General features: G+C 37.8%; 1 protein-coding gene and 1 pseudogene across 1 annotated transcript; one reads left to right on the top strand and one right to left on the bottom strand.

Moving 5' to 3' along the window:
- The first annotated feature begins 19,612 nt into the window (after positions 1–19,612).
- LOC116505114 lies at positions 19,613–19,712 on the top strand (annotated as a pseudogene).
- A 35,057-nt stretch (positions 19,713–54,769) lies between these two features.
- SYN2 (synapsin II) lies at positions 54,770–169,501 on the bottom strand. The gene is made up of 13 exons (XM_032211201.1): positions 169,113–169,501; positions 109,915–109,972; positions 107,078–107,169; positions 103,826–103,982; positions 100,313–100,402; positions 82,830–82,892; positions 81,871–82,013; positions 79,594–79,668; positions 76,355–76,457; positions 72,482–72,631; positions 63,980–64,040; positions 58,324–58,558; positions 54,770–54,913 (listed from the first exon to the last, which is right to left on the bottom strand). Exons 1-13 carry the CDS (start codon positions 169,493–169,495, stop codon positions 54,811–54,813), a joined length of 1,713 nt encoding a protein of 570 aa, XP_032067092.1. The 5' UTR covers positions 169,496–169,501; the 3' UTR covers positions 54,770–54,810.
- Positions 169,502–288,358: the final 118,857 nt, after the last annotated feature.

The raw sequence follows: 288,358 nt of genomic DNA, 5'->3' as shown, positions 1-288,358 counted from the left end.
TCAAGCACCCTATATGAAAAGCTAAACTCTCCTAGATATGCCAGCATTCATAGCTAATGGAAATGGCCTTTTAAAAGAAATCCATAAATTGTCATAAAGACATATTGGAGTTTTGGAAGACTATAATCCACTTCCACAGTAATGAAATAAAGAAACTAGAATTATGGAATTATTATACTTTGAATAAAAATAAATCTGATGGTGGCTTTTGGATGGACTAGAGTGCAATGCATACATTACATTTGAGTGTTTTAAAGAAACATGTAGCTATTTTACAAGACTTTTCCTAAATCTTTCAGAAAATCCTGGGGGCTGGGTACAGAACATTATCAGAAAATTAGAGAAGAGCAAATGTTCTTATATTACAAGAGAGAAAAAAGGACGATCTGGGTAATTAACGTAACCACTCTACACTGCCCTTGAATGGTTTATTAAGCAATCTGAATATTTAAAAAATAATATTGTTTGACACAAATCCACATACTTTTGTGCTATATTTATAAGTTTGGCACTGTATCATGCCAGATCAACCTGATCACTTTTTTTCCCTTTTGGATAGAGTGACCTCAACAAAATGGCAAGCCTTAATTTCAAGAAAGCATTTGACAAAATTTCCCATGAAGTTCTAGAAAAGAAGTTAATGAAATAGGGACTACACTATGCTACCATTTGATGTTTGAGAAAACTTGAGTATACCATAAACAGCCAAGAAAACAGGCAAATGGATCATTAAATAAATCAACTCAGACTTCTCACTTGAGGAACAACTGACCAGGCTCATGTTATCCTCTTTTTTAGACTTGTTATGTAAAGACTTACAGTAACTCTTTGGAGATGACGTGAATGCTGGGAAAGATACAAGGAAAGTGAAGATATGACCAGCAGGAAGGTTATAATTACAGTGACATGGGAGCACTGTTTGAAAACCCAAAGTTTAAGGGCAGATTGTCTTGAAGAAAATATATTTATGTGGTTATTGAGCGTTAACACAAACTTAATAGCACTTAAACATCAATCAATGTTATCCTTAGATGAAAATAAAGCTATTATAACCAATGAATGATTGTCAATGGACGAGAAACTTATTTTCTGGGACCATTTGGAAAATAAATAAATAAACACTTTGAAATCTTGGCAAAGAGTAGACTAGGATCTAAATATATTAAACTAGGTTCCTTGATTATAGTATTTAAAACTGCTAAGCATATTTGCTTATTAATATGTGATTATTTGATCCCAAATCACATAAGAAATTGATATAACTTAAATCTGAAATGGATGAAAGATGTTCTTTTGGAATGCTTTACTAAACTTTAAATCTATGTTTTTAGTAAGTATTTTAAAGATTTGAGATATTTTATTCTAAGTTTCAAAATTTGTTTGATAAAAAAACTATTACTTCAGGCCTATTGCATCCCTCAAAGAATATTTAAAAAGGTATGGACATTAGGTTTTATATATACCGTATATACTCGAGTATAGGCCGACCCGAATATAAGCCGAGGCACCTAATTTTACCACAAAAAACTGGAAAAGTTATTGACTCGAGTATAAGCCTAGGGTGGGAAATGCAGCAGCTACCGGTAAATTTCAAAAATAAAAATAGATACCAATAATGTTTTTGAATATTTATTTCAAAGAAAAACAGTAAACTAGCGGTGTATTCAATGAAATACTTCACTCACCTCATGATGCTGATGTCCCGCTGTGATGATGATGTCCCGTGCAGCCGCGGGAGCGATGTCCCGCCTCCTATGACACACGGCACAGTGATTCCTATCATTGGATCACTGTACCAGAGGAGGTGGGACATCGCTATGTGGCTGCTTGCCATAACAAGGAGGAGGTGGGACATCGTTGCAGAGCGGCAGGAGGGGGAGGAAGGGGAATCGTAAGACAGCCCTGCATTACATTAGAACGTGAGGAGGGGGGATGGTGCGGTGCGCACTGCGCGGCAAACTGACACAGAGGGAGGGGAAACTCACAGGGGCACTGGGCCATTCATGAGTGTCACCCAGCGGCATGGCCCCGCCCCTTTTTCTCCTCCATTTCGGGCAAATTTTTCACTGACTCGAGTATAAGCCGAGGCGGCTTTTTTCAGCCCAAAAAGTGGGCTGAAAAACTAGGCTTATACTCGAGTATATACAGTATGTATATTAGTGATATATGATTTGGTCTTAAACTGACATAGCTTTATTTCAATTTAAAGTTAACATTATTTTGATATAATTGAGATGAAAATTTATATTTAAGGATTTCAATGTGATATTGAATTATATTCCTAAATATAGTCATTCTTCTGATTTTAAGGAATAGACCCATAATATGTTTGTTATCTATTTTTGAAATGTATGCTGTGATAATGAGATGATGTCCATTATATTGTTTTTTGTTCACTTTTAATTATAAGTTCAGTGACTGAATTAATTTCATGTAGATATCTATACTTGAATTTTTTTGTTTGTTTCTTTGTTTGTTTCTTTGAGAAAGTTGGAAATGTTAAATTCAATTTACCACTATAATACATTTAAGGTTTTTAAAAACTGTTTTCGTTAATCAATACAGGCTTTTTTCTTTTAAATTTTACTATTTTGTTATTATATTTGTAAAAGGCCTTAAATTGCATACTTTCAGGTTGTCTTCTAGATCTTGGCCTATTCAACAAACCAATGATTTGGATGAAGGGTTTTGTTTATTTATTTGTGTCAGATGAATCACAATTAAAATAAGGCATACTATATAAAATTTGAAATATAAAATACCAGATTAAAATATGTACAGACTAAACAGATCTTGCCCAGAAATTGCATTCTGTCACACTTCCACAAGTGTAAACCAATCAGGATACATGGATGAAGAGCTAAAACAATAGAGCTATCAATTTTACAGATGACAGAAAGAACAAAACAATATACATCAAAAGGAAAGCAATGGTGCCATCAGCCACATCACATTATGCAAATTGCTTGGGGGTAATTTCCATTGTCTGCCAACTTATTTTCTTGTAATCCTTTCTTCTCCAATCTCTCTGCTTTGTAACTAGGAGCAAGAAAAAACTGGATGAGGCACAGGAGAGATTGCCTATAGAGATTGCTTGTTTTTCTCCTTTTCCTTTCTCACAAAGGACAGAATTTGCTTAAGTTAACAAATGGTGGTGGTGGGGAACAAGCATAGGCAATCTCTTCTGTGCCTAGCCTGTTTTTTCTTCCTCCATCTGCAAAATGGAAAGATCGGAGAGGAAGGGATTACAAGAGAGAAAGCAAGCAAAAGGGAACACACCATTTTATAGCACACTCATGGCTCCCAGACCTGGGTACGCTTCTGGTTACTTGTGCCACTGTATCCTTTTCAGTGTGTATTTCACATTGTCTGCTTGCATACTCTCTTGTAATCCCTTCCTCTCCAAGAACGTAAATACAAATATTAATTCTCTTCTTACTAGTTATCCCAGTGCTGGAGATAGGCTTGCAAAATGGCAGGAGATTGGGGGAAAGAAATCATAGTTGCTGTCTGTGATGACTCCCCCAGATGCTCCCCCATATGTCTCTTTGGATATCAGTTTGGAAGAGGATGAATCAGTCCCAGAGGCGTCAGAGGGGGAGTTGGTCAATGGCTCTGAGGCAGAGGCTGCGAGTCCAAGTGAGGGAGAGTAGTTGATTGGAGAGAAATTGGACGAGCAGCTGGCTGAGAGTGATTTGGCTGAAGCACAGCTACAGCAGGAGAGCCCCGAGGCTTCAGGTGGGGAAAGTATGCAGCTGCAACTGGTCATTGGTGATGAAGAAGAACTGCCTTCTGCACCCAATCTGAGAACACATAGGGCAGAGGAAAAGCAGGGGGCAGCGAAGCTCAGCCTGACTACTTGTGAGGAGGCAGCCTCAGCCCTCTTGATGGGCTGCACCAGAAGCTTCCTATTTAGACAGCAAACAGATGGAGAAGATACTGGGAAGAATATGTTCATTTCCTAGCTGCACGTTTTCTGGTTATTGTGATCCCTGCCTTGCTTTGGATTGACACTGTGCCTTGACTTTGGATTGTGCCTTGTGAACTCTGGACTTTTCTTGCTTCATAAACCCTCTTGTGTTGTGGATTTAATTTTGCCAAGATAAACAAAATTTATCTTGTTTGGGAAACTTTCAAGTGCCTTGTGGACACATTGGCCATTGCTCTGTAGACTGCTTTTGGCTAAACTTAATTGGGACAGTTCTGGGTTTTTGGTGAAGGGGATTGCTGAGGAATATTAATAAACTCTATAAACCACTATTATGTGTGTGAGTAAGTGGGACAGCACACTGTCACATGATTTACCATTTAGCAATCACTTTGCTTAATGATAGCTGCTGATTCCTGTTAAGGTTACTGAAAGAGAAATACCTGTAATGTAGATGCAAATAAAGCAAGCACTGTCTGAAACTATTAAAATTGTTTCAAGATAATTTATCACTGCTATTTATTCCACATTAGTCATTCCCTACCTAGGACTGTCTGTCCAGTCCTGGGCACTGTATTTTAGGTAGAACAGTGACAAACCAGGGCATGTTTAGAAGAGTGAACAACTAAAGCAATCTGAAGTCTGGAAGGAAAAATTATGAGAAACAATTGGAGGAAGAGAAAATATGTTTAACCTGGAATAAAAACCACGATACATCTATGATAGCACATGCCATAAGGGAGACAAGTAGCATTGTTTAAAGTTGTTCTCAAGGACAGAACAAGAATCAGTGAGTTTAAATACTGTAGATTTATGGAATCAATTTTCAGTTGTAGATCGAGAAAATTTTCTGAATGATAAAAGATGTTCAAGCATGGAAGAGGAAGATAGTGGACTCTTTTTAACAAGATGGATGGCAAACTAGTAATTGACTTCTGGACTTGGCAGGGTTTCGACTATATAATTTTATTACTCTAAATTGGTAAATCTGAATAGGACTGCTGAAGTTAGTTGCTGTGGGAAGATAAATTTAATGCACAACAGCATTTCTACACTGTATTATATTCATCATAGTTGAACAAATAGTATCTTTTATAAGTAGATAGTTTACTGATATTGAGCAAAAGTTTATGATGATTCTGGGTATCTAAAAATATTTCTGAATTTGGATTAGTTTCATGTAGAAAATGAAAGTAAAAGACTGTCTTTTTCCTTCTTAAATACCCCACTTCCATTTTCTAATTAATCACTTTGATTTCCCACTGTGTCTTCCTATAAATTTTCTTCTTAGAGCCTGAAAATTTAATAGGCATAAATCACTGAGCATTCTCTGTGTTTTGGAAAGAATAGGAAATTATCTAGCCAAAATTCTAGCACCCAGAGAACAGTCTTACATAGGCGAACAGTAAATCAAATAAAATCATTCCGGCTGTGGAATACGTGCTGTTCTTAAAGGGAGGTGGTTTACTTTAGGCATTGAAAAGGGTTGTTGCTTTTACTCCCTGTATTGACACTGTGAGGGTATCTTCTCAATTTCTTTCTGTTCTTGGGAGTAGATTTGTTAGTGTACTTTTCACACATCAGAAATTGGCACAGGATAAAGACAGAATCTATTTTGTTGCATATGAAAGGACATAAATGAGGCAGATAAACTCTTTCTTTATTTCTTGATAAAGCAATGTTTCAGAAAAGGAAATAAGTCACTTTGACATCTCATGCAACAGGTCTACCTTTGCCAAGCAGGTGATTTGAACAATCTGCTTCTTCCCTTTTTTCTGTTTTCTTTAACGAGACAAAGGCATTATATGGACTGCCGTTCACAGCTGAATTGATGGCATATGAGCAACATTATTAGCAAATGATGTGAGCTATTTTTTTCCAGAGAAAATATTGCAGTAATTTGCAGGAAGTAACCTTTTTGTTCCAAAACATCTGTTGTCACCGAACACCATTATACCTACAACAATTCTAATTATCTTTGGTAACTTTCATGCATTTGGCATAGCTCCATTATTGTTCATTTAATGGCTTTTAAAATGCATTAGGATATTGGTCCATGATGTGTTTGCAGCCTCTGCCTTTGACCTTGGTGTTCAGATTAGTGATATTATATGCATTCTGTATTTATGGAGCTGTGGTTTATGAGTGTTATTGATAACAGAATAATGTGAGTTTTGCTTTAATCCACCCATTTTTTTTAACTTATGGATGCATTTACGGTACCTCTGAAAATTCCAATTTCTGTTATCAGAAACAATTACTTTTCTATAAAATGGGATGATGGTGTCGAGAATAGATTTGGCATAATCAACCAACATATCTGAGACATCATGCTCCCCAATGGATTTTTTAAAGAAATTTCTAATAACTCTGACTGCATTGAGAATGTTATATTATATTGTGGAAGTAAAACACACATGAGAACAAATGTTTAATAAATAGTTCATCTCAGAGCAAGGAGTAAGACAAGGATATGAAATGTTTCCTAGGTTATTTAATGTATTTATGGATAGATTTATCAATAATGCTTTGGGGATGATAAAGCGGATAAAGCGGTATGAAGATAATACTGTATTGTTGACTGAGACTTCAAACGATCTGCAGTAAATGCTAGATAGATTGTATAATTCAATAAAAAGTATTTCCTGAAAATTCATGCCTTAAAACCCAAGATAATTGTTTTTCACAATGGAAATGGAGTGAATCATTACGAAGGTGCAAAACTAAAGCAAGTGTTGACTATCTTGGTAGATTTGTGTTTTTAGGCTTTACTTTATGGTAAAATAGATGGAGAAATGCTGGTGCATAGCTAGTACTGCATGTGGTCTATATTTAGGAATGCGTTTTTATTAAAAGAAGCCAATACAGTTGTATATAAAAGCATGCTCCTACCCATTTTGCTATATGCAGTGATAGATACTTTTTTTTGGGGGGGGGGGAGTCTTAAATGAATGCATTGGAAATGGTATGGTAGGAAGAGTGTGTTATAAAATACAGTAAGAGGAGGTGAGAATTGATGGGTAATGAATTAATGTGTAATAAACAGTTTGTTTTAATGTACTAAAATACATTTTATATGTTTATTACTAAATATCATTAAAAGCATAGAGTATGATCTGATTTATCCACTCATTTTTTTGTTTTTTTGATATTGAAACAATGAGGTGTCTCAAGACGATCTATAAATATGTTGTGAAGTTTCCAGAAGATACCCTAATTAATTTAAGAGCCTCGAGACAAAGTTCAAAAGAAATCAAGTCATTTATTAGGAGCAACATTTTGGCATTGCCTGCCAGGGAGCCAGATCTGATTTCCGTTTAATGGTGGCTGAACTTTACTCTGTGTCTTCCCTCCCCTCAGTCTGTGTCATAAATCACATCCACCAATGAAGTGCTGCAGCAGGTTGTAAAATTTCACGCCTCACACGCCTGCTGTAGAAATCTGAGATCCGACCCTGGTCGAAAGTATGCATGGAATTCCCCCCCCCCCCTTTCTCTTCCAATGTCAACTTGATAATGGGCATGGAAATGCTTTACAAGTTGACATATGTATTAATTGTACAAATGATTTTTAAAAATTCAATACTATATCTCATTGCATCCTTGTTCATTAGACTTTTTCCTTTACAACAGGGCTGTCAAATTCACAGCCTGCGGGCCAGATGTGTCATGTGCTGGCCATGCCACACCCGGTTTAGCGAAGGGGAAAAAGGTCCTGATACATCACATGACGCTGCTGTGATGACATGACTTTGACACCCCTAATCTAGAGAATCACACAGAATCTATGATATTGATATTTTTTGTAATTTTTTTGAATTTCTATGAATCACAAACAGTAAAGTAGGTGATTCAGGTGTGAAGAATCAGGTTCACATGTAAGTTCCAATTCAGAAGATTTATTGCTCAAGCCTAAATATAAGAAGCTGGTCAACAAAAGTTCAGTACTAAATTGGCACCAGATAAGGGTCAACTGAATTCAAGATGGGTCATTCAGGATGACACACTCCCCCCCCCCCATTGTGTTTGCTCTTCTCTTACAGTAGAACAGGCTTTTGTTCACCTGATCCCAGCACAGAAGCACATTAAAACTGAAATATGCCCAGGACTGGAGGAACAAAGTAAAAAAAAAAGGTTCTTCTGCAGTGCTATAATAAATGGTGAACTATGATATATAGCATGTTTAATACTATACAGTATATAATATAGTATATAATGTTACATAATATATCAATATATCTGTATACACAGTCACAGGTTGATGCTTCAGGCCCATTAGTATTGAAAATAAGGTAACCAAGCTCAATTCTTTTGAGGACTTCATGTCTCCCACTATTTCCTTGAAAAACACTTAAAGTCTTAAAGAATCACCCTTTCGTTCACAGAATGGATGCAAAGAGCTTGAGACCTCACCAACACTATTAGTACTAGAGATATCCAACACACTTTAATGTCTATGGACATTCTCAATTGTGAGGTAAAATTACAGTTTCTTCTTGAATGAGAAGCAAAATGTTTTCAAAAGGAAAAAAACTAAGTCCACTTTCCTTTTGGAAAAGCACCTTTGGTTCATGCTTCAATGAAAATTGACAATGTGTAATTGTGTATTGTAACAGAATTTTTAAAACTGGAAAAAAAATCAAAGGAAAATAACAAATATTTGAATGTTTAAGTATATGCTGATTATCTTGGCCCTGTACACAGATGGAGTCTTCCAAATATGTATTATAGACAAAATAACATTTGGTTTCTGCTCCTGGAGGCAAGCCTCTCTGATTAGATAACCATGAACACAGTCTTGCTAAAAATGTATAAACAAAGACGATTGAAATGAATAATGTGATCAGTATATCACTGTCACTGAGAAACAGGAATTCCAAATCCATTTAAGCATTTCCTATGAGAACAGGCCCAGTCTTCCCTACCGTAAGAATGGTTTGAAGGGGTGTGTTTTTATGCTTAAAGGAGCCCTGGACTGGTATTGTTTCAGGACCCCTGGGAGAGAAATTTATAGAATCTCATCTCTGGAAAATGCTTTGCATGAAGTGATTAGTTCCTTCACAATCAAGAAAATCACTTCAAAATGTGAAATCCTGATGACTTACAAAATATATAAATAATGGAAATAATTATTTGTTATCCATACTTGATGCAAATGCAGTAAGATTGTGAGTACTGGCAGAATTCCAGTAGTATTAGCTAAACTTTAATTTGCTTAGGGAAAAAACAGTCTCATTTTGGTCAAGCTGAGCTCTGGAGTAGCTGATGAATTTAGCCATATAATTTCCTTAGTAGCAATAGGGAGACGGCTTTCCGTTGTCTTCACTCAGCACTATGTTCTACAACATCCCCATCCAGTTTATGGCCCTTTGATTTAAGAACTGGCTAAATCTCACCTTGTTCAATTTGTAGAGAACAGCCAGGGTCAGCTGGATGATCTTTTGACTGAGCTATATGCTTCATAATAAACACAGTTCCCTAGCTAAATAAGCAGTGTTTCATATATATTTGTTTTCGTAGATTTTCACAGATAGGAGGTATGCAGGTTTTGGTCTATTCAGGTCTTTTCCCTACTCTCAATCTTACACGGGAAAAGACCCCAATACACCAAAACCTGCATAGATAGATGATAGATGATAGATAGATAGATAGATAGATAGAGAGAGAGAGAGAGAGAGAGAGAGAGAAGATAGATAGAAATATATAGATTAGAGATAGATAGATAGATAGATAGATAGATAGATAGATAGATAGATAGATGGATGGATGGATGGATGGATGGATGGATGGATGGATGGATGGATGGATGGATGGATGGATGGATGGATGGATAGATAGATAGATAGATAGATAGATAGAAGATAGATAGATAGATAGATAGATAGATAGATAGATAGATAGACATAGAGATAGAAATAGATAGATAGATAGATAGATAGATAGATAGATAGAGATAGATAGATTATAGATATAGATATAGATATAGATATAGATATAGATATAGATATAGATATAGATATAGATATAGATATAGATATAGATATAGATATAGATGATATAGATATATAAGTATTAAAACACCCTTGGATTCTATTCTATTCATGGCTAATTGTTTTAGCTTTAATGTTCTTTTCACTATTATAAACTATTATAACTTATTTAATTCTTTCATTTTTAATTTCCTATGTTGCCCTTCAGGCCAGGATTTCCCAGGTCATCTTACAATACTTTAATGCAATGTGATTAATTTATTCATTTAGTCCAGCTCTGAACTCAAATGAATTTCATGAAGTTTACAGGAAGTTTTGGCTTTTACCTGACACAGATCTGCTGAGCTTCAATTTGCTGACTACCACATGTGCATGTTTTGTGCTTTTCTAAGATAAACCTTAGGCATGCAATGGCTCAGTGGCTAAGAAGCTGAGTTTGTTGATTAGGCAGTTTTAATCCCTAGCGCCACGTAAGTGAGTGAGCTCCTGTTGCTTGTCCCAGCTTCTGCCACTGACTGACAGCACTGACTGTTCGGCTTTGAAACGGAGATGAGCACCTCCCCCCTAGAGTAGGAAATGACTAGCACATATGTGCGAGGGGAACCTTTACCTTTACCTAAGATAAACCTTAGAAAGGATTTCTACAGTTTATTTATCTCTACATGATGTGACACCAGTTTTCTGATCATAATACACGTTTTTTTAAGTAGAATAGAAAACCCATTTTATTATATGAGACTTTTTGCTTGATGAACTGTCAAAAGGCAACTTGAAGACACAGCTCCCATTAACCCAAATCTCAAATATTGCAACCAGTGGACAAAGCTTCTCTGGCAGTTCAGATAAAGGATGGTGTGTTTGCGTTTCAAAAGGAATATGCTTTGACAAAGTATTTCCAGATGGTACATTAGCTTGTTACACAATCTGGGTGGAACAAGCCACCCATTTCACAATATGGAAGAATAGAATTATCTACTTCAAACAAACACCCCAATCACTTGCTGAAACTTCTACAAGAAATATATTACATGGAGAAATATGGCCTTTTCGTGGACTGTTTGTCAATCGCTGAATTAAAAAAAGTGTTATAATACTAAGTCAGCCCTTCATTCCATGAAAGGTTTACTTTCATTCCCAGTGTTATTTCAAGGTTTTAAACCATACTATGGGATAGCCAAAGTTATAATGACGGCTGCTAGCTTTGATAGTATTTTCAAAATCTGCTAGATTTGGGAGATGTTCCCTTCCTGTTTTAAAAAAATTGTTGCTAAAACAGTTACTCTACTTCTAATTTCTCTGTGGGCCTACAAGAGTTATCTAGATAGTCATTGTTTAATACCAAATTAGATGGACTTTTGGTCCAGTCGGGCAAACATAATTCTTTATGGTTTTTATCTCAAATGAATTATGATATGTGTATGAGTAGAGTGCTGACATTTTCTTGCATCACCCTTAATCTTAGCAATAATGATGAAATAGAGACACCCTTCCTTTCATTTCTTCATACAATATATCAAGTTTATGACACATGTCTCTTATATGTTTTAAAGGGTTTCTTTTATGATCACCTGGCAGAAAAAAGTGACGGATAGGATTTAACAGATTTGTTAAACATCATATTTTTATTTTGTTTCATTTATTTTTATTTACGTGATCATTGGCGTGCATATTCTCATTATGTGATGCAACAGAGTTTTGACTGAATAACACCACAATTATCTAGGTAGTAAACTGAGTTCAATGAGTTTCATTATAGAATAATGAAAAGGCTGATACAGTTGCAAATATTGCAATTCTCAATGCAGCTAAGATATTAGAATCTGTGGATTCCCTCCCTCTCTCCTTCCCTCCTTCCCTCCCTCCTTCCCTTCCTTCTTTCCTGATGTTATTCTAAATGAGGCATAATGGACTGATCGCGCGAGAGAGGAGAGAAGATTGTCTAACAGTGAAAAGAGCAAATGCTGCTTTTTGGAATAATAGGAAGCTATGGCTGCAGTCCTGGATGATCCTTTTGACATGTTAGATGTTGCTTTATGAATTTTCTGAATCTCATTAAAAATATAGACTACTTACTTTAAAGCAGTTGTTCCTACCGCTTTCAAAAGAGACAACTTTATTTGCAAGAAATAGTAATTTGAATTCTAGCCTCTTGATCTGCTGCTGGTAGGACATTTGGAGTACTCCAAAGTGTGTGGCAGGATTGCCCTTCTAAAAGTTTAAATTTGTAAAATGAGAGCAATTATGGGATTATTGCTTCACATGCTGGAATGGAAATACTGTAAGACATTTGAATCAAATCTTATGTTTCAAGAACATCTGATGTTTGAAAAGAATACCACAAACTAATTAGAATGAACTGGCTTTTCTCAAAACTCTATGGTGCACATAAGCATAAAGTATTGGAACAGAATTAGCCAACAAAACTTCAAATCTGTAGGCAGAGAGTTCAAATTATATACCACAGTCAGAATAGAATAATAAAAATAACATGGATGAATAAAATATAATCAGCTATACACAAGTTCATGATTCTAGGAAAGTCTTGGGTAAATTTTTGTGGACTGCACATTTCTTTAATTCAGGTGCTTGGTTGCTCTAAAATAATCTTTCTTCAACCTTATGGCAAGCTTGGGCGTGGCCAGATCGATGTCACTCATGTTGGGGGCACCTGTGGTGGCCTGAGCGCTCTGCCAGAGAAAACAGATTCCTGAGCTCCGTTTTTGGCTGTGTTGGCCTCCTGCAACTCTCTGCTGGCTAAACCAAGCTTCATTTTTGCTGGCAGAGGCACCATGGGCTGGTCTTTTGCTGTTTCCAGAGCAGTCCATGGGCCAGATTTAAACAACCCATGGGCCAGATCCTGCCTCTGGGCTTTGACACCCCTGATCTAATGCTACTAGTGGAGACACAAAGGTTCCATTGACAGAATATTAGCTTCAGCTTATTATTTTATGTTCTATTTTTGGGTGGTTGTCTTGTTTTAATGCTGTCAGCTGCCAAGAGTCAGTTTTAGTTGGGTGATGTCTAAGGCAAATATACTAGATTTTGGGACAGAGAGAAAAATTAGCTGCACAAAGCAGCAAGACTGCAAAGTGATCCATGTTGCCATTAATTGATTGCAAATCCACAAACATCCTACAATTGTCTTAGAAGTCACATTAAAAAAACAAAACCAAAAGCAGCTTCCATGTGACATTTCCCCTCTCATCTTGCAATTCCTTAATCTTGTTGAAGTCACTACTGAACTAGCCTGGGAATTGAATTGCTTATCCCATGACAAAGTCAAGAAAAGAACAAAACATGCTTTCCCCATATTAATTTCCCAAAGAAATACAGTATGTCCCTTGGCCTATATTTTTGAAGCAAGTCACACTGGATAAATTCCAGCCCTTGAAAATCTATTACCATTAAATCCAAACCCTTTACTGCATTAATTTTCCTTCAGCCAAGCTATTTGGGGGAAGTGAGGTAGTTATGTGTCTTCCTTCCTTTCCTCCAGTTCCATCCCCACCTTCCTTCCTAGAATTAGGGATATTATCTAAATAATAAAATAATGAATATTATTTCATATTTGTGTCATAAAGTCTTAATTACATTTTTAGCCTGCCCTTCCAAGGATTTCAAGCTTCCCTTTTTATTTCCCCAAACTGGGAGGCAGATTAAGCCGATAGAAAGTATGGTACAATCAAACGTCAACCTGGAGGGATGGAATCAATGGTTTTCTATCTGCTCAGGCCAAGTACAATATGCTATAGTAGGGTTTCTGAAATGTGGCTGAGGTTCCCAAGACTCCTAGAGGAGTCTGTGGAATCAAATGATTTGCCACACATGAAGATATTTTCAAAAAGTTTAAAATAGTGTCCCTCTTCTCATTATTAATTTTTATGTATTAAAATATTTTTCTACTGAAACATATTCTACTTATGCTACTATCTAATGAATTTAATATTGTAATTCATCATAATTGACTATAAATAAATAATACTCTATATGCATGAATTTTAATCTTTATATAGTAATATTGATACATATAACTTATATAAACAAAAGCTCTTTTGGGGTCCCTTATATTTTTAAAATAATTGGGCAGGGAACAAAAGTTTAAGAATCCATGCTACATAGCATATTACTTTCAGACTTTGAGCAGGCTATAATTAGCTATTCAGGATCTGATGCGATCAAATGAACCAAACAAAATGTTAGTGTTATGATATTTATGTAGCTACTTACCAAGCACATCTAATTGATTAAGTAACCAAAAATATTTCTACAATCCATATGGCATGTCACACCTTTTAGCACCCCTAATGTTTGGAAATTGAAAGTTGGAAAATTTGACACACCCCATATCACAATAAGGTTAATTTTCTCCTTTTTCCTTTTAGAATAGTTTGCATTAATCCTGTTTTGATTTTTCTGTCTGAGGATTATAATGTTAAAGTTGAGGATGTCCAAAATGTATTGAATTGAAGAAGAATAAAAAAAAAATGATAAAAGTTGCCAGGTATTGGTAAAGTGACCAGTAGGGCTATGAGGAATAAAACACAGTGCACACAGGATAAGATTTCCTGAGGAAATCATGCTTAGCTTTTAAACTGCCTTGCTTAAGCTTGGCAAGACTAATATGAAGACCAGCAAATATGAAGGAAAAGGAACAGATATTAGTTTGAGTTGAAAACAACATTGTAGGCAGAAGGGTGAAAGCACCTGGCCATCTCTCCATATAGAGGCCGAAACTGTAAATGCCTCAGTCTGATTTTAATATAACAAATGTATCCTGGAGTTGAAATCTACACAGGATGCGAAACAATGTCAACAGTGTGGTAGTGTATATTCCCTGTCAAGCAGGTTGACAGGGATTGCTGTACAAATCCAGTTTGCTCAGGGTGTCTGAAGATGGCTAGATTCCCCAAAGGACTTCTCAATAAACAAGCCCACATTCCTCTACAGCACACAGCATTATTGTGTTCAGTTTTAAACTGAGTTTATTTATTGACATTACCAACATGGTTTAATATGATTTAATAACAGAGTAGAACCCACATCACATTTTTATTGGAGCACATATTGTGAAATACACGAAATGTATTTCCTCAACAGGGAGGTACAAATGCAGGTGAGTAAAGTCAGGAACTTGAGACTTTTCCTTTTAGCTTTATTCCCAGAAAGATTTTACACAGGACACCTAGGCAGGAAATTATAAAACAAAACAAAATAGCAACAACGCTTTTTAAAAAAAACCCTTTGGCTTCTCCAACAAATGCTTCCTGGAACATTTGGTGTCCTTGGTTCTTAAGGCGAGACAGGAAAGAAAGCAAAACCATTAAAAATGCAGGCAATTTACAAAATTTAGTACAAGTATTCTTAGCTTCTTAGATAGGTATTTGCCTTCATATTGCTAAATGCTGGCATCCACCTCAGCCACCTGACCTGGCCAGACCATTCTTTCCTCTTCTTTTTTTGTGGAGGCCAAGAATACTTCCAGCCAGAACCTGAATTGCTCCCGTGGTAGCTTTTGGCTCTTGGATTCTCACATCAGGGTCCTTCAAGGGCAGGACAATCAAAGCCCCTTTTTTCCCCAGCACAGCAGCCCATTTTGAATTGGCAGTCCTTGTTTGCAATTGATCCTATGGCCTTATAGGTGGCAGAAATTCTCTCCAGCTCCTTACTCTGGACTTTCCTCTATTCCTTGGATACAAAGACAACTCAGCATCTGATACACTTTTCTAACTACTGTAAGTCGGCTGGTTTTCTTTCCTGCTGTCATAAGCATGGTGAGTCAAAGGCAGGGACTGGATGAGGGAGCCAGACTATACCTGCAGTGATTGTGGACAGGACTAGCCCAAGTCAGCTACAAGGTTGTTTTAGGATTTGAGGAGTGTGAATATTGCCCTTGCTTTCCTGGCCCAATCTTAGAGTATTAAACACATCCCCCTCCCATTTCCACGCATTTTAAAAAGGCTGACTGATATGTGCAATTACAAGTCCTCACATAGAGGAAGAATCTATAGCACAGGGCATTTTATTGTTTTGAAAAAAAGAGTGATGATTGATTTGCACTTTCTAAAATCGCCATTGCTGCATATCTCCCATGACTCAAGAATCCTCAGATATTAGGTTTTATTATTGTGCTTAATTGTTTTACACTTTCTTTAGAAAATTTCTGATCAATGTCAATGTGGGATTATTACAGGTAGTCCTCAATTTATGACCATAATTGAGCCCCAAATTAAGTGCCCAGTTGTTAAGTGAATCACTGCAGTTGATAAGTCAGTAACCCTGTTGTAAGTGAATCTGACTTCCCCATTGATTTTACTTGTCAGAAGGTTACAACGAGAAATCCCAGGATAACTGCAACCATCATAATACAAACCAGTTGCCAAGCATATGAATTTTGATCATATGACCATGGGGATGGGCAAAGGTTCGTAATTGTGAAAAATGGTCATAAGTCACTTTTTCACTGCCGTTGTAACTTTGAACAGTCACTAATGAACTTTGTAAGTGGAGGACTACTTCTATTATTAAATGGAGATCAATCAAGAAAAAAAAGCCATTTTAGTGTAGTGGTCAAAGGTACCAAGCTAATAACTAAAAGACTGAGAGTTCTAGTCTCACCTTGGCATAAAGCCCACTGGTGTCTTTGGGTGAGTCACACCCTCTAAGCCCTAGGAAGGAAGGAAGGAAGGAAGGAAGGAAAGGAAGGAAGGTCAACCACTTCTGAAACTTACCAAGAAAATTTCAGGACCTTTCCAGGAAGTTTGCCAGGAGTTAAGACTCATTTGAAGGCATTCACACATACATACAGTATATACACAAATATATAACTGTAGGTAAAGCTTTTCTAGATATCGAAACAATTGTTCTTGCAGCTCTATCCTGCATACTGAAAGAGTAGGCAAACTTTAGTTACTCTAAGTTTCTCATTTGTGAAAATATATTAAGGCTGTCAAACTTGAGAATTTTATTAATATTGATTTCTCTTCATGTAAATCTTTGGCCCCTTTACTAAAAAAAGCATGTGTTTTTAAAGCTTGCATTAATGTTCCTTTTAAGTCTTGTGCATATTTTTTTACCAATTTATTTACTGAACACTTTTATATAATTGCCCATCTCACAAAAAGCAACTGTGGGCAACATACAAGATTACTTCAGGTATACTTCAATGTAGATTAAAAAAACATTGGCTAAATTATTAGTTTTTATATCAATATCTATTTTGCACATACATATGTTTTCCTGTTAGCTTTCTGAAAACTATTCACAATCTGCTTTACAAATGCTGGACAATCTTATATATTTAACTAGGTTTGATTTATATATTGATTCATATATGATGAATTAGATTGGTACTTAAAGGTGACCCTACAGTAAATACATTTATTTCCCATGCCTATAAGTATACATGTACTTAGAACTACATTTCATTGAAAGTAACACATAGGGCCACATGGTTAGCCTTTTAAATATACATGACATCTTCACATACTACCTTATTGATGGATTAGATTTTGAAGGTCTGAATTTTGTTACCGGTGTTGGGATTGCAAATATTACTTATTGGCTGGAGAGATGATCAGAAAGTCTTGTTTAAAAAAAACCCAGTTTATTAAGAGTTACACATGCAAATATATATATATATAGTTAGGAGGAGAATTATGCTGTGAAGCAGGGAAGACTCCAATTATTAGTTTGATTTCAAAGCTGCCAAAGGGGTTGATGTGCTTCATTTCACTGACTGCTTATAAATAGAGGGACAGCAAGATGCATTGCAGATTCTGATTGACACCCATCCAATCAAATTTAAGAAGCAAACTCACATACCTAAGGTGTATGAACGTAGTTTTACATTGAAATAATATTTGGGAACACAGGAAATGTGACTTTCTTGTATTTCCTCCTCAATGACGTGTAAAGCCTCTCTTCTTACTTCCCCTTATGTTGGGAATAATTTCTGCAAGGTCACCAATCATTAGTATCTGGAATTGCCCTCCCTGAGATTGAATGAGCTTGACTCACTTGTATAAATAAGTGGAAGTTTGATACAGAAACTAATTGTTCTGATTCCCCCACCACTCCCCAGCTTAAATATCTTTGGTTTTAGTCTATAGTTAGTTAATAAAGTGTTCTTTTTCTTTTTACAGAATAGTTTTATCTAGAAGCTGAGAATCACTTGACTATAACCCAAAGGTGCTTTCCACCCCCAAAAGGCAATTGGGATTTTTTTTCCGGGGTTTTTTGTTTTTGTTTGAAACTATTTCCCTTCTCATCCGAAGAAGCTTCTTCAGTAAACAACAGCAGCAAGAGAATCCAGTTGCTTTTGGAAAAAGACGCCTTGGAATAACCATGAGGTAAATATGATTGAGAATCACCATGGACATTCACCTGGTTATAACATCCAAGGATGAATGGGGCCAGTGGTCACATCTAGGGATACTCAATGGGGTTGTGTGTAGTAAAAATGGGGCTGTGACAGCCAAAAAAGGAATGGGGCTTTCAATTGCTTTGGTGTGCCCACCATCTTGATTTCTTTGATTCCCTGGTCACATCCAGACTGGAGATGTGGTCTGATCTTGGAGTCCATTCTTGTCTCCAGGCACAAAATGTTCTATTTACAGCTGCTCTCACAATAGCTTTGGAGAATGTGCATTCTGAGATTACAACTGTGTACCCCTAGAAACGTTGCCAAATGTACAGAACTTGGCTTCCCTTATCGGCGCAATCAGGTTATAGGTAAGGCCTGAACAAAAGTCACTTATCTCATTACGGAATGACAGAATACCTTGTTCCTAGTGTAGACAATAGAAGCCAGTTCTTTTTTTAAAAAAAAAATTGGCAGATTGGACATGCTGCATGTGGAAAAAAAATGAAGTCAGGTATTTTCTTTGTTATGTGGAGAAATTACACAATAGTTTCTTAAGCTTCCATTGATTACAACATACTGGGTAATTGGGATAAACATGTTATGAGTTATAGCAACATAAATTTATGTACTTGAGTTGTGAAGGATGCAGTGCCAAATTATACAAGATAATAACCAATCTATTGAAATATAGATTTCTACCCCATATTTAGTAACATCATTATACTTGAGTAAATTGGGATTTAAATATTAAATAGTATGTGATATCACCAACTCTTGGCAATACAATTCTGGGCAAAGTAAGAGCGAAATAGAGAAGTTTGCTGCCTCATATCTTCCTTAGTTTTTCAAAATGTATTTTGAGCTAATGCCTATTCTTGTTAATTATGTTTTTCCTTTCCCAAATAGACTGGCCAATCTATGTTTTGATCATCAGTCACAACAAAAACTTCTGATAGAGGTTCTGTCCCAGCCCTAATTGGATTCTTAGATCCTGAAAATACGATTACCTTGTTTGTTCCCTGAAATAAGGCCTCCCCGGATAATAAGCCCAATCAGAATTTTGAGGCGCATGTGCTAAAATAAGCCCTCCCTGAAAATAAGGCAACACATCAGCAGTCATGAGGTGACCATGCTCCCACCTCCTGCACCTCAAAAATAATAAGGCCTCCCTGAATATAAGGCCAAATGCTTATTTTGTAGGTCAAAAGAAAATAAGATCCTGTCTTATTTCGGGGAAACATGGCACATTAACACTACCAATAATAGGGACATTTCTGGTTGTTATCTTCTCAATGGGTCAGAAAATAAATCTACACTTCTTTCACACGACTGCTTGCTTCGGCAGCACATATTCTAAAATTGGAATGATACAGAGAAGATTAGCATGGTCCCTGCATTTTGTTTTTTAGAGTAAAATGGGAAAGCATTTATATGAAAATCCATAGTTATATCTATAGCTTAATGGATTCTTCCTTCCCCTACAACTTCATGATTTCTTAGGATTAGGAGACTAGGGATTTAAAGTTCATAGAAGATGATCTTGGGGAAGACTCGGAGGGCAAGACAGAAGATAAATGGACACCATTTCTGATTGCAGTAGATGACGGATGGCATAGAAAATGGCTGTGGGAAAAGATGAATGTTGATATATTCAATGTGAGATCTCAGTCTTGTACATAAAAGGACAGGGCTTTAAATACATAGTCACAGCAGCCATCTTGAGTTTTTTAAAAATCCCCTTTCAATATGCCTATCTGCAACTTCTTAAACCAAACCTCTATTTTTTGAGATTTCCGTAGTAGTAGTAGTAGTAGTAGTAGTAGTAGTAGTAGTAGTAGTCAGCAGCAGCAGCAGCAGCAGCACAGCAGCAGCAGCAGCAGCAGCTATGTGATCCATACAGAAAAGACAGCTGTTTTAAGACCAGCAGTCAAGAACATCAGGAAGCCTCTCACGTACTTGGAAATTCTTTCCTGCCTATGAATCCACAGTGCTGCACAACCTCATGGAACCTATGTCTTGAGAGTAGTCTTTATGTGCTTTTAACTAAAGTATGTATAAATATATGTGATGGGCAGTGTATGTTTGCATGTATGTGCAGTTGTTCTGGCTCTATTACCAGTAGTTTTAAAAGTTTGTCTCCGATAGATCACTGGAAGATCAGATGTGATTTTCTGCCCAGAAATTTTTTCCCTGTCCATACTTGTTCTATAGCTGACCATCTGGTTCTCACACAATTAAGAATGGCAGCTGAGTAGTCCAATAATGTAAATATCAGGCAGTTACATGAAATTGAGCAAACTATTTATGGGAAATAATAGTAACTTAATAGTGTTCTATTCAAATAATTTTTAACAGGATATTAAATATGTTCTTTTTAATCAACTAACCTAAAGGGATAACTTAACAAATACGCAAAGTTCCAAATAACATTTACAAACAGCAACATTTAGGAGCCTTGTTTAATTGTTGCTTGTTCAGTCTGGCAACCCCATTTTTTTTGCAATATTTTTTTTAATATTTTTTTTATTTTTTATTTTCAAAACAAACACAACACATTCTTCTTACATACTGTAGAAAGCATATCAGTTGGTTACAAAAAGACTTTCGTGCTCCTTTCCTTTTGTCTCTCTCCCACAGTCAACACACATAATTCATATTAACTCAAGAATTTAGATATTTATACATGTTACCATCATCATACCTCCATTTTCATTTGACTATAATTGTTTAAATGTCCTTCATCATAAAATTACCAAGATTTAATACATGACCAAATACTGGCATTTCATTTACTAAAATATTTTTTGCAATATTTTGATGTTGGTTCTAAAAGACTTTAACATCAGACCACAAAATGTACCGATACTATGTGCAATACCAATGTTGGCATTTGTTTGATAAAAACAGTTGGATAAATGTTGCATTGCAATTGTGTTGCTGATTTAGTTTTCACATATGCCTATCTCAAACAGAAATTGCTCAAGAGATTTTTAACATAAGTTTTAAAATTATGTCTCTTAAATTACATTTTGGTTGGAATAAAACAAATGAAGGGTTGTTTCTAACTGAATCTCTGCTGAGCTTCAACAGGCCCTTATTTCAGGAGGCATTTCTGAATGGAGGAGCAAGGGAGGCATTATTGTTTTGCAACCGTCCTTCCCTTAAGCCCCTTTGTATCAGTTCACTTCTAGTGACCGTGGAAAGCTGCAACCTTGCAGAGAGCAGCAGAAGCCAATCAGATGCTCCCTCCAGCCAACCAAAAGAAGACTGCAACACCATCAATCGCTCAGTGAATGGCAGCTCCTACAATGACAAAAATCCCATGATATGCCCCCCTTCAATTCTACACAAAAGGAAAAGTACATTTCTACACCTCACATTACGTGGTTTTTTTTGTTTGTATTTGTTTAGGAAAAACATCTGAACTTTTTGGTATAGGAAAGCTGCTTCACTGTTAAAATGCTATTTTCCTAGGTATATGTCTATTTCTTTAAAACATTAATATAGCTACCTATCTGACATCAAACTCTGGGAGGCTCCCAATCTTTACAATTCTCTCTCTCTCTTTCTGTCTCTCTCTCTCCTTAATAAATATTGGTATTTAACACCCTTAACCAAGAGTTAAGTCCACCCCTTGCTAATTCTTCATCACATCCTAGCAGTACAATTGGGGAAAAGTGAGGTCTGAAGTGCTTTTCTAGGAGGGTAGCAGTGGTGGGATATGACCGGTATGCCCCAGTACGGGCTTATTGGTGCCTGCTGGGAGCACCAGGTACCGTTCCAGTATGGTGTTCCACAGGGCCCACCTGCCCACCCACCTGCCCATCCTTCTTACCTATATTTGAGCTGATTGGGGCTTTTGTGCATGCTCACTGAGCATACGGCGCTTGCACGACGCTCCACTGATCAGCTGGACCATCACAGGTGGTAAGTACACATGTGTGTGCTGTGCGTGTGCACGTGGTGGGCGCCTGGCTCCATTGCAGTGTACTGGCTGCAACGGGATCCACCACTGGAGGATAGAGGACTGCTGAACTTCATGGAGAAGGGTGTTCCACAAGGCAGGGGCTGCCATGGAAAGCACACTTCCTATATCCCATTATACGGCACTGGTTGCGTAAGGGAAAGAGGAGCATATCCATTCTATTTGCTTTGGTAGCATGGGTAGATGTCATAAATCCCCACTGACAATGGCAGGGCTTCATATATTTTCAGGCAGGCACTTTTCCAAAGTGCAACTATGGAAGTTCTGTGCCTGAATAAGTTGGGGAGGCAAGGAAAAAAAAGAATTGTCACAATTCTTCTGGACCAGCAGGGTCACATATAGCAAAGCAGAAGTTTTTATAATATTAGATGTATCATGAGTGTATTGAAAGAAAATCAGCCTGGTTGCATTGCTCTATGGTTAAGGTGCAGGCAGTAGGAATGATGTCAGGAAAGGCATACTTCCTGCATCTCATCAGATAATTCTGTTCAATCAATGGGACCAAGAACATCTCGAAATGTTCAGATCACATAGAATGGACAAAACAATGGCAGACAGTCCCTCAGATAACCAAGCTTTGTGCCATGAAGACTTTATAGCTCGAATTCTGCTGGAAGGGTACTGTATAAGCAGTGTAGCGTGTTTGGCAGAAGTGGTTGCATGGGCATCTCTCAGCACGCCCATCACTGCCAGGCTGCTGCATTCTGGACCGACTGCATTCCATTCCTGAATGCATTGCAATAGTTCAAACAACAGGTGATCAAAACATGAGCGATTGCCTTAAAGACTTCCCAGTCTAGGTATGGATGCAATTGCCTACCAGATGGGATTGTATGTAGGCTTTGCTGGCCATAGCTGACACCTGCTACTCAAGGAAAAACTACAAGTCCAAGGAGCACAGCCTCATTCAGGTCAAAATGAAAGGATCTCCAAATCTGGATGGTCCAAATACCCTCAGCCACTCGGTTTTGTAGTGTTACATTTGGTCCTGTTCTTCACTATCCAGAACGACAGAGCCTCCATGGACTGGGATAAGATCCTGGCTACATATTTGGTTGCTCTGGGATGGTGATGTACTATCGTTCTATCCATAGAAGGATACAATGTTAATGAGAGCAGAATCAAATTACTATATGAGACGGTCTCTTTTTGGCAAGCAATTTACTGGACAATGGCAACAATGGCCAAGCCCAACAGATTTGATTGACTATTTAAATTATATTTGATTCTTGTAAACATTGGAGGCTAGATTATAGGACACAGCAGGTGGCAGATCAGAGTCCAAGCAGGGTTGGATCTTGTGAAATTGGTACTTGGATGAGAGACCACTAGAAAGTGCTAAGAGTCTAGCTAAAGTAGGTACCTAAAAACATCAATGAAGAAGGCAGTGACAATCCATCACATTGTTGCTAACCTGGATGTAGCCATATGGTTATCAGGAATGAAGGCAAACACATGTGAATCTTTGATAGATTACATTCTGAATTATACCACTCTGCAAGTATAATATTGATATACAGTTACCAATCTAGTTAGGACAATGATTTCCCAATGAGAGAGTGCTGTTGTTGGTAAAATCTCTAGGATTGAATTGGTGACTCAAGGTGAAATCTCTGTCGATAAAAGACACCAGGTTTAAGACATTCGTTCTCTCTTACATGGTAGACTTGATAGGAAACAAAACACTATATTGACAAAGCTCCTGAAGAAAAGCCAGGATATATTGAATGAATAAATATTTTGCAGGACCCATGTGAATTCTAAGCAAAACGATGGTTCTTACTTTTCTTGACAAATGTTGGAAAGCCCTGGTTTCATCCCACTTATAATTCCATGCTTTTTCTAGCCTTGGCTTCAGGTTTTAAGCATCTTATGCTAGTTTAGCCTGATTTTTGCAATGATATTGTAAGGTCAAAGTGACCTTAAATGTCAAGCTGAAATGAGATCAAATTGTGGTGCAAGAGGAGTTGATCTGAAGGGCAGGTATGCCCCAGATTGCTAGGTTGGGTAAGGTTTTGGCCTGTTGGGTAAGCCAGAAACAGTGGTATCTCTGGGGAAGGGGAGGATGAGAGAAGGCATGTGGGTCATGCAGTGGAATTCACTTTGGTTGGCTGACAGCTGAGCTCTCAGGAAAAATATGCTAACTTGTTTCTTGATTGCTGTTTTTTAAGAACAACAGTGGTTTCTTAACCCAGCATGTTTTGCTAGCATAGTGACAGTGACTTATAGTAATGTTTCTCAATTGTAGCAACTTGAAGATGTGTGGATTTCAACTCCCAGAATTCCCCAGCAGCTTTTGGGGAGTTGAATACATCTCCAAATTGCTAAGGTTGAGAAACACTGACTCACAGATTTAACTACCGCAGAAATCCCAGGTTTTGTGGTCGCCTTAGAATAAACAGCCTACCTTTCAAAAATGTTAGGCCTGGAGGAGTTGCCTCTTTGGTGAAGTATGGAACCGAGTCCTCCTCAATTGCTGAATAGGGGGAAATAAAGCTCCCACTTGGTAGCTGTTTGGAAATTATAGAAGCTATAATGCAACATATCAGAAGGACACCATGTTTTGGAAGAAACATTCAATTAAGAGAACGATGTTGAAGCTGTTGCATAAGTACCAAAAACCTGAATGCAGTGGTCCCCAAACTTTCTGGCTCTGAGGACTGGCAGTGGTGGTAAGCAGGTGTGGGTTCCTGCCAGTTCTAACCTCTTCCACAAATCTACAATGCCATTTAGAACCGGTTCCAGCTCCCCCCCGCCCGTCTGCACATCATCAAGATGAAGAGCAAGAGGAGGAATTCTGGGGATTGAAGTTCACAAGTCTTAAAGCTATCAAGTTTGAACACCCTGGGTTTTTTTTTCTAAAGGGTTAGGGGTGCAAGGGTCGTGTAACTGGACAGCTTTAAGACTTGCATGCTTCAAATGCCAGAGTTTCTGAGCCAACATTTTGGTTGCTAAGCAAGAGCGTTGTTAAGTGAGTTTCACCACATTTTATAAGTTGGCCACGTCCACCAAGTCACATGACTGCCAAGCCACTCCCACTTGGTCACATGGCCAGCAAGCCATTCCCACAAAGCAGGCCACACTTACAGAAGAGATTATAAAAAAATTTGAAACCCACCACTGGTGGTAAGGGAGGGGATGGTTTTTCACACATGCATGCTAAATAGAATAGAATAGAATAGAACAGAATAGTTCCAACAAAGGAGCTTTGCATTCTCATCCGTCATTTACATGGTACCACAGACCAAAGATTGGGGACTCATGCCTTAAGGACACCAATTTTCTCTAACCAGAAGTTGTGAATGCTCCAACACTAGACATTTTAAAGAAGAGATTGGATAACCACCTGTCTGAAATGGTATAGGGTTTCCTGCCTGAGCAGAAAGTGGACTAGAAGATGTCCAAGGTCCCTTCCTGATTCATTCCATTGTATTCTATTCTGTACTGTTCTGTTCTATTTACTAAGCTAATGTGTGTACAGATTGCAACTCCTAGAATCTCCAGTCTGGGTGGGCCATGCTGGTTGGAAATTCGGAAACTAAAATCCTCACACAAAATGGGATGGAATCCAGTCAAGTAAACGAACCAGGATTTTTAGATCCTGTAGGTTGTTGATGAATCTTCACAGTATAAGATAAATAATTCTACATGAAATGTTTAAAAAGCTAAATCAAAGCTCCTTTTGGTGGATTACTGTTAAGGTCTGGGGAGACTCAATTTATTGTGTGTATAACCGATGTATGCTAATGAGAAACAATCAGATTCTTTTTTCTTCCAACTAAAATTAAGTACATACATAACATGGTATAAGGAACAGATTACCTAATTTTGAATGGGCCTGGTGCCCATAAGAATTTCTTTGGAAGGGTTCTGCAGTTGTAAAAAAAAAAAAAAACCCAGATCTGGACTGCTGTGTCTCCATGAAGTCTGCATTATTGGAGACTATGATTGATTTATTTGAGGCTCAGTTGTGGATTGAGTTGAAACTGCTGCCAAACTAATTAAATTGGTTCATTTTTAGGTGATGTAACTATTTTTCCTCTCCTTGTCCTGTCTCCAAAGCTTTGGGCCCCATAACGGCAAGACCTTAAAAAAGTGCAGTAGCTTTTTGGCTTTGCAGCTCTTTTTAGGAGCAAGTAGGAATGAAAGAAACTTTGTTGGTTTTCCTCTTCTCTAGATAGTGGATCAGCTGATATGGAAAGCATTGAGTACTGTGTTTTTCTTGTATCTTTCCATTCCGTAGAGAGTGGGGATGAGCAGATTTGTATTGCTTCAAGGCTTGCAATAGCTCAGGGTGGGGCCATGATTTTTGCTCTTTGCTTTCAGCTTTTCTGAGCTGGCATAAATGAATATAATCACGGTTGCCTCTAAACTGCTTCTAAGGGTTTGGTGAATCAAAGCAAAGGCGGTTTAGAAAGGCATAATTTTTTATTGCCTACTGGTGTGTTTCTGCGCACGCGCATACAAGCATGTGCATACATGTACACACATTTTCTTTATTGGAGATGTAAAAAAAGAAAAAGAGGTTCATTGACCTATATGATATGGCCCTGAATATTTAACACTTTTTAGAGTGGTATTTTATATTAAAAGATGTTAATGTAAGGGGGATTTATATACCAAAGCTTTGGAGTTTAACTATCTATTAGGAATTAAAGCCTGAGGGATGACTAAAAAAAATGATATTGAGAAATTGGAAAAGTGATATTATTCTAGATGTTAAGGAATGGCTTTTGGAAATGTATAACTTACCCATTTTGGAAAAGGCAATATTTCACACTAACGATGAAGCAATATCTTCTTCGTAGGCAAATATTTTGTGATATTTTAACAGTCATTGTTAATTGATGGGAACAGCAACTTCTAGGGTGAGAGCATAGGGGTTGCTGGTGTGAATGTAGGAGGGGATGTTTGGTATCCTTTGGCATCTCTGGGTGGGAATCAGGGTCGGGCAATTTCTCTTGCATCTCCACTCACCCCCTGCAGACTAGTCCTGAGGTGGGGTAGATTGGATGTGAAAAGGGATGGGGATGAGGAGAGCTCCTTCTGGTATTGTAGGAGCTTCTCACCTAACATTGCCCCCACCGGGTGATTGAGTTGCAGTGGATAGTTGACAGATGGTTGAATGGATGATTGAAAGAAAGGCAGGACCTCTGCCTCAAAGGAGAGGGATGCCTTGAGCTCAGTCACTCATTTATTATTAATAAATAAATTCCCTGGTTATCTCCTGCTTGGAGTATTGCAACATGGTCTACATGAAGTTACTCCTGAAGAATATTTGGAAGCTACAATTGGTCCAAAATGCAGTGGCATGGACAGTTTTGGAGGGTTGGCACATGTGCCAGCACTGTTACAAAAGCTTTTGTAAACCATACTTTTGTTAAATGATTATAACAAACAATACACCATTAGCAATTGATAACACAGCAGAAACTATGGTATCATTTCCATTTTCCCCAGATACCTATTGAAACTTGCATATTCATTATGAATAATTGTTGATATGCACAGCTCTTCAATGTTCCAGATAACACAGCAATACTTGGACCTTATCACCTTTCCTTTGACTTTTTCCATTTTAAAAAGATATTTTTTTTAACAACACGCACACATGCTACACTTCTTAGAAAGAAGCTTATTGCCAGGTAGGTGGCTATTGGGTTGCAGCCTAAATAGTATAAATGGTCACTTTAATGGAAGGACCTAAAACTTGGGAGACAAGGACAAATATTTTAAAATTATTCATTTGGAAGCAAGCCTTCTTTCTCACCCACTCTGGATTTTTCCTTTCTAGTTCTTTACATGTACCATGTTCCCCTCTCAAACTGCACCAATAAGAAGAAAGAATCTCTGGCTGCAATTTTTTCATCATTCATTATAAAAATAAAAGTACAGAAATACAAAGAAAAATTAAAGGGGGAAAAGGGGAAGAGAAAGGAAAGATGAAAATGTAGGATAAAGGGAAATGAAAGAGTAACATTGACTTCCGAAGTGTTGTCTTTGTCTATGTATCCCCCTTCCCTTGTCTATTGTGAGCCGCCCGAGTCCTTCGGGAGTGGGCGGCATACAAGACAAATAAACTAAACTAAACTAAACTAAACTAAACTAAACTTTTTGTTATCTATCTATCTATCTATCTATCTATCTATCTATCTATCTATCATCTATCTATCTATCTATCTATCTATCTATCTATCTATCTATCTATCTTCTATCTGTCTGTCTGTCTGTCTGTCTGTCTGTCTGTCTGTCTGTCTGTCTGTCTATCTATCTATCTATCTATCTATCTCTATCTATCTATCTCATGATGTATGTATATATGTAATAAATATGAGATTTATTACCTGGTCGAGTAACCATGAACTTAGCTCACAGAGAACCAAGGACTCCACAGTTTAACCTCAGCTACACATATTGATTAGTTTTATTTTAAAAGGTAAAAGTGTCCCCTTCAGTTGAATCCGACTCCTAGAGCTCTTCTCCGTTTCTTAGCCGGCATTCTCCAAAGACTTTCCCCTGGTCATTTGGCATGACTATGTGCATACAACACTGTTACCTTCCCACAGAAGTGGTACCTGTTTATCTACTCATATTTGCATGCTTTTAAACTGCTAGGTGGGGTGAGTTAATGGAAGGTCACCTTGTCATGAGGAGCTCGGGTCTCAAACCCATGCTTTCAGTTCTCCATCTGACAAAGCTGAGTGTCTTTAATCGCTGAACCATTGTGCCCCTTAGTTTTATTTTAAGACCACATTATTCCATTTTATGTCAGATTGGCAAAGATATATTCAGAATGAAATGTTCTAGAATTCAGATTATTTCAACATCACATCAGAGAGAAATGACATTTGGAGGATGCACAGTGCGACCTCATTCATATGATTGCTGCTAAAATGTGGAGTGTCATCACTATTATAGTTGAAACATTTCCAGATCATAGGAATGAATCCAGAGAAAAGCCAGATTTGTCTTCCTCACTATAGTCTTATGTCTCCCACAAGTCCTACTTACTCTGTGATGGGGATGCAGCACCGGGGCTTTAGCTGGTTGAGGGTTTTGCTCGAATTCCGAGCAGCTGCCTTCTGATTAGCCATTGGAGGAAGTAACCTCTGACAATTAGCAACAAGGAAATTAGCCAATGACGATGGCCCATATTTGAAAGCATAAAGCCATTGCATTTCCTTCTCTTAAGTGAAAGAACCTAGGTATAGTGAATTTTAATTTTCTCACTGTCAACTACAAAAGACCAGGTAAAAGCAAAATTTACTATAAAGTGTAGCTTAAAGAAAAAGCATATGACTCCTTCCCCCAGTTTTAACACACCGAAATGAACAAAATGCACTGCTAGCATAATATCACCAGGTAAGGTATTTGGCAATTCCAGGCAATTAGCACAAATAGAAAAGTCAAAGAGGCTCTTCACCTTGTATGGCTGGTCTATAGTATTCAGTCTGGTATGTCACAATTGGGCAGGTTGGACTTTAAGAAGCCATACCTGAATAATTATTATACATTGACATGTTTATTTAATCAAAGCAACTTAAATATGAAACTTAATATCAAACCTGATATTGTACAGGTAGAAAGATGCAAGGATGCAACGTCCTGTGATAATTATAGGCCTTGTCTCCCAAATTTTTGTCCAACATTCAGCTTTCTCAGTTAACATGTCTGGTAAGTGAACTTCGTTATCTGCTATGTATGCTACGGATATCCGGTTTACTGTTCTTGCAAAGCAACATTATTGGTAATAGCTAACTGTACCTGCCTTGCAGGATTTTTTGGTGAAGTAACTAACATTTACTGGCAATAGCAGGTCGAAATATGTCCCAATCGCTCAGGCAACAGAGAGTCTAGTGACAATGCTTGTTTTTCAGATTCTATTATATGCTGAAAGTCTTCAGCAGTGTCTCATGTGGCCAACGGCATTGATAACAATCTCTCTGGTATGAAGAAGAGAAAACTTGCTCAGCAGATAGAAAACTTGAAAAGGCCAACTTTACAAGATATCATAAAGTCAAGCCCAATCATATCCATAGGCCTTTTGGATTGATGGAGTGGGCTAGCTTCTGCTGTGTGAGGGATCTTGGAGTCCTAGTGGACAATATGAGCTAGCAATGTGTCAAAAAAGCCAACACAACCCTAGGTTGCATTAACAGAGAGATAGACTCAAGATTCATGTGAAGTACCAGTTTATAAAGCCTTAGTAAGACCACACTTAGAATACCGCATCCAGTTTTGATCACCATATTATAAAAAAGATGTAGAGACTCTAGAAAGAGTGCAGAAAAGAGCATTATAGATGATTAGAGGGATGGAGGATAAAACATATGAAGAACGATTTCAGGAATTACATTTGTGTAGTCTAGTGTAACCCCTTTATGGATTATAGCCTTGTCATGGCGAAGAGCTTGCGTAGCTCAATGAAGCTATGAGCTATGCCATGCAGGGCCATCCAAGATGGACAGGTCATAGCAGAGAGCTCTGACAAAATGATCCACTGGAGAAGGAAATGGCAACCCACTTCAGAATCTTTGCCATGAAAACCCCATGGACAGCATTGTCCACGGGGTCGCGATGGGTCAGACACGACTTCGCAACTAAAACAACAAAAGTCTAGTGAAAAGAAGGACTGGGCTGTCATGACAGGGGTTGCCACAAAGAAGAGGGGGTCAACCTATTTAGTAAAGTTCCAGAGAAGACAAGAAGCAATGGGTGGAAACTAATCAAGGAGAGCAACCTAGAACTAAAGAGACATTTCCTAACAGTGAGAGCAATTAACCATTACAAGTGGAATGGCTTGCCTTCAGAAGTTGTTGATGCTCTATCCCTGGAAGCTTTTAAGAAGAGACTGGGCAGCAACCTGTCTGGAATGGTATAGAGTCTCCTAGTTGAGCATTGGATTGAGCTAGAAGACCTCTAGGATCCCTTCCAACTTTGTTATTCTGTTGTGTTCTGTTCATGAAACTCCAGCCTTGCTCTCAGTCACAAGTGTGCACTAATGCACATGCTGGATTTGAAACCTCTTGTGGTGTCAACTCATCTGAAAGGCTTTAAATTGGAAAACCTACAGATTATAAGGTAAAATTATACTATCTCTGCAATGGAAAATGTACAAATCTGTAAAACTAGCTTGCGTGTGTGAAGACCCTCTATCCTCACATTCGGCTGGAGGCTGTGTGGAATAGATATTTTATCTACATTCAAGATCTTATCAAGTTAATTGAATGCATTTCAGATCCCAAACTTATTTTTCCAGAATGTTTCCTATGGCAGGAAGTTGTCATGATTTTCAGAGATCCTGAGAGCTTTCTTTGCTACCAAATTTCGATTGGGCTCTTGCTCTTTGGATAAGGTGACCAGACGTCCCGCTTTTGGCGGGACACACCCGCTTTCCAATGCATTTTCCCGCGTCCCCCCGCCTTTTTAAAAGGCACGCTTTTTTGGCGCTCGCAGCTCCCGCCCATCAGCTGCTAGCTTGCTGGGCTGGCTCATTGTTCTGTTCTCTATCCTACCAGATAAGCCAGCCCAGCAAGCTAGCAGCTGATGGGCGGGAGCGGCGAGCACCAAAAAAGCGTGCTTTTAGCCTTTTACCTCCTACAAATTTAAGTCAGCCCAGCCTGCCGCTCACTGATTGGATTGGCCTGGACTCCAGCCAATCAGTGAGCTGGCTGGGATGGGAAATTTTCAGCACGCCTGCGCGAGTCTCCATTTCCTTTTGCCAAAAGACGAAAGAGGTTGCAGCTGCGCTGACTGGTGAGTAATCTAATTCTAATCGAATTTTCCGCTCGCCGCGGCAGGAGGAGAGGTTGGGGCGCTGCCAGCCGCCCGCAGACAATTTCCTCTCACTTCCGGGGGTCCCGCCGCCCGGCAGAAGCCCCTGCCTGAACCGCATGGAAGTTATCTGCGGGCGGCGTCCGTTCGTGATTGGGATCGATCGCCGGGGCTTCTGCCGGGCGGCGGGATCACAGCCTCTCACTTCCGGGGGTCCCGCCGCCCGGCAGAAGCCCCTGCCTGAACCGTGTGGAAGTTATCTGCGGGCGGCGTCCGTTCGTGATTGGGATCGATCGCCGGGGCTTCTGCCGGGCGGTGGGATCGCAGCCTCTCACTTCTGGGGGTCCCGCCGCCCAGCAGAAGCCCCTGCCTGAACCGTGTGGAGGTTATCTGCGGGCGGCATCCGTTCGTGATTGGGATCGATCGCCGGGCTTCTGCTCGCGGCGGCAGGATCTCAGCCTCTCGCTTCCGGGGTCCCGCCGCCCGGCAGAAGCCCCTGCCTGAACCACGTGGAAGTTATCTGCGGGCGGCGTCCATTTGTGATTGGGATCGATTGCCAGGGCTTCTGCCGGGCGGCGGGATCGCAGCCTCTCACTTCCGGGGGTCCCCCGCCCGGCAGAAGCCCCTGCCTGAACCGCGTGGAAATTATCTGCGGGCGGCGTCCGTTCGTGATTGGGATCGCTCGCCGCCTCCGAGAGGGTATACAGAACACTATTTACCTAAATGTGCATATATACAGTTTAGTATTTTAGCATTTTTTTTGAAAAAAATCAAACTCCTAAATCATGGTGTATAGCTTATTGCTCCTATCTTGGACATATTTTTTCTGATCAAACATTTGTGTTTACTGGGGTGGTGCATAAAGCTGAAAAGAGTTATTGTTTGTAATTTTTCTACATTATTTGCTGTGAAAGAAGAGTTTTCTTCTTGGGGATAGATATTGATGGAGATTTCTTGTGCCATTAGGAATTGTTGCAAAGAAAAGATAAAGAATCTTATGGTGTGATATTGGTGAATTTTTTTAAAAAAAATAGTCTGTGTTGTCTTTCTGTCCCAAATAGTTAAATATAATTTCATTATGAACATCTGCAGGGTTTATGGGATTCCCATAATATGGGAGAGTCATGCCTTTCTAGATCATATTTGCCCATTTGTGGTTTTCTGTCTCATCTGTGAAATTCACAACCTTTTATTTTATGTTCTGAATTTTTCTCTTTTTAGAAAGTGATAAGAAATCTACCTGCAATTTAATCTTGACCAGGCATCCTGACTTTTAAGAAGTCACTGACATGCCAGTTTTAAAATTGTTTTTTTTCTTGATAGTTAAGGTCAAAATTTAAACTTGCTGTCACAACTTTGAGCAGGGTGTGAGATTGTTGATGTCCATTTTACTGTCTTTCAATAACTTCTGTATAATGTTCCAATCAAGCCTCAAATTAGATGTTACCAACTAGAAAGCCCTACCTTTGTCATGAATGGGATTACTAGCAGGGCCTCCCAGAAGATATTTAAAGCTCTGGTAAGATAGCTTTGAGGGGGGTGGTCTTTAATATTTGGACTTTAAGCTGATTTTGGAAAATCTGTAAATTTGAAAGCACAAAAAATGCTATTGGCTTGTTTCCAGATGAGTCATTTACTGTAAGGAGTATAGGCTCAATGTATTTTAAAATATATTTTATTTATTGTGCATATGATTTTTTAAAATAGTGGTATTCTGTGTTGATTCTTTTTTAAATTGTCTTAGACTATTTAAAAAAAGATTCTACCAAAATAAATGAAACAAGCCATTTTAAAAATTTCTATGCACAATACTTTGAAATGGACTCAGGAGTCATGATTGACACTGAGTGAATTTGCACTTTTAATAATCAGGAAGATACAATGGCATTGAAAAACGTGACTGATGACCATTTTTCACACTTAGCGACCATTTTCACACTTAGCGACCGTTGTGGCATCCTCATGGTTACGCGATCAAAATGTTGATGTTTGGCAACAGATTCGTATTTCTGATGGTCGCTAAGTGAGGAGTCTCGAGGAGGGAAAACATTTAGTGACCAAAGTTACAATGGCATTGAAAAAAGTGACTGATGACCATTTTTCACACTTAGCGACCATTGCGACCATTTTTCACACTTAGCGACCGTTGCAGCATCCTCATGGTCACGTGATCAAAATTTTGTTTGGCAACAGATTCGTATTTATGCTGGTTTCAGTGTCCTGGGGTGACCTTTTGACAAAAAAATTTTTTTTAATAATCAAGCCCCCCCCCCCCCCCCCCCCCCGGTCAAGGGCGTCCCTCTTTTCCAATCTGAAAATCTGGTCACCTTATCTTTGGACAATATCCAGAGTCAGACATTATCCTTGTTTCATTGGGAATGGAACCACCCTTCCCATCTGGTGGCTATACCCACCTTGCATAGTGCATGTATGACAATGTGGGAAGCCACTGGAATCCAGAATCCACTGGAGCTGGATGGCTAATTTAAACAGACAAACCAGGATGGAAATCCTTGCACCATTCTGGAGCATCTGGTTGATCTGGATAACTGGCTCTACTGGAAAAAGGGTGCTTCTAATTATATGCTCTTAACCATTTAGCCAGAGGGAAATAATATTTTCAGTGGTCAAGGTGCTAAAAAGGTAATGTCATCACTGGTTATATCCTGTTTCTAGTGAGGGAAAGCTATGCTTGGCCTGATATGTCAAATACAAAACACACATAAGAAACTAACTTTAGTTCAGGAGAATAGCTGTAGTGCCTTGGTGTAATCTTTTATTAGTTGTCTGTGACAACAGTTTCATTAAATAACAAAGTCACAGGTTTTTCAAACAATCTCTCTGCATTTAAAGGAAAGGGAGAAAAGAGGCCAAAAGAAACACCATGAAACAAGAGGATGTACAATATAAAGCCTGGATTTATTTTGATTTTGGTTTAGGCTGATGTCATGTTTCAAGGATGCTTGAATGTGATGGAAGCCATTTATAAATTAAATGTGATTTTCTCCATGTTCTGAAGTAGATTCTACTGAATTCACTCAACCTGTCCCAGGAAAAATGTATTTCTGGTTCACTTTTAAAATACATATGTGCTTTATATTTTTCATGTAGTGTACGATTGGACGCTTCTTTAATTTTTTAAAAATGATATTGCACAAACCCACAAGGAAACTAATAGAAAGATTATAGCAATGCAAATCATTCAGTGAGGTTTTCTTAATTCTGCTTTAGTTGTAGTAACTTCAACTAAAGGGCATCATGACTTCAGATCAAACAAATAGGCCTTCAAAAACTGTAGTTATTGGAAATGTATCCACAGAAATATTTTGCTCATAAGCAAAGCTTATCATCACATAATTTCCACAGCTTTAATAATTAGAGCTGCAGAATACTTTTCTTTTCTCCTGATAGTAAGTTTATCAGGAGAAAATCCTTGCATGCTGGTCAGAGTCACAGATAATGAGTTGGCGGCCATATAAATTATCTTTAAAAAATAAAAAAAACCTACAGGATCACCTAAAAGCATTGACCAATTTTCATTAGAGTACTGATAAATAGAGCCTTTCTTACACAATGTCCAATTATAGAATTATAGAATTATAGATGTGATAATGATTATTTAGTTAGATGTCTTTTTAAAAATAAGCAATTAATAGTGGGTCTCCGATAATATTTAGTTAAGATAGCTGGATAGATTTACCTTGTTGCAAGGCATATTTGAACTTTTGGAGACTCTTAGCTGGGCTACAAAACACATATAATAATAATCTTCAAAAAGTGGCCATGTTGCCTTAGGATTCACTTCTGATTGCCTTGTATCACTGGAAAGCTATCAGAGATCTCTACAAACACTCTCTAGAATTTTTTGCACTGACATAAGGAGCGAGAGGATGGGAGAAATTGCAACCTGAAAGTTAAACTGGCATTGCTTACTGCACTTTGCCTCCATCTGAGCTACCCATGCACGAGAAGGGGAGATTTCACATCCTGATTGACCAAGAGAATGATCACGGTTAGGGGGAGTTGATTAAAAAAGAAATTTCCCTAAGTAACTAAAAGTATGCAAAGCAAAGAAGAAGCTGCTTAAATTATGGAAGCACAGAACATACTGTACTTCGGCATCTAAACATTTTCATAAATATGATACACTGTGCAAAGCATTGTGCTAGCCATTAACTCACCTGTTGCCAGATGTATTTATTCTTTTATGCTTAATAATTCTCAGAGCTGCACTGCATAATAGAATTCTTTATTGGCCATGTGTGATTGGACACACAAGGAATTTGTCTTTGCTGCATATGCATTTGTGACAAGATACATTTGTCATAAATCATAAGGTACAACTTAATGATAGTCATAGGGTTCAAGTAAGCAATCAAATCATACTATGAAACACAATATAAATGATAAGGATACAAGCAACAAAGGTGCAGTCATACAGTCATAAGTGAGAGGGTGATAGGAATGATGAGAAGTTTAATAGTAATAGTAATACAGACTTAGTAAATAGTTTACAGTGTTGAGGGAATTATTTGTTTAGTAGAGTGATGGTGTTCAGGAAAAAAGTTGGATCTTATTTTAGAGAGAAAAAAAGAATGATATCTTTACTTCTAGTTGTTTAATCATCTGCTTTTCCCAGGTTGCACCATTTTAGGCTACAAGTAGAAGGGTGCCAATAATTCCAATGGTGCCTCTCAATTTCCAAACATTTCAGGTATCATGAAGCAAATTATGGAGCTCGTGTCAATTTCATCTGGTCCTGAGCGTAATCATTTTCTACTCTAAGAACCAGAGTTATGACACAGACATGGCTTTATCAAAGCTTAAGGTGGGTATTGTCAAGAGCCAGAAATCTGCCCAGCTGAGGAGATCAAAATTCCACCTAGGCTAACATAGAGACATCTACAGAAAGGAAAGCAAATGGAGCAGAAGGCATATAGGAAGAGGGCAACTGCATGCTTTAGCAGTCATCTACAAATTATATTTGTAATTGTATGGAACAGAAATATCTATCAAGAAGGAAATGTACAAGTATGTTGTTTGCCCTATATCAATTTTATAATTCAGCATTTATTTTTTTTAGCTAAATACTTTTTACAAAATAAACAACAGCGAAAGATAAGATTTTTAAGGCTGAATTTTCAAATCTGGGAAACAAGATTGAGGACCGTTTTAAAGCAGCTTTTAGGACTACAGTTTCCAGGTAGACAGATAAATCTGAATCTTTCTGAGAATTGCTACTACAGTTCCCAGACCGGCAGATAATCCACAAAGGTTATTTTGAATATTCAAATGATCCACTATATGACAAATAATGATTGTTGTAAATGAAGTGAGATTTGCATATCATTATGAGGAATATAGTTGCATTCCGGTAACTTACATTCCTTAGAGAAAGCATAAATATTAGTACTCACTAGTGCGTCTAATTTTTTGAAACAATGTCCAAGGAATCTCCATATACAAGGTTTATCTATCAATCAAAACGTCTAAGACTCCTTGTGTTTTTAGCACAGAATGATGTTGGGTTTGCCGGAGAGCTTCCTTTTGTATAGATCCAGTTTTGTTTATTTTTTTAATTTAAGCAAGATACCCTTGCAAAATGGCTTCTGGTAATTGCCTATTCTCAAAAACTGCTATGGGCACAACACCACACTGCCTTTTCCGACTATCAACCCCCTCGCTCACCCATCCCCAGTATTTTACTCGCATTACCACTGGTGGAATTCAAAAATGTTTACTACCGGTTCTGTGGGCAAGCTTGATGGGCGTGGTGTGGCTTGGTGGGCGTGACTTGGTAGGCATGGCAGGGGAAGGATACTGCAAAATCCCCATTCCCTTCCCTGGAACATGGATACTGCAAATCTCCATTTCCACCCCACTCCACGGGAAGGATACTGCAAAATTCCCATTCCCTCCCCACCCCACCAACTTGCTTTCCAGTTCTGTTCTCCAGTGCAGGGCGAAAATCCACCCAGTCAGCTGGGCCTCGGGAGGCTGCAAATAGATGGGCGGGGCCACCCAGAGGTGGTATTTGCCTGTTCTCTGAACTACTCAAAATTTCCACTACTGGTTCTCCAGAACCAGTCAACTGGCTGAATATCACCTCTGCTGTTATCCCACTTCAACTTGGCCTTCTTACTGGATGGAAACCAGAGGCATCCTTGGAAGTGGTGATAATAGTACATTTGTGATAGGCTAAGTTTCATTTTTTAACAAATAAATTATGTTAAAATATATTAATGTCAATGGTCGGATGGAGCAGGGAGCCTGCTGAGCACCAAAGGAAGTATGTGTGGGCAGGTGGGCTCCTTCAGTTGCTTCTTAGCTCTATCAGGACTGTGTCATGATAACGCCTTTGATGATTTGATTCTTCTTCTTCTTGCAGATGTCAAATAATAAAACCCTTAACAATATATAGTATTTTAATAATCTTCTATCTGTCAGCTGGGATTTTTAAATTTTTAAGTAACTACAGCCTTGGTGAATAAGTTGAACATTACCTTTAAAGCAGACCACATCCCAGATATGCCTCTGAAATGAAGAGGGCATTTTATTTTTCATTGCTAGCACAACCATGGAGGTTTTCTAAGATTCAGTGTGGTCATATCATGATTGAGAGATGCTGACTCCAATGGAATTGGTTGTGAAATAAATTCCCTCAGATTTAAGGTACTGAAGTCCAGCATAGAATTATCACCACATACCATTTCATGCAGAATGAATCAAACCTAGTAAAGTTTCATTTAATCCTGCACTTTACTAACTGTATTAATATGAATCAGAATCATTCTATATTCTGACCTTCTAAAAAACTACTCTTTCATGGTATGGGGAAATATTTAATCATTCTGTACTGGTAAAGTACAAGAAGTGAAATTGATTTCAGAAATGCTGAATCATGCTGATGCCGTTAGCAAATAGATTATGCAATGCCTTCACTATCACAGGAATAGTTAATGGGAGTCGTACAGTAGACACACCTTTAGTTTCAATAATGCACCATGACACTTCCAGCTGGTATGAGAACACCTCATTAGAACAGCATCAGAATTGAGAATTTTGAAAATTCTCCATGCCATACAAGGCATATACAAAAAGAGGAGAAAGTCAAAGAACATGAGGCAGACCCAGAAGAAGATGGAGAGAATAGAATAGAATAACAGAATTGGAAGGGACCTTGGAGGTCTTCTAGTCCAAACTTGCTTAGGTAGGAAACCCTAGATCACTTCAGACAAATGGTTATCCAATCTCTTCTTAAAAACTTCCAGTATTGGAGCATTTACAACTTCTGGAAGCAAGTTGTTTCACTGCTTAATTGTTCTAACTGTCAGGAAATTTTTCCCAAGTTGCTTCTCTCCATGATTACTTTCCACCCGTTCTTGTCCTACCCTCAGGTGCTTTGGAGAATAGCTTGGCACCCTCTTCTTTGTTGCAGCCCGTGAGATATTGGACACAAAGACATATTACAACAGCATCAAATAACAATAATTCAGGCCACTTTTTATCTCCCTCAACATCTGAAGTGGTAAAAGAGTAAGTAAAGAAGAAGGCACTGAAGTGAAACCAGCTTGTTAGTGGTTTTATTTTTGTTATGGGGATGAAATTCATTTGTAGAAAGAAGTTTTCACTACTTTGAGATCTTATGTGAGCATCAAAATAATTTCTTCATAGCTGGAGGCAAAAGATATATCAGAACAATGGGATCTAATCCAATGAAGAATGTCAGGGAATTTATATTTAATTCCTACCTGGATCCAGAATTCAATGAGGGAGTGGAATTCTTGCCAGTTCTTTCAGACAGAGATTCTACTTTTTATTTTATTTTCTTTCAGTCTGCTATTCTTTTATGTTTTTCAAAAATTTCTTTATAAGGGTTAAGTGGATGCTCCGGAATAATATAATTTACTTATTATTTATTTTTTAAATGTTTCTGTTCCATAGTTTAGTGGGAAAGGTTTCTAAAGCTTTCTTCTTCTTTTTCTCTTCTCACTTTCTCTTCCCACTCCTACCCCACTTCCTCCAACAAGAACAAATAAAATAATCCTCAGACATACAATAAAAAAAACAAGACAAAAAGGAAACAATTCAAGAAAGAAAACAAAAAGGGGAAAATTCAGAGAAAAAGTGCACATGACCAAGGCTTAGAAACTTCTAAGGAGAACACAGGGAATAGTAGATACTTTTAGCTTTCAGAACAGTTGAGTCAAAAAGGATGTGATAAAAAAGAGCTATGTTTCATTTCAAATTGAAGGACGTGGAATAATGGATGTAGGATCCAGGCAAGCAGATTTTGATGGAATGTAAATAAGAATATTTGGATAGTAAATGCATTTAGACTTATATACATTACTTTATTACAGCCCTAAGTGGTTTACAGAGTCAGCCTATTGCCCCCAACAATCTGGGTCCTCATTTGATCGAATTTGGAAAGATAGAAGGCTGAGTCAACCTTGAGTCACTCAGAATCGAACTCCTGGAGTGAGCAGTGACTTAGCCTGCAGTGCTGCATTCTAACCACTGTGCCACCATGGCTCTTATCTCTTTGGATGGTGGAAAATACTCAGGAAAGTAATAAAGTGTCATTCACTGGATGTGTTCAAGCAAAGGTCAAATTGCCATCTATTGGAGATATTTAAATTTGAATTCCTGCCCCGAATATGGAGTGGGACTCTATGGTTCCATGAACTTGTTTAAAATACTTTCATTCTGTTTTTCTATTTAAAAACTTATTAAGCTCTAATTTTTAATTTTCTACTGTTTATCTAAGAAAGCAGTATGTAGGACCAAATCAATTCCCTACAAACAGCAGAGCTGTGGCATTATTGTTCTTCCATATCAGAACAATGTGTTCTCAATGAGATCCATGAGGAAATAGGCTCAAGGGTGATAGGGACATCTCTGAGAATTAATGGATGAAGAGCTGCAGAAGCAAGGAGATTCAGCAGCCAAGAACAAGGAAGTACCCATAGCAGTGAAGTCCCTTCTTCCAGGGGTGGCTGCTATGGGTTTGCCTGGGTTTGGGAGAACCCATAACTAACATTATGGCCAGTTCAAAGAACCTCTAAATCCCACCCCTGGTTGGCCATGCCCATCATGACCACTCCCACCCAGCAACCAGGCAGAGAACCCGTTGCTGAATTTTTTAAGCCCTCCCCGCAACTACTCTATAAGCATGCACTCATGGTTAATCACCATGAAAAATGGGATGGTTGAAGTGGATCTTGTAGACTCTTCATAGTTTTATATGGAAATAAAACCTTGTGCCCATTTTCTAAAACACATCAAATAGAATTTTCTTTTGGTCTGTCTCTGCTGTATTGCATTGCATTTTGACTAAATAAAGAACACCGTGATTTATTTAAAAAAATCCTCTTGCTTAAGGAAAACTCTTTACCCCTGGCTACCACTGCCACTATTGCTTGTTTTACTTCATGGTGGTTCTTTCTTGTGCTGCTGTAAGTGGATGTGACTCACTTTCAGAGAGGAGATTGATCATTTGCATAAAAACTGAAAGTTACCTCAGTATTTCTTTTCCTTGAGATATGTAAACAGGGCCACAGAGTTCAGCTCCATCAATATATAGTTGGACTCCCTAAAAGTATATCTTCATATTACAGACTTTATCAAGAAGCAGTCTGTGGTAGTGGTTAAGGCCCCAGACTAGAAACCAGCTGGGTAATCTTGGGCCAGTCACTCTGTCTTAGACCTAGAAAGGAGGCAATGGTGAATGACTTCCAAATCTTGCTAAGAAAGTCTCAGAACACACCAGTGGTGGGTTTCAAAAATTGTTCGAACCTACTCTGTGGGTGTGGCCTCCTTTGTGGAAGTGCCTTGCCGCCCATGTGACCACATGGGAGTGGCTTGCCACCCATGTGACCGGATATGAAGATGCCGACAACACTTGTCAGAACCACCTTAAATTATCTCACACACAGCCCTGGCATGCATAAGAATATAAGAGGCATCTTTGGTTTGTGTTAAAACAACTTCAGCACATGCAATGTTCTGATTGCACCACAAACGCAGTAGTCATCCTTACCTTTCACAGAGGCACTGAGTTTTATAAATACGAGCATGATAGTGTAGAATAATCATATCCAAGGACCAGTGGTGGGTTTCAAAAAATTTTGGAACCTCTTCTGTAGGTGTGGCCTGCTTTCTGGGTCCACTGGTGGAACCTCTTCTAACCGGTTCGGTAGATTTGACGAACCGGTTCTACCGAATAGGTGCGAACTGGTAGGAACCCACCTCTGGAACAAACCCACCACACCCACACCCACTCCTTTTTACCACTTCTTTCAGATGGTTTATCTCTACTATTTTGGCTTCCACAGAGGCAGTGCTGAAGAACTATGTTTCCAAATGTGGTGTAGATGAAACCTAGAAAATATAATTAAAATACTTTGAAATGTCCTTCTTTAATATTTATCTAGCAATCAATTTGGTGAAATCTGGGCAGTACAGATCTCCAGCCAACAATTAGACTATAAATTGGTAAGTGATTTGTCAGTTCAGGAATAAGAATGGCCTCAGCTCTCTTGGGTTTTTTTGTAATGAGTTAGATGAGTCAATGTGTTTGTGACCTCAGGCATTACAGTTCTTCTTAAATTGCTTTAATTCCATCCACTTGTATATGCTGCCAGAGTCACTTTAATGAGATTGGCAGTTATACATATTTTTGAATAAATAAACAAACATTTTTCTCTTATTCCTGCTTTAAGTAAAATATATGCCAGTTGTCAAGCATCCAAATTTGGTTCATGTGACCAAGAGGATGCTGCAATGGTCATAAGTGTGAAAAATAATCATGTCACTTTTTTCAATGCTGTTGTAACTTTGAACAGTTATTAAACAAATGATTGCAAGTTTAGGACTACCTGTAGTTTAACTCCTCTCTGTAAAGTTACATCATAACCGTCTATTCTGTTTCATCATCAAAACCGTAAATCATGTTTTTTTTCTTTTTTAAGCAAAAAGTCCATAAGAGGTTTCCAATCATCAATAAATGTAGATATTGTCTTTTATCTAATCAAACCTATCAACTGAGACATCTCAGCAAATTCCTTTATCTTCACCAAGCATTCCTCAGTTATAGGCATTGCCAAATCTTTCCATCTGTAATATTTCTGCAGTTATCATATATAAAAAGAGTGTTGCAATGACTCTTTTCTGTTTATCTCTGAGTCCCAAGATGAAAAGTTCTAGTTCCAACTGAATGTTGATCTATGAAGCATTGTATGTATTTGAATCCAAAATATTCTAGCTTTCCACCAAGCATGATAAAATGATCCTCTTGTTGTTCATGTTCCCAACATAAATTTGAAGTACCTTTATACATTCTACGTAATTTTTCTAGTGTCATGTATCAATGACATCCTTTTAACCAATTTCGTTGTATTTAAGTACAATGACAATAAAGATTATGCTTACTTTTAAAATTGTAATATAATGTATAATGTGTAATATAAAAATTTCAATCCTTTGACTCACATGTTTTCCTATTTTTAGCATGCATTCTTTGACCTATACTTCTTTCAAATTTCAATAAAAGTTTATACATTTTATGAACTATATTAACAATTTCATTTCAAATTCTTTCTTACATTGTTGAATACCATGACTTTCTGGTTTACTTTAATTTTTTCAATAACTGTAAATAAAGAAACTATTGAAAACTGTCTCTGTTATCTTGAGTTGTTTTCTTGATTTTATTTATATTCCTATTGATAATATTCCAGTATCTCACAATATGTTAATCATTTATCTTTGTCTGTTATATTTCATATATAAAATGCTTCTTGTGCTGAGAGCCATAAAGATGTTTTTGGGCACAGCTTGGATTCATACATATTGCAAATTCTCAATTTGGAATATTTATCCATTTTATTGTACCATAAGAATCCTTGCCACCTAAATCTCAGGTCATGTTCTTTTAATTCTAAAAGTCTTACTTCACAGTAATAACCATTCTTTCAACCAAACAACGACTAGAACAATGTTTTTCAGCAAAGTAAAGGGTATTTCATGCATTGAAGTAGTTGAGATTGACAAACACTGCTTAGACCAAAGTGCCTAAGGATTGATTTTGAAGGATAGCAATAGGTTGTCTATCCTTGAAAGTAAGTTAGTTTGTAGTATTTCATACTATATTGGACATTTCTCTAATTGAAAATCAGGATGATTCAAACTTGCTTGGATCCTCATTGGCTGGCTAGTCTCAAAATTGTAAACCTAAGATAACTGAAGGGAACGAGTGAAAATACACTAATCAGCAACAGGCACTAATAAAGGAATAGTTATTTAATATTAAGTCAATTTCTAAGGCACCAGTAGATGGCTAATAATTTGCTCATTTAAAATTTACCAGCCACATTTCAGCTGGTGTCAGTAATATGGCTGATTTTCTCTCCATTTTTCTTCCACTAATATGATGTGCTGATTTGATTCAGGAGTTACAAGTTTTCCTTTATTTTCTCAGATTTCTTAGAGAACAAACTACCACGACTGTATTTTCATTGTAATGTGAGGAAGTGGCTGCAAAACACTTGGTAAATCAGGGTTACCTTTTCTGAGGGCTCCTGCATCAGCAGAAAGGAGCATAGATTATTGAAGCCATCCATTTGGCTCAATCATCCTCTCTGTTGTGGAGGCCCCTAATTTATTTGTTTAGCATTTTCCTCAGGATCTATGTTCCAAAAGGCAAGAAGCAAAAACCTTATTGTCATCACATAGCAAAAGAACAGAAGTTATGTAAGTGTGGGAAATTAAGTAAGTTATATAAGCCATCTCTTCTGTGCTACCCAAATATCGTAGGCAAGTCAATCAGGCACAGAAGCAATTGAAAATGTGGCCAGGGGCCTTCTATGATCTCTCAGATACCCATTTGCCAGTTTCAAAACAGGCAAACACACTGGTATCTGGAGGCAGGCTGAAAGCCTCTGATGTGCAAATATCACGCCTCAGCCTTCTCTGTGGAAACAGACAGGCATCGGCTTGTGTGCAACATATATGAACATCCAGCCAAGGGTTATAGACTTCTGGCACTCCCCCTTTGGTGTGGGAGGCTTTGTCACGCAGGATGGATTGCAACACTTCCACCACAAACACAAAACAAAGAGAGCAGTGAAGGCTTTCCCATCCCTCACCCCCAAGGAAGAGGGGGGAGGAGGGAATTTAATATTAATCAAGTGTGAAATTTTGCTGCAGGTCATGAGGTGTGCCTTGAACTCATCAACTACATCTAATGTAGGACTGTGCTGCCTGTTGCTGAAATCAGCTAGGTATTATGTTGCCAAAACTCAGAATACAATTATTCCTTTTTCTTCGTAACAATAATATATTGATTTCTTGAATGTTTTTTTTGCTATTAGCTTAATCATTCTTGGGAAAGTGTGGTTCGGAGGAAGAGGCTGCAAAAGCCAGAAGGAAATAATGGCAACAAAAGGAAATGAAAAACATTTATGCTAAAGTATTGTAGCATGGTGAGTGATTGAATGAGCCAAACAAATCTTTGACTCCTTGGGTTTTCTGGAACAGGGTATTTCCACATTGGTGGGAGATTCACGTCCCCCGTGCATACTCCTTGCCCTCCTGCCCCTGTTTTTCAGGTTGATGCAGGAGGCTTTCCCAGGCCCAAATTGGGGTGCAGGGGGCTTCGTGCGGTGCCCCTGTGTCCCATTTTGGCTTTCAGGTTGGTGCAGGAGGCTTTCCAGGTCCAAAATGCAAGTGAGAGGCGCTCCTTGCACATGCACCCTACCCCCCAAGCATGCATGCTTGTGTGCACCCACATGTGCACTCCCTATGCATGTGCTGCAGAGACCAAAGACCAGCTGGCTGATGGGAGGCGCGTGGCTGGGCGACTCTACATGCTACATGTGGCACGCGTGGACATAGGTTTGCCATCAGGGAGCTATAATCATACATCCCAACTTTTCTAAGGCAGTTCTAGTTTTTGGGGAGATACTCAGGAAACCAAGAAATGTTCTAATGCCTTTTCAGTTATAAGTTTATATTTACACTCATATTAATAGTAGCTATCTAAGTGGTCTCCAACAGTTGTTTCTGCCTTAACTTGGGATATCTAAAATTGAACCTAGGATTTCTTGAATGCAGAGCATGTGATGTTCCCTCTTCTAACAATTGTGCTTTTGTCCCCATGTTTCACTATAAAAGTACCGAATAACTGTTAGTAAGTAATTATAACATTCTAACAACATACTTGCCATATGGACCAATTCTATATGGAATCTTCAACAAGGTAAGATTATAACAGGAAGATAAGCTTTTATCACTAGGCTACTCAATGTGAGCAAACCAGTTTTCTGAACATAACTAAAACTAAAAATGGAAAAGTAGATAACTACAGGTTTCAGGACAAGAGTTGCAGGAGGCCAGTGCATAAATTCATTATACCTGCTATAAGCTCTCTTCATCCTTTCATAACAATGATCACTCAATCCTTATTTGACTTGACCATATCATGCAAAATGCTTGTTTGTTTGATATCTTGTTTGATATTTGGGAGAGATTGATCTCTCTCCCAAATTAATTCCTCCAACAGCAATCCTGTGAGATCAAGAATTGATAATTGGATCAAACCCACCTAACTAAGCATCTATAATTGAGAGTGGTCTTGAACGTTAGTTTCCCAAGTGATCTTAACTTTTACCCCCTTTCCTGCCTTCTTGTCCATTCATAACTATGCCAAGGCACCAACAAAGGGATCCCATCCACAAGAAAGAGGAACAAAGGTTGTATGTTCCAATGATAGTGTACCTTCTTACATGGATTGCTGTATTTGGTTATTTATTACTTGTAGAGATCTTGCCTTTTAGAACACAAATTGTATCAAGTTATACTGTAATTAATAAGGAATAGTAATATTTAAAACATAGTTCTATCATTTGCAAAAATGAGCTATTGGGAAGAAGAAGAAAAGGAAATTCGGGGAAAGTGAACTATGTGAGTTTGCAAAGTAATTTAGGAGTAGGAGTAGCAATGACAATTTGTTTGTGGGATTTTAAAGCTACCCCTCTGAAAGGTTCTTTTTCTGGGCAGCATGCAACAATAAAATAAATACTGTCCAAAACCAAAATAAGCAAACAACATATAATAAACTCCAAATTGACTTTGGAAATAATAGCATGCACACTTTTTATCACAGAATAGATACATCTGTCATCATGGTTCTATGGAAATCCCATAAGCTTTGAGCCATCCAAACCTCAGGCAGGGTTGGAGATCTCTTTCTAAGGGCAGACTCACCATGTGGGTTTTCCAGATGAATAATTCTCAACCATGACAACTTTAAGACGTGAGGGCTTCAATTTTCAGAATTCCCAAACCAGATCTTAAAGTTGCCAAGCTTGAGAAGCCCAGCCCTGTGGCAGTTCTGCCATCATAACGTTTCTCCTTGCATCTTCTTGGAGCACAGTTGGCTGGGCAATTCTAGGAGTTGAAGTCTAGGCATCTTAAAGTTGCTGATGTTATTAGTAGGTAATGTTGACGGAATCGCCTTCTTTTTCACTTTTCTCATTGATCGGCTGGAGGAAAGCACCCTGATCTTTGCATTCTCTCAGTATTCTGAGCTCATTGTTGATGAAGGCAATTAATGACTAATTTCTAAATGATCTGGAAAGGGATTGTGATTGGAAAGGGAAAGGGAACCTGAGAAACTTTGCTTTCATGGCTCTGTTCATCCTTCCTTCTACAGTGATTCTCCACTTAGAGCAATTGATGGCGTTAGTCCTGCTAGGGAAAGAAAAATGAGATTTATTTATAAATTATTTTTACAGATTAATGAAATCAAAGACCAATGCCCAGTGATTTGCAATGGAAACAAAAGACGTGCCATTGCAAACAATAAAAAACAACAAATAGCTGTTGGTGGCCATAGTTATTTGTAAGATTCTCTTAACATAGCTTTACAATAAAATAGGATTAACTCATCTGGTCATATTTCTTGTCTGATCTGCCTAGGGAGGCTGACAAAATGGTGCCCAAATGGTGTCATGAAGTTTCTGCTTGATGTTGGAAGCTTTGGGGTAGGGAACAACAGGCTGCGACTGAACTCTACCAGGTTTGACCGGCTTTGGTTGTTAAGGTTCCTGATTCTGGGTATTTTCTATCTTTAGTTGTAGTGAGGGTTGCACTATCTCATACAGAACTAGTGTAAAATCTGGGATTCATCCTGGACTTGTGATTCCTGTTCAAGAAGCAGTGACAGCCATGGGCAGGAGAGCCTTTCTTGCACAACTTTGTGTTGGTACCAGTTTCACCCTTTTCTGGATTGTAAGGCTCTTTCCCCCCCCCCCCCAAACAAAAAAAAGTGCCACTCACTTCAAAATGTATAAAATTCGTGTGGTCACATGGTCAGTTTAAGAAGTGCTGCAAAAGAGAAGTTGTGGAGAACTTGTACAGTACTGCTGTATGAGGAGTTTTTTACTATTCAGGAACATGCAAAAGCCCAGACTCACTTGTTCCTGTGAAAAGTAGTCCCTGCCTTCTCAATACATCAGTAGATGTGTACAAAGATCTGTTTTAAAGTTAGCACATAAATATGATGAAAGAGAAATCTGTCATTCACACTGAGAAGCAACCTGCGTCAGATTTACATCAGAGTATTCCGTAAGCTCTCATCATTATTTCCTAACTGTCCCTGTACCTCACCTATTTAGATTTTTGTGAAGAGTAATACTACTTTCATTCAATAAGAGATGTGCAAAATAGATTTAATAACTAATCTGTCCGTGTTAAGTAACTCGGCACTTTATGTCCTATAATTGATACAGATATTTGTTCAAAGGGAGGTATGCATGATGTAATATCACCGTAAAGCCACACCTTCTGATAGCCATTCTTCTTCTAATCTAAGATATGAGATTATAACAAACAACTATTGCTTCTCTTTTTCTCCAGCCCTGTTCCTGCTTTTTAAATGACCAGAGGAAATGAAGACACGTAGGAAGTATTTTTTTATAGTACTGAGATGATGGGGAAGCTAAGGTTGGTCAGTGGCATCAGACTAGAGGATATTAGGAATAAAAGGTTTAGGAATAAAAATTAGATCTTTAACTCAGGCCATTTCATGCCTGAAACAGTTCCTGATCACCTATAACAGTGTTGGCGAACCTTTTAGGCACCGAGTGCTGAAACGAGAGCGCACACATGTGCACAGGGGAGCACCAGAAACAGGAAGAGCAGTTCCCTGGCATGCATGTGCATGCTGGGAAGCCGAGCTTTCAGTTTTGGTGTGCGCATGCACACCAGTCACCTGGTCTTCTGGTTTCTGGCACACATGCATGTACAAAGACCACCTGACTGGCATTCATGTCCGCACTGGAAACTAGAAGCTCAGCTTCCGCACCAGAGAGCTGGTCTTCCAGTTTCTGGTTCTCCCACATGTAAAAAATAGCTGGACAGTGTGCATTTGTGTTCCGGAACATGGAAGAGCAATGGGCGGCAGCTGGCATGCCCAGAGAGATGGCTCTGTGTGCCACTCCCGGCACGCTTGCCATAGGTTCACCATCACGGACCTATAACTTTCAGATCAAGAAGAACATTAAATGTTTTAATTAATGTTATGAAAGTTTATAGATGTTCAAGGTCCATTGGATAATTGGGAAAATTCCATAAATAAAAAGCCATTCTAAAAAAAAATCCCGATATTTACAACTCAAGATACTTTTGGAAGTTGAGCAGCATCAGTGTGAGTATGTTGCATGAATACAACCTTAAAGTCCAATATGGCATGGGTCCAGATTACCTGAGGAACCATCTCACCCCAAAGGGAAGGACCCGCTCTACTCACCCCAGCAAAAGGAGCATGCTCAGGATCCTATTGGTCAAGGAATTGTAGCTGTTGGGGTCCAGGAGAAGATTTTTTTTCTTCCATGGGTCTCGCCCTTTGGAATATCATGTCCATCAAGGTGAGATCCACACCCACCTTTTTGGCCTTCCAAAAGAGCTTGAAACCCTGGTTTTGCCAACTATCTTGGTCCCTGATGGGGAATCCCGTTTTGGAGGTGACTAGCAGACTAGGAGACTCCACACCATCTACACATTGTTTTTTAAAAATCCATTTTAATATTAATTCTTATTTTTATTTTTTATTTCTGATGTTTAATTTTTTAACCCTTTAATTGTTTATTCTATTATTTATGGAATTGTAAACTGCCCATTTGGTAGAAAGAGATGGGTAGAATACTTAGTTAATTAGTTAGTTAGTTAATTACTTACTACTAAACAAACAAACAAACAAATATCTGGACTCATTTCAAGCCTGCTATGGATCAGGATATGAAGCCAAGATGATTTTGTCTCCAGAGCCATGGTGGTTAGAATGCAGTACTGCAGGCTAATTCTGCTGACTACCGACTGCCAGCAGTTCTACTCTCAAATCTCATTGACTCAAGGTTGACTCAGCCTTCCATCCTTCTGAGGTTGGTAAAATGAGGGCCCTGATTGTTGGGGGCAATAACTGAGGGATGTTAAACACTCTGAAGTGGTATAAAAAGTCTAAGTGCTATTGCTACTGCTATTTTACTGACTGTGAATTGGATGTGGGTAAGGTGGGCTGATCAATATTCTGTGGAAGTTGGCAAGTTTGGAACAACACCTCAGACTGGACTGCACTGGGACTAAACTTGTTAGTAATTAACTACTACTATTATTAGTAACTAAGTATTAAGTACTTAGTAAGTTGTAAGTAAGAACCAAGTAAAGCTAATCAACTAGAATGAGTGCTAGTATGAGAAGCCGAATGCAAGCAGTTCTTCTAGAAAAATGAGTAAACTTTGAGCCATGCTTGTGCATGCATGAATGCATGTGCATATACATACATACTCACTACTGGATCCTTAGCCTATTAGAAGTTGCTATTGTAATTAGCAATTAGAAGTTGCTATTGTAATAGCTTGTTTTGTAGCTACAAGTATCCTATCAATTCTTTATGAACCCTTAAATGCCAAGAAATGTGAATTCCAGGAAAGGAATACTGCAGTTCCCTAAGGAAATCTCAGACATCTACTGTATATCTACTATTAGACTCTCCACAGTGATCACAACTTTGAGGTTGTATCCAGAAAAATGCACTGCAGAATTATTGTTCACTTTCCAGGATCTTGTCCTACGATGTGCTGCAGGATTCCATGTTATCTTCTATGTTGTTTAATATCTTTATGAAAGTGCTGTTGAATCTTCCAGTATGCAAATGACTCCATTCTACTGCTTCTGGTCATGCAGTATGAAAACAGCCATTAATCTCTTGATTGGTGCTTAAGATCAATGATGTACCAAGCAAGATGCAGGTGTTACTAATCAGTAGAAAATCCTGCTTGGGAATTAAATTTCGTACCAGAGGGCGATCACACTCCATATAAAACTTCTAATCTTCTGTCTGAAATTAGATGTACTTAGTGGCAGGGAATGTGCATACAGTGTTCAGTGCACTAATTGCAAATGATTCTGGGATTGTGAAATCTGACTTTGGTCAGCTATCTTTTGTCTCCATTATGAATAGATTACATTAAACCATGGACACTTAAAGAATATTTAGATGCATTGTCTGGTGGAAATATAACAAGCAGAGCTTTTAAGCAGTACACCGTTTGTGTATATATTCCATTTGGTTTAGGAAGTCTGCAATGTATCCCAAATATTTTATGTGTGCAAATAAAATATTAATTGTAACTTTTAAACTTTGAATAGTTTAAGTTCTAATTAAGCTATAAATGGCTTAAGTACCCTGCCTTAATATGGATTAGTCTATCTGCCAGAAACTCTTCTGAAAAGTGATTTTAATTTCAGCAGCCAGTAATATCAACATGGGAGATAATTTTCTTCTGCTTCACACCCACGTTAGAAAGCACATTCTCTTAGCAGTTCTATTTAGTTCCCATCACTAGTTTCACCATCTAAATTAATAGCATGTTCTCAGGCTGCCATGCCAGCTTCTGCAAGTCTTCTTGAGCCAATCATTGCTCTCTTCAGTATTACCTCCAGCCAGCCAATGGATGAATGTTCAAATCATTCTTCATGACTTTTCATGGTGTTCACAATGGGAATGTTTATAGAAAGGAAGCCAGTTTTATCTGCAGGGAGGAGCAAAACCAACCCTTAGTTTGGTAGGGAAGAACTTGGGAACAAGCCAAGATGTTGGGATGCCTTGTCTCATACAGAGCAGGTAAGACTCAAAGAAATAGGATAAGACTTCCTATCATTCCATCCTAAAGCTCCAGAGCAAGAGTTGTGAAACATTTACTACATTGTTTGCTGTTAATTACCAAACTGATTAACTTGCAGAATAAATCTTTTTGGCTTTTTCTATATGATATTTTGGAGACATTTAAGGGCAGTGCCAGTCTCTGATTGGTAAAAATGGTCTAGACCTAACTTTTCAGTCAGGTTTGTTGTGATCTTATGTCTTCATCATATAGGCTTAAATTGATTTTTTTGCATTTTTATATTACTTTGCATTTTTATGCTAGTTGCCTTGAGTGCTGTGGAGATTATTATACATTTGGGCAATGGAATGTTGTGGAGTGATGGAATGTCCAGTGTCAAAGAGATTGTTTTATTTTTATATATCAGAAAGCACCAAAGACTTCACAGTTCAGCCCTGAATCACATGTTTCTTACGTTGTTATATGCTTACCTGAATAAATAAATGCTTCCACAAAGGGTGCATACTGGAATAGTAATGTCCAAATTAAATTACTGCAACACACTGTGTGAGGGGAACTGCCCTTGAAAATATTAGGGAGCCTGACCTGATGCAGAAATGGAACTGCTAGATTGATGTCAAGAATCTATTGAATATTTAAAAAAAAACCTGTATGAGTGTCAATAAATATCTAATGCAGCTGGCAGCTCAGTGATAATGTTCAAAGACCAAATGGTTGAGATTTTCAATATATGCCAACATTCAGATCTCCTGCGTGCTTTCAGCTTTGCACTCAACTATTGGTTCAAAGGCAAGAAGAGAAGGAATTGTAGGGTGCTAGTGCTGAGGTCATTTGGCTGCCAAGTGAACTTTCAGCTATTCATTCAGTATTTGTGGACAGCAACTCATTCTGCATTCTGTGTCTTTTACATTGATTGTATCATATCTTAAGATCCAGGTCAGTTTGTAAATAAATAATGAACATATGAGTAATCATAAGCAACTCCTTTTTACCTTGCAATGGAGAAAAAAGAACATGCTGGAGAATGAAGCCATCATTCCCCATCTTCTTCAACCCAGGCAGTGCTTTGGCCTTGGAATTTCAAGACCGTTCTTTGAGCTGATTGCAGACTAAGTGGCTGTGAAGAAAGGCAAGCACATCCTGAATCTAAGGCTAAATGTACTAGAGAAAAGGTTCCCTTCCAAGTTCAAATCCCTACTGTAGTTTGATAAAGCTACAGATGTACCCTTGTTTTAAAACTACTGCAAATTCTACATGGCCACAATACAGTAAATGAAGAATGGATTGTGTTTGGCTCAATGAGGCACAAACATTGTACAAACCACCCATATCTATCTATATGATCTATAACTATACCAATATCTATGTATGTGCGTGTAATATCTATGTCTTCAACATCAGATAAAATGAAAATATTTTTTGTCCAGGATAGCAGAGCATAAAGACCAGACACGGTAATGTTCAGGATCAGGTTAACAGGAAAGGAAATGATCTCCCATGAGCAAAGATAAAATTAGGAAATTTGAATATAGCTCTTCAAAATACAACTTGGCACTGAGTGGACCTGGCATTCTATAAATCATTCCATAAGATACCTCATTCTGTAGACAAGTCAAGATTTATAGGCAAATTTTATCATAAGAAGTGTGTCAATGAAGGATTTAAAATTGTGTTTCTGAGATATTACTCTTCCTTGTTTATTGGTAATGCATTTTGACTGAAAGTCAAATAAATGAGAAAAAAAGCTTCACATTTCCCTCTGCCATCATTATCACACTGCAGAGAAGTCAGGAGAAGCAGACTTCCTGTTCGGTAAAGAGCTTTCCATTTATTGGATGTAATATGGAACTATGGTGACATGAGGCCATGCATGACATTTTACAAAGCAAAAGGCACTATTAACAGGCTGCAAATAATTCCACAACAAATATATGAGAAGTAATAGAATAGAATCATATATAGACACACATAGGGCTCTAACATTGGTTCATTCTAGAATTTGCTTTTAAAGCATATTGGAAAACTACATTTAGCAGATGGAAAGCTTTCTAAAGTTTCTAACAAGGTGAAAGACAATTAACACAAATACAGTAATGAAACTATACCCTAAAGGCCTGAAGGCAAGAAACTAAGTCTCAAAAAAGTAGAAGAAAATATCTTGAAAAAACAAACATGCAGCTGAGTACTGGAGAAAACTGTAGGAAAGGGAAGACTTGCAACTTAATGGTGTGCTGCTCTAAGACTTCACAACAAAGGGTCCAATGGGATAACTGAGTGCATTTAACGGTAAGGCCACAGAATCACAGTAAGGACGACTGTAAGCATTCAGCTGTATAGCTTTTCCTCTTGGCTTTTTTTAAAGTGGCTTTTTAAAAAGATACCTGAAGTCTTAACGCATTATAGTCTCCCTTTTAAAAAAGAGCATAACATATTGCTTAATACAACCGTTGAAACAGCAAAGAAGGATCATTCGTAAAGAAATAGTGATTGTGAAATGATATTCACAGGAGACTTTCAAACATTTGATGGATATGCAAAAGCAAACTAGCCGCGGTTAATCTGAAAACAGGCTGGCAAAAGATTTTCTTAAGTTCGGATGGTTTCAGCTTTTGTTTCATCCTCATTCACAGATGATCGGAAGAAGGATGACTCCGTGAAGTTGAAGGCATTTGTCAGAGATTGTGATTTGCTGCAAGACAGAGACAAAAACTCACACATGAATATTACATACATCTGAAGCTTTCATACAGATTTTCTTTTCTATTTGTGACTGATGTAGCCCCTACCTTTCAAAATTCAATTTATTACATATAATATGAATAGGAAATACAACCGGCAACATCCAGATGGCATTCTTTGAATAGATGAGCACAACTGTTAGTTTTGACCTGAGAAATGGTTGTCTTTTTTAAAAAAAAGTTTTTATTTTTATTTTTAGAAACAGTTGTCTGATACACATCAAAACTCAGAGGTGTCTCCATTCCTGGTAGACAGCCTTTTCTGTAATATTTCCCACTGGAGATTATACTTTCCCAAAACCATTGTCTTTCTGTAAGGCACTAAAATCTGGTTCTGTTACAGAGCCTAAGATAAATGATTAAGCTTGTATTGTAGTTGCATTAATTGTGTTGTTTGGATTCAACTTGGCTTTTGTAATTGTTATTTATTGTTTTCTTATGAAGTTTTGATATTGATGTTACTCCCTGTTAGTTTAACCTAGCTGGTTAAAATAGACAGCCATATCAATTTAATTGATAATAAATAAAGACAGATAAGTTGGAGCGGACTGAATGGAAGGAAGCAAATAGTTGAATGGTACAAATATTTTTTTAACCCTATACGTTTTAAGTATAATTTTAAAAAAAAAGGAAAATTGTATCTGCTTGTGTTTTTATATTATGCTTTATGACAGATCAATCATTTCTTTTCCAGAAAACATACCTTTTCCAGAAAACATTAAACCTTTTAAAGAAAAGTCTAGCCCTTTTTCCAGAAAAACAAAATCACCACCACCCGGGCTTTCCAGGGGGAAAAAAAACTTACCTCCTTTCCAGAAATCTTATACCTTTTCCAGAAAAAAACCCTTACCCCTTTTCTGGGGGAGGGGTTTGGGGGGGAATCTTATACCTTTTCCAGAAAATCAGAGTGAGCAATATTGTAAGTGTGTACAGTCTTTCATTTTCACTGCATTTGGGTTTAATAGTCATTGAGCATGGAGGGGTGGAAAGATAAATGTTCTTTATTTGATTAGGAATTGAATGGCTTAATGATTAGGAATTGAATGGCTTAATGAAATATTTATGCATAGGCTACTAACCTGCATGCACATGTTAAGCCAGAGAAGATGTGGGTGAGAATGCAATCACTGAGTACAGTTAATCCCATTGGCAATTTGGTTATGCTTTTTTTTTCCTTTGTAAGATTTGGAAGTGGGGTGATTGAAATGTGGATTGGAACAAATCTGTAACTTGCTATACGAGCCATCCAGGATGCTTTAAAACTAAGCGTATAGAGCTTTCAAATATTAAGGAATAGCCCTTAAGAAGTCCTGAACTTGAAAAAAAAATTGTTTAGGACTGGAATAGCAGTGAATTGGGGGGAAACGTTTACATTTGAATAAAAGAAAGGCAAAATCTCCCCCAAGTTGAGCTCAACTGCAGATGACTACATACGGATTTTTATGTTGCTTTCTAACCAATGATATGGAAGTGATTCATCATTAAATTCTTCCAAAATATGTTTTTCAACATTCTGCTCTGGTCCATGAGCTTGAAATATTTTTCTGGTCTCCTATCTAAATAGTAACTAGATTCACCCTTGCTAAGCTTTTTTTGAAATCAGCCAAGGCTTGCTTCTTATACTTCTGAATAAGAGCATCACAAAAGGAGTAAATAAAATATTAGGGCTGTTTGCATTGCACAAATTAATTGCCTTTGAAATTTAAGATATCTGAAACACCATGATGGAGAAGATGGATTTATTGAAACACACTTACTTATAATTATTGTAATCTTCCTGGTCAGTGTTATTTTTCAATAGACCTCCAAAACTGTGTATGGTGAGGTGTGAGCTGCTGAGTGGAAAAGAGCACAAGAAATGTGCACTTTTTACAAACCTCTAAAATTAACATATTTAGGCATCTAAGCCATTTTGACTCCAGTCATTAGCAGGGGGAGAAACATTAAACATGAATATCTGCTGCATTAAAAAAAAAAAAAAAACTAGAGATGGAAACCTACATCAGTACAGAAAATATCCCTTGATGTTGTCTTATCTATTTATCTATCTATTTATCTATTTATTGATTAAATACCACCTGAACACAAATGTAAGGCATCATACATTATGCTCCCTCTTTCAAATTCCCCTGTGAGGTTGGTTGGGTTGAGCAACAATGACTGGCCTAAAGTCAGCTGGTGAGCTGCTGTGGCTGAAGGTGGATTTGAACTCAAGTTTCCCCACTTCTAATCCAAAACCTTCACCACTACCCCACACTGATCCATTTAGTTTGTTTAAATTAAATGAGTTTTACATTTCTATTTCTTCTGGGGAAGGTATATGGTGGAAATAATAAAAATGAGTAGTGAACTGAACTTTTCTTTTACATGCATAACTAAATATAATAGATTTAAGGCCATTTATTGATTTATCACATTTGTCTGCCCTGTGTGTTTTTAAAAAATCTTTACCTTCTTTCACCTTTACAGCAAAAACGAATTATGTAAGCCTTAAGATTAAGTCTGTAAACTATCAGACAAAATTTTGGCAAGTAGAGTAATCCTGGCATTTTACCATCCTTTGTTACAGTCATGCATGTTGATAATGAAGGGAGTAGGAAATCTTTCTATCTCTAAATTGTTAAGCAGTATACCTTAGGTATTTGAATATTGAATTTGAATATGTGAAACAGAAATGAAATGTGGTATATTAACCTTCACAGCAGTTTTCAGTACACCAAGAAGATATATATAAAGTAAATGGCCATCTTCAGCCATACTTTAATATGATGAGTTTGACAAAAATTAAAATCAAAGATACAGTTAGAGTATGTTATATCTAATAAACCAAATACAGAGTATGAAAATGAGCTCCATCGCATAGAAGTGGCCCTAGAAGAAGGCTTAAGCATAAGATGTAGTAGGTAGGTAATGATAGAACCAATGTTCTATCTATCTCTAGTTTTAATGGGAAACATCTTTTGACAAGGAAACATTCTCTGGGTTTTCTGATCTTTCTTGTCTGAGTGGCTGCAAGGTTAAAAGTTTAAGTAGATAAGGTTTTTTTCTCTCTCTCTCTCTCTCTCCCCCCCTTCTCTTTCTCACTAGCTGTCTCATAAACAGCCCAACCAAAGATGAATCAACACCTTCTGAAATGTTGGAAAGAGAGGGATGACTCAAACTCAAATCTATAGATACTACATGAAATTTGCTTTTTCAGCAGATTTGAGAATGTCTGTTGGAAATGTACCCACTCCAGGTGAAACAGAAACAAAACTGTTACAGAAATAAAGGAATATTGTACTTCTTATCTGTACTCCAACCTCTCTTGGCAAGAGAAGCATTTACAAAACAAGAGGAGAAAATGACAAGAATGCCTTACTTTAGCTGAGGATGTGACTGAGGCTTCTGGGACGAGTCTTGCGAGGGCTCGGTCTTCATGTCTACTGGAGGCCCAGTACTTGGAGGACCTGAGGCCTGGGCACGGGATGGCTGAATCGTAGGGCCAGGTGGACGTGGAGGCAGAGAACTGGAGGGCTTTCCTGAATGCCCCGGAGGGAACCCTTGGGGTGGCTCCTGGCTTTGTGATTGCATTCCTTGGGGTTGCACTGGGCCCCCTAGGTTCAGCACAAGAAAAACTTCATAATGCATCAATAATTTTGTAATAACTCTTAACAACCAACACTTAATATCAGTCTGGTACTAGAAAAGTTCGGTGGGGTTAGAATGCCTTAGCTATCATGATCATGAATTACAACCCTACAAAAATATAAATTGCAAATCTTCATAGCCACACTAAAACAGCCTTTGAAAATTCACTGCTTTAGTAATTGGACCTGTTTTTTTAAGGAAATCAACAAAATACAAATAGTCCTCCTTTAGCGACTACAAGTGGGACCAGCACCTCAATCATCAAACAAAGCAATTCCTAAGTGAAACCAGGAATGAACTTATGAACTTATTTCAGTTTTTATAGCAATAGCAATAGCAATAGCAGTAGACTTATATACCGCTTCATAGGCCTTTCAGGCCTCTCTAAGCGGTTTACAGAGAGTCAGCATATTGCCCCCAACAATCTGGGTCCTCATTTACCCACCTCGGAAGGATGGAAGGCTGAGTCAACCCTGAGCCGGTGAGATTTGAACCGCTGACCTGCTGATCTAGCAGTAGCCTGCAGTGCTGCATTTAACCACTGCGCCACCTTGGCTCTTTTGTTTGCTTTATAAACCTGGAAAAGCCATATATGCAAAGATTGGTTTCAAAGTTACAAAGTTTTGAATCAATCTTGTAACTGCAAATGGTCATTAAACAAGAAGTAGCTAAATGAGGATTACTTGCATTAAATATTGCTGGGAGAGGGGCAGCTTAAGGCTCCTTAATAGTGCTGTATGTGATAGCAGAAATCTTTATGGCTGATATCAAGAGTGGCTGGCAGGAAATGTACGCACTCCTGAGCTAATGCCAGACAGACATAGTGAACTATCATTCCCATCACCCCTGGGGAAGCTATCACATTGAGAGGAATGATGGGACTTGAAGTCTAAAGAATCTGGAAGGTATCAGGTTGGATAAGGCTGGGCCAGATTAAGCTGCATTAATTATAGTACTTCTCCATTTCAGTTCTCAGGTTCCTGATAGGTAAAACATTTTCCCAGATTGCTCCATTACAGACTGAACACAATGGAAGTTAACAGCCAGAAGGAATCTGTTTTCTTTAAATATATCACAGTTGTTTATTAATAATATTGATTCAAATTAGTTGCCTTTTTGTTTTGCCTTAAATGGGAGGGGAGGGTTGATATGATTTTTTAAAATGTCTCATACATTTGCAGTTGCTTTTCAATAAGCCCTTCTGTGAAAAACAAAACAGGCATCTACTTGAGCCAATCACTAAGCAATTAACATACTCAGACCTTGCAACATCAACCCTAAAGCAGTTCCATATTTTGTAAGCAATAGCTAATCAAAACTGAGTTGTAGATTCAGCTGCAGTTGGTGCAGTTTTTTTCCAGTGCAAACCCCACCCTCCTCTTTCTCCTTAGTGTATGGTTGTTCTGCTTCTATAAAAAGTGAAGACAATGGATTTCAGTAGTTAAATATGCATCCGATTTAAGGAAGTCAACTTGGATTGGACCTATGGAGCCTTAGTGGAGATTGAAGGGTCTTTGATGCCTGATCTTAAAATGTATCATTCCAACAAATGTTTCCTTTGGAGAACTTGCTTTCAGAATTGTACCAGAACACAATACTATACCAGCATAGCCATCACAGAGTTTTTTAGCCAAAATATTGTAGCCTTAATCTCCTGAATTATGTGAGTCCAAAGGGTTTAGAATTGTTTTTTCTTGAAGACTTCCCCCACCACATTAAAAAAATCAAATCTGAAAAGATTCTCCCAAGCATTACACAAAGCTTCATAGAGATCTCTAAGTGGTCTCTTCTCCATTTAGTTCAGGGGATAGAGAGAGGTCTGGGCATCCAGAGAGATGTAAGCCAAGAACTTTAATGAAGTGATGGCTAGGCACATTCATGGAAAAAAATCCATGCATGCTGAAGAACACACACAATACTCTGGATAGGAAAAGGTTATTATTTTTGCATATCACAGACATTAATATATATAACACGTTTTCCCACTTTGTACAAAGTGGGCAAATGTCACACAATTTGTGAAATCAACTCAGCTGCTTTATCAGTCTGTTAGAATAATTTTGCATCATTGCTCAAGGATGATACTTTCAAGTTGAAAAATACAACCCCAAATCACTCCTTCAGAATTCTATGCCTTTGTTAATACTAGGGAAACTGTACATGTGTTCTTTTAACTAGGCCTAGGAATAATTTGGAAGCCTTCAAATTCTTTTTCTTTATCATGTCAAACTGTCCAAAACCCCAATGTCTCTGAAAAAAAGCCATTAGGCCTATTTAGCTAATTAAGAGAATTAATGAGGCAGGAATATGCAGATGAAGCAGAATTGATACCATGCTTTCAACAATGACCATTTAAAAATACAAAGTACAGAAACTCAATTTTTAAAGTAAATTGCTGTGTGAGAATTTGTATTTTTTCTTTCAAATCCTGAATGCATAAATGGGCTTATTTCAGAAACGTTCCAATTATATTTACATTCTTCATAATAACAAAATAGGTTTTTAGATAATTATCCACATGTTAGAAATTTGGAACAATTCATTCTTGGTGCATTTCTTAAAACACCACAGTTAGTTATATAATCTTGTTCATTATTTGCAAAATGTGCAGCAGCAGAAGAATTACATCTATTCCTTCCCTAATTTATTTTCCCCATCCCAATAGAAGTACATGTGACCTGAGAACTTGCAAAAAGTTATATGCATAAATGTCTGTTCATAACCTTCACTGGATTTCTGCAAGTCACAGGTAGATGCAGAAGTGATCCTAGCCCATCATGTTATTAACTGCATGTCCCTTGAACAGGATCATTGTGTTTACAGTATCTAAAGATGATCAGAAGCCTTGCGATTTAATCATAGCCGACTGAGGGATTCTGAATTTCAATTGCATTTTTTTAATGCTAAAAAGCCCATACTTTTCTTGCTTATTCTTTGCTGTATATAAAAGGATTTTTCCCCCTTGGGAAAATCATGTGCTAGAAACTACACTGAAGACAGATGTAACTTTTTTTTATTGGACATTAAGCTGTACAAAGTATTTCACAAAATATATACTGCAGTCACACTTCAGCATTTGCTCACTTTCTTGCATTAGTTTGGTACAAAAAGATAGCAATAATTATAATAATAATAGCAGCTTTGACAGAAAGAAATTAAAAAAAAGGAAAAATAAAGCAAATCACCCCTCCCCCAGACATTGATCCTACATTTTAAAATACCATTTCCCAACTCTCCACAATATTGCACTTGAGCATGCTAGCATGCAGGTAAACATATTGGCTTGCTTCTTTACTGTTGAGCCAGTAAACTAGTGCATGTCCTTCTACGACCATCTGCATCAAATGCACTGACATTTTGCTAAGATGCAAATCTTTTATCTGTGGTCAGTACACATACACACACTTCATACACACAGAGAGAGCCTATAAACAATGCACAAAAGCATCTTTAATTACTCAAACTATCACATGCAGAAGAACATCCATGGCTTGATATTAATGGCATTCAGTTGGCAGGTTCATTTTTTTTCCACTCCAGAATGGAATGCTGTTTTTATTCTCTTGGATTAAGATCTGGAGGTGAGGAAGACAATGAACCTGATGTGAAGGGAATACACTCCCCTATAATCAATCCCTCAGTGTGGTTATCAAAAGATCATTATTAGAAACAAAGGTCACACAAACAGAATATACTTGTTTATAGACTAAAAATGAGTAGGGAACAAGAGCATGCGCAGTAAACATCAAAACTACCATTAAAAACAATGTGTAATTCTCACATCTTGAATTTTTTTTTAAAATGTTTGCAATTCTAGAGTGTTTGCAAAGGAAAAAAAATCAGACTTCAGCATTATGTCATAAGAAATCATATTTGTTTGTATTAACCTAGGGATTACTATTGACCTTATTATTTGTCTTCAATTGACAACATAATTCATTCCCTCACTTCTACAGAATGCTTAAGAGGTGCATTTGAATGACTACTATAACAGCTTAACTGCCTGCCTGGATATTGCTTGTAAGGTATGCACACAGCCCCTGGTGTCGTGACAGTCATAAGCAATTATGGCTATAAGAAAGTTTAGCAAAAGTACACCCCTCCCCATCTAGGTCAGGTACCTTTGTTTTATTATTTACATATACTTGAGTCCCATGTACTACATTCTATGGCTAAGCTTTTGACTCTTATGGGCATTCAAGATCCACTAACATTCTTTTCCTACTATACTTAGCTATTTAAGCTTAAAATGCTAGATTGGATCATAGTTGCATTTTAGTGTCTCCTATTCACTTGGCCATAATCATAATAAATACAGAATGATATAGCAACACATTGAGTTCATGAATGACATTTAAAAAAAACCCTGAAAAGGGTGGATAGCATAATATTTAGAAAGAAAGGTGCTGATTAATTGCAGAAGGCTTTTCTTTTCTTTTTTTTGCTAACTATTTTAGCTAAAGAACCGTAGCTTACCTGAATTATGTAGATAAGGTAATTCTAGTAAACATTTTTTTTAGTTTGGTAGAAACCCAGATGGCTACTTCATAACCAACAAAGAAACTCCCCTTTTGAACTTAAATACATTCAATATCAAATTTGAATCAATATTGCACATATGTGGCCCATTTTTGTAGCACTGAAGCTAGTAGATACAGATTTTTCCCTAAAAACTCTGCACTGAAAATAGAAGATATTTATGCATTCCTGGAAATAATTATTTTATATTTTGTATGTAAACATTACAAATAAAAATACTAGTTTTTCAATTTATGTATATGTCTTAACTCAAAATTAAGCAATCTTTATAAAATTATAAAAAGAAAATGCCTCATTTAATATATTACTAAATGAGACTTTTCAAATATTATAATCACTTTTCAATAATCATGCACATAAAAAAAATTCCAAATCAAATGTAGCATACATACTCACAGAGTTAAGCAAAAATATTATATCTCAGCCAGGGTTGGTTAGCCTTTTTTTTAAACCCACAATATAGAATACTTCAAAAATACTGTCTAACCATCCATAATATACAGTCTCACTGACTTAGTAGAGGCACAATTCTTGTACACTGTACACTGTGGACAACAGCCCTGAATCACAAGTTATACAGAGAAACATAAGTAAGCATTACAACACAAACAGATAAACAACCAGACAATATATTTGACACTGCATAGAAAAAACACAATCCAGGTCAGCAATGAAACAATGAAAAAAAAAAAACCTGCACGAACAATTGGTATTGTTGATTTCTTTCTTTTTTCTTTTTTTCCTCTTTTGGCTTTAACCCCTGTTTTAAATTTCAAAAATTTAAGTCGCCTGGACTTGTTTTGGTCCTACTGCAATGCCATTACAGTCGAGAATGTATTGTAAACAACCTTGAGGAGGTGGTCGCTGGGATGGGACTTTATTTGATTCGGACTCCTTAGCCGATCCACTCTGCAAGATAAAAAAAAGGGAAAAAAACCATAGAGATAAGAGTGCAAGAAGGCTAGAAGGTGATGAGGATAGACTGAGAAATATACCTCTGGTTGTTAAAACTGATCTCTTCTTACCACCTTAAAAAATTCCCTGAATGCCAGAATAGAAATGACTCTTGGTGCATCATTAGGAAGCCCAGTGAAGGGAGTGCAAAAAGACAGAGATTTCATTGGAACTGCAGGACATAGAAAGAGGGAAATTATGTTTTCCTCTCCTGTAGTGTTCATAAAATAAACTCATGTTAGCCCCCACCCCCCACCGCCAAAAAGCTCATATTGCCACAAAAAAGACCTTTTCTAGTGCAAGAGAAATTTAAATACTGTATATATTTTGGGGTAAGAACATCCAGCAAAAATGATTTTTAATGTCATTGTAAATGTCCCATTAAAAAGACATAGTAACAATAAATGTATTGACATTTATAGCTTATAGAATACGAAATGCAAGGTTGAAAATACAAAGGAGACAGATTATTCTCACTTAACAGAAGCATTTTTACTGAAATTGGGTATTTTTTTTAATGATTGGGTACAGAGGATTGACGATGCAGGCCTCAGAACATTGAAAATCAATAAGGGTCTGCCATATTTGTAAAAGTACTCTACAAGTTAAGAGTAAGCAGCAGGGTCGAAACTTTATTACTTTTGTCTGGTGACTGTTGAGAGCAGCTTAGTTGCTGCATCATGGGTAATGATGGATTTGTCATTATCTTAGTTCAGTGGTTCCCAAACTTGGCAACTTTAAGACTTGTGGACTTCAACTCCCAGAATTCTGCAGCCAGCAGAGCTTGCTGGAGAATTCTGAGAGTTGAAGTCCACAAGTCTTAAAGTTGCCAAGTTTGAGAACCACTGTCTTAGTTTAAGTGAACAGATTTTTTTTAATTAATGAAACTAGTCATTTGTTGGCTACGGAGGTTCTGACTTTGACCGTGATTGGTGACCTGTGGACCGTGAACTGTGATTAAAAAGGTACTGGTGAAATCTGTACCAACCCAAGAGATCTATGGTCAATGCTTAATATAGTCCATCTCAAAGGAAATGCCTTTGCCTTAAATTAGGCTTCCCATTATGACCGCTCATATTTCCTGTTCACCTCGTTTCCTCAAATATATCTTTGTTTAAGCATTTTGTAATCTTAATAACCCTTGCACACTTTCCTACGGATGCACTTGTTGCTCATTGAACAGTAGAATTTGAAACTATAAATAAAACTATTTAATTCCCTCTATTCCATTTGGAAGAGTGTACTATCTTAAAGAAAGTAACTCTCTAATGGCTTTCCCTAGCTACCATGAACATGTAAACATCTTTTGCTTTCTTAATTGTTTACCTGTTGTAGATAAACTGTAACATCTTTTTTCTAACTTTTACATTTGCATTTTTGAATATACTCTAGGTACTACTACTACTAAATAAGGACTAGGGGAGACATGATAGCAGTGTTTTAATATATCAGGGGTTGCCACAAAGAAGAGGGAGTCAAACTATTCTCCAAGGCACCTGAAGGTAGAACAAGAAGCAATGGGTGGAAACTAATAAAGGAGAGAAGCAACTTAGAACTGAGGAAAAATTTCCTGACAGAGAGAACAATTAATCAGTGGAACAGCTTGCCTCCAGAAGTTGTGAATGCCCCAACACTGGAAGTCTTTAAGAAGATGTTGGATAGCCATTTGTCTGAAACGGTATAGGGTTTCTTGCCTAAGTAGGGGGTTGGACTAGAAGACCTCCAAGGTACCTTCCAACTCTGCTATTGTATTGTATTGTGTTAAATATCATTCTTGGTATTGTGTTAACACATACTCCTCAATTTTTAGTTCAGAAATTTAGAAAACTAATATGTTACTAACTTTTGAAATGTTCATTTACTGACAATTAAGTGGCATATTCATTGTACATTTTTTAATTATTCCCCTTAATTATTCTTGGGTAATTTGTAGCGATATTAAAATATATTCATTTAATATATTGAACATGAACATGAACATGGAAAAGATGTAATATTAAAAATACAAAATGGGAAAATGTTATTTACCGCTACTATACAAGATAAATCAACAATGGTAAAAGCATATTATCATCAAATAACAGCAATGAATAAGTGAGGGCAGAACAAGAAGCAATTGGTGGAAACTAATCAAGGAGAGAAGCAACTTAGAACTGGGGAGAAATTTCCTGACAGTTAAAACAATCAAACAGTGGAACAGCTTGCCTCCAGAAGTTGTGAATATTCTAACACTAGAAGTCTTTAAAAAGATGTTGGATAGCCATTTGTCTGAAATGATATAGGGTTTCCTGCCTAGGCAGGGGGTTGGACTAGAAGACCCCCAAGGTCCCTTCCAACTCTGCTATTGTATTATTGTATTAAAGTATGTAGCTCTCTTCTAGTCATCTGTATTCCTCAGATATTTCTCCTTAGAAGTTTGTTTTGTTTTAAGGTAGAGGAAATTCAAAGGGATTTCTTTGATCCTTTCTTGCTTCTGATATGAGCATGTAGAGGTAATGTTACAGTAGGAGGGGGCAAATCTGAAGCTTCAGAATTATAAGAAGCTCTCAAACATTATTTTAGTATTCTCCAATGCCTCTCTGAACATAAATTCTGAAAGTCTACAGCATGGCTTATTGCACTTTTGCATCAGAAAACATTAAAAAAAAACTTCAAGAAGTTATATGTCTTAAAGTAAGCGTAACATATTGTACTTAAAAAACCCAAAACACCCCCTACAAAGTTTATCCAAAGAAAGTCATAGAAAACCCCCCCAAAGAGTTCTAAGCTTATCTACATAATTCATGAAAGCCTGTTCATTTCTTGTTATTTCATTAATTCATTTTACTTACTAAGTTACAACAGCCCTCACTCTCCCGACAAAAATATTCAGTAATCTTAACCATCTCTGCATAAGAAAAGTACTGCCTTTAGATATTTCTCAGGTGTCCAAAGATCATACACAAATAATCAAGAATTGGTTGAAATGCATACCATGAGATGACCATTGTTCTGTAATTTCATACATAAAAGTGAAAAGCTAAACATCTAGAAAAAGTGCTTTTATATAAAGTTCAGCAATAACAAACATTGAACTATTACTAAATAACAACATCTCCATCTGCTGGTGCAGAAACCAACAACCAGTAAGTTGGATAATTGCCACATGCTAAGTATTCAACAATAGTTTTTACCTCTATTCTTTGACGGTGTAATTCTTTCAATGTGTTTTGGCTTCTGATAATTTTTTTTAATCAAATACAAAAATCTCCAGCTTTGTAAGTAAGTATAAAGCTGGGATCCACAACATAAGCCTAAGGGCACCAGTGTGCCCAGAGAAGTTTCTCTTATGCCCTCATGGTTCACTGCTCACCTGACATTTTATTTTGGAACTGATCACACCAACTTAACAGCCATTTTTGAGTAGACAAACTCTCCTAGGGCAGCTGCCAGGGCTCATGACTTCCTGCTAAATTCCAAATTGGCACATACTCTTATATTACACATATGCTACACCTTCTTGAAGGTCCTTTTCATTTCAGGTTTGGGAGACTCCTGCTATAAATACTGCCTAACTTTCTGACTTTTCCATCCAGCATTTTCTTTCTTTCTTTCTTTCTTTCTTTCTTTCTTTCTTTCTTTCTTTCTTTCTTTCTTTCTTTCTTTCTTTCTCTCTCTCTCTCTCTCTCTCTCTCTCTCTCTCTCTCTCTCTCTCTCTCTCTCTCTCTCTCTTCCCGCAAGCTTTGGAAGAATACTTTTTCCAATGTATTACCAGTTCAATTTATTACCAGTAATATGTGGCTTAAATAGCTTACTCTGTTTCTGGATATTCTATGAGAAGAGTCCTTAGAAATTCAAAACCTTACAAACTTTTGATAAACTTTCAGCTCACTTAACAAAAGTATTAATTTAATTTGAATTTTCTTTCTTTCTCATAGTCAGTACATTTTGATTTTCAGAGAAAGGAGGATAATTGTTTTTGCATAATCTGGTGTATCTGTGATCTTCACTTTTATTTTAGTGATGCTCTCTTTGTTGGGGAATTTGATAAAAATGTTTTAATGTTGTTATCATCTTTTCTAGTCAAACAGTTTTCCATAAGGATGAGAACCCCACAAAGAAAAGGATTCTCATCTTCCACATCATTTTCCCACATGAATGCAAAAGGTAGCAGGCCTTAAAAAGTCCACATATTCCAGTATACTCGGAAAGGTAACCAACAAAAAAAATGTGAGTGATGCTTGTAGCCCTTATACAATTTCTTTTTTTAGTTGTAACTGTATCAGTTTTTTATGCTGTCCAGTGTTTTCAATGCTTTGGGGTAGCATGCGGGCCTTCTATGATCAAAAATAAAAGGATACTTTAATCCTTGAATCACATGTTTAGATAATAAATTTAGAATGTTATATCATTAGTTCAAGGCTAAATAATAATAGTAACAATTATATCTATCATTTTACATTTTATACTTGGATAACATTAGATTAGGAACACAAGTTAAAATAGTGAAGAAAATGGTAACCTGTCTGCCCTAGACAAGTTCAAATCATCAGGATCAGATGGATTATATCCCAAGGTTCTGAAGGAACTAGCAGATGAGATCTCAGAACCACTGAGCTATATTTTCCAAAGGTCCTAGAGCACCAGGGAACTGGCAGAGGACTGGAAAACAGCTGATGTAGTTCCCATCTTCAAAAAAGGAAACAAAAAATAGATCCAGGAAACTATCTATCAGCCTGACCTCAATAGTAGGGAAGATGCTGGAAAAGATAATCAAGCAACAAATCAGCGAACACCTAGAAGCAAACAAAGTAATAACCAAAAGCCAACATGGGTTTGTCATGCCAAACTAATCTTATTGATTTCTTTGATAAAGTGACAAAATTAGTGAACCAGAGGAATGCTGTCTATATAATTTATTTGGACTTCAGTAATGCATTTGACAAAGTAGACCATAACTTACTACTAGATAAAATAGGAAAATGTGGGTTAGACAGCACCACCACCAGATGGATTCAAAACTGGCTGACCAACCACACTCAATATGTAATCCTCAATGGAACTGCATCTACATGGAGGGAAGTATGTAGGCTCTGTTTTAGGCCAGTACTCTTCAACATCTTCATCAATGATTTGGACAAGGGGATAGATGAGGACCTCATTAAATTTGCAGATGTTACCAAGCTGGCAGGAATAGCCAACACTCCAGAAGATAGGGTTAAGATACAGAAGGATCTTGACAGACTTGAACATTGGGTGCTATCTAACAAAATGAAATAGTGTAAAAAGTAATGTTCTACATTTAGTCAAGAAAAACAAAATGCACAGGTACAGTATATGTGGTACCTCGCTCAATATTAGTAACTGTGAGAGGGCTCTTCGAGTCCTAGTGGACAACCATTTAAATATGAGCCAGCTGCCAAAAAAGCCAACATAGTTCTAGGCTGCATAAACAGAGGGATAGAATCAAGATCATGTGAAGTGTTAATACCACATTATAATGCCTTGGTAAGACCACACTTGGAATATTGCATACAATTTTGGTCGCCATGATGTAAATAAGATGTGGAGACTCTAGAAAGAGTGCAGATAAGAGCAACAAAGATGATTAGGGGATTGGAGCTAAAACATATGAAGAACAGCTACAGGAACTGGGTATGTCTAGTTTAATGAAAAGAAGGACTAGGGGTGATATGATAGCAATATTTCGATATCTCAGGGGCTGCCACAAAGAAGAAGGAATCAAGCTATTCTCCAAAGCACCTGAGGGAAGGACAAGAAGCAGTGGGTGGAAACTAATCAAGGGCAGAAACAACCTATAACTATGGAGAAATTTCCTGACAGTTAGAACAATTAATCAATGTAACATCTTGCCTCCAGAAGTTGTGAATGCTCCAACATGGAAGTTTTTAAGAAGATATTGGATAACCGTTTGTCTGAAGTGGTGTAGGGTTTCCTGCCTAGACATGGGGTTGGACTAGAAGAGCTCCAAGGTCCCTTCCAATTCTGTTATTCTGTTAATTCTGTTAACATAGCTCTAGCATACAAATGCTGAAGCAGCAAAAATACAGGAGAAATAGTTACTCACAGCAGAGCTACCAGAGATGGTGTTGTGGTGACTGAGGAGTAGATACTGAAGTCCTGCAGCCAGGCTGAGCTGAGTTACTCTTTACTTGTAACAAATACCTTGCCCAAACAACTGTCTAAATTCTTCATATATCAATTTTATAGTGCAAAGTATTGATGTTTTTGATATACTTAAAGTCATATATTTCTAACTGCATTTTGGCTGCGTTATTAAAATTTATCTTAAAGTCTTTGCTCAATCTCATGAAAAATAGGAATGAACTTGCTTTCAATAGATATGAGCATTTCCCACAAGATGGTGCTACACTCTTAGAGGGGAGGGGTGTTTATGTGTGGGGGTGGTGGAAAATTAAGCTAGCCTGATATATTTGGGGCAGCAAAACAGACTGAATAAAATAAAATAAAAGTCATAATACCATTTTGCTCTTCTATTTTTATACTGTGAAATCTCCTAAGGAGAGTATGTAAGCATAAACGTTATGTGTTTGTGTCTGTATAAGGGAGCGGATGTACGTATATAAGTATTTGCATTATATATTACTATTCCATGTTCATATTATTCAGATTGCTAATATTACCTCCATCTTGCTGCATATGTGTAGCCTGAGCAAGAATTTTAGCATAGTCTTCTGGTCTTAATGTACTTTCCATAACTACCCTGAAACCAATAATTTGTGATACATAATGTAAGTGAGCATTTCAGCTTTTAGCTTGACGCTTGAAAAACAACTCTGAAAGTTTTTACCCATCAATGGTGTCTCCACCTAATTTTCAGATTCATTGTTTTGGCTGTTAGGGGAAGGTAACAGACTTGGTTGTTGGTAACGTTAATTGTTAATATCTTCTCATTGTAATAATTGTGATAATTATAGTAATAGTGATCCCAATGCTCTTGTAAGACCCGCTGAGCTCAAGAGCAAAATTACTGCATCATTAGCATTCAGTAATACACTAATATTTTTTGAGGGATTGCTTCTCCTGATTATATCTATCCATCCATCTAACCTGGCAGAAGAGACATGCTGCAGGCTTTTTCTGCTGTGGTACTAGTCTTTTGGAACACCCCCCCAAAAAGTAAGTTTGACTCCATCCCTGTTGATTTTCTCAAAATCCTTCAAAATTTGTGTATGCTGTTGGCTTCAGGAACCCAGGAGACAGTTGAGGTACTTAGCTCTATTATTATTGATGACTGCTGATCTTTCTTATGTTTTAAATGTGATTTTTAAATTTTTTATGTTAGTTTTTGATATGTTAACTGTTTTATAATTTTATTGCATGCCATCCACACCATCTTTTCATGAGATGGGCAGCCATATACATTTGATGAATGGATGGGTGAATGGGTGGGCTCACTACTCAAGTAAGGTGTCAGGGAATTTACTTACCTAAAACCTACTAAGTATTTCTCCCTAAGGAAAATAATATCACCTACCAAGAAACCGAATTCGTATTCATGACCTAACACCTACTCACTGCAGTAAGTTAGACATATTTATTACTTACGGATAAGCAGTTCTTTCTTTTTGAACTTCAGAATAAATGACTAGTCATCAACTTCAGAATAAATGACTAGTCAGCATGGTCAGTTATGATCTTCTGGTCAGGTTTTGTGTCATGAATGAAAGTCATCAACAGATAGGAATGTTTAACTTTTTTGAAGAGTGACTTGAAGATACAAATGTACTGAGATATTATTGTATGTTTAATTACAATTTGATAATGTTTTTGTCAATTAAAACTATTTTGGGCCTGAGGAAGACAAAAAGCATAGCCAGTAAATATTTATTTCAAATAAATAGAAAAATATATAGATACAAACATACAAACTGCTACAGCCACATAAAACAGGATGTACAGAGCTGTTTATGTCACACAGCCTTGAGAAGAAAATTAGCAGAAGCAAATAAAAGATGATTATATTGTCCCAGTTAACTAACAAACAACAGATACATAATGTATTCTGAAAGTTTACTTTTAAAGTTACTGCTTTACTTTCAATTGATCTCTGTTTGGATATTTTAAAAAAACCCATGTTTGAAATTTTATCCAAGGAATTATCCACATAATATCCAGTGGTGGGTTTCAATTTATTTTACTACCGGTTCGTGTGTGCATGTGTGTACTTGCATGATGCTTTTGCGCATGCGTAGAAGCATCCAGGCAGGTAGGCAGAGCCTCCTGTTGCCACCACTACCGGTTTGCCTGATCCGGGGTGAACCGGCAGAAACCCACCTCTGGTAATATTCCAGATCAAAATGCTGAGGTTGTTCCTGATATTTCCTACTAAAATTCTTTTTTTGTGTGCCTAGACATGAGTCAGCATTCCTTACCTGTGGTTGCTGAGTAGCAGTTGGTTTCTGAGGAGATGGTATAGGTGTTTTGGATAGAAGTTGGTTCATTCTGCTTATAACAAGCTCAGTTATAAGCTGTTTGTCTTCAGCCTGGTGCTCACCAATCAAAGGGGTTGCAGAACCCATAACCTAGAAGAGATAAAAACTAGTTAGCTAAAGAAAGGTAGTAACTTTTAATGCTGTGTCCTACACCACTATGATTATTATTTATTTTGAACTGCTGGAAAAGAGGGTTAAAAAATAAAGGACTGAAAAATATTTTAGATTTTTAAAAATTCTCCTTAGCATTTAGGGTTATTAGATGGGTTGAATGCTTTGTTGTTGTTTTTTAAATATATTTTTATTATACAATTTTCTTCATTTTACATCATAATTTCATCTTTGAAACAACTCTATACCTGTCTATATCCACAATTTTGTTATATATTCCATTATATATACATTATATAGTTATCATTCTAAATATATTTTTACATTTTTGTAATATCTTATTGTTATTGTTATATACTATGCTATACAACAAATATTTTTCATCTTACATTATATTTACATTTATTTCCAATTTCTAATTCCTTAATCATCTTTCATTATTAGTTTTCTAATCTTTGTATCTATTGTCAAGCCAATTATACCATACACCTGAAACTAAATAGTATTCTGTTTCTCCTTTGTCTTTGATTTCCATAGTTAGCCTATTCATCTCAGAGCAGTCTAATATCTTCTTCATTACCATTTCATCAGAGAGTATATTTCCATTTTTCCAAGTTTGAGCATATAGTCTTCTAGCCACCGTTATTACATGTAATATTAAATATTGGATTTTTTAATATATATTTACCTGATAATAGATCTAATAGGAATAGTTCCGGTTTAAACTCTATTTGCTGTTTTACCATTTCCTCTACCCATTTTTAAAATCCTCATCCAATATTATTTTGCTGAGGAACAGGTCCACCACATGTGGTAGTATGTTCCCTGTATCTTTTTGTATCCCCAGCATGATTGTTTTATTTTTTTTATGATAATAAACCTGAACTTGAATATATTAAAAGTGGATAATTCTAGTTTGGTAAATATACTTGTTAGACTGGAGTGCAGATATTGCAGTGGCTTGATTGCTGCATCAAGACTTGCAAAAAGTTTGCGGACCTGATTTGACAATGTTCCAACAACAGGTGCTTTTTGAAATGCAAATAATATGCATTACCTATGCCTCCAACATATATAAGAGATAGATTTGCATAAATATAATATATGTATAATATATACATTGACCAATGGTTACCGCTGTGTGCTTGAGGAGTTCTGGGTTTTTTTCCTCACTAATCAAGTATGAAACAGCTTTATTTGCTCAAAAATATTTGACAGAGATAATCTGTTTTATTATATTTAATTGTATTTGTCATCTGAAACTATTCTGGTATTTTCAAGATTAATAATAGTTTACAAACATTTTTATTTAATAAACACTGCTTGTAAAAGACATATGTGTTAGGTATTAGATGGAAGATTCATACAAGCTGGAAACAAGCAATGATTAATGGGAAAGTTTATTAATTTCTATGAATCAAAGTTTCTCTTGCCAACCAAAATATCTCACTTTGTTCTGAAATATATATATATATATATATATATATATATATATATATATATATATATATATATATATATATATATATATATATATATATATATTCCTTCTGTGCAATTTGTAAAAATTAAAAACATGTTGGATAAATGATAATGACTGATGAAATCATCCTTCTGGAATGCACCTTTAATGTGGCAAAGACGTCTCATGGGAACTAGTACAAGATTCATCAATTCAGTGATTAATCATACTTGAATGATAGACCTAGAAAGTAGTGAACTATCATTTCTAACCAGCAGATCAGGAATCTACTATATACTTTCTTGCCTCTACCACAAATGAAAAACAGATTGAAGATAAAACAGTTGCATTCCCACAAAGCAGAATGACATGAACCACATTTCATTTTCTTCTAAATGCACACACACAGAGAGGGGGGGAAGGCACATGTTTTATTAATGGGCTATATTGGTTGATAAAAACCATATTACATAATATTGTAATGTAAATGTATCAGTGTACTAAACTATACATTTACTACGGTACATTGTTTTAAACAAAAACAATGGTAGTTTATTTATTTATTTTTTACTTTTTTCTCCTAATCAGAGCTGAAAAAACCAACAAAGCTCTTGACTAATATTTTTTAAATTTAGAAACCCAAATAATATAAATAATAACAATTATAATCTCTATCCATATGCTTGATAACTGTGGAATAATTTTTCAAATCTAGAGAAGCAGGACTGAACTTTGTAGCATTAATCATAATGCTCTCAATTTGCTTGGGACAAATTTAGGCCAACAGATTTGTCTGTTCCTCTCATCTAAAATCTTTTTTAACAAGTAAGTGATAAATGGTACTTTTCAAGTTTTACTAAGAAGCTTTTATTTTAAAAACCAATTTCATAATAATACATATGATGAGTGTTATAGATCTGATTAGCATTATAATTAAGAAAACATTCAATATTGCCTTTTTAGAAAATTATACATTATAAATTATGAAATAAATAGTTATAAAATGCATTGGATAAGAATGTTTTCAGGTTTGCAATTTATATTTTACATGCTAAGGATATATTTCATATGCATTTTTACAATTTTTTTTAAAGAGGGCCTTCCCTTTTAGTCCACTCAAAAGTTAAAAAAAAAGATTAAAAGACTTTTTAAAAATTTCTATGCATTTTGTCAGGAAATCCATGTCTGTGGCTTGGGTAGTGATCTCTGCCTAGAAAGGACAAAGTTTAAAGTTAGAAAAAGGATTTTCTCATTTGTTCAAAGTCAAGAGTCTGATCAAATTAAGTCGGATTCTGCCTTTGCTAAACAGGTGTCAACATTTTAGGAAGGCCAGCTCAGGAAACAGACATCACAAGAAGTATTAGGATTTAGTTTTATTGTTGCAGGGTGTAATATCAGACATTTGACAGTCTGCAAGAATTTCCTTATCCATCCCTCCATCCCTCCATCCATCACATTTCTATACTGCCCATTTCACCTAACTGACTTGTCTGTCATACAGAATTTAGGCGAGGTATTTTGTCTCTTTCTCATGCTCCTTGTTTTCCCAGAAGATTAAAATGTTATTTATTATCTCTTTTATCTGCTAACAGCTTTTGGATACCTTTGTTAATTTTAACTTTATTTTCATTAGAAGACAGATTTATCAAGCTCACATGTATCCTAGTTTATTGGTTAAACAATCCTGAACAATTAATGTTTTCTATGAATTAAAGAATATTTATTCTATAAACCACATTTAACTGACCTGAGTAGCATACATCAATATATAGCACAGGAAAGTATATTTTATGTCTTTAAAAGGATATATAACTATATTCTCAATTTCCCTTTCGTGTAGTGTATAATTTTGGGGGGTTTCTTTTAGGAAAGGTAACCCATAAATCCTATGCCCAAAGAACTCAGGGAGAGTTTGCTAAGAAATATGGAAATATTTTGATATTTGGCCTAACTCATAGTATGATTGTGCTTTCCCACTATGTTACCACAATATGTAGCCTTATTTGAACGTTAGCATTCCACAGGCTTTGTTTCCAACTCTAGGTTGAAGTTGAACTATTTCCTGGATGTTATTTATGTAATTTTCTCCAAGTTACCATTTTTCTTTCTTTTTTAGAATGTTATATTATTTTAAAAATTGCAAGGCACCAAGGACCTTTTTGGAATCAGGAGACCTCAAAATCCACAATATAAATACTTAATTAAAACAGCAGTGACAGAGAAAAACACACTTATTGTACCTCAAAAATATAATCCTTTCCATCCTTCCCATGGACTGCTTTGACAGCACATATATCCAAGCCACCAAACATCTCAGAGCAGCTATCAATCCAGAGCTTGTATCTGGAATTTGAAGACAAGTTCCCATTAGCTTAAAAGCACAATACTGTCCTAATGGAGATTCAGCTAAATGGTTTTGGTTTAGACTACATTCAGAATATTTTGTATCCCATTCTTTAAGAAAAATCACAGAGCAGTAATTGCAATACTGTATATCTAAGCTATCATACTTTTATAATATACAAATGATTCAGTGAAGCCGCTACAACATATCTATTTTAAGCATCAATATACATTACTTGGGAGTTTAAAAATGCCATAAAGTTCTGAGATTTCCCATTAGAATATTGAAGAAAGTTTAATATGAGTGAATCAGCTCTGGGGCTAATGTATATCATGCTGTGTTTCTTATTATTATACATTTTTCATTTTTAAACTATACATCTCTTAATATATGGCCGTTCTCTTAGAACAGGGCAGTGGGATGAATAATTACAAGATGGTTGGAGATAAGGATTTAGGATTTAACTTTATTTATATGCCGCCCTTTTCCCTGAGGGGACTCAGGGCGGCTCACAATCCAGGGGGAGGGAAAAACAAAACAAGATACACACATAAAGACAATACATCATTAAAAAACACAACAGTCATACTATTCGGGTAGGGTTGAAATCTTTAAGAGCCAAGGTGGCGCAGTGGTTAAATGCAGCACTGCAGGCTACTGCTAGATCAGCAGGTCAGCGGTTCAAATCTCACCGGCTCAGGGTTGACTCAGCCTTCCATCCTTCCGAGGTGGGTAAAATGAGGACCCAGATTGTTGGGGGCAATATGCTGACTCTCTGTAAACCGCTTAGAGAGACCTGAAGGCCTATGAAGCGGTATATAAGTCTACTGCTATTGCTATTGCTATTTAGCCCCAGGCCTGTCGGGACAGCCAGGTTTTCAGGGCTATGCGGAAGGTCTGGAGGGTGGTGAGGGTACGAATCTCCACGGGGAGTTCGTTCCATAGGGTCGGAGCAGCCACCGAGAAGGCTCTCCTCCGGGTAGTTGCCAGTCGACATTGACCAGCTGATGGGATTCGGAGGAGACCTAATCTATGGGATCTTATTGGCCTAGTGGAGGTAATTGGCAGTAGGCGGTCTCTCAAGTACCCAGATCCAATACCATGAAGGGCTTTGAAGGTGACAACAAGCACCTTGAAGCGCACCCGGAGATCAACAGGTAGCCAGTGCAGCTCGCGGAGGATAGGTGTTACGTGGGTGAAACGAGGTGCACCCACGATCACTCGCGTGGCTGCATTCTGGACCAGCTGAAGTCGCCGAATACTCTTCAAGGGCAGCCCCATGTAGAGCACATTGCAGTACTCCAGCCTAGAGGTCACAAGGGCACGAGTGACTGTTGTGAGAGCCTCCCGGTTCAGGTAGGGACGCAACTGGTGCACCAGGTGAACCTGGGCAAATGCCCCCCTGGTCACAGCTGACAAATGGTGTTCAAAAGTCAGCTGTGGGTCCAGGAGGACTCCCAAGTTGCGGACCCTATCTGAGGGGCGTAGTATTTGAGCCCCCAGCCTGAGAGATGGAACACTTGGCCAATTATTGGGAGGGAAGCACAGCAGCCACTCTGTCTTATCTGGATTGAGTACAAGCTTGTTAACCCCCATCCAGTCTCTAACAGCCTCAAGGCCCTGGCTCATCACGTCCATCGCTTCATTGAGTTGGCACGGGGTGGACAGATACAACTGTGTATCGTCCGCATACTGGTGGTATTTTATCCCGTGCCATCGAATGATCTCGCCCAGCGGTTTCATGTAGATATTGAAAAGTAGGGGGGACAGGACCGAACCCTGCGGCACCCCATATGTTAGGGGCCTAGGGGTCGATCTCTGCCCTCCAACTAACACCGACTGCGACCTGTCCGAGAGGTAAGAGGAGAACCACTGTAAAACAGTACCTCCCACCCCCACCTCCCGCAGTCGGCGCAGAAGGATACCATGGTCGATGGTATTGAAAGCCGCAGAGAGGTCAAGGAGTACCAGGATGGAGGTATAGCCTCCATCCCTGGCTCTCCAGAGATCATCGGTCAATGCGACCAAAGCGGTTTCTGTGCTGTAGCCAGGCCTGAAGCCAGACTGGAATGGATCAAGATAAAGAGAAGTTTGGGAACAAACTGTACAAATGGAACCAGTAGCATGCATCTTATCTGTGCAGATCTGTGTTCTCAACCATCAGTTTGCTGAAATTCAATGGAAATTTACCGCACAAATAAAAAGCTACATTTTTGCTCCAAATGAACCTGATGTTTGCTGCTGCTGACCCCAGAGTTATACACCTGGTACTGCTTTGTGGTTCTCAATTTATCTGAATCTGTCTCCAGAGTAGAATTTATGAATATGGGAAAGTGACACTATACTGAGAGTTGTTTTCCTTTTGGATTCATGCCTGTACATAAGAGCTTTTAAAAGGACTGTCTTCAAACAGCTTGACTCTTCTGGTCATAGAGTTATTGTTTGGCAAATAAAACCAATGAAATATTTGGGAAATATGTTCCAAGATATGCAGAAATAGATAGGCAGAAATAGTAAACTACTGTATGTAACGAGCTGTTGCTTTTTTCATTGTCTTCTTTTTGGAGAATTGATTAGGTGAGACTTCTTTAACCTGGACTAGACATCTGCCTGAAAGACTAACTGGGGAAGAATTTTTGGGCTTATAATTGCCTAAATGCTATTTTGGGTTAGAACTGTTATTCTTCCTTTGCAGAATTTATTGAGTTTTTATATTCACATGACATTCTGGTCCCATTAGGGTAACAGTGTCATGCAAATCCAGGCATAATTTTATGCTTCAGTAGAAAAAAATACCCAGGTGATTTTGTAGCATGCTTAGATTTTTTTTTTTAAAAAAATAACAATAAGACACCATAGTATTTATTCTGATATTATGAAACTTCCCCAGAAGAAGTGTTTCGGAACACGTGACCCCAAAACACCTCTTTTTGAATTGCTAACGCTGCTGCAACTACTTCATATTCAAGCAGTTGTTTCTGAATCTCTGTGTGTACATGCTTCTGAAGTGGCCTACAGTTTCCATAGGTTCTGATTTCAGTAGAAACAGAAAATTATGAAAAGAAAAAAACTAAAAAACAGAGAAAGTAAAAATAAAAACTCTCGAGTAAACAATTTACAGAAAGATTTATTTACCTGTCTGTCATAGCAATTTGTTCTAACATTGCAGATCCTGTGTTTGTCTTCCAATTTCCAGATATAGAAGTTCTCCTGTGGAGAAATAGAAATACTAAAGAAGCACATAAGTCTTTTCAATTTAATTTTGTTAATCACTGTGCATTTATTAGGAAAAAATGCATTCCAATACAACTGTAAAATATAAAATAAAAAAATCCTGAATAAACAAAAGTATGTAATTTGATTTGATCAAGAAAGAAGATACTGAAAAAATAGCTTTCTGCATTGAATAAACTTGTAGTCATTTTAACAATACAAAGGATCAACTTAAGAATTTAAGTTCAGGAAACCCATTTTAAAAGATAAAGCATTCCTGTTCAACCTAAATAGATATCTTAATGTGACAGATAGTTGGCATTGTGTCAATAATTATATAATTACATAAAAACTATATGATTAATCAATACACAATGATATCTGAATCTTTAACCAGTATTATAAATAAAACATGTGTGCTTCTGCACTGTATTTTTAGGGAAAAATTATATTGTGAACATGTAGAGAGTTTCCTATATGTTTAATGTCTGCTTTTGTGGTGTTTGTTTTTTACACTGTGCCATTTCCTTTAAGTGCATAATGCAATGCCCACATGTATATATCTTTAAACATCACAAGCGCTCTGAAATTGGGAATTCCCAACTACCTGTAGTTTAGTCAACTGGATATTAATTAATTATCATGTACGTAAGCAGCAGAAGATTGCAGTACCAGAGATTTTGAAAACAGCATTGAAGCTGTCAAGGCAGCTTATATTTCCTTTGCCACTTCTTAAACTAGTAGGTCTTTGTGCTAAAATCACAAGTATCCAAAACAGATTAAAATCTGTTATGGAACATAAAGCTCCTGACTAAACATATCAAAATAATGTTGATTTGTAGTATAACTATGATTCAAGTATTTTAATATTTAATATGATTTAACTGTAAAAGCTAAAGGATTTTGTCTCAAAGTTTCTAATGTCTCATCCTTTGAGAAGATGTACTAAAAATAAAATTTAAATTAAATTAAATGTATTCTTATTTATGTTTGAAAAATGTAAGGTAAAGATTCTCCCGCACATACTGTATGTGCTAGTCGTTTCTGGCTCTAGGGAACAGTGCTCATCTCTGTTTCAAAGCTAAAGAGCTAGTGCTGTCTGAAGACGTCTCCACAGTCACGTGGCTGGCGAAGGTTCATGGAGCGCTGTTACCTTCCCACCAAAGTGGTTCCAATTTTTCTACTTGCATTTTTATGTGCTTTCAAACTGTTAGGTTGGCAGGGACAAGTAATGGGAGCTCACTGTTACACGGAACTAGGAATTCGAACCGCTGAACTGCCGACCTTCTGATTGACAAGCTCAGCATCTTTAGCCACTGAAAAATGTACCAAATATCAAATAACAATCCCAAGACTATATTATGTATAAATATGAAACAAAAAACCCCCTAGATAAATAGACTACTCAGACAGTACTGTCTCACAAAACCATTTTTCTATAGTATCCCTAACAGATGGCCACCTAGCCTTTGCTTAAACATCTCAACTGGCAAGCCTGCCATTTCTCGTGGTAGTCTGTTGCAGTTTCAATTAACACAACTCCCCTCCTCCCCTGATAGCCAACAGAAATCTATTTTTTTTGAATATATACTTACGGTTTCTTATCTTGCCTTCTGAAGTAACACTGAACAATTCTGTTCCATTTGCTACATGCCAACTTATCAGATAGTGAAAGAGAACTATCATGCCCACATATTGGAGAATATGACAATACCTTTGGATTTATATTATGTCTATACACAATTTATTTTATTGTTGATTGATTTTATGATGGGCAGCTATAAAAATCAAATAAATAATTGTTCCTTTGCAATTGCTTTATGGCATATTATTTTCTCTATTGAATACTACTGAAATTCATTTGCATTGTTTTAAATTAACTAATTAAAATTTAATTTTAATATAAATTTGAAAAATACAGAATACATAAATAAAATATTGGAAATTATATTAAATAATGTTTTCATGTTTGTTTCAGAATGCCTCTTATTCTCACTCTATTTTAAAATAATTGTTTGAAAAAGGAAAGATTCAGTTCATATTTCTGAATAATTTAAATATATTATTAGAACTGATGATTGTCAGTTCTGCTAAAGAAAACAGATTACCTACTTTTCCTAAAACAGAGTAAATAATGTTCATTCAGTCTCAATATGGAAGAACAACAATATCATACAATCCCAGAATCTATTTGCTCACATGTAGGCTTTATAGTTGTTTCCAATCTTTTGGATCCTGATGTCATATTTGGAATCTATGTAGGGTTCAGTGGTAGCATAGGTTTGGGTAAGGGCTACCACACTGGCTATATCCTGAAAATCATAATGGTTGTCTACTTTGACCTGTTTTCAGCATCCAAAGGTATTTTGCATATGGAAAAAGAAGAAGAAAAAGGAATAAGCAACAATTAAATTTCTCAGCAAAATGGACACAGTATTTCTAAGCATAATAGATTTTTAAGAGAAATACATTACTAGTCATTCTTAACTACCAATAACAATTGAGGCTTGATAGGATATTTAATTATCTGTCTGCATCGGTCTCCTCCAAGTTCTACATTTATACTACAATCATCCATAGACAGGAATTGATTGTTTGAGGGGCAGATGTGGGCTATAATACAATGCAACCCATCTGGAAGGCAGCAAGTTGGAAAATCTTTTTACATATAACTTTTCAGACAGATTATATATTCTATGTAAAATGAAGACATTCCTGTATATCCTGTCATATGTGATATTCCATGATATTCCATAAATAAAATTACCCTGAAAAACAATTTTTATAAGTTTGTCCCAAAGTAAAATCAATTGGCTGGGACCTGACAAATTATAGAACTAATATACAATATACACAATTTTTCTACTTTTGAAACAAAGCATTTTCTTCAAAGAATTTTTACAATTGAAAGTGTCTTTCAGCTTATGATTTGAGTTTTATGAGTTTTTAAACTTGTGCTCAAGGGACTAACAGGCAGTATATACCTAAAATTAAGCAAATACTAAGGGACAGACACCATATCATAAAAATTTCCATAATAATTGCTTGAAGTTTTAATCTTTTTTGTTGGAGAGTTTGAATTGAGCAATATTTACATAACCATCTTCTAAAAATCATTTGTTATCTTTCCCCAAGATATATAAATAAAGCATGATCACCTTTCCCATGCCTGAATGAGCATGTCCAATTTTCACAACAACAGGAAATGTTGGCAATGTCAGCTGGGGAAACGAAAGAAAAGAAAAGTAAGGAAAAGAAAGAATTAAAATAGTTACATAACCAATAGATAATTCATTATCAAGTTTATGTTTCTCTGTAGATAAAAAGGTTGCATTAGAAGCCTTTTGAAATGCCACGTATTCTCCAAAGCACCTGAGGGCAGGACAAGAAATTATTCTTATTTTCCAGAAGTTTCTGAATGACTAACCTTTCTTTTAAAGTTCAACAAGCATTTTGCTGGCTGTAGTACAATTTGGAAGGCTTAAGATATTTGAGCTAATCTATATTTATTTTCTCCATTTTATTTATTGTTAAATTTAATGAATGAAATGATAATAATTTGTAGAATATGATGTGTGTGTGGGTGTGGGTGTGTGTTATGTTTAGTACGGAGAAAATGTGATTTATTTTCTTTCTTTTGGCCCATGTACGCAGACATAGACAAACAAACACAATTTTAAACTGGAACAAAACTACTGCTGCTTGCTGAATGAATTTACTGCATTTATGTAATTACTAATTATACAATCATGATAAATATGGCAGAAATCTTGCCATTCACAAATGATAGTCTGTATAATCAGCATAATGGTGTGATGAAAAATATATAGACAGCAAAAGATTACAAACTAGAACTGAAAATAAGCCTTAGTGTTAACACACTGTTTACTCAGATAACGTGTGAAATGGAAAATCTGATTTACAGTATACCACACAGGTGCAATTGGCTAAATATCCCAGAATTGAATATTGTTCTAAAATGCTTTCCCAACCATTGCTGACAATGACTTATAATAATTAAAGTACATTTCTTCTGATATAAGAAATCTCTCATGTTTCACCAATAATATGGCTTTTTGGCTTAAAGAAAGGAAAAACAGTTCCCATGTCAGGAACCTTAAAAGTTACTTAAGATAAATATATTTTCAGAATGGAGTGCCAGAGGATTTCTGTGCCCAATAGAAAAAGTTTAATCTGCTGAAATTAAATTGCTGCTTGCTCTAAGAGGAAATTGGATCGTCATTAGCAAATTTAGGAGGGGGATATATATTAAACAGCGAAAGAACATTTTCTTCAAGCTGGCCAGTCATCCAGGTGTGTTTCAAGCAGCATGACTCCTCTACTCAATTCCTTGCTATTTCCACCACTGCTCCTTCTAACCCTCAGTATTCAGGATCTGACTGAAGCTTGCAACTGTCGCCCAGCTCATCCACAGGAAGAAATATGTAGGTCTAATATTGGTGAGTCACGAATCATCTATGTTTTTTACTGGACAAACTAGCAGAACAGTTTAGAGACGTGATTAGCTGTATGCTCACAACTCTGCAATGCACTAGGATCCATATCTCAGAATGAAAATCAGCACTGTAAAACACTACCACACAGGATTCCCAGGATAAAATGAATTTCAAAAGCATGTAAAAGTTTGGAATTCTCTGTTTATCATCTTTATCTCTAATAATTTATTGGACTTGCTATATTGAATTTATTTTCAGTAATCTATGGAATGATATGCACTAGAACTGTTTCTGCATATTGCTAACATTTAATATATAAGTAAACATGAATAGGGGTCATGTAATATGCATGCTGTACATATGATAACAGTAAAATAAAGTACACATTTACAATTATAATCTGCTTCTTAATTATCTTAAATCAAGGATTTATCAAGTTCCTTTCAGCTGATTTAAACTTCACAGTTGAATATTTTTACAACATATGCTAGACATTCTATGAGTCTTTTTTTCCTCCCTATCTCTGTTTAGATATGGGACTTTGTTAATTCATGTTGCTATATGTTGCATACTAAATACAATATACAGTATGGTATATACTATACTATTTATAGACAATCTCTCTCTCTCTCTCTTTCTCCTTGCCAAATATATAATCCGCATAGTTTTCCATTATGAATATATTAAAAATTTACAATGTGATAATCCAGAATTATCCCAAATGCTACATTTTGTCATTTTATCAATTCAAGATATAGCTTCTATTCAGAATTAAAGAGCAAATGTAAAACATTAGTTTCTGAAATGTCACAAAATTACCATTTGTATGGAAGAGGCAGAACCTTCTGCCTACTGATTGCTTTTCTGTGTTGATAAAATCTTTGTAACCATGACAAGCTCTAACCTGAATAAATCCATCAAGAAAATTACCTAGACAAGCAGTATAAATTATAAGAGAAAAAATAACTTAGTTTAATGATAAAGCAATTAAAAAAATGCAGGTGTTGTTTCTATGAATTCTTTTGTGTATTACTTTTCTGAAATATGATATATATTTACACAGCATGTAATTGTGATCAGTTGAGATGAAATAATTATAGAAAATTAACTTCTGATTTAAGTTAAGTTTATATTTATATTTCTTTATTTTAAAATCCATATCTCCATAGTTTTGAGCTTAAAATGAAATGAATAGTTTTTCGGCAGCTCAATTACAAATCACTACATAGAATTTTAGGTGGAAAACCAAAATTAAAAATGCATTATTAAAGATTTGTTTATTCAGGGCTCTCTGTTTTTAATCTGTTGAGCACTTGTGAGAAGTAAAAGCTTATCAGTATTTGTCTATTCTACATACACAGATCATATTAAACAGTGCACATGTTATATTTGTAATCATACAAAAATATATATAGCAGGTATTAACAGATCCATAGAAGAGCATCCTACAGCAATTTTAATGTTATCGTACATGCAAACATATTCATAATAAAATAGACAGGAATAAAATATTCTGGAACAAAACAGGTTGGCAGGAAGACTTGAATGTTTACAGTCAAGTCCCATCTAAATATTTTTATCTTTTTGTAGTAAACTACAAATAAAAAGAACTTCATTATTCATAAAAGTCAATTCTACTAAGTGTTTGATTATTTATTCATTGAATTGTGATTATTTTCTTTAATTTAACTTTTATTTACTCTGAATTCTGTGAGCACCAAGTATCCCTCATTTCAACCATGAGCTACAAATATTACCTTTTACTGAGATTTATTTATTTAAATTTATTTGCTGCCCAACTCCAATGGAATAATAATTGGAGAAGAAGAAATTATATGTTATCTACTGAAGCTATTTACAAATGGATATTCTATAATTGTCATACAATAAGGTTGCTTTTATGTAGATGTTGGCTTAAGTAAAAAAGAAAATCCCCCAGCTGTGCTCCATATGACTGCAATGTGGTGGTCTTCAGAGGATGGAAGGACTGGGAGCCAAGGAAAATTGCCCTGCTTCACCAGCAGCAAATGGAACTTTTCATAGGACACTAAATTCCCATTTCCCTTGCTAACCACTTTTAGAAAGAATTTAATTATGCACAATTCATTAATTCATTAATCATTCCTAATCCATTCATGATTCCTCTTCCTGTATCATAAAACTTTTGATCCAAGAATAAATATGTTTGATCCTCCAGTTTACAATGAATCATCTCTCTCATGGTTGTGCCCAAATCTTAAACTCAAAATATTTCAAAATGGAACGTTTCAAACTAAAATTCAAAATGTTCTCTTCAATTGGTTTTTTCCCAGGAAGTAGGAAATACTAAGACTTCAAAAGTCTTCCAGCAACAAGCAGAAGAGGTTGTTTTATACTTAGGGCAACATTTTTAAAATGAAAATTGGCCATTAAAAAAAAAGAAAGAATTGAAACAGTCCAAATTTCAAATGCTTCCTGCAAAAAGATTTTGTTGGTGTTATAATGCTAGGATGTGTCTATCCATCAATGAATGGGCTTAGGCTAAGGTAACAAAGGTTGGCAGGGACTACTTGAACAGACTCTTATTTTTAAAAAAAAGATGTTTCATCATTTACACATCAGGTAGCAAGGACTTGCATCATTGCAATAGAAACAATAGAAACAACAGAAAGGACATTGGAAATCAACTGACTAAGGAAACTACAGACATGATAACAGAGTAGAGGCAAGCATTGTATCACCTGCTGGAGGACTAAAAAGATGATATATTTTCCTGTCTTGGCAACTGAATGAGTTAATAAAGAAACTTTCAAGTTGTAATAATTCTTGTGAAAGATTAACTTCTCACTTCCTTCCTTACTGTACATCAAGTTAGTAATTTAATGGTGATACATCTCAAGGCATTAGCAACCAAAATCGTGCATATAGAAAATTGTTCCAGTTGAAAGGGCTTGCCTGAATTCTGAAGAATCATGTGACATGGGATCATGTTTAATATAAGTAATATGACTAATGGTACAGTATGGTATGATATGGTAGATGTAACCCTCAATTTATGACTGTGATTGAGCCCAAAATTTATGTTGAAACATGTTAAGTGAGTTTTGCCCCATTTTACAACCTTTCTTGCTACAGTTGTTGAATTAGTGAATCTGGTTTCCCCATTGGCTTTGCTTGTCAGAAGGTCGCAAAAAAGGGATCACATGACACTGCAATTATCATAAATATGAGCCAGTTGGCAGTTGCCAAGTGGCTGAATTTTGATCACGTGACCATGGGGATGCTGTAAGTGTGAAAAATGGTCATAAATCACTTTTTGCAGTGCTGTTATAAGTTTGAAAAGTCACTAAATGAATCATTGTAAGTCAAGGACTACTTGTATGACTAATATAACTATAACTAGGTATATAGCATTTGTGAAAGAATGCACATTTATGTTTCAAAAGCTGACATTAAGGAAAGTTAAATGGTTATTACTGCAGGTAATGCTTACAGGTAGCCCTCAATTTACAACCATTTCTTTAGTGAACATTCAAAGTTACAACTTCCTGTATCATAAAACTTTTGATCCAAGAATAAATATGCTTGATCCTCCAGTTTACAGTGAATCATCTCTCTCACGGTTGTGCCAAAATCTCAAACTCAAAATATTTCAAAATGGAATGTTTCAATATTATGACCAGTTCTTGCACATACTAGCACTGCAGCGTCCCCATGGTCAAAAGTGATAAAAATTCAGGAGCTTGGAAACTAGCATTTATTTATGATGGTTGCAGCATGTTGGGGTCATGTGATTGTCACTTGTAATTTTCCCACTTGTGATTGCCACTTGTAATTTGGCTTGGCTTCTGACAAGCAAAATCAATGGGAGAAGCTGGATTCCGTTAACAACTGTGTGATTCATTTAACAAACGTGACAGATACAGTTCAGGAAATCAGGCATGACTCACTTGACAACTACCTTCCTTAGCCACAAAAAGTCTGGTCACAATTGTGGTCATAAGTCAAGGACTCCTTGTACCTGCATATTATATCATTTTTCTTAATTTATCTTTGAGGATAGTTGGTACTGTGTTTTTCAATATTGGAAACTTTAAGAGTTGTGGACTTCAACTCCCAGAATTCCTCAGCCAACAATTCCTAAAGTTCCCAAGGTTGGAAACCTCTGTGCTATAGCATTTCTTTCCTTCCCTTTTTCAGAGAGCCAATGCTACCAATGTCAATGGTGTGACAAGGAACAAAGTTCTTTTTAGTTTTTGAAAACTATTCTTGATTTGTGTCTGTTTATTACCATAGCACGTAAGCTAATTTGGTAAAATTTGTATCCTGAAAGACAGGATGTAAATCATTTTAATAAAATAAATAATTGCTTTCACATTACTGATGTTTAGGGGGAAAGACAGTTATTTTTTTTTCACCCAATATTTTCCAATAATGTTTCATTTTATTTCAGTGATTCTTGCAAACATACTGAGTAAAACAGTGGTTAAAGATTCACCTTCTTCTGAAGAAATGATCCGGTATGAAATCAAGCAAACAAAGGTATCTAAAACTTTTTGTCTCTTCTGAGGTTTAAATGGCAGGAAAAAAGACATCCATTTAGGAGACTAAAATTTGTTTTGTGCCATTCTATTGACATTACAACCAATGCTTCAATAGGAAGTAAAGACACCTGTAAGATAGATAGTGCTCATGCAAGTCTTCCATTTCAGAACTGAAACAAAGCAGGAAGTAAACAGGCTCTTCTCACTATTTTACTATTTAATTAAATAGTATTGGTGTTCTTGTAATCCACATCTGCAGCTCTCAATGGCCACCATTGAAAGGGGCCTTTCCTGGTCTGTGAGCAGAATTGCTTCACTTATTAGCTAATAATGGCAATAATGGCTCTCCCCATTCTCTTTAGCTTTTCATTAAAAATTACATCTCTTTCCAAAGACCTAAAACAACAAAGACTTTGAAAGCATCTCATCTGCTCACTATAGTGGCTATCCTCCTACATGATTTATACTTCCATCCTTTACGCTGACCTGCAACTCTGCAATAATGCTGGCAGATCAACGATTGGGAATTAGATTCTCCTGTACAGACTGACCTGTAGAAATTATTGGAACAAAATGATTCTGTGCAGCTGCAAACAAATGTTACCCATGTGCAAAAGATGTTTAACTCTAGCAAAAGCCAAGAGAGATCCAACAAGACTGTTAATTAATCAGTGGGAAACTCAGTTTCCTCTTCAACTGTAACCCATTTCTGAGTCAAACCTTTAGTTACATAGTAGCTAAGGGAGAAAAATAGCATCTCATTCATAGTCAGGATAAATAACGGTGAATTTGAAAACAATTTAAACGTAATTACAAATATGTGTGTCAGAAACAAAACTTGAATAATTCCAAACATTATTCCAAACATTTTCAAATAAGATTCCATTTTATTATGAACAGATTTTGTGTTGTATGGAAAAATAGCAGCATTACAGAAATATGAAGAATCCTTAAGAGACAAGAGGAACAAAAGCATAGTATACTTTAAGAGATAAAATATCCAACAATAAAGTTAAGAGACAAAAAAGTAATAATTCTTTTCTGAACATAATATCAACTTTAATTTCATGTGATATTGCCAGATTTTCTACCAGGATGATCTGTAGGTAATTAAAATATATTAATAACCTTAAAACACATTGGTAAGATATGACATCATCAAGAGCTGTAGTGGCACAGTGGTTAGAATGCAGTATTGCAGGTTATTTCTGCCAACTGCCAGTAGTTCAATTCTCACCGGCTCAGGGTTGATTTAGCCTTCCATTGTTCCAAGGTTGGTAAAACGGGGGCCTAGATTGATGAAGGCAATATGCTGACTCTGTAAACTGCTTAGAGAGCACAATAAAGCATAATAAAGTGCTATCACTATTGCTATCTGTTCTGTACGTTTGCTAAAGAAAGGATCCTGTTTCTTTCACATTTAGTAACTACTGTTGATTCTCCTAGTCTTGACTATATTGGCTGTTAATTTTTTTTGACTGCTTTCTTGGAATTGGGTATAGTATAGTGAGTAGGTTTTTTTGTAAAGAGGAAGTTATATAAGGCACAATCTTTCTCAACATTCTAGAAATCTTAAAATAAATTAAATAATTGTCAGTGTTATTTCAAGTAGGAACTAAGAGATTATTACACCAACAAATATACTAAATTTTTACACTAGAAAAGCCATCTTCTCCTAATGGCATGAATACATTCTTAAATGACATTTTTTTTCCTTTCAAAGAAACAGGAATAACACTTCACATTTTCTTCTGTTTATATCACTGTTTACTGCCACCCTTAGTGACCTTTTTTTTCTTACTCCAAGTGCAGTTCTGATTTGCAACAATCAAAAAGCCAAACTGGTTATTCCTGCTTGTATAGTTTCCCCTTACTGGAAGGATTATTTTCTCCAACAAGGCTACCCAAGTTGTATTCCTAAGTGATAGTAGCTGGAGTTCATACTCCACCCCACCCCCTAGTTTGGAAGAATGAGGCCTATGTTTGCTTCTGGAAGATGAAAACAAAGCCAACTCTATTCATGGTTTGCTATTTCCAAATTAAATAAATATAATGAAGGTACCTAATGTACTATAGAAAACAGCAGCTTTCTAAAATGGATTTGTATGTACTAATCTGTTTTGATTTAAAATACCTGCCCTTTCATTTCTGATCCCAGTTCAAAGTGCTGACTTCTCTTCAGAAAGGATTTTGTCCCTGTGTTTTTAAAAAAAAAAACATTTTTGTTTGATGTTTTTCCATACAATTTTATTTATATATTTATTTATAACATTTGCGTAACTGCCCTTATTAAAACCAATTCTGGGTAGCTTACAACCAATGAAAGAGTTATAGAATCATAAACCAACTATGATAAAACTAAAAAGCAGGAAAACCTGGAGCCACAATGATATTGAGGCCAACTCTCATCTTAGCTTCACCTTGCCTTAGCTTGGAGCTTGGGGGAAGAGCAACATTCTGAATGCCCTCTGAAAGGATAAAATGATAGGGGCCTCTTGGATCTCTAGGGAGAAGGTGTTACATAGGGCAGGGAGTATAATGGAAAATGTATATTTCCAAGGACCCACAAGATGGCAGGGTTTAATGGATCTGGAAAATGCCTACCCACTTTAGATTTTAACTTTAGAAATAAACATGAAAGTCATATATTCATATTTTAAAAGAATCCTATCAGCAAGATTCTAGTGAGAAAACATTTAGTATTATGATTTACCATGCCAGGTTAGGAATTACTATTTTGAATGATAAATAACTTTAAATCAAGACATTGACTATTATTTATTTTAAAAAATTTCTCTACTTTTCTATTGATCATCCCCTTGTCTTTCCTTCCATCTTTCCCAGCAATAGAGCCTTATCCAGGGGACCGGATTTTCACATAATGTGTCCATAGTAGGGTAACTTCAGCTTCATTATTTGTGCTTTGATTGAGATCTTGCAGAGGCTTGTTCAATTATCCATTTTCTATTTTTTTGGCTGCCCATGGTATTATAATTAATGTGATAATCTAATTCATTCATGGGTGTTCACAGTATTTGTTGCTTACAAAAACTAAAAAAACCCCACTATATAAAGAGTAAAAACAATAACCCCACCCTCTGGCAACAACAATCAAACAAGCCACTTTCCCCATGCTCTCTTGTACAGAGATACACCAAGCGCAATAGAGAAGGTGGGAAGCTAAGTAGTGCAAATGTTAATATTCCACAGCATAATGTTGAACCGTTTCATGCAGGCTTATATAGAATTTTCTTTTTCCTAATAGATGTTTAAAGGTTTTGAAAAGGTGAAAGACGTCAAGTATGTTTTTACAGCTATTTCATCAGCAGTCTGCGGGGTAGATTTAGAAGTCGGAATGAAGCAGAAACAGTATCTTCTTTCAGGTATTTAAAGTCAATTGTCAAAGTCAGACAATATCAACATTTGAGCCTTATAGCTATTAGTGACATTTCTGTTAAAAATGTAAACATTTCTAGAAAATAATTATTCACTCTCTCTTCCTCTCCCACCTCCCTCCCTTCCTCTCTCTGTATGTAGCATGTAGAAGTAAATTATAAGAGCAAATGAACATCACTCCTGTCTATTACAAGATATGTGGATCCACCTCCTTGAATAAATTAAAATAAAACAATACTTTTTATTTCCCTTCCCCTCCAATAATTTAAAAATAAAGGAAGGGGAGAGATAAAACTGGACAAGGTTTGTAGGTGTTGGTGATACATAAATTTAAATCATCATAATTTTTTCTGGACCTATAACAGGTTATATATTCTACTAGACAATGTGATTGATTTAGTGCCTGTGGATTATGTCTTTGGCCATGAGAGTGTCTGAGTCCCTCATTTCAATATTTTCTTTACTTCAGGTAATTTGTCAAATAATGGAAGACTTGTAATTTATTTATGCGATTTTATTAAAAAATGGCATGAAGTTACCGATTCTCAAAAGATAAATCTAAAAAACAACTATCAAAAGGGCTGTGACTGTACAGTAAGTATAACAATTAGATTGGAATATAATCTACTATTATTATATCAGTTGTGCAGCAACACATATATAAGCAATAAATATAATAATATACCTATAATGTAAATGTATGTATGTATGTATGTATGCATGTATGTATGCATGTATGTATGTATATGTAAGGAATGTAAGTAGAATAAAGCAGATTTGTTAAAATGTATAAGCTTTAACCTACCTTATCTAAATGGTACATCCAAATACTAAAGCAATCTGTCTTGGGTTGGTAGTCCTTCTAGCTATGTTGTAATATCTGCAACTGTTTTCTATACCTATTTCACTGAGCTTTGGAACAATTTTCTCAACTGTGTCATATGTCCCTTTAGTAGTTATTTACTATTAGAAAACCAATGTAAGATCTCCCTGCAAACTTTGCTAACTGCAGAGATCTAGCAAAAGTGATTCAAAAGGTTACTTTGCCTTAAAATAAAGGTTGGGAGAGCATATTATTTGAAGGTACCAATTACAAAACTACCAGGAAAATAAGTTCTAACGATAAAATAGGGTAGTCTGAAGTCAAAACTTTTTAACCTCTAAACATTTTGCAAATGACTAGTTGTAAGTGAGAGTTCCTTGGTGCTCTCCGAGCTTGCTTGTTTTCTTGCAGAAGTTTCATTTCTAACTAGGTAACATCATCAGTGCTAATAAGGAGTTCTGTTTGCTGTCAGTTCATATTCTGGTGTCTTGCTTGTCTGTGTGTGTGGGAGTGGTCTCAGAGATTCTTTCATTGGGCTGTTTTCTGATGGGTCTTTAGCAGTTAGGATATACTAATTATGTGTATAAAAATAATACCTTATAATTATCATGTTGAAAACTTATTACTGTTAATATTACTACTTAACTTTTCAAATGGATTTACTGGATCATGTGGTCATTAATACATATTTTAAGATCCTTGTCTTCTTTGACCACCAACCTAATTTTTATGATCTAGATATACCTGTGGTAAGATTTAATGAACTATGTCTCCAATTGTGTATGCTTGAATTCAATGTCTCTTGAAACTTCCCTAATCAATGCAGAATGGATAAATACATCTTTAACCTGTAGCACTGAATATATTTAATTTTTTACAGAAAGTGTAATTAATAATATCTATTAAGATGACAAGCACATAATTTTTTATGCTAGTCATACAATAAGTAATCTTACCCTTATTTTATTTAGCCCTTATGCTACCAAATTATTTCTGTTTTTTTTTTAAACAATCCTTTCACTAGACAATTGTACCTGTGGAGTACAGGGTGGTCTATGAACTTGATTGATTTTTTTTAGCAGATGTTTCATTATTGAACTAAGAAATCTCTTCAGGGTGCCCTCTGTTCTCTGTTTAAATACAGTGACTTGCTCTATCAGTTTTGGTGAGAGCGTTTCTTTCTTTCTTGATAGTTCCTTGATTAGGCTGTTGTTCACTGTCTGAGTTGGGTAATTAAATGTCTGCAGGAAAATAACCAGGCTCAGAAACCACTCTTCTATTGGCACTCTAAAACTGTATCATCAAGACCATCACTTCTCTTAACATTAAGATATGAAAGATTAACAGCAAAATATCTATGCTGCATAATTCCAAGATGGTTTTTTGCACTTAATGTATACATTGTAGATATCAAGGTGATGCATAACAGTCTTTTAGATGCATAAAAGTCATGTTGGTACAAAATATAGTCTGTATGTTCAGAAAAAAGTATCAAAATAATATTTTGTATTTATATAAATTTCTATGTTGAAATAATTCATAATGTTGGAATATGTGTATTTATAATTGCCCAAAGTTCCATCCTTGTCTCATTTCAAGGCATATGTGGATTTTGGAAACAATTTACAAATTGTCAGAATTTTTACACTGATAAATGATAAATAAGTGTTTATACATTATAAAATATGATTTTATAATGGGATACTCGTGTAATTTTCTGCTCCTAGATTACTCACTGCCATACAGAACCTTGTTCCACCACAAAACCCCATGAATGCCTATGGACGGATTGGCTGAAAGAGAAGAAGTACTATGGACATCAAGCAGATAATTCTGCCTGTTTCAAGGGCAGTGAAGGAACTTGCAGTTGGCACAATGCTCTTCCTTAGTGAAATACTTAGCTGATATCAGTGAACCATAAATAATATAAATTTTGGGAGAAACAGGAGGTGTTATGTTTATTCCATGTTGCCTGCTTAATGATCTTTTGAACTTCCAATAATTGTCTCTTCCTTAGAATCAAAAGCAAATTGTGCAGTATAATTAAAACACAGAATACATAGAATTGGCATCCAGATTAATATAAAAATGACGTTCCTGGCAGTCTTTGCTTTCAACAGTTATTTCAGTAAATTTGTATGGAAACATCCCTGTTTTCTAAGAAAGAATCCTTTTTTAAAAAGTGAGGTTTATTAAAATTGTAATTTCAACTCCTGTTAATACATTGCAAAATTTGAAATGATTAAAATAATACTGTTTTAAACCAAAACACTACCTCTGAATGAAAAAAGATTGCTTATTTCTATAGTCATTTTCTTTTTAAAAGTATTCTAAGGGAAATAATTAAAAAATAAGATATAATAGGGGGAAAGGCGCCATATGTGAGTGTGGGCTTTGCCTGTAAACACTGCCTCTAAAGTTAAACAAGGTGAAGAGAGAAAAAAAGGTGATCTGTCAGGGCAAGGCAAGCAAGGTGATCTGTTTGGTCGCTTTCACTTCCCCTCTGTTAAAGCCTGCATCTCAGGAAAGAGGAGAGGGGAAAGTCTCAAGACCCCAGGGCAAGCGGAATGGCAACCTTGTGGGGTGGAAGAAGAAGAGAGCGTGAGTGCAACAAGAGTGAGGGGGAGAGGAAGGCACAGTTGTGATGTTGGTGCTCGGGGCCACAACGTGGTCTCAAAGCCCTTCCTGTGCCAGGGAAGTGGATGGCTATGTTCTCTATCAGGCTTGCGCCTGTGCACACACACACACATGAAAGAGAGAGGGAGAGAGAAATAAGAAACAGAGAGAGACAGATGGAGAAAGAGAGAATGAGAGAGGGGGAGAAAGAGAGAAATGAGAAACAGAGAGAGATGGAGAAAGAGAGAATGAGAGAGAGAAAGAGAGAGGGAGAGAGACCTGTTTAAGTGAACCTTGTGGTCGATAAGTGAACTTGTGGTCATTAAGTGAATACTGTGGTTGTTAAACAAATCCATTTTCCCCAATGGGCATTTTTAACCAGAAGGAATTGTTGGAAACTGGAAAAAAACACAGAAAACCTCAGTCACATGACTGTGTGGGATGTTATAACTGGCCCTGTGTGTGTGTGTGTGTGTGTGTACATACACATACAATATATATGGTAGATAATGTATCTATGGATGTGCCTATACACATTCTATACTATATGATGTATGTACACATATGGTATATATACATAGGATTAAATAATATATTTTGGATGTTCAGAGAAAATGTATCTTGTTGAGGCCTTTGAGCAAGGAGAGGCCATACAAGGCACCCTTGACGTGAGTGATGTGAAGTTGGCCATGCCCACCCAGTCACATGACTAACAAGTCACCTGTCCAACAAGCCACGCTCACCACCACATGACCAACAAGCCATGCCCACCAAACAAGCCATGCCCACAGAACCAGCAGTAAAAAAAATTGAAACCCACCACTGCTGTATATGTATAGAAAATATTAATAAACAACCTAAATAAAAAGAGGAGGACACCAAGAGCCACCTTTCTAATGGCACTATTATAATAAAGTTGAGGGGGTCAATCTTAAACTACAAATATTTTCTTTATTAGTACTAAAGTTTGAATTAAAAGGTTTAATGCAATCAGACACCAATTTTTTATGAAGATCAGAACAAGACAATATATGCTGCTTCCAGACATTTCATATACCAGCTCATTTTGACAGTATTCTATATTTTAAAATACCTTGAAGAAATGGAATCTTATTTCATGTGCTATTAGTAATGGTTTCTAGTCAGAACTTTGTGTCCTAACTGTTAATGTTGAAAATGTACTCCTAAAAGAATGTTAATCTTATGATATAATTTGTTTTTGATATAATCTTTTCCATTGTAATCTTTAATTCATGCATCACTGCAAGTAGAAATATTGCTGAATGGCAAGGATTTAAGCTTGCATACACATGTATCAAATCTCTTTGTCACAAATATACAGAAGTCAGGCTGCCATGGCTGGGCCTGGACAGCTATCCAATGGGATTCCTACGGTTATGGGATTACTGTCTTTTGATAAGTAATGACTTAGTCACCATGAACCAACCCAGGCATCTACCATCACTAATGATGAGAAGAAACCAACGAAATTCCACACCGGAGTTTGTCATTGTCCAGGTCAACAAGCTATGTCTCCTGGACATCTGTCAAAAAAGGGGCTACAGGACTCAGTTGTTACTGCTAGGGAACCAGGGCATGCAACTGCAAAGCGACTAGAACAAAAGTGCTAAACTGGAACAACTGAAGAAAGAAAAAGGCTACCTACCATTTGGCAGTGCATAGCAAACAAGTGAAAAATCTGTTAACTGCCATGAACAACATTTTAACTTCCATCCCATCCAGCACACTATATGAAACCAACCAACTAATGCAGTGATGGCGAATCTTTTTGGCACTGAGTGTCAAAAAGGTCACAAGGAAATGTTGTGTACACTCATCGCGGCCACGCTCCAGGTTCTAGCTGATGATCAGCTGTACAGCCCGCAATGCACAGGCTGGTTTTCAGCACTGCCGCGCCACAAAAGGATCACACTGGAAGAACTTCCAGGTCTGGTCCACATGCGCACACAACAATGGGCTGGCCAGCGTGCATACGCAGGTTGGTTTTTGGCACTGCTGCGCATCAAAGGACAGCTGATTGTTGCACGTGCATGTGCACCAGAAACTTGGAAGACAAGCAGGCAAGGCCAACAAACTGGGTGACATGGCTTCACATGCCACTTTGGGCACACGTGCCATAGGTTCTCCATCATGGAACTAATGTATAGCACAGCCGCCATTATAACTGCAGAATTGGGTTATAAAATGCCAGAAAAGAAACCCACTGGAACACCAAAGTGGACTATTCGACTTGAAAATAAAATAAAAAACTACGAGGGGGTGTCAGCAATTTACAGTACTTGAAAGAAGAAAAACTAAAGAACAAAAAGCTGAAAAATAGTTTACACAAAAAATACAACCTGAAGGAAAAAAACAATAATGGAAATCATGGAACAATGTGTAATAGCAACAGCAAAGAAAATTGAAAGATACAAAGGACGAATAAAAAAATATTGTGAAAATGTCCATAAGATCTTCAAGAAACCAACACCTCTTCTAATAGTCCCTTGATGAAAATTGAGTCCAAACTAATGTTCACCCATGAAAAAAAAAACTTTGAAATTTTGGAAAGAACTGTGGGAAAACCCAGTGGAGTACACCAAAACTGCCTCCTGGATCAAAGATATTTAACAACAAACAACATGAAAGAAAATGGAAAATAGCGTAATAATAACAGACATGGTTGCAAAACAAGCAAAGAAGGTCAAGAACTGGAGTGCACCTGGCCTGGACGAACTGCATGAATACTGGCTAAAACACCTGACCAGTCTCCATCATGGCCACTCAATTTGATGAAATGCTTCAAAATGCAACAAGCGAAGAATGGTTAACAACTATCCGAACATACTTGACAATGAAAGATCCAAAAAAGGACACAGAACCAATAACTATTGCCCAATTACTTGTCTGCCAACAATGTTCAAACCTTTTACAAGAATACTGGCAAATTCAGTATTCAATGATCTGATAGAAAACAGCTCGTATCTAGTAGAACAAAAAGAAAATTATAAAAAATAGAGAGGAACAAAAAGTCAGCTGCTCATTGACAACATGTTACTAAAAATGCAAGTTGAAGAAAAATTTCGTATTTTTTCGTATTTATTTAGCATTTATAGGCCGCCCTTTTCCCTGAGGGGACTCAGGGCGGCTTACAATAGTAAGGGAAAGGGGGTGAAAGACAAATTACAGAGAAAAAAAAAATGTGAGATAACTAAAAAGTACTAAAACACAACATTCACTCAGCATTCGGGAGGGGCAATAAAATTTATCCCCAGGCCTGACGGGCTAGCCAGATCTTGAGTGCTGTACGGAAGGCCTGGACTGTGGTCAGGGTACGAATCTCCACGGGGAGATTGTTCCATAGCGTCGGAGCAGCAACTGAGAAGGCTCTCCTCCGGGTGGTCGCCAGTCGGCACTGACTGGCGGATGGAATACGGAGGAGGCCCGCTCTATGCGATCTGATGGGACGCAGGGAGGTTATTGGCATCTAATTGATCCATGCCACATTCAAAAATGGATTTGAATGTGGCATGGATCAATTAGAAGAAGGCATTTGACTCTCTACCCCACAGCTGGGTTAATGCCTGTCTGGAAAACTTGGAATCAGCAAAAATATTTGTACATTTTTGAAATCAAACATGCAAAAATGCAAATGGGTAGAACATAGGTGAAATCAACATCATAAGAGGAATCTTCCAAGGGGACTCACTTTTGCCACTACTGTTCAACATTGCATTAATTCAACTGACAATTATCCTATGATATCATATGAAACACAAAACTGGGATACTAAATCTCAAGCCAAAATGGCAAGATAAACCATCTACTATACATGAATGACTTAAAACTGTATGCAAAAAATCCCACAGAACTTGAATCAATACTCAACACAGTCCAACTGTTCAGTAGTCATATCAGAATGAACTTTGGACTTGAAAAATGTGCTATATTTTCCATGCAGTGAGGAAAAATGAAAAAAAAGAAGGAATAGAACTGGGAAATGGAAGCATTGTGCATCATAGCAAAGGATGATGGTTACAAATGCATAGGCATATTGGAAGCAGATAAGGCTTGAATGGAAAAATGAAAGAGCAAAAGGAATACATCAGGAGGGTCCACAAAATACTAAAATCAAAACCAAATGCTGGAAACATAATTAAAGCCATTAATACATGGGCAGTTCCAGTGATATGCTATCCAGCTGGAATCATCAATTGGAATGTAAAATTTAGACTGGAAAACACGTAAACCTTTGAATATGTACCATGGTTTACAGTCACGAAGTGATGTCAACAGGTTATACCTGCCAAGAAGAATAGGTAGCAGAGGGCTATTGCAAGGCCATCAAACTGTAGAAGAAGAAAAGCAAAGTTTGAAGGACTAAGTGAACCAAAGTACCAAAAAATTGCTGCAGACTGTGAAAATGGAGAACATTATTAAAACAACAAAAACAAAGGCAGAATATAAGGAAAACCAACTAGATGACAGATTAGATATATGGAAAACCAAAGCTTTGCATGAACATGAAAATTTACAATTTGAGTATAAATCTGAGCAGCCTAAAACGAATGTATTTCAGAAAAAAGAATATCTCTCATTTCAATTTCTGTAACTTTAAAAACACCGGGAATGTTTTCCCCATTGTAGAGGGAGTCAAATATTTTATATAAATAGACATCTTTGTCCTCATAAAACCAGTGACACTACAGATAAAACAAGAGGATGGTACACAGATAAAATGGACCCATGGATTATTATAGCGGTCTCATCTACAATGCATTGCTATGCAAAAGGAATAGAAATTTATGTTTATTGTTTGCTCTTACCATTTCCTTGTGATTTGGATAAAAGGTTTGCTCAATCAGAGGAAATTTCTCTGCTCCCAAGGATCTATAGATGGACACCAATTGGGCAAACTACAAACAAACAAACAAACAAACCCCAAAACATTAAATTCCAAAGACAGTATAAAAATTATCTTAGCACTCCTCTGCAATCATCTAATCATTATCAATCAAAATATCAAGATCTAAATTCCAAAATGCCTTAGTGCTTGCCAGATTATTATCTAAAGAAAAAGAAAGGAAAAAGGTACACAAACAGCTTTACATCAATAAACCTATTTATAAATATTATCTGGATATTCCTCTATGGCAATACTTGAAAACAGCTCATCTACAATGTATTGCTAAGCAGGCATATTTAGAAATAAATAGATTTCAGTGCCTCTCTGCTTGGTACTAAACAGTTTATATAAATTGTTTCTTAATAGAGTTATCATTAAGGTTTAGTGCCAACTCTCATGCCATATTGAAGATGAGTTCATTTATTCTATACTTCCTTCTTTTTATTCAATCTTGTAACTGCAATAGACTTCTTAGTTACTACTAATAACCATGGGTGGGCTGCTGGGGGTTCACAGTGGTTGGGGAGAACCTCTACCTAAGATTCTGTGCAGTTTGGAAAAGCCCCAAATACCACTCCTGGCTGGCCCTGGCCCTCCCCTCCCAGAAGTCCCCACGTGGACTGTTTTGGATGCAGGTAAGTGCAGAGTGCATGTGGAAGCTCGGGGAGGATGAAAAATGGGCCTACTGGAAGTTTGGGAAGGCCAAAAACAGGCCTATTTCCGGCCTCCAGAAGATCTCTGGAGCCTGGGGAGGCCATTTTCGTCCTCCCGGAGGCTTGAGGAATGCCTCCAGAGCCCGAGGAGAGCAAAATCACCCCCCCGCTATGGTGCAGAAGGCCAACTAGGCCATGTCCACCATGGCTACGCCCACCCAGTAACTGGGCAGAGAACCCCTTGCTAATAATTTTTGAAGCCCCCCCCCCGCTAAAAGCTGAATGAGATATATATAGTCACAGTATTTCCTACCAAGTTTGCATAGCTACAGCAAATATATAGCACAGAGGTTGCAATTAGTTCTAATTATACATTTATGGTCAAATGAGACAAGGTATCATTCATTTAAAAGAACGAAACACTTTTAAAAGGTAAATTGCAAGCATGTGGTGGGGGAGGAGCAACAGATCCCCTCAAGGGAAAAGAGGCCAAAAGGACAAAATGGAGTTGTTTTTTTAAAACCACACCCAGAAGAGCAATTTTCCTATTCATGCTTGGGCATTGGATTTTCCTGGTCTTTGTCTCAGCCCATTACCTAGTTTATCAGATTAGTATAGGGCTGGGGAGATTTAACTCTTTGCAGCATCTGGTATTTGCATTTGGAAAGAGCTAATTACTTCCAGTATCTTTGTTCCATTGGGAACCATCAGATTATTGAAGCAAATTTAGGAATTGGTTTTGCAATGTTAATGAAAATAAATTAATTTCTTTATTGACAATCTCATGTACTCTGCTCTTCAAAAAGAAGGGAGAAAGAGAGACTGAGAAACAGAAGTGTGTTTTATTTATTAAACAATATTTATTTATCTTGCTTCCTTTTCTACTTTTCTTCTTTAACTTTATAAAAAAATGTTTAATATAATTAGATATAGATATAAATACAGCCTCATGGGATGAACAAGAGAAAACTCCAGGCGTAATCTCTAGACTGTCTGGCTGTATAAACATTTTGATACGTTTTAATAATCTCTCTCTTGTCACTGGAAAGTAAATAATCACAGGCCACAGAAACCACAATGTCAGATTAGTACCCATTGCCACATTCTGTTCATATATAAATAAAGACAAGGTTTTGTCCCAAAGAAAGAGATAATATGTAGCCAGACAAACCATGGGCATCTCAACAATATATTTTTCATGATGCAGTGTCTAACTTTTGTTTCTACTGGCCTTCTGGTACTAGCTACCCTGTTTACTTGAAAATAAGACCTCCCCAGATAATAAGCTTTTGAGCGCATGTGCTAAAATAAGCCCTCCCCTAAAATATTGCAACACAGCAGTAGCCCTTAGGTGACCATGCTTGCTGCCTCCTGCACTTCAAAAATAATAAGACCTCCCCAAAAATAAGGCCAAGTACTTATTTTGGTGATCAAAAGAAAATAAGACCCTGTCTTATTTTTGGGAAAAAATGGTAGTAATAGGGCTTTTGGCTAAATCAGGGTTGCAGTCGTTAAAGTGCAGTAGACATGCATTGCACTGGATAAAGGTTTCTGAAATATTTGGCGCAGCACAGAACAAGGCTCGGATAAGAGGCCATTCTGGGTCAAACTGGGAACATAGGAATTTTTCTCAACTTTGGCTCTTGCCCTAAGTAATACTTTTAGGCTGAGAGCAATTGGAGAAAATCCTTAAACGGTCCCAAACTCTGGTGTCTGTAATGAACTTGCTTAATAGACTTTTTGGGTGAATGCTATGAGAAAACTATCCAGCAGTGAAATAAAAAAATATGGGGATAGAATGAACATTTAGATGTAACTGCCATTTAGGCTTAACAAGGATTGTATCTCTTGCTAATTTTACATTTTTAAAATCATAATTTTAATCATGTCATGCTAGAGTATTTTAGAACTGTAGGGTTTTTTACTCTAAAAATCTGGAAAACTGGTTCTTTATGCAAAGGATTGGGTAAAAGATAAAAGTATTTTGATTTTAAAAGATAAAATGTTCAGTTATTGCAAATGCCTGCAGCCTTTTTAACAATAGCAAGAATAACACATTAAACCTCTTAAGGTAGAGAACTGGCAGGTTTTGTCTTGAATGCCAGCAGGAAAAAAATTATAACCTCACATTAACTTTCTACATGCAGAAGTGATTTTATTTGCATTGGAACAAAGAGAGACTGCAAGGAGAAGCAATGGAGAGATTAGTCACACTTACTGTACATACAGTTTTTCATACAGATTCTCCTATTTGTGTTTATAGTATTATCATCCAGAAAAATAAAAAAATTGAAACGTGGGATGGTGCAATCTAGCTAAGCTGTAGTACCCTTTTTAAGGTACGTTTGTTCAGCTCCCTTACCCACTGTTTATTATTTCATCATGTTCTCTGAACAGGCACTTTTTATTAATAATAGCTACTTCACTAACTTTGTACAAGATCAATTACAGTTCTTTTATCTGCAAATTTTTGAGAAACTTGGTAGTAAAAGAAAGCTGCAAGAAAATGAAGCAAAGATTATGAATATTAATAGTTAAGATATTAAGCATTAAACATGCATAGTAATTAAAAAGCATCAAGGAATATATCTATATTATATAAGACTTTGAGATGCAATCCAAATGTAAATCTTTTAATAAACATTTGCATGTGCACAGGGGCAAACGTTGGGCTAAATAGTACTCATTTTCCTTTCCTTTTCCCAATTTGACATTCAAATGTGTTATTCTTCAATTATACAATGAAATGTATGATTATTGAATTATGATCTGTTACTTACTACCCAGGGCTTGTCACAGAAGTTGAAGATTGACTCTAGAGAGTTAACACTTGGGATGCTTGCATAATGCATTCCAATAATTAAGTTACGAAAATCTTCATTTTCGGCCATGCTGAACGAATGTTGCCGGACAAGAACAAAGTCAGGCTTGAATGACCTAAAGAGAATTGAGTTTAATAGCAAGCAAACAAATATATTAGAAATTTACTAGAGCTATGGGGGTTACAAATAGGGCACTCTTACAATTTCTCTTGTGGTGAATAGTGTCTTTTTATATGTTTTTATTTTGCTGAGGTGATAATTTTTCATCAGAAAAATTCCTCTCAAATAAAAGAAAAAAGGCTGGGAGAAAGTATACAATTATTTAACTTCATTTGTAGTTATTGGTTGTGTTGGTAAAGAAAGAAGGTTCACTAACTAGCAGTCATGAAAAAAAAAGGATGTTAGAAGGTGGTTGAAAAAAAAGGAATTCAGGCAATTTCTTTTGAAGGCTACCATTTTATAGGTGGTTAGAGGGTGAGGCTCCTGTTATCTAAGCCAGAATGTTTGTTTTGATATTCTAGTGTATGCTGACACTTCTGAAGGGACATGACCAAAACCAGTAACTGATAAATTTTATCCTGAGCTGAGGGTAAAATGAAAATGATAAAGAGTGATGTTAAAGTCATAATTTAAAGGTCTGTTTGTTGTAAAGCTTATTCTCTTCCCTAATTTTCTCTCCTAGGACAAAAAATATTAATATTCAATTTGTTGCTATCTGTGAGATCTGGAAAAAATTTAACACTGGATACTAATTTAGATCTTCTGCTTTATCACTCCTTGTTTCACATATAACATCTACTTCTGTTCAAATAGGCCTTCAATGAGCTATTAGTGCTCACCAAAGAGAAAAACCAATAACTCTTTAACTGTTTCATTCAGAGTCTCTCTAGAGCAATTATACGCATTCTAAGATTTTGCAAGTTTGAGATTTGAGATTTGAGATTTTATTAACATTTGTAGGCCGCCCTTTTCCCTGAGGGGACTCAGGGCGGCTCACATAAAATCAGGGAGGGGAAGTACAAACAGTAACATAGACACATATAATAAAAGTAATAAGCAACATACATTCATCATTCGGGAGGGGCGGCTATCCTTGTCCCCAGGCCTGACGGGCTAGCCAGTTCTTGAGGGCTGTGCGGAAGGCCTGGACGGTGGTGAGGGTACGAATCTCCACGGGGAGTTCGTTCCAAAGGGTCGGGGCAACTACTGAGAAGGCCCTCCTCCTTGTAGTTGCCAGCCGGCACTGGCTGGCTGATGGAATACGGAGGAGGCCCAATCTGTGTGATCTAATTGGTCGCAGGGAGGTGATTGGCAGGAGGCGGTCTCTCAAGTATCCAGATCCACTACCATGCAGGGCTTTATGAGTGACTAATAGCACCTTGAAGCGCATCCGGAGATCGACAGGTAGCCAGCGCAGCTCGCGGAGGATAGGTGTTATGTGGGTGAACCGCGGTGCACCCACAATCACTCGCGCGGCCGCGTTCTGCACCAACTGAAGTCGCCGGATGCTCTTCAAGGGCAGCCCCATGTAGAGCACATTGCAGTATTCCAGCCTAGAGGTCACAAGGGCCCGAGTGACTGTTGTGAGTGCCTCCCGATTCAGGTAGGGTCGCAACTGGCGCACCAGGCGAACCTGGGCGAATGCCCCCCTAGTCACAGCCGTCAGGTGATGGTCAAACGATAGCTGTGGATCTAGGAGGACTCCCAAGTTGCGAACCCTCTCTGAGGGGTATAAAATTTGACCCCCCAGCCTGAGTGATGGAATATTGGTCGAATCTTTGGGAGGGAAACACAACAGCCACTCGGTCTTTTCTGGGTTGAGCACGAGCTTGTTAACCCTCATCCAGTCCCTAACGGCCTCAAGGCCTCGGTTCATCACGTCTGCCGCTTCATTGAGTTGGCACGGGGCGGACAGATACAACTGGGTATCGTCCGCATATTGATGGTATCTGATCCCGTGCCTGCGGATGATCTCTCCCAGCGGTTTCATGTAGATGTTGAATAGTAGGGGGGATAAGACCGAGCCCTGAGGCACCCCATATGTTAGGGGCCTAGGGGACGATCTCTGCCCCCCCACTAACACCGACTGCGACCTGTCCGAGAGGTAGGAAGAGAACCACCGCAACACGGTGCCTCCCACTCCCACCTCCTGCAGTCGTCGCAGAAGGATACCATGGTCGATGGTATCGAAAGCCGCTGAGAGGTCAAGGAGGACCAGGATGGAGGAATGTCCTCCATCTCTGGCTCTCCAGAGATCATCGGTCAATGCGACCAAAGCGGTTTCTGTGCTGTAACCGGGTCTGAAGCCTGACTGGAAGGGGTCGAGATAGTTTGCTTCCTCCAAGGACCGTTGGAGCTGAAAGGCCACCACCTTCTCAACAACCTTCCCAAGGAAGGGAAGGTTGGAGACTGGGAGATAGTTATTAAGAACAGCTGGATCCAAAGATGGCTTCTTTAGGAGGGGTCTCACCACCGCCGCTTTCAGTGCGGCGGGGAAGTTCCCCTCCCGAAGAGAGGCGGTCACAACCGCCTGGATCCAGCCTCGTGTCACCTCACTGCTGTTAGTAACTAGCCATGAGGGACACGGGTCCAGTACGCAGGTGGAGGCACTTACAGCCCTCATGGCCTTGTCCACATCCCCGGGGGTAACATCCTGAAACTCAACCCAGAGAGTTGTAATCAGGAATATTGAAAGATGTTTTTCTATTTTATTCCTGTTTGTAATCAGGAATATTGAAAGATGTTTTTCTATTTTTTAAATCATACTTGCATACATGAAACTGAGGAAGAGAAATTTAGCAGCACAAAATAGCATAGTTTTCTTGAAAAAGACATGGACAAAAACTCCTAGTTAACATAACAGATTGGTTTGGTGCCATCAAGCTATGCCAGTTCTTGATGACCATATACTGTCCAGTAGATAAAGCTGTTAGCCTAAATCTCACATGAATTAGAACAAAGTGAGATGCTATTTGGATATTTTATCTTAGATATTGAATTATTTTGGCTGTTTTCTACTTATGAATTTATCAAGAAGATGAATAAACACCTTAATTACATCATCCATGGACCTGGATGTACCTTGGCTTTAAAACATGGACAAACCCTCAACAGATTCTATTTCTATTAAAAAATGTTATTCATGATCATGTTTTGTATTTATTTATGTTAACCTTAATTCTGAAAGTCAAAAGAAGTAAAATAACTTACTTGACAACTTTAATGCCATTTCGAAAAGCTTGCACATTTACAGAATAATTCCCATCAGCCTGAGCTATCAAACTGACCTCTGAAAATTGTGCCTGAAAGATTAAAAAATACATAAATGAACAAACTAGTTTTAAGGTGCTAGTCCACATGTAACATCTTTGGACATATGAAATTTGAACAAGGAAATAGCATCTAGCAAAGTTCTAAAATATTATTTTATGCGTGTTTTCTTACAGGCATTGTTACATATTTAGAGAACAGAATAATGTTGGACCTGTTTTTTTCATATGAAAAGTAGAAGGAATGTATAAGTGGAAATGTCTTCAATAAGTAATAAATATTTATGGGATGTTGTCATGTACAAAAGAAAATTTTACATGTTTATATTATGAACAAAGGTGTCATAAAATGTATTGTAAAATTACTATCATCACTAACTTTAAACTTTAACTAACTTTTAAAAAGTCAAATCTCTTGGTAGATCTACCCATACGTTCATGATCAAGTTGTGGATGAGAAGCAGATTTGCTACAGGCAGAACTGCTATTCAAAAGGAGCAATTAGAGCCTGAAATGCCCCAAAGTAGTTGGGCCCCATCCTTCCATCCATTGTCTATAATGATCTGTTTAATGTCACTTGTCCCATGCTGGCAAAGGTACACCCTGAAGCTATCCTTTCCCTTGCCCATTTTTCACCCTGCAACTTCCTTGTTTCAATCCTTTTGGTCCAGGGAGAATAATTCTGCAGCCAAACTCCAACTCTCACCCAGAAAAGAATGAATGAAGGAATTCATTCATTTGTTCGTTTGCTCATTCATTCATTCATTCATTCATTCATTCATTCATTCATTCTGGAAGCTGCATGACTCTACTGAACCTACCCTTCCAACATATTTCCCTAATTGTTTGGCAGTGGCACACAATTTAGCCAATATTTATAGCTCTAAAACTACCTTCCAAAAGTTCATCCACATTCCTCATAATTTGCATGGAATCTTCTACCAGGAATAGGTGGAAATTTTCTATGTCCCTTTTAAAAGAGGCACTCTTAAAGAAATATTTTTGCACTCATCTATCTTCAGTAGAACATTTCCACCCGTTCCTGGTAGAAGATTCCATGCATGATTTGTCTGGCTTCACAACAGCTAATCCTAAGGCTTGTGTTTGTTTACATAGAGGGAGTGCCAATAATGGAAACTACCTTCTTGTTTCCTCTCTCTGTAGCTACCAGCCTAGCAACAGCTTCCATAAATATGCCTGGCCACAGAAGTTACAGATGTCAGGATTCCAACAGGGGTAGATTGCTGCCAGTTTTACTACTGGTTTGCAACCCCTGCATGAATGGTAGATGCATATTGCACGTGTGTGCATTGGTTAATGTAAATTTACAGTGACTAAAAACCAAAATGGCAGCAGCCCAGCAGTGGTGAGGGAACTGGTTCAAGGGCATGGCAGACCTGAGTCGCTACCGGTTCTGTGACCCAGGCCTGAATTCCACTATAGGTTTGGCCGAACCAAGCCAAACTTGGAGCAACCCACCTCTGAACGCCAAGGGTTTTTCCTAAGGGTCCTGGCACTGATTCACTGGTTAACTGGTATATGGTAGTTCCAGTAATTCCTTTTGTTGTTCCTACATTTGGAGGTTTCCACATTCACTGTTTCCCCAGCAATCTGCTAGTTTTGTGAGCATTCAGCCAGCATGATAGTCCCTGATCTTCAGCTTTAGCTCTTCTCTCCATGAATCCATTCTTGGATTCATTCATTCCCCTATCTTATATTTCTTTTTTACACCTCTTAAACCATCTATTCCATTCATTTCTCTTGCAAATCAATATTAATTAAATCAGCAAAAACTGAAAGCAATATACCATGTCATTACAATTATCTTCATCCCCCCCCAAGCAAATATGATGATTATATTAAACCCCTAAGTAAATAGGCATAAGTAGGCATATTCTTTTAATTAAAATGTATTTGTGCAACAAAAATAATCAAATGAAAAAAGGTAATTATAGGCACAAGAAAAAAATATTATGTTGCTCTTCTAATATTTGGGAGTGGTTGACTACAATTTTATATGCTGCATTAAAAGCTGTTAGATGTTGGAACAGAAATATGGTTTTGATCCTATTTACATGAAAAACAAATTGTGGAAGTAAAGAAAGAGCAAGATTTAAAAAAGAATTAAAAATGTATCTTTCTTTCTCTTCTCCTACAAGTAAATCTACCTGAACAAATTATATGAAAACAAGGAAGGAGCAACTTGCATTTGATCTCATAGGAAGAGTGAGCAAAAGTGATAAAAAGTCACTGGCCAACTAATAATGTTCATTTCTAAGATCCATTCCATCACTTACACCCCAACAGTTTTGTCCATATGTGGCCTATAATGCAATTATGTTTGAGAAAAACAATTTTTTTGAAAAGTAAAAAAAAATCCCATCAAGTTTATGAATATTTTCTGAAATATCTATATTAGAAGTGACAGTAAGGCATATGAATTTATTAAAAGTTTCACTGCCTTAATAAATGCCAATATCTTTAATAGAAGAATATAATATTGCATTTACAAATGACCAGAAAACAGACTTAAAGCTATTGTTTAAAACAATTATGTTAAAGAAAATCCTTGTCAAGTGTTCTTAAAAACATTTTATTACTGCCTCAGTAACCTCAATAATTCATATTTTATTCACTGTATTATATAATTTCATTATTTACACTGGGTCAAAAATAGTTTTATAAGGTGCCAACTTATTCCATTCTTAATACTCTGAAATAATACTTAACGCTAAGAAAAATTGTATGAGTAATAAGACAGTAATCTTTTTTTAATACCTGCTCAACTTTGATGTCATATTCTCCATGGACTTTTTTCCCACGAAAACTTTTGGTCCTGAAATAGAAGAATTCTAATTAAAATAAGTTGTAAGTAAATGAGCAAAATCACATTGGTATTTTAAAAGCGGACTTTTAGCAAGTTCCTGACTTACTACCATATTAGGCCAGAATTTTCATTCTTAAGTCATGATGGTCATAAATCAAAGCACCCATGGGCCTGCCTTTATTTTATAATTCTTTTTATGGCAGTCATTGAATGAGTCATTCTTATCAGCACTTTTTGCCACAAATAAGCCAAAAAAGGCCAGCAAAAAACATTGCTATGTGACTGTAGAATGCTGCAACCAACCATAAAAATGAACCATAAAAATGAAGTTGCCAAGCATTGAAAATACTATTGGAACTGCGGAATCAAGTTGTGATTAGCTTTTGGAAGAGTCTGTTGTAACTTTGAATAGTCAGTAAGCAAACAACTGTTAAGTGGTGAGTTTCTTTACATATTTAATTGAATCATTGAATTTATTGAATGAGGTTAAGCTATTTCTATCCATCTGTCTATTGTGAAAATTTGACTGTTAGTATTACTAAGAATCTATTATAGTTTGGATTATGGACTTATAGTCAAACAATGGAGCCCTTTTCCAGAAGCCCTTTGTACTGTGGTTCTGTCTGCTGCCTTGGCATAGCATATTGCTTCCTACTTTTATCTGTACAGGAATATCCATGATATAAATATGAGACAGCCCTTACAAAAACATCATTTCACTCGGAGAGACAGGAAGAAATGGAGAAAGTCCACACTGCCCTGACTTGGCTTTCCTGTGTTTAAGAGGAGCAGAAGGAGAAACTCTATTCTTATAGCCTAAATTAATAAAGTAGATGTTCTACTGTTTCCTGGCCCAGCCTACCTCAAAGGGTTGACACTATCTTTTAAAGGAAATCTAATTTGATGATTAATGATTCTAAATTTAAATGCAAAAAAGTGACATAATTTCAAAAGTGAAATCTTACATCTATGTAGCAATAACACTTAGACTTATAAACCACTTAACAGTGCTTTCCAGCCCTCTCTAAGCGGTTTACAGAGTCAGCATATTGCCCCCAACAATCTGGGTCCTCATTTTACCCACCTTGGAAGGATGGAAGGCTGAGTCAACCTTGAGCCTGGTGAGATTCAATCTACCAAATTGCTGGCAGCTGGCAGTCAGCATAACTGGCCTGTAGCACTGTATTCTAACCACTGCGCTACCATGGCTCTCCTATGTAACACATATACATATGATTAAGGATTCATGCTTTCCCTCTTTCATTGGGAAACAGACCAATCCCATCAGAGATAACAAAACCAAACTTTATTTTAAAAAAGAGGACCAATGTAAGCACACTATTCAACTTTACTTTAAAAAGAAAGATACATATAGTTACTACCACACTGGGAATGTGGGAAAGAAAGAAAAAACAAATGAATGCATTTTTATTCAGTCCCATTTTATAGACATCATCCATTATTCTGTTCTAGTATTTTTTTTAAAAAAATCAATTGTATGGCAGATTTAAGTATCAGAGATTCTGGCTATATGACAAAAAGCATCTTTCCCTCATAGGGATATGAATTCCATTTTTGGCCAGCAGTGTGCAGCATTCTAAATATGATAGTTACAAAGCAAATCAATTGGGATTAAATAATATTCTTAGAGTAATATTATTTCTGAATGAATGAATTAAGCAACTGATCTCTGGCATCTTGTTTCACGTGATTTCATTTTTTAATTAAACATTAACGCAGAAAATCAAATTATTTAATTTGGGTTTCAACTAACAAAATGGAATCCCAACTGCTAATTATACCCAGATTAATTAAATGCTAAAATGGAAAAATATATTTTTCATCCTTTAGAATTAACACTCAGAAGATAGGCTTAAGATACAGAAGGATCTTGACAAACCTGAACATTGGGCACTATCTAATAAAATGAAATTCAATGGTGAAAAGAGTAAGGTTCAACATTTAGGCAAGAAAAACAAAATGCAAAATGTACTGTACAAAATGTACAGTATAGGTGGTACCTTGCTCAATAGTAGTAACTGTGAGAGGGATCTTGGAGTCCTAGTGGACACCATTTAAATATGAGGCAGCAGTGTGCAGCAGCTGCTAAAAAAGCCAACACAGTTCTAGGCTACATAAAAAGAGGGATAGAATCAAGATCACATGAAGTGTTAATAACACTTTATAATGCCTTGCTAAGGCCACACTTGGAACACTGTATTCAGTTTTGGTTGCCACGATGTAGAAAAGATGTGGAGACTCTAGAAAGAGTGCAGAGAAGAACAAAAAAGATTCTTAGGGGACTGGAGACTAAAATATATGAAGAACAATTGCAGGAACTAGATATGTCTAGTTTAATGAAAAGAAGGACTAGGGGAGACATGATAGCAGTGTTCCAATATCTCAGGGGTTGCCACAAAGAAGAGGGAGTCAAACCATTCTCCAAGGCACCTGAAGGTAGAACAAGAAGCAATGGGTGGAAACTAATCAAGGAGAGTAGCAACTTAGAACTGAGGAGAAATTTCCTGACAGACAGAACAATTAATCAGTGGAACAGCTTGCCTCCAGAGGTTGTGAATGCCCCAACACTGGAAGTCTTTAAGAAGATGTTGGATAGCCATTTGTCTGAAACAGTATAGGGTTTCTTGCCTAAGTAGGGGGTTGGACTAGAAGACCTCCAAGGTCCCTTCCAACTCTGCTATTGTATTGTATTGTATTAAAGATCATTCTTGGTATTGTGTTAACAATACCTCAATTTTTAGTTCAGAAATTTAGAAAACTAATATGTTACTAACTTTTGAAATGTTCATTTACTGACAATTAAATGGCATATTCATTGTACATTTTTTTAATTATTCCCCTTAATTATTCTTGGGTAATTTGTAGCTATATTAAAATATATTCATTTAATATATTGAACATGAACATGAACATGGAAAAGATGGAATATTAAAAATACAAAATGGGAAAATGTTATTTACCGCTACTATACAAGATAAATCAACAATGGTAAAAGCATATTATCATCAAATAACAGCAATGAATAATTAATTTTAAATTGTTTAACAGAATGAAGGACCTGTGGTAGAATAAATACTGATTTATGAATAGCTTGACCTTATTTCATCAATAAATTAGAAATGCCTTTTTCCCAGCAAGTCACATCACATCACATCGCCTATGTATGGCAGTGATGAATGCATTCGGAGGGCAAAAAACAGCTGAAAATCAGCTGGGCAGCATGCGCATGCACGCTGGAGCTAACAGGGCAACACCTCACGTGCCCTCAGAAATGATCTGCATGCCACCACAGGTGCTGTAGGTTCGCCATCATGGATCTATGGTATTGCTCCATCCTATCATCCGACTACCTACTTATTCAGAATTAAATACCAAATAGCAATGTTGCTTTTCAATGAAGTATTCAGAAGTATATAATCAAATAATATCATGTATAATTAAATATAACAATATTATAATATATAAAATGAATATAATAAAAAGCAAGTATGTAACCAAACTAATATCAAGTGCAAGAAATCAGAAACCAGGATACAGTTCAAAAGTATTATAAGTTTATTTAATTCTACCTGTATGCAAGAATCTGAACTACTAATAGTCAAGGCAAAGTGGTGCCAGATAAGTAAATGGAATTCAATTGGCGGAGGGGGTGGTGTAGATTTGGGCCTGTTATTGGAGCACAGACTCCAAACTGATGATGCATTTGACCCTGCATCCTAGGTTCAGCCTGTTCATCAATATGTAGAAATACAAAATGTTATTTTTTTCTCACTTTAATCCTCTACATTTTGCTATATGGACTCAAGATTCAATTATTTTCTGAAAAATATATTTATTAATTGAAATGAATACTGTTTTTACACCTAACTTATAGAGCAGTTTATAATATGAATAGTTAAATACTTCCAAATCCTGTTTTGGTGGAAGATATTTAAGATTTATTTAAGAATATTTAATTACAAATCTCAAATATGTTTTAAGGGTTACATTAATTTTAATGAAGGGATTCCTTGGAGCAATGGGAATTTGAAAATAGCTAGGCTGTTTTAATGAATAACAGAAAAAGCTATGTTCAAAGTCTCAAGCATTTCTTTTGAACAATTTTCAAAGCATGCAAAGCCTAATCTATTGAAAACATGAAGTATATCAGAAAATATCAGAAATTGCTAGATTTCTGATGCATCATTTGTATTTCAGAAACAGATATATGATAGATACACACTGATAATCTGTATGTGTGTGCAAATATCAATTTTATTATAGATTTTAAAACCTCATGGATATTTGTCATTCTTCTATACAACCTAAGTAAAAGTTGTAAAGAAAAACCTGCACAAAATTTAGTAGTAGGGTTTTCTTCAAGCTTGCAGCTACAGGAAACGAAATTACAAATGGAATTATGAGAGTTTTTCAACAATGATATATTTTATTTGAGTGCATTTATTTCCTACAAATAACTGGACTCCCTTATTATTACCATTGCTATACATTTTCTGGCAGAAATATATACACAATTTCTTGTGTGACAGTCTAAAGGCAATGTTACGACATGATAAAATGTAATAATGATCTTATAAGGAACAGAATTATCTGCTACATGCCTTAGTTTTTGGTAATTTGACAGTACTACGAGATTTTATTAATAATTACAACAAAGGACTTATTAAACTTAATGTTGAAAGTAAGCCACTTGTGTATGAAACTATATTTAAAAGTGATTATAATAACTAAGCATTTAACCAATGGATTGCTAAACAACAAAGGAATTATGGAGGCCAATCTACTGTTTTTTTAAATTGCTTTCTTCAGAGAAAGTATAAATCCTACAAGTAAATATATTTTTAAATACTGTATGTTCTGTTCACTAAATATTACTCATCAAATTATCAGTGATAATTCTTTTTTTAATAAGTGTTTTATTAAACACACAATAAAACATTGGATACAGTGAAACTGTCCTGGAATTGTCTTTGCCATACATACTAAAATATAAGTTAAATATCATAATCACCTTGCTTATTTACATTTGACCTATTCAGTATTTACAAACATAAAGACATTTTACTTCAATCCATATTACTTTCGATCTTGTCTTATCCACTTTCGCTCTGTTATAGTTACATACATAATTCTAATTTTCCATTCTATAAATCCTAGTCATTTCTTATCTTAGGTCCCTCTTTTCTGTTCCAACCATCAATAAAATTTATTCCCGATCTTACAGTATTGTTTTGTCTTTATTCTTCAATTTCCATGTCAATCTATCCTAAGGTGACCAGATTTTCAGATTGGTAAAGAGGGACACCTTTGACTGGGGGGGGGGGGGGCTTGATTAAAAATTTTATACGGCGCAACAAAAATTTTCATACAACGCAAAAATAGTATTGTAATTTTTTTTATTTCAACATAACTACAATTTACAAATATAAATTGTAACTGTTGCCAAACATCAAAATTTTGATCACGTGACCATGAGGATGCTGCAATGGTCGGTAAGTGTGAAAATGGTCGCTAAGTGTGAAAAATGGTCATCAGTCACTTTTTTCAATGCCATTGTAACTTTGGTCACTATACCACCTTTCTTGCCACAGTTCTTAAGTGAATAACTGCAGCTGATAAGTTAGTAGCATAAGTGAATCTGGTTTCCCCATTTGACTTTGTCAAAAGGTGATTATATGACCCCAGGACACTGAAACCATCATAAATACGAATCTGTTGCCAAACATCAAAATATTGATGGCGTGACCATGAGGATGCTGCAATGGTTGCTAAGTGTGAAAATGGTCGCTAAGTGTGAAAAATGGCTATCAGTCACTTTTTTCAATGCCATTGTAACTTTGGTCACTATACCACCTTTCTTGTCACATTTCTTAAGTGAATAACTGCAGCTGGTATTTTGTATTTTGGATAGAATCTTTTTTTAAATAGTCTAAGACAATTTTAAAAAGAAGCCACACAGAATAAAAGTATTTTAAAAAATCCTATGCACAATAAATAAAATATTATTTTAAAATACATTAAAAAAATAAAAGAAAAAAACCCAGCTCACTTACCAGCAGGCAAGCACATATAATGTTCACTGTAAAACTCCTAGGAATATTTTTTTAACCTGAAATATTGCTTCACACACACCTACCAGTATTATCCAATTACTTAATTCTGGCAGGTTGACCAAAAGATCTTATCTATAATCAGTAGATTAGAATTAATGGTAATAATTACAATAAGGATATAGTAGGCAGCAGAAAAATGCCCCCCCCCCCCGCTGCTGATTTCCCTTCTATTTTTTTTTGTAAGCACCAAATTTCCAAAATTAGGTTTGATTCATGACCAAATTAGTTTGCGACCAAAGTTATGGAACGAATTATGGTTGTGACCAGAGGTTCTACTGTATTCATGCCTTTATATACGCTATACCACCTCAAAATGTTGCACAGCCTTCATAAGTTTCTAATACAGATAAAATTAAATACAACATCAAAACCATAAAAAAGTAAAATTAACCTGGCTGGAAAATCCTATGCCTGTTTTGCTATTATTACTGACACACTTGCTGCAGTATTTGATGGCTAAAAGAAAAAAAATATTGTTAAAGTGTGTATTATGTTCACTCCCATGTCTTGTCTGCTGTTTTGATTTTGAATTCATTAAAAGAGCTTATTTTACATCAAATCCCTCTCATATTATTCTCCTATGTTCAATAAACCCTAAGAGACAGCATACTATACATGAAATTCCTGTAACTGTATATTTAGTAAATTGTGGAGCTGAGTTTATCCAATTAACTCAGTTTTTGGACTTGAGTAATCACATACAATAAAGGAAATAAAACTATTTAGAATAAAGTGTAGTTGGCTATTTGTGATTAAGGGTGTCATGCAGAAACAATTATAGTTTTGATCAGGAAAATACCCTAAAAAAAACCTTTTGTTCTTTCAGGTTTTTTTTAATGATTTTTCCATGGCACATCATAGTGTTAGACATATTGTTTTGAATAAAAAAACAGCAGCTGCACATTTTAAAAAACCTACATTATTTTAAAATGCATTAAAAAAATAAAAGAAAAAAACTCAGCTCATTTACCAGCAGGCAGAAACTCCAAGTCAATCCAAAATGATATAGATGTTAATACAAAGAACTGAGCAAATTAAAATGGTGAAATAGTCCCAGGGAAATATTTTTCAAAGAAAAATGAGAGCCACCATTTTTTCCCACACGAGCCAACCACCTCAAACCTCCATGCCCCTCCCATCTGGGTAATCCAGGAAGGAACGGTTGCTACTAACTACTCTAGGCAAAGTGTTTCCTGCAGCTCTATGGTACTTGGTCATTTTTTCTTATAAAAGTGAGTAAAAGGGGCGGGGGGTCCGTTTTGTTGCTTTAATGTTTTAATATCTTCAATGAAAGTACTGAGACAGAGAAAGAGGTTAGACAGGGTGTCTTTTGTCTTGCCCCGGTTAGGATTTCTTAAGCAAATCCACTGGGCTTTCAACATGAAGCCAAAAAATCGGGACTTTAAAATGGCCTGGGACATGGGACAAATTGTTATAAAGTGTGACTGTCCCGCTGAAATCGGGATGTCTGGTCACCTTAATCTATCCATTTTAGTGCATGTCAGAATTTTCCTAATCACTTCCTCTTCTTGTGGAATTTCTTTGTTTTTCCAGTTTGGGGAAAAGACCATTGTTGCTGCCATTATAATATGTATCATTAAATAGGTTACCCCCTTGTTATATTTGTCATTTATAATTCGCAAAAGGAATAGTTCTGATTTAAATTCCATTTCCTCTTCGGTTAACTCTGCCAACCACATTTGAATTTTCCGCTAATATTCTTTTGCTTTTTTACACAACTGCCACCAAATGGTAGTATGTGCCTGATTCATTATCGCATTTCCAACAATTTGGTGATAAATTTCTAAACATTTTTGCTACTCTCATTGATGGAAGGTGCCACCTATAAAACATTTTATATAAATTTTCTTTATATGGTATTGCCAATATTATTTTTCTATTTCTTAACCATAATTCTTGCCATTTTTCCAGTTATATTATTGGTATATTATATCCAATATTATATTGTTTCCTTAACCTGCTCTTCTTCCATTTTATAATCCAATAAAAAATTATAAATCTTCTTTATCGATTTATCATTTGTCCCTAAAAAGATCTTGTCTATTGTCATTAACTCCCTATTCATGCCCCACTCTTTCATATCTTTCAAGTAGTGTGATTGGATTTGTAAATAGGACCACCATTCCAATTCTACCCCTTGTTCTTTTAGTTCTTGCCTCAATTTCAATCCCCCTTCTTTGTTCATTATATTCTTATAAGTAATCTGTTTTCCCTGATTGATAAAAGTTGGGTGCACTAACGTTTCTAATGTGGATAACCAAATTGGAACCTTGCTATAATTTTGCTGCTTAAATTTATTCAATATCTCCAATAACACCTATCTTATAAAATGTCTTTGAAAGTATTGATGTGCTAATTGTTTCCCCTACCACAGAAATACGTGCCATCCTAGATGTAAATCATAGCCCTCTAATGTTAACAATCTTTTATTTTTTAACTCTATCCATTCTTTTACCCAGGTGAGCGTTGTTGCTTGGTGATGTAACTCCCACCCTGGCACATAAAATCCTCCTCTTTCTTTTACATCTTGCAAAAGTTTAAATTTAATACTTGGCATCTTCCACTGCCAGATGTATTCAGATTTCCAAAATACTTTTAGTGATAATTCTTCTTGTCTTAGAATACTATTCTTCTGTATCTATTATATAGGTTCCAAGTATCCTAGATACCACAATTTCTTGCTCCTTTCTGTTTTTTTCTCAAACAGAGATTCAGAGTTGAACTTGTTGTTATTGTATCTTTTCAATGAACGGTGAAAGGTTCTAAAAGAAAGAATATATAAAAGTGGTGATAGTTTAAATAAGATGGAAACATTATCCCTATTCTATTAGAATTTCATAAAAATAGAATTCATACTTTGTTAAGAATTAAGATATATGTTTCTGTAGTGTACTGATTAGTAAATATTATAAAGCTTTGCTTCTTGCTTGGGATATTCCATTTCCTAATGAAAATTCAGAAGAAAACTATTCGTTTTATTAGAGTTGTTCTTATGGTATTTGTAGAGCAAAACCTGAAGTTCTGAAATGGTTTCTGCTGCCCTCTTGTGTAAAAATAAATGGACACCAAGCCATTTTTGCTATTACATATAATAAATGACTTAGAATTCGGACGCGAGATTTTATCTGTTTCTGGATACACTAGACACTGATTTTTTTTACATTCAAAATCTGTACTTTATTATTGAGACAACCATCCTTGTTCTCTTTTTTCCCTATGTGCCAGAAATAAAATAAATTTCCATGGTCATATTATTAAAACATAAAATTAATTCATAACTTGCAGAGAGTAAATTAACATCAATTAGTATTCATCCACTTTGGGAAAGAACAAGACACTGCTGTTCAGTATTGCATTCCTTGAGTTTTTCCAGAACACTGGAGTTGAGAAATCCTGAATCATAAGTATGATTATAAATGTAATAATGACAATAACTGGAAAGGGTAGCTATGTGCCTGCCATACAGGAACCAAATTAGATTAGTATATTTTCTTTTTTTAAAGTAATTTGCTCATTTATTTTAAATATTCCATCCTGCTTTCTTTTGTAGACACATTCAATTAGCTTACAGATAGCATAATATAATTAAACAATAAATATAAAACAAAAAGTGAGGGATTTAAATGAGAGCAAATAAAAATATTTGTAAGTTAGATGACATAACTTCTGGTAACTGCATTGATAGATGCTTGGCTATTGACCAGTCTTTTGCTGTTTCAAGTAAATCTCAGTAATTGCTTCTTTCCCCCAATTCCCCCAATTCATCCAACATATTCATTATCCATCTTCTAAGATTTTATTGAGATTTAATATTGTATTATTTGCACCATTTTTAAAAACCTTATTTTTATTAATTAATTAAAAAGGTAATTTTGGTGATAAATATATTTTGGTGTTTAAAATGCTGCAAATATTCCAGTATATGTGGATACAATAGTGCCAACTAAATTTGCTCCAGTTAGTACACTGACAATAGGTTCTTATGTTATTGTCCTGCACAGAATGATTTAGTAATTTTAAATAATACATTGTAGAAGAGTTGAAACATATAAAACTAAGTATAGATTTATAGATCCATTAAAAATAGGGGGCATTTTGGTCATTCCTGCCTCTATTTGTTCACATGCCTATTATATAGGTACAGTAGGCCAAACATTATTTGGAAAGTAGAACATTTCCTGCTTAGTAAGCAATAGACAGAAATGGTTAATTGCAAAATAGCAGAACTTATTCCAAATTTGTTTAAAGGATCTATCACCCTAAGGTAGCATTTAGAAGCAATGCTTGTTATTTAATATGCAAAATTACCAAAGAAATGTTTTAATGCAGGAAGCCAAGTAACTACAACAGACTACAATCAGACATTTCCATTTCATTTAAACATTTCAAAATCAATCTGCTTTGCATACATCATTGTATATTTTCTTCTCTTTTTAATTATAATAAATTGCATCTCAGAAAAACCAGTGCATAGATTATACCTATGAAAGCAAGATTGATTAGTATCCTAGCTTAGGAACTTTCTCCAATCCTATTTTAAATAGGAAAATTAATTATAAATGAGAAAATGATTGAAGTTTTCTTTAGTATAATGTGACACGAGTCCTTACATGGGAGTTTAAATCTTCTACCCACGTACTTTAAAAGTTTTTTTGAAGGAGGCGCCAATGTTGCGACAATACGGACGTGCGGTCTGGATGCTCCGAGACCTCAGCTTATACTTTTGCCACTAGGTGGTCCAATCGGACCTAAATCGTCCTGCAGAGACGGTGAATAGAAAGAATTCGTCTTGCTGATCTCAGGGACATCGCAAAGTCCCTGATAGATCCAAGAGAAGTTCTTCAAGCCGGTGACAAAAAATCCAGCCATTAGGCTGATGAAGTCGGGGATACTCCAAAATGGAAGGATACGGAAAGATAAAGTGTTTCCAGCTGGTGAGGAATCTTTACCGTTTTAAAAGAGACTACCTATAAAAAACTTAAAGTTAATTTAAATTTGAGAACAGAAGAAATAAGTGGCGGAATTAAGCTTTGAATGGTTTTGGACAGTGGGTTATCTTACTTTTTAAATGCTATGTTCATGGATGGAATTTATGCAAGCCTTTTAAAACAAATGGATTAAGTTTTCTTCTATTTTTTTCTTTTATTATTATTCTTTGTAACCTATGGACTAAAATTCTCCTTCTTCATTACTGTGGGTGTTTTCCCCCTTCTCTTCTCTAATTCATTCAAGAATTTGACTTTTTTAAAGCTTGGAATATTAAAAGATACAAAAGGAAACAAAGAAAATTGTAACAACAGAGGGAAAGAAAAACACTGCTACTTGGAGGCTGGAGGTTTGTGTATTGGAAACAAAACACTCTTACTTTCCTCATTGATTATTCTGATTTGGCACTTCAACATTTCACTGTTTGTTTATAGAGAGTGATAAGAATAAAAGCATACAGATGTTCCTTTGAAGTATATCTTTAACCAGAGAAAAGTGAAAATAAGACCTTATTGTGAATTTATGCTTAATCTTGTAAAAACCTTCCAAGCCAGAGCAGCAGTGTTTGTCAGCTGGAGATAATGGCACAATTTCAACAGCAGAAAGAAACTTTAAGCCTGCAAAAGATATTGTTAGAAATTCAGAAATTATCAAACACATTTGAGAGGACGGAGAAGAAGTTGGAAAAAGTTGGAGTCCTAAAAACCGAAGAGGAAAATGACCATAAAGAAATTAAATCCGCTGATTTAATCCGCTGGTGATTGGTTTGTGTCTGGAAATGGAAAGAGTGGAACACTGAAAGGGGCATTAAATGGAGGGGAACTCTACTCCAGATACAGAAGAAGAAAAAACAAAAGAATTTATGGATTTAAAGAGAGAATTTTTATTAGCAACATCATTGATAACACTACTGACAATTAAAGATAAGCTGATTAAGAAAACAGAAGAAGGGCATCAAAATTACACGAGAGACTTAATAAGCAATGAGTTGCTAAGAGGAGACCATACAAATTTGATTAAGGAGATGATTAGAGGCCTGATACCACAAATGGCAGAAGACATGAGACGGTTTTGCTACTGGAAAGATACAGTTTGATAGATGGAAGTGTATAATTTAAAGCTAGTTAAATTTAGTGAAATTTAGTGACAATAGATATAGTCAATAAATAATTGAAAATGATAATAATGTATACATATGTATTGTTATGATAAGTAATAATTGGATATTAATATTGAATGGTACCTATGAAAGGAAGATTAGACATCTTTTTGGTTACATATAGAGGCTAATAAAAAAAGAACTAAGTTAAATTTAGTTACGTTTTGATTATTAGTGGGAAAATCTTATGATACAGGATACAGTCAAATAAAGGAGGGATAATGATAACGTGTGTGTGTGTGTGTGTATGTATGTGTATGTATGTGTGTGTGTGTATACACATGTACGTAGGTACATACATACACACACACACACACACACACACAACATAAGGAAACTGGATGTAAATTGTAAACAGTGATTTGGAAAGGAGGATTAGAAATTTTTGTTACTAAATATTATGGATGTTTAGCTAGAATAGGCCATAAGGATTCAGTGTTATTGGAGGATTTTAGAAATAGCAAATGAAACACCAGTATGTGGTTATGTTTTAAATTTTGGTATATTTTATGATGAAGGATGTTTAAACAATTATAGTCAAATGAAAATGGAGGTATGATGATGGTAATATGTACAAATATCTGAGTTAAAATACTTGAGTTAATATGAATTATGGTTGATGACTGTGGAAGAGATGCACGAAAGTCTTTTGTAACCAACTGAAACACTTTCTACTGTATATAAAGAAGGAGGATTCTTTGTGTTGTGCTTGTTTTGAAAATTAAAAATAAAAAAATATTTAAAAGTGTAGGTTTTTTCAGTTTAATGTTTTAAAAATAACTTTATTTTGAAATAAATGTTTAGAATTGTATTTTGTAAACTGAAAATCAATTAGAGAATGAAAAGCAATATAAATAAATCAAACGGCTAGTAATGCTAATTACTACTGTAAATGTGTTACATTTTGACTCAGAAATTTCCCAGAAGTAACTTCCCAGAGAATACAATAATTATTTTTCTGAAGTAGATTTGGAAGGCAGGAAGGGAAATTTAGATTTAATCTTCTACCCTAGTATTTAGGAGTTCAGGTTCAGTTCTTGAATTCTGAATATTGTAACATTAACTTTGTTACACCTATCCTCCAAACAGCATGTGAAAGAGTACAATATATAAACTCCTGCTTCAAAATAACTGATAATTAAAGCAGGATTGGAATGAAAGTTAAAATGAATAATAAATTGAGAACTGATCATTTGGGAATGCAAGGGGAACAGGCAATCCTTATAAGAATATTAAGAATGGGATTAAAAATTGGGGAAAGTCACATATATCTAATAGTAATTTTAAAAACTTTTGACATCCTTGGCTGGAATAAAATATTTATAATGGCAGGCAGCAATAATTTTAGTTTGGAAGCAAATTTTATATATATATATATATTTAAAAAAATTAGAGAATTTTTTTAGCTTGAGTTCATGAAAGTTTATGCCATAATAAATATTTATGGTTCTGTTGATTTTCCTTTCCTCTTTGGAAATTAAAAAAGAACATCAGTGTGCAGACAAATGCTATAATACACAGTACAAGATTTAGACATGGAGAGAGAACAAGAGCTTGAATGCCCAGAATCTGTTGGCAAACTTCTCTAAATCAGAGCCATTTCCATCCATCTCTACTGAGCAGAAAGATCTAAGAGCAAATAGCAGCCTCCACCACCGTCTTCTAAAAACCAAAATAAGCCCACTAAAGTAAGCAAATGCATGCATACGTACAATACCTGTATTCAAAATAAGTCTTTTGGATTTTGTACAGGTAGTCCTTGATTTGCGACCACAATTGAGCCCAATATTTTCACTGATGAGCAAGGCAGTGAGTCATGCCCCATTTTATGACATTTTATTGTTCTTAACCCAATCACTATAGATGTTAAGTGAATCATCTGATTGTTAAGAAATCTGGCTCCCCCAGATTATCGACTTTGCTTGTCAGAAGCTCCTAGTAAGATTGCAAATTACAGGTTACAGCTTTCCATGACCCTGGAAAGCTTTAACCATTGTAAATACATACAAGCATCTGACCATGTGACTATAGGGATGCTGTCACAGTCTTAAGTGTGAGAACTGGTCATAAGTCATTTTTTTCCAATGCCATTGTAACTTTAAAGAGGACTACCTGTATCCAACCAATGCATTTTTTTTCAACACCCAGACCAAACTGCAAGAATGTTTTAAGAATAGCTATTGTGGGATTTTATTTAACTACCAGGTAAATATACTCCAGGAGTGAAAAGGAAGGCAGCTTCCTCAAGTTACTATCCGTATTTATTATTTCTTTTCTTAAGATCACAGTCTATTAGTATTTTGTATTAATATCTATAAAATAAAGCCCTGCCTGTGGAGCTCATATGGCTTAACTAAAATCTGTATGTAGCCCATTCCACCATGCTCCTATATATTCCACATTTCTCCTCTATATAACTCCTAACACCATATTTCCCTTTAAGTGATTTGACTCACTTCTCATGTACAGTTCTGTACAGTTATTGAAGTTCAGGGCCTGTGTCACTATGAAGAGCTCCTTTTGAATTATTTCTTATTATCGTATTACACTTTTTCTGTTAGAATTTCTCTTCTTTGTTTTCCCTGACCTGGGCTGTAAAAACCAAGCCAACAGCTAGAGGGCAGGAAAGACATTCAGAAAACAAACTCTCTGATTGAGTTTAGCCTATCTTGCAAACACATGTACCGTAATTATGGTTGAACTTCAGAATAAAATGTGTGAGCCCAATCAAGGCCAGTGAGATATAGACTATGTAAACAAATACTTATGAAACATATTCATTTTGAAATGGCTCTAGATATTTACAAAGTGACACAGATGCACTCTGTAAAATAACTGACTGATTCTATATTAGGAAGAAAGATTTAGAAAATCAAATGACTCAGTTACATCTGTGAAAATGCGCTAGCTGCAAAAAATATATATTATTTTGCAGCTAGCGTATATATATATATATATATATATATATATATATATATATATATATATATATATATATATATATATATATATATATATATATATAAATGAATAATACTGTGTAAAATCAGATAGGAAGAAATAATATTCAGAATTACTGACATTCAAACTAAAGGCTTTGGATTAAATTCTAATCCAAATCCTTCTATTTTGCTATTGTGAACTTTCTTTCTATAACATTAGTCATTGATTTAAAAGAATAACAGATTATCTAGCTGCACGCTTAACAGAAATATTTCAGCATAAAATGTATTTATGAAAATTTATCCAATTCAGAGGATAGCTGAACATTCTGCGGCTCAATACTTAAGTGTAATGACCTTAGGAGAATGAAGCGAGGACTGAAGATGGGACAACCAGCATGTAAAATATGTCAGGAAGAGGCAGCATAGAAAATGTTTCAGAAGAGACCATTCACTAGCTTTTTTGAGAGTAAAAGGAAAGAAATGGAGAAATAATTTCAGTCTTGCATGATTTGGTTACTATGATGTTACAACAAATAAAGTGCTAGTACTCTGGTTGTGCTTCTTGAGTAGAATATCTCAGGGGCAACAATTCTGTGGTACAATGTAATATATAACAGGGTGCTCTTAATCAAGATTCCAGGTACCTCATCACATGTTACTCAGGCTCAGAACAGTGGTGGGTTAAGATTACATTCCTATCCTCTTGATGGAAACAATATCCATCTCACCCACAAAATTAAGAATTATCATGTCTGGGATGACAAAAGAAGAAGATATTTCTGCCTTTTGGATCTATCGCTATAATTATGAATAGGAGATAAGACAGAGTTTTGTTCTGGCTATAGTTAGGTAAGTGACATGTATGGTGCTACAGATTTAGTGTTTTTGCTGTTTTCAGCTAAATGATTCTATCTATAGGTTAAATAATTATAAAACTGCATAGAAACATATCAAACAGTGCTTCTGCATGTAGAATATTGTTTAGAGTTGAAGCCAAGCTAAGGAATAATTATGAACTAATGAAACATACAGCTCTTATGTAATTTACCCACCTAGTCTTGGCAGGAATACATGCCCTGTAATTTGCAAATCTGAATATTAAAAAGTCTCAAATTGAATCCCTAGCATTTCTTTTTAAACTGCATAGTGCCTTAGTTTTGTTACACAACACTTTAAAAATGTCTTTTTCATCAAATATCAGGCCAAATGAACTGATCCTCAAATAGTTGCCTATTAAAAATTATTCTTAAATCTTCAGTATTTATTCTTGTTGTAAAGTCCTTTTCTGAATCACACATTTTTCTATGTAATTACTTCTAGTTCAGAGAACTAGAAGACTCAAGCTACTTCAGGTTAGGTTGAACTTGTCAAGAAAAGGAAATCTTTGGAATAAATTGCACATCCTGGGTGTAGAATTCTATCCATGGTTGTCTGTAAAAGCATGTGGGTGGATCTATCTCTACTACATGGCATATCCGTTTCCCACAATAATCATTACGTATAAACAAAACACAGCCTGGTTGTTTCCAGTCTTCAATAACATGCTAGCAATTAAAATGCAAATAATGGGTTATAGTTATAACATACAAGTTGGTTTGTATTAACATTTAAATCCTTTCACTTTTTTTAAAAAAAATGCTTGTGTTTTCAATCTTTTTCTTCATTCTGAACCTAAGTATTTCAACACTGGGCAAAAAGGTACAATATAACTGAAAAAGAAAAGTGCAATAGTACAGCAACAATAACAAAAAGAATAGAGCTAATGTAAGGTGACCAGATTTTCAGATTGGAAAAGAGGGACACCCTTGACCGGGGGGGGGGGGGGGGCTTGATTAAAAAAATTTTTTTTGTCAAAAGGTCACCCCAGGACACTGAAACCAGCATAAATACGAATCTGTTGCCAAACAAAATTTTGATCACGTGACCATGAGGATGCTGCAACGGTCGCTAAGTGTGAAAAATGGTCGCAACGGTCGCTAAGTGTGAAAAATGGTCGCAACGGTTGCTAAGTGTGAAAAATGGTCATCAGTCACTTTTTTCAATGCCATTGTAACTTTGGTCACTAAATGTTTTTCCCCTCCTCGAGACTCCTCACTTCTTCCTTCATTCCTCTTGCTGATCTACCTTCACCTTATCTGTCTTCTGCTCTTTCCCTCTCTTCCTTCCTTCCTCCCTCCTTCCATCCTCTTCTTTCCTCACTCACTCCCTTCCTCCTTTTTTCTCTTCCTTCCTCCTTCCATTCTTTATACGATATAAAATTCAATGAGGGTGAAACACACCAAATCTGGCAAAGCTGCCTTGCACCAACCTGGCCTGCCCATAGAATAGCAGCCACTTTGAGACACATAAACCTGGTCTGAACATATTGCATCACAAAGATTTGCAAAGATCACATTTGCAAAAAGGAACATTTCTTGTAGTAAATACATTTTATAAACAATTTAAAAGTAAAAATCCCCCCAAAATAATAAAAAAGGTATTCTATAAATAAAAGAAATCCTTAAAAACCATTGTTAAGTATTACACCAGCAATAATTTATACTGTCACCATTTCAAACTATCATCAGAAATACGAATCTGTTGCCAAACATCAACATTTTGATCGCGTAACCATGAGGATGCCACAACGGTCGCTAAGTGTGAAAATGGTCGCTAAGTGTGAAAAATGGTCATCAGTCACTTTTTTCAATGCCATTGTAATTTTGGTCACTAAACAGCCATGTTCCTGACTTAACAACCACCATGATTCACTTAACGTGGCAATAAAAGGTCGCAAAATGAGGCAAAAATCATTTAACAAACGTCTCCCTTAGCAACAGAAATTGGGGGATCAATCCTGGTCGTAAGTCGAGGATTACCGGTAGCCAATTGCAAAAGGCAACTTTACTTGGAACAGGTGAGATTGTGCCCGGATCCCTTTCATGCCAACATCCCATCCTGTCCATGGGGAGAACTCCACAGGCGGACAAAAGCCCCAATCCCCTCTCAACCTCCAGTTGACTCTGCCATCCGCCATAACCACACATGCCCCTCAAAGGCAAAACTCAGGGGGCTGAATTCTACAGGGGGAGGAGTAAAGGGGGGATTTGAGGGGCAGCCCAAAGCACCATCTGTCTAAATTTGCATCAGGCAGGCAGTAACATTTTCATAGACCATGATCAGAGGAGCAGCTGATCCTATGGAGAGACTCCTCCTGCATTCAGTCCCAGGCCTACAAGTGGAAGTACCCTTCCTTCCTTCCTCCTTTCACCTTCCTTCCCTCCCTCCCTCCCTCCCTCTTTCTTCCTTCTAGCCTTCCTTCCTTTCCATTCTTTCTCCTTCCTTCCTTCCTCTTGCCTATCTGCCTTCTGTCTTTCTGCTCTTTAGATCTCTATTCCTCCTTCCTTCCTCTTTCCATCCTTTCACCAAAAATCAGGATGTTTTATTAGCATCAGCATCATTCTGCTGAAAATGCCAGATTCTGTGGTACTTCTGGATGAGATTTAGAAAATTACAGAGACATGAGGAACCATTATATAATTTCACTTGGCAAAACTCTGATTAAAATAATAGCAACAAAATGTAAGGTTTTTTAATTTTAAAACTCTAGCAAAACATAGATTTATTTCCAGTTTAGTTAATTAATGCCATTATAAACAGGAATGCAATTGATTAAATAAAAATGACTTTTTCTTTTATTAAGAATACTTATTCTACACTAAACTAGAAAATATTTCATAGGCCCTTCAACAAGTTTGTTACAAATTTTCAGGATTGCATGCATTCTTGAAACTGATACCATGTAATGTTAAAAAGCAGATAGCTAACTAAGTACACTAAAAACCATGTTTAATTATTTGCTACTTGAGGCCAATAGCAATGATGAAGAAATTTCTGTCATCCTCAGTGACAATATTTTTAGGGCCAAAAAATAAAACTCTGTATATTGGATCTGTTGAATGGAGAAAGGCCTGCCCCCCCTCCCCCAAATGAGACACCTTCCATGATAATAGGAGAGGAGAGCCTGGAGACAGCAATCACAAGGCAGAACGTAGCTAAGAGAATGGAAACTTGCCTCTTGGAAGGAATGACCCGGTTTGGCTCCCACTTTCAACAATCGAACAGAGAAGCGAAGAGGAAGGAGAGACGAAGCGGGAGCCAAGCCGGGCTAGAGTGTTGGGCTGAAGGAAGGAGGGATACACACACTCGTGTTCTCCCCCTTCCTCTCTCTCTCTCTCTCAAATGGCAAATCCGAGCCCGGTCCCATGCCTTCTCCCAACCCCTGCCCTGTTCTCTTAGCTCTCCTCTCCTATTATCGTGGAAGGCGTCTCATTGGGGAGGGGGAAGCAAGCCTTTTTCCATTTCAAGGAGCTGCCGCTCCTCCCCCCCACCTCTTAGAAGTCCAGCCAGCTGCCCGCCAAGCTCTCCGCGGAGACTCACCCAGAGTTTTCACCGCGATTTGCCTGGTGAGGGGAGGCGGCAGGTTGATGCAGACCAAATCCACAGTATAATAAATACAAGTATAATAAATACTTGTATTTATTATACTTGTATTTACTTCCTCCTCCTTCTCCTCGCTGCGATCTGGTTGCTTCCCTTCAAATCTAATGGAACGGCTTGGCTCCTTTTTTTTTTTTTTTAGGGCGCCCCTCCGTTGGGAGGAGGTGGAGGATAGGCTCCAACTCTGCCCAGAGAAGGAGCCCGAGCGCTCCGGGGAAACGCGGCAAGCAAGCCAGCACTTCAAAGTCATGTTTCGCTGAATGACGGGCAAGTTCTAAACTGCCGGCATGACTTTGAAAGAGCTGGATTGCCTTCCGCGCGGGCCGAAGTGGAAGGCAAGCAGCAAGCCAGCCCTTCAAACCTATGCCGGCACTTTAGCGTGCCCCTTGGCCACCATTCAGCGAAATATGTTTCGCTGAATGACGGGCAAGTTCTAAACTGCCGGCATGACTTTGAAAGGGCTGGATTGCCTTCAGCGCGGGCCGAAGTGGAAGGCAAGCAGCAAGCCAGCCCTTCAAACCTATGCCGGCACTTTAGCGTGCCCCTTGGCCTCCATTCAGCGAAATATGTTTCGCTGAATGACGGGCAAGTTCTAAACTGCCGGCATGACTTTGAAAGGGCTGGATTGCCTTCTGCATGGGCCGACGTGGAAGGCAAGCGGCAAGCCAGCCCTTCAAACCTATGCCGGCACTTTAGCGTGCCCCTTGGCCGCCATTCAGCGAAATATGTTTCGCTGAATGACGGGCAAGTTCTAAACTGCCGGCATGACTTTGAAAGAGCTGGATTGCCTTCCGCGCGGGCCGAAGTGGAAGGCAAGCGGCAAGCCAGCCCTTCAAACTTATGCCGGCACTTTAGCGTGCCCCTTGGCTGCCATTCAGCGAAATATGTTTCGCTGAATGACGGGCAAGTTCTAAACTGCCGGCATGACTTTGAAAGGGCTGGATTGCCTTCCGCGCGGGCCGAAGTGGAAGGCAAGCGGCAAGCCAGCCCTTCAAACCTATGCCGGCACTTTAGCGTGCCCCTTGGCCGCCATTCAGCGAAATATGTTTCGCTGAATGACGGGCAAGTTCTAAACTGCCGGCATGACTTTGAAAGGGCTGGATTGCCTTCTGCATGGGCCGACGTGGAAGGCAAGCGGCAAGCCAGCCCTTCAAACCTATGCCGGCACTTTAGCGTGCCCCTTGGCCGCCATTCAGCGAAATATGTTTCGCTGAATGACGGGCAAGTTCTAAACTGCCGGCATGACTTTGAAAGGGCTGGATTGCCTTCCGCGCGGGCCGACGTGGAAGGCAAGCGGCAAGCCAGCCCTTCAAACTTATGCCGGCACTTTAGCGTGCCCCTTGGCTGCCATTCAGCGAAATATGTTTCGCTGAATGACGGGCAAGTTCTAAACTGCCGGCATGACTTTGAAAGGGCTGGATTGCCTTCCGCGCGGGCCGAAGTGGAAGGCAAGCGGCAAGCCAGCCCTTCAAACCTATGCCGGCACTTTAGCGTGCCCCTTGGCCGCCATTCAGCGAAATATGTTTCGCTGAATGACGGGCAAGTTCTAAACTGCCGGCATGACTTTGAAAGGGCTGGATTGCCTTCCGCGCGGGCCGACGTGGAAGGCAAGCGGCAAGCCAGCCCTTCAAACCTATGCCGGCACTTTAGCGTGCCCCTTGGCCGCCATTCAGCGAAATATGTTTCGCTGAATGACGGGCAAGTTCTAAACTGCCGGCATGACTTTGAAAGGGCTGGATTGCCTTCTGCATGGGCCGACATGGAAGGCAAGCGGCAAGCCAGCCCTTCAAACCTATGCCGGCACTTTAGCGTGCCCCTTGGCCGCCATTCAGCGAAATATGTTTCGCTGAATGACGGGCAAGTTCTAAACTGCCGGCATGACTTTGAAAGGGCTGGATTGCCTTCCGCGCGGGCCGACGTGGAAGGCAAGCGGCAAGCCAGCCCTTCAAACCTATGCCGGCACTTTAGCGTGCCCCTTGGCTGCCATTCAGCGAAATATGTTTCGCTGAATGACGGGCAAGTTCTAAACTGCCGGCATGACTTTGAAAGGGCTGGATTGCCTTCCGCGCGGGCCGACGTGGAAGGCAAGCGGCAAGCCAGCCCTTCAAACCTATGCCGGCACTTTAGCGTGCCCCTTGGCCGCCATTCAGCGAAATATGTTTCGCTGAATGACGGGCAAGTTCTAAACTGCCGGCATGACTTTGAAAGGGCTGGATTGCCTTCGGCGCGGGCCGACGTGGAAGGCAAGCGGCAAGCCAGCCCTTCAAACCTATGCCGGCACTTTAGCGTGCCCCTTGGCCACCATTCAGCGAAATATGTTTCGCTGAATGACGGGCAAGTTCCAAACTGCCGGCATGACTTTGAAAGGGTTGGATTGCCTTCCACGCGGGCCGACGTGGAAGGCAAGCGGCAAGCCAGCCCTTCAAACCTATGCCGGCACTTTAGCGTGCCCCTTGGCCACCATTCAGCGAAATATGTTTCGCTGAATGACGGGCAAGTTCTAAACTGCCGGCATGACTTTGAAAGGGCTGGATTGCCTTCCGCGCGGGCCGACGTGGAAGGCAAGCGGCAAGCCAGCCCTTCAAACTCATGCTGGCACTTTAGCGTGCCCCTCAGCCGCCATTCAGCGAAACATCTTTCGCTGAATGGCGGGCGAGTTCTAAACTGCCGGCATGACTTTGAAAGGTCTGGATTGCCTTCCGCGCGGGCCGAAGTGGAAGGCAAGCGGCAAGCCAACACTTCAAAGTCATGCCGGCAGGCAGGGCTGGAGCGAGCGTGCTCCGTCCCGGTGGGTGCATGACCGGAGCACTTTTCCAGCGCTCCTGTGCCTGGAGAGCTCCCTCTGCATATGAGCCCGGGATCCGCCATTTGCGCTCCCTTGCTCTGCCTCGCCACCCGCCTTCCCTATCTAGGGACTCCTCCAGCAGAAATAGCAGAGTCGCGTCGAGCGCCGCTCTGCCTTTCTCTGTGCTCTTCCCGCCCGGACGCCCAGAGCCTCCCAGCCCGCCCGGCCCGGGGTGAGTCAGCTGCAGTGCAGCGGGTGGCGATCCCGCCACCCCCCCCTCACTCGGCCCGCCCGTCACTTACTCTGAGTTCGGAGAAGAAGCGGCGGCCCCAGGTGGCACTTTTCGCAGCGGTTTTTCCACAGCTTGTCCGGAAGTGGAGCTGGAAAGGCAAGCTCGCTCCCTGCTCACTCGCTACGCTACCCCGCCCATGCGAGCGGCAACGGATGGGCAGGGGACTCATGCGGCATGCTAAGCGGACTCCAGCCAATCAGTGAGCTGGTTGGGATGGAAAACTTTAAGCACGCCGCGTTTTCCATCCCAGCCAGCTCACTGATTGGCTGGAGTCCAGGCCAATCCAATCTGTGAGCGGCAGGCTGGGCTGGCTTAAATTTGTAGGTAGGAGGTAGGATAGAGAACAGAACGACGAGCCAGCCCAGCAAGCTAGCAGCTGATGGGCGGGAGCTGCTAGCGCCAAAAAAAGCGTGCTTTTTAAAAAAGCGGGCGGGACGCGGGAAAATGCATTGGAAAGCGGGTGTGTCCCGCCAAAAGCGGGATGTCTGGTCACCTTAAGCTAATGATAAACCAAAAGATAATAAATATTTCTTTGTATTAAAGCAATGATTAAAATACTAAAAATAAATTGTTATCATTTGTGTTCAAGGGGACTGGTGTTTTAAAACAATTATTTCTAGATTTCTCAGATTTCTTTATTGTTGTTATGAATAACTTGTGATTGACTTCTAAATCCAATTACATTTAGAATGGGAAAAGGCTCTCTCTGTAAATCTTTATGACTGAAAAGTGATGGAAAATTGTGAACTAGCAATATACTTGTCTGGTATTCTTAGGCTTAATGGACATTTTACAAATGAAGCTTGATTAGTGTTTTTAGTCTATTACTGGAGGGCAAAGCAATCAAAAGCATCTGTAGTTCTTATAGAGCAAAATATTTCCATTATACATATATTTATTTATATTTATAATTTGTGTTCTTAGACTGCCCATCTCACTTGAGGAAGGACTTTATATCAGCATATATAACATTATACATCAATATATAAAAGTATATATCAATATATAAAAAATCCCAGTAAGGGTATGGCTAGCTGATGAGAGCTAAATAGCTTGAAATAGATCTATACTAGTCTCCCTTTATTTATTTATCAGCACAAATACAACACAATATATAAAAGCATATATCAATATATAAAATTAAAATATTAAAGTTGATTTAACATTAAAAAATATACCAATAGCAGTTAGACTTATATACCACTTCATAGGGCTTTCAGCCCTCTCTAAGCGATTTACAGAGTCAGCATATTGCCCCCACAGTCTGGGTCCTCATTTCACCTACCTCAGAAGGATGGAAGGCTGAGTCAACCTTGAGCTGGTGAGATTAGAACCGCTGAACTGCAGATAACAGTCAGCTGAAGTGGCCTGCAGTACTGCACGCTAACCACTGTGCCAAATTATAAAATTGTAACAATTTCAAAGAGACAAAAAATCCAAGAAGACAATTAACCATATTAAAATTGATTAATCAAGGTTAATAAAGGCAAAGAAAATCCTCTCATGGCAACAACCAGTCCCACAATTGTATGGTCATTTGTGCCACTCCCCCACAAGGCTGCAGAGCCAGGTTTTGATCCCCTTATGGAAGGCCAGAAGAATGGGGTCACATCTCATCTCTGGAGGAAGGATATTTCATAATGCAGAGGCAATGAAGGGTCTCTTTGTCAGTCGGAATTCTTTGACTGACATTGTCTGCAACACACCTTTTCTGCCAGATTCAGTGAGATGAGCTGAGATGATGTGACAAAGCCCCATGCCATATATGGCTTCTAGGTGGTGACCAACACCTTGCATTTTTAAATAATCATGACTAGTTAACCAGCATTTAACGTTCAGTCGTATGATTTTCAAGTCAATTTTTAAATATAATTTAATATAATTTAATAAAAAACTTGAAACAATTCTGATAAAATTTTCATTGCTGAAATTTCAGATAGTAAATTATTTTTTGTACAAACAATTAGCAATATATATTATTAAAAAGAGTTATATAAACTGTGAGGTTGAATTTTATTATTTTTTTCCAACTGCTTCAAATGAGACTGATGAAGTGCCATAGCATTTCATCAAAAAGCTTTCTAGGTCATGCTGGAATGTGTCCTAACTCATGTTATTTTTATAACAAAGTGACCTTAAAAATGTTCTAGGAATTTTTAAAAGGCTTTTTCTAGACTGTACAATCTCAGAGGTAGTGAGCTTTACAGTAAAATCCAAGAATTCAATTATTATCTGCATGATAACCCAGCAAGACAGAGCATCAGATTCCTAAGTGTTCCCAAATGATTCTACTCCTAGATGGAGCAGTGGGCATTTATTCAATTTTCCTCCTCAGAGACACATAAACTTTTCTTGAAAAACAAGCTGTGAAGTGGGCCCTGTGGTGGAATTCTACATCTGGATCTGATTCTTCGGTAGTTCTTTGTCAGTGGGCCTTTTAATCTGGCTAATACCCCTCATTTAGGTCAGAGTGACTGTCTGAGGTAGCTATTATAACCCGATCTCTTTAGGAATTTTGACTGAAAGTGTTCCATGCTAATATAGTGTGCTAGGAATAAGTCAATTGTGTAGCACTGAGAGAAAGAGAAAGAAAAAAAAAGCTATGGCAGAATTTTATAAGTTTCAGAAGTTTAATAGGAAAGGACATAAAAACATTTAGCCCATCCTTTTAATGCATATGCATTAAGTGGCTAATAGTAGATAAGTATCAAACTTAAAACACCAATATAAATAAAATGCAGTCAAGGTGGGGACACTATATATAAACACAATCTTCAAAAAATACCTTATTAAGAAAGATATATATTTTGTGCCCAAAACAACACTGTTGTGGTACTGTGAAGATAGTAATTTTCAATACCAAAAGCTGAAGTCACAAAGGTAAAAGATGGCTTCTAGGTCTGACACTGGGGGTGGGAAAATTGGAAAGAGTAGATTGATGATTTTCCAAAAATCATCAGCAGTTGCACAAGGTTGCGACCTAGCAGTAACATGTTGTACAAGCCTACTCTATTGTGTGGGACTACATTTGACCATGCCTTCATCACACACAAAAACCTCACAGAAAATGACTCCTCTTTTTGCTGTTCATGTGTCTCTTCATTATAGAAACATGAAGCTCTTAAACTCAATATAATCATAATCAAATTAAAGATTATAGTGTGAGTGCGTTGATTCACATCAACTGATGATGGAAATAGGCATTCTATGTTTCATATGCATCTTGAAGAAGGAAGTGGAAACATTCACATTTGAAAAAAGAAATGGAGAAAGTTGTTGCAACAATTACAGTTAGCAGTAGAGTTAATTAGATGGAAATATAGAACATATTCTCATCCATGGTTTTCTCTTTCGTTCATAAAAAGTAAATTCTCCTTTAGAAATATACTGTATATATTTAAATATATTTAAGATTCTTCTGCTTGACTGCTCTTTATAACTAGTGACAATTTCTGAAGGAGTGGTCTGATTGAATACCTCCCAAACCATTCAGCCAAATTTAGCATCCCTATTATGGTTAAAATGATCATTACATCATATTTTAACTTAGAGAAAGCATTCTTTTAAGGTTGCTTTGATTTCTGCCCAGATGGTATATCATTTCAAGAATAATTTCGGTAAATAGTTGATGTGCATGCTATGCTCAGACAAACAAGAAAGTGGAAAAGTTTCTTAAGTTCCCATCACCCCAAAAGAAGCCTGCCAGTTCCAAAAGAAGGAATCTGCAGGGAGAAGCCAAACCAGGAGAAGCAGAAGCTGCAGTGGGCAGTAACTTTGCACCCAGACACTGAATGGATCCAGGGTAGATTCATGGTGGGTCAGCACAAAGCCCTCCCTGAGGGATGGACGTGTTACCTAGTTGATGCCAGGCTGAGACTACTGAAGTAAGGCAGACCCGTCAGGAGCCCAGAAGGATGGGTAGGCAGCAGCAGAGGCAAACCCTAGTGGAGGAGAGGCAAGCTAAAGACAACAGGCAGAATACACCAGCCTCTTCAATTTGACCATATTGTGCCGAGAAACCAAAAAGTATAGAGACATTGGGGTGGAAGGATAGGAGATAGTTTCTGTGGGATAGGAAGATGCTGCAGCAGTCATAAATGTGTGTCAGTCACCAAGTGCCAAAGTTTTGATCATGTCAGCACAGGGCGCTGCAAGGGCCAGAACTTTGAGGACCCTTGTAAGTTCATTTCTTCAGTGTTGTCCAAACTTTAAACAGTTGCTGAATGGATGGATATATGCCTTGAACTATCTATAGAGAAAGTCCTTGACTTACAATAATTCATTTAGTGACCAAAGATACAACAGCATTGAAAAAAGTAACTTATGACCACCTTTAACACCTATGACCATTGCAGAATCCCCATGGTCACATGATCAAAATTCAGACACTTGGCTATTGACTCATATTTATGAGAGCTGCAGTATCCTGGAGTCATGTGATTATATTTTGTGATTTTCTGACAAGCGAAGTCAATGGGGAAGCCAAATTCACTTAACAATCATGTTACTGATTTAAGAACTGCAATGTTTTACTTAACAACCATGGCAAGAAAGGTTGTAAAATGTGGCAAAGCTCACTTAAAACATATCTTGCTCAAACAAAAATTTGAGGCTCAAGGACTACCTATATACAAAATTGACATGTAATTAGATAATTTGATCCTTTGACAACCCTCCCCACTCCTTTATCACTATTCTAAAAAATAGAGGCTTCAGCTGAACTAAAATAGTATTTGTTTGGGCATACTTGAATTATTATTCATTTAGAGAATAAATAATAAAAATTATTTGGGGCAATATTACCTAATTATTGAGACACAATATTTCTACAATCCTATGCTATTCCAATGCAAATGTTGCAGTTCTGCCATTCCATGGATTAAAAAGACCTATGGCTGCCAAAATATCTCTTTGATGATAAGACAACCATACACCTGATATATTTTGTGTTAATACCATAGCTTGCTTAAATTCATTCACAGCATCTGGATAGCATGCTTATTAGCATAGCTTATCTTTGTTAGCAGCATCTTCCTAAAGACATGTATTTAGCTGACTCACAAACTATATTTAGACCCAATCCCATATCACAGTATGTTATATCACAGTATGCAGTTTTTAAAAAGTTGTACTGGAAAGTTGTTAAATGTAACAATTCTAGTGACTGATGACCAAATATATATTTAGAACTAGAATAGAATCAATGGTGGATTCAGCCAGTTCACACCTATTTGGGACAACCAGTTGTTAATTTTCCAAGCAGTTCGGAGAACTGGTTGTTGGAAGAAATCTCATTTTGTTTTTTTCCATTTTACATGCCTAATTCTATAAGAAAACATTCTGGTTTTGCATCTAGCCTAATCTTTATTCCCATGCTTACAGAAACTGCCTCTCCAGTTAACACCTTATTACATTGTAACAGTGAAGGCGAAGCGCTCATTGACCTGAGTGACATTGAGTTGGCCATGCCCACATGGGCATATGACCACCAAACCATGCCTACACAACTGGTCATTAGGGCAAAGAACTGGTTGTTAAATTATTTGAATCCCAGCACTGAATAGAATAGGCTATAAATTAATTTGGTCAGATTAGTTCCTATTACAACATTAAAATAGTGATCAATTTCCACAAATACCTTGTCATAGCAAAACTTGCTAAATCATAGGTAAATTAATTTCAGAAATAACAAGTAATGGAGGTTTTACAATTTACAATACAAAGGTAGTATTTTAAAATTTTGAACAATAGTAATTCTGAAAAGGTGAAACAATTGGATACTTCTTCTTTAACGCCTATAGAAGAGAAGAGGCTGCCCTGGGTCTAATCTATTAGCAAGTGGCATCTGATGGGGCCTAGGAAGAAAGCCTTATCTGCCATGGCAGTTGCCCTATGGAACATCACCCTCCCTCCCCGTTGAGATTCGTACCCTCACCACCATCCAGACCTTCCGCGCAGCCCTTAAGATCTGGCTCTCCCAGCAGGCCTGGGGATAGGTTCCCAATTTACCGGCCCGAGTGTTGACTGTGGAATGCAAGTTGTGTTTTATTATTTTATTTTGTTCACTTATTGTTTGTTTTTTGGTATTGCACTCCCTTCCCTGTGATTGTAAGCCGCCCTGAGTCCCCTCAGGGAGAAGGGCGGCCTATAAATCTTAATAAAATGTCTAAAAAAATGTCTCCCCATCCTGTTATTGAAAACAAAAGTTCACCTACTTTTGCCACACACAGTTGTTTTGAACCATTTTTCTTAATGAATCAATGCACCAGTATAATGCTTTTGATTCCTTTGTTTAACTGGATTCTCTTTCATTTTAGGACTTGAATAGAATAGAACAGAACAGAACAGAATTCTTTATTGGCCAAGTGCGATTGGACACATAAGGAATTTGTCTTTGGTGCATATGCTCTCAGTTGAACAAATCAAGTTGAACAAATCAATTTAGGGACAGTTGTTGGCGGAAGCTGTGTGATTGGTCTTCAGTAGCCGCACCTATCTAGAAAACCTAGATAGAAATCAAGAGGGGGTGGCTTATATGTTTCAACAGACTGTGAGTTTGAGTCATCATAAGCTAAACCTGGGAGCATGTGTAACATCACTTTCTCTTGTCCCTCGACATCAGGCTTAGGGGATAACCAGTTGTTCAGTTCCTGTCACAGCCAATGAATCAACAGGAAAAAACTCTAGAAAGAAGAGTATATTAACTGAATAAACATGCCTTCAAACCACTGAAAATATTAAAGAAAACAACTGAAGCGTGAGTTATGCAGTACAGCAAAAAAATAGCTGTTTATATTCCATGAAATGCTAAAGGCCAAATTGCATGTTTTAATGAAATGTTTTCCTGCAGTCCCTTTATTTTCAATAGCAATAAAAAGTAACTATAAAAATAACATTTGAAAATGATAAATTTTGGGGGTCTTTCAAAGGGGTAGTGAAACTAAACTATTATCTACTAGCCATTTCCCCATTGAGTTTCTACTGCTAAAAGCTGCCCTTGTAACTTTCCTAGTTAAAATAGCACTAATTCCAAGCCTGGTTTTTGGGCTTCATTGTATTTCAGGACTTCAAAATACAGTCAACTGTCTGTAAACCTGACAACTTTCATCCAAGAATAATTGCTGACTGCCAAAGAGAAGGTTTGGAGTCTGGTGCATCTTGAGCGTATCATTATTACATTATTTTAAAATACAGAAGGATCTTGGCAGACTTGGACATTGGGTCCTATCTAACAAAATGAAATTCAATGGTGAAAAAAATTGGGTTCTACATTTAGGCAAGAAAAACCAAATGCATAGATATAGTATAAGTGGTATACTCAATAATAGTAATTGTGAAAGAGATCTTGGAGTCCTGATGGACATCACTTAAATATGAGCCAGCAGTGTTCTGCATCTGCCAAAAAAGCCAACACAGTTCTAGGCTACAGTACATTAAGAGAGGGATCAAATCAAGATTATATACAGTATATAAATACCATTTTATAGTGCTTTGGTAAGGACACATTTGGAATTCCACATTCAGTTTTGGTTGCCACACTATAAAAAAGATGTTAAGACTCTAGAAAGAATGTAGAGAAGAGCAACAAGGATGATTAGAGGACTGAGGCTAAAACATAAAGAACGCTTTCTGGAATTGGGTACATCTAATTTAATGAAAAGAAGGACTAGGAGACATGATAGCAATGTTCCGATATCTCAGGGGTTGCCACAAAGAAGAGAGAGTCAAACTATTATCCAAAGCACCTGAGGGTAGAGCAAGAAGCAATGGATGGAAACTAATAAAGGAGAGAGCCAACCTAGAACTAAGGAGAAAGTTCCTGACAGTTAGAACAATTAACCAATGGAACAACTTGCCCCCAGAAGTTGTGAATTCTCCAACACTGGAAGTTTTTAGGAAGAAATTGGGCAATGATTTGTCTGAAATGGTATAGAGTTTTCTGCCTGAGTAGTGGGTTGCACTAGAAGAGCTCTAAAGTTCCTTCCAACTCTGTCATTCTGTTATCTATTTTGATTTAACAGGACCAACGGCCTGGAGAATTCTCAATATTCTTCCTCTGCAGTATTCATAGTTGTATAAATTTGTTTATCACACCCTTCTGCAAATGCTTAGGCATTAATGTTATTTCCACCACTACACCCTGGAGTCGCTTCCATATCCACTGAAAAAGCATGACTAAGTATACTTATAGACTAAGTCTTTCAAAAAGCTTTCAGAGTATTAACGTTCTAGAATTTTTCTTTTCTACGTTTGCCTCTCTCACATATCCTGGTATAAATTTGCCTCCTATCACGTCCTGACATGGGATTGGCTCCAACAGATCAATCAATGTATAATTAACATTTTCAAGTGGCTACAATCTCATAACCTTTTCCTTAAGTATCACAACCAATTCATGTATCACCAATGTACATTTTCAGCTAGGATTTCTTTTGTTTCAGTTGGTTTCATTTTACACTTGCTACATTGAAAAAAAATATTACCTTGTTTCCATTACTCATGTGGTTTGAAGATATATATCTGGAAATCTTTATAGACTGCTCTGAACTCTCACCATTTTAAGTAATTTATTATCAGCTGCATAGATTTTTTCCACTATTCACTTGACTCTAAATCATTGTTCCCCTAAGAAATAATAAAATCTTCACTGTTACATTATTCCATTGTAAGTACTGCCAATATACTTATATCTTCTGATGTCAAGTTACTATTCTCTTATTGCAGAACTCACAGATATGCTGGAAAACTTTATCAAGGGACGCCTTACACAGCTAATTCTATTAAAGTATATGAATGTTTTACATGTGCCATATATCACTCTTAATGTATTTGCCAGTTCACTTTCAACTTCATAGTCACACACAGTTCCATAGTTTGGATCTATTCATTTTATCATGTACTTTCTCTACATCAGTAATGTAGTTTTTTGGCTTACAAGAATTTATTTAATGACTGTTTGAAGTTAAATGGCACTGAAAAAAATAATATTATATTTTTCACACTTCTAACTGTTGCAGCAGCCCCATAATCAAAATTCAGATGCTTGACAATGGATTCATTTTTATGATGATTGCAGTATCCTAGGGTCATGGAATCCCTTTTGTGAACTTCTGATAATTGGGAAGTCAGTTTCATTTACTAACTTAACAAGTGTGGCAAGAAAGGTTGTAAAATGGGGCAAAAGTCATTAACAACTGTCTCGCTTAGTAACAGAATTTTCAGCCTCAATTTTGGTCATAAGTTGAGGACTACCTATACTGTGGAAACATTCATTCATTTTCAAGGGATCTGCTAAATACAAAAAATTGGACTGTACCTCATTTGCACTGCAAATGCACTGCATTTCCCACATTTTTCTAAATATCACCTTTTGAATCTTTTCGATCAAAATTCTTCTACATGCAAAAATCCACTGTAGAAAGTAATCCTCCAGTGGTTTCCATTCACTCTTGTTATTATTCCTGTTATAAAGTAGAACAATAAAAACATTCTTCCAGAGGCAGGTAGAGATGCATTCACACAAATAATAAGCATGTGACACACCGGTAAGCAAAGACCATTTATATTTTAACATTTATCCAATTATATCTTTATCATTTATAACTTTCTTCTCAGCACATTTATTTAGTAATATTGCTTTAGAATCAGAATAGAGCTGGGAGGGGCCTCAGAGGTCTTCTAGTCCAGCCTCATGCTCAAGCAGGACATCCTATACCATTTCAGACAAGTGAACATCCTTTAATATTTCAGACAAGTGACGGTCCAGTCTCTTCTTTAAAACCTCCAGTGATGAAACACCCACATCTAAAGGCAAGATGTTCCACTGGTTAATTGTCCTCACTTTACTTCAGTTTCATCCTAAATCATTTTCATTTTGAATCCCATTTTCTCCACTTGACTTGGCTTTCCATTTTCTAAAGCAATTTTTATTTCCATCAAAATAAATGTGCATTTTCTCTATTTTTTTTAATCTTATCTTTTACTTCTCTCTTTGACCACATTCTTCTCAAATATTTTGACTATAATTTATAAACTATATATTTCATTCAATTTTTCTTTTTTCCCCTAAGCATTATCTTATAGGAACAGTTCCTCACCCACAGCCTCTTTCACTTTATCATTCTACCAAGCATTTTTTTTTCATGATTCCTATTAGTGTAACTCTATACAAATCTGTGTCACTCTGCCAATTCAATTCTTTTCATTCTGTTTGAAGCCACTTCCATATCATAATTCCCTACGGCAATTCATTCTACTGGGAGATTAATCTGTTTCATTTCATTTCATACAAGCTGCGGGGCTGGAAAGTTGTGAAAAACCTAGAAAAATTTGGACTCAATTATATATAATAATCCAGGAAATTTTAAAGATTAATATACAATTGAAACCAGAACCCCAGTTCCTTTGGGGACTTATGGATAAGAATTTGGAAAAAGCTTTGTTTTTGTATATGACAACTGCAGAAAGATTATTATATGCCCAAAGGTGAATATTCAACTTTACACACAATGGAGGAATGGATGGTGAAGATGATGGAACTTGCTAACCTGTCAAACCTAACAATTTAAATTAGATACAGAACATTGTTTTAATTTAATGCTGATTGGAAACCTTTAATTGACCTTTTGGGTGAAATAGAAAAAATGAATTTCTGATGCATAGTTGTGATTAGGAAAAAATAGTTTATAAAAATGTAAACAATGTGTAACCATAGACAATGAGATCATATATTTTGATTTATACTTATAATTGCTGGAAAAGAAAATTGCAAGTAACTTTATATTCCTTTTCCCCTTCTTTTTGATTTCTGCACTTTTATCTTTAGTCTTTTCTTACTGTATATACTCGAGTATAAGCCTAGTTTTTCAGCCCACTTTTTGGGCTGAAAAAAGCCGCCTCGGCTTATACTCGAGTCAGTGAAAAATTTGCCCGAAATGGAGGAGAAAAAGGGGCGGGGCCATGCCGCTGGGTGACACTCGTGAATGGCCCAGTGCCCCTGTGAGTTTCCCCTCCCTCTGTGTCAGTTTGCCGCGCAGCGCGCACCGCACCATCCCCCCTCCTCACGTTCTAATGTAATGCAGGGCTGTCTTACGATTCCCCTTCCTCCCCCTCCTGCCGCTCTGCAACGATGTCCCACCTCCTCCTTGTTATGGCAAGCAGCCACATAGCGATGTCCCACCTCCTCTGGTACAGTGATCCAATGATAGGAATCACTGTGCCGTGTGTCATAGGAGGCGGGACATCGCTCCCGCGGCTGCACGGGACATCATCATCACAGCGGGACATCAGCATCATGAGGTGAGTGAAGTATTTCATTGAATACACCGCTAGTTTACTGTTTTTCTTTGAAATAAATATTCAAAAACATTATTGGTATCTATTTTTATTTTTGAAATTTACCGGTAGCTGCTGCATTTCCCACCCTAGGCTTATACTCGAGTCAATAACTTTTCCAGTTTTTTGTGGTAAAATTAGGTGCCTCGGCTTATATTCGGGTCGGCCTATACTCGAGTATATACGGTACTTTTCTTATTTTCTTTTTTTTCATTCTAAATATTAGTTTTATTGTTAGACTTTTCATTTTAAAATTCTAACAAAGTTATATTTTAAAAATATGTAGAAGATGCAAACATTATAATAAATTGTATGTGTGTCTCTGTGTGTCTGTGTGATCCCAACAGAATGAAAACTTCTGGGGTTCTGGACAAAATCTGACCTGAGAAAGAAGATTACTGTGGGAAGGCAGTCTTGTTGTTTCTCCTTCTTTCTCCTTTGTGACATAGAAACCATTAAGTGGTGGCTGCTGGAACTAGAAAAGGGAGTGCCGAAAAGCAGCTGTGTGAAATCTCTAATGCCTGGATCCACACAGAAGGGAGACTTTAGGGGCTGTTAGGACAAAGCCAAGGATTGGAGAAGAATGACTGGTATGTTTCTATTGTGAGAAGCAGTCAGGGACCCAAGCATTTGGAGGAAGAAGATAGAAGAATCAAAATGGGGGACTCGGAAAAAGGAGAGGGGAGAAGAGATAGAAAAGTAAACATTGGAGACTTATGCTGTGAAATAATAAAAGATACAAGAAATATTAACAGAAATAAGTGAAAAGATATACGAGAATAGGAAAGCTGAATTGAACTGAAGTAAGAACTGAAAGTCTCTTTCCAAAAGCAAGCTGCAGATCTTTCAGAGACATGCAAATGAATGGGTAGAGAGACAAATTATTTTATTCATGGTCCTTCCAGGAGGTTGAGGTTGAGGAATGCAGAAGGTGATTAGCTGCACTGTACTTGCACAAATAGGGAATCATATAATCAATAATAATCATGTAACACTAGAATTACATATTTTGAGAGGATATAAAGCTGAATGCATTCAAACGTTTATCTTGGCTATAAAAATCATTTTAATACAGCAATAAGTAGAATTCCATATCAGGAAAAGTTAATGGGAATAGGATCTCTAGTTGGTGGTATTTCCTATTACTAGAGATATCATTCTTTCTGTCACTGGAGATTCTGTTATTCCGCTACTAAATATACACAAATCCAACAAGGGAACAACCATGAAAATAATCTCTCAGAGATTAGTCAATTATAATGAATAGGTTTCCAGTAGCCTCCTTAATGCATATAATGTTCAATTAATTTGATTAACAAATACATTATTTGTCAAGCCTGTGTGACAGACTGAAAAAGAAATTTTAGATAACAAGATTATATACTGTACTTTTCTATAAAATACACACTACGTTTGATCCAATGATTCGGACTGATGATGGCATTCGCATTAAAAATAGGTGCCTTAAATCCCTTTGATCTGCATGCACAGGTGTCTGTTCTGAATCTGAATGACACAATGAGCCCAAACTCTTGCTGCTTAAACAATATGCAGGAGGATCATAATGGTCTCATGCACACCCTCACTACCTCCATGATTTCTACAAATAGGGCCAAAGTGTTTCACTATGGAAAGTAATAACATTTTTAGGAAGGCATAAAGCTAGCGGACTTTACATTTCTTTACTGAATGCATACTATACTAATATTAGTCCAGGTCCACACACACAAATGATCCATTAAATTAAAAAACTAATATGTCCTTTGTGTATCATAGAGAGCAAATGGAAAATGGATCTATGTGTAAGAGAAGAGTGCAGAAACTGGGGCCAGGGTGAAAAAAAGAATCAGCCTAGGGTCCCTACATACTAGCCATAGGTGAACTAACTCCAACTCTCCTAGAGTGCGTAAGCAGGTGCTAACCATTAGTTGAGAAGATTCTTATGAATACTGTAGACTTGTGATGGCGAACCTATGGCATGCATGCCACAGGTGGAATGCAAAGCCATATTTGCTAGCACGGTAGCCCTCAGCTCCAGTGTGCATGTGTGTGCTGGCCAGCTGATTTTCGGCCTTCCAGAGGACCCGGAGAGGCTATTTTTGCCCTTCCCAGGCTTCAGGAAAGCCTCCGGAGCTTTCATCCGGGAGGGTGAAAACTCCCCCTGCGCAGGCGGGATGTCACACGTGCATGCACATGTGGGTGGGAACACCTTTAGAAAAAGGTTAGCAATCACTGCTGTAGACTATAGCAATAAATTAATTTAATGGATCATTTGTGTGTGTGGACCTGGACTGATATTAGTATAGTATGCATTCAGTAAAGAAAAGCTAGTATGCAAATTAATGGAACAGAAATTTGTTATTACTATGCAGACAAATACCCCATTTAAGCAACCATAAAGTGATCAGCTTTGACAAATATAAAAAGTAAATGAACACTGATAGCATATTATTTTTTTGTAATAAAACATAACTATTTAAGTATAAAAAAACCAGAAATACAAATGATCCATCTACACAGCATTTTTAAAGCTAAACATGGGGAAAGCATTACAGCAATAGCAATGACGCAGAATTATATACCATTCCACAGTGCTTTACAGAACTCTCTGGGCAGTTGATAATGTCAGCATATTGCACCAACAATCTGGGTCCTCATTTTATCGACTTCGGAAGACTGGAAAGCTGAGTCAATTTCCCATCAGGATCAAACTCCAGACTGTGGATAGTTTGCCTGCAATACTGCATTCCAACCATTGTGCCCCCAGGACACCAGAATGACAAACAATACATACTGTATGTATTTCTGAAGGAGCAATATTTTTAGATGAATCTAGCAGGATAAATCACTTACTACTCAAGCCAGAAAAATGGTGGTTATAGTTCAGCAATATCTCTGGTCCTCAATGCCTCCAATTATATTTCTTACACCCATCTTTGCTTTAGTTTCCCACACAGAAAATTATAGATACCTTTTTGACGTTGGAGTGTAACAAAATGGTTCCTTTTGTGTTTAGGTATGCACAATTCATACAACTCTAAGTACCCGTATATACTCGAGTATAAGCCGACCCGAATATAAGCCGAGGCACCTAATTTTACCCCAAAAAGCTGGAAAAGTTATTGACTCGAGTATAAGCCTAGGGTGGGAAATGCAGCAGCTACCGGTAAATTTCAAAAATAAAAATAGATACCAATAATGTTTTTGAATAAATAAATATTATTTATTTATAAATAAATAACTAGCTCTGTAAGTGGAAAAGAGGGTCAATAAAAACAATATGGTATCAACAATAACTTTAAATGTACAAAAACCTTAGCTCATTCAGCAACCAAGCTAAAACATAAGAGTTAAAATCCTTCAAAACTGGATTCCTCCTCATCATCTGTATGTCCAAACAGAGCTTCAGCATTAGCTAGTGTGAGGGTATCAGCATAGACATTGTCATCATCACTGAGTTCGCAGTCATCACCATCAGAGCTGTCGTTCTCATACAAAGCGCTGTCTTCACTGCCATCCATAGCATTACTAATGCCACATTTCTTGAAGGCGTGTCGCACCATGTCCTCCGGAATCTCTTCCCATGCATCACGAACCCACTTTGCTATCAATTCTATGTCGGGCTTCATCAGATTTCCACCTTTTGTCAGTCGGGCTTGACCAGATGACATCCATTCATGCCACATCTTTCTCACACGGTCTTTAAAAGGTTTATTTAAACACACATCTAGCGGTTGCAATACAGATGTAAGCCCACCTGGAATAACGGCCAAAGTAACTTGAGAAGATTTTGCCATTTTTTTAATGTCATCAGATGTGTGGGCTCTGAACATATCCCAAACTAGCAATGATGGTTTTTTCTTTAAGGCTGCTCCTGGTCGTTCTTTCCAAATTTCTTCCAGCCATTTTTTTGTTCCGTCTTCATCCATCCAGCCTTTAATATGTGCGCGCACTGTAATTCGTGGTGGGAATTTGACCTTTTTAGGCAAGGTCTTTCTTTTAAAAATAATGACAGGCCGCAGCTTAGTTCCATTAGCCAAACATGACAGAACAACTGTGAAATGGTTTTTTTCATTTCCTGTGGTTCTGAGAAAAATAGTTTTGTCTCCCAAACTTGCCACAGTTCTGTTGCTTGGAAGATCAAAGGTCATAGGTGTTTCATCCATATTTCCAATATCTCCCAGGTCATAGTTATGGATCCTTCTTTGTTTTATGATGAATGAATGGAATGACATCACTTTTTCATCAAGGTCTTTTGGCAACTTCTGTGAAATCTTTGTTCTTTGCCGCAAACATAGGGAAAACCTATTCATGAAGCGGGTACACCATCCTGCTGACGCAACAAATTTTTCAATGCCTGGTGCTTTAAATTTGTCATCTTGTGCCATTTGAAGGGCACGTAAGCGAATTCCCATGCGTGTTACACAGTAACCATTTTGACGACACTCCATAACCCATTCATGCAATTCAGTCTCTAGAGCCCCATATGAAGTTGTTAAACCACGTTGAGCTTTTTTTGACTTTGGAATCTTTTCCAAGTCAGCTTTCTTTTTCCGCCATTCCCTCACTTGTTTTTCATCAACACAAAATTCCCTACTTGCAATACTGTTATTGCTTTCTTCTGCTCTTGACACAACCTTAAGTTTGAAACCAGCTTCGAATGACCTGCGTTTTTGTTTTGGTCGAGGATTACCGGTAGAAGTACTGGGATCCATTTCTAACAGGATAAAAAAAAAAAAAAGACTTGTTCGGGTACCGTATCTTTTGAGGCCTAATGCAGGCTGATATTATAGAAAGTGATGACATGACTGTTTGCATAGAGCAGCCTGATTGGAACCCCCAAGGAATTTGTCTTAGGTGTACATAAATAAAATAAAATAAAATACATTCATCAAGAATCATAAGCTACAACACAGTGATAGTCTCTCTCTCTCTCTCTCTCTCTCTCTCTCTCTCTCTCTCTCTCTCTCTCTCTCTCACACACACACACACACACACACACACACACAAATGCACACACACTCCTCCTCTGGATTCAATGGGGTTTAGGAAATCTCCCACCCTCATACACTCCTTCTTTCTTTCTCTCTTCCCTCCTCTGGATTCAATGGGATTTTTAGAAAATCCACACTCCTGTGCACACACTCCCTCTTTCTTTCTCTCTTCTTTATAGCTAAATTTGATACCATTAAAAATTAAATAGGATTAAAATCTGTGGTTTATAATTTACCAGTTGTGTCCACCCCACTCCTTTCACCAGCGTTAGCCCGCTGCACCAAGGGGGACACGTAAGAGGAAGGGGAAAATACAAGAGTGCACGCGGCAACCTCGACGTCTAAGTGGGCAAGTTCACAGCATGCGCGCCTGCACGTCTGAGACAGGGCATAAAAAGGGGAAAAAAGGCTGATTGGACCCAGCTCTGTTTGGGGCGCAGGCGTGGCGCGGCAGCAGTTTTTCAGGCTGCTCCCAGATGGGACTGTAAACCCCTTCTACACCCTGGCTCCTCCTCTTCCAGAGTTCAGGCTCTCTTTCTTTCTTTCTTTTTTTCTTTCTTTGAAAGAGAAGCCCAAATTAGCCAAAGGGGGGAAAGCGAGCGAGCAAGGGACCCCAGGAAACTAGACTCGCTTGGCTGGACTACGTACGCTCCTTGGCTTAGTTGCTTTCCACGCGCCTGTTAATATATTCAAGGAAACAAACCGCGGCAGTTTTCCCCAAGGGCAATGCCGAAGAGCAGAGCCCGGAGAAAAACGAAGGAAGTCACAGAGGGCATTTGCCACTTTCTCTAGAAGGTGATACGAGCTTCCCTTTCGAATGGGAAGGGACGGGGGGTTGGCTGGGCTCTTCCCAGCAGGAAAGGGGGTTGTTTGAAACATTGGGACCGGGGGAGGGGTTGGTTTTGTTTTGTTTTGAAAGGAAATCTCAACCTGTTACAATCGTCCTTCCCAAATGAGCCGAGGAGGACAGCGGTGAAAAGTTTTCTCCAACATTTAGGGGAAAGTCGCGAGCAGCATTGCCCTCACAACTGAGGGGAAAAAACCCGCCCTCTTCCCCTTCCAGGTTTTCTTTAAAAGCAGGCAGCGCTCCTTGGCCGCAGGGCTTCACAGGGACCCTTTCCCCCTCCTACTGCTTCGCTCGCTCGCTCGCTTTCCCCCCTTTGGCTAATACAATCCCCCTCCCTTCCCATCTGGGAGCAGCCTGAAAAAACTGCTGGGAGGTATGGGGTTCCTAGGTCAGCGGCCCCAAGGAAAGGAGAGGCTGAGCCACGGGAACGAAAAGAAAAAGGGAGGGGGAAAAAACCCGCCCTCTTCCCCTTCCAGGTTTTCTTTAAAAGCAGGCAGCGCTCCTTGGCCGCAGGGCTTCACAGGGACCCTTTCCCCCTCCCACTGCTTCGCTCGCTCGCTTTCCCCTCTTTGGCTAATACAATCCCCCTCCCTTCCCATCTGGGAGCAGCCTGAAAAAACTGCTGGGAGGTATGCGGTTCCTAGGTCAGCGGCGCGTGGGATCAAACTAGGAAGAAACTGGAGGTGGGGGGGAGCAGTTTGAGAGACTATGGAGAATATGGACTTCAGAGGCGGACCAGAAAGAGGTCCCGACAAAGATCCGAGGCTGAATTCGGCAGTGTTTATGGATCAGGGTCAGCCCCACCAGCTGGCGACAGGAGAGCAGAGAGGAGCGGACGGAGCAGAAGCAGCCCCAGGGCTCCGCTGCCGCTCCCCGCATTTTCTGGACAGGGATCCCTTGGAGAGGGGATTCCTTCCTGCGAGACCCCGTCCACAAAATGCAGGGAGCGGCAGCGGAGCCCCGGGGCTGCTTCTGCTGCGTCCGCTGGACTGTGGGGCTTGGAAGGGGGCGGGAAGAGCGGCGGGGTGGCGGTGGCCGGCGGTGGCAGGCTGGTTCGCCTCCTCCTCCTCCAACAGGCAACAGCACTGCCGGATCCAGTTGTAGACTCGAGTATAAGCCGAGGCGGCTTTTTTCAGCCCAAAAAGTGGGCTGAAAAACTCGGCTTATACTCGAGTATATACGGTATTTAAAATTCTAAGCAAGTGCAAAATAGTATTTTCTTTTTAAAATATCTTCTAAATGCAAATCTGTTTGTTCTCTGTCTGTACAGCTCAAGGATTTATAATAATTTAACAAAAGCAGTCTGGCAAATAGTAAAACTGGGTTTAAAATTGTCATTGAACAGACAGTGGTTAGTTTTCTTAGAGTAAGATGTAAGATATTTTTTTAAAGATACTCAAGTTTTATGTGATGCACTTAAAATAATATGTTAAATACTACATCTAGGCAAAATGATAGAACTGGCAATGTAGCAGTGCAATCAAAATTCCTTTATTACTATACAGGGGTACCTTGGAATTCAACTGCTTTGAAGCTCATCGAATTTGGTATTCAACGCACTTTGATGTGAAAATTTTTCCCGATACTCATCATTTGTTTAGTCCTTAACACATAAGCTTTAACTTGTCAGTATTGGTTTCCTTGTGACTCACTACATTATTGGTGGCGCAGTGGTGGCGCAGTGGTTAAATGCAGCACTGCAGGCTACTGCTAGATCAGCAGTTCAGCGGTTCAAATCTCACCGGCTCAGGGTTGACTCAGCCTTCCATCCTTCCGAGGTGGGTAAAATGAGGACCCAGATTGTTGGGGGCAATATGCTGACTCTCTGTAAACCGCTTAGAGAGGCCTGAAAGGCCTATGAAGCGGTATATAAGTCTACTGCTATTGCTATTGCTATTTCTTATGGGAAAAATCTGTTTGTTACTCATCATTTTTGGTACTCAATGTGCTTCCCAGAACCAAATAAGGATGAATACCATGGTACCACTCTAGTTTTATTAAGTTTTTCTCTAAGGCTTCTGAGAGTATCAAACCAGAGGTGCGTTCCTACTGGTTCTCACTGGTTCAGGTGAAACAGTAGTGGATTTTGTGACTGGGTTGCTGAACCGATATGGACGGCTGGCTGGCCACATCCCCAAACCAGTTCCCTGGTCGCCCATGCCATTGCCAGCATGTTTTTTATTCCTTTTTAATGTTCTGCACATGCGCAAAGCAATTTTTTGGCAACTGCGTATGCTTGTGTAGCGAACCAGCAGTAACGCCGGCAGCAACCCATCTCTGCATCAAACACAGTTCTCATCCTATACTGACTGGGTTCAAATACCACACTGTCATAAAAAGCAAAAACAAATTAGTCCACTCTAAATTATTTTGCTACACAGCAATAGGTGTCTGGCCCAACATCACTTTTAAAATTTCATGACCGGTTGGAGTTTGACCCAAGCTCCTAGTCGAAACCCTAAATACAGGTAGAGAGAAACATTATGGTATTTTGTTAGTTGTGGTAAAAAGAAGCCTGAAGAAGATAAAATTGTGCATGTTCCAGAGTGATGGTGAACAGAAGTTTTTCAGAAGATCAAGAGAAATCCTAATATCCACCCCCTTATCCTCCAAGGAGTAGAATGGGAATCAAAGCGAATTTGCTGCCTTCCTTGCTCAATATGCACTCACATAGTATCTCCTGAGACCTGATGATTTTCCCAGTAGTAAAACTCATGTAAAATGTATAACTAGCTTAGTGATTGAGGTAACAATAAAATTGGTAACTCCCCCTTATTCAGGACAGTGTGGACTTAAAAAAAACCAATAGATTTTATAGCACACAGCAAACGAAATTTGTGATTGGTCTAAGGATTGCGAAATATGGCTTATGACCAATTTTCAAGCCTGAGATCTTTTATTTTGTATGCTGCAAATCGTCGAACAGAAGGCAAGACAAATTAAGAATCAGTAATTTGGAGAAAGAGTTGGGAAATTTAGTGAGTTTGTCTCATAAATTATGCCAGTGCAGCAAACTGCTACTTTGAAGATTTCAGATAGAGGATTGATGGGAAAAAAATTCAAGATAGGAGGTTGAACAACAAAAAATTCCATTGAAGCCAAGATAATTGTTTCCAATAAGGAGAGTAAGTCTGGAGCGCTTTGTGATATTGGCAGGGAGTTTCTGTCTATGCTTAATTTAAGGAGTTATTGGTCCTTCTTTGGAGTCTCTACTTCTAAGCTTTCTTTGGTTGCAGCATGATTTAGAATCTGTGGCTTCCATAACTGCACATTCAATCTTAGTCCTTCACTATCCAATGTCAAATACAGAGCTAGCTTGCCTAAAGGAATTTTTTGAAAATAATTTCTTGATAAGATTTCAAAGACTAACTTCATATGTTCTTATTTTCTTCCTCGTGAACAATACTCCCACCTTTGTCAAAGAGGATGGCTCTGTCTACAGAATGTGCAGTTCACAATTATTTACTCCTGAACACTCTAGTAGCTAGAGATCGCTACCTTTGATTCTTACTGTGAAAAATTTGAATATATAGTAATAACCTAAAATTGGTATCTTTCATGATGTTCTGCTTGAGTTCTTAATTGTTCATTTAAATGATTCGTTGATTTATTCTGAAGATCCTATCCTCCATACTTTATGTTCAAGTTCAGACAGTTCTTTAATAACTTTATGACATCGGTCTCTACAATGAATTAAAGAAATGCATCTTCAACTTTTCCAGTGTCAAATTACCACATTTCCATCAAAAGTATTCAGCTAGGATAGAATTCATTTTGTTGTGGGATCTCCTCCTACATATATTTGGGAAGTTTTGCCAGTTTTTACCCTAGGTTTATGCTTCATTATTTATTCGACTCAGGTTCCATTTAAGTGAAATACTGAAGGCAACTCAATCTGGCATTTACTTTTCAGCCCATTTTCTATCATCCAGATCTCACCTACTTTTTTTCCTCTACAAATTGGTACTTCTGATTTTGTCTTGGAAATTGTGCATCTACAGTCAGTTTCAAAGTCTAATAGTAACTTAATTATTTTTGCATTTCTTTCCTGACAAGTTCTGCTTTTCAAAAGGAGCTATGATGTTTTTAATAAAACTGAGAAAACTTTGCAGCATTCGCTGTTTTCTTGAAATACTGAATACCTTACAGAGATTCAAACAGCCACAAGAATTTAGAACATTTATAAATATTTCACAATCTTATTCAGTGCTGTGTCACAAGGTCATGATTTTCTTCTTTACTTTCAAATGCCTTACATGTCTACCTTGCACAATGAGAAACTTGGGGCTTTATAATGTAAGTATAAATATTTTTACCATGTAATTTTCTTCCAACCTCAATTTTATGAGCTGTAAAACCTTAGCTTCTCTCTTCTAAAACTTGGACAGCCTATCTTGTGAAAATTTTGGGGCCAAATGGGAGAGTCCTTCTTTAACTGACTGAATCCAGTTCTAGTAAGGTAATTGGGCTAAACCATAACCTTTACTTGTGGTTGAACCAGTGGTTAGTTTCCAATTTCGTGTGCAGAAGCATCCGAGTGGGTGGGCGGAGCCTCTCACCGCCGCTACTACCAGTTAGCCCAATGCGAGCCGGACCGGGAACAATCTACCTCTGGGTTGAACTCACATACTGTATAAGAAGTTATTTTTTTTTTGGCTGTTTTCTTATTAAGTCAAATAATATTTAATGAAGCAAGATGTCTAAAAGCACAGATGCCTATCTCTTGGAAATTGTTTTCCAAAAATATACTTTGGAGCAAAAAGATAAAGCATCATCTTTTCCATCTACTTTTGCGGAATAAAAAAAGAATAAATAATGGAGGAAGATGCACATTATGTACAACTGATTAAGGTTACTTCACATAACACAGATAAATGAATGGATGGATGGATCGATAAATGATAAAGAGGGAGGGAAGGCAGGGAGGCAGGCAAGGAGGTAGACAATATGCCATCAAATTGGTTTCAACTCTTAGTGATCACATAAATAAACATTTTCCAGGATAATTTGTTCCTATCTGGGTCCTTCAGATCCTTCACCCTCCTTTCAATAGTGTGTTCATTGTTGCTGTAATTGAATCCATCACTTTGCTGCTGCCTTTCCTATTCTTTCCTTTCCTTCCACTTTCTCCAGGATTTAAACTTCCTTCAAAAGCTAGTTTTTGCATAATGTGTTCAAATATGATAATTTTAGGCTGATCATTTTTGCTTGAATGAGAATTGGATTAATTGAATTAATTGGTTCTGTTATCCACTGGTCTGTTTTCCATGATATTCTCAGGAGTCTTCTTCAATCTCAAAGTTTAGAAGTCTAACTTTGCATCCATAGTATCACAGGAAAAACTACTGCCTACACAATTCTGATTTTTTAGGTATAGAGGCATCTGCCCCTTCTAAATATCTGTTTCAAGACCATGATAACTATTCCACAAAGTGCTATGCTAAGGTGTATGTCTTCATCTTGGTTCCTTTACTGTTGATGATCAATCCTAAAAGGCAGAAGCTATCCACCACTATAGTACAAATAATCCTTGAATTACAACCATTCATTTAGTGACCATTCAAAGTTACAACATAACTGAAAAAGTGATTTATGACTGTTTTTCACACTTATGACCATTGCAGCATCCCCATGGTCACCTGATCAAAATTTGGATGTTTGGCAACTGATTCAACTTTTGCCAAAAGCACCAAAACTGGTTCAATGACTGTGGGATTACCGTGCTTGGCCTCTCCATTCTTCCTCCATACTCTGGGTCCTTGGTTTCCAAATGAGATGCAAAAGTTGCTCTCATCAGACTTTGGACCACTGAGCAACCGGACTTTGGACCACTGTGCTTCATTAAGACCAGGGTCAATGGAGCAGTCTACCAGGAGATTTGGGGGCACTTCATGCTTCCTTCTGCAGATGAGATTTATGGGGATGCTGACTTCATTTTCCAGCTGCCCACACTGCCAAAAGCACCAAAACCTGGTTCAATTACTGTTGGATTACTGTGCTTGATTGGCCAGCAAACTTACCTGACCTGAACCCCATAAAGAATCTATGGGGCATTGCCAAGAGAAAGATGAGAGACATGAAACCGAACAATGCAGAAGAGCTGAAGGCCACTATTGAAGCATCCTGGTCTTCCATAACACCTCAGCAGTGCCACAGGCTGATAGCTTCCATGCCACACCACATTGAGGCAGTAATTGCTGCAAAAGGGGCCCAAACCAAGTACTGAGTACATATGCATGCTTATACTTTTCAGAGGTCCGATATTGTTCTATGTACAATCCTTGTTTTATTGATTGCATGTAATATTCTAATTTGCTGAGATGGTGGATTTGGGGTTTTTATGAGCTATATGCCCTAATGATCACAATTATGACAAATCACGGCATGAACTATCTTGCTTTGCATGTAATGAGTCTATCTCATATATTAGTTTCACCTTTTAAGTTGCATTACTGAAATAAATGAACTTTTGCACGATAATTTAATTTTTCAAGTTTCACCTGTATACTGTATTTGCTTTTACAGTCACCCTTTTCATTTTTTTAGGTAAGGCATATTACTAGGTTTGAGGATATTATTAGAGATAGGATTGCAAAGTCTTGCATAGATTTTCAATAATACAAAGTAAAATAAATCTATTTAGAGTCATTACTTTCATTTGGGAAATTTAAGATTATACAATTTTAAGACATAAAATTGGGACATAAATTTATCATAGGAACATAAATTTGTCATGAAATGTAGAGTGCTTTGTCTAAAACTCTATCCAAAAAAATGCTGCATGTATAATTTGTCTCTTTCTTTTGCAGCTTCAAATAACTCAAAACATTAATCCTGATTAGGAAAGGCTAACTGAGAATTATACAGGATGTGAGCCCAATGCTGAATCATGGAAATACTTGTTTAATGTACCCCAGCCAAATTTCCCTAGTTCTTTCTTTTCATTGAAATCCTGTGTCGCATTTTACATTATTCAAGAGAGGTGCAAAAGCTATGAACAGAAAAAAAGCAATAAATGAAATCTCTGCCCAGAGTAAATCTTAGGAAGATGCTCAAAACCCATGATACTGCATAATGTAAGAAAGGACAGAAGGAAACTGTGCCAGGTTTTGAAGATTCTGTTCTTTTAACCTACAACAACAAAGTAGAGTTCCAACAGTGTTTGCAGTGTTTGTTTCTTGATCTAGCCCAAGTTGAAGGGATGACATCACCAGTGGTGGGTTTCCAATTTTTTTTACTACTGGTTCACTCGTGTGTGCACGCGCTTCTGCGCAGAAGTATCTGGGCAGGTGGGCGGAACCTCCCACCACTGTTACTACTGGTTCGGCCAATCTGGACCGAACCAGGAGCAACCCACCCTTGGATATTACTCAATCTTTCAGAGCAACCTTTTGGGTCACAGGATATTTTCAGCCTTAACAGGCAGCTAGCCTCAGAAATAAATGTAGTCCCTAGTTAGTATTTGGCTGGGAGCTTCCTAGGAATTCCAGGGCTTTTAATCCAGAATGGGAAGTCAAATTAACAACCCCAAAAGCAATTATCAAGAATACTGCATTGATGTAGTCACCAGAAGTTAATGATAACCAGTCAGCAGGCTTTAGCATTTCATTATTTGTGACTGAGATGCTATTTATTGTATTTGAGTCTACAAATATTGAAGTGTCTTGGGCAAAATAAATGCTATTTCTGCTGATACAATATTGTTCCTTTAAAGTATTGCAACCTGAATATGTACAGACTATAGAAAGAAGTTGGGTGTTAAACTAAGTAAAGCTATTTCTTGAAATTGCAATAGCAATTATTTTTCTAAAAATACAAAAGAAAGAGAGTCTTTTCTGTCATAGCACCTGTCCTCTGGAATATCATATCATGAGGTGAGATTGGGTGCAACCTTCTCGCCTTACAGAAGGTCCTCAAAATTTCAGGTTTGGGGACACCAAGCAAACATTGGTTATATTGTTAGAATGTATTCTCCTCTCATTTTATTAATGTATTTTAATGTATTTATAATTTTTAAAATTGTTTTAATGGTAGAAAACTGTTTTAACTTGGATTTTAACATGTGTACCCTACCCAGGAATGCAAGTGAGATGGATGGCCATATATATTGAATAAATAGAGTTTCTTGTAATGAAACCTTATTTTTTATAATAACTAAAATATATGTATTATTTGAAAATAAAAAGCAAAAATGGACAGATAATAAAAATAGGTATATTAATGAATTATATCACACATTTCTATGCCAGATTAATTAACTCTACCTGACACATGGATTTTGATATAATTTAACTGAATTGTTATATATATATTGGATTCCACATTTTCTCATCAGTCTACATTCACTGTTAACATCATGCTATCTTATTCCTAAATGTTTCCAAAAGCTTTGTATGTATGTATTTTATAGTGTGTTATATAAACACATAACAAGTTCTACTAATACAAACACTACAGTGCAGCATATTTGTGATTCGCACATCTTTATACTGACAACCTGGCGAAATAAAAATAACAGCAGAAATATTTTTGTTTCTCTCCATCCTTCCTGGACACTCTGTGTGTATGTACATTTCACTTCCATTTCAAGGAATGACTGAGACTAAATTTAGATATGCAAAATGGTAAAAACCAGAACTACCAACACATCCAACCACTTCCAATTTGTAGATATAACGGAAGGGTTTAAATAAAGACGTATTCCCACCATCCCCTCTGCCCAAGGCCTATCTTATCTCCTCTAAGAGATTTACAATGTTGCATTCTTTTCTTGGTGCTGCAAAGATGCAGGCAAGGAGGCAGAAAGTAACGCTTCAGTTCATCCTTCTTGGATGAATTCCTCTCTCCAACAGAAAGATCTGCTAAGGAATCATGTTAGATCTAGGGCAGCTTTCAAGGGACCTTGGGATTACAGTTCAATTGTTAAGAGACTTTGGAATCCCAGAATGTATAAGGCAAAATAAACTCTCAATAACTAAAAGCTTTTCTATTCAATCTATGTTCTAAATAAAATACCTTCAGTTATAGAACCTGGAGTGCATATTGAATATTAATACAATCGAAGACTGAGATATTTCATGAGAAAAGTCCTCTGCTCACAACAGAATACCTTATGCCACCAGACTTGAAATGTTGGTCTTAGACCACTTATAATGCCGCTGCCTTTGATCTGACCTAAGCGTAGTACATAAAATTATCTGCTACAATGTCCTACCTGTCCTACCTTCAGCTTCAACCACAATAATACACTACAAACTTAAACCGCTCCAAACTTGATTGCAGAAAATACGACTTCAGCAACAGAGTGGTCAATGCCTGGAATGCTCTACCTGATTCAGTGGTTGCTTCCCCAAACCTTAGACTGTCTACTGTCGACCTCACTCCATTCCTAAGAGGTCTGTAAGGGGTGTGCATAAGTGCACCAATGTGCCTTCCGTCCCTGTCCTAATGCTTGTTTTTATTCGTATCCATTTCATGTATCCAAAATCATGTTTATACTTATATATGTTATCCAAAACATGCTTGAAAAAATAAAATAAAATAAAATGCAGTGTGTACCTACAAAAATGAATTATAAGTTTAGAAAGAAGTGCCACTAAATGTTAACAAATATTTTTTAAATATTTTGTATAATCTGGCTTTAAAAAATAGCTACTACTATTCATCATCTGTATCGATACTAAAATGCCTTGATGAAAATGTATTCAATTACTATGCATTAATGGAGGTGACCTGGTTCCCTAAGTTTCTAGGCTTCCTCCCATGGTACTATAAGAGCAAATTTCAACAAATGGCTGTATGATCATGATAGGTTACTTCTAACCTTTCCCGCAATATCCAAGTTTCTCCTCCTTCAATTGAAAGGAAAATTGTCAAGAGTGTTCCACCTTTGTATTAGTCCTGTAGCAGATGGAGCAGTAGTGTCATGGAAGCATTACATGAAATTCGAAGCTGATCCTGCTTAAAGCAGCCTCAGAATGTTTCAGCTGCCCAGGAATACCATTCCAGTTTTTCCCAGTATATCATATGGTGCATACAAATTCAAATAATAATAATAATAATCAGAAGAAAAGTAGGTGAAGCAGCAGGTGACAACCTCATTAGCTGTTGCAGGATTGCACAGACTAACTACAAACAAGGCCATGACAAAGCAACAAAAATGCATTGGAGTATATGGAAGAAATGCTGGTGGGACCAAAAAACAGGCAAAGTAAAAAAAAATAAAGAAGTTAAAAGGCTCTGGGATTTTAGAATTCAAATAGATAAGCATCTGCCACGTAACACCCAGGCTTAACAACTGTTTATAGGAAAGACATGTCAATACCTGGAGCAGCAGAACTGAAGAGAAATAACTGGAGAAGATCACAAAATACAAAGACTTGCAAGTTGTAGTAGAAAAACTGTGGTAAAAGGAAGCAAAGATAGTACAAATAGCAATCCCAAAACAATTGGAGCATCACTTGTACATCATCAGCATGAACAAAATCACCATCGGTCAATAACAAAATGCATCTTTACTTGGAATAACTTACATTCTACAATACTTTTATCACCATCAAACAACATTTACATCTACCAAGTTCTTAGGAAAGGCTTGAGAGGTGGATTAAAAAAAGCCAAATCCAGTCTAAATATCTACTTGATTGTGACCAATTATAATAAAAATACACCACTTGAATACCATCAGCACCATCAGTCAAATGCTAAGGGCAGTTTTACTCCGAATGTCTTCCATTTAGCAACAACACCAACATCAATAATTGCAGGTCTTTTGGAAGGACTCAGTACTTTGATAAAAATGCCACATCTAAATATCTGGCTGACTGTGCAACCAATCACAATAATCCTCAAGACTTTCCCCAGATCAGTCAAGGGGTTTTGAGTAGGAAACTGTAAAGTATACCAATATTTTTCCAGTCTATCACCCTGTCCCAACATTTGGTAAAGGTTTTCTGGTGGTGAGCAAGATGAAATTCTAAGAATTCGATGGCTCTCAACCTATCAGTCAGGTTTAATATTCTTAAATAATAGATATGTTCTATAACTACATTTACATATTGGGATATTTCAGAACAATTATAAGATATTAGTAAAATTTCTAGTAAATTGTAAAACCCCGTACTTTGAATTAAAAACAACATGCACAGATTGCTTATCCAAATACCTGTAGTTTTGTTTACTTTTTCTGTTTATTTCTGCTGTCAAAATTTCAATAGAAAGTAAGAACTCCAGCTGCTCTAGATGTATGCATTTAATATTAAAAACAAGAAAATGGATAACCTTGCTGATAGATCTTCTTTTCAAAAGAATGTAATAAAAGTACTGGCAAATTGTTGAAGAATAGTAAAATGGTATACAATTATACATGACCAACTGTTACTCTCCTTGGTAGTCCATGTAAAAAAAACAACACCCTCTTCTATTTGTCTTGAATATTGTCATTAACAGGCAATTTTATTTTAATCTCTGAAGTAATCCTGCATGGGATGCTTCTATACTTAAAATAATTGTCTCATCTTATTTAACCCTGAAATCCTTCTTTGCTAAACTCTCAAGCTAACAATCTATGAAGATTCTCAGTCATCCAGGTCATGATTGTCCCAATGGTGCTTTTTCAGGAGACAACTGGACTTTGTTTTTTCTTTGAAAACAATAAAGTTCAGTTGCCTCCTGAAAAAGCATCTTTGGGACAACCATGTCCTGGATGTCTGAGAATCTCCATAGTCTAGCTATTCACTTTGGGATGAACATGTGTCAAACGGTGTGAGAATATGAACAGATTTCCAGAAAAATTTCAGACTACAGAAACCATTTGCACTTCAGTTTGAAATGCAGACAACACAGGCTCATCCTCAACAGCCTGTGCCTGTCTTCAACAGTGAAGGAACATGGGACAGAACACATCCTGCAACCAAGAAGGCTCCACACACATTTGCATTACTCAGGTAACCCTGAGGACAAAGATAAACCAATGGCTCTCTAAAAGAATGCAAATGACTAGCTGTCTAAAAGGAGATAAAAATCCTCCCATTCCCCACCATCCAGTCAGAGCTGAAGGAGCTTCTTGGATGAGAAGCCAAATGTCTTCAAAGAAAAAAAAAACAAGAAAGTACAGTTGCCTTCTGAAAAAGCACCTTTGGGGAATCTCAAGCTAACATAGCTCAGGAGGAAGCTGAATTCACCAGAGGAGGTGGCAACAAGACAAACTAGCTGCATATTAATCCTGTGGATTTATGGACCAAGTTTATGTATGGTATGTATATACTGTATGTGTTTGTGCCTGTCTCCCTCTCTCTCCCCCCACCTCTCTCTCTCCCTCCCTCCCTTTTTTCTCTCCCCCTCCCTCCCTCTCTTCTCCACCCTCATCTATCAATCAAATTTTACATATACACACACAACTACAGAATATTAAGCGTAAAATATTTTTTTAGAAAACAGTAAAAAATAAAAATGTTACAAACTACTTTCCTGCCTTTTTTGTTACTGTTTTTCAGAGAAATTGCTTTAGCAGTTTAAGTTTTATGGGTAATTTGACTTAATTTGTTTTTTTTTTTTAAATTAAGACTTCTGCAGCCTAAATGCCAAAAAACAAATCAATTGATTGTGATCTATGGAGGATAAATTTGGCCCACGGGTCTTGAGTTTTACACCTACATGATTAATTTTACCAAGTGTTTATTATCATATAGCTGTGATAAGATTTTATTATTTATTTGTTTGTTTTAACTTGTATGCTGCACATCTCATCAGAGGTGACTCTAGGTGGCTTACATAAGTAATTTAATTATTAAATTAACAATTATTAAATTAAATATAGGGATATTTAATTATCCCTACTGGAGTGTCAGGCTAGTTGGTACAGCTTGTCTTCAAGGCCTTTTGGAAGGTCAAAGGGCGTGGGGGAGGCATATCTTACCTCAGGGGGGAAGATGTTCCAGAAGGTGGGAGTCATGTCATAAAAGGCTCTATTTTTGATCCCCACTGGCTGAAATTCCCAGGCTGATGGGGATTTATAGCATGTCCTTTCTGCCAGTATGGATGGGATGAGTTAATCCCATTGAGGTGAGCTGGTTTCTCAGATATCCTAGATCAGGGGTCCCCAACTTCCAGTCTGTGGACCAGTACAGAAACGAGGGCCTGCAAACAAGTGAAGCCCCATCCATGGGATGCAGGTAGCATGCAACCATGAGCCTTCTGGCCCACGGAAAAACCTCTCTCCACAGAACCAGTCCCTGGTGCCCAAAATGTTGGGGCTGGCCCAGATCTCATGTTATAAAACAGGAGAATTGAAGAGCAGAGTCTTGTCAAGATCTCATAGCTGAATGGCCTTGGCTCCTGAACTAGAATCCTATATCTGAGATATGTTAATGAATCTCTTCTGTAGAACTGGTTAACAAGTTATATTCCAGATAATGTATAGGTTTCAGACCTAGGCTAATCAGTCTTTTAAAAAAGGTTCTGTTATGAAAGGTGTGCAGTCGAATACCATCTATAGCAGTGATGGCGAACCTTTCTGGCACCAAGTGCCGAAAAGGTAGTGCAGAAATGTTTCATGTGTCTGCACGCTCATTGGGGCCGCACTATGGAAAAGCCAAACTTCTGAGTTTTAGCACGCATGTGCACCCAACAAACAGCTGACCAGTACACTTGCGCAGGCTGATTTTTGGCACTGCTGTACATGTGAAGAGATCGCATTCTGGAGAAGCCAAATTTCCGGGTTCTGGTCCGCATATGCACCTGACAATCAGCTTGCTGGCACACAGGCACACACCAGTTTTTGGCACTGCCATGTGTGTGAAGGACAGCTGATCATTGCATGCACATGCGTGCCAGAAACCCAGAAGACAAACAGGCAAGGCCGTGTCAGGAGACATGGCTTCGCATGTCACTTTGGGCATGCATGCTATAGGTTCACCATGACGGATCTTTAGCATCACTAGCATATGTAATTTGACATCTAATCTTAACAGCTTTATATGCAGTATTCTTTCCAACTCAGATTATTTGATTCCTCAGACATGCATATGACATTTTTCCATTTCAAAAATGCTTTTAAGACCTGCATATATGGAATACACAGCAATAAAAATGAACAATCACCCATGTATGACTTATAAGATGGTCAAAATTTGCCCAATGTTGTCACAGTGGCCACAGATAAAGGCAACATACTGTAATTTTTCATGCTGCGAATGAGGCCAGGAGTGGGGTAGAAACTGGGCAATACCAAATGGCTTCGTCAATTTTCAGTTTAATTAAAGGGCAGTTAACCTATTTTAACCCTTTTCACTGATTCAGCATGGTTCTTCCTTATTTATTTATTTTTAATTAACATAAAATTTATAAATAATTTTCAACACAGCTTGGAGATCAGACCTGCTGTTTGGGCTTGGACTGGATCCCTAATAAGAGAAGTTTGGCAGAAAAGAATATGGTATTGGAACAGAGCTCTCTGATAAGGAGCCAAGGTCACAGATAACCTCATGGACCAATCTGGTTTGGATTAATTGTCATTCTTCTATCAGATGATGGTAGGTAAACTTACAATTTGTTTACATAGAACCATGCTCACTTCCTATTTCTAGTGGCTCCCAGCTGCCAGCTGGGATTGGTCTTTGCAGGCAAAAACATAGCTGGGAAAGCAGACAATTTGAGTCTAAGCCCAATGCTGCACCAAAAGGAGTTAGCTAGAACCAATAAACTTGTGACAAATTTCCAAAATATATTTGATGTATCTTATTGACACTCATTTACCTGATTTGGCACTGCCAGTGAGAGAATGAATTTGAGCCCACATATACCGTTATGAACATTTGTTCAATAAATAGACAGGGGTTAAAAGCCATCACTGAAATATTCAGAATAACTTATGATGCACCAAAAGACATAATTCTCTATAGATAGCATTCCATGGTAGTAGTGGAATAGCAACTACAAAGCATATAGAAAAGCACACCCCTCTTTTTTCTGCATCTATTCAGTCTATCAATTAAGCAGATACTATTATAGTAGTGGTTCCCAACATTTCTCAGTATAGACTAGCAGTTACATCGTACATTATAAAATGCAAAATACAAAGATAAAAAGACTGCTATTCCCAAAGTACTATATCCAGACTTAAAATAATAAGCACATACATCTGTCAGATGTCATGTGTTAGTTATAATAATGCAAGTAGTCATGGGAACAGACATAGAATTCTTTGTCTGTTTTTATGTGGTGCTTTCACAAATACACAACATGAATGATCATTGAATTTTCTTATTGCTTTTGTAGTTTATTAGACAATCGATTTGGGAATGGAGGTGTTCTTTTTGAAGAATTGATGTTGGCTATTGTTCAGACCCCTGACTTTTTATTTTTCCTCTTCAGGAGCTCTCAGAAAGAGCTCCACTTGCACATATCCAAGGAACATTATATAAATACATGGTGGATTGCTTTCCATAATGCCAGGTATGGTATTGAAACCATTCCTGTAGAAGTGCTGCAGCAAATGCAGAAGAGTTTTCCTTTTCCATAAAACCAGCTGGGTAGCATGCACATGCATGCCAGAGCTGAGGGCTGCCGTGCCAGCAAATATGGCTCCGTGTGCCACTTGTGGCACACATGCCATAGGCTCGCCATCACGGGTATATACAGTGCATGTTTGATTCCTCCATCCCTCGTAGAAAAGTTCTTTGAAGGAAGTTGCTAAGACATATATGATTTATAAAAAGAGAGGACAGCATTTTCCAAATTCTAACATATTATTTGGGAGATTATTTTTTTTGGAAAATATTTTAAGCTTCATTAATTTTTGAACTCTTGGAAACTGAATATGGTATTGCATTAAATTGATTATTTTAATGCCTTATAATTGCCACTGATATTTGATTTTTCCCACTTTCATTTTCTTAAACTGCAGCAAGTACTGTACAGCATTTAAGGAAAACACAATACAGTAACCACAGGTAGAAAGAGATTAAAGGCAGACTAGACCATGGAATCTGATTTAGGTAAGAAAGAGGATGGCAACTAGGATGCAATCCAGTTACTAAAGAAGAGAAACATCATCTTACTTTCCTGCCATAGAAGTGCTGCAGAAGATGAATGGAACAATCTATCCCCCTCTATCAAAGTCTACCAGATTGGTCAAATTTGTTGTAAACTAGGGGTTTTTATGTTGATTTCTAAACAAGGAAATCTGAGTTCACAGGTATATTGCATACAGCTTGTTTACATGAGAAATAGTTGGAAATTTGACTAAACACAGAAAGTTATAACTAAGTATTAAGAAACATTTTAAAAAGTGCAGTTCTATATTGGAACTCAAATAAGAAGAACATTAAAATACTTTGTAAAAAATACATTATTTGTTGTTTATGTCATACCACAGAATCTGCTAAATGCTCTGCAATCTTCTATAGTCACCTTACCATGTTTGTACACATGTACTAAATTAATTTATACGTTCAAAGAAATTAATATAATTATTATGCTAAACATAAATGTGTATTTCCTGTAGAAGTAAATATATCCCCTAAAAGGTAACTTCAATTCTCTATTAATGATCCAGTTTAACAAATCTTCTGCAGACTTATTTTCTCTTATGGTTTTATACAAGAGCTTTCAGACCAAAAAACAGCTGTTTTCCATATTAACTTTGTTACTTTATCAGTTAATAAACAGAGACATTTTACAAATTTCACCTTGCCTGCACTTTTTGAAACCAAATTTACCATATTTGGAAAACTAACATATGATGCATTAAATTGTATGATGCATAAATGGATAGATAATCTATTGTAACAAACAGAGGACAATTCCCAAGGGTTCATTGGTATTGTTAGATTAATAGGAAGAAAATTTTTTATATTATGTATGCAGCTCCAAGAAGCCAAATAAATATGGAATCTGAAGAAATATTTGGCAGTTGCCATATTGGTTTAGACTGTAGTACATGCTATTGTATCAAGCTCTTCTAAGTTACTTTGTTTTCATATCAGGTACCAAATATCTTTGAAATTCTTAAGCAAATGGTGAATATGTATCAACTTGTAAAGCGTTACTATGACTATTATCAAGTTCACATTGGAGGAAGGATTCCATACATACCTTTGGCCAGAGTCGGCTCTCATATTACTACAACCTCGTTGGTGGATATGATTTATGACACAGACTGAGGGAGGGGAGAGTTAGAGGTAAAGTGCAAAGACCATTAACCGGGAATCAGTTTCGGCTACACAGAAGAACATGCCAAAATGTTGATCCTAATAAATGACTGGATTTCTTTTGAACTTTGTCTCGAGGCTCATAAGTGAATTAGGTCATCTTTTGGAAACTTATCATTTATCAATTATTTGTCCCTGTAATATGATATCCACCATTCAAATCCTTTGAACATGCAGGTACTCATAACTAATCATCATAAACTACAGTGTAGATATGTTATGACAACAACATGCAAATTCCCAGCTATGGGGTACCATTACATCTGAAAGACTCTAGGTTTGAAAAACTATCATAAAGCAATCTATGCTTAAATATATCATGTTATCAAATATTGCAACTTACAATTCTTGTTCTTTTTATTGCTATTTTGAGTTAGATATTACATAGTTAAAATACCTCTCTGTACTACTTTATTTGTTTTCTGTCCTTACCACCTAATAGTAAGGGGAAAAAACACCAGAGTAATCAAATGACACAGTGAATTATTAAGAATTTTTCATTAAAATTCAATACACATACACGTATGTGTGTTTGTTTAAAAAGATTACTAAAAATAAAAAATGATAATATGTAACACTAGTATCACATCTGTTAAAACCTAATTAATTTTCATGCTCTGACACAAAAACATCTAGATGGACAGCTCCGATAACTTGTTGCAGCAAACACAATATGGCCATTTTGTTCTTGTCCAATGCCATACTGCTACTGCATGAGACTGAATGTATTTACTCCCAACAAATACTTCCATGCAAGCATATACCAAACACAGCAGGCTTTATGTCCAAGGATCATGTACAAGGCTGCATTGTTAGAATCCTATTGTGACACCTTTAACATCAACAAAACCTTTGTAAAAAATGGTACTATTGACCCTAAAAGGATAAACATGACTGATAAACCGTAAAAACATGAGATTTAAAGTGTTATGCAAAATATGCCCCTTCAAAAATAATTCATAAATAATTCTGTACAGTATAGCATCTTCTTAAAATATATGCAAATATATTTTGACTTGCATAGAGGAACCTAAGCTGTTTATCTTCCAGACAAACACAATCTGGCCCAAGAGGACACAGTTTTCACATTTGGTGCTTATTTGGTGGGTATGTATTTGTTTTACAAATTTTATTATTGTATATATTGAATGTATTCTTAAAATAATTTCAAGCTAATTCATAATTTGGACTTCCTAGACCAAATATGTAAAATTGTCTGGTTCTTAATATGACAGATAACACCGCACCCCCATTAAATAGCTTTCTGCTAATCAAGTAAAAATAAATGTTAAATATTCAAGATATGCAGGCAAAGTTCATAATATAATGAAGATAGTTTTTACTTGCATGTGAGAACACATGCATACCTAAAATGTGACTTCACATGCTTTGTCATATCTTTGATGGGATCAAAATCATTGCCGAATTCCAGCATTTACTGAATGTTCCTCTCCCTGCTTAAGAAAAGTGTGACATCTGCAAGCAAGGTCTTGGATGCCATGAAACATTCCTCAAGTGTACCAAACCTGGAAACAACAACTTCCTAGTGCACATACTGCTTGGCACAAACATGCACATGTGCAACAATGAACATGTGACCGTCCTGAGGCAGGTTCAACTCCTCTTTCTGCCTCCCTCAGATGGCAGTCCTTTGCAGGAAGGAGATGAGTTGCAAGTGACCCCAAGCTCCAGCAGGCCAGAAGCAGACTCCACCCTTACCCTACATTACTGCTGCCCTTCCACCTCGGCAAGCCAGCCTCAGGTGGCCATGCCCTTTGGCTTCCCTGCAGCCCAATGAGGGTAATGCCACAGGTAGGGGTCCTTTCCAGCCCCTGGGTGGACACACTGACTCCCGGTTTTCTTCCAACTGCCATGGCTAGGTCCCCCCTGGAGGTCAGGACAGAGGTTTCCCGCCTCTGTATCGCTCCCAGCAGAAAGAGGGACTTGGGTGGGGGCGCCTTACCAGTCCGTCTGAGGCTCGTCGATGACCAGGAGCAGCTTGAACTTTTTGGCTGCCGCTGGGGAAGACGGGGAGGCATCCACCAAGCCGGCCGAGGCTGCCGTCTGCTTCACGGCGTTGGAAAGGGAGCTGAAGAAGCTGCTGCCCACCGACTGTTGCTGCTGCTGCTGCTGTGGCGGCGTCTGAGACGGCTGGGGCACCGCCGGCTGCGACTGCTTGCGCTCCAAGGCCGGGGAAGAGGACGAAGGAGCTGCCGAAGAGGCAGGTGGAACCGCCGGAGGTGGAGGTTGTTGGGGCTCCGGCCGCTGCAGGTCGGTCATGTACCCATTGGGAAGGTTGGCGATGAAGCTGCTGTCCGAGAGCCTGCGCCGCAGAAAGTTCATCATTTGGCCGCCGAGCCGAGGGAGAAGTGGCCGCCGACGAGAGGTAAAAGGAGCGAAAAGGAAGGCTGGCTGGCGGCTTTTCCGCTTTGCCCGTCGCCTCGCTGGGTGCCGGAGAAGGAGGGAGCAGGAGCGCTGCCGCTGCTACGTGCGGGAGCCGCCGCGGCTGCTGCTAATGCCGCCGCTTCCCCGCTTGTCCCGCCCTCCCGTCTCTAGGTGGCAGCCGCCCAAGCCGTCGCCGCCTTGCTTTGCCTTCCTTGCTTTGCTCTGAAGGCGGGCGGAGGGAAGCGGCGCCAAACCGCGCCCTTATCGCCAGCCCCGAAATCAACGGGGGTCCTCTTGAGAAGCCCGCGTTCAGCCGCCGACTCTCATCTCTCGGCGGGAAAGGTCCCGCGCTTCTGGCATCCTCCCCGCGCGCAAAACCCCTCGCAAAAAAACCCTCAGCCCTGCTCCTGTTTTTCCACCCTGCGCGGGAGGGAGTTTAGTTTGGAGATGCCGCGGGCGTCGAGGTCTCTGCGGGCCAGGGTCAACCGTGCCCTGAAAAACTCCTGGCTCCGACCATTTTGAAAGGCGAGGTTCCGCTTCACCCGTGCAAAAAGAGGGTAGCTGTCAAGGGAACGCGAGGTCGTCATGGCATCTGTGGTCCCGGCAGAGTCACGCAAAAGGCAGCTTCACACAAGTCCTCAGAGATCCAAGTTTTTCTTTCAGGTTTGAAGGGCAGGATCTACACGATGGATTACCCTGAACTTGTTTTAAGCCTATCATCTGGAAGTGGCCTGCACCCTATAAAAACAACAGCCCCAAAATGTTTAACAGCCAAATTAGTGTCTGGGAATCTCAGCATGAAAGATATTTTAACAGAAGACAAACATTTACACTGTAGGTACCACTATATGCCCTTAAAGGGCAAAGTCACATCAGGAATTAATTAACTACATTAGTAGTCCCTACCAGCTGTATCTTGGCCACCCTGAGGAAGGAGAATTTCCTCTTTCCAAATGTTAATTTTTACTTGACATAATTTCTCAGACTGTACCCTAAAGGTTCAAACGGAACATTTGGTATGGAGATCTTGTTTTTGGTGTGGAGATCTTGTTTTCAGAAATAAAAACATTTCTGAATAACAAGAGGGAAAATCTTAAATTCTGGTATGAGCAGAGGTGGGTTCCTACCAGTTCGCACCTATTCGGTAGAACCGGTTCGTAAAATCTACCGAACCGGTTAGGAGAGGTTCCAGTGGACCCGGAAAGCAGGCCACACCTACAGAAGAGGTTCCAAAAATTTTTGAAACCCACCACTGGTCCTTGGATATGATTATTCTACACTATACTCATATTTCTAAAACTCAGTGCCTCTGTGAAAGCTAAGGATGACTACTGCGTTTGTGGTGCGATCAGAACATTGCGTGTGTTGAAGTTGTTTTAACGCAAACCAAAGATGCCTTTTAAAAAACAAGTTTACATCATATTCTTATGTATGCCAGTGCTGTGTGTGAGGTAATTTAAGGTGGTTCTGACAAGTGTCGTCGGCATCTTCATATCCGGTCACATGTGCGGCAAGCCACTCCCATCCGGTCACATGGGCGGAAAGCCATTCCCACAAAGGAGGCCACACCCACAGAGTAGGTTCGAACAATTTTTGAAACCCACCACTGAGTATGAGGGAACGTTCTCACTTCAATCGCACTATACAGCTTCTAGCAGATATATTCAGAAAGACTACAAATAAAAGAGACTGCAAATAAAAGGGAAAAGAGTGCTTATTCACTGAATCTCTCTTTTACACCTCCACAACACAGTATCTCTGATATTAATCCTTGTCTATTGCTTATTTCCAGCACCCACAATTACCAGTAAAAGGTCATTGAAGGTGTCGGAAATAATAAACCTTCATCTTGAGTGGCTGAAGACTATCAATAAAAGCCACCACAACAAAAACACCTTTTCTGGGTTGGTAGATAAAATAGCCTGACTTTATCATGTCATTTTGACATGATATATGTATTCTTAAGGTAGGCACAAATCAAAGCAGAATATGGAGGATATGCTAAGCACAGTTAGAAGTAATTTATCCTTAGGTAAAGAGCCCTGACAACCTCCAGTTCCACTTGTGCAGATGAGCCAAATGATGATTACACAAAAATAATCACATATTTGAACAAACCTTTACTTGCTAAAAGTCTGCATTATAAATGTGAAGAAAACATCATACGAATAACTGACTTTCCTTAAATACAACATAAACTTCCTGTTCACTATAAGATATTCTCTAGGACCAACACAATATATTACATTTTGCAATATATTTATGTTTAATTTGGGGAGGGCATTTAATGCAAAAGTATTAGCCTTTTGAATAAGAAAGTTAGCTCTGCAAGATTCAGATTCACTTATCTCTTAAAAATGAAATGCCAAGAGCTTTTAGAACATCTCCTGTTAGAAAAGAATATAAAGGACAGTTCAATGCACTGTGCTTCTTTTGTGTATTTTTCTATTACCTGTTATTACATTCTTGGCTTAGACTTCCAGAATTCCATTATCACCTGAATACATTTCTGGTTGAAATTGAACTTGGCAAAAGAAGAACTCCATGGGTCAAGACTAAAGTTGGAATATACAATTTGCAACCAAGCATCAATGGGGGGTGGGGTACAGAATATTTATGTATGGCAAATTTACCTGTCACTTTGACCCAGCTAGTCAAGATAACCAAGCATTTTGTTGCTTAAACAAATCTGTTTAAAAAAGGATGCTGAGTTTTTAAGCACTGTTTTATACAATACAGTGTTTTCAAATGTTCTTGTCCTTATTACCTTATTCCCCCTTCTGTGAAGAGGAGAGCTGCAGGAAAGCTGATTTCTATCTGGAATTTATTTGAGATCTACAGCATTACCAAATATTACCATGGTTTATTTTGCTTATTACTGCACCTGTGATTGTTATATGCTTATATTAATTTTTGTATGGCATGGTTATAAGCTTATTTATAACCATACTATTGTAAATCACCTTCATAGCCATAAGGGGATGTTTATAAATACTATTAATTAAGATAAATATAAACAGCAGTGATATTTTAAATACCATTATATAATGTTCATAGATTAAACATTCTTCATAACCCCCATGCAGTTTACTGGCCTTTTGCTGTGAATGCTAAACACTGTTAATATGCTTCTCCTAGAGAGGTATGTTAGTCATCAAAATCAGTTGATCTTGGTCATGATGCAGTAGCTGCCAACTCTATAAACATCTAGCTCTGTGTGTGATTAAAACAGCTAAAGGAGGAATTTTTAAGTAGGCACCATATGCTAAATATGTTTGTAAATCCATCCAGACAGCCGGTTGGGATCAAGCAATCTCAGGTTTTGTATGAGGATCTATATTTGCTGCAATTTAACCCAAGTTGGTAACTTATTAACACCAGATCCAATGAATAAATCTGAATCTGTGGATGGAGGAAGTATTCCAACCTGGCTCAATTGCCTGCAGCCTTTTACAGTGCAGGCCTTCTTTAAACATCCCCATGACTAAACTACCCTGAGCTGAATGCTATCACCCTAAGGTAATTTGATTAATTGAATCATGCAGCCAAGTGAAATGAGAGAGAGAGTTTTACTATGCATCACAGTCATTAATATTGTACAGCTCAAAGCATGGTCTAAAATAGTTGTCCCTAGTCTCATGTTTGATTCTTTAAATAAATCTTGGTGCATCAGTTCTTCTGCAGCAATCTCCTGTTTTCTTCAACAGAAGAGTTCAGAGGAGAAAAATGGAGTGGAATCAAAGACTGAAGATGACTAAGGAAATCCATTTCCTCAGGCCTGACAGTCTATTTACACAAAGAAGGCTTGCAATGGGACCTTTGTGTATATACTGAATGCAACAAAATATTTTCAATCAGAAATATAGCTCGTCTCACCCCTCTACCATTCTACCACTTGTAACAGTTGCTACTAGTTTTAGTTCACTTTTTTAATTAAAGAAAAAACAGAAATAAATATTTTATTTTATCAATTGTGATATGAGGTCGGAGAAAATGGAAAATAATGATAGGCTCAAGTAAGCTACATAGTTGAATGATTATTTAATTGTAACATAGTTTAATTACTAGGCTACAACAGCTGCCAGTGTTCATTAAATACTTGATTCTGACAGTACTTGGAACTTGCTTTCTTATTCCACATTGTAACTAAAAACAAAAACTCTCCTATTAAATTATTACTTTAACTTTGGAAGGTATTTTCAGTTAGGATTATTGTTACTGCCATCCCATCCTGAAATATTTGTTTTGAAACCACCTCTTTCAAAAAGTAAGGATTAAATGTTTCGCTGGATTCTAACAATTTATAAATAGAAAAACACTAATATAATTAAGAATGTGTTTTTTAGTAAATTTTGCACTAGGTTTTCTGCACCTGTAATTACAATAGTATTTTCTTTCCAATTCATTCTGTTTTAATAGAGTAATATCATAATCATTTCTTGGATGGCTAAACAAATTCATACTTTATTATAACAGTGTGCTGTCCATGGTGCTGCACTGTAGAAACTTGATAAATCTATTGTAGCACAACATTATCCATATAATGAGAAGACTGGAATAGAATTGGTTGTCCATATAGCTTTGTCTCCCCAAAAGAATGGGGGGAGGAGATATTTTAAACACAGGTAAATTCAATAATTTTTGAAAAGTTAATATATATCACTTATCTCAATGAATATATTTTTATACTTATTAAAACAACTTGGATTGCCAGTTTCAGTTTGGAAATTAACATTTTGCTAATGGGAGAATAACAGAACATAGCCACAGACCAAAGTTCTATGGAAAATGTACAATATGCAGAACATATCCTAATTTTTGTTCATGAAAACAATTCCCTTTAGTTACAAAGGTGAAGGTTGACCTTGTATCTCTCTGTATGTAGATAAATGCATACATAACCTTGTAGAAAGAATATAGGAACAGTTTAGGCAAAATAAGAGATACCTCTATCATAGGAAATAAGTTTGAGAAAGAGGCTCAAAATTACCCCGAATCGAGTCTGTTTGGTATAAAAAAGGGCAGAAGGAAATTCTGGCAGACTTTTAAGATTCTGTTATTATGCCCTAAAACAGTAAAATTGTATTCCTGTAAAGGACAAAAATCTAGAGAAAGGAAAGAATTAGTTATTATAAGATAACTCTTATAAGGCATTCTCGAATATTATAGGAAGGGGACTGGAGGGTGCATTGGAGAGACAATTCTTGCTATTTACTACAAAAATGGGAAACCTATAAAAATTGAGACTTTGAAAAGAGATTTTAAAAAAAATCAAGAAAGCTACTTTTGTAGTGCCTGGAGGTTACGGAAAACAATAATTGAGGTTCATCTAGAATATCTTCCACAATGTGAGAAAGGTCAGACAAATTCAGAAATAGGTGAGCATGGTTTTCAAGCAGTCTAGAAAGCCATAAAAGTTAACCCATAACCACAGATTGCAACAGTTTTCCAAAATATTTGGAACACCCCTATTTTTAGAAATGGACCAATCCGGTTGTGAATAACTTGCTTTCCCACCAATACGAGTGTATACAGCATCACACTTGTACCAGATATTTGATGTTTTCTGTAGCAGCATTTGAATTTGAGTTTCAATCATTTTGACCACAGATTTTTATTAATAAATTTTTAATAATGTCGGGGCCAGGTTTTCCATCAAAATGAGTGCAATTTGATGAGCCAAACTTCGAATAAACTGTTGTAAAATGGTATGGAGGAGCAGAGAGTGATCTGAGTGAAGTGGAATCAGATTGCGACAAAATTTTGTAATGGATGATAAGGAATCTGTCGCTGATTCTTACATCAGCAATGATGAAGCTCCTAATGAAATTGATGACCAGGTAAGATCTACGTACATTGTGCAATAATTTATATGGCAAGAACAAATTCAAATGGTCTCTGCACCTTTTGGAAGAATAAGATCCAGAACCGGTAGTCACAATATTGTTATGCAATTACCTGGACTATGGCCAGCAGCTAGAAATCTCGGAAATTCACCTACTTCCGTAGAGATTTGGAAATTATTATTTTCTAAAGAAATTATTGGTGCCATCATTCGGTGAACCAATGTAAAAGTTAGAGAAGAAAGATTGCAGTTCAAGGATAAAGAAACAAAAAGTGACCTGCATGATGTGGATTTGATATATTTTGGTTTACTGCTCTATACATCAATATTTAGATCCAACCATAAAAACATCAAATGTCTTTTTGCTACTGAGGTCATTATGACCTCATGTCTGTACTTGAGTTGCCAAATAGTATGTCTGTGGTTAAGGGTTTAAGAAGGAAATGGAATGCTTCTCCTAATGAGCAAGATAAAAAGTGCAAGCTGTAAGGAATGTAAAGAACACAGAAGACTCTGCAGTGCAAATGGAAAATGTGAGAGCTGAGGTAGCAGCTGGAGTTTCTCAGAGTTGGCAGTGATGAAACATACAACAGCTGCTCATTTTCAAGGCCATCAAGCTCCATAACAAGAATCCAGGAATTCAAGGGAAGGTCTAGAGAAAACATCAAGCAATGGGTATAGAAGTCATTGACACTTTCATGGACAATGGGGATTAACTACTATGTTTGGCTTTATTCTTGTGTGAAATAAATATTCTCTCATTGAGTCAATCTGACAGAACTGATCAAGTTAAGTGCTCAGAAGATTTGCCATCCACTGCAAAAGATTCTGATAACTAAAACATGAAAGGGAACAACCTAACCTATATTCAAAGCAGAAAACCAGCCAGGTAAGTAGATGAGCAGTAAGACAACAAATGAACGAAAGGGATGTTCAAAGATGATATGGAAAGTGCAAAATAACTGAATTTTTTCCATTGTTCTTTTCTATTAAAGATTCAGCAACTACCTAAGCCAATGCTGGCACCAACACAACAAAGGTCAATAATATAAAATGGTGGTCAGCACAAGGGATCAAATCCTTTTTGCATATGATGCCCGCTATGCCTAGTAAAAAGCGATGGGCATTCAATTACTTGATTGCACCTACCATTTTGATATTGTTAAATACCACTGTGGATACCTTGCAGAGGGAAATTGGAACAAATCATGAAAATTGAGGTATCCCTAATCACTATTAGGGATCATCAGATCCTGATTTCTTAACAAATGTAAATAATGTCAATGTACGTAGAATTAAATAATGCCTATTTACATCAGTAATAACTTATTATACATCAATTCAGAACCCCTTTTGAATTAAAATAGCCACATCCACAGTTATAAAATGTCTCTGAGGTAAATCTCTCTCACCCATTCCTTCATTAATAGAGATGTATCCTGTTCCTTTAAATGAGTCTAATTCTGTAGAGAAGCAATATCTGTCCTTAATGTTTTTAAATATAAAACCACATTTTGTGTTTTAGGTTCTCATAGCCTTTTTACATTGATACTAACTCCATCAGTTATTTTATTTTGGCCCCCTTATCAATGTTTTCCCAAATAAAACAGAAACTACTCTAAAAGAAGTCTGCACTTCTCTATAAAATTTAAACAGTTATTTAATGCTGATCAAATCTTTCATAACACAAATGTACCAAATATGAAGTAATCGTGGGTGAAATTTATTCTAGTTTTTCTGTGAAATGATTTTACGGTTTTGTTGAAATAAAGGATTCATGGTAACCACTTGACAACAAAACAAGGCCAATCCAATTAATTAAATTGTTGCTCTAATTTGTACAAAGTAATCATGGATGTCATGTACTATAAAATGTTATGCCACATATGGATGCAAGTAAACAAGTAATTTGAGAAGACAGTAGTAGATGAAGCATAACACTTAATTAGGGATACTCATTTAATTTATATTTTCCAATATATTTAAATAAGAAAAGAGGATATAATCTGTAACATACAAAACTGCACTACATGAAAAACCAGGCTGCCTATCCTTCTGATCTTGCTGTTTTAAGAAAACCACTGTAATCTAATGTTTTGGAGTTGGACAGGGGAGAGCTAAGTAAAAAGTCCTATTCAAGTTTGGCCACCCATGAATTTAGGTTATTGACCATTGTAATAGAAAGCTTTATTTTCTTTAAATGTAGTTAACTTAGTGATTCATGAGATGATTTTTGGAGTTACAAAAATGTATGCGTGTATAAAAGGCCTTTTAAAAATATGTCCTTTGAAACAAAGTTGGTTTGATGGTGATTATTTGTCATTAGTATTTCATATTCCATGTTACTATCATAATGGTTGACCAGCAGATGAGTCCATTCCTTGACTTAGTCCTTGAGCCATCATTATAGCCCTCCTTAGTCTGAGGCAGAGAAAACTATCTTGATCAAGTACATGAGCCGATGTGGCGCAGTGGTTAAATGCAGCACTGCAGGCTACTTCAGCTGACTGCAGTTCAGCAGTTCGGCTGTTCAAATCTCACCGGCTCAGGGTTGACTCAGCCTTCCATCCTTCCGAGGTGGGTAAAATGAGGCCCCGGATTGTTGGGGGTGATATGCTGACTCTGTAAACCACTTAGAGAGGGCTGAAAGCCCTATGAAGCGGTATATGTCTAACTGCTATTGCTATTGCTATTGCTACATATGACACACATCACCACTTTGCTGCCTGCCTTCCAGTTTACTTGTAGCTTATGAGGAGAAGATTTGTTTCATCCGAAAAAATTATATCTTCTTCATTTAGTCTGGATTTTTTTAAATATTGCTTTCCTGTAAAAGCCTGTCTGCCAGAGTCATATCACCTCTAACAGCCTTTGGCTGATATTACTTAAAAAGAGAACTATCTTGAGGCAGTGAGTCTGATGCCAGTCCATTTACAACCCAAGGTATAATATCACTGGAGGCTATTTCTGAAGCCTCTTAAAAAGAAAACTGAACTACTGATTCTGTTAAAGCCTAGTATTGAGATATCCAGTAGTTGAATGAGAGAGAACAGGAACAATTCTGGGAGCAAATAGTGAAATAATTGTTTATGAGCACAATGGCTGAATCTTTAATACAATATTCTGTCTCTAAAGAGATGATAATTCTAGCAAGCTTTAGAATACTGTGAGAATTATTGAAAAATATATATGAGCACTATCTAAATATTAAATAAAGCGTTATTGTTTTTGAAAATAAAAAAAAACACATTATTTTTCAGCTGTCCAGACTAACAAAATAATATGCCCACAATTTAAGAGTGTGAATCATATCTGGGCAAATTCTTTCTCAGGCACTGAATTTACAATAGGGCAGAGATCTCAAATGCAAAATGCTTGCATATCTGTATGGCTGCACTTGAAATAATAATCCAATTTCCTGTTATTGATGTGCATAGTAATATTCTCCAGCCCTTCCTGGAAGAAGTAAGAATTATTTCACTGGATTAAATCAAGGTTTCCATCCATCTTCAGCTCCAAAATATATTTCTCTCCATTGCCAGACAACTTTCAGAAAAGTTTCTTCTTAACACATGATAATATTTCCAATAAAATGGAATCAAAGATCAGTTTTTAAATTTTGTTTTTGGCCTGTGTGTGCGCGCGTGCACACACACATATACACCCACACCAACACACATATGGAAAAGAATTAATTTACACTCTTTTTTAAAAAAACCGCTTGCTTTTTTCTACTTATGGTAATGTGAACGTCAAGAGTTAATAGGTGCACTTACAGTAATTATTGATGCAACTGTACCCTGAATAAAAAATTGTATTTTTATTCTTAGCCATCTGTTAATGAGCTTGTCATGAGGCCTTTTAAACATTATTTTTTATTTCATTGGTTTCTTTTCTTTTCTTTTTTCTTCTGCTTACTTTCATAACTAAACCTCCTACAATGTAATCATGTGCAATTCTTTTTTGATTATTTAGATACAACTGATACACTTTTGTGTAATTACTTGCTTTTATAATCAACAACAGTTTGGCAACAGATTCAGATTTATATTATTTTTCTTTCAAGAGAAGTTCATTGCTAAAACCAAAGCAATTTGGCTAAGACAAGGAGCCAAGCAACATTCTGGATGTATTATTGGAAAAATTTGGGGTGCAGCCATATGACAAGACAAGGGAAGACATGTGTAACAAATATAATCAATCTTTGTGCTTGTATCTTGACAGAAGTGTCAATATATTATATGTCACATATAGCTGCTTTTTGTTCAAAGATCTCAGAGTAGAATCCTTCTCTAGTTGGCCAAAGACTGAAATAGAAACAGGGCTTTCAGTGGCATTGTAGGTGCAGTTGGAAAATGTCTAACTTTAGAAGCTGTAAATACAGATATAAAATAAAAATACTTTCTAACAACTATTGTTTCAACCTCCATTTGACTCATGCAAGGAATACATGCATGAGTGTTCCTGAGCTTTTAAATGTCAATTTTACTACACAGAAAGTAAATGGAAATGCAACCTGCATTATTTATTAACATAATTTCTGTACCTCCCCAAAGTCATGACTCATTTATAACATGGTATATTTTCTTCCCAACTTAGTTGTGTTGCAGTATAGACAAGCTACATTCACAAAAGCTCATCGTTAAAAGATTAATTTTCAGTTTCAAACAATTTATATTCTGTAAATGAGAATTGGGCTAGAAAGAGGAATATGTCATGTTCTGAATTATATAGTATGATTAAAACCACTCATTTCTTTCATAAGATTGCACTTATAATGTACACAGTATTTTCCTAATTGCCAGTGTGAAGTTACCTTGCAAACCAATAATATTTTTTTAATGCATGGTTCCTGTGAATGATCGTAAGGACAGTAGTTTGACCTCTGGGTACATCAACTTTGGCACTGTTATTTGGCACTGTACAGCTCAGACTCGATTATTACTTATTGTTTATTCTCAAATGACTGCATTTGACTTAGAAGTCTCATGGATATTAACTACAAGTTTTCAAATTACATCTTTGGAATACAGATACACTAAGTCAGGACAGGTTGAAGAAATCATGTTGGTATTATGGTTAATTAATTTGGCACCTTAACATGCATCTTAACTACATTGTAGTTACATTGTGATATCCTTCAGTATTGTTAAAACCTTGACTTGAATTTTCAGAATTTCTTGGAAAGGCTCTGGCAATCCATGCCCTCATTGTTTCCCCATTAGACTACTTCAGTGTGCTGTATTTGGAGCTGCCCCTGAAGACCAGTGCAATTACTGTTGAATGCAGCTGCCAACATGCTGACTGGTGGATGCTGCAACTTACACACTGCACTTTGAAGTACAATTAAAGATTCTGACTTGAATGTACAAAGTTTTAAAGGGTATAGAGATTTATAAACATCAATGGAATCATTTCCTACAAGATAACTCTGGTTGGTCTGTTAACTTTGCTCATAAGAATCAGTTTATACAGTGATTAACGCACCAGCCTACAAACTAGGAGACTATTTGTTCTTGCCATGCCTTAGGCATGAACGCCAACTGGGTGACCTTTGGCCAGTCACTCAACCTCCCAGCTCAACCTACCTCACAGAGTTGCTGTTGTGGGGAAAATAGGAGGACAAGTGAGGATGTTTGTCACCTTGACTTATTTTTTAAAAACAATTAATAAGGGATAAAAATAAATTAAAAAACGAGGGGAAAGTGACTCCATAGAACATTTCAATCTAATTCTCTAATATGAGCTCCTTGCCAATTTGCCAAGACCCAAGAAACCGATAAACTTCTGTTTTAATTTTCTTGTCAAAAGCAGTTATAATATGGCTATTCTAAAAAGCCTCTGGAGATTAAAATTGATATTTTGTCACCATCAACTTGCTGATGTGCTATTTTAATACACATCTATGTCAAACTCATGAAATACCTACATTCAAATTATATGTCCTTGAGAACAATATATATTTTACAGGTGATATATATCTGGCACTTTTAACAAAGCCATTCCCTCCTCCCTGCATTTTCAGAGAACCAAAATCATAGGATTTAGATTAGATAGGAAATTTGAAAAAAAAATATCCCAGAAATAAAAGGAAATGGCATTCCAAGAAAACTACCTGGACATGTTTATGAAGTCAATATAATTTATGTTTGATTCAAAGATTAATTTTCCTAAAACTAATTCTTGGTTTTGTTTTGTTTTTGTACTTTTTTTGTTTTGTTTTTTTGAAGTCTTCCTTAATTGGATAAAAGTGAAACAAAATATTTGTAAGATCTTTAAAATGAAACTTTATAGTATATACAGTATGTGTGAGGTCCAGTGGGAGATTGAGGTATGTATGTGTATAAAGTATAGTTTTATATTCGATAACTACAGAGGCAGTATCACTGAGTTTTGTAATGTTATACTAATATAGTATTGTAATTCCCCCCTTTATATTAACTATCTCTGAAGCATTACTCTATTTAAAAAGTTGGCAGTTCAGTTAATATTATTGTTTCTTTAAGAATCCACTGTTTGGACTTTAACAGAAAGATTTGGGCTTTTTTTTTTTTTGCATAAACAGAGATAGTCCAAAATATATGTAGCTTTAGAGTATTTAGATGTCAATGTTAAGAATCTTGGCATAGTAATTTATATAATTGTTTCATGTATTCAGTATTACAAATTGTTACATTACTATTACTTGTTTAGATGAATTTGAGCAGTATATTCTAAAGGAATCAGTTACTGTATTTGGAGGTTTAGAATAAATCAACACTTAATAACATGAAGGACAGTGTGGAAGTATGGAACAGCATCTGCTGAAGCAATTCATCCTGTACTAGGCAATGATCTGTCCATGGTACTATATAAGAATCTCCTTCAAGGGGGAAAACTCTTTCTGAGATATGAGTTCCTTTCTGGATAATGTTTGAGATCTGGCTGGAATTTATGAACTGCTCTTGCTATGGTAGTTTCAGTGTAAATACTGAAACCTTCAACATACAGTATCTGGCTCATCTTAACCTGCATCAACTCAATCTGGTGGCCTGTTAAATGATGGGATGGCCAATGTGTCAACTGTCCAGATCACAAAACAGGCACCAAAAACACCCAGGTCCCAGGAAGCACCTGGAAAAGATTGTAGTAATCTCATCATTATGGTTGTCCCCACAGAGAGTACTCAGTCAGCAGCAAGTGAAAAATTCCACAATAAATACCAGCTGTACCTGTCCGCCCCGTGCCAACTCAGTGAAGCGGTGGAAGTGATGTGCCAGTGCCTGGAAGCTGTTAGGGTCTGGATGGGAGTGAACAAACTCACACTCAATCCTGACAAGATCGAATGGCTGTGGATGTTGCCCCCTAAGGACAGTCCATCTAGTCTGTCCTTAATCCTGGGGGGAGAAAATTTGCCCCCCTCAGAGAGGGTTCACAATTTGGGGGTCCTCCTGGAGCTGCAGATGACCTTGGAACACCATCTGTCGGCTGTGACCAGGGGAGCCTTTGGCCAGGTTCGCCTGGTGCACCAATTGGGGCCCTATTTGGACCAGGAGGCACTTCAGACAGTCACTCATGCCCTCGTCATCTCAAGACTGGATTACTGTAATGTGCTCTACTTGGGCTGCCCCTGAAAAGTGTTCGGAGACTGCAACTAGTCCAGAATGCAGCCATGCGAGTGATACTGGGTATGCCAAGGTACACCCACATCGCACCTATCCTCCGCGAGCTGCACTGGGTGCCCATTGGTCTCTGAACATGATTCAAGGTGCTGGTTATTACCTTTAAAGCCCTACATGGCCTAGGACCTGGGTACCTATGAGACCGTCTCCTGCCACATACCTCCCTTAGACCAATAAGATCGCACAGGATGGACCTTCTCCGGGTGCCTTCAGCAGGACAATGCCAGCTGGCGGCGCCTAGGAGTAGGGCCTTCTCTGTTGCTGCTCCGGTCATATGGAATGAGCTGCCCCCAGAGATCTGGGCCCTCCCCACTCTCATGGCCTTTCGCAAAGCCATTAAAACCTGGCTTTTCCGGCAGGCCTTCTGATTGGGTGTTTGTTGTGTTCCTTTTTTAACTTCGTGTGTCCTATTGTTTTTAAGCTCTTTTTAATTTTTTTATTCTGTAAGCCGCCCAGAGTCCTTTGGGATTGGGCGGCATAGAAATCAAATAAATTCAATTCAATTCAATGTAAACTTTACATTCCATTTTTCCAATAATTACAGTGCTAGGGGCATTCTGGGTAAATAAAATAACACCCACCAGGTGAAAGCTGTGGAAAAGACTTCTGTTGCTTCCATGTGATAATTAGACCCCAGTTTTAAACAAAATAAATGTGCTTGTAAAAAATGAATAATAAAAAAATGTTATCATGAATAATGAAAAGTGTATTTTCTCTAAAAATGAAAATTGATGGGGCAATGGTATATTTAAAATTACTTAATACTTCCATTATGTTCTCCAAGGAACCGTGTTTAGCAATTTCAACTTGTAGGAATTGATGTGATTTTGGATGTGAAAGTAAATTTTATTAACCTGGATTTTCATTATCACTGTAAAAATGCCCATTTTAATTATTAAATACCACAGAGAATTTTTAAAGCAAAAAGTATTTTGTTTTTGCTGTATTACAAAGAAATAAGATGGAATAAAAATTTGATATAGTACTGTGTTTCCCCAAAAATGACACCCATATTTTCTTTTGGACCCCAAAATAAGCAGCTGATCTTATATTTGGGAGATGTCTTACCTTAGGACCACCACAGCCAGGCCTCCCATTCCCTGACACCTGTTGCACCACTGCCTGACTTCTTCTGTGGCCACTTGCAGTCAGATGCCACATGATACATTGCTGTTGCCGGCACTTGTGGCAGGAAGCTGTGTGGAGTATCATGCTGTTGCGCATGGAAGCAGTGGCTATGTGGCCTCCTGCCATGAGTGGCAGCAACAGCACAATGTGCCATGTGGCCTGCCGTGAGTGGCAGCACTGATGTGATGTGCCATGTAGCGTATGGCTGCAAGCAGCCTCAGAAGAAGTCAGGTAGCAGCACAACCAGTGGTGGGTTTCTAGCGGTTCGGACCGGTTCGGCCAAACCAGTAGTGGTTTGGTGGCCTTGGTCGCTGAAACTGGCAGTTCCCCAGGCCTGCCACACCCCTGAACTAGTTCTCCGATTCTGCCTATGGCACTACTGGTTCTACCAGTTTGTCTATGGCAGCGCACACATAAGGGAACTGGCAGAAGTGCCAGTCGGAACGCAGTCCTGGGCTAGATGACTTTGGGCCAGTTGCTTTCACTTTGTGGCATCTCAGTAAAATGGGAGCATCATTTGAGCTATACATAATGAAGGTAGGATATAAATCAATTAATACAATGATATGTTGAACTTTCTCACAACTGATATTAGGAAAGAAGGAGGGAAGGAAGGATAAAACCATGATGTTAATTTTTAAACGTTCCAAAATGTAAGTGTATCTTAGTAATAACTTTTGGATATAACAACATTGCTTTATTGTTGTTGTTGCTCTTGTTATTATACAACTGTATCACAGTGGCCAGTTGTTTTGCCGGCTTTGGCATTGGTTACTAGTCGGGCCCCACCCAGGGGCCTAGGACGTCGTAACATATTTTCGTAATATGCGTGCAGATCCAAGCAGTGCGGCTTTTTGCATTTGACTGATGGACTGATTATTATTATTATTATTATACAATTGTATCACAGCGGCCAGTTGTTTCGCCGGATTTGGCATTGGTTACTAGTCGGGCCCCACCCACGAGCCTAGGACGTCGTAACGTATTTTCGTAATATGCGTGCAGATCCAAGCAGTGCGGCTTTTTGCATTTGACTGATGGTGATTTTGTCAATTTTTAACTGTTTTAAATGTAATTCCAGTGCTTTTGGAATAGCACCCAGTGTGCCAATTACACTGGAATCACCACTGCTGGTTTGTGCCATAGTCGTTGAATTTCAATTTTTAAGTCTTGGTATTTTGCGATTTTTTTATGTTCCTTCTCAGCGACCCTGCTATCACCTGGTATTGCAATGTCTATGATTATGACCTTATTTTTCTCAACCAGTGTGATGTCTGGTGTATTATGCGTGTCTGGTGTATTATTATTATTGTTGTTGTTGTTGTTGGTGGTGGTGGTGGTTTGTAATTGAAAGTAATTTGCTATATTTGTAAGTAGTCAGCTCCAATTTAATCTCCATTTCTATCTTACTTCAAATTATTGATAAGCCGTTTTTGGAGATGAAACATAGAAAACATTATTTATTGATTGATGTGTTTATTTATTTATAACATTTAAACATATAACATGCTCCAGTTAAGAAAGAGTCTGGGAAAAGTACAACAATGTCATAAACAAAAAAAGATTTAAGAAAAAAACCTTTCCAAGGTACCTCAAACTCTCTTAATGGTCATGCACCTGCTGAAACAAAACTGTTTTGGCTAGTTTACAAACCCCTCCATGCGTAGGAGTATCTTTAATTCAGGGCAGGAGAATTTTCCATGGAATGGAGGCTGTCACGAAAATGTATGTTGCCTGCCCAGACCCAACATGTTACTTTAGGAAGTGGGGCCTGCAAAAGCCAGCCAGTTTCTCACATTGAACAAAGCCACAATGTAATCTGGGTTTAGATAATTTAGCACTGAAGAAATCCAACTCTTGTGGCTGAGCATGATTTATGAGCCAGGGCACTATGCAGCTCTACCTCCTTAATGGGCATCTGTTGTACATTGTTAGATGTATATTGTAGCTGTAACCCCCAGCACTCCTCCAAGCATACAAATATCAGCGCTCACAATCTCAGGATACAATTGACAAGAGCGAAATCTGGAGCTTTTAGTTCAGCCATAAACAACATCTCACAAGTCTCTGGAAGCAGATTTTGCCTGCATATATATGTCCATGAATAGAACAAACATTTTTCAAAATAACTTGACGAAATAATATGTACAGATAGTCCTTGACTTATGACTGACTTGGAAAAGAGGATTCAGAATCTGAGTTCGAAGTTTTGATGGTTGGGTCTCCACACTCATATGATCAAATTTTGGGCATTTGGAAACAAGGCCACATTTACTGCCATCTGCAGCATCCTGCAGCCATGTGACTTAAGACAGTTTTGCCAAAAGCTTATACAGTTTTCAGCAAAACCATGTCCATAGCAGACAAGTGATTTGCTTAATAACTGCTGTATTTACTTCATGACTACCACATTTGCTTAATGACTGCCACATTTGTTTAACGACATCGTGTTTGCTTAACAACCACTGCAAAAAGGTTATAAAATTGGACCAACCTGTTTTATGACTATTATGACCATAATGAGCAGGCTCCATTACAGTTATATGGTTAAACTTCATGGACAACCCTTTTATATAACAACCATTATATAACAATCATTCAAATTTATCCTCTAACCACAGATGTAGGAGAAGAGAAAGTAGATGAAATTTATAATCAAGTTCAATTTGAAACTGACAGAACATGCAAATAAGGTGTGCTGCTTGTGACTGGAGACTGGGATAATAACTTTGCAAATATAAAAGAGAAAAATATAATTGGATTGTATGGATTAGGAAATCAAAATGAAACATGAAAAGAACTTATCAATTTCTGCCACTCCAATTATTTCTTCAGAGCGATTACTACTACTATGATAGTAGGTAGTTGCTGCCAGCCACTATGGCTTAATCTTTCTACTTTCTGCATAATCGGAGACAGATGGCAAATAAGCAGCATTGAGAAAGCACAAGCGCAGCAAAGCCAGAAGGCTTTGAAAGTCAGTCATGGCCTGCTCTCATCTGGAACTTGGCAGGTGCCCAAGGGTGATTGTTGGAAAGCCAGGACATTTAAACAGATCTGTGTGATAAGTAAAATAAGGCTTTAGAAGGGCAGCATTTATTTCTCTCTTGTTACTCAATCTTATTTGTTTTAAACTGATTCAGCTTTACAAGAATGCATGCTTTAAAAGTATTACCCCTTTAAATTATATGAGCCGTGGTGGCACAGCGGTTAGAGTGCAGTACTGCAGGCTACTTCTGCTGCCTGCCAGCTGCCTGCAATTTGGCAGTTCGAATCTCACCGGCTCAAGGTTGGCTCAGCTTTCCATCCTTCTGAGGTGAGTAAAATGAGGACCCAGATTGTTGGGGGAAATATGTTGACTCTGTAAACTGCTTAGAGAGGCCTGGTAAAGCACTGTAAAGTGGTATATAAATTTAAGTGCCAGTGCTATTGCTATATGCCATCTCTTTGCCATCTGCAATTTTAGTTTTTTCCCCTTTTGGACAATATATTAATTAATTAATTATTAATATTATAAATGTTATTAGTAATTATTATTTTTGCAACAGATGTATGTGGATACTGTATTTGTCAGGGTTTTTCTTAGGATAGTTAGTTCATGGTTGTGGAACTTGCTCATTTTCACCTGGTTTGTTTCTTTATGAATTTTCTTCTTTTTAAATCTCCTTTATTTTTCCAAAGTCAAACAAGTGTTGTTGGTTGGAAAAATTGTTAGTTCAATACCCTTTGTTGTTCTGTTGGCTCTTCTTTGAACTGACTTAGCACTAGGCTCCAGTACTCTACCAATAAATGCATGTGGTAATGTTACCTTGTTTGAGTAATGAAATGTCTGCAAGAAAACAACCAAGTTCAGACAGCACCAAAGACCCCTCAAGTACTGTATAGCATCATGTTCATGAGCTTGTTGCCATCATTGGGTCCTAATGAGATATGCCGCAAAAAATCTCAGAAGGTATAACTTTATTGGGTATATAGACCCGATAAAACTGTCTTTAGTCCTTCTAAAAGAAAAATGAATTTGGAACATACCAGTTTGTGACTACCTTGGGAAAACTCAGAAAACAGACTGTTAATGAAAGAGCAACCTGACAAATGTTTCCCACAAGTCAATAGATAATTGTGAGGAATGGCTGTAAAGTGACAGAGAGAAATGATCATAAAACTTCCAATAGTATGTTGCAACAACATTACTTTTGAGTTAACACAACCGATAATTCCAGCTTTGGAAGTATAAACAAATTTCAAGGTATCTCCAACTCCCCAACAGGATGTGGCTTCTGCTTTACTGCAACCTGCATCAGTCAAGAATTGTGTGTTTCAGCCATGATGGACTGGAATTTGTAGAAGGATGAATGGCCTGAAACAGAAAAATGTTACATAAGAGTGTCAAGGTCAGGGTTTTTTTCTCTGCAGTTGTCTGATTGTCAAGTGTCTGATTCAGGCACTCAGGCACTTGCCGAGAAATGAGAAGGAAAGTTTTAAACTCCTTAGATTCATCTGCAAGCTGAGCTATGGATTTCAAAAGAAAGAGCTATAAAATAAAGCCCCACAGGTAGACAGGAGGAGGAAGGTTTTCTTATAGCTGGCAGAAAATGCTTTTGGAATGAAAGGTGACTGGATGAAGCCTGGTGCAGAGGAGGCAACAGCTGGGAGAGGCAGAAACCATAGGATCTGCAGCCAGGAAGTAGAACTGCCCAGGGTCACCTTGGGAAACTGGGAAATAACTTGTGGCACCTACAGCCAAGAAATAACCTGTAGGAAAGAGGCAGCAGAAAGAAGACATTGGAGCTACAGCCTTGGACTGTAGATAGGGGCATAATAAAGGCTACATTACACTCATTGCACATCAGGAAACATATGTTTCTGTCATTCACAGACCATTGCATAGCTGTTGAATTTATATTTCTGTGAATATTAATGTTCTGACTAGGAGGTGCTCAAACAACAAAGTGCAAACAGGAAATCAGATCAACCAATAAGCATGTAAGACATGAATATCTGAACAAAGCATTTTTGAGATTTGGAGGTGTGCACATCAGCCTGTCTGCAACCATCTGCAACCTACACTCACCCATACATCTCTTCATAGTGTCGGTATGCAGCAATGCTTACACACAGTTGTGGACAAGTCTAAATCAAGTCCACTTGATTAGGACCTGAGCAATGGGGGAAAATGTTTAAGCAGAGATTCTGTTAGCATTCTTAAGCTTGCAGGCAGTGTGGGAGGGGGAGGGGACTAGAAGCAAATCATTTGCATATTATAAGTAAATTAATAAAAAGTTATTTAAGTATTAATTTAAACTAGATGTGAGAGTGCATATTTATGCTTAGTCACTATAAGTAGATATACAACATATAGAAATATATAAGTGAAGTTTTCTAAATACACTTCACATGACATTTGTAAATTAATACATAGCACTATTTTCAATTGTTAGCTTCATTGTGTGTGTTTATTGATTTATTGTGTGTATAAATTGAGTTTATTCCAATTCATTTTCACCCTCCACTAGAATTATGGGAATTCTTCCCCATATTTGGCTTGTGGTGAACTATTTAGAATAGAATGCAGAAATAAGAACAAAAATGTCTTACCTGCAGGCTATTGAAGAGAGTTCAAAAAAAATAATATATTTACATTAGAAATGCTGTGTAGGACTTCTTAACTCTCTCTTACAAAATGAATATAAAATTTATGAAGTACTTGCTCAGATGTCTTAGAGTATGCCTTATGTTTAGAGTAAATATACTTGAGGTCTTATAAAGCATGAAAGCAAACATTTCTATTGCTATATGGAGAGAATATTCTCTTTCTCAGCAAGCTCTCCATCTAGGTTGTCTTAGTTTTTCAGAGTCAGAGGTTGGATTTTTGCTCTTTGTATTGTTGCCAAGCTTTTGTTACCGTATCTCAACAGATCTTAACTTTAGGGAATGCTTGTTCTCAGCAGTTGGTTGGTTTCATTTTAGAATCTTGGTTTTCAAAGCAAAATAAAAAATAAAGATGGAGGGGTTTTTAGATTTTCAGAAAGCCTAATTAATTCTTTATTACAGCCTGTAGCCCAGGCAGCACAACCATAAAAATATAAACCTGTAAAGACTAGCATTGATGATATTACTTAGCTTGGGTAATTAAATGTCTGCAAGAAAATAACCAAGCTCAGAGAGTCCCAAGGGCTCCTCAAACTTTTAATTATTATTAATAAAACTTTTAAAAGATATATAGTGATATAAAATACATTATTATGTTGACAGTATTACTGTTGGAAAAAGAATGGCAGAGTTAAAAGAGGAATCAGCCTAGAATCCTTATGTAGCAAAAAGGTAAATAAGTCCACCTCCCTTGAATTCTGCTGACCCTTTTCTAATTCCAAGCAGGTACTAACCATTAGTTGAAAAGATTCCTGTTTATAGGATTTTAAACAATAAATCTGTTTAAATGGACCTACACATGTGGACCTGGTCTTTCACTCCAAATAATTATAGGCAGCAGTGGCAATCAAAAAAAATCTGTGCTAAACTTAAGCCATAGATAGGAAGTAGACAACAACTGGGAGCACAAAACTGGGCAACCTGGAAAGATATATCAGGGTCCTGGTCAGTTAGAAAGAATGAAATATAGACATAGTGTTCTTACCAGTTGCTAGAGGAGTTTGATTTGAAATGGTGACATGGCTACAATTCAGGGGTGAAATTCAGCATGTTCTGACAGGTTCTGGAGAACTGGTAGCGGAAATTTTGAGTAGTTCGGAGAACCAGCAATTGCCACCTCTGGCTAGCCTGAGAGTGGTGTGGGAATGGAGATTTTGTAATATCCTTTTCCCCAGGAGTGGGGAGGGAATGGGGATTTTGCAGTATCTTTCCCCTGGAGTTGGGTGGGAATGGAAATTTTGCAGTATCCTTCCCCTGCCATGCCCACCAAGCCACACCCACAGAACCGGTAGTAAAAAACAATTGAATTTCACCACTGGTACAATTCTTATAATGAGCTCCTCTTACACACCTTTAATTTTAATTCATCACTTATTTTTAGATTACTTGATTGCTTGTAATAATCACTTTTTATTATGTTATCATTTATCACTAGCAAGCAGGCTTCTCCAGTAAGTAATGTCATCCCGCTTCAGCTAGCCAGCAGACATAAATCCTTAGAACATATGTCTTAGAGATTCAACATGGAAATAAATGCAGTTGAAGAGAAATGTCTTCATTTCTCTCTCTACATGGGGCTGCCCTTGAAAAGTGTTCGGAGACTACAATTGGTCCAGAATGCAGCCGCACGAGCGATACTGGGTGTACCTAGATACACCCATGTTACACCTATCCTCCGTGAGCTGCACTGGCTCTTATTGGTCTCCGAACACGCTTCAAGGTGCTGGTTATTATCTTTAAAGCCCTACATGGCCTAGAACCTGGATATCTCCGTGACCGCCTCCTGCAACATACCTCCCAGCAACCAATAAGATCGCACAGGGTGGGCCTTCTCCGGGTGCCGTTGACTACACAATGTTGTCTGGCGGCTCCTAGGGGGAGAGCCTTCTCTATAACTGCCCCGGCCCTATGGAACGATCTATCCCCTGAGATCCGGACCCTCCCCATTCTCTCGGCCTTTCGAAAGTCTGTTAAGACCTGACTGTTCCGGCAGGCCTGGGGCTGCTGATCTCGGATTGAGCTTCAGCCCCATTAAGATCGAGTGCATGGTGTGTCTCTTTTAATCCCTTTGTTTTTATTTTTAAAATTCTTTTAATATTTTTTAATTGTTTTTATGTAAGCCGCCCAGAGTCCTTCGGGATTGGGCGGCGTACAAATCCACTAAAATTGAAATTGAAAATATCGTCTCCACAGAGGCATATATATGCAGAGGGTAGTATATCCAACCTCGTCAAAGTGAAAGCCCAATTCAGAATTAGAATTGAAAAAAGATAAGTTGAAGGCATATGTCCATTTGAGAAGAATCCATAAACTGTAGGATTGACTACTAGGCTTAAAGTAATTTGAAAATCAATATTCTATGTTATTTAAGTTAATTCCAGGAATTTTCAAATCCTAAAGTGCTGTTTCAAGAGGCAACTGGGCTTTCTGTTTTTTCTTTGAAGACATTTATTTCTCATCCAAGAAGCTTCTTCAGCTCTGACCAAATGGTGGAGAATGAAAGGATTTATACTCCTTGCAGACAGCTGGTCATTTGCATGAGTTTTTGAGGTCACCTGAAGATTTATCTGTTTCATCACGGTCACCTGAGTAGTTCAAATGTTTGTAGAGCCTTCTTGCAACTGTTGAAAGGCTGGAGATAGATGATGTCAAATCCCTAGTCCTCTGTTGAGAGAGGGCCATTAAATTTTGACGTAGATGGCTTCTATGACCCCTCTTTCAAACCAGTGGTTCTCTCTGTTCAAAATGTGGACTTTGCTGTCTTCAAAAGAGTAGCCTTTGTCTTTTAAATGCAGATGGACTGCTAATTGTTTGTTTTCCATAGACATTTACGTAATGGACAGAGGCTTTCTGAAGTCAGTCCCAAGAAGTGGAGTTTGCTATTATTTTTTGTTAACCAGATTGATTTACAATGGTCTCTGAGAAGCAGTGGAGCCAGATCCACAGGAGAAAAAAAATCAATTTTAACTAGAAATTAAGGAAACAGATCCAAGCTTTGGCACTCATAAAAATCATACCTGTCTCTAATCGTGAAGCCACAATGTTGATGCAGCTTGGAAGTGCAAAAATTGCTCTTATAAATTTATACTGGACAGCTTCCAAGATATTAAACTTTTAAAAATGCAGACTGGAATATCATAAAGAAATTGAGAGATGACCTTAGCAAAAAAAAACCAAAACAACAGCTTGCAAGTTGCACGTATAAAATGTTTCCTATTCAATAGAAGAAATTATTGAACTATATTGTGGAACTATAAGCAGAACTATATTGGGCCACAATGCCTGATTGGAGAAATATGCATTCCAAGATAAGGAAGTCTGGAACTTATAAATATCTGCCCTAATGGGATAATATTAATTTGCAATTTATGTAACCTCTTGTGTCATGCCAATACTAGCACTTTAATTTTTGTCAATTTATTAGAGGTTGGGCAAAAGGAAGCTAATGTCATCAGTGTCCTTTTTGTTCCCACCTGGAATACCAACACATTATTACACCGTCTATATATATACAGCAAGGCTGGAATTGCACAATCTGTTAATATTGGAGATTAGATTATTAGAAGATGAGAGTCTGAATTATTGAACTGATGGAGAAATTAAAAAGTAAGGGGCCTAGAATACATCCTTCTCTTATTACTCTTTTAGTGGGAAAAGACAAGTGCTCCCAAGGAGAACATTTTACACACAGTGAGGTATTAGAGTAAGAAATTTGATTAAGAATGAACTATCTTTTATCCATTGAGGATTACTGCAGTTTTTCCCATAGACTTTCCATTGCAATCAGATCAAAAGTTGAATTGAAATCCACAAGGGCTGCAAAAAAGAGAGCCTTTACGTGGCAAAATGTATTTTTCAGTAAATGGTGCAAGACTGGACAGCGATGTAAGGTTGAATAGTCCCATCTAAAGCCAACATGTTCTTCAACAATAACATTTTCACTTTGGATCCAATCCAACAATTTCAAATAAAGATATTTTGCAGTGTTTGCTTATTGTATTAAACAAGCTAATTGGCCTATAGCTGGTAGGGTTAAGACTATTTCCTATATTATTATAGAGAGGGATAACTATTGCCTCAATCCATTCAGAAATAAAATGTGCTATACTATTAATATAATCAAAAAGAACAGGCAACATACCTGCCAATCTTTATTTTTTTCTAAGTGATTCTGGAGAAAGGAAACCAGCTCCAGGAGCTTTCTTGGCAATTATATAAGATTCTTAACCTTGGCTATAGACACAGGAGGCCATTCAAGATAAAATTCCTCTGAGATGGGAGAGACCACAACTGGATTATGTAATAGTTCTAGATTTAAACTGTTCTGAAAGTAACTCTTCCAAATATCTGCAGGTATTTGCCTGCCAGAATCAAAAAGGGTTTTTTTTAAGCTTAACTGCTGAAATTAATTTCCTTCAATCTTCTCTCAGTGCTTCTTCTTTCTCAGAGTTTAAAAGCTCTTTATAAAAATTCTTATGCTCTCAGAGTGATTGAAAGAAACCAAATGAGTTTTCAGATAAAAACTATAAATGGTAGGAAGGGCCTTTTCAGCTTTATAAACTATTTGTGTCAAACAAAGGTTTGGGTCCCATATGAAGATGGCTAGAACTAATTGATGAAACTCTAGATCAGGGGTGTCAAACCCGCAGACTGGATGCATCACGCACTGGCCATCCCCACCTCCGTTTTAGTGAAAGGGAAAAAAGTCACAATACATCACGTGACAATAATGTGACGACATGACTTTGAAACCCCAGCTCTAGATATTGGGACCTGAAGAAATTGTGGTAGAACCTATTCAGATAACTCTACTAAACAAGTTTGGGAACAGACTTGAAGGAGGGATTCATAATTTAACAGAGAGACCACTTTTTTGGCCACTCTGAAAGTTCATTTATTCTGAATGAGTCTGTGTTGCAGCCTCAAGGGACAGTGAGCTACAGCTATGAATTTAATAGTTACTTCGGGTTCCAAACTACAGATTAATGGGAAATTGTCACTATCCAGGCAATTTACTGCATAGAAATAAGTTGTTAAATGACTGTAAGTATATGGAACCATAAAATAATCAACTGTACATGTTCTGTTGGAGCTCCAGAAGGTTATTTCTGCCATTTAAACCCCTTCTAGCTGAGCCATTTATATTACATATATTACAGTGTTTATCTTTAGACTATTGAGCCTGTAGCAGGCAGAATATTTCACTTGAGTAGAGAGACCAATTAAAATGAGCTTGCAGAAAGGCATTTGACTCTCCAATACGAGCATTGAAATCACCAGCAATAATTACTAATGTGTCTGGGTACTAGCACAGCATACTTTAAAGATGCCAAATACTATTAACTTCATTAGGTCTGTGTGATGGGGAAAGATATATATTTTCAAAAAGGAGAGATTCCGTTTAGGAAAAGAGGAAAAATGAATGAGGAAGAGAAAACGGACTTTCATAAAAGAAGTAGGATAATAGCAATAGCAGTTAGACTTATATACCACTTCATAGGGCTTTCAGCTCTCTCTAAGCGGTTTACAGAGTCAGCATATTGCCCCCAACAACAATCCAGGTCTTCATTTTACCCACCTCGGAAAGATGGAAGGCTGAGTCAACCCTGAGCCGGTGAGATTTGAACAGCCGAACTGCAGAACTGCGGTCAGCTGAAGTAGCCTGCAGTGCTGCATTTAACCACTGTGCCACCTCGGCTCTTAAACAAGGATGCTGCCTAGTTCATTTTTGTCTCCCTGGTTTAAATTAAGCTTGATTTTCCTAAAATATTCATTTAATGTATTTTTTCAGATGCCATTGAAAAAGTATGTGAAAAAACATTTCTCTGACAAAGTCACTGGTTTTATTTTCAGTTTGCTTCCCTCTTTGTCCAGCATTGATCAGTATAGTGAAATGGTGTTTGTCATCACTTCAGTGTAGTAGCTTCAAATCATGTGGTTTCAGAAGTTGTGAAAATATTTTAAAGGATACTGAAAAGTGTACTGTAGACCTCCCAATGATCCATACTGGCATATTTTATAACAGTGATTCTCAACTTTAGGACTGGAATAATTATCAATTATAAACAGGCTAAAAATATTTGATGAGGCCATTATGACACAGAGAAAATATTTTTCCTGAACATATTCAAGGTTTTTAAAAAGTGTTTAATTGAAAAATAGTCTCCAAAGAAATATAGCTTCCTGTCAGTTAAGAAAAGTGACAAGAGGCAATTCTGCTATTAGAGAATGCCCTGTTATTAATACTACTCAGTTAATTATATTTTTACATTAATTCTTGCTGTAAAAAAATCTTTGGGAAAATGCAACTAGAAGGAATAAGAAAACCACTGCAATTCTTTCAAAAACTGCAACTGCAGAGGTGAAATTCAGTCAGTAATTTTATTTATGTTCAGTAAGCCACATAACAACATTTTTTGCTTACAAACAAACAAACACTAAATGAACTAATATTTCATTTATGACAATTCCCTGTTTTGACTTTTAATTTGCTTATTTTCTTCCAAATGTCTGTGAATATTTTCAGTCATCCAGGTCATAGTTGTCTCAAAGTGATATTTTCTTCAACAGGCAACTTTTTTCCCTTTAGGAAGAAGAAAACATTTTGCTTCTTATCCAAGAAGTGAAATGTTTTCTTTATTTTCTTCCAGTTTGTCCAGTTCCAGTTTTTTCCGGTCTGTCCACTGAATGCTACTACTTTGACTATTTCCTCCTTCCTTATTTTCAAGTCTAATTTCTTTCCATTAAGTCTAACATTTCTTCTCTTTTCAAACTCACATACAGATCATCAGGCCCTACTTTTGCTGATTTGCAGAGTCATTTATGCCAAGGAAGCCCTAGTAATGAGATAGCTAAATGCTTCTTCCTATGAAACACTATTTCAGGCAGTTGTTTAAATTAGCACTGGTCTGGATTGTAAATCCCAAGGCTGCAGCATATGCATATATTCTAAAATGCTATTAAGTCTGTTGTATAATGTTCACAAATGCTTTCAAATGTTTGTATAAATAGATTTTAATGGCAGTTTAAAATCTTCCATAAAGGTAAATATAATTCCTTTCTACTATACTATTGTGCTGTAGTTCTGTCTGTGTCATCCTTGGAGCTCTTGAACAATTGCATTTGCAATTGCTGATAACATTTCTTGCCTTCAGAATAACACCCTCAGAAATCCAGATATTGTTCTTTAAGCTATTAACCTGACTCCATCTCATCTCTCTCTTCTGTGATGGCAAGACACTACCTCCTGGTTATATAAACTATGCCGCTCCCTAGCTTTCTCTACATACTCTGATCACATGGGGTTTTCTTTCAAGGACTCAGACAGGGGTTTCCATTTCTGTAGCCCATATTGACCAGCCTTTTTCATTATGTTCATAGTGAATGGGCAGATTCAACCTTGCCAAGGCCATGCCTGATGAATGCCGATATTCCATATTGATTTTGTAGGTGATAAGAACTATTCTGAATTTGTTCCAGATATTCATTGGAGACACTCTGGCTATATGCTAGACTTTGATTAGGCATGAAATACAATATGTCCTCTAGAGACCCTGGAGTCCATCTGGTCTATTGCCCATGCAGAGTCCAAAGTGTCTGCAAGATGCAGTTTAAGAAGGAAGGGATCTGACGATGACCAAGTCAATGTCATCTCATATATGTTGGAACCATGGTCACCATTGATTTCATGAACTCGTGTGCTACTTCAAAACCCTCCCCCAGATTAGTGAAATTGTAATTTCCCAGGACTAAACCTTGTGAACATCAGTACCACAATCCAGAAACTCACTGAGAGCCCCTACTAAGCTTCTAAGCATCCAATACACTAACAATAGCCATAGCATCATTACAGCCCAATTTTGCATTAAGGCATCCCACATCAGTTCAAGAGCCATGGTGGTGCAATGGTTAGAGTGGAGTACTGCATGTTACTTCTGCCGGCTGCACACAATTTGGCAGTTCGAATCGCACAAGGCTCAAGGTTGACTCAGCCTTTTATCTTTCTGAGGTGGGTAAAATGAGGACCCAGATTGTTGGGGAAAATATGCTGACTCTATAAACCTCTTAGAGAGGGGTGTAAAGCACTGTGAAGTGGTATATAAGTCTAAGTGCCATTCCTATATCCAGAGGAGTACTGTTAATCATCATGAAGGTCTTTTGTCACAGCACTTACCCCAGTCACCCCAAGAATCACAGTTGCTGCAGATCTTGAAATCTGACTGGCCTTATTTCTAATAATACTACACTGCCCAAGCAGATTTTAACAATACACAACAGGTAAATGTGTTTATCCAAATAAAGCCACCATAACCATCTCATGGTCACTTCCCATGCCAATTCCTGGCCCTGCTGTCTTCTAAATGTTGCCACTCAACACTGATTCTTTGCTTTTTCTTTGCTTGTGGCCTGATTCCAGCTGCTGAACAGGATTTCTGGCTCCCAACTTACTTTCCAGTTCACAACGGTGAGCGCATGCACACATCTTGCAAGTCTTTGAAATAATACCAGCCAGTATAATTATTGCCCTTACTTAACTCTAAATAGGGACCCTAGAGATAGCAATGCATTCATGTAGTTATAATATAGGCTACACGCTTTTACAGTAGAGAAATAATTAAACTGAAAATCAGCCCTTTATCTAACCACCACTTATTGAAAAGGTTGCATGTGTGGGAATGGAGAAAATAATTCTGCTTTGTTTAACTGCTTCAACAAATCACTGCCTAAATTGCTCTTAAAGATTTAAAGGTTTCCCCTGTCCTGTTGTGACTGACTCAAGGGGACTCATCTCCAAATCTCAGCGGAGGGAACTTGTGTTGTCTGACAGATGTTTCCATCACCATGTGGCCAGCATAAAATACAGAATGCAGTAACCTTTCCTGCCAAAATGGTAATTATTTATCTACTTGCATTTGCATGCTTTCAAATTGCTAGGTTGGCAGGCTAGGGTGGAAACTCATCCAATCACATGAAAATAAAACTATTAATTTGTCTTACGAGAGAGAGAGAGAGAGAGAGAGGGGGGGGAGGGAGGGAGGGAGGGAGGGAGGGGGATCACAAAGTATTTCTGTAAACTAAATTTTGAAGCTAAAAACTTTGTGACAAGCATGATCTTCTGAAAAATCCCAGGGATAGAATGCTAGAATCTGCAACAACAACAAAAGGCTTTCCCCATCTGATACTCTTTAGTTATGTTGGATTAGGAATCCTATCATCTCATAGCCTCGATACACATTGATGGGAATTGTAATCGAACACAGGGTAAAATGTGTGCAATTGATATATTATCCTAATTATAATTAAAACCACAGAAGCTGAAGCACATGAGAATTAAGCAAAGGGACATAAGCTAAGCTGAAGGACATAAAGTAAGCTAATCAAATAAGGGCCTTTCATGAAGCAAGGGAAAAAGAAATGCTGCTTTGTAGTGGATATTTTTACATTCCCAATTAGAAAACGACAGAAGTTTACAGTGTAGTGTAGAACCACTAAAATCCTGTCATCTCTCAATGCCTCTTGGGCATTTATTTTATTTTATTTTACATTTATTTTTAGTTAATTAGCAAGCTTTACATTGTCCTTATTGGATACGATTTCTGAATGCATATGATAAAAGCACATGCTTTTTGAACAATTTTTGAGAGAAATAAACCCAGTTTCAGCATTTCAAAAGATAAATAACAACTAACAGAGACCCGAAGGTTTACAAATGAGGTATGGTAATAGGTCACCTGGCACAAACTCATTAAAACTGCATTCTAGAACAAAACTTTTTTTAAAGGTTAAGGATGTGGCTGTATGATTAATTCCAGAGCTTCTGAATAAGTCATGGAGGCAGCCATCTCTTTCAGCATTACAAAATTTCAGCAGGACCTTCTCAAATATTTGTACTTCAAATTCGGATTCCAACCAGCAATGATATTTCTAAGTATCAAGTGGTCTCTCTCATTTCTCTAGGCACTAAAACTTTATTTGCTACAGCTCACAGAATGATAGCCATATTTTTATTAATATCACTCATACAGATCTCAATTTGTTTCATTTCTGAGTCGGAATTTGTATAGCCCTGCAGCCGATTTCTCTCATTATTTCACTACATAAGTCTTTCACAGCTGGATTTAAATGAATGCCAATTATAAGGGACATTAGTTCCTGAATGTCTGTTAGGTGATCATACCACTGAAGTCTATGTTAGTAATGGAATAGTGGAACTGCATAAAATGTATAAAATTATTTTCATACATGAAGTATTTCTGGGAAAAAGATGTCCAACAGAACCTGATGGGGAAATTTCAACTTTAGTTGAACTGGAACATCAATCACTACTGTGCCTTTTCTAAAATTTAATATATTTGTTTGATTGGGAACGCGCTTGATCACTGTGGTAAGTTACCTATATTTTTTGGAGTACAAGATGCACCTCCCCACCCTAAAAGTCGGTGAAAATTTAGGTGTGTCTTGTAGACCAAATATGGACGATTTTGGCCTTCTGAACCCTCCGTGCCAGAGGTGGTATTCAGCAGGTTCTGACCAGTTTTGGAGAACTGGTAGTGGAAATTTTGAGTGGTTCGGAGAACCGGTAAAACCACCCCTGACTGGCCCTTCCCTCTTCTATTCTCTGTCTCCTGATTCCCAGCTGATCTGGAGGAAATTGGGATTTTACAGTAACCTTCCTCTGGAGTGTGGAGGGAATGAAGATTTTACAGTATTCTTCCCCAGTCACACCCACCAAGCCATGCCATGCCCACCAAGTTATGCCCACAGAATTGAAAGTAATTTTTTTTAATCCCATCACTGCTCCACGCATCATGTTTTCACCCTCCTTAGCCCCCAGAAGCACCCTGCAATGCTCCGCCTGGCCCATTTTTGGGCTCACAAGCTCTCTGTGCATCACGCTTTTGCCCTTCCTGGCTCCCCGAAACACTCTGCAGGCCAAAAATGGGTGGTTTTTTTTTTTTTTGGGCAAAAACAGAATGTGCAGAGCACTGTAGAGTGCTTCTGGGGGCCTGGGAGTACAGGCAAATTTAGGTGCATCTTATAGTCAGGTATGTCTTATAGTACGAAAAATATGATATATATTTACTATGCAACCGGGATTTAAGTATCAGTCATAGTATGTTCATAGTGGCTCCATCAAGTTCTTTGGAGGAATGGTCATCTATCAACCAATGGACCGCATGTGTCAGATTTTACCTCAGGATTGGCAGTATATTACTCGTTTCTAGACAATCCTTCATTGAGCGCTTGATGACGCCTCAAACATAACAATTAATTGCCTACCAGTGCGCAAAGACTTATAGCAATAGCAGTAGACTTATATACCGCTTCATAGGCCTTTCAGGCCTCTCTAAGCGGTTTACAGAGAGTCAGCATATTGCCCCCAACAATCTGGGTCCTCATTTTACCCACCTCGGAAGGATGGAAGGCTGAGTCAACCCTGAGCCGGTGAGATTTGAACCGCTGACCTGCTGATCTAGCAGTAGCCTGCAGTGCTGCATTTAACCACTGCGCCACCTTGGCTCTTATGTAGCTATGCTCTGCATCTCTAGGAACAGTTGCTGTGAAATTATAGCAGAGCTGTTACTGTGATTTTGATCCCTTCTGTAGGTGTGACATATAAGGTTAAAATAATATTTCACATAATGACCACGGAATGATAGATGATATATACTAGTACCAATGCTCTTGCTTTTGAATGCAGAGAGGCAATATGATTTAATACTAAGCTTTTTTTGTGTTATATATCATTATAACTTTGCTTGTATTATATATGTTATTTTAAATTTATATTAGGATTAAGATTATACGAATTCATTTCTGTACTTGTTTTTAATTACAGTGGACAACACAGTTATGTTTTCCTCTCCTATCACACAAAGACAACTTGATGCTATTTTCTTTTTTAATGCTTTCTGTTCCTAAGTGGTGCTCCATGAGGTAGTACCGATCTGTTCTTGAATTCCTATTGGGTAAGTATTTATTGAAAATAGATACATAACCATGAAGACTGTTATCTATTTATAGATCCCTGTTTGCTGTTTTTTTTAAAATTCACAGACATTGAGTTGATTTCCCATGTGAAGTTTGTGCTTCAATTTCAAATCCATCCCAAGCTAAGATCTTGTTCTGTGAAACTCTTAATTATTCTCTGCTACTTTTCTTCTCTTCAATCATGTCCAATTCTCAAAGACTGCCTGAACAAGTTTCTGCAGTTTTCTTGGCAAGGTTTTTCAGAAGTAGTTTGCCATTGCCTTGGCAGGTGGCAATGCCATTGTCATTTTCTTCTATAGCTGAATCGAAATAAAGGCCACTAACCTGGGGCATCAGGAGAGTTGATTTGATTCTTAGATCATTTTGATTTCATTTTAAATTTGTGAACCATGATCTAGAAAATTGCCCCTTTTCTTTCATTTGCTGGTAGTTAAGGAAGCATTGAGACTGGCTTGTGTGACCCATATGTGTCCTGTACTGGAACCTATGGCAGAAATTTAATGAAAGCCATTCTGTTTCCTTACATTCCTGATGCTTTTTGTGGCTAATCTTAGGAGAGCAGCAGGCATCAGCTACAATGAAGACCTGAGAAAGGTTGCACATTAGCTATTAATTCTGTGCTCTTGCTTTGAAAGCAAGTGAAACACAGCTACAAATAATTACAAAGATGTGCCAAGGGGATAACTGATGAATTATCTGCAATAAAATCAGCTGTTAGGAGCTCCATGGGTCATCTGAAATACCATTACTCCATTTTCAATCACATTTGCTCCAGTGACTGGAATAATATCATCATCTGTGTAAAAAAAGGGAGAATACAAAGATTGTGGATAGTCAAATTATATAACATCACCTTTGTTGAACTTGGAATAAGAAAGTCAGGGTTTAAATTTTTGGATCAGTTGCTCTTAGCCAATTTATTTCTATGGTCATAGAATTAAAATTAAGGAAGACCTCAGAATAACAGAACAACAGAGTTGGAAGGGACTTTTCAGGTTATCTAGTCCAAGGGTGGGTTCCTACGCGAAACAGTCACTCACTTCACTCATGCGCGCACATGGGCGTGCGTTGCTTGTGCATGTGCAGTGTGCTGAAAATGCCAACAGAGACCAGAGAATCAGTTCAGGGTCATGGCCAGCCTGGGTCGCTGATGGTTCTGCGACCCAGGCCACTACCAGTTCGCCCGAACCAGGCCGAACCAGGAGCAACCCACCTCTGATCTAGTCCAACCTCCTGCCCAAGAAGGAGAACCTACACCATTTCTGACAGATGGCAGTCCAATCTCTTCTTGAAAGCTTCCAGTGATGAAGTTCCCAAACTTCTGAAAGCAAATTGTCCCATTGGTTGATTGTTCTCACTGTCAGAAAAATTATCCTTATTTCTAAATTGAATCTCTCCTTGATCATTTTCCATCCATTATTCCTTGTCTGGCCTCCAGGTGCTTTGGAAATTAGGTTGACCCCCTACTTTCTATGGCAGCCCCTCAAATATTGGAACACTGCTATCATGTCTCCTTTGGTCCTTCTTTTTACTAGACTAGCCATGTCCGGTGAACAAGTATTTATTTAAAAAGGCTTACATATACAGTAAATACATCCAGTAAATAAATAGCACACTACGATGTTCTCATTGGTCAGATCATTATAGCAGAATTTTGCTACTGAATAAATACCTGGGCAGTGATTTATCGACCCAGCTCTATGGCTTGTTGGGTTCATTTAGAGTACTCTTGGCTAGCACTCAAGAGTCCAAATGAGTCCCAGAGAGCAATAAGCTGGATATAATTGGATGCTTCTTTTATAATTTTTCCTTCAAAATATATTGTTCTTTTCTGCAGTGAGGTGACAATTACTGCTAAGTTAAACCTAGACACTCTAAACCAATGTTTCTCCAATTTGGCAGCTTGAAGATGTGTGGGACTTCAATTTTCAGGATTCCCCACCCAGTGTTGCTTGCAGGGGAATTCTGTCCATAACATTTTTAAGTTGCCTTGGTTGAAGAAAACTACTTCAAAAACTAGAATCTTATGCCTCATTTTGATATGTCACATGGTATTGGAGTATCTGTGTCTTACTATCTGGTCCCTAACTCCTTGGTATCACTGGCAGTTAATAGTGGGAGTTGAACTACATGCTGATGCTTTCATTGAAAAGGTGTTCAGCTCTCTTCTTTCCTAATGTTTCAAATGGGTTGGAAGTGGAGATGGGAAACCAGAGATTTTCTGTCTCTTTATACATATATTCCACCTAACTCAGGGATTTATCAATAAGTCTTCATAGAAACATGTCTCTAGTTTTTATGTAAGTCATTAGTAATAGAAAACATTTTTTAAAAATTTGTGACAAAAAAAACAGTGTAATAATATAATGGAATGTTTTCTCAGTTTTACTGTTGGTTTATACTATTAAAGCCATATGACTATATTTCAATGGTAATAATTAAATCTATAATTCACAATTAAGCACAGGCATAACCTATAAGAATATAAAGGCAGGCACCAAGGAGCTCTTAAGCCATCATGAATAATCATCTTTAATATTCTACTCAATACATAATGAAGTTATATAACAATAAAATTTGCCAACAATATTTATACATTCCCAGACAACTAAGTATTTCTGCGGCAGATTCCTACTTCAGGATTATAGGGTATTTCTAATAATTTTTTTTCATGAATTTTGGAATGATGAAATCTCCCTGTCAGACCTGGGAGCCATCTTTTACCTTTTGGACATCAGGATTGCCACATTTTCTACTGTGGGAAAATGGGAGGGGGATTTTACAGAGTGTGGGTGATATGTAGACATAATAACATTCTTCCTCAGAAAGTCAAGGTCAACTGGCCCTGCAGGTGTGATGAGGTAACTGGGAGGCATCTCCAGTTTGGACTACATTGATTGGACCATGTGGGTGCAGGGGAAAGGATTTGAACTTTCTTTCAGGTGGGGAAAACCTGGAAGCTTTCAGATTTGGGTTTTCGCAGATGTGTCAATCTGACATTTCTAATAAAATGGAACTTTGAGGAAACTCAAGCCTTGAAGTCTTATTCCATTGGGGATGTTACTTGGAACCCTGACACATTCACAATGTCATTAATAATTGGATGCCCATCACAGGAGACCCTTCCTTTAGCTCCTACCACATTCCAGGTCCCATGCATTTTAAAAATTACTTTTAGGTGGAAAGTTCACCTGCTGCAGTGCAGAAGGCCAGCTTCAATTATTGCCTTTATTTTGAAGAATATTTTGGGTCCCAATGTATATGTCAAAGAATCATTTAGAAAATAAAAAAAAGTTTTTATTTTATCTGAACGTATGCTCATCTGTTCAGAAAAACTGACAGAAGCAATCCATCATGCTGTAAGATGATGTATTTGCTCAGGGAAAAAGCACCGTCACGAGCTAAATCTAATTCATTACATTGAATGATATCAGTCAAGATTGTAACATGGTGACAAGGACACAAATCTGGTTATTTCTATAGCTTTTTACCTAATCTCAACAGGAGTGATGGATCTCAAGCCCATAAACTTGAGAGAGAGAAAGATGTTATTGGTACTTAGGAGGATATATAGCAGCTCGGTGGGTAAGTGCACAAATGGCTTGATCTGTGGTTAGGATGTGAGTCAGCCTTCCTGGCTCCATGGCAGATCTTTTCTGTGCTGTTGTGAGACACAGCTTGAATTCCAGATATCTGAGGCAGCATTCTTTGCCTATTCTGAGTGCTTATCATGGTTGGGAGTCACCAGATCACCAGATAAAGATAAGAGGGCTGAAGAATTTAAGTCAATTTTTGTGGGGTGGGCTCCCACTTTGCAAGTCTGACTGTACCTCCTTCCTCCTTCAGTAAATTAGGGAGGAATTTGCCTGAGCTACTTCCAGATGTTATCTCATTGTACGAGGGGGGTTCCTGAACTGGTTAGTACCAGTTCACTCTGCCTGCAAAGTGCCTGTAGTTCTCCTATCCCTTTTAGTGTCTTTATACAAAGGGAAGCTGGTAGTAATGGTTCCTGCTCCTGGGATATGTGGCCATTTAGCAGCACCACCATAATCCAGGATCATCCTCTGTGCCATTAAATTCTGTCCCTGATACATCCACATCAGCTATTATAGCTTTAATAAGATAGCAGTGTGTTCATTCAGCCATTAGTCATTTCAGGTGCAAAATTATGTCAGTGCCTGTGAATACCAAGGAAAGGAGGTGCTGCTGAAGTGGAAATTGGCCTAGAAGGACAGGGGATGAAGGTGAAATAAATTCTGACTGTAAGAAAAGAGATTAAGGTAGTATAAATCACCGCAAGGGAGACTCCACTGAGGTTTTGCAAAACACTTTTCCACAAATGGAAAAGGGAGAAAATCTGAATCACTGTGTTGGGCTCTAGAACTGAGTCACAACTGAAGAGCTGAAAGAGGAAAACAATCAATGCTGCTGCAGAAGACTGCAGTCATTGTAATGCTAAACCTGGACTGCATTTTGTAACCAGCACCATTGTCAGGGGTTTTAAAACTCAACAAACAACAAGCTATACCGTATTACTTATCATCTACACCCACCAACCCTCCATATTAAATAGAGCATTATGCAGTGAAAGAAACATTGACAGATAAAAAATACTAACCAATCATAAATGTAATGTATTATTAAAAACCAGCCACCCTTTGGTCTGTAAATGATAAGGATAGATTTATTAAGTATTTGTTATAGCAATCTCTCTTCAAAAAGATTAGGATTTTAATTTTTTTTACCATAATGTTGTAAAGTGGGTTAGGCAAGCTATAATCCTGAGCAAGCTATTAACCTTCTAGTCAAACGTGCTTGCTTCTTTCAAATTCGGAAAAACCTCAGTGCAAATGAACAAGCAGTACCACAAGCTTAAACCAATCATTTTATCACATAGGCAAAGCTATTCATTCCAAATTGCCTGGCAGCATATGGTTTGCATAGAAACATATCACAATAGATCATACGCTAAAGATATAAAGATGCAATAACTTCCATCTCTGAGTACCAGACCCACAAAAGTCCAGCTGGGTGATTTTGGCAAATGCTGTGGCAGTCTCCACAGGGTAACCCAAGAATGCCTAGCCTGAAGTCCCGCAGTACACCCAAAGCCTTTCAGGATGGATGGTTTTGGTATATGCTTAATCCAACAGTTTTGTGATGAACTGGGGCAATGCACAGAAGCAACACAGCCACAGAAAACGTCTAACTCCCCTTTATTGTTCCAACTTTGGCCCAAACGTCCCCACGTTTACTGCAAGTCCTGGAGCAAAGCTATCACATGCACCCCCTACAGCCTCTGGCTGTGAGTAGTCCAGCAAGAAAAGTTAGCAAGGCAATAATTAAGGCAAGAGGTTCCAACAAGCAAAGTTAACAAGGCAGCAAACAAGGCAAGAACACACAAGACAAAGCACAGCAAAATCCAGACGTCTGCAACTGCATGCGAGGCTCTACAGTTTCAACAAATGCCCCACCCCCAAACATGTGTAAATCTCACTCCCCAGGTGAGCCTTGTGAAGAGGGGTGGGGCGCCCTCCTCCTTAGTTGTCAGGTTGCCTTCTCTCCATTCTTCGTGCTCAGGAATCAAGGGGAAGGTAATTGCTCATTGACGGAGCTACAGAGCTCCACTGCCTGCCCTGTCCTCCCCCTTGCCTGGTCCTCCTGTGCCTCTTCTCCCTTGCAGGTGACCCTTCCCAGGCCCAAGGACCTGGGACTGTTTCATTCTGTTCCTCCAGTCGTTCCCACATTGGCCCTAGCTCAGTCTCATCCTCCTCTTCAGACTCAGGCTCCAGCAGGGCCATGACAAAGCTACCCAGAATGGGAAAACTAGATTAGTATCCATTTACTGCCAATTCATTTGTGGATATCTTTGATGGGGTTCCTATGGCAATGTGCAAGAGGGTCTAAGGGCAAGAAGAGAACAAAGCATGATTAGAGGGATTATTGGAAAAATCTGGAGAAAATCTCAGTAAAGATAAGATCAATGTAGGAATCAAATTCAGAATTCTTAATTTATATGATAGAAAAACTGAGGAGCTATGGGAACATATCATATCACAAAAATTTAAAAAAATCCAAAATTTCAAAGATGAAAACATTGGTGCCTTTTAGACCAAGTTAAAGAAAGACTGAATAATAAAGACGTTCAAGAACAGACTGCAGTCTTCTATCGTTAGGCAGGAGAAAGGCACTGGAGACAAAATGGAGGCTGGAGGCTGATTGGAAAGAGGGCCCATTTATTGATGAAGCAGAACCAAGCTGGGCAGCTTAAACACATGGAGTTGAGAGTGGGGAAATATTTATACCTTCTCTTGTGTTTTGCACTTGAGCTTCCTGTTCCTGTGCAAGAACATGTATACTATTGGCTGTTATCAGATTCCCATGGTGCCATGTACAAATCCTAGGAGTTTGCCTGAGCTAAGCTTGGTTGAAGTTTGGCTGATGCACTGAAGGGGCTTGTTGGGCAATTCCTATTGTGGATGACCTTACCTTTGTTGGATCTTGGGTGAGGGTATTTGCCTATGAATAGAAATAGTTATCTATTTATCTTTAAGTGCTGACATCTGCTGAAGGCTATTAAGGAAGGTGGGGGCTGATTTCCAAGAGCAAGTTTCTCCATTTATCATCCAGAGAAATATAATATTCTGTCTTTTTAATATTTCTCAAAATATTTCATTTTTTCTAGGAGAGTGGGGGGTGCTAACTGTCTACAAAAGGAAAATGGAAATATATAACAATATCCTTTATAGAATGCAGACTGACTGAAATGTTTGTAGAGATAGAGTATATTCAGAAGCTTACCTCATTAGAAGTAACAGAGGCCACCTGGGTGGCGAGTAGGGATATACAGGCAGGCTGACTGATTACCAAGTTTCATAAGACACATCCCCACAAACTGGGAAGGGATTTGGGAGGTCGAATGTGATAATTTGTCACCATAGGTACTCACTGTCTCTGCTTACCAGGTGTAGCCCTGGTAGAGGGGAGCCGCCTGTCAAATCCTGAAGGCCAGGGTTGGACATACTGGGGCGGGACAGAATATTGGTGATTGGGGGGGGTATATGACCAACTTGTTGGTGGAGGGAAAGCCAGGGATCAGCTGGGCAGCGGGGAAGCATGGTGACATGACGCAAGGAGCCTGCCGGGATTCAGAGTTCCAGCTACTGGGCGACAACCAGTTGTTCTGGCCCAACAATCAGCTGTTTCGGGTCAAGGCTGGGCAGAGTCCCACTGGGCAGGCCAATACATGGCTAACAACGGGGCAAGACCAGTGCCAGTGGAAGGGTGTGGCTCGCCTAAATAAAATGTGTTGGGAGCTGGAAGCTCCCAGCATTGATTTTGCATTTTGCTGTTTTGCTGCTGCTCTGGCATTCATTGTGTGCCAGAGTCCGGCCAAATAAAGTCAGTTAGCCTCCAAGTGATTGGCATCTTAATACTGGTTTGATTCGGGAGCTCGGACCTTTGAGAGACAATACACTAATAATCAAATAATAATCAATGGTCAAAATATGCACAGATGAAATACCCATTCCATTCCTTAAAACTACAGGAAAGTAGATTATTAAAACTACTAATTATATGGGCAAGTCCATATAATTAATCCAAGACTGGTTAAGTCTGGGTAAGGCAGTCTTTTCATTATACAAAATAGTTTTCTCTGCTAGATACAAAGTTATCTCCAGTAAATTCAAAGTTTTATACATTGATCAATTTCAGCTTGCTGATATATAATTCAAATTCATGGTAATAAATCCCATTTGTCTTTGCAAGACCACCATACTAACAAGAAACCTATTAATATTAAACTGACGTGGGATGAATCAATTGAATCAATTGTATAAATGTAGAATTCTATAAAAAAGTGCTAAAAGAAGATGGCTCTTTTAAGTTATGAATCTGGAGAAAGTCCTTAGGAGAATATGCACTATTAGAAGAACCACTAAATCAGTTGTGATCTAGATAAATACAGATGTTCCACAGAGGCAAAACTCAGCAAACTTAAATTCACAGAATTTAAATAAGTGATGTGAGCAGAGAGGAGGCTAAGAAGATCTGTACTTGGCAAGATTGAGGGAAATAGAAGAGGAACTTAAAGATATGCTGGAAGGAAGACATCAAAGAACTGGATATTATTATTATTATTATTATTATTATTATTATTATTATTCAAAAATGGATATCATTATTCAATATAGGTTAAGACAGTATACTCTAGCCTATAAAGTCAACAGGTGTCAAGTTTAATTAGTTGGCACTTAACTGGCTAAAAGCCTTTTTTTCCATGTAAGTGGATATGGAACTTCATACCAAACAACACACAAACTCAAATATTTCTTTGGGCTCCATGGGAGCACACCAGACAAATAAAAGGCTAAATAAATATATGCATTATAAAACATTCCAGCGATTCAATCTGTGGCAGTAGTTCAGAATCATGACTTGAGCCCCTGGCACAAGTGTTACATGGCATGAATGCATTATAAAGCTGCAGCTGCAATGAAAACTCAGAATCAAAACTACACACAATGCTAAATTCGACTTGATTTCCCTTCATGCATTTTAAAATCAGAGTTATCTTTGGTTGATAATTGATCTGCAATTAAACAAAATGTATTCCCCTCTGAATGAAAAAAGCAAATAAAACACATGATTCTAAGCCAGAAAACGACTGGAGAATCTGGTACCAAAACAGTTTGGAACACAGAAAGTGCACATTATTTTTTAAATAAATATCTCCAGTCCAAAGGTTGTGACTTTCAACTTGAAGTTATAGAATATCCATTGCAGTGTTATTACAAAAAATATTTTGTACTTTAAGAAAAACCATCTGACTCAATAATTGCCTACGTATTTTTTCAGTATCTTTTGGCCTGAAAGTTTTCATTTGTATTTTCAGCTTAAAAGTTTCTGATTTAATTTAGGCTATAATGTAGATGCCTTGAAAAGATCTCCATAATGAAATTTTGTTTACAAAAATGATTCCTAATCCTTTGATTCTTCGACATGAATACATTTAATTCAGAAGGGAAAGGAAAATGTCATTTTCCCAAGGCTTAGATCTTTTCAGAAAAAGCTGTATTTAAATGTTCTTTGGTATCTCTCTGTGTTATTACTAACAAGAGCTTCTTTATACTGAGCTGCTTCGTATTGATGCCATAAAATCTTTCTATAATAACAGAAGGACTTATTGAGCATCCAGGGAAAATAAGCCCAGTTTATTAAGTAAATAAATGTATGGCATTTATCTAAGACCTAAAATATGTCTATGGAGATTCTCAGTCATCGCAGGTCATGGTTGTCCCAAAGGTGCTTTTTCAAGAGGCAACTGGACTTCCTGTTTTTTCTTTGAAGACATTTCACTTCCCATCCAAGAAGCTTCTTCAACTCTGACTGGATAGTTGGGAATGGAAGGATTTATACTCCTTGCAGACAGCTGGTCATTTGCATTCTTTTACAGAGTCGTTAATGCCACCTGGAGGTTAATCTGTGTCCTCAGGGTCAACTGAGTGGTGCAAATGGATGTGGAGCCTCTTTATAATTATATAAAAAACACCTTGTGGGACCTAAAGTATGATTTAAAAAAAAAAACGTTGTACCATTCTCCTGTCCTAAATACTCAAAACAATTTGCACTTTAATCATCCCCAAAATCAGAAAAAGTTAAAAGTTTAAAAAAAGTGGTGAAAGAGTGGGAGTGAAATGGCCAAGCTTTTTCAGATGTTCATAAATCACAAGCAGCCAGAACCAAAGAAACTCCAGGGGTAGCAGGGATGTCCATAGGCTATGGTTTAAATAGGTCAAGAATGTGGCTGCAATGGACTGATCAAAGCACCACTAGTTTTTAAAGTGTATCACATGCGCTATGTATATAAAAACAGGTAGAAGTTTGAAAATCATGGCTCTTACCCTGACTTTTTTGACCATATGATGTGGACATCTTGTTATGAGGCCTTAAATGGGAGAGACTCGGGTGATTTACAAAATCTTGAACAGATTAAGGAGAGCAAAGATTTAACTCCAATGGGGACAGATTGAAGAATGTAAGCATGCTTTATCTTGGGAAAATAAGATAAAAGGGGGATTTGGTAGAACTTTTCAAACATCTGAAAGGTTGTCACATCAAAGGCCGGGATTGTGGAATAAAGGATGTAAGTTGCAGATTAAAAAAAGATTCTGAAAATGTTTCCTAACAATAAGAGCAGTCTGTTATGAGATCAATAACTGGAGAGGTAGTGGGTCTGCTTCGTTGGCGGAGGCTAACAAGTTAAGACTGTTTAAGATGGATTCTTGCACTGAGCAGGGGAGAGGCTTGATGGCTTCAGTATCTTGTTCCAAATCTACAAATCTAAGGCCTTCCCCAACAGGCCCATAAAAGCAGGATCATTTATAGAATATCAGCTATTCAGATCTGCCATTTATTTGCCCATCAAAATTGAGCAACTACATAAACAAGTCATAGAGAACCACTTCACCATATCTGTTTTTGTATATATTTGTCTTACTCATCTGATAAAGCAAATACATACACTACATCAAATAATAAATTTATTTGTTTATTTATTTATTTGTTTGTTTGTTTAGCGCATGTTGATGGCACATTATCCAGGAGACTACAGTGTTAGTACAGAGTAGTTGTTTGGCTGCCTAAGATTGCTCACTCTCATGCACTTCCAGGGTACACTATAGAGGGCAAACTAGCTCCACATTCAGAATGGTTAACTGCATTCTGCATTGTCATTTGGGGCCTTTTCCTCCAATGATGCTGCCTCATGTTCAGGTGTGGCATTCAACCCAGGTTGGGATCGTACTTCTGCATGAAGTGCCATTATTTTGGCACCTTCTCCAGCTTCTTTAAGTTACTGAGCCACTGTGCCTCCTTGCAAAATAAATATTTACAGAAGTTGCAATTATGAATTGAATTGATATGCTAATTACAAAATAGGGTGCAAACCAGGAATGGGTTCTGGCAGGCACTACTGTCAGTTCACTCGTATGTGCATTGCACGCTCTTGCTGAGCACTGCAAGGACATGCACAGTGCAATAAAAATTGTTCTGTGATGCGCAGAATTGAAAAACAAGATAGCAGCACCTATGTTGGTGCCAGGAGAACTGGTTCATGGGTCTGCCAGCCCTAAGTTGATGCCGGTTCCAGAAACCCACTACCAGTTTGGCTGAACCAGTACGAACCAGTAGGAACCCACCACTGGTCCAAACCCACACAACACTTGAATAAGAAGTCATTAAGACATAGTTTGGTTTGAATATGGAGGTTAAAATTGCTAACAGTACCAGTAATCACAAAATGTGCAATAACATCTGATATCTAATCATTACAGTTTACTTAAGTCTGAACTTTTTCTGGACTTAACAAGGTTATTATGGTGTAATAGGATTGAATTAGGGATTTTAGACACAGTAGGAAAGATGTGTGGCCTGTTATCTCTAGAGTTCACACTGCCATCACATTCATTTAAACTACCTGATGGTTAAGTATTGGTAACCTGTTCTAGGAATAGGATTGGTATCTGAGGATAACCTAACAAGATGCATAGTCATGTGTACAAATGAGAACTGGGATCTTATGAATGTCTCTATTCAGGCTTTTACAAAACATGAGCTTGGTTTAAAAAGCTTTCAGTTAAACTTTCATTTTCCTTGTGATAGTGATAGGATCTTGGAAATTTCCGTGACAGCACTACAGCTTGCCTTGTTACTTTAAATACAGTAGTCATCAACTTTAAATCCTCCTCCAAGATATCTTTTTCACAGCAGTTGAAAGTGCTAATTTAGACATGAAAGGAACATTATCACGAGTAATAGCTTTTTATCAGAAGGAATGTCCTGCTAGAAGGATGAAAAAATGTACACTTTTTCTGACTGAAGATTATGCTATTCTTTTCTTAATGGAATGCTAACAAAATGTTCTAATATTCTTTTTACTCTCCAAGTAATATCTTTATTTCTTTAAAAAAACTGGTGGAAGCTTCTGGTTTTGAAGTTCCAAAGGTGCTTTTTCAAGAGGCAGTTTCTGATTTTTCTGATTTTGTTTGAAGAAATTTCATTTCTCATCCAAGAAGCTTCTTCTGCTCTTTTAGTGGGTGATTAAGGTCACCTGGAAGTGATCCATGACACTGATAAAAACTCCAGGTGACCTTAATGACCCACTAAAAGAATAAAAATGACCAGCTGTCTGCAAGGAGTATAAATCCTTCCATTCCCCACCATCCAGTCAGAACTGAAGAAGCTTCTTGGATGAGAAGCGAAACACCTTCAAAGAAAAACCAGAAAGTCCAGTTGCCTCTTCAAAAAGCAAGACAACCATGGGGCAACTATGACCTGAATGACTGGGAATCTCCATAGACATTCTGGTGTTGATATTACAAAAAACAGGTCTTGAGGGCTGCATTCCTGAAGTGGGCAGGGCCCAGATGATTTGGGGTGAGTGGTTCAGGGATTTAAGGTGGTCTAATTGCCATCACTGGAGGTTTTAAAGAAGATGCTGGAGAGCCACTTGCCTGAAATGGTACATGATCTCCTGTTTGAGCAGGAGTTGGACTAGAAGGCCCCCAAGGTCCCTTCCAGTTCTGTTCTGATACTGATTCTGAAATGAATATATGAAACATCTGCAAAGCTCAAGACACATCTTTATTCAAATGCAAAAAAAAAAGAGAAAGAAACCAGATCTTGGTTTCCCCCATTCTGCTCCACTCATTTTGGAACCCTCCACAAATGTTTTGGAAGGTCTGTCCTTGAGACACTCAAATCAATTCCTATGAAACTATCCACATTGTAGCCCACAGGATCCTTTCACCAGCTGCAAACAGAAAAATGGTGGTTGGTTTTCATGAATGTTTCCTATGATCAAGACGTATTAAACAGAATGAATCAACTGCTGTTAAAAGTGCCTCATGGTACTTTTAAAGGCACATTCCTCATGCCATTGCATTGTGCTGAGACTATTTTGGAAAGACCACATAAGGGTGATAAAACTCATCACTATGTCGTCCCTAAAGAGACAAAAATATTTTGGTCTCTCAGGAACTGTTAACGTATATAAGAACCAACTTTCCTGGTGATGAATTGCTATGCACGTAACAAAAAAGTACATTATAAGAAAGCTGTTAAAAATCTCTCAGCTCTTGGTGGAATGTTCTATTATAAATGCATTCTTTTGAGAAAAGACTTATTAGTGTGTGTTGCATGGAATCTTAATGCTTTGAAATTGTTCAATAGGCATCCTTGAACAGAGGCATTTAATACACTATGACAAGAAGAGAATTTCCATCTCAGTTTAAAGATATTCAGGCATGGTAATAATGAAAAATAGATCCCCAGGAGACATGTTCTTATAGCTATTATATGTGTAACTAACTTCTTTTTTTTAAAAAAAAAACCTGAGATAGTCAACAAAGTTGTCATGCTTGCTGAATCTCTGGTGGGTAGCAAAAATATTGGATTATGTCTGGGAAAATATCATCTTTAAAATAAAACACATTTTCTACAAGTACAAATCTTTTTCACCACTCTCTGCCAGCACAAATATTGATCTTGACTAAGGAAAAAAATATTAAAGTAAAAGTAGCAGCAACCCCCCCCCCCCCGTGTGTGTGTGTGTAATTTCAATGAAATGTTGAATCCAGCTCAAACCATGAGAAAGCTTTCTGTTATGAAATTACAGAGACCGAAGACCAAATTCTATGAATGTAACTTCCCTACTAAAAAGCAAATGAATATCCAACTGTTAAAGCTATTCAGGATGAAATCCAAGCCACCAGCTTGGATGTCACAGGTGGATGGATATATTTAAACTTTGCTTCAGTTCAACTATGGAAAGAGTCCTTTCACTGCAGGAGAAAGAAGGAAGACACCATTTTGGGAGCAGGGAGATGGGAAAAAAAACATTTTAACCAAATTTTGCAGTGGTCTGTATGCAAATGTGGCCATTTCCCGCTGCAGTTTGCTCTGTTACTACAAAGTAACTACATTGGGGTAAAATGTGTAAAATAGTGTAATATAATAGTTCTTTTGGATTTTGGATGGTTACAGTTCTGCAGTTCGGCTGTTCAAATCTCACCGGCTCAAGGTTGACTCAGCCTTCCATCCTTCCGAGGTGGGTAAAATGAGGACACGGATTGTTGGGGGCAATAGGCTGACTCTCTGTAAACCGCTTAGAGAGGGCTAAAAGCCCTATGAAGCGGTATATAAGTCTAACTGCTATTGCTATTGCTACATTGAAAATAAAGAGTGGCGATATGTGAGTGTATGAAAATGAAAAAAATGGAAAATAAAAAACATTATCTCCCAAAAAAATAAAAAAATAAAGAGTGGCATACATTTTAAGCATACATACCTGGCTCTGCATGTAAAAGAGGTTGCAAATGTAACAGAAATACTGAGTACAATTCAATTTCTTCCTGTTATTGACTAAATACAGAAAATAAAGAAAAAGAATAATCAACATTATAAAAGAAGAAAAAGACAAGCTAGCTTTAAAAAACAAACAAAAACACACTGGGCACATATTAAATTGCTTTCTTCCTGACAAATGTATTTCAATGTGCAAATACTGTTTCTTAAACTTAGCCTGAGACGTGCGAGAACCATTGCATTGAATATCACACTACCACAAAATCACAGGTACTCTTATTTTTATCTCTGTCAACAACCTCAATTGTGACCAGTTAGCTAGAGCCAATCAGGTGATAATGGGGAAATGTGCCTCCCTGGATATCTTCAATCAAAAATGCTCTAATGTGAAATTTCTAGCATTGCACAACTGATTGTCCTAGAAAACCACCTTTGGTTCTGCAATTCATATTCCAATCCATTTTAGAGTTTCTTCCTAAAATTACCTCTTTCATAAAACAATGGATGCCAGTTTTAAAGATAAATGAGAGCTGACAATATATTTCTATCCAGCAAAGACTATAATCTACTGATTCTATCCATCCCAATAGGTTTTTGCTATTACCTGACACCCCCATCTGCCAAATTTCATGGTTTTTTAATCTAACAAAATAACAGTCCAGCTCTGTTATTTTGCAATGCAGACTTTACTTTCTGTTAGCACAAAAACACAGATGCTTTTGAGATGTTCTCCTGGAATCAGGATTTGCTTATAGGTCTCGTCTGTATCACTGTTTATTTATCCGTTTACTGTTTATATTAATATTTTAAAAGAAAGGACTGTTTAACCTTCTTAAATTTACAAGAAAAATTAACTTCAAATACATGCTTTCTATTACGTTGCAAAATGGGTTATATAATTGCAAACTGACAATGTTTAAAAAATGCGTATTTTGAATATGTTGATCATTATTGGTCAAGAAGATGAACACCTTAATTACTGCAAGCTTTAATCTTTTGGTACAATATTGTTTACCTAAATTGTCCCTACAATCACAGATAGTTGCAACTTCAGGAAGAGGCAATTCCAACTTACTACAAACCATATTTATTAAAACCATATATTTTTTTAAAATCTCAGCTAGCAGTGGGAAAACAACAGAGCAAAGCAAAGATGCCAGATTTGTTCCCTAGTGCCTTGGCTCTGATTCAACACTCACCTTTTTTCTTGGCAGTTGTATTTACCTTTTTTAATGCATATGTTAATTTAGTGCTCTCTATTTGTTATCTTTCAATACTGAAAATTCCGTGCCTTTTGTAGGTAAATCATGATGTCACCCACATATAGAAAAAGGTGTGGAGCTTGATTGATTATATACCATCAAGTCATTTTCAACTCCTAGCAACCACACAGATATTTTTTCCTCCTGATGATGTGTCCCTAATTTGTTTCCCCTCCCCAAATCTCCCAGTGGTGCATTCATTGTTACTGTAACTGAAACCATCCGCCTTGCTGCTGATTGTCATATTCTCACTACTTTCTTTCCACCCTTCCCAGCATTAGGCTTCAGAATACTATGCCTTTGCATAATATGTCCATAGTAGGATAATTTGTCACTCAATGTCATTTGTGCCTTGAATGAGATTTCTGGGTTGATTTGTTCAATAATCCATGAGGTTGGTTTTTTTTTGACTGTCCATGGTCTTCTCAGAGGTTTCCTCTAACACCAAAGTTCAAATATATTAATGACCTTTATATCCTGATTCTTTAAACTCCTATTTTCACTTCCATAGAGCGCCACAGGGAATCCCATGGCCTGCCTGAATCTGATCTTTATAGACAGAGGGGCATTGCAGCATTTTGATTATCTTTCCCAAGGCCTTCATGGCTGTTATTCCAAGTGCTGGTCTGCAGCATATTATATAACGTTATTATTATTATATTGTTAACGTGACTGCATGTTCCCTTTTCTGTTGATTGATTCTGAAAAGGCAGAAGCTCTCCGCCGCTTTTGTCATTTTGATGCAAATAGCACATCCTGCAAATGCCTCTGATGCCAAATATCTTATCCATAACTCTATTCTGAAAGTGACATATATATATGTTGTATTTGTGCTGATAAATAAATAAAGGGAGACTAGTATAGATCTATTTCAAGCTATTTAGCTCTCATCAGCTAGCCATGCCCTTGCTGGGATTCGAACCTGGGCTGTATTACATATTAGGCAGATGTGTTAACCACTAAGCCACAAGGTTCTCCTCCTTTATCAGCTGAGCCAGGGAAATAGGTATGTATTTAGTGTCACAACCCCTGGTATGCCATATATATATATATTCTCTCACAAGGGATCATTTAACATCACCATCTTAAAGAAGAGGGTTTTTTTCCTGAGAAAAACCCTGGTCCTATTTTCCAGTTAGGCACAGGATGGCAGTCCTATGAATAGAATAGTATCTTTTTGATTTATCACATGTCTGTTTTTGTAACCATACATAATTACATTTGTCTGCCAACGAGCCCTCTGACTGCTAATGGTTTTTGCTCCAATGCTTCATGGAGGAAATTAATCAAGTTAGGTGCTACCAGACCTTCCTTGTTTATTAAAAGGTAGGCAGCAGAATACATTTGCAGTATTATAATCCAATTTAACAATCTTCCATGTAATCAGAGCATCCTTGAAAAAGCCATTAACTTGGTTTCATACACAAGTAAAGAGAACAGCTTGTAAATTTAATAATGCCCAGCTTCAAATATCATTAGAATGCCACCACAGTTTAATTTTTGATTAACCTCCAATGGGTTTGATTTTAGGGTTGCTTTCTCTTTATAATCAATTTCCCCAAAACAATATAAATAATGTCTTAAAATTGTCTTCATAATGTCATGAACTGAGACACTGAAATTCTTTTTGGCTGCCTTCTTATTTGGCACTGAGTTATATCAAAAGAGCTCAGGGAAACCTCAGCCCTTTGAGGTAGACTAGATCAGGAAATTGACTCATTTGGAAGACTAGAATTATGCGTTATTGAGATCCACTATAATGGCAGAATCTTGCTAATCTGATTGGGCTTTTCTTATGTCCCAGTGAATTCGGGAGGAATATATGATATCCCCTTAGTCTCTTCTGAATGCTGTTGCTTCCCAGGATGTAAGGAATGTTTCCACCCTCTTAGACTCTACACCTCAATTTCTTTTCTCATTTACAGCCTTTCACTTCTTTATTCCATTTTTGAAACGTATATTTCTTCATGCTGACCAATAACACCAAACCTTTCTGTGGCAGGTTGCATTTTTTCAGTCCATCCAAAGTTTGCTTTTGAGGTAGAACAACAATAATTTGATATGCCCTGCTGTGGCTTAGCCAAGCAAGGAATCTAGATAGTTTATAAGCTATGGATTTGAATTGCCAACTGTGATTTATTCAGTAATCTATTGTTCAGTAAATAATTGTTTAGCACATTGCAGGAACACAATTAGTATGACAATATCAGAAAAAAGTGATGAAAATATGTCAACATTCTTTTTACTGCTAAAGGCTGTGAATTTCTGGATTCTTTATTTAAAGAGAGGAAAGGACAAATGAAACTCTATGACTGCAATCTTCCAAAAGAAAGGGAACTTTATTCGTGGCACGACAAAACCGCGCTATGCAAAATAGCGGAGATTAAATCGCGTTGCTAAAGTCGTGACGTCATCACCATGCGTCATCACCGCGGGGACAACAGCGCGGCGACAGAAGGGCGTTCTACATACTTTGTTCTTTCCCTCCAAAGGTAGCCCTCCTCCTCCAGCTGACAGCGGCAGCGGGCACGGGGCAAAGTGGGCTGCCCAGCAGCAGCAGCCTGCGGGAAGGGTCCAGCACAGCCACAGGGGGCAGCAGGAAGCCCACGGGGGGGGGGCCGAGCAGGGCCGCCGACGCTGGCGGCGGAGGAGGACACAGCAGCGGCGGCGGCTGAGGCTCTCCCGGGGCCGGCGAAGCGGGCTTGCCCGGCAGAGGCAGGCCGCCCTCTTCTTCCTCAACAACATCTCCTTGGATGGGCGGCCACCGCCACCGGGCAAGCCCGCTTCGCCGGCCCCGGGTGAGCCTCAGCCGCCGCCGCCGCCCGCCCTGCCTCTTTCTCCGGGGGAGGCACCGGCGGCGGAGGCCGCCCGTCCAAGGAGATGTTGTTGAGGAAGAAGAGGGCAGCCTGCCTCCACCGGGCAAGCCCGCTTCGCCGGCCCGGGAGAGCCTCAGCTGCCGCCGCTGCGGCATCCTCCTCCGCTTCCTGCTGCCCCCCGCGGCTGAGCTGGACCCTTCCCACGGGCTGCTGCTGCTGGGCAGCCCGCTTTGCCCCGTGCCCGCTGCCACTGTCAGCTGGAGGAGGAGGGCTACCTTTGGAGGCAAAGAACGAAGCATGTAGAACGCCCTTCTGTCACCGCGCTGTTGTCGTGGCGGTAGGGTCGTTTTTTTCTTAGCGCTTCGGACGCCGTGGATTTGCCTCCGCACTTATGTCGGCGCGGATAAGGGCATCGCGGTTTTGTGGTGGAACCACTTTATTTGGTACAATAATTTGTGTTATATGGAAGGCTATGGAGCAAGTAAATGCATACTGGATATACATGTGGATAACCCAAGCATTTTAGCTTCCAAAATACACCTAAAAATCTGGTTTAACATATCCAACAATGGGCTTTTACAGAAATATATACAGTACTTTAAAAAGTAGCCATATTTCCCATATATTCACATACGTCCATCAATGAATAAACCAACTTTTTGAATTTTTCATCAAAACACCATGAAAAGTGCAGATCATCTTATCTATCGGAGGCTATTTTTTAAAATGGTATTTTAGTTTAAAAAATCAAGAGTGATTTACTGCAGCTGGGTTTATACTCAAGTGTATTCAGTATGTATAGCAGTGTATACAGTATGTCTCTATATAATAGGTGGAGATTTATAGATACAATCATAGTAGTATTTAATAGCTGTAATAAATCAGGCTAGGTTCAAACAGGTGACTTACCCAGATTCCCCCAATGTCCAAAGGTTATATTATGGGGATATACAGAAATCTAATTTCATGGCTATTCATACCTATTATAATTTTAATAAACTAGTATAATTTGATGGAGGAACTATGCCAGATCAGAACTACAACTGATCCTGATAAGCAGATCAGCATAAATTACAATGGAAACACTTTTTTTATAGCAAGCTTATTTTTGTAATTTTTTTTCAAACTATTTTGCAAATTTGTAAGCAACTATTTTAGAATGGCCTGTCTCAAAGATGAATTCTTTATAATTCTTTTTTTAAAAAAACAGTGTTCTGTTAGGAAGAAAATTACATTGCTCAAATTTTTGCTAACATAAATACTTTTTTATTTGAAAGATAAAATCAATCCATTTAATAATAACTAATACATTTTCTAAGCGGGAAAAAGCCTGCGATGTAGCAAATTTCAGTGAAATACTGTGTAGTAAAATACATTTCTATATTCTAGCAAAGGAAAGTAATAAAGAGTATACTCTTTAATCATTGTCAACAAATGCTATTAAATGTCACTGTGCAAAGGAATGAGGCTTGATAAAAGGGTATGTGAGGACCTGAAGAGACTACCTCTGTGTTCCCTAAACGAAAATATTTCTCTCTACTGTTTTCTGCATGTTCCAAACTGCAAAAAAGGTACCAGCTGAGTTGAAAAGGACCAGCTTCATTTCTCACCAAACTTTATTGAATAAGGTATTAGGCTGGAGCTAAATATCTTCTTGCATAGTTCTACTTAAACCGCAACTGAGTTTAGTGCATGGCATACCATGACTCTTGGTGGAACAGTGGCTAGAATACAGTATTGCAGGCAAGCTCTCCCCCACTGCCTGAAGTTCAATCCTAACCAGCTCAAGGTTGACTCAGCCTTCCATCCATTCGAGGTCAGTAAAATGAGGCCTCAGATTGTTGGGGGCAATATGCTGACATTGTAAACCCCCCAGAAAGTGCTGTAAAGCATTATGGGTTGGTGTACAAGTCTATCACTGTACCCTCAGATACACTTTCTTTCAGTGGTGAAATTCATTTTTTTAAAACTAATGGTTCTGTGGGCGTGGTAGGGGAAGGATACTGCAAAATCTCCATTCCATCGCCACTCTGGGGAGATGGAGGTGGTATTTGCCAGTTCTCCGAACTACTCAAAATTTCTGCTACTGGTCAGAACCTACTGAATTTCACCCCTGCTTTCTTTGCAATCAGGCATATTCTGATATAGATTTGTCAGCTCTTGACCCCGAGAAAGCTGATATAATTTTCAAAATGAAATAACCAACCTCTGATCTGGAATCATGGACTGGAATTTCTTTCTTTGTTTCTTTTTGGCATGGATTCCAGAACTAGTTATATTTCTGAACTTTGGGGACATGGTTCCCAATTGAACTTGTGTTTTGTTGTTTATTAAATTTATTTGCTGCCCGTCTGACCAATGAAGCAACTCTGGGCAGCTTACAAACAATAAAAAGATAAATATAAAAACAATCATTTTTTAAGAAAACTGTTTTTAGATTTAAATGGAAAGCCTAATTAAACATTTTACTTTAGTTTTGGAGCCAGGCTAGTGCATTTTTAAATACAGACTGTTTCTTGGACACATCACAGGTGAAATATTTGTATTTTCCAAAAATACATCCAACTTCAATATACCACTTAAATTATACAGTAAACACTGATCTGAATTCCTGTACAATGGTCCTAGGCTCCCCCCACCATATAATTTTATGGGGATCCACTCCAGCTAACATTAGCTTCTCTTGTAACCCTGTGCTACATTTTTGGTGCTTCTTTTGAGTTTTTATTAAACGGGTCCATTAAGAGAGAAGGCTACATTTTTTGTCATTGGATTGGGAAGCGAGGGAAGCGGCTTGCTTTGAAGCATTTACACAAAGAGAGTGATTTGATCTCCTTTTCTTTATATTGTACTCTTTCATCTCTTCCACAAAGCCTACTTGTTATCATAGACAGTGCCATTCTGGGAGGAAGTAGCCTACGATGACGATCTTTTCTAAAATATAATAATTAAGTCCATCAGGAGTGCACTTGGTTAAGGACAGAGCAGTACAAACTTTTTCATCTCAGATGAACTTTAAAACTTCATTTAAGCAAGCAAAAGCGATGCATATTACTACAACTATCAGCTTTGCCTGTTGTACTTTTGAAGTGGGAAATAGCATCAATGCATTATCTTGCTTATGGTCCCTTAGCAGTGGCTGATGGACAACACCAAATAAATGTGGCAAGAGTTGGCATTAAACACATAACAAAAGGTTGATTAAAGTTGTCCGACTCCTATTTCAAACCAATGTCTTTGCAATAGCCTTCATCCCCGATTCTTTATGGGACCTGACAATGAAAATGAGATACTGGTTACATTTACGTAACCCATTTATCAGTAGTGGGCCCAAGGGCTGTGTTTGCACAGTACACTGAACCATCAATCAGCCAACTATAGTTTACTAATGAAAACCTAACCTGAGTGATCAGTGTATGGGTTCCATATGTCATACAAACACTGGGTAACTATGGTGTGCAAGCTCAGTCGCTTCTGAGTCAATGAGGGCCCAAGATGAGTTGTTGGTTTACTCTCCTTATACTAATCAAGCAGTGTCATCCAAGCCCAAGGTAGCAGTAGCAATAGCAATAGCAGTTAGACTTATATACCGCTTCATAGGGCTTTCAGCCCTCTCTAAGCAGTTTACAGAGTCAGCATATCGCCCCCAACAACAATCCGGGTCCTCATTTTACCCACCACAGAAGGATGGAAGGCTGAGTCAACCCTGAGCCGGTGAGATTTGAACAGCTGAACTGCAGAACTGCAGTCAGCTGAAGAAGCCTGCAGTGCTGCATTTAACCACTGCGTCACCTCGGCCTTAAGGTAAATTAACAGTTCTTCCTCTTTGCATCTTTTTTCACTCCCCTCCCCATTTACCATTGGACCAGATTAGAAAAGATAAGTAAGGACTATCACTATGGAAGCTCTGACTCCACTTGAGTCATCACAGTTTCCTCCCACTCAGTTGTAAAAAAAAAAAGACAGAGAGAGAGGGGGGAGGGAGGGAGAGAGAGACACAGAGAAATAATCACAAAGCTGGCTGAAGTATCATCCAAGATAGTGTGATGTATTGTACCTACAAAAGGAGAGGTGATGTGATAGACTAGAGTGAAGCAGCAGTTTCCCAGAAAGGAAGGAGCACATTCCAGAAAAAAATGGGAGGGCACAAGAGACAATATAGCCTGGACCTGGATTTGAGACAGTGGACAAAATTTAGGATAGCTACTCCCTAGAATATCGCAAGGTTTATCCATTACGGTGACAATATTACATGTTTCGACCGGCAAAATTTTGACTGTAACATGTGCAAATAAAGAATTGAATTTTGGCTGGATTGTTCTATGTCAATCATGGGCTGGACCTGACAGGTTCAGAAGTTCCTTTCCAGGATAGTTGCAAGTCTTGTCATTTGTTACTGAATCAATACCACTTCACTAGCAGTAGTGGCAAACTTACTTATGCAAACACAGCCAGAGATTTGTGAACCTAACAAATGGTTTACTACTTGCGTTCTCCCCTATCAAAATTCCTAAACACACCACTTTCCTAACCCTAAAAGCAGATACTGAATCACTTGTCCCATGACAAAACTTCAAGGTTCTTTAAGATCTCTTGATTTCCACATTACAATATTATAGTAGTTTAAGTCTGCAATTTCTTTTATTAAAATTTCTTACAAGAAGTGTGTAATCTTGCTTGTTTTACCATGAATTTAGAACTTGCTAGCCATTACATATTCTTTTGTGGATGCTAATCTGACTGGTATTTTTGGTATAATATGAATGAATTTCTTCTTAAACTTTTTTCCTTTGGAGAAGAATGTTGTTGTTTAAACTTTGACTAAAGAGCCTTGGTAGAGCAGTGGTTAAAATGCAGTATTGCAGGCAAACTCTGCCTGTAACCTGGAGTTTGATCCTGATCAGGTCGAGGTTGACTCAGTCCTCCATCCTTCTAAGATCAGTAAAATGAGGACTCAGATATGTAGACTTTGTAAACCACTTAGAGAGTAGTGTAAAGCACTATGGGGAAGTATGTAAGTCTAAGTGCTATTATTATTGCTAAATTCTCTCTACTTTTGTGATATCTACCTTGAATTGGGTTACTTTATTTCATAGGATTCAAAAATCTGCAGTATAGTTTATCATATATGTTTAAGAAATTCTTAAGACTTAAGTGATTTTTTCCCCTATAAAATTCACAAAGCTGCTGTATATGTAACACAACCCCTCTGTATATTTTCCTATGGTGATGCAACAGAAACATGATATAAATGATATAAATCCAAGAACTTTCAAATTAAAAATGAATTTGTAAATTAAACTGGGATATGCTGAAATAAATTGGATGTTTAAAACATGACCGGTCAAGTTGGTGTTCAACTTGACTCCTGCAAAAATAAGCCACAATTGTATGCCTGCCTTGAAAGTGGAATATAAGCTCCATAATTCATAGATTTTAAATCACTTGTTTAATGATTCAATTTGAAAAAATATTGATCATTTAAAATACTGTAAAAAAAATTCTTTGAATACAATTCTATGAAATTGATAAAAATATGCTTTGGATTTGCTCTTTTTTTCAAACTTTCTTCTATAATTTAAACATCTAGCAAACAAAGGTATAAGCTACAAAAACATGTAATTGTTCATTGGAAATCCTCTGTAAGAAATATGAAGCAAATATGTAATTGTAGAAAAATATAAGCAATGGTAAAAATGAATTAAGGATAAAAGCACATAGAAAGACTGCTGTGACTCTATTGCTATTTTTCAAAAATTCTCTTTAAAGGTTAACTAATGGGGAGTTTAGATTAAAAATAATCTTCCTTTTAAAATGTTTTTCATGCAGATCCAGGAATAATTTCCCCACTTGACATATATTAGAGGAATTACCCCAAAAGAATCTGAGACAGAAAGGGTTGCTCATAATAGATATTTATTTCACAAGTAAGAGCAGACTGCAATTGCATAAAAACACATATTTCCATACCTTTAGTTGAAAGCCTTTATTCTTGTGTTAAAATTTAGTGGAGTGGAAAATATTCTATCACAAAATCTTCCAAATATAAGACTGCAGCATTTCATGTGTTCTGGAAATGGCCCGCCTAAGAAATGAGTCATGCTGACATAGAATGGAACTGGTGTGCTCTGTGATAGATTATTTTTAGTACCCTATAAAATATAACCTTTAAACTATAATCAGAAATGAGCATTCCACTTCATGCCATCCTCTGAACAGGTCCTTCCCCAAGTGAGACAATCCTATGTTTAAGGCCTATGCCTAAATAGGAAAAAAAACAAGATTGCCCTATTTGGAAGATAAGAATCATAGAAAAACTGACAAGATTTGACATGTGTGACTGCTTGATCGATGATGTGCCATCGGGTCATTTTTTACTCCTAGCAATGAGATAATTTTTTTTCTGGATACTTGACCAGAATACTAATTTAATGTTGAATATTATTCCAACGCTGGAGGATTTATTTATTTATTTATTTATTTATTTATTTATTTATTTATTTATTTATTTATTTATTTATTTATTTATTTGTCTTGCATGCCGCCCACTCCCGGAGGAGTCCGGGCGGCTCACAAAAGACAACGGAAAGGGGAGAACGAGACAAAGACAACATATTAAAAACAAAACCAACATTCACAATTTCCGTGGAGGTAGATGCTTCTCAGCTCCCCCCAGCCTGCTGGAACAGCCAGGACTTGGTGGCTTTGCAGAAGGCCGGGAGGGTAGTAAGGGTCCGGATCTCAACAGGGAGCTCGTTCCAGAAGGCCGGAGCTGCAACAGAGAAGGCCCTCCCCCGGGGAGTCGCCAGCTGACATTGGCTGGCAGATGGAATCCGGAGGAGACCCAACCTGTGCGATCTAATTCCTCTGAGAGAGGTAATCAGCAGGAGGTGGTCTCTCAGGTACCCAGGTCCTGTAGCCAACCTGTTTTCACTTGTATTTGAAAAAAAAATGCAGATACTTTGCGGGGGGGGGGAAGCCTAGCTACCAGGAATTGGCTTTAGAATTTGTTCTGCAGCATAAATGGGTAGATACACAGTGCAGCTGCACAATTAATATTATGCCGTTACAGCATAATAAGAAAGAAGCTCACTTCTTTGCCCTGGATCTGGTGTGTGTCTCCCAGATTGGTACAATTTCATGACTGGGACTGTTACAGTTTAGGAAGAAAATGTGTAACTCACAAACTGATTTAATAGCTTATTGGGTGACAAAACATTTTTAGATCCCAATGTACTTCATTTATTAGCACCAAATGGAGAAACATTGCCTATCGGAACCTAGACAGAACCAAAATGAGCTTCACTATTAGATAAAGGGACAAAGAGGGTTTCCCAACATAGCTGTGAAGAGATCGGAGAAGAGCTATCTGCTTTGTATCACTTTGTGCTGCCAAGATAAAGGTCAGAATGGTTAGCTAGCCTAATTTAGAATACTGAGTCATTTAAGTTCATTTTCTTTATGCTTTTAATTGCGTACGTAGCAGAAGGAATATTTATGTTCTCAGCAAAGTACACAAGCATATATTTTCTTGAAGTCTAATTTAATCATCCTGCAAAGCATTACCCTCCTGTAAACAGTTTAAAACTCAAGGGCATGGTTCCTTCTGAGCATCTTCATTTACCATTCACAATTTGGCCCTTTGTTATTATTCACAGCATAGAAAACCACAGGGAAAACTTCTGTTGGCTTCTCTAGGCTATGGACTGAAACAGAAATGTGTTATCCTCAGAAATCTATGCACCTCACATTACAGCCATGCTGTGTTTCCAGATGCTAGTGATAAAAACAATTCTAATGATAGCAGTGTCTGTAATTGCACACTAGGCAGAATTTGGGCACTTTCTTACCAATTCAATAAATATAAGATGGCAACAGAAAATATTCCTGTAGTCACCAATTCAGATTTACCTACAAAATAAGAAAAGAGTAGCAGATAATATAGCAAAAGGATTGAGGTGCTGCGACTTTAATTCCTGTTCTTATATGCTTTGCTCAAGATCATTTACTTTTTTATAGAATTAGAGATAGCATTTTCTATGAGCAAACAGTTTTTTCTGTGAACAAGTCCTTTATTCTGTGACTATGTTCCATGTTTTTTTTAAAGATCTTTTAACTCCTATCTGTTATCAGACCAGTATATTCACGTCATCAATCATTTTTTCAAGACCAGCTTAATGGTCATGAATATTTTCAAATAAACTACTTCAAATGCTGTCAACGTATCACTACTAAATTCTTTGGTTCTCTTGTTCAAGATTTAGGTTGGCTCATCATTGACTGAATTAAACATGTACTTAACTTTGTAGAATTTGGAACACTTAGAAATTTCATGGCTCAGTCATTTCAAAGTACTGGGAAATTCTGCTGCTTTTCAGTTTACAAATTGTGCTAAGGTTGAAAGTGTTGTGTATGAAGATTCTCAATGATCCAGGTCATGATGATCAATGATCACCTTTTGGTCGAAAGTGTTGTTCTTCAATTACAAACTAAACTGATGAACTTAATAGGTCCTGGATTGTAATTGTGCTGTCTCTTAATAATTTTTTTTTTAAAAAAATCATTGGCTATTTATTTACTGAGTTTTCAAATGTTTGAAATAAAAACATTTTTACAACTCACAATGTTTTGTATTGTTTTAGGATGCTGTGATAAATGTCCACGTGGTCTTGGCTAGGGCTGTCAAACTTGCAGCGCTTGGGCCGGATGCATCACACTCTGGCCACGCCCATGCCCGGTTTAGCGAAGAAGGGAAAAGTCACAATATATCATGTGACAATGCTGTGACTCCCCTGCTCTATGCCATCCTTTTGCAAATTAGAATTAAAGCACCAGGCAGTGAATTAATACTTATTCTAATTTTGAATACATAAAGACAATCAACTACCTCTCTCCCCGCACCCCAATGTTGTGCAGTCAGGGGAGGCAGGGGAGGTAGGGCCTCACCAATGTCATCATGAAAAGAAAAAAAAAATAAAAGGAAAAAGGCTGAGGTAGTTGCTGCCAGAGTCACAGTGGATGACTCTGCTTAGTGCTTAACTGTTTTAAAAAGCCTCTAAAAAGTGCCCTCTACCAGAGGAGGTGGAAGAACCACGTGCCTCATTTACTCTATCTTTATGATCACTCAAGCAGAGTTAAGCAAGGGTTAAAAGCTGAAAAATTCCTTGTGTAGATGAGGCACTTGGTTCTCTCGCCTCCTCCTGTAGAGGGCACTTTTTTTAGAGGCTTTTTTAAACAGTTAAGCAGAGTCATCCATTGGGGACCCTGGCAGCAGCTAATCAAGCCTGACCTCAGCAGCTCTTGCCTTTTTCCTTTTACATTTTTACATTTTCATCATGGCAGACAAGAGCAGAGTTGAAATCCTCTGTAAAACAGCTGTGGGTGGGAGGGAGTGGGAGGAATTCAAAATTAATGTAATTTGTAAGTAATTGAATTATTGTAAGTAATTTGTGTGTGTGTGTATGTGTGTGTTTTACCTGCCTCTGCTGGTGCGCGGGCTGGCACTTTTTTTATGTCGGACATAGCAGCAGGGCTTTTGGACATAGCAGCAGGCCAGGGCTTTTGGACATAGCGGCAGGGCGGCTTTTGCCTCTAGTGCCGGGGCGGCAGGGCGGCTTTGGTTCCATCCAGCATTGATTCTTTGAAGCTTTCCATAGGTCCTCCATTGGTTCCATCCAGCATTGATTCTTTGAAGCTTTCCATAGGTCCTCTCTGCTTTTAAAGTCTTCCGTTGGTCTAAGGAAGTTTTTCCTCTATGTCGGACACAGCTCCAGGACATCCAAAAGCCCTGTCACTGTGTCCGCCATAGAGGCAGGACGCGTCCTGCCTCTATGTCGAACATAGCGCCGAGCAGCCCAAAGCCGCTTTCTTTCTTTTTGCCTCACCAGCCATAAACCTCACTGCACATCACTGCCGTACCCCAAGGTTTTCTATCATATACTTTGATGATGTGAATTCCAGAAATCACAGAAAGGCTTGCTTGGATGGAAGTCTAATTGCAATAAGGCCTGAGAGTTTTGTCAAACACATTAATGGCATTTTTGCTTATTATCTTTTTATTCCACAATCTACCCACTGGAATTAGATCTCATTTTTAATTTGTATACGAGGTCAGAGAAGTCTTTCAAGCAGCTGTGAGATCCTTTGTAAGACGAACTTTACAAAACATCATGTTCCAATTCAGTGCAGCTGGGAACAGCTTATAAAGCAGTCTGGAAAAAGATGTGCTGTTCTAATGATTCAAAAAACTTGGTTCCCTAATTGGCACTATCTCCCTTTGTATCCTTAGTTAGATATATTTAGTGAATGAGGTTTGCCCAAGCGTAAGATTGTGAGAAAGTGGGGGAAGAGGCATTTGAAGAGGCATTCATTTCCAAAGATGCAACTCCAGATGCAAGAGAAATAAGGATTTCAAAGAGACTCTCATAATTTACTCACTAAATTAAGGTTGGGAAATTACCTTTATGGTCTTCAAGATACCGTATTTCCACCAGATTAATTTTAAAATTCCATCCTTAAATCCTTCCATCCTTGGTATTGACAGGTATCGTGGCCTTGTTTGTATCAGCTTGCATTGAAAACTCTTGTTATGATTTCATCTTTCACCTAACAACTCATCTAAACAGCAATTACATATCTGTTGATACCCACTTATCGCCTGCCTTCTTCTGTATATTCTCTTTGGCCCTACTAATCCAGAGTGATTTTTTAAATTCATTTTTTATAACCTTTCCCATTGGGATGGAACTCATCGCCTTGCAGGCAATGAAAACATAATGAAATGATAACTTCTACAAAAATCTATAGTGTGCTAGAAGCAGATGAGGCTCAAAAAGGAAGAACATAGTGTTATTTTTTTAATCTGAGATTTCTGTGAAATGAAATTCATAAACAACTGTGAACTGCACACATTGTTAACTCCTTCCATAAACCTTTTCATCTGCCCAGCAGTCATCACTGCTTATTTTATCTGTGTTCACTGCACTTTAGGATTTACATTTTTGTGACAATATTTGCCACTATAGACTGGTGATGTGTGTAAGCATGTGTTCACACTAGACAGGAAAACAGAGAAATTTGGAGTATTCTTTCTTGCATTTAGAACCTCAAACACCAATCAGAACTCTAGTTGCAGTGACTGTTCAGATGTATAAGTACTCACTGGACTTAAACCACAAAAGAACATTGCCAGGATGACATTAGATCTTAATGGCCTTAAAGTAATGCTTCCCAATTTAGCACTTCATAATAAATGCATGCAACTTTAATGTTGTTCAGTTTAGAAATATGTTCTAGGAAAATCAGTGTAAGCTGTTTCAGAGAGAAAGGGATTAATTATTATTAATAGTAGTTAGTAGTATTAACTACTACTAAATAACTACTGAACTTCCATTATTGTTTATATCAGGAGTCTCCAATCTTGGTAACTTTACAACTTGTGGACTTCAACTCCCAGAATTCCCCAGCCAACATGGCTTAGGTATTCTGGGAGCTAAAAGTTAGAGACTCCTGGTCTATATTATTTTTTGATATTATGACAGGTATTGAGACTGAAGTTGGCTTGCTTTTCACTGTTGCCCAAGCCAGGAGGATCAGGGTGGGTGGCTTCAATAGCTGCCCCAGGATTGCCTGTACAGGTAGTCCTTGATTTACAACAGTTCATTTAGTCACTGTTTGAAGCACTGAAAAAAGTGACTTCTGACCATTTTTCACACTTATGACCATTGCAGCATCCTCATGGTCATGTGATTTACATCCAGGCACTTGACAACTGGTTCATATTTATGACAGTTGTAGTATCCCCGGTGTTATGCGATTATCTTTTGCGACCTTCTGACAAGCAAAGTCAATGGGGAAGCCAGATTCACTTAAGAAGGGTCTTACCAATTTAACTTCAGTAATTTTACTTCAGTATTCACTTAAATAAATGTGGCAAGAAAAGGCGTAAAATGGGGCAAAACTCATTTAATAAATTTCTCACTTAGCAATATACGTAAATCTAGGTCTCAATTGTGGTTGTAAGTCAAAGAACTACCTGTAGTTCTTTAATATCAAACAACATGACAAAGGTCTTTTAGCTTGAGAACTTTGGAGTTTCCTGAAATATTGTCCATAAAGTATTCTGGAGCTGTTGAGCCTGAAACAAACACTGTTTTTGGCAAATAGGTCTGCAGGACAGGAACAGCTTGTGATGAAGTATTAATGAAATGATCAAGGGATCATGTTATTTGTAAGGTGTTACAGTGTAATTTCAGCAAGCAATGTAAGGTTAACTGCAATGCTGAAAAAGTAGCATAATAAAAAGTTTAATATAGCATCTCGGGTTATCAAGACATTACCATTCATTGTGCTTTGTTCTTCAGAATTTATTGGCATCCATCAGTCTCAAAAGATTATGGTATCATGCTCTGGAAAGAGGTAAAGCTGGAGTGTCCTCTCCAGAGCACGAGGCTTGGGTAGATTAATGTGGAGGATAGACTGTTACCCAAGCAGCAGGTCTTCCCTCTCCATGTAACTGAAATAGTCCAATGGAATGGCAGAGCCGATACGATTGGTTCCAGCTGCATCACAGGAGTTACCAGAATGTGGTTGTACACAGACACAAACTGCTTTCAAGACTCTGGCTCTGTATTGTGCCTCGAGGTTAATTCCTGAAGCCTTTTCCATAGTGGATATAGCCACAAGGCAATGGAGGTTTGTAATCAGAGTTACCTTTTCCTAGAAGATGGTTCTGCTGCTTTATTTGCTGTTGGGGCATAAAGCCCCCTTCCGCCTTCAAAGCCGTTACTGTCTTCTCCTGTAACCCTGAAAAGGAGCCCTTACGAGGTGCTACCAGCTTCCATCACTTACCCTTTGTCCTGGCTTGTGACAGGCAGAGCCTGGCTTCCCAAATGTTGATCCTAGGATGGTGGGTTTTTTCTTAAGAATAGCCTCATAAAATAGGCAGTATCTATATTGTGACAAAGAGGGAAAGTTAATCTAATTCATCTGATGGAAGAAATGTGTTTGAACTGGGGGTTTATAGCTTACTCTTAGACACTAAATAAACTTTCTTAGTTTCTTTAGTTGAAGAACCAATTTTCATTATATTCTTCAATTTCTTTGCTTGTTTCACTTCATTTCTATTATTTATTTTAAGTAAACATTGCTGGGACTGCAGCCAAGAAATTCAAAGATGCTTGCTCCTGGAGAGGAAAACAATGGCAAATCTAGACAGCATACTAAAAAGCTGAGACATCACCCTGCCAACAAAAGTGTGTTTAGTCAAGGCTATGGTTTTCCCAGTTGCAACATATGGCTGTGAAAGTTGGACCACAAGAAAGGCTGAGTGCCAAAGAATTGAAGCCTTTGAACTATGGTGCTGGAGAAGACTCCTGCGAGTCCCTTGGACTACAAGGTGATCAAACTGGTCAGTCCTAGAGGAGATCAACCCTGATTGATCTTTAGAAAGCCAGATCTTGAAGATGAAACTCAAATACTTTGGCCACTTAATTAGAAGGAAGGATTCATTGGAGAAGAGCTTAATGCTGGGGAAGATTGAGGGCAAAAGAAGAAGGGAATGAGAGAGAATGAGGTGGCTGGATGAAGTCACCGAAGCAGTCGGCTTACATGGACTCCAGAGGATGGTAGAAGATAAGGCCTGGAGAAATGTTGTCCATGGAGTCACGATGGATCAGACATGACTTTGCAACTAACAACAACAAACATCGCTGAGATTTTCAATATTAATGTGTCACTACCACAGCCTGAACCCCCCCTTTCCCTGGCTTCATATTCTTTAATGAAGCCTCCCTAAGGCACAATGATGTTTCTTTGGTAGAAAAGTGAGGTACAAATTGAACTAATCATCACTAACTCCCTGCTTTGCAGCCACTTGGGTCCAAAACAGCTCTAGGAAAAACTGTTTTGGGTAAAGACATCTGCTACTTTCTAAAAGGAGTTATGTTTTTGCTCCAGCATTTAAATTCAGAACCCTCATAATTCATGAGTAAGAATGGCAATTGTAAGCCATAGAGAAAATAGTTTTATTCAGTGCTGTCATTATTTTAAAAAAATAATGCACATGAAGAAGAAACATGAATTATGCTTGATGACTCTGGAAGAGGTGCACGAAAACCTTTTGTAACCAACTGATACACTTTCTACAGTATGTAAAGAAGGAAGATTTTATGTGTTGTGTTTGTTTTGAAAATAAAAATAAAGAAAGAAACAAAAAATCCCCAAAACATTCCCTTGTCATCTATTGAATAAGCTAGTCTTACAAAGATAGGCACTTCTTTTGTTATACAGCTTAATTACTAATATTTAAGTCATTTTACAGGAGAAATGATATGGGAAATTAAATATATAAATGAGTATACATGGCCTACATTTCCTCCACATTTTGGAGGCGTATTTAAAGCAACAGGTCTTGAGGTTTATGACTCAGTTTGTGTGGGTAGAAATAACCAGCTGAAAAGAAAATGTTCAACATGCTCCATCATTGTACCATCCGTGAAAGATGTCTAGTAGCAGATGGGAAGCAAAACAATGAAAACCATTGCCTTCCCCACATTTTCCTAAAGGTAAAGCCCCTGCCAGATCAGTCATATGCTAGCACTTTTGTCATCTTACCTCTCTTCCAGTTTTATGCTTCTCAGAACAAGTATGTATATATGCAGATATATGTAAGGTGACCAGATTTTCAGATTGGTAAAGAGGGACACCTTTGACTGGGGGGGGGGGGAGAGGCTTGATTAAAAAATTTATACGGAGCAACAAAAATTTTCATACAATGCAAAAATAGTATTGTAATATTTTTTTTATTTCAACATAACTACAATTTACAAATATAGATTGTAACTGTTGACAAACATCAAAATTTTGATCACGTGACCATGAGAATGCTGCAACGGTCGCTAAGTGTGAAAATGGTCGCTAAGTGTGAAAAATGGTCATCAGTCACTTTTTTCAATGCCATTGTAACTTTGGTCACTAAGCCCATTATACCACCTTTCTTGCCACAGTTCTTAAGTGAATAACTGCAGCTGATAAGTTAGTAACATAAGTGAATCTGGTTTCCCCATTTGACTTTGTCAAAAGGTCACAAAAAGCAATTACATGACCCCAGGACCCTGAAACCATCATAAATACGAATATGTTGCCAAACATCAAAATTTTGATCGTGTGACCATGAGGATGCTGCAACAGTCGCTAAGTGTGAAAATGGTCGCTAAGTGTGAAAAATGGTCATCAGTCACTTTTTTCAATGCCATTGTAACTTTGGTCACTAAACAGCCTTGTTCCTGACTTAACAACCACCATGATTCACTTAACGTGGCAATAAAAGGTCACAAAATGAGGCAAAAATCATTTAACAAACATCTCCCTTAGCAATAGAAATTGGGGGATCAATCCTGGTCGTAAGTCGAGGATTACTGGTAGCCAATTGCAAAAGGCAACTTTACTTGGAACAGGTGAGATTGTGCCCGGATCCCTTTCATGCCAACATCCCATCCTGTCCATGGGAAGAACTCCACAGGCGGACAAAAGCCCCCAATCCCCTCTCAACCTCCAGCTGACTCTGCCATCCGCCATAACCACACATGCCCCTCAAAGGCAAAACTCAGGGGGCTGAATTCTACAGGGGGAGGAGTAAAGGGGGGATTTGAGGGGCAGCCCAAAGCACCATCTGTCTAAATTTGCATCAGGCAGGCAGTAACATTTTCATAGACCATGATCAGAGGAGCAGCTGATCCTATGGAGAGACTCCTCCTGCATTCAGTCCCAGGCCTACAAGTGGAAGTACCCCTTCCTTCCTTCCTTCCTTCCTCCTTTCACCTTCCTTCCTCCCTTCCTTCCCGCCCTCCCTCTTTCTTCCTTCTAGCCTTCCTTCCTTTCCATTCTTTCTCCTTCCTTCCTCTTGCCTATCTGCCTTCTGTCTTTCTGCTCTTTAGATCTCTCTTCCTCCTTCCTTCTTCTTTCCATCCTTTCACCAAAAATCAGGATGTTTTATTAGCATCAGCATCATTCTGCTGAAAATGCCAGATTCTGTGGTACCCACCTCTTAGAAGTCCAGCCAGCTGCCCGCCAAGCTATCCGCGGAGACTCACCCAGAGTTTTCACCATGATTTGCCTGGTGAGGGGAGGCGGCAGGTTGATGCAGACCAAATCCACAGTATAATAAATACAAGTATAATAAATATCTTCCTCCTCCTTCTCCTCGCTGCAATCTGGATGCCCGACGCGCCTTCCTTTCCTCCGCGTTTGGCCCTTTCATGTGGAGCCTCAAGATTACGAGCAATGCAGGGTTGCTACGTTAAGGGCGCCCGGTCCCAACTGGGAATTGCTGCTGCTGCGGCACCCGATCCCTGCAGCAGTGGCTGGCTCTGCTCCTGGCCACGGGCCCCTGCCCTGCCGCATCCAGTGCGTCTTCAACAGCATGACCCGGCATCCCAAGCGGAGCTCCCCCCGCCTAGCTGCATTGCACATACGTGCGGGGATTCAAGGAATCCGGCCGGATTCCTTGAATGCCTGGGCGTGTGCGCAACACAGCTAGGCGGGCTCCACTTGGGATGACCCGGCTGTGGAGGGCATAGCCAGGTCATCCCAAGCGGAGCTCCCCTGCCTAGCTGCATTGCGCACACGCACGAGGATTCAAGGAATCCGGCCGGATTCCTTGAATTCCCGCGCGTATGTGCAACGCAGCTAGGCGGGCTCCGATTGGGATGACCCGGCTATGGAGGTGGTGGGCAGGAAGGCTTCTGGCGACTTCCAGGCAGCGATCCCACTGCTATCCGCCCGCTCACTCGCTACGCTACCCCGTCCATGAGAGCGGCAGCGGATGGGCGGGGGAGCGAGCAATCGAAGAAGGCGCCAAAATTAAGCGGGATCTTTTGGGAACGGCCCGGGACGCGGGAAAAATTATGAGAAAGAGTGCCTGTCCCGCCAAATGCGGGATGTATGTGCAAAAAGACCAAGGTGTCAGGCCTATAGTTATATCCCTTTTAGGATCTTTGGCCTGCCACACTCCCTATTATTTCATTATGCTGTTTCATTAGCATAGTAGTTAGCAATAGCAATAGCAGTTAGACTTATATACCGCTTCATAGGGCTTTCAGCCCTCTCTAAGTGGTTTACAGAGTCAGCATATTACCCCCAACAATCCGGGTCCTCATTTTACCAACCTCGGAAGGATGAAAGGCTGAGTCAACCCTGAGTCGGTGAGATTTGAACAGCCAAACTGCAGAACTGCAGTCAGCTGAAGTAGCCTGCAGTGCTGCATTTAACCACTGTGCCACCTCGGGAGTTGGGAGGGGGGAATAGAAAGGAGTAGAATTGTGGAATGTGTTGTTGTCATTCTTTTCTAGGAGCCCAAGGTCATCTTTTGTCTCCACACTTCTGCACCTGACTGGAAGCAGCTGGTTGGAGATGCCAGTGTGGGCGAAGAAGATTGGACCATGTGATGGATTTATGGATGTGGGGATAAGATCATGAACTTTCAACTGGGTGGAATCCCAGGAAGTTCAGATTTAGGATTCCACAGCTGTTGCCAACATGTCTGTCTTATTAAATTGGAACTTTAAAGATAGCTCTGCCTTGGACTCTGATTTAATTCTGCATGATATTTGGAATGCTGACACAAGGTGCAGAGAGGTCTCATAAGCAGTCCAACACTTAGTAGAAGGGTGTAAAATGCAAGCAGAAGCAGCATATATTGAATAGCACACCCAAATAGATGGCATTGTGTACTGGAACATCTGCATAGTGTATAGACTAGACCAGGGGTGTTAAACTGGATTTCTTTTAGGCCCAGATCAGCATTGTAGTTCTGCTCCATGGGCCAGCTGGGGGGAGGAGATGGGATGGATGCCTCCTACAACACTTTCCTGGCCAAAACAGGATGTCGAGGGACTGCGTGAGGGGTCCCCCCATGCCCCATTATGGCTGCCAAAGGCACAATGGGCCAGTCCATGGGCCATATTTAAGCACTCCACAGGCCGAATTCGGCCCACGGGCCTTGAGTTTGACACCACTGGGCTAGACTCTCCTAAGTCCAGATGGGGGATTCCACAGCATATTTTGAAGAAAAATAGGGCTAAGATCGTGTAGGATTTCCAGGTTACAATCAACCAGACGGTGTGGACCCAAAGACAGGGTGGTAATAGATGTAGCTGTACCAAGTGGCAGAAAATCTGGAAGAAATATGAGAAGCTGGAGAAGTACCAGGGCCTGAAAAAGGAACTGGAAAAGTTGTGGAAAGTAAAGGTTCCAGTGGTGATAAGAGCATTCAGAGCTCCGACTCCTAAGCTGGGAGAGTAGCTCCAGGAACAATAACAGAGCACTCTATCCAGACAAATGGAAGGCTAGGATCTTGTCAGAACCCTCAAACATCCAGACCAACATACATACATACATACATACATACATACATACATCAACGTAAAGATTTCTCTGTCCAGTTTTGTTGACTCTGGGAAACAGTGCTCATCTCTGTTTCTTGGTCGATGCGGCCAGCATTGTCTGAAGACATTTTCTGTGGTCACATGGTCAGCAGGTATATGCCAAAGGTACACTGAGCACTGTTTCCTTCCCACTCAAATGGTACCTATTTATCTACTTGCATTTGCATGCTTTCAAACTGCTATGTAGGCAGGAGCTGGGGCAACTAACAGGAGCACAGCCCATTGCAAAGCACTTGGGTCTCAAACCAGGCTTTCAGTTTTCCAACCGAAAAGCTCAATGTCTTTAAGCACTGAGTTATCACACCCCTTGCATAGTGTGTGTGTGTGTGTGTGTGTGTGTGTGTGTATGTGTGTGTGTGAAAAATGTAACTGATGTTGTAAAAACTGCAAGCTAACTAAAAGTAATGACACTAACTGTGGAAGACTTTAGGCATTATGTTATTAAACTTAGACTTAGACTAATTTTATTGTCACTCTGAATGTACACTAATCAGCATACATTAAGTAAAATAAATGTACATTGCATATTTAACTATTAAGAAGGAGACTAAAGTGAGAAAGAAAGGTATGATATCAAATTCATAAACATATTAGAATATCTTTCATAATTGTCTGTAATTGTCTATCTATCTATATATAAAAACGTGTGTGTGTATATTCTCTGGAGCACCTCAAGCAATTTCAGCCAAACTTGACGCACAGATGACTTACCATCTAGAGAAAAATATTGTGGGGGTAAGACACCCCAAAAACCCTTCAGGTTGTGTGTGTTCTGCTAAAATACAGCCTGTTGTGTCTTAAAATGGATTCTACTGTATTGCCATAAAATGGTTTCTGCTGTGCAGCACAGTGGTGTTGCCATGGCAACGGCTTTACAGTACTCCAGAAGGGGGCTCCCTCTGGTAAGCGGGAAAATCCAACATTAAAAATTACATTTGGTCTGGATATTTCCCCCCTATGAATAAATACCCGGGCAACGCCAGGTTATTAACTAGTACAATATAAAATAGATATATTAGAATTTGCAGATCTAAACTCTAATCAGTAGACTAAGCTAGGAAATAGCTTTCATTTCTCCAAAAAGCCAAATCCTTTAAGAGACCGGAGCATTATAATCAACTTACTGATTATGTAATATAAATGGAGATCAGGCAAATGACAATCAGAACAACTAAGATGCCTTTAAGACAGAGAATGTGTTTAGCAGAATACAGCCAAATCAGCCAAGGATTTCTTCTATATTTGGCCAACGAAAATGTCACCAATATATTTTTTGGTGTCAATCACATTTTCTTGCTTTCCAATGACATATTAAAGGATTAAAACTTGCCTAGATGACATCTATGAGCCTTCTCAGACAAAAGGATGGGTCACACTAAGTTTGATTTGTACAAACAGTAACATAGAATGAGAAGCACATGGAATGCAAAAGCCAGGAACAGGTGTGTTTTTGGTTGAAGAAAATTCAAAACACAAACATCCTGATTCCTAGTTTAAAATAGAGTAGCACACCTGATCTGCAAAAATTAAAATGTTTACTAAATTACTAGATAAGCAGCAAATAGTTTTTTATGCCTCTTTCCTGTCATCTGGCAGTCTGGGTTTTAGAAGTGCAGATACAGTAGCCCTATGCTAAGTAAATATCACAATTCCAATTGATTTGTAATGGCTGAGGTTAACTTCTAATGCCTCTTTAATGCATTCAGTGATCATCTTATGCAGAGTGGCAGAATATTTACAAAACCATCAGTATGGTTTTGAATTTTGCAGTGTAACATCTCGTTATCAAGAACACCATTACTCTATTTTGAACAATTCCATTTAGTAACAAAAAAGTGAAGAGCCTAAGAAAATACAATGTCGTAATTAATTACATCTGAAAAACTTTAGCATACATTTGTGATCATTAAGGTTTTGTTTCCTATAATTCTGCCAACAAAAACAAATTTGTCTTTATAATTTCTAGAAGAACAATGTTGATGTACTGTGTTTAATTGGACTATAAATTTGCATCAAAAGCCTACATAATTGGCACGGTGATGCATTCATCGGCATCCATGCCATTTTTTTCATGGAATCGGCACAAGTACTCATCCAAATGTTGAGTCATAATTATAGAAAATAGAATATTGATTGATCTTTTTACTGTAAAGTGCTATTTGATCTGAGAAACTATATAAAATATATTGGGGAGATGGTTTTTTTTTATTCTGCATCACCATAAGTGAGAGAAAAGATTATTGCTGACTCATTCTATGTACAAGAAGGATTAATAAGCATAGTTATAAGCAATGGTGGGATTCAAATAATTTAACAATTGGTTCTCTGCCCTAATGATTTCTTCCAACAACCAGTTCACCAAACTGCACAGAAACTTACCAACCGGTTCTCCCAAAGTGGTGCGAACTGGTTTAATCCCACCACTGGCTATAATAACCTTAATTCAGAATATGCAAAACTGGCAATTCCCAATGATGTCATGCCAATAGCCTCTCCACTGACAATAGATGTTGAGCTCCTAGAAGTGCATTTAAATTCCTCTGAGAAAATTGCTGTTTGGAAATACAGCAGACACATTTTCAAATAAAATATCAAAATGGAACAGAAGATTTCCTGGTGCCCATTGCCTGGGGGTGTCAGCTCACTTACATGCAACTTTTAGAAACAGTAAGGCAGAGGTGGGTTCCTACCAGTTCACACCTATTCGGTAGAACCGATTCATCAAATCTACCGAACCGGTTAGAAGAGATTCCACCAGTGGACCCGGAAAGCAGGCCACACCTACAGAAGAGGTTCCAAAAATTTTTTGAAACCCACCACTGGTCCTTGGATATGATTATTCTACACTATCATGCTCATATTTATAAAACTCAGTGCCTCTCTGAAAGGTAAGGATGACTACGGCGTTTGTGGTGCAATCAGAACATTGCGTGTGTTGAAGTTGTTTTAACGCAAACCAAAGATGCCTTTTAAAAAACAAGCTTACATCATATTCTTATGCATGCCAGTGCTGTGTGTGAGGTAATTTAAGGTGGTTCTGACAAGTGTCATCGGCATCTTCATATCCGGTCACATGGGCAGTAAGCCACTCCCATCCAGTCACATGGGTGGCAGGCCACTCCCACAAATGAGGCCACACCCACAGAGTAGGTTCGAACAATTTTTGAAACCCACCACTGCAGTAAGGCAAGTAAGAATAGGGACAGATCATAGCTTTGTCATGTTAATGTGTGGTTTGTACTTTCCTCTGTCTTTCATCAGGGCTTGGTACATATGGTAAAGAAGGAACGATGAGGGCTACAGAGGAATTTGTCTATATTTTTTAGTATCATCCATCTGTTAACAAGTTTAAGCAAAAGGAAAAGCATGTGGGTTTTCAGATTTTTCAACATCTAAATCTATTTTTCTGGGCCTGAGATAAAACTAAGCATGAAATTGCCACTGAAATGTCCAGCATTATTTGTTCCTCAGATTCAGGAAAATTTTTATCATGGAGAGAAGCAACCTAGAACTAAGGAGATACGTTAAGTTAAGGTTAAGAGCAATTAACCTGTGGAATAGCTTGCCTCCAGAAGTTGTGGGTACTCCATCAGGAAGAGGTTTTAAAGAAGAGATTAAAAATGGAAGGTTTTAAAGAAGAGACTGGACAGCCGTTTGTATAGAATTGTATAAGGTCTCCTGCTTGATGGGTTAACTATTTTATACACACATACACGCATACATACACATACATACACGCATACACGTATGTATGTATGTATGCATGTATGTATGTATGTATGTATATGCTGGTCTTGTTGTATTTGGGTCTTTTCCTGTGTAAGATTGAGATTGTTTTGGCAGCAAGACCAGCATACATACATACATACGTACGTACATACGTACGTGTGTGTGTGTGTGTGTGTAAAAACAGTATGCTTTTATTTCTAATAAGTAGGCTATTAGAAATAACTAGAGATTAAAAGAATCCCGTTTCCCAGCCCTCAATACTAGCTTAATTAGTGATTTGCCAATTTGCAAGATCAGTGTAATGGCTCTTTAGTTTTTCACAATTTGGTCCCTTGAGAAGTATTGGGGCCTCGGTGTTCATAATTCTTAGCATGCAGGAGCAGGATTTCTACACATGGCAGCCCCAGCACAGCTGAAGAGCACTCAACTGAGAAAAGCTAAATCATTCTGAAAGGTGGGAGTTGCACACATGTTAGAAATTTGAGCGTGGAGGAATAAAAGGTTTGCTCCAAAGTCAACACATTGCTAGATACTAGGAGCAAGAGAAGCAATCTGAGCTTTCTGTAAGAGGATTTATAGTAGCAGCCCAGCACAAAAGTCAATGTACAGAATTACTATGTCCATTGACTTGTATTCTTCAATATCTTCATAAATGACTTACATGAGGGAATAGAATGGGAACTCATCAAATTTGCAGATGTCACTAAGCTGGCAGGAATACCCAACACCCCAGAAGACAAGCTCAGGATCCAAAAAGATCTTAACACACTTGAACAATGGCCTTATCCAACAATTGGAGTTTAATGTGGAGGTTCCTAGACAGGAAAAATCAAAGGTACAAATACAGATTAGGTGAAACCTGGTTCAAAAACAGTAACTCTGAGAGGGACCTTGGAATTCTAGTGGCCGAACACCTAAACATGAGTCTTAGTAAGTCCAAACCTAAAATACTGCATCCAGTTTTGATCACCACATTACAAAAAATATGTTGAGATTTTGGAAAAAGTGCAAAGAACAACAACTAAGATGATTAGGGGTCTAGAGACAAAACATATGAAGAAAGGTTGCAGGAATTGGGAATGGCCAGTCTAGAAGAAAGAAGGACTGGGGCAACATGATAGCAGTATTCCACTATTTGAAGGGCCAGCACAAATAAGATAGGATCAACTTATTTTCCAAAGCACCAGAAGGCAAGACAAGAAACAATGGATGGAAACTAATCAAGGAGAGAAGCAACCTGGATTTAAGGAGAAACTTCCTAACAGTGAGGACAACTCACCAGTGGAACAGTTTGCCTTCAGAAGTTGTAGGTGCTTCACAGTGGTGGCTTCTGGATCCCGTTCCAACTGGTACAGTTGGAACGGGGCCGGCATCACCCACATGGATGTGCACGGCACGCACACGGTATGCACATTCGTCATACTTGCCTGCAACGCTTCCGCAAGCCTCTGTGATGCTCCAGCTGCTCAGCGGAGTGTCGCGCAGGTGCCATACGTGCCATGCACCATGCACATGCATAGAAGCGCCAAAGGCTTGAAAGACAGGTAAGAAGCACGGGTGAGCGGGTTGGCTACCCAGTGCTCCGGGCAGGCTCCGGTACGCCCATACCGGGGCGTATAGCCTGCAACCCACCACTGGTATTTCATCACTGGAGGTTTTTAAGAAAAGACTGGACAGCCACCTATCCGAAATGGTATAGGGTCTCCTGCTTGAGCAATGAGTTGGACTAGAAGACCTCCAAGGTCCCTTCTAGCTCTATTCTGATTGATTGAATTAAAAACTGAGGTTTGAAGCAAGGAGAAAGTTCTCAAAATGGTGCAATATGGATTTGTCATCAGAATCTACCTTATGAATTGATTTGTTCAATGATCCATTGATTTGTTTTCTTAGCTATACATGGCATACTCAGGAATTTTCTCCAACACCAAAATTTAAACCTATCAATAGTCTTTTTATCCTATCAAGGTATACTAAGTTCACACTTTCCTTGCTAAGCACTTTCAGAAATTGCCCATTAACTGCCTTAATGACACCTTCAAGGTTGGAAAATCCTGGAAACACCTCCTTAATATAAGAAAATGATAAAGCTCTTTATAAGCTTTAAGCATTTAGAATAAAAAGCTAAAAGAAATACAAAGTTTTCACTGCAGGAAGTTTTAAGCTTCTATAAGGAATTAAGGACTCAGAAAACATTAGAATATTAGCTTTGCAATTAATCTTAAATAAATACATTTTGTGGGAAAGAAAAAAGGTTTTGATAGTGAAGACATAAGACTTATAGTGGCATTGAGAGATATTTTTGAGAAAGTGCACTGGGACTTTGAATCAATAATGTCAGCTATGTTTTGTCTTCTTAGGAACAGTCTGTTTCCAGAAGAGGCTACAAAACAAGATATGTAGCAAAGTCCACCCAAGATCAATATGAATGACAATGAGGCTTTAAAAATTAAGATAGAAATAAAAATGACAATTCCAGAGAGCAATTGGAACAATTTTTTTTGCTGGACCTTTAAAGGAGGCTTTTTCAAATACTGAAGAAATTTTAAATAAGGATCAATAATCACCTGAATGGATTAAAAAACAAGATTGTTGTGCCTACACAGTTTGTTTATTCAACCAGGATTAAAATGGGACATGTGGGTAGTTCTTTTGGAATTGCTGATATCTGTACAGGAAAAAATCTTGCGTATTGAATTTGCTTATAGTTAACATAAGGTTTTAGCCTTTTTTCCCACTGTTACTTTATGTATTCTAATCTGATAGCATTTAAATTTACTTTTTACCTTATTGCCTTTTCACATAAAGTCAGGTATATTTGTATGCTTGTTCATGTTAAAGGAGAAACTGTTTCTTTTTGTCATGTTAAATTTTATTCTTTGGCTAATTTGCAATTCTCAGGTTGATTATTCAAAAGTAAATCCAAGTTATTGCTAAAACTCTATAACGCTGCATCCCAATAGGGAATTTTTCTGATATAGGTTTATCACTAAAATGGCTCATATTTCTAATGCTCTTTCTTGACTTGACTTGCTTCATTATGAGGTAACAGAGCAGCAAAATATACAGTAATGTAAGGAAGGAATAATTACAGTGAAGGTTAGAATCACTGGATGATTTTCTTTCCTCATAAACCTGTTGGCTCTTATGGGAAGAATGAAGAGTGAGATGGTTTCTAGGATTGGAAAATTCAACATGATTATTCAGTTTCTTCCCTTGCCTGAATCCTGTTGACCATAACAGAAAGTAAGAGAAAGCCGGACAAACGAATTTAAGTATTTTTCTTCAAAAAATAAATTACAGATTTTGTAATTTGGTTCTCATATAGATACCCAGCAATTTTCAGCACTTGTTTCTGCTCAATTAAATAATGTGACAGGGGAGTAGACAATTGCTACAGTAGAAAGTGAAGGAAGACAGCTGCTCTTTCGTTTTTTTTACCCATTTCTAAGTAAGTTCTAATAGGCAAACTTTAACATCAAGGCTTTCTAATCCTCCAGCTTTTCTATTTCCCAAATAATTTAGAATAAATTCAATAATTCTCCATTTTTTAGACCTATGCTAATATTCATAGAGTTATAATGGTACCCATTTATTATTCCTCAAAATCAATATATGCATTCTTTATAAAGGAACGATGTGGCTAATAATAAAAATTTGACAGTGACCTTGTAGTACTTACGCTCTAAGTAGAAACATTTAAATTCTCCTCTAAAATCTCTGATTTATTTGTTCTTCATCTTCAGAACCTCAGGAATAAGTTCAGCCTGTAATAAACCAGAAGATATCCATCCACTATTCAAAGCCAGCGTTGCCACAATAAAGAAAATAACAACAAACTTCAATAAGTAAATATTATTATGTAAGTCACAGCTGTACTAACTGTTTTGAGCTTTCTGGTTGCTCTTGCTTTTATAGCAACAAAACATAGCACAAATGCCTAGATCAGAAGATGCACAGAACATCAACAAAACAACAATCTAAAGGAAATATATTGCCACATAAAGCAGGTGAAAAACTTCAGAGGTGATGTTCAGCTGATTTAAAAGGCACATAAATCGGAAAACTCAACACAGCTCCTGATTTTTCCTGGGTAGATAATAGCCACATTTTGTACTGCAGAATCAGAATCCAAAGTACTAATAATATCAAGTATGGTGACAGTATGCTCATGTCAATTCATATATGGGACAAAGGAATCCCTTTCCATTATTCAGAACCACAGATTATGTGCACTAACATGATCAGAAGGTCCTGTTAGGATTATTTTAATCAAAAGTGGACCTAATTATAAACAATCAATTAATATAGAGACCCACAATAGTTTTTCACTTAACCAGATACCTTTTCTCCATTCACACATCTTTCACGTATTTTCAGATACAGACTTAAATGAGTATGTGATGCAGTTGTTCATGGACTGCTGAAGGCAAAAATAGGCAAGTAAATTACTCTCCAAGCACACTTTCCCAGGGATGCTAAACTGTTAGCTCAGGCACGAAACATTTCAAAGGCCAAGGAATGAAGTCCTGGCTCTGTTATCTCAAAACTACCACTGTTTTTATAGTACTACTCCAGGGCTGTCAAACTCATGGCCCATGAGCTGGATGCCTCATGCACTAGCCCCCCACCCCACCCCACCCCACCCCCAATTTAGCAAAGGGGGAAAAGTCATGATACATCATGTGATGACAACGTGGCACCATGAGTTTGACACCAGTTAAATTACTACTGTTACCAGTAGCTCTACCTTAACTACTTCACTGACATCACTAAAGACAGGATGTGCTGTAGCCAATCAAATACTTTGCTGCTGTATCAAATCACATGTATATTTTCATGTCTATATAGGGTTTTGTGTTTCAGTGAGATTGCATGCTGATTTCCAGCCCAAACGAGCTAAAAATTCTCCTTCACTGTCCTTTCAATTAAAAATCCACTCCCTGAAAGCTGTTGAATTGCTATGGTGGAATTTGTCCTCAAACACAAGTAGAGAGCATTTGTCTATGAGATTCAACAGTTACTTTTTGGGCTGCCCAGAAGCATTCAGAATGCTTTTTTTTTTCTTTTAAAGCTTGTATAGAAAAATCTTATGATGCTGAGATAATGATATTGGAATCAACACAATGAGAATAATAATATACAGAAAGAAAAATACTTTCTGAATAAGACACAACATCCACTAAAAAATCTAAAGGTCTGAATTTCTTCTCCTAAAGATTTAGGGTTTTGAAAGCTTGATTTATTTTTATATATTAAACATTAAAAACAGAATGGATTGTGTGCTCTGAATATCAATTTCTCTCTTTTATTTTCAATTTGACATATCCATTAAAACCAAATCTTGGCACTGGGGGAAAAAGCATGAAAAGTAAATAACTTTGCACTTTGCTCAAAGCAAGTCAGTACATGAAGCTTTATTTGAACAACATACAACATCTATGCTAAGATGAACTGTAAATTCTGGAGAACTATTTATCTATTATACTGAAATTCTTCAGTTCAGTAGTTGGGATCACAGAAGTCCAGGTTCTTCCACTGGCTTTTAAAAACCCAAACAGATTTAAATCAGCTGGGATTAGTTTATCTTATGTGATCCTGCTTGAATTTTTTTTCAGTTTAAAGTTCCCTTCACTGCTGCTTGGTGGGAAAAAGAGACCTCTGTAATCAATAGTCTGCTAAATAAAATCAGTAAATGAAAAAGTACAGTTAAGTAGGAAATTTAATAGTAAAAGAGAATAAACCTCTCAGTTTATTCAGTTTTTTCTTACTATTAAAGAGTCTGTTAATACTGTATCAAAGTTCATTTTATGTGTCTCTTAAATACATTCTAAATATTTTTTTCACTGGTGATTGTCAGGATTCATTTTTTAATTTTAATTTTAAAAGTTTGCCATATTTTACTTCAAAAGTTGACATTAAAAGGCAAAATAGTAATCAATAAAAATGTGGATTCCCTCCCCCCCCCCAAGTAGTGCAGTTGAATAGTTTTATGATGATTAAATTTTCATAAAGTAGAAAAGACACTATCCTTAGGATTTGTCAATACATTGCATATACCTCTGAGTCGGCAAGATTCAGGCAACAATATTGGCATCCAAGATAGTCTTTAAATTGGTAATTCTAGCTTGCATAGAATATAATGATCATTCTTATGATAAAGCTTGACTTTGATTATGATTATGGTACTCCGCTCACAATATGAAAAAAATGACAGTTACCATTTTACTGTTAGTGACAATATGATTAAGGCTGGTGATCTAGTTTACACATTTTTCATCTTTTCTTTCACATCTTACTTTATGTGGGAGGCTTAATAGACAAAAATCATGATGGATAACAAAGGTCAATATCACTCCCATTCAATCATTGTCAGATAACTCTAAAGCTTCCCCCCCCCCCAATAATTTGAGGAAAAGATCAAGTTCTCTTTGAGAGTTCTCTAAAAATTTCAGAAATTTGCTAGTACCAATCTCAGAATTTGCTTCAAAATGAGCAACCAGCCATATCAAAAGCCTTTACACATCAAATGAACCAAGTATTGCTGGTCCCATTTTTTTTCTGATTATATATGAAATATAAAAACTAATATTATTGTAAAAGGATAGTCATAAATAATTTTTATATTAATCTATAAACTAAGTTGGCTTTTCAAATTTTGTCATTAAATGGATTGGTCCAAAGCTTACATAATAAAAAGAATATGTATCCATTATATCACCTATATAAAATCAGTTCTAAAAACCTTATTAAAAAGTTGAAAAAAAATAGTTAATATTGGAGCAAAAAAAATGTGTATTTTATTTGAAGAGGGTATACTTAAATAGCTTTATGTGACATAAACTATAAACTATTTCACCTATAGCTTTCAGAAGAACAATAATGTATTTAAAATTATTAATGTCTTTCTCTGTAACTTTTGATTAAATGTTATAAAGGTGAGAATATTTTTTTACAAGTATCCTTACTAGTAGAAATAATACTATTTTGTTATAGCAATGTCATTTAAGAAACTATGCATAATTCATCTTGCTTCTTTTCTTGCTTGGAATATTGCTTTATGAATTCAAAAGTATTCTGCATGAATTATAAAAAAAGAATGATGTTGTTACTTAGAAGATCTAAAAGCCTTATTATTATTTGTTTGTTTTGTTTTGTTTTTGTAATATATTTTATTATTTTTACATTTAAAACAATGCAGTACTGCAAAGTCAAAGTGACCATACATTCACATTTTATACAACTAGTCTCAACCATTAACTATTAGCCTACTTAATACATTGTCTATCCTTCTGTCCAAACACAATATATACAGTTTGTTCCGGTCTCGTCACCTTGTCTTATACCAGTCATAAAATCTGTTCCAGACTTCAAAATATTCTGATTCCCCTTTATTTTTAAGTTCAAGAGTGAGCCTATCTGCTTCCACACAGGCCAACACTTTTCTGATTATATCTAGCTCTGATGGTATAGTTTATTTTTTCCAATATTGTGCATAGGTTATGCGCACCACAGTTAGTACATGTATAATTAGATAAAGTGTATCTTTCTTAAACCCCTCCAGTATTATACCTAGAAGAAAAAATTCTGGTTTAAACAAGATTTGGTCTCCCACCATTTGTTCTAACCATGATTGAATCATTTTCCAATATTTTTTTGCCTCATTGAATGTCCACCACATATGATAAAAAGTGCCTGGTGTTTTTTTTACACTTCCAACAATTTGGGGCCAGATTTGGAGAGCCGTGCTGGGGGGAGATGCCATCTGTAGAACATCTTATAAAGATTTTCTTTATACGCTGTAGCCATTGTTAGTTTCTGATTAAGTATCCAAAGTTTTTCCAACTTAGCCAATTCCACGTTATAACCGAAATTTTTCACTCAGGCGACCATAGTTTCTTTGACATGTTTCTCCTCTAGCTTATGTTCCAACAAAAATCTATACAACACTTTGATCAACCTGTTTTCTGTCTGTATCAAAAGTTTATCTATTATTGTGTAATCTTTGGTAATACCTTCCTTCTTCCTATCCTGTGCAAACCTTGATTGTATCTGTAAGTAGGACCACCATTCTACTTGTACTCCTTGTGATGCCAATTCTAATATATTTTTAATCTCCCCCTGTCCGTTCAATAACTCTTTATATGTAACTATATTTTCCATATTAATTAAGTTTGGGTGTATGTATGCTTCCATCATAGTTAGCCAAATGGGTGTTTTGGTATAGTGGTCGTGTTTAATTTTGTTCTATATTAATAACAGGGACTGTCTGATGTAGTGTCTATTGAAATATTTGTGTGCAGATCCTTTTTCATACCAAAGGAAGGCATGCCATCTTGCTTGGAGGTCATGACCTTCCAATTTGAGTAATCTTTTATTTCTCAACATTCTCCATCTGGTACGTCAAATCCTCCTTTTTCCTTAGTGTTAGATTGGGTAATGGAAATGCACACACAGGCTAACAGTAACAACAGCTCTTTATTAACTCAGTAGCAACTATATACAATCCAGTGAAGGTTGAGTCTGACAGCAGCCCTTTTATAGGGAGCTGTCAGACCCTTCGACCAATGAGATTAAACCTCTGTTCCTGCCGGAACAGAGGACCTTGGTGGAAACCATTATAGCTGATGCTAGTATCTAACACCCCTCCCCTCTTAGATGGAGTAATTCGACTTGTTACATAGTCACGCAGGTAGACAGGCTTTTTAGTGGCTCTGCATGACCTGCACAGTTTAGTCGGAGCGCGTTCTTCGGATAGGTCTGACGGACCTTTTTGTTCCGCAGCTCTGTTTTATTCTTAGTTTTCTTCCCTGCCAAATAAATTTTGAAACCAATTGATTCAAATCCTTAAAAAACCTTTTTCTAATTTAATGGGAATATTCTAAAATAGGAAAATAAATTTTGGTAGGACATTCATTCTTATGTGTGATCCTACCCATCAGGGACAATTGTAGGTTTTTCCACCTTTCAAAGTCTTTCTTAGTTTTATTGATCAAATTGGTATAGTTCTCTTCTTTGATGGACACACACCTCACGGATAAACGTATGCCTAGATATTTGACTCTAAAAGCCTTATTATAATGTCAATGTAGAATGTCTTTCATATAATCCCAGAATTTCCTAATTTTATTTTCCAATTTTGTGTCTGTTTAATTTGTACCACCTTAGAAAGAGTTTTTAAAGTGGTAAGCAACTCCATATAACTTTTTCTGTTACTTTCCTGCTTGGCTCTGGAGCTTTTTCAGCCATTCAAGATGTTGGTTTCCTTTGACGAAGATAGAGAAATCCTGCTTTCTCTGGCTTATTGATTAAAAATATATAATTTATTAAGTGATAAATACTACAACAGAGCAATTTAAACAAAGAGAGACAAAATAAGTTTTTTGCTTACCAATTAAAGTTGGGTTGCTAACTGGTTTACTACTGGTTTGCTCATGCTCACGCACGGGCAACACTTCTGCACATGCGCAGAAGCATCCGGGCGGGTGGGCAGAACCTCCCACAGCACCGCTACTGGTTCGGCCGAACCCGGCCAAACCAGCAGCAACCCACCTCTGCTACATTTGTTATCTTGTACATGTTTGACAAACAAACAAACAAACAAACAAATAATCACACACTGTGTTCTTCTAAAGAAAGCATGAAATAAGGTGAATAAGTGTAAATAAGTGTAAATTATAGAATACTTTGCATCAATAACAAAGTTGAACTCTGGAATGAAATGAGTGGTTTATTGTACGAGTAAACATGCAAGAGAATAAATGTTTGAATGAAATGCTTCGGCATTATAAAGGGAATAAGATAAAGTTATATAGTATACTCTTTATTCTTTAATATAATTATAGATTTGATTGTTTAATGTATGAATAGGAAATGTTTGTGATGACATTAGAGGTACATAGACTGGGGTTATGAATGTCTATACACTTTTGTATGCAAATGATGCCTAAACCAAAATATTTTCCAATGAATTCTAAATGAACAATATGTTGAAGCAAGGAATATAAATAGAAAAATTAATGAATCAATAATTAAGGTACTTGGGTCTGGCAGAAGAAAAGGGAGTGAATAACTGCAAATTAGATGTGAAGAGAGGGAAAGGGGATTTAGTTATAGCCCCCCTTTTTCTTTAGTTCAATCTTTTTTATCATTATTCTTTTTTATTTTATTATTTTGCATTCTGTATAACTTTGGTTATCCCAAAAGAAAATAGATGATTCTCAGAAGATATACAGGGGAAATTAAGTTGTTTGTTTGTTTTTCTTGCCCTTTTTATTTGTAGTGTACTGGATGTCAGAATAGACATACTGCAATGTACCTTAAGAGAGGCAGGATTGGAAAAATACAATAATGACTTTTCACAGAAAACCATTACAAGAAAAGGACCAGTAAAAGGAGTGCTTAATGGAATGTATTTTCATCTTTTTTTTTACTTCTATCAAGACTGACACAGGGAGAGTAACACCAAATGGACACTGATTTCAGTTAATTACACAGCAACAAGGCATATGATACCACATATGTCTGTTTTGATGTGCTACATATAATTTTAGAGGGATGGTTCCAATTACTTCAATTCCTTTTTGCCTAGTAAGCGTCCTTTGAAATATAACCTTGCCAGAGACATGTTGTTTGTTTTTAACATCATAATGACTCATCGTGTTTATTTATTTTAAAATGTCACCCTTGACTTCATTCAGTAATTGTCTGAATTGTCAGTACAGATCATGTCAACATTTGAATGAATTCATTAAACAATAGATCCTTCCATTTATTCATGCTGCTCAACTAACATGGCCAAGATGACCTGCCAGAGAGGTCCTGATTATTAACTAGCAAATCCAAAACCATTTGTATGTATTTTGCTTCCCTTCCTTTTCTCACTGTGGTTATATAACTGAATCCAAAGCAGGAATATAATATTCTTTCCTCCAACTTTAGGATGGAATGTCTGAAGTAATGCTGTGACAGTCTCAGACAAATTGCCAGTATCCCTGAGTAATTGATTGCTATGGTGAAGCAGCGGTTGACAAGCTACAGAATCCAAAATTGCATACATTAAAACAAGACGGCCCATTTTTTGTATGAATCTGAACTTATTTATTGAACTGGATTTTTTTTAAAGAAAAAATATATTAACCATTTCTTTTAAAAAATTCACATTGCCTTTTGGGTCAAAGGACCTACAGTTGAATCGTAGGAAAACATGTTCTTGCCTATATCTTCCTGCTTGACAGGTGCAGGCAACCAAAACGTTATTGCAAGCAACCAGAATATTTTATTGTTGATCACCTATATTACAAGAATCTTGCCAGACTGTCTGCTTTCCTTTGGGAAATAGCAGATATAGGACTAAAATATAGGACATTTCCTCCCCAAAATTAATTCCAAACAGTGATGTCTGCTTTCCCCCCTATAGCACGGGTGTCAAATTTGCCACATCACATAGCTGACATTTTATAACATTTTCCCCATTCATGGAGCTCAGGTGGACATGGCTTGCACATGGCACATCTGGCCCGTGGGCTGCCAGTTTGACACCCCTGCGTAGAGGTGCCTCCTCTCCTTCAATCATACTGCCACATCTAGCTTCCCCCTTTTTATCCAGATTAAGCAGCAGGAATATATATATTTTCAAATCAGGCAGTCCTAATCTTTCTCATTCCTTTCCATCTTGAAGTATTTTATGATTAACTAGGTAGATATTTACAGATATTCTGAAGATCTTGCACTGAGTAGGATTTGGAATTAAAAAGGCCTGGTTTTCTGAAGGCTGAGCACAGGAGGGGAAGAATTTCAATGAACTGAATCCAGTCTGCCCGATTTGTAGCAGTCCTCTTTTTCATGCAAATATTTGGAAGAGGTGGGTAAAGGTGCAGAGAAGTACATGAATTTTAAAATACTATCCTGTAACCATTTTAGTGGTGATTTTCTGCATCTAATATAGTGGAATTTAAGAAGTCTTAAACATAGATTTCAGAAATGCATAATTGGATTACACTGATATCTTGTGTGAATGTCATATTATTTTATGCTAATGTATGACTTTGCCAAGATCTCAAACCAATGAATCATTATTTTGCATACTCAAAGGAATGCCTCCATATTTTTGCAGTTATTTTTATTACATTCCTCTTACTCCTGGAACTAGTTATACACTTAATTTTATTATGAACTGGTGACATCAGTATATTAATCATTGGTTATTTTCTTTGGTTTAATTTCATACCGTATGTGCTTATTAAATGGTTCTTTGTTTATTCTACAAGGTTTATGTTTGTTGTAATCTTCTCAAACATAAATAACAATAGACCTTTTTTTCTGAAAACTTTATTTCTATTATCCAGAAAACTGTTTAATATTTACAAACTAAATAATTGCTGGGCAAGCCAGTTAATCTCATGTACATGTCACAGTCATTTTCTTCTTCTTTTTTAATTACTGTTTTCTTTTCAATTTACTCAAACCTATTTGCATGCTACGGAAAGAAATTGAACACCTTGATCACCTTTATTATTATTTTTTATTATACAGTATCTGTAACCAGCTATTCCTACAATATAATTTGCTTAATGTATTATGCAAAACATGCATGTTTTTAAAGCTAATTTTTACATTTTTAGGAGATGGACTACAATGATATATTGCTTCATACATAGGTAAGAGACAGTGGAGCTAATTAATATGTTTAAAGAGATGCAATGGAGCAAATTCAAGGTGTGACTTGTAAATATTAATGAATAATGCTTGAAACTATTTAGAAGGTCAATGCAAATTCTGATACTATCTCACATTTTTACAGATCACAAGTGGGCTGAAGAATCCTATTCATAACAATAGACTAAGGAACAAAAGTGCATATTCTAAATACCATGATGTCTCAGCTAGTATTAGGTTGGTTCTAACCAAGGAAAAGGAGATACAACATATTTATCCTGGTTCTTCTTGCACCACATTGGCCTCATGATAAGTGGAACTGTGAAAATGAGGAAAATGGTGGCAGAAATGAAAATGAAATTGGGCTTCTTTAGTAAAAAGAAGTGTTTATTATAAATCTGGGTAGTTTATAACTAACACAATTATTAATTATTAAAATGCAATTAATTACTAAAATGCAAAAAATAAAATCAGAAGAAAGCCAATGTGGAAATAAATGCAGCAAAGAAAATAGTACTGTATATAAGAAATCAGGATTACAAAATCTCATAAAATGAAGTGATTGTCACCTAATACCAGTCCATAATGTAGACAGCAAAGAAAGCTCTGTGGAGGATAGATAGATAGATAGATAGATAGATAGATAGATAGATAGATAGATAGATAGATAGATAGATAGATAGAAAGAAAGAAAGAAAGAAAGAAAGAAAGAAAGAAAGAAAGAAAGAAAGATGATATTCTCCATTTATAATTAAATTTATTTTACACCCATCTCTCCACAGATGATTCTGGGAGGCTAACAACATTAAAAGCAATAAACTCATTAAAATAGAACATTCTAATAACAAATTCCAGTTTGAACATCTGGCTGACTGGGCATCAAACCGATAACAATAATAAAATATGTTAAGGATTAATAAAATCCTCTAGGAGGCCAGCAACAGCCTATGCTGAGCCCTGATTGGCTGAGGCGCAGCATAGCCTGTTGCTAGCCAGCCAAACCATTCTGATTGGCCGAGGTACTGCGTTAGCAGTTGCTGGACGCTACCCGGCCTCCCATTGGTTCCCTGTTAAACAAATGTTGCATAAATACCTTGGCGCGGATTTCGTCTCTTTGAATCGCTGTCACTGCTCTGTTTAAATAAAACTTGCTGTTTTGGAAGTCCTGGATCTCGCGTCTTTCCTTCGACCCTCGATCCTCTAAACTGGCGATGAAGGTGGGATACAGCGATTCCCGAAGCAGAGCCTAGGACAAGAGCGAGAAAGGATTCAGCCAGCCGCTCAAGCCGCGTCAAACCGCCGGTGCGCGAACACTGAACTTTTTTTTTCTCCGCTCCCTTTCTACTCTCATTGAACTGTCAAAACAAAAAAATTTTTTTGGTGAACATGGCATCCACCTTACCGCCCTTCGCACCATTCAGATCTGCTGGTGAAACCTGGGAAGGTTTCATGGAACGGTTCGAATGCTATCTAATAGCATCCAAGAACCACAATCAACCAGAAGAAGAGAAATGCAGTTTCTTCTTGAGTTGCTGTGGCCCCACGATGTTTGCGTCAGCCAGGGCTTTAGCCGCCCTGCGGCCAGTATACCAACTCAGCTGGGACACACTGATGACCCGGCTGAAGGGCCACTATGCCCCGGCACCATCCTGCATCGCTCGCCGCTTCGCTTTTCCCCGGTGCGTCCAGAAGCCAACCGAGAGCATCAGCCAATTTCTGGAGTCGCTCCACGTAACAGCGGCCCAGTGCGACTTCCAGAATTTGGACGAGAACCTGGTTGAGCAGTTTGTGTGCGGCGTTAAGGACATAAACCTGCGGAGCTGCCTCTTGCGGCACCACGACATCACGATGCAGCAGGCCGTGGAGGCTGCCAGAGCAGCGGAACTCTCTGAGCAGTCCACGGCCGACATGCAATGCCTGCAGCTGTCAGCGTCACCTCCTCCTCCGATGCCGGGGTGCCCTCCACCTGCCGCGCAAGCCTGCCTAGTTGATGAACTGGTGCCGCTGGAAAACCCCTGCAATGAGGTTGTTGGCCAGCTCAGAGCGCAGCCTAGGTGCCCACCACCGCCTCCTTCTGCTGCCCCTGCTTCAACCTTGTGTGTGGGCTGCGGTGGTCGCCATGCCCACACGGTTTGCCCATTCAAAAGCACGGTCTGCCGCCAATGCAATAAAAAAGGGAACATTGCCCAGGTCTGCCGTGCCACTCTGCCTGCGCCGTCCTTCCTACAGCAGCCAGCAGCCTCCCAACTGCAGCCGCGCTGCCAGCCGCCGTGGCCTGCTCGACGGGCTGAAGATTGCCACACTGTCTACTAGCCGGAGATCGCCAGTGAAACAGTTAGCCAGGCATCCGCCGGAGCCCGAAAGGTTTCTGCTTCACTCCAACTGAAAGGTCAGCCTTGCCGTATGGAGGTGGATTCCGGCTCCTCCTGCTCCCTGATCTCCTGGACCGCCTTTTCCCGCCTGTGTCCCCATGTCTCCTGTGCCCAGCTACAACCTGTGGACACTTCCCTTAGGGACTACCAGGGGACTCTCATTCCCACCCTGGGTTCTTTCCCTATCCTTGTTGACTATGGGACATTTCATGGGCGTCTGCCCATTCTAATTGTAAAAAATTCCCTGCCTGTGTTGCTTGGCCTTGATTGGTTTCCTGCCTTTGGTCTCTCTATTGGGGGGGGTGCATAGGGTAGTTCCCTCCTCCCTGGAGGACGTCCTCTTAGAGTTCTCAGACATCTTTGACAGCCAGCTGGGTTCAGGGGCACCCCTATCTCCCTCAACCTCGATCCCCAGGTTGCTCCAATTCGGCTTAAGGCTCGCAGGGTGCCTTTTGCCTTGAGGGCTAAGGTTGTCGCTGAGCTTGACAAGCTTCTGGTGCAGGGCGTACTCGAACCCGTCGACCATTCGCATTGGGAGACCCCAATAGTGGTCCCCGTCAAACCAGACGGGTTGGTGCGGATCTGCGCCGACTACAAGTCAACGATCAACCTTGCCCTCCAGGCAAACCCCTATCCAGTCCCTGTGGTGCAGCACATGCTCCATTCCCTGGGGCAGGGCTGCACATTTGCAAAACTGGATATGGCACAGGCCTACCAACAGCTCCCGGTGGATGACGATGCGGCGGCTGCCCAGACCATCATCACCCATTGTGGGGCTTTTCGCTGCCGCCGTCTCCAATTTGGCGTTTCCGTGGCCCCGGGGATCTTCCAGAGCTTCATGGAACAGCTGCTCCATGGGCTCCCTGGCGTGGTTCCTTATTTCGATGACGTTCTGATCGCTGCTTCCAGCCACTCAGAACTCATCGAAATCCTTCGGAAGGTCCTCCTGCGTTTTAGGGGCGCGGGCTTAAAATTAAAACGCAGCAAATGTTCATTTGCTGTTCCAAGGGTGGAGTTCTTGGGTTTCTTAATTAATGCCCAAGGAATCCACCCTACGCCTTCAAAGGTGTCAGCCATCAGGAACGCCCCCACTCCCTCCTCCAAGGCAGAGCTGCAGGTGTTCCTGGGGCTTTTGAATTTCTACGCGCCATTCGTGCCGCACAAGGTGTCACTAGTCGAGCCGCTGCATCGGTTGCTCGACCGATCCGCGGCCTGGCACTGGGGCAGCCTTGAAGCGCATGCGTTCACGGCTGTCAAAGACACGCTTACGTCAGCAGCTGTCTTAGTACAATACAGTGACAAGCTGCCACTGACGTTAGCGTGTGACGCCTCTCCCTATGGTCTGGGGGCTGTTCTGAGCCATGTCCTCCCAAATGGCTCAGAGGCCCCCGTGGCTTTTTACTCCCGGACACTCTCCTCAGCGGAGCGCAACTACAGCCAGATAGACAAGGAGGCTCTGGCTGCAGTGTCTGGGGTTAAAAAGTTCCATGACTATCTGTATGGTCGGCACTTTACTCTTGTCACTGACCATAAGCCGACCCCCCCCCCCATTCTATCTCCCAGAATGACGCGCTGGACAGAGTTCCTCGCAGCGTATTCCTATACGCTGCTCTACCGTCCAGGCAAGCAGCTAGGGCACGCTGATGCCCTTAGCCGCTGCCCCCTGCCAGAGACTGACCCCACCCCTGTGCCCTCCCTGTCAGTCCTTTCGATCGCATCTTCCAGCCTGCCCCTTTCAGCCGCGGATGTCACGGCCCACACTAAGGCCGATCCAGTCCTCGCCCAAGTCTACACCCATCTCTCCACAGATGATTCTGGGAGGCTTACAACTTTAAAAGCAATAAAATCATTAAAATAGAACATTCTAATAACAAATTCCAGTTTGAACATCTGGCTGACTGGGCATCAAACCGATAACAATAATAAAATAGATTATAATTAAAGATGGGCAAGGATTCCTTTTCCTAAATAGATGCCTGCAGGATTTCCCTGACTAGTAGACATTTGAACATCCTGAGAAACAGATATTTAAGTATGACGAAGAAGACATTCCTTCTAATAACCTGGCCACATAATACTAAATTCACCAAATAATGCCACCATTTTCACCCTGCAACTATAGTAAAAGTAAATCAAGCAATTTGGCATAATATGGCTATATTGATCATATATATATATATATATCTCAAAATGATGTGGCTTGAATGTTTTGAAAAATGTGAAAGGAAAGATATTAGTTTAGTTTCTTTGGAAAAATCTAGGCCCTGGATGTTTCTTCAATTCAAAACATTTTCTTTCTTATAACAGTTACCTATTAGCACCTCAGCTACATTGCTTTTGCTTTCAGATCAATAATTACCATTTGAATTGGCACAATCTTCATCCCACAAAATATAGCAAAGAAAAGGCCAAACAAAAATCTTCTCCCAGATCTTTCAAATTTGCCAACAAAGAGTAGAAAATCTGTGTTTAATTAACTCAGATCATTTGAATGATTTTTCTTGTCAAAATAACTACATGAGATTTTTATTTTTTTCCCTTCATGTTAGAGAGATGTTGCTATACAGCATTTTTAGTCTCTTTTATCATAATTGTGTTTCTCTCTGTTTTCCTACAATTTTATTTTCCATGGGAGAGTGTATGGATATAGTATATGAATAATTATTTCTTACCTAATGACTAATGTTATATATCAAGATTATCAAGACATGTTCCCATGTAATCATATGCCTGCCCCTAGATATATATGAGAAAAGGGTGTTGTTGCTTAATTCAGTGGTGCTTCTAAAAAAATTAGAGATGTCCAAATGAGGGAAGTTAGATGCTGTGGGTACAGATATAACAAAAGGAATGGTTCACTGTTAGGGATTTTGTTTTCTAGGCTCAGAGGAGTAAGAAATATGTGAGATATAGAATAGGGGATTTGTGTAGCCATACTGTTTTTATTATCTTGTAAGTGGAGACTGGGCACAGTGTACTTACTCCATTCAGACTTCATCACTATCCGTAGATTACTTCTGGGTGCCCCCATTCACGAGAGCAGAATGGGACTCATTACCAACATTGTTATTTGTTTGTTCCACTATTTGAAGACTGTATTTTGGTTGTTATAGGGCCAGACTAGACAAAAATACATTTTTGTCTGGTTTGGTCATTTTTAATATAAATCAATGGATGAATAAAAGAGGGAGGAAGAATGGGAAGGAAGACAAGAAAGAGGAGAAGGGGAAAGGGGGAAAGTAGAAAGGAAATTCCTGTCAAATGACAAGATGTCTTACAAAATATAGCATGCTTGTTGTTCATATTAAAACTGCAACAAGTGGAATAATAAAGATTTCTACCTGATCATGAGAATTTGGATTTATTTATTTTCTGAAATCCATCTGTGTATCTTGTCTAGTTTGTAATGCTTCAGTCTGGGCAATAAAAGCCATCTTTCTGGACTGTGTTCAATATGGACACAATTGTATTATGTTTTCTCTAGCTGAGACAGTTGGGATTTTTATCTTGCGCGAGCTTAGTACTATCTATCTATCTATCTATCTATCTATCTATCTATCTATCTATCTATCTATCTATCTATCTATCTATCTATCTATCGTCTGTCATCTATACCTATCATCTATCATCTATCATCTATCATCTATCATCTATCATCTATCATCTATCATCTATCATCTATCATCTATCATCCTATCATCCTATCATCTATCATCTATCATCTATCATCTATCATCTATCAATCTATCCACATATATGTTAATGAAAAGGTTAAAGGCTACTGTAAAGACAAGAAAAAAGTGTAGGGACTCAGTAGGGCCAGACCTTCAGAATTAAAATGATTTTCAGTTTCTGTTGTTTGTTCAAAAATACAGCCATTTGCTTTGGACTAATGAAGCTGTTACTCAGTAATAATGGTACCCAGAGGTCTCCAGACTATTCATTTGTTAGTAACTAAGTCATTTATCAGCTGGATAAGGCTTATTTCTATGAGACTGCTTTGCAAACTGCAGTGAATTCCAGCTACAGAACACAGCTTCAGCAATTATAGCTTGAACTCGATATAGCTGCTTCAATTTTATTCATACGTTCCCATTCTTTAGAGTGAAAAACATTGCTCCACACTGTTGGAAATCAAGAATATTGCAGCAATACCATTCAAGGAAGACATAATAGTCAGCAAAGAGACAATGGAGCATGGAGTCATAGCAACGATCTTTTGTAGTAAGCGCTATTTTTTCCCTTGGTTATTTGGGAAGGATGATCTTTCTAGAATCTCCTGTCCTTGGAATCAGTGAGTGTTGTAGGTTGATTTATAAAGCTCCAAGAGAAGAAGTTTAACATTTTACTTAAGTTATCCTACCTTGGAAGCTGTTGGATGGCCCTACTAATAGAAAATATGGTTGTCACCAAGTGGCAAATTATCCAAGGACAGAATACCAACAAGATGCTGGAGGACAGAACTCTTTAGGCCCTATGGTCAATCTTGTAATCCAAATCTTGCCCCTTTCTGAATGCATACCTAAGGTTCATATGAATATGATTACACAGAGAATAGAGGGATAGTTCTTCTTTTCCTCTGGCAAAAAAATAATTATATTAAAAAAAATAAAAATGTACAGGTAAGGTTTTCATATAAACTTCCTTTCTTAGTATTTTCTGCTCATGATTTCTGGCTATAAGCCACTTTAAGCAAGAAATGACACTATTAAAGTTGCATTGGGATTAGCTATTGAATTAACTCATTGGGATGGCCAATCATTAAGAAAACAGATATCACTTTGATATATTTCATCCTATTATACTCAGAATAAAATTTTATCCTCAAAAGGGCCATGACTCTAACCTGGAAAAACACCGCTATAAATCTGTTCCTTCTCTGTACTGTTCCCATCCTGTGCACAGTTCTGCATGTTTTAGCTTCTCTGCCTATGTATCTTTCCTGGTGGACTAAGTTATGATGGTGAAGGTCTCTACAACTGCAGGCACCACCAGTGATGTGGCTTATCTTACAATTCACTAAATCAGAGGTGTCGATTTCATTTAGGGCCACATCGGGATTGTATTTCACCTTGGGGGGGAGGTGGAGAGGGTGGCCAGGTAGGTGTGGCCAGGGTGGGTGTGTCGAGGCTCCGTTTTTGGTCATGAGAGCCTCGTGCAGCCTTTTGCCAGAGAAAATGGAGCTGGGGAAGGCTGGATCTGGCCCACGGGACTTGAGTTTGACACTCATGCACTAAAGAATAATCTGCTGTGTCCTATTGGCCTGAGAAAACAAACTATTCTGTTAAGCTATCTAATCAAAATCTGTTGATTGTTAGATTTCTACATATATTTAAGACCTCCTAAAACACCTTCATCAGCTACACTCCGCAGAGCAAACTCCCCCCCCCCCATGATTATTGCTATAGAACCATATATAATTACAGAACTTCCCTAGGCACTGATTAAACTCATGGTGAGTGTTTACGTATACATCTTATGTGCAGGTTAATAATGTCATATCTGCTTTCACAAGCAAATGAATAATGCTTCTAATTTATCTTTTTGTATTAGGTGCAATGATTCCATTTTCTTCCCATCAATTAAGTAGCTTTTCTGACAAGGTATTTTATAGCACAAATGAGTATGTTTATTTATGATAGGCCAAACTGTATAAACTCCCTGAAACACCTCAGCGAAAAAGGAAGTGGGAGGAAGCAGAAGGGGAGGGCTGAATCCTGGTATTCCAAAGTACATTTACTTTTCTTAAATTAGCCACTCTTCTGAGAGCTGGACAAGTTTGCTACCAGAAATAATGACTTTGCAAAGAGAAAGAGAGATGAAAGAGCCTTTGTCTTTCAGTTGAGATCAGAGGTGGTATTCAGCAGGTTCTGACCTGTTCTGGAGAACTGGTAGCAGAAATTTTGAGTAGTAAATACCACCTCTGACTGCCCCCGGCCCGTCTATTCTCTGCCTCCCGAGTCCCAGTTACAGTATCCTTCCCCTGCCATGCCCATCAAGCCACACCCACCAAGTCCTGCCACACCCACCAAGCCACGGCCACAGAACCAGTATTAAAATTTTTGAATCCCACCACTGGTTAAGATTATAGTTCCTACTCCACTTTCTCTTTCCCTTCCATCTGACCCACTGTAGGTATCTTCCTTCCCGCATGTAGGAAGGGTACTGTAGACCCAGGATGCTATCCCATTTCTACAGGTTAGGGTCATTTTATAAGCAGGTCATAAACCCAGTAAGCAAGCAGTGGCATAATTTTAATACAGACTAACTACAAAGGGAATGGTGATCCTATAAGTAGCTAAAGTTTATATAGCAAAGCATTCTTTGTCATCAAAGTCAAACAAAGGTCTACAGTTTCAAGATAGTTTCATGGTAAGGAGTAGGTATAGCAAGAGCTAATCACAGCAAAGAACAACATAGTCAAAGTTGTTCAGTTCCAAGATATGTTTACATAAGATCTAGGATACAGGAAGTTCCAGTCTTCTCCATAAGCAGTTAACATTGGTTGATCTTGATTTTTGTTCTCAGTCTGATCCTGAGTAGATCTCCTTCATGGTCTCCTTCCTTTTCACACAGAAGTGATATTGTTATGTATTCATAAAACCTAGGGTCAGGAATGGTGGGTAATAATCCCTTGTCAGTGTTTTCCATCTAAATAATAACAAGGTATTAAATTTACATGTGACTCCCAGCAAGTCTGGTTGGTTAATTGACTCTTCAGCTATAGAAACAGCTAACCAAGATTTTCTAAATCAGGGGTCCCCAACCCCCAGGCCACAGACCATTAGTGGGCCACAGCCTGTTCAGAACCAGGCTGTGTGAACAATGAGTGGCCGTATGTGCAGATCCACTTGCTTGAAGGTCCATTTGGGTGAGCAGTGGGTGTGTGCACCCATCTCTCATGCAAATGGAGCTCCTTGATTGTGTGTACATATGCCTACTGCTCATACAGAACCATCCCCTCCCAGCTGGACTGCCAAGCCAGAAAGGTTGGGGGAAGCACTGTTTTAAATCTTCCCTAGGTTCCCTATAGCATGTTGTTTTCTTCCTCTGATCTCAGAGAAGCTCTGATGGCAGAGCTTCCTGTGTGGGCTAGGATCTGAAATTGGATCGTCCTTTGGAAGGTAGGCATCTTTGTTTTTGAGCAGGATTGAAGTTTAATTCCATACCAGTTTAAATAGCCTATTCATGATTTACTATATTTGCTCATTTTACATGAATGATTCCCATTCCAAGATATGCAGTCTCACGTATGGACATGATGCTTTTAAAAATGGTCCTGACTCAGTTTTCATGGAAAGAAAGGTTTAGGCTTTCAAAGGGGAATGTCTATGGAGATTGTCAGTCATCCAGATCACGGTTGCCCCAGAGGTGGTTTTACAAAAGGTATCTGGACTACTTTTGTTTTTCTTTGAAGATGTTTCACTTCTCATCAAAGAAGCTTCTTCAGTTCCCCTTTTCAAAGGGAAGCAAGTAGTGAAACAAGATCCTTTGAGCTGACACATAGTTATTTTTTTTTAAAGTGTATTTGCTTAGTTCAATATCTCTCCAGCTGTGGTTAAACACATCTTAAAAATCACTCCTGTCAAAAGAACAAAGTGATGGATAATAATCACTGTTGCATGGCAAGAAAAAACATCCCTTGTTTAATGAACATCCAAAGTTAACAATGTACTTTGTGTGGATGGAAAATGAGTTGCTGTGTTATCCTTTTCAGAATTCATCAAGTCATCTTCATCTAAGGTATGCTTTTCAAACTTGGCAATTTTAAGAAGTGTGGATTTCAACTCTCCACCAGTGCTGGGTGGGGAATTCTGGGAGTTAAAGTTTAGATAACTTAAAATTGCCAAGTTCAAAAAGCATTGCTCTAAGGGGAAATCTTGGTGACAAGGAAGCACAGGATATATTCCCATTTCTAATAGATGATACTTTTCTCTGGAATTTTCTTCAATCTCAACCCTATTATATGAAGAAAATATCTGTTTGCTTGTTAGAATTATGATAGCTGCTGAATAGCTACTTTGTCATGAAGGTAATGGAATGGAATTTCTGTGAGGAAATATTTGATTTGTAATTATGAAACACTGTCATCTCTCTATTCTTCACCTGGCTTGTTGTCATTCTACAGTGAGCAATTCCAGTAAAAGCCTCAAATGTGCCTTTCTAGCTGTAAACAACAGAAAATGTACACGGCTAATAATCTTTACTTTTATTCTATTTACTGTAGAAGTTCCTAAATGCTTTTAAATTTCTCTTCACTTCATGTAATTTGTCTTAGAGCAATTTTCAGCCCAAAATGTTCTCAGGAGAATAGCAACCAAATAGAAATGAATTGTAACGCAGCACATTTTGTAGAATGGAAGATTTAAATATACTTATAGAAATTCAGCAAAGCCCCACAACAGAAGCAAGTAGATCAGAAACATATCTTTTTTGAGGAAGGTTTTTTTTATTATCATTCAGGCATAAAATGCATTATTATCTGAAACCACCAAGCATCTCCTCAGTGCTGGTAGTTTCCTGTCAAAAGGAAACAAAAGAGTGGCATCTTTAAATGGCAGAAGTAATTCTACTTTACCAAATCCATCTTTATTGAAGGAAGAGGCAATCATAAATTATATGTGTAAGTTAGAAATGAGTTCCTGAGTGTTATTAAAATCTAAACCTTAGCTGAACTTTTCAAAGAAATCAATTTTTTTGCCTGGTGCTAATGCAGTGATTTTGTTATTGAAGCATTGTTATGTAGCTATAAATGTCGAAGAACCCTATTAGAACCATGGAAAATATGTATGAGGCTTAATCTTTAGCAATTTTCAGAAGTGGACAGGAAAAATGATAAAGTTGTTCAAGTTTTGGATTTATTTTTTTCCTTTTTTCTTTAATCTGTAGTTTAAAAGCAATAAAACTAACCAAAAGAATACACATCCACATATCCAAAGCCATCTAATCAATCTTCAAAGAAGATCCACTACATTTGAGTAGTGGATTCTAGGAGTATTACCAGTTTTGGGTTTGGTGAACATTCTGAAAAATAACTTTACATTTGAGAAAAGAGTTTTCCTTCCTTCCTCCCTCCCTCCCTCCTTCTTTCCCTCTCTCCCTCCTTTCCTTCTTCTCTAATTCCCAATTGCAATGGTGTGTGACTAATCTTAAATTAAAATCAAAAGTACAGGACAGCCAGATAAAAATAATATAAAAAGCAGATAGCATGACTGAGGACATCTCACAACCATTCAGTTTCCCATTAGGCTCATCCTGCACAACATCCATAAGAAAAGCCATTCTTCAATATCGTAGAGAATGCCAGTGGGATAAGGGCTATCTAGTCTCAAGGTCCATGCTGTTCCAAACAGCAGATGTGGCAATAGACCAGGCACACTTACTGGGTCCCACCAGATGACACTGTTTTTATAAAAGGGATCCAGAGAACACAGCTACATCTCCTGGAATGGGCAGAGCTTATTGGAGACAAGTGGTCCCACAAATATGCCATGCAGGACTTTATAGGTTGTAACAGAAACTTGAATTGGAAGCCTATTGGAGGTCAGTGAGGTTCACAGTGCTGTGGTGTTACAGGGCCATATTATGGTTTATTTTAAACCAATTTCAGCTTCTGGATGGTCTTCAAAGACAGCTCTGTGGAGCACAACACAATAGTCCAACAAGAAGTGACCAAGACTATGAGTTAGGTCCTCCTGATCCAGTAATATATGCAACTGAAGGACAGGCTGGATTTGTGCAAAGGGCCCCTTGGCTTTAACTTGAGCTGCAGGAGCCAAGAGGAACCCCTATCTTAAGGGAGTGCTACTCTATCCAGAACTAAAGATGAAAATTTCCCAAATCCAGAAAGTCCTAAAACACACATCTACTAGGATAAATTGAAGCCTATCCTTTCCCATCCAGACCTCTCATATCTCCAGCCTGAGGAACTCTACTGCCAACAACCACAGCATCAATTACCTCAGGTAGTAAAGTTGGAGTGCTTGAGGACACAGGTACAGTAACAGCCGTCCCATATGACCCCTCTGTGCCAAGTTAATCATCTTATCCACTAATAAGTCACAGAAGAAGGAGACCTTATTACAAGCTGACCTGACATGAAGTGATTTGACAAGCTCCTTTGCTTTTTATTACTTGATTCCTTTCTCCCTTCCCATGAGCCATGGCAAATGTGCTAACAACTAATCTGTGCACTCCAATTGTTTCCATTTGCCAATAATTCTCTTCAAAGATGTCTCTATTTTGCCTTTGGGCAGGATGCTAGGAGCACTTTTTAAAACCTGTTGTCATGGCAAGATTACATGTCCTTCAAATGCCATTGAGCTTGCCAGATCTTCATAAATTAAATCTTTGGTTGGGAAGTGGTGCAGGATGTTTTAGATTCCAGAACTTTAAATGCATATAAAGCTGTGATTGTACGATAGTGCTAGAATATTAAGTACCAGAAAGGAAAAAATGAAACACATGGAATAGAGGAGATAACGGACTGGTTGACTGTTTGCAATTCACAGCAGGACCAGACAAGAATATACTTGGGGAAGAGTACATATCAGCACATTGGGGTAGTCCCTATTTGCCTTACATTATCAAAGGGGCTATGTGAAAAATATGCATGGCAAAAGACTGGGGTAAGATTTCTGAGTATTTTATGATGCTTTAAAAAGATCCCTCAAAACAGAGGGTTTTTTAAAAATTATCTTCCATATGTCCAAAAAAATGCTTTTTAGTCATGCTGAAAATATTGCCTCTCATTCTACAGAATTCTGAAATGGCTTATTCTACAGACTGTGGAAAGCAATTTTTTTCCAGATTAAACAGAGTGCATATTTCAAAGTTTAAAGCTAATAATAGTGAACATACACATTGAACTATGACGTTACGCATGGGAAATGCCAAAGGAGATTTAGCTCCACAGATCCAGTAACTCAACCAATGTAGTATAACTATATGGAGTTGCATGCAAAAAAAGTCAATCCTCTGAATATAGACAGAATATATATAGTTAGGAAAGACTCCATGTCTAAAATTCTGGGAAGTTATTGTTACTCACCTTTCCCCAGCTCCTTGCTGTCCTGGTGTACTGGATTATGATTCCCATATCTCCTCAGCCAGTATGGCTACTGGTCTTCAATCAAACCACATGCTTCAAGATGTCCAGATTGGAGGGCAACCAGTTGGGCAAGTTAAAAAGGTGGGTTTTTCCTTAATGCATTTTAGGACCCAGAAAGTGGGGTTTGTTAATCATGGTTTACAATTTAGAGTATTGTGTGAACACAGCAAAAGTAGTTTAATGATAAACCATTTTTAAGTACATCCCTATGAGTCCCTTGAACTGCAAGGTGATCAAATCGGTCAGTCCTAGAGGAGATCAACCCTGACTGCTCTTTAGAAGGCCAGATCCTGAAGATAAAATTCAAATACTTTGGCCACCTAATGAGAAGTAAGGACTCACTGGAGAAGAGCCTCAGGCTGGGAAAAATTGAGGGGAAAAGAAGAAGGGGACGATAGGGAATGAGGTGGCTGGATGGAGTCACAGAAGCAGTGGGCGTGAGCTTAAATGGACTCCAGAGGATGGTGGGAGACAGGAAGGCCTGGAGGAATCATGGGATTGTGATGGGTCAGACATGACTTTGCAACTAACAAGAAGAAGAAGAAGAAGAAGAAGAAGAAGAAGAAGAAGAAGAAGAAGAAGAAGAAGAAAAGAAGAAGAAGAAGAACAAGAACAAGAACAAGAACAAGAAGAACAAGAAGTAGTAGTAGTAGTAGTAGAAGTAGTAGTAGTAGTAGTAGTAGTAGTAGTAGTAGTAGTAGTAGTAGTATACAATGACAGCATTATTTGTGAACCTAGGGAATCAAAGGATGATGGTTTATCATGAAATTTTTTAAAAAATAATGAATTCCATGCTGAGAAAACCATTGGATCATCATCATTTCCCTCATTTCCCTCATTTTATTTCTACCAAAGCCTAATACTCTGAGTATAACAAATTCAACTGATAATGACACCTGGCAGAGGAATACACACTTGGAGGAACACAATATTGGAGTGAAATGGTCACTTTGGATAAGCCCTTTACAGTGGTTATATTTTGAAATGTGCAGTATGAAAGAAGATGTAGAAATTGTGTTACACCAATGAATTAGTATGTTTTAGTCCGTAAATGAAGGTTTTACAAAGCAGCCTGAAGAGAAGAGACAACTGTCTCCTCAGATGAGCCATGGCTGTGTCCCAACATCCAGGAACCAATCTGTCCATGTTTGCATTGCAAAACTACTTTGCTCCTTGTGTTTTAATTAGACACCCCAGTTAGAGTGCAACCTGTCATTCTAAATGCCTGACAGGAAGCCGAATACTCGAGTTTGTTGGTGCAAGCTCAGCCAAGTTTAATCAAGTACCTATTATTCTTCTACTGGGGGGGGCGGGGGAAGCAGGAATAAATAGAAGCTTCTCAACCATTGGACTACTGTGCATAAATCATCTAGGGCTGTAGAAGTGTGTGCTCTACAACAACCCCCCAAAAAGCAACAGCCATTCCCTAATAGCTGTGCAAGTATCCTCAATCCAGTTCACAGAGCCATCTACAATGATTGTTCCAATGACAAAACTACGATAGTGTCCTAATTACACCAAATAAAAAAGCCAGCTGGAATTAGCAGCTTTGATTTGTTTTTTTGGGAAGATTTAAAAACTGCTTTGTAAAAAGGCTGAGAAGAAAAAAAATCTATTTGGATAAAATGCTTTTGTCTCACAGATGCTGGTTTGATTTTAAGCAAAATTAATTTCTGGAGCTGGTTTCCTTTGAGCACATGCCGAGGAGAGTTTCTTTTATTTTGCAAAACAATTGCTTCAGTATCTCTGCAGAGAATCATTGAGCTCATAATGGAGTTGGATTCCTCCCAGCTTCCCGAAATTGGTAGTGCCCTTGAGAAACAGGTTCACGAGAACAGGTCTGGAAGGATACTTGAAGGCAGATGGAGGATTGAAGGTTGCATTAAAGGAGGAACACTTGGGGAAGGGGGAGGGGAGGATAAATTAAAAAAAAGTCAAGATGGCTATAACTGCAACTTTGTCTGTTTTTTATATGTGTTGCACATGCTGAGTTTCAGTTGTATAGTCTTAGCCAATCATTGTGATCTCTTTTTTTTACCCTTTCATACAGATGAAAAAGAAAAATAACAGCTCTCAAAAGAAACCAGCATGGCTGCACAAAACTCTCTGATAAATTGAAAGACAAAAAGACAAGTATAAAAAGTGGAAAGAGTGCCACATAGTTAAGGCGGAATATCAACAAATAGCTCAATCCTGCAAAGATAAAGTGAGGGAAGCTAAGGCTCAAAATGAACTAAGGCTTGAGACAAAAGTAAAAAATAACCAAAAAAAAGCTTCTTTCAACATGTAAGAAACAAGAAAAAAGTCAAGGAAATGATTGGTCCATTACTGGGAAGAGGTGGCAAGAAGGTGAAAAGCAACAGGGAGAAAGCAGGATTACTTAACTCATTTTTTTGCATCCGTCTTTACACAAAGGGAAAAAACAGTCCAACTTATAAAAAAGAGTACAGTAAAAAAACAGATTAGGAACACAAGTTCAAATAGGCAAGAAAATGGTAAGTCAGCACAAGCCCACCCTAGATGAATTCAAATCATTAGGACCAGATGGATTACACCCCAAGGTTCTGAAGGAATTGGCAGATGTTATCTCTGAACCATTGAACTATATCTTTCAGAGATCCTGGAGCGCCGGGGAACTATCAGAGGACTGGAAAAAAGCTAATGTATTTCCCATCTTCAAAAAAGGAAAAAATAATAGATCTAGAAAATTACAGACCTAGTCAAGGAGAGAAGCAACTTAGAACTAAGAAGAAATTTCCTGACAAAACAATCAATCAGTGGAACAACTTGCCTCCAGAAGTTGTGAATGCTCCAACACTGGTAGTTTTTAAGAAGAGTTTGGACAACCATTTGTCTGAAATGGCATAGGGTTTCCTGCTTGAATAGGGGGTTGGACTAGAAGACCTCTAAGCTCTTCTCTTTTCTTTGATGTTTTTCACAATATCTCTTGTCCAAAGTCTCTGAACTACTGTATGGTGATGCCTGGAAAAATAAAATATAATCATTTTTTTAAATACCAGTGATCTGTAGATTTGTTAAGTTTATTATAATTGCTTGTAACTGGTATCTGTCTTTTATTGGTAGGTTTATTGATAACTTTCCTGCTTGTTAATGTTGTTTAGCTTGTGCTTGTTGCTCTTTTATTTCATTATATTGTATTGCTAGCTATTTTGAACACCATGTGGTAGAACAGCAGGACACAAATTTATTAAAGATAAACACCTTTGAAGAATGAAGCTCTTAATTCATTGTGATGTGCAACACACACAAGAGATATCCACTATAGGCCTGTATTACAATGTTATGTGTATTAATTTCTTTCACAGTATGCATGTGTGTCCAAATGCTTGTATGCAAGTCAGATATGTCTATGTATGCATGTATAATAAAAAAAAATACATAGGGGTCATAATATAGTTGGAAAGCTCATTGCTTTTTTATTCTTTATAAATGTTTGACTGTTTTGACACCAAACCTGTTTATTCACAACAGTTGAATAACTCAATTTGGCTGTATGTGCAACTTGCTGGATAGAGTTGTTCGTTTATGAGCAAAGGAAGATTAAATTAAGGGCAAAAGCTTGAGGCCTGTTTATTCTCCAAAAGTGAGCAAAGTATAACACTACAGATTAAGCAGCTTTTCCTTTATCTTAACATCTGTCAGTTTCCAGCTACAATAAGAGATGAGAGGCTCCAGAATTGCTTTGCAATGATTGTGCAAGTCCTCTGTAATCTTATGAAGTCCCCTGAGACCACCTGGATGGATTCAAAAATTGGATTATGTCATGGCTTTTTCAGTCTTTTTTAGTGGGAATATGAACTTTGTTTTTCCATTCTGTTTGGATGAAAATTTTGGTTCACCGGTTGCTGCTTTTGAAATAATAGGAGCCAAGCAAATCTGCAGTTTGAATCTTAAATGTTCAAACTTTTAGGACCCATTTCCTAACTTGGGAATCCCTGCCTAGTCTGGGAAAAAAATAGCCCGCAGAGATGCGTGTTCAATTAAACTCTTTTTTCCCCCTAAAAAAATAAACAGATGAGTTTGTTCCTCACCATCTTTTGTAGCATCATCTTTTTGCCTTTATTTTCCTGGCAGGTGAGCACATCTATTTTCTAAAAATACTTATGGACCAATGTATAATCATTAGATATTCTTGGAAATAAAGATGAGTCCCAATGGGCTTTGGATGCATCATATCAGCTTCCATTTTAATTCTGTTGCTATTGTGGTGTGTGTGTGTGTGTGTGTGTGTGTGTGAGAGAGAGAGAGAGAGAGAGAGAGAGAGAGAGAGAGAGAGCTCAGACGAGCAGCAAAAGAGGTGCATGCAGCCACAGTGAGGTCCTCTGGTGCAGACTAGAGACCATTGGTTTAAGAAAGCAAGAAGACCTATGATTAGTATTTCATACATCCAACATTTACATCAAATACTTTCTGCCATGATGCTGTGGGCAGATAGCATAGTGGATTGTTGTGAATATCATTTGAACCAAGATACATTAGCTTTGCTATGTCACCTTGTGGGGGTGTTTTATTATATAGCAGAAAGTAAACTATTCCATAAGTACTGCTTAAAAATTTATCTCAGAATATCATGTAAAAGGAAGTAGTATTCCTTACATGCAATTTAAAACCAAAAGACCAATCTTACCCAAATAGTCTTTTAAGTTATGATTGCCTCAAATGGAAACTCAGCAAAGACAAATGCAGCATATCACTATTTCAGGAATTATATTACTTTCAATTCTTATACAGTTTAATGATCTTTGGGTATAATTGTAAAGTATTTAAGCAATCTCATAAATTTGAAGCTAGATAATAATAGAGTAGAATAGAATAGAGTGGAGTAGGGTAGGGTAGAGTAGGATAGGGTAGGATACAAAAGTATAGAACAGAACAGAATAGAATATTATTTATTGGCCAAGTGTGATTGGACACACAATGAGTCTCTCTTGCAGTATACATATTCAAGTAAACTTAAAAAGCAACAAAGAGATAAATCATAATCATAAGATAAAATAATAAATCATAAGATACAGCCAACAAAGTGATAGTTATAAGATATCAATATGAGTAGGTAACAGGGAAGATTAGAAGGATAATAGTAATACAATCCAACTACATGGTTAGACATCCTTAGACATACTATTCAGAGATCAGGATTTGACAGAATCTTTGGCTATTTTATTTTGTATTTTTAGATAAAGCGGTGTTTAAATCTAAGCCATTGCAACTTGTAAACCAAATTGGTTGGGTTGTGCAGCACAAACCCAACCAAGTTGTTGTTTCTTAAAAAAATTGAACAGTTAATAGGGGCTTAGTGCAATGTGTGAATGGAGCTAAAGAGTTTGAATAAGAGTTTCCTTTCAGACCTGAGAAAATATATGCTTCTTTTATACCAGATAAACTAGTAAACAATGTAAATATGCTCCACTTCTATGTATGACAAATTTCCATTCCCTTGGTTTTTCTATTCGGTTTATTGATTATTACAATCTCTCAGACAAACAATTTCAATTTACATGTATTAAGTGTAAAAATTTCCAATCTTTTCCTTCCTTCAGGGAGTTATGGTGAGTTGCTATAGCAACAGAAGTATCACTTGAACAGTTGAATACACTGTAAGAACTTCTGTCAAAATAGCATCATTGAACAGATGTCTAATATCTCAATCTAAATATGGTGGCTCAGGATAAATGAACTCATGCAGCAATCTTTCCAACCCTGAGGACATCCAAGATATGTCATTAATTCATCCCCCGTTAGCAAATGCTCATATACAAGATTAGGAAAAGGCCCACTATCTATTTCAGCTCTGGGTCTTGTTAAAAAGAAGTGGGGGAGAGCTCTCCACAGCCCAGAGGAAAAGAATTGGGGTCAACTGAGAAATAGCACTTCTAAATATAAGATGAATGAAAGGAAATATTCCGAAATACTATGTGAAGAGCATTACAATTGCATCAATGGTTATTTTAATGGATCAAAATTAATGAATATTAGCCCTTCTAGAAACTCAGTATTGATTAGCATTTTTAAATGGATAAAGTTATTTTTAAGATAGTCTTACATAGAAACAGCCATCTTTCTGTTCACTTCTACACACACACACACACACACACACACAAGATTTGCCATGAGAGTTGTTCTTCAGCATGTGCATCAGCTGTAGCATGCCATGAGTTTAATATTGAAAGAAGTTTTTAAATACAACAGCATGAAGTTAAATTAACAGGACTATTCGGTATTTGGTTTGCAGTCGTATTTTTTGCCAACCAAAGCAAGCACAGCCAAGACGATCTAATCTCTGAATGCAAAACTTCATTGAATACATAATTTTGGCACTGATGAGGGCAAAACCAGACCTAGCTAATTCCTACACAAGCCCACATAATCAAGATATTCACCCTCCCCCCATTAGTGCAGATCATATTGTCCAATTGAGTGTTGTATTGTATTGTTATGAGAAAAAGTCTTTGGGTTTGGCAAATACCTGCCAAAGTGTCCTTGGCTCTCATGGATCTTCTTCTTGACATCTGGCGCCTACATTCCAGTGGTGGATTCCTACCAGTACGGACCGGTTCAGCTGAACCAGTAGTGGTTTGGCAGCCTAGGTTGCTGGAACTGGAAGTGACCCAAGCCTGCCACACAGGGGTGGGTTGCTCCTGGTTCTAACTGGTTTGGTAGAAGAGGTTCCTCAAATTTACCATATCTTTTAGAACCCGTTCCACTGGTGGGACAGTACCAGAATGCCTGCCCCGGCCCTCTCGCTCACTCCCCCTGCCCCTCTGGTCACCGCTCGTTCACTCCCCCCATCCTTCCAGTCGCCACTCACTCGCTCGCTTCCCTGCCCATCCACACCACGCTTGCCCTGCCCGCCGCTCACTGATTGGCTAGCTCACCAATCATACCACCCGCCTCTAAGAGTCCTATCTAAACTCACTTACCCTTTATCCTGCTTGGCTCTCTATTGCTTCCTGCCAAGGAGGTAAGTAAGCTGCAACTAAGTGCGGGGTGGTGGGGAGGGGGCAGCCAGCTGGAGCGGCCTGGCGCAGTCCTGTACTATAAGTGAGTCCAGTGACCTTTTGCCGCCTTGCAAGGATCCTGGGCTCACTTATAGCACAGTGCCGCGGGGCTGCAAGGAAGCACAGGGGGGTGTGGGGATGATAGCAGGAGCTTACAAGGTGCAGTTGGCCTCTTTGGCAAGTTCAGGAACCTCTCAAGGCCTTTGCAAGGTCCCCGAACTCGCCTAGGATACCTGGCTACCAGCAAAGCACTAGAGTGGCGGGCGGTAGCTTGCGTGGCTGGCCTCCTAGGACCTCTCCAAACTTGCCCAGGATGCCTGGCCACCGGCAAAGCATGGGGGCGGCAGGTAGTAGCTTGAGCGGCATGGCTGGCCTACCCTGGTGGCCAGCAAAGCACAGGAGCATTGGGCAGTAGCTGGCGCAGTGCGGCCGGCCTCCTAGGAGCTCCCCGGCATGCCCTAGCTTGGTGGCCAGCAAAGCATGGGATCGACAGACGGTAGCTGGCGCAGTGCGGCCAGCCTCCTAGAACCTCTCCAGTCTTGCCCTAGCCTGGCGGCCAGCAAAGCATAGAGAATTTTATTTATTTATTGTTTGTAGAATTTTTTTAATAGCTTTTAGGGAGGGAATGGTATTTTTAATTATTGTTTATAGAGTATGTTTTTAAATGGTTTTTAAGGATTTTTTAAATTATTTGTATAATATCTTTTTTTATTACTTTTACGGAATTTTATTTATTTATTGTTTATAGAATATGTTTATTATAACAAATGTAATTGCTTTTTGAAAATGTTTTATTTGTGATGCAATTAGTTGCTTTTAAGTGTGCAGGTTGGTGTATGATTTATGTGTCTCAAAGTGGCTGTTTTTCTATGAGCAGGCCAGGTTGGTGCAAGGCAGCTTTGCCAGATTTTATGTGTCTCTGGTGATACCTGGTTGTTTAGGTAATTGTGAGGTGGTTTCTGGCTCTGTGAGCTTCCTGGCACTGCCCTTTATAATTTCACACAATGCCTTGATGGTTTTTATTCCAGTGGCCTTGTCTTTCCTGTCCTTAGGGTTAGGGGAAAAAACTGGTTTCATTTGTAGTCTTTTGGGGGGAAATTATTTTTTTTTTTTTTGGTGGCACTGTCATTGCGTGCGTGTCTGTCTGTGTGTGTGTGTGTGTGTGTGTGTGTAAAATGTCCCGCAGTTATCTACACATTAATGATCAAGTACTAATAATATTTCCTTATACATTTTAGTGACCTTTCTTTACATAATTGGTGTTTTCTTTCATACTTTTAGATTTCTGTTTCTGTTAGTTAGCAATTGATAAAACAAATCCCATGTGAAAAAGTATTCAAAGCCTTCTTGATTTTAATTGTCAATCTATTCATTCATGCACATTCTAATATTTATTCACTTTCATATCTCTGTTTTCCACTGTTGTGCAAACACAATTCCAGCAGTTGTTAACATGTGTAAAATTAAATATGTATTGTATTCCCTTTGAAATACCCAACAAAATCTTTCTGGTTTTAAATCCATATCTTGCTTTACCATTGCTTCTAACCATGACACCACTAACTCTTGAATGGCTACTTGGTCTGTCCTAAGTACTGAACCTACTTCATATATTCCTGGTTTTTGAACTGAGGAATAAATTTCAGAAAAAGAAATCTGTATTGCTCTGTGAATCTACCTATGACATTCATTCTTGATCTAATTTTTAAGATGAAAAACTATATCTTTCCTGTTTGTTGGATGACATCCTTCCTGAAAAGACTGTACATTGGGTGAAAACAAAGGTCTCTTCTTTTACCTGTAGTGTAGTCCTCAGCTTACAACCACAATCGAGTCCAATATTGTTTTATTTCTTTTGCACTTAGTATTATTTAACAGAATGAAGAGGCAACAGAGTATGACCTCTAGGACAGTCATCTTTTCTATGTAAGTAGCTGTTTTATTGCTTTGTGTGCTGGTTTCATCCTTAATGTGGTAGTGCATGCAACTAAAGTCTTCCTTTCTGTGTCTCTTTGTGCAGGCCATTCATTGGAGAAAGGTGGTCAGTCGGTGATGTTGAAGACACACAAAAGGACAGTCATCTTCCTTTTCTATTATTTTGTGTGCTTGTTTCATGCTAAATCCAGTGCATGCAATTGAAGAGTTCATTTGTGTGTCTCTTCTTTGTGCAGGCCATTCATTGGAGCAAGCATGGTCAGTAATGTAGAGGACCAGCAAGGACAGTCATCTTCCCTTCTGTAAGTAGCTCTTTTATTGTTTTGTGTACTTATTTTAATCTTATTTAAGTAGTAAGTGCACAAAATAATAAATATCCTTTTTTATATCTTCTTTTTGTAGATCATTCATTGGGGCAAAGAATTCAGTGACATCGTCTTGGTCACTCCCTCCCGGTCACTCCCACCCGCTCACATGGCCGGCAAGCCACTCCTACCCAGTCACATGGCCAGCAAGCCATTCCCACCCAGTCACATGGCCAGCAAGCCACTCCCACAAAGCAGGCCACACCTACAGAAGAGGTTCTAAAAAAATTTGAAACCCACCACTGCTGCCACGCCCCTGAACTGGTTCTTTGGGCGGCACCATAGGCGCCAACATCTCATTTTTTGCTTCTGCACTTGTGCAGAACAATTTTTATTGCACTGTGCATGCGTGCGAAGTGCCCACGAGGGAACCGACAATAGTGACTGCGGGAACCAACCGCTGCTACATTCCATCTCATCCTTCCCTCCCTTCTGGTTCTTTGGCAGCTGAGATGCAATAATAGTTGCAACAGCATAAGCACACTTCGACCTTGACAAGCTTATCATCTCTGTCTTGACCTACTTCATCTAGCTTCTTCAAACACTCAAATTCAACATAAATACAGAAAATCTAAAATTTTCTCAAGCTAATTCTTACCCTTGATAAATCATCTGAAATCTGAATGCTATCTTCTAGTATTTAATTAATTTAATTAATGTAATATTAAATTTTCATTTTTTACCATTTACACTATTGTTAAATTTTGCTTTCCACTATTCTTGTTATCTATATATACAAATACTGAGTACAGAGGAAGGCTTATCAAGGATAGTTCCTTGATCCTAGAATTAAGGAGAAATTTTCTGTCAGTGAGAACAATTAACCGGAATAGCTTGCCTCCATATGTCATGGGTGTTTCATCACTACAAGTTTTAAAGAAGAGATTGGACAGCCATTTGCCCAGAATGATATTGAGTCTCCTGCTTGAGTAGGGGACTGGACCTCCAAGGTCCCTTCTAACTTTATTATTCTATTATTTCATTGCTCCCAGGCTATGGAACATATTCCAAGGAAATGCATTTTATTCCCATTCTCCAAGTATTTACCTCTCTTGTGAGATGTCTTGTGATTTTATTTTATTTAAATATTTTATGATTTATTTTAATGTCTGTCATTTTAATTCATTGATTTAAAGTTTGCTTTTGAGTTTAATTGCATTAATTTTGTTATGTTTTTATGCTTTGTACTTTTTTATTGTTGTAAGCTTGGGACAAACTAAAAAATAATGCATTCATTCAATGTATTGGACTGCTTAATCAAAATGATCCAGATATGTATGTTTATATTTATATTTCATGGTGAGCCAGAATTTTTGAAACTATTTTGGAGGTCTGTGATAAGTCATAATTTACTAGGTTCTCTGTAAGTTATACTTTATGATTGACCAGTTTTGCTTGTCTATTTAAGATTTTATCTTGCATGTTCTTTTTGGGGTTGATTTTGTTTCTGATGGTTTTCTTTTTTCAATCTCCTTTTTGTTTGATGTTATACACTGCCCAGATCTCAAAGGACTGTAAATAGAAAACATAAATAAATTACAGCTGGATGCACACAGCATGCTAAAACCAAGACCAAAGAAGCCACGTCAGTGCCTAAACGATGATAACTTTCTGTAGGTAGAAATACGATTGAAAAACAATCCTGTGTACCTGGGAGCAAACACAATGAAAATTACTTCTGAATAAAACATATTCATAATTAAAGTGATGGTCATCAACATTGTAGGAATGACATTAAGCATTGAATAATTCCTATGTTATGTATGTGTGATGACCAGTATTCATTCTGTTGCAACATTCCCATTTCCTAGGTTATCATATATCTATTCAATATTGAACCTACTAATTTTTGGGTGGGGGAGTGGGAAGTGTACACAAAAAGAATCGTAGATCTTCATTATACGTATTATCTGATCTAAGAAAAAATATTTTCTTTTTTTGCAATAGCTTTTTTTCTTTTATCACAAAGCTTTGCTTTCTTGTGCCTCCAGGAAAGGAAGAATACATTCAACGCTGTCATTTTAAAACTATGGCAATGTATACACAATATAAATGCATAATCTTGCTGAAGATTGATTTATTTAGATTTCATATCACTCACAACCCTCCTCGATCACAAAGGAGGATTGGACATTATTAAACACAAAGTAAGTCCCTCTTCTCCCCACCAATAGTGTGGATAGGCAGCATAGTGAGCTAAGATTGGAGACACATTGAAATAAAAGTTTTAAATCATTTATGGAATTGCAGCAAGGCAGATACCATCATGTGCTGACAATTTGGCTGGGTGACCTTGGGCCAGTCAATTCTCTTGCAGCCCAACCCATCTCCACAGGGTTGTGGGGAAAACAGGAGAAGGAAGGAATTTTAAATATGTTCAGGCGTATTGTGTTATTTCTGAAAAATAATGAAGTTGGCATAATAATAAATAAAATTCAACACGATAGAGATTTAACAGAGAAGTTTTTTCATTGCACTAGTGCCCCATGGACTTAATGGGAAAGAATTAAGCATTGTGACCTAGGTAGGGCACATGGACAGATCAATTTTCTGATAAATCCTAGTGCTCATTGATCAGATTTTAAAGATAATGACTACAAGTAAGGATTTCTTTATATATTTGCCTTTTTTCTGATATTTGTACTTTTCTCTTTCTTCTCTGTTTATTTTTTTTCCATTTTTCTTGCATATTTTATTCTTTATTTTAATTCTCTCAGTTGCATTTTACTATTACGTTTGTTGAGATAGGAGTGCTAAATAAATTTGACTAATACCCTGTTTCCCAAAAATAAGACTTTCCTGGATAAGCCCAATCGGGCTTTTGAGCACATGCACTAAAATAAGCCCTCCCCTGAAAATACGGCTACCCAAAAATATTGCAACTCGGCAGCATGTTCATCGCCTCCTGCACCTCAAAAATAATAAGACCAAGTGCTTATTTCAGGGGTCAAAAGAAAATAAGTCCCTGTCTTATTTTGGGGAAAACATGGTAAATATATAACATAATCAAAATTCTTAATAAAAATTATATATAAAAATCCCATATGAAACATACATATATTTTGATCAGCTAGAAGTTTTGGAGAACTGCTTTTTTCCAATCCATCAGTCTTTTGGCATTGTTTTCTTTAAAAAAAAAACATACAGTATGTATGTAAACACACACATATATACTAAGTGACAACACAATGGAGATTTACTATTAAGCAAGAGCAAAAGAATTATTATATAATAAATGTCTTACAGCAAGTCTCAGTGGATTTTTTTCATTTCCAAAATTAACTTTGAATGAAAATACCAAATAATTTTAATACTTGTAACATTGCTATTCTAAATTGAAGCTAATAGTAATAGAATGTTCTTTTTTTTTCTTTTATTTACAATATTCCAAGTTATCTAAATGATAGACGGCCAAGAATTATTAATTTATAAATGTCATGTTATTGAAATAATATAATGTATCAAGATTCATAATGACGGAGTAAAAAAGGAAAAAGAAATGCCGCTATGATCCATCTTGGAAGAAATCCAAGAGCAAAGGATTTGCAAAAGATGTTGAGTAGAGAGCTTGGAAAGTTAAGCAAGGAAACAAGCTTGGCATCAGCACTGCAGGTTTTGCAAATATAAAACAAACAAAGAGCTTAAGAGAAATTCAAATGTGCCTTTAGCTCAGCGAACCACAGGTTTGATCTTGGCACATGAACTATTATTATTTGGCACATGAACTATGCCTAGGCAGAATGAAAGATCTGACTTCTGACAAGCCAGAAGAAAAAGGAGAGGGGGGGAGAAAGAGAAAGAGAGAAAGAGAGAAAGAGAGAGAGAGAGAGAGAGAGAGAGAGAGAGGGAGGGAGAGAGAGAGAGAGTGAGTGAGTGAGTTTTGGTTCTTTTTCCTCTAAACAGGATAGCTACTATCAGAGGTGGTATTCAGCGGGTTCTGACAGGTTCTGGAGAACCCGTAGCAGAAATTTTGAGTAGTTCGTAGAACCAGCAAATAGGCTGGCCCTGCTCCGAGCTGATCTTCTTTTGTTGCCCTGAATAGAGAACGGAGCTGGAAAGCTGGTTAGTGGGGTGGGGAGGGAATGGGGATTTTGCAGTAACCTTCCCCTGCCATGCCCACAAAGCCACACCACGCCCACAAAGCACGCCCACAGAACCAGTAGTAAAAAATAGTGAATCCCACCAATGGCTACTATAGTTATAAATTATTGAAATATCCATTTAAACATTGTACACAGACACACACAATAGATTATTAATGTAGCTCATTTATTCAGCTGAAGTGGGGCGAAAGAGCTACGTTCCTAATAAACATGGTTATTTTGCTTTAGATTATGGTTCATTTTTAATGTGGCTATTTCTTTTCATATAGCTAGAAAAAGGCATCCCCAAAGGTGGTTGTCTATCTGATTCTTTCACACAACAATCATTAATTTTCTTCATCTGCGCACTGAGTATGTACTCATTTATCTATTTCACGCACTTTAGTATACAGAGTCAATATGCAACTAACCCTTGACTTACAAAGTAGTTAAACATTCATTTAGCTACTTTGAATTTACAACAGCACTTTAAAAAATGTTATTTGAGACCAGTCCTTGCACCCTACAACTGTCACAACATCCCCATCATCATGCAATCAAAATCTGAGCACTTGGCAACTGACATGTATTTACAATGGCTGCCATTCTCCAGGGTCATGTCAGCTTCCCAGCTGGCTTCGGATAAGGAAAATCAAAGAGGGAATTAGATTGCTTAACAACTGCGTGACTCACCTAAGAACTGTAATGATTCACTTAATAACCATGGCAAAATAAGTCATAAAATTGGGTGCAACTTACTGAACAACTGTTTTGCTTAGCATTGGAAATGTCATTATTTATTATGAAATTCAGGGCACAAGTTGTTTAGAACTTGAATGGAATATTATCTGTACATCATCATGGCTACCATCTAGACTCTTTTCATCATGATGTCAGTGTTCCAGGTAATGCGTCCATGGAAAGGAAAATTCTGAGGCAGGCAAGTTCCTCAAAGAACAATTTATTGGACACATCATATTGTCACAAGCTGGTGAAAGCCGACTCTGAGTTTTCCCATGGCTTTCACCTTGTTGAAAGTAAAAGTTTTTCATTTTCACACCTCCAGTCATTGGCCACGTTACCGAATCCAAATGCTGGCCAGTCACTTGGTTACTCCTCCTCTGGCTAGTCACCTGTGCAAATGTCCTTGGGTTCCCACAGGAAAATTTTACTGTTTTGGCTAAAAAAAACCATCTAACTATTTCCCACCTCCCATTGGTGTGTGGCAACTCTGGAACCTCCAAGAGGGCTTTGGCCAGGCTCCTTTCAGACAGCCCTGGACATTTGCAACTCGGTAGGTGTTTATGGTAGGGACTTTGACTCTAGGATCATCTGATTTGCCACTAGGGAAAGAATATGTTGATGAAATCAGCCATGATTTTTATAATGTCACGAGTCATAATAAATTGGCAGTACAGATTAAAACAAAGAAATATGTCATTTTTTCTTACAAATTCATCCAAATTCCAGTCAAGATACTTCCAAACTCCTTGCAGATGTTACTACCAAAAGATAGGATTGCACAGGACTGTGATATGTGTAAATTTTTATTGCCCCCTACACATCTCCTGCATAACATTCCTTCACAACAATTAGGAAGAGAGACAAAAAAACCTTGGTTTTGTTTTGTGAAGTCAATTTTTTTTAAAAAATTCTAGGACCTTTTGGTGTCAGAGGAATGGTTTAGTCAGTGAAAGGAAAATACAATTGGTTCATGGAGATCTTTGCATAGTTTCAACATTTCAAGGTTAGCTGGCAAGAAATATGTTGGTTATATTTATTCCTAATTTTGAGGTCTTTATTATTTCATATTGTGAGCTGCACAAACTTATTTGCTTAATTTATTCCTAAAATAAATAAATAACAACCAACTCAGTTTCAAATTACTTTAGCATGGTTGGGGAGCTAAAATGATGGTAGGGTGGAAATTGGGTTCACTTTCCAGATAAGGCAGTCATCCAGCAATCTCTCTTTTCTGCTTCTAACACTACTAATTCCTGAACAAATTCCACTAGGCTGAGCACAACCTTTTCAGAATAAGAAGAGAAAGTCTGAATAAATGATATGAAACTTATCTGCAATGCAGCTTACAGTTAACTAATTCAACTGAAGTGTGCCATACTGTGACATTTAATTTATAATATGGTGAAACAAAGAGCAAACTCTATATTTTATTTAAAAGTGACTTATTAATGTTAATTGAGAACAGAATTTTTGTAGAGAAACTGTATATGCACACACTTTAAAAGTGTCATATTTTAAAAAATGTTTTAACAGTCTGTAGAAAAGCAACTTGGAGAAATGTCTTCATATCAGTGATGGATTAGTCTGTTCTCTTCAATAGCATATCTATCAAGACATTTGATACATGCCTACAATGAATCCAATACAGCTTTTGAAAAATAACCTACAAGTCTATAATTGCTGCAGATCTTGATGTGCTTATTTTCAGGACTTGTATTTCTGTTTTCAAATTTTCCACATTTTATATCATTTTGTATTCCCTTACAGTATCCTGAAATAAAGGAATACCATGATGACTCTGTATTATTTTTTGCACGAAGTATTAGATCTAATTCCTTGAGCCTAAGAATTTTTGGCAGAACCTCACAGCAAAATAAGCCACCTAATATATGAGTCAATGCAGTAAATAAACGCATCCCTACATAAATAAAAGTCACACAAAGGGAGAAACCATTTATCCTCACTCATCTTGCCAACTCTTACCCCAATGGCTCCAGCTTACGTAGACTTATGATTTAAAAAATCCATTGCAATTAAAAGACATCACAAGGAAAGAAAAACTCAGCAATATTTCACTTTCCTTCTTGGAGAAAGTGTGTTGTGGTGTGTGTGTGTTTGTGTGTGTGTGTGTGAGAGAGAGAGAGAGAGACAGAGACAGAGAGAGAAACAGAGAGAGAGAGAGAGAGAGAAAGAGATTGTGCTAAAATCATCAAAACCAGTATTTTAAGAAATATTTAAATACATGAGCAAGTGAAGAACAATTAAAAGTAAGTGGTCTGTTAAATAACAAGCATGTTAGGAAAGGGAAATGTTGAATTATCTTTTAATATCATAGAAGAAAGCCACTATACAATCTACCGTGTGCTGGAAGTATCCAGATGTTATTCTGAGTTCCCAGTAGTGGCTATTGTAAGAGCCAGCTCTCCAGAACTCTGTGAAATACGTTGGTACATACTTGCATACAGTTAAGATCAATTGTTAGAAAAACAAGTGCATTTGTGGTGCTGTAAAAAGCCATATCAATTCCAGGAGAAGAAATTTCAAGTCAAAGAGGTAAAACCATACTTCTGATTCTGAATGATTGTTGCTGTTGTTTTCTTCTTACCTTGTGAATGTTATCATTTGAAGATGTTATTGACTGTTTCATGTCACTAGCCCTATGGTCCCAGGAAAACTCAGGTTGTGTTAAGAATGTACTGAGATATCTTGGGACAGCCAAAAATTATAATTTTCAAATTATGTGAAATTCATTTCACTCTGGCCAGATTTCCCCTTGGGTCAGTTCTGGGTGCCACAATGGAGATGATGAGGGCCCCCAAAACTCCAAACCTATGATGGTAGATTGAAGGACCTGTGTGTCTTCATCCTGGAGAAAAGATGACTTGGCATTGATTTTATTATTTATGATTCTGTGGGGGATCTTTTGTAATTAAAAGAAGTGATATTTCAAGACATCAGAGCTGTTTTATTCTGGTTAACAGTAATAGATAAAGAAAGGCAGAATACTTCATTAGCATCCCGACTAACAGAGGAATGGGCCATGGCCTCATCGTTAATGATGCTGCTGAGATTCTTAATTACCTGCTTTGATGTTAGAGCACTTTTACATTATCACCTTTTTTTTACTCAGTGTTATTTCAAAGCAGTTAGAAATGTCTTGTAATTGTTTTCATCCCTGCTGGCTTTGAAACATCATGTGACAAGTGGGGCTTTCTCCAATTGATCATCCTGAAGTGCTGGTAAGGACAAGAAGACCAACTTTGCTCTTGTTCAAATAAATTGCAATGGAGCCAGAAAAGGCTTATAAAGCAAGCTGACATTTAATCAAACCGATCAGGAGCTGCTGCTGAATGGGTATCCTAACTTTTGGAGATGCCCTAAACCTGATCGAACTAAAATGAAAAACATATTACAAATTGTTTTCCGTTTTCTTAAAATGAGGTTCTACGTACTCACAATATTTTAATGAGCATGTATGGTTAGAGAGACAAAGGGCAACTGCTTTGTAAGCAGAAACAAATAGATTGATTTAATGTTTAAGAGTGAAATCTGTTGCACAAATAATGAGCTTGAACCTCTTGATCTGTACCTGCAGTGTGCCTGTTTTCCTGAGTTTCAAAACCCATGCACCCATATGTTAATTGTGTAAATGGTACCGAGATTAATTTGGACTCAGTGAAGGCCTTACTGAATTCCACACCACTTCTTTTTACTTTCACTCTCTAAACTCTCTAATGTGAAGATGATATATGACTGTCTTCACACTGGCAATATTGAAACAAAAAGGAACTGCAGCAGGGCTTAGAAAAAAAAAGTTTTCTCATTCCCATGCGACACAAAATGACAACAAAAAAAATCTATGTCCATCCACAGTGCCTTAATGTATTATCTTTAATGTACTTGGATCCCAGTGGTTCTGCTATCAGAGATGTATATATGCAATTTCAAGATCTAACTGGGACAGGGCAATATTTCACGATTCTTCTTTTATTTTATTTAAACCAAAGACAGAAATAAATAGTTTGATTATGAGGCAAGTCTTAGCAGAGTAAATAAGAATTTTCAGTTTTCAGCTTCAATGTGGGCAGATTTTTACTTCCTAGCTGTTACCTGCCACAGTCCAAAGTAACATTTCCCAATGTTAGCATGTTAAGATGTGTGGACTTCTACTCCCTGAATTAACAGAATAACAGAGTTGGAAGAAACCTTGGAAGTCTTCTAATCCAATTCCTGCTCAGGGAGAAGATCTTACACCATTTCAGATAAATGGTTATCCAATCTCTTCTTAAAAACGTCCAGTGTTGGAATGCCCACAACTTCTGGAAGCAAGTCGGTCCACTGATTAATTGTTCTTAATCTCAGGAAATTTTTCTAGGGTGGTTCTCTCCTTGATTAGTTTCCATCCATCTTGTCCTGCCTTCAGGTGCTTTGGAGACTAGGTTGACATCCTCTTCTTTGTAGCAACCCCTTAGAGATTGGAACACTTCTATCATGTCCTTCTTTTCATTAAACTAGACATATACAATTCCTGCAGCCATTCTTCATATACTTTAGCCTCCAGTCTCCTGATGATCTTTATTGCTCTTCTCTTAAAGATATCAAGAGTGAGAAATATTGAGTGAGAAAAAAAACACCAAATAACGCCTTTTATTTGTCTAGCTCTGTATTTTTCTCAAAGGCATTTTGAAAAATCAAATCTTTGCACAATAGGATGTGTGTCTAAAATGTTAATGTAGCTAATGTTTATGCACACGCTCTTTGGTGCCTAATTTTAGTCATACTTTTAAAAACTATTCTAGACATAGGAAAGGGGCTTCTGTGAATAATCAAGACCATTAATGACTGGTTAGTTAATTCTTTAGCAGGCAAATCTTTGTTGTATATTGCATAATTGTAACACCATCTGAAACCAAACAGTCCTCTACATTTCTGAAAACCTTGACCTGCTGCAAATAAAGAGAAAATGGGGAGAGGGTGGTCCAGTTTACAGAAGGCAAATGATGTGCAGGAAGGTGGAGAATCAACCAGGTTTCCTCCTCTTATCATCCTGCAGCCCATCACAATCACATTTAACCCAAGTTGAGCTCTCTGATGGATGTTGAGAGACAAGTTATGTCAGTGAAGAAACTGTGAGAGAGGAAAACTTTACTCTTAACAGTGAATTCACTCGTCTGTCACTTGGTTTTTTAAGTGAATGTGCCTGTTTCAGTTTTAAAGACATTATTCTGGTGACATCATCTAATAATGGTGAAGAACTTCTATTGGAAACTGAAATTAATTGACGTTAGAAAGCCATAGTCAAAAGTGTGAACATTAAAATTTCAGAATCCATGAACACTGTTGGAAAAGTGTTGATAGTTTATAAAATCCACAGGATTCAGATAATTAGGATCGAATCAATGCTGCTTTCCTGTAGTGGCAACACTGATAAACAAAGTATTCCATCACTTTGGAAAACTTTGCCGTGAAATTTGCATGTGTCCATAACCCCAAATTTGGAGAAGTGGAAATATTGAAGGATAATCGAACCTTGGCATTGTGTTACCTGTCAGTGGCAAAGTTCAATCTCTCTTCCTAATCATCTGCTGTTCTTCAGACCAGAGGATTGATTTGCAGAGGAGACCAGACAGATCCATATAGCTTGTATCTTTC

The sequence above is a fragment of the Thamnophis elegans genome, chromosome 2 (genome assembly GCF_009769535.1).
Source record: "Thamnophis elegans isolate rThaEle1 chromosome 2, rThaEle1.pri, whole genome shotgun sequence".
Taxonomy (NCBI): Eukaryota; Metazoa; Chordata; class Lepidosauria; order Squamata; family Colubridae; genus Thamnophis; species Thamnophis elegans.
Note: the sequence above shows the minus strand (reverse complement) of the source record. Positions and strands in the feature narration are given on the sequence as shown.

Coding starts and splice junctions, on each gene's coding strand:
- SYN2 (XM_032211201.1), bottom strand. CDS start 169,495: ATGATGAACTTTCTGCGGCGCAGGCTCTCGGACAGCAGCTTCATCGCC. Junction 103,983..107,077: donor AATGGCATTAAAGTTGTCAA/GTAAGTTATTTT, acceptor AATTCTCTTTAG/GTCATTCAAGCCTGACTTTG. Junction 82,014..82,829: donor CTCATTCAGGCATGGGAAAG/GTGATCATGCTT, acceptor TGCTGAAAACAG/GTCAAAGTAGACAACCATTA.